The sequence below is a fragment of the Prionailurus bengalensis genome, chromosome D1, assembly GCF_016509475.1.
Source record: "Prionailurus bengalensis isolate Pbe53 chromosome D1, Fcat_Pben_1.1_paternal_pri, whole genome shotgun sequence".
Lineage (NCBI taxonomy): Eukaryota > Metazoa > Chordata > Mammalia > Carnivora > Felidae > Prionailurus > Prionailurus bengalensis.
The window spans coordinates 110,483,092-110,731,239 of record NC_057346.1 but is presented as its reverse complement, the minus strand read 5'-3'; the positions used below and the strand labels follow the sequence as shown (position 1 = coordinate 110,731,239).

At 49.3% G+C, this 248,148-nt stretch overlaps 8 protein-coding genes and 2 long non-coding RNA genes across 21 annotated transcripts in view; 3 read left to right on the top strand and 7 right to left on the bottom strand.

Annotated features, from left to right (window-relative positions):
* Positions 1 to 3,921: 3,921 nt before the first annotated feature.
* CLCF1 (cardiotrophin like cytokine factor 1) lies at positions 3,922 to 13,445 on the top strand. Of its 4 annotated transcripts, none has more exons than XM_043581770.1 (3): positions 3,922 to 4,196; positions 10,030 to 10,196; positions 12,026 to 13,445. In XM_043581770.1, the coding sequence occupies exons 1-3, from the start codon at positions 4,181 to 4,183 to the stop codon at positions 12,518 to 12,520; spliced, it is 678 nt and encodes a 225-aa protein (XP_043437705.1). In that variant the 5' UTR covers positions 3,922 to 4,180; the 3' UTR covers positions 12,521 to 13,445. The 4 variants fall into 4 exon arrangements, with proteins under 4 accessions (XP_043437705.1, XP_043437704.1, XP_043437706.1 ...); XM_043581769.1 differs by lacking the exon at positions 3,922 to 4,196 and adding an exon at positions 4,775 to 4,894; XM_043581771.1 differs by lacking the exon at positions 3,922 to 4,196 and adding an exon at positions 5,341 to 6,998.
* Positions 13,446 to 21,042: 7,597 nt separating this feature from the next.
* Positions 21,043 to 22,857, top strand: POLD4 (DNA polymerase delta 4, accessory subunit). The gene is made up of 4 exons (XM_043581772.1): positions 21,043 to 21,357; positions 21,609 to 21,698; positions 21,878 to 21,989; positions 22,357 to 22,857. Exons 1-4 carry the CDS (start codon positions 21,261 to 21,263, stop codon positions 22,379 to 22,381), a joined length of 324 nt encoding a protein of 107 aa, XP_043437707.1. The 5' UTR covers positions 21,043 to 21,260; the 3' UTR covers positions 22,382 to 22,857.
* Positions 22,858 to 27,763: 4,906 nt separating this feature from the next.
* LOC122484049 lies at positions 27,764 to 42,301 on the bottom strand. Its single transcript, XR_006297528.1, has 4 exons — positions 41,941 to 42,301; positions 41,367 to 41,590; positions 38,863 to 38,985; positions 27,764 to 28,040 (listed from the first exon to the last, which is right to left on the bottom strand). It is a non-coding gene; the product is annotated as an uncharacterized LOC122484049 (long non-coding RNA).
* A 3,188-nt stretch (positions 42,302 to 45,489) lies between these two features.
* Positions 45,490 to 54,229, bottom strand: SSH3 (slingshot protein phosphatase 3). 2 transcript variants are annotated; one of them, XM_043581760.1, is made up of 14 exons: positions 53,751 to 54,229; positions 53,188 to 53,228; positions 52,371 to 52,602; positions 50,825 to 50,943; positions 50,673 to 50,744; positions 50,255 to 50,320; positions 49,951 to 50,139; positions 49,774 to 49,867; positions 49,273 to 49,401; positions 49,149 to 49,195; positions 48,292 to 48,438; positions 47,894 to 48,094; positions 47,520 to 47,793; positions 45,490 to 46,454 (listed from the first exon to the last, which is right to left on the bottom strand). In XM_043581760.1, exons 1-14 carry the CDS (start codon positions 53,814 to 53,816, stop codon positions 46,182 to 46,184), a joined length of 1,950 nt encoding a protein of 649 aa, XP_043437695.1. In that variant the 5' UTR covers positions 53,817 to 54,229; the 3' UTR covers positions 45,490 to 46,181. The 2 variants fall into 2 exon arrangements, with proteins under 2 accessions (XP_043437695.1, XP_043437696.1); XM_043581761.1 differs by having other exon boundaries at positions 53,188 to 53,225; positions 53,751 to 53,984.
* LOC122484045 lies at positions 49,947 to 51,266 on the top strand. Its single transcript, XR_006297527.1, has 4 exons — positions 49,947 to 50,061; positions 50,193 to 50,334; positions 50,687 to 50,901; positions 51,091 to 51,266. It is a non-coding gene; the product is annotated as an uncharacterized LOC122484045 (long non-coding RNA).
* A 782-nt stretch (positions 54,230 to 55,011) lies between the features above and the next one.
* Positions 55,012 to 65,592, bottom strand: ANKRD13D (ankyrin repeat domain 13D). Of its 5 annotated transcripts, none has more exons than XM_043581764.1 (15): positions 65,325 to 65,587; positions 64,766 to 64,901; positions 64,525 to 64,649; positions 63,717 to 63,762; positions 63,490 to 63,633; positions 63,048 to 63,237; positions 58,444 to 58,510; positions 57,964 to 58,045; positions 57,682 to 57,743; positions 57,448 to 57,578; positions 56,349 to 56,506; positions 56,138 to 56,260; positions 55,893 to 56,056; positions 55,722 to 55,813; positions 55,012 to 55,385 (listed from the first exon to the last, which is right to left on the bottom strand). In XM_043581764.1, the coding sequence occupies exons 1-15, from the start codon at positions 65,412 to 65,414 to the stop codon at positions 55,172 to 55,174; spliced, it is 1,824 nt and encodes a 607-aa protein (XP_043437699.1). In that variant the 5' UTR covers positions 65,415 to 65,587; the 3' UTR covers positions 55,012 to 55,171. The 5 variants fall into 5 exon arrangements, with proteins under 5 accessions (XP_043437699.1, XP_043437698.1, XP_043437702.1 ...); XM_043581763.1 differs by having other exon boundaries at positions 58,435 to 58,510; positions 65,325 to 65,562; XM_043581767.1 differs by lacking the exon at positions 64,766 to 64,901 and having other exon boundaries at positions 65,325 to 65,592.
* A 2,754-nt stretch (positions 65,593 to 68,346) lies between these two features.
* On the bottom strand, positions 68,347 to 87,469 carry GRK2 (G protein-coupled receptor kinase 2). 2 transcript variants are annotated; one of them, XM_043581759.1, is made up of 21 exons: positions 87,282 to 87,469; positions 77,016 to 77,092; positions 75,197 to 75,270; positions 74,986 to 75,087; positions 74,789 to 74,863; positions 74,601 to 74,662; positions 73,819 to 73,870; positions 73,453 to 73,544; positions 72,976 to 73,075; positions 72,803 to 72,881; positions 72,583 to 72,713; positions 72,199 to 72,293; positions 72,017 to 72,124; positions 71,751 to 71,817; positions 71,369 to 71,469; positions 70,820 to 70,886; positions 70,645 to 70,740; positions 70,263 to 70,425; positions 69,970 to 70,106; positions 69,755 to 69,865; positions 68,347 to 69,643 (listed from the first exon to the last, which is right to left on the bottom strand). In XM_043581759.1, exons 1-21 carry the CDS (start codon positions 87,392 to 87,394, stop codon positions 69,479 to 69,481), a joined length of 2,067 nt encoding a protein of 688 aa, XP_043437694.1. In that variant the 5' UTR covers positions 87,395 to 87,469; the 3' UTR covers positions 68,347 to 69,478. The 2 variants fall into 2 exon arrangements, with proteins under 2 accessions (XP_043437694.1, XP_043437693.1); XM_043581758.1 differs by having other exon boundaries at positions 69,755 to 69,868; positions 87,282 to 87,468.
* Positions 87,470 to 98,610: 11,141 nt separating this feature from the next.
* KDM2A (lysine demethylase 2A) lies at positions 98,611 to 213,090 on the bottom strand. Of its 3 annotated transcripts, none has more exons than XM_043581756.1 (21): positions 212,288 to 213,090; positions 210,924 to 211,048; positions 147,927 to 148,065; positions 146,619 to 146,697; positions 146,126 to 146,172; positions 141,305 to 141,483; positions 134,818 to 134,924; positions 134,363 to 134,456; positions 133,029 to 133,182; positions 132,046 to 132,161; positions 126,385 to 126,511; positions 122,692 to 123,086; positions 112,746 to 112,829; positions 111,017 to 111,286; positions 110,329 to 110,460; positions 108,225 to 108,314; positions 105,340 to 106,052; positions 103,455 to 103,618; positions 102,788 to 102,946; positions 102,005 to 102,220; positions 98,611 to 101,580 (listed from the first exon to the last, which is right to left on the bottom strand). In XM_043581756.1, exons 2-21 carry the CDS (start codon positions 210,963 to 210,965, stop codon positions 101,399 to 101,401), a joined length of 3,489 nt encoding a protein of 1,162 aa, XP_043437691.1. In that variant the 5' UTR covers positions 210,966 to 211,048; positions 212,288 to 213,090; the 3' UTR covers positions 98,611 to 101,398. The 3 variants fall into 3 exon arrangements, with proteins under 3 accessions (XP_043437691.1, XP_043437692.1, XP_043437690.1); XM_043581757.1 differs by lacking the exon at positions 212,288 to 213,090 and adding an exon at positions 204,358 to 204,479 and having other exon boundaries at positions 210,924 to 211,031; XM_043581755.1 differs by lacking the exons at positions 210,924 to 211,048; positions 212,288 to 213,090 and adding an exon at positions 178,214 to 178,380.
* On the bottom strand, positions 212,493 to 214,020 carry LOC122484382 (translation initiation factor IF-2-like). The gene is made up of 3 exons (XM_043582328.1): positions 213,887 to 214,020; positions 213,682 to 213,792; positions 212,493 to 213,081 (listed from the first exon to the last, which is right to left on the bottom strand). Exons 1-3 carry the CDS (start codon positions 214,018 to 214,020, stop codon positions 212,493 to 212,495), a joined length of 834 nt encoding a protein of 277 aa, XP_043438263.1.
* Positions 214,021 to 244,041: 30,021 nt separating this feature from the next.
* The window catches only part of RHOD (ras homolog family member D), a 9,257-nt gene continuing 5,150 nt past the window's right edge, over positions 244,042 to 248,148 (bottom strand). The window contains exons 3-5 of the mRNA XM_043581754.1: positions 247,738 to 247,847; positions 245,239 to 245,373; positions 244,042 to 244,688 (exon numbers count right to left, since the gene is read on the bottom strand). Coding sequence (XP_043437689.1) covers positions 244,521 to 244,688; positions 245,239 to 245,373; positions 247,738 to 247,847 — 413 coding nt within the window. The 3' untranslated portion in view covers positions 244,042 to 244,520. The remainder of the gene's footprint in view (positions 244,689 to 245,238; positions 245,374 to 247,737; positions 247,848 to 248,148) is intronic.

The following is a 248,148-nucleotide window of genomic DNA, read 5'->3' as shown; positions in this document are numbered from 1 at the left end:
AATGGGTAAATCACAGCTCCTGTTTTCTGGGGTTACAGCAAGAGTCAAATGGTCTCGTCCACGAGAAACCTGAGCACAGGACCCAACACGTGGTGAGAGCTCAGTATGTTTAAACTATTGTCATCAGTTAAGCCTTAGAGTCCTAAAAGGAGTAAAAGTGTCACCAAGAAATGCCAGGCATTGCAGCAGGCACTGGCAGGCCCCTGCCTGTCCTGCCAGCACACAGGTCAGCCTCCACCCCTCATCCCCACGGCCCCGTGGGGCTCCTGTCTGTGTACTCAGGACATGTTTGGTCAACACGTGAATGAATTAGTGAGCGTCCTCACTTACCTCTGTGGGCTTTGCCAACACTCTCATTCCTGCCGACCCATCAGGAGGGGCTGGATCAGAGGCTTCCCTAGTTCAGGAATCCACGACATCCTTGGGGCCCAGGACCCCTTCAGTGCCAATTTTCTGCAGCTGTGTGGGACACGGGATGTGGGGGGTGTCTGGAATGCCTTTCCTGGGGGTACCAGCTATGGGAGCAGGAAGGGAAGGTGAGAGGGAGAGGTCTAGCCTGTCCCTGAGCCCAAACTGACTCACCCCACCCCCTCGGAGGGCAACTGAAGCGTCGCCTGGTGCCAGACCCGCCCCCCTCCCGGCCACATCCCTTGGGGTCTGGCCTGCCACTCCCTGTGGATAAGGCCTGGAAGGCCAGAGAGGCAGCAGTGTCCTCCTCATGAGCTCCCCGATCTCCCACCATCCTGTTGGGGAGGAGGGCACAAGGGGTCATACCCCATCCCACGAGAGTCGATGGCTTTTCCCAAGGCCATGCCGCTGGCCAATCGGAGGCCCCTCGTCCTCACTCCCAGCTTGACTCTCCGCAGAACAGGGAGCCCCGTGGGCCAGGGCCAGTGCTCCCTCGGTGCATCTTCCTGTGGTTCCAGCTATATTTCCCACCCTGAAGCTCCACCTCCTCCCAGAGCTCTCCTGCCCTTTCCATCCTCTGATCTCTCAGTTTAAATGAGTGCCCCTTGTCACCAGACCATGACATTCTCAAAGGCAGGGGTGGGTTTTCCTTCCCTCTTCTGTCTTCGTAGCGCCTAGCACCCGGCAGGGTTTCGGAAACGTCTTGCACACCATGTACCAAGACAGATGGCTCTGGGGCTCAGGGGGCACGAGTCTCCTGTAACCTCTGCCCTGCCCTCACCAGCAATCCCAGAACAAGAATCCCAGTCTGAGAGCCACAGGGGAGTGGGAAGTTGACATCCCCAACTGGAAATCAGAGGGCAGCCCCCTGCGCCCCCACGCCACAGAAATCCTGGAGGGGGAGCTATCACGCTCTGCCTCTCCTTTCTTCCTTCTCTCCCCCAATTCCCACAGCCCACCCTATTTAGGATTTGGCAGCAGAAAGGCAAGGTCTTTATTCCAGCCCCCACCCCAACCCACCTGGCAGCTCCTAGCCTCCTGCCTTTGCCCAGACATGGCAGAGGGGCACTGGCAGCTTGGAGATGGAGCTGATTTTCCCCTTGGCAGTGGGGAAGATGGGGGGGGGGGGCTTGGCCACCCCCTGGTTGAGGGGAGAGGGCAGGGATGCAAGTCTAGACAAGAGGCAGAGGGAGAAGGCGACTTCTCCAGCGTGCAGTGTCACCGTAACAAGCTGGGTGGGTGTGGAGGGTGGCTGTGTGTAAAGTCAGTTGTCCCTGCTCCCCCTTGGCCTGGGTCCCCATTTCAGGGCCACAGGCCCTCGGCTACTGCAAAGCAATGTTTTCCGGCCTCCCGAGGCGAGTATTGGCTGGGCGTGTGGTGGGATGGGGGGGGTGCTCCCCTTCCACTGCAGTCTGTTCCTCTTCCTCCCTGGGCTCCTGCCTCCTCCCTCCTTCCTACTCCCACCCAGTTACTTTTCTGCCCTTCCCTTCTCTCAGCCCCCCACCTCCCTCCTTCAGCTCCCCTCTCCCTCTTTTCCCTTTCTCTCCCGGCCCCCTCCTCCTCTCCCGAGTGGGGGCTGCTTTCTCCCTGACTCAGCAAGGTGCTTTATAAGGTGCTGAGGGGGCTCAGCCAAATCCAAACCACATTGTCTGTGCAGACACTCTCCACAAGGAGCAGGCTACACAAACGAGGGGAGGACGAATTGCACGCCCCACTTCCCCACCGTTCGTGGCTCCCTCCTTCTGGAAGGGAGGCTGCTTGAGGACCTCATGGCTGGCCTCGGTGCCAGTCACCCACTGGACATCTGCCTTCTTGACCTTGGCGTGGGCATCAAAAGATCTCAGGGCTCACCCGCCAAGAATGTCATTGAAACTGCAGAGTTCTGGCTGAGGGGGGGGGGGGGGGAAGAGGGAGGCCCCGAGCGCTTTTCAGAAGGACACCCCCCCAAGACAGGTTTCCTTAAAGCTGCTACTGATGCCCCGGAAAGCCCCCTGCCCCCAACCCCCAGCCAGCTCCCTTTTCCCAGCTCTTTTTCTCCTTGTTTAGAAAGAAAAAAGAAAGAAAGGAGGAAAAAAAAAAAAAAACCCAACAACAAAGTCTGTCCCACTCCAGTGAGGTAATTGAAAACAAACTTCTTCCCCACCCCCCCACCCCCCCACCCTCAGTCCACACAGTGCAGAAAAGGGAAGAGCTGCCCTGGGAACCTAGCGCTGGTCCTGACCATGCCGCCTGCTCTGACCCGCAGGCTGGAGGGGCTGTGGCAGGGCTGGCGGGGCACCCTCCTTTCTTCAGGGACACGGACGCGGGGCAGGAGTCGTGGACTGAAGAATCTGATGCTGTTGGGGGGCGCGGGGAGGAATCACCTTCCAGGGTTGGCCCACCACCACCTCTCCCACTTTGAAAAAACAAAAAAAGAACAGAAGCAACTTGTTACCAAATGGTTTAATTGGTGGTCTGGATCTAGAGTACTCAAGCCTTGGGGACCAAATGACTGTCCCCCAAGAAGTCACCAAAAGGAGATGTCTGGAAGCCCCAGACGGGGAGAGCTGTTTCCTCTGCACTCTCCCTGGCAGCTCTCCGTTCGGGGGGAGGGGGGCGGGGGGGGGGAGGAAGGGGGCAGGAAGGAGACCCTCCTGAGAGGGTCGAGGCTTAAGGGTCCCCCAGCTATCCCACAAAGCAAGTCCCAACCCAGGCCTGGGGAAGGAAGGAGGGAGAGCACTCCACAACACCAACAACCCCAAACCCCGAAGGCGAGAGAAAGCCAAAAGTCTTTATGGGGAAGCGTTTCACAAATGGGGACTCTGGGTCTGTCCATCGCCTTGAATGGGAGCATTCCCGCTGAGTCACCCATGCAGCCTCTGGTGTTGAAACTGGTCCGGTGCCTCGTGCTGATTAATGAACTACAACTCCCCCACCCCTGTGCGCTCTCCCGGCCGCTGGGAAGAACGAAGAACCTAGTGAACCTGAGAGAAAAACCCTCGGCCAAGGGCCCTCTACTCTCCTCCGAGCTGGGCAGTGGGCCTGGGGTGCCCTCTCCCTCCTCCGCCCCAGGGGGCATTGTGAGGCCGTTAGTCACCTGCCCCAACCCCAGCGCCTCACTCAGCCCCAGCTTTTGGAAATGGGACTGGCGGCGGGACAATAGGCCAGGGGGGCGGTCAGCCCAGACAAAGGGCAGCAGGAAAAACACCATCACTTGCTGCGAGGCCAGCTCGCTGGCATTTGGGAGAATGTGTCATTGCATTTACTCAGGGGGAGGGGGAGGAGAGGGAAGGTTAGAGATGAGGAGTCCGAGGTAGGGTGAGAGCAGGGACCCCGCACCCCGGGTCGACGCCGTCGGAGAAGAAAAGGAGAGGGCGGCCCGCTCCCCCCAGCTCGGGGAGTCTGCCGGCGGACTGATGCCCTCCCCGCCCCCTCCCCCAGGAGGCCCAGGGTGGTACCGCCGCAGCCTCGCCTCACCTCACCCCCCCTCGGTGTTGTGGGAGGGAGAGGAGCCCCAGAAGCCCTCCCTTCCCTCCTCCCCCCTCCTCCCCCCACCCCGGGGAGGGCCGCTACAATTTGTGGTTACAGCTTTACACGTCAGAAAAAAAAAAAAAAAAGTTTGCAGAATGTCCCACACCGAAAAAAAAAAAAAAATCCGAAACCGAGCGAAAAAAACCTGCGAGTGGGCCTGGCGGATGGGATTATTAAAGCTTCGCCGGAGCCGCGGCTCGCCCTCCCACTCCGCCAGCCTCCGGGAGAGGAGCCGCGCCCGGCCGGCCCGGCCCCCAGCCCCATGGACCTCCGAGCAGGTAGGAGCCTGGCGTCCGAGGCCCCGGCCCCCGCCCCCGCCCGGGAGCCGCGAGATCCGGTTCCCGTGCTTCCCCCCGGGAGCCCCGAGCCGGGGCCGGGCGGGGGAGCCGGCAGCTACCCCCGCCAGCAGGGCTCGGGCCGGGGGGTGGGGGGGGGGGTGGGGGGGGAGGCACGGCCGGGCGCCCTCGAGAGGGGCCGGGCGGGGACGCGGCATTCCTGAAGTCCGCTCGCCGGGGCCAGGAGGTGGCCGGGAGCGCGGCGGGAGCCCGCGCGACCCGCTGACCCCGGGAGCCGGCAACCTGGAGCCCCAGCGAGGCGCGGTGCCGGGAATCCCGGCGGAAAGAGCCCCGCGCGAAAGTCGGGGAGAGCGAGTCCCAGGCGGGGAGCGGGGCTGCGGGAGGGAGACGCGGCGCGCGGGGAGGAGGGGGCCGGGGAGGAAGAGCGGAGAAGGGCGGGGAGCCCGAGCCCGGGCCGGCGGGAGGCGAGGGGAGGCCGACACCTCGGGCCCGCCGCGCTCCCTCCCCGGCCCGCCGGGGAGGGGAGGGCGGGAAGGAGGGCGGGCGAGAGGAGAGAGGAGGGCGGAGGGCAGAGCCGAGCCTGGTTGGGCCGGGCCGGGCTGCGGGACTCGCGGCTTCCTCGCTGCGCGCTGCGCGGCCGGAGCCCACCATGCTGCCCGCGGCCGGGGAGCCGGCGGCAGGTAGGGCCCGGGCGGCGGGGCGGGCGGCGGCGGCGGCGGCAGCGAGCCCCCACCCCCACCCCCCACCCCGGCCCGGCCCGCCGTGGCCTGGGAGTGATTAGTGCGGGGGGACGGGCGCAGCCCGGCCGGACCGGGCAGGAGAAAGCCCGTCACCGGCCGGGGAGCGGCGGCGGCGGCCGCTCGGCCCCGGCGGCCCGCGGGAGGGCGGACGGGCAGGGCGGGGAGTTGACGCGCGGGAAAGGGCAGCGGCCCGGCCGAGCCCGGAGCCCGGCGCCCCGGACCCCGCCCCCGCCCCCGCCGCCGGGAAGGGAGCGACCGGGCGGGAGCGGGCCGGGGGCGGGGCCGGGGGCGCCGAGGCCACACAGGGGGAAGGCGCCGCCGCCGCCGCCGCCGCCGCCGCCGCGGGGAGGGGGCCGGGAGCGAGAGGTCACCGCCGAGGGGGAGGGCCAGCGAGCGGCCGCCGCCGCCGAGTTCTCGGGCCGAGCCCCTCGAGGGGAACCCCGGGTTCCCCCCGCCTCGCCAGAGCCCCATCTCTTTCCACCTTCCTTCCCAGTTACTCTACACTGCGCTCCAGAAGCCCTCCCCACAGACCCCCAGTCCCAGAGGACCCCGTCCCAGTTTCGTCCGGTGCCCGGCCCGGCCCTCCCCGCTGGGGTAGGAGGGAGCTGCCGGGACGGGAGGGGAAGCTGGAAGTCCCCAGCCTTGGAGAAAGGTTGTGGGTGAGGACGCCGGACCCCACACCTCTGTCAGGCACTCTCTGATCCTGACCTTGACCAGCTGACATCTCCCGGCTTTCACAACCCCCACAGACCCCCTTTCCGGCTTGGAGCACACACTGCCCTTCCCTGGGGACACAGGGATACATTCCTCTGACAGACCGGACACCCCCCCCACCCCCCACCCGGCAGTTTGGCTCTGGCACCCTCACTGCCCTGAGCCCCGCACTCAACCGGAGGAGGAAACATGCAGATGGCAGCAACTGTCACCTAGCAGCCCCCCCCAACCCCAGTCTCTCTCTCTTCCAGACTGGTCTAATGGCTCCCTCTCCCCTCCACGGAGCCCTGCACTCCTGCCCCGTTCACACTTGTGCACACCACCCAGCCACACCAGCTACTTTATTGGTGACACTTCACATTCCTCCCCACAATCCCACCTGCCTATTCACACCCTGGCTCCTGCCCGCTCCCTCCCAGCCCCTCCCACGCCTCTGAATAACAACACCCTTTCAACCTGCTCGCTGGCCGGGACTGTTTCCTTCACTGGGTCCCCCTGCCTGGCTCTCCGCCGGCTGCCTCGCCTAGCTCCCCTGGCTTCATCCTGCGCCCCTTGGGAACAACTGGGGTCCTCTTGGAGCCCAGTCCAGAACCCCCTCACTCGGCGACAGCCCAGCTCCTCTGTCGGTACTGACTTCACAAGGCAGGGCAGCCGGCCCACTGGCCTGCTTCTTTCCCTGGGCCTCAGTTTCTTCTTCTGTCATTTAGGCTGGAAGAGAAGGGCAGGGAGGGGCCTGCTGAAGATAACAGCAGAGGTGGAACCCCACGCGCTTGGGCTGAGAGGGACCTTAGCGGGCACAGCACAGCCCTCTCCGGCGAGCCCAGTCATGGGTTGTGGCAAAGCTAGGTCTCCGGACTTCTGGGCCTATGTGGACTCGCTCACTAAGCCACTTCTCAGTGGCCTGGGGCACAGGGAACCAAAGAGAGGACGAAGGGGAGAGAGGACGGAGGGAAGGGCAGCCAGCCAGAGGACAAGGAAAGATGGGCTATTTCCGTGGGCCTTTCCCTGAGGAGGCAGGTCAGGAGGAGCCCCTGAGGGTCATTGCCTACAGTCTCAGTGCCTGGATCTCACACTACTGCGGACACACCACCCCCTAAACCACTTCCTTCCCCCAATTCCCCTCAACACATCCCTCCAAGGTCGCCAGGAAGCTGGTCCTGGTCTGGCCTGAGGGCATCCCAGGTGCAGAGTCTCCTGGACAATTGTCTGACTCACCCTGGCCACCCTGCACGTGTGCCCTGCCGAGCCCCCGACCCTTGCCGGAGGAGTTCAGCCTGGAGGACACAGTCCAGGGATCGAGGGGCAGCTGGCTAAGGACACGTGGACCCTGGTATGCCTGCCCGTGCAGCCGTGTCAGGGTGGCCGTGCGCTTGCGTGGGCTGAGTGTGTGTGTGTGTGTGTGTGTGTGTGTGTTCATGAGGGGGGCCTAGGTTCCCAGGGCCCAGGGATCTGGATGGAATTAGGGGCCGCTGGGGCGGGGGGCCAAGATGGGGGGGCGGGGGGCTCCAGCAGGAAACGTGAGCTGTGAGCTGCACTCATTAGCTCCTCACGTGCTCAGCCGGATTTATAAACACAAGGGAAGCCGGGATGTAAACAACAGTGGGCAGCAGCCAGAGGCAGAGCTGGGGCGGGGGGCTGGGCTAGGGGCCAGGACTGGGGGAGGGGGCCCGGTCCACCTGCACACCAGGAGCCTGGAGAGAAGGATGGGAGAGGGCTCCACGATGCCCACCTAATGCTCCCTCCTCGGGACGCAGGTGAGCCCAAGCCTCACTGAGTTCCGGGGCTCACAACTAAGCCACAGGTGTTCTCTGCCCCAGATGGCCGTCAGTTTGCCGCCTGAGATATGGGGACATCTTGCCCAGAGTGGAAGCCAGAGCCTAGAGCCTAGAGCCCTGTCTCCTTTCTCCTTCCTAGCCTCTTCTCCCTCTAGATACCTGAGACCCCTTCCTTCTTACTGGTTCTCTCCATGGGCCGGTCAGTCCGATCTTTCTGCAACTTCCCCTGCCCCCCCCCCCTCCCCGCCTGCAGTGACACAGTTACCTCAGAACTGAAATATTCCTGGAAACACCGGCCTCGTCTGGTTAATTTCATGAGCCGTTTTTCTGCCCAGATGACTTAGTTCTTGTTTATCCAAAGGCTTCTCCCCCTGCTGTCCCTGTGTAGGGAGCCAGTTCTCCCCAGGGATGTGCCACAGGGCCCAGAAGAGGAGGGGAAAACAAGGCCCAGAGCTGGGTTCCTGACCTGGTGCCCCCCCGCCCCCCCTGCCCCCCCCCCCCCACCACCACAGCAGAGGCAAAACTCAGTCCCAGAACTATGGACTGAAAGGCTGACCAAAGCAAGGTCGGGGAAAGAGGTGAGCCCAGCTCCCAATGTGGGCTTCAGCTGGGACCCTCAGCATGCTGCTAACTGTGAGTGGGGCCAGACTCAGTCCCGAAGAAAGCTACCTCAAGCCTGGAAGGGCTGCCGCTCGCCTCGGCAGGTCTCCACCTCCAAAACACCCCATATTGTACCCTTAGGATCTTGGAGGTGACTCTGCCAGATATCCAGGCTGAGGGTAGCCCCAGGCTTCGTGCAGAGAAGGGCCTGGAGTTGTCTTGGCATATGAGGAAGAGTAAATAGAAAGGAACACAGAGTCAGCAGGAAAAGGCCGAACGAGGAAAGAAGCACCAGGAGGGAAGCCGCGGGCTGCAGATGCGGACAAGGACAGGGGAGCAGTCATGTGCCTGACAGCGCGCTCTGTCCTAACGCACGCACGCACCCATGCACTCAGACCAAGCCCCTCGTCCCTAAGAGCAGGGTCTCTGAGACTGGTGTTCCCCCCACCCGACCCACTCCCCTGCTCTATCAGTAAACTTGCCAGCCACCACGCATCTTAGTGAGTCTACACTGATGGCCTGGGCCGCTGCGCAAGTCCCCACCTGACCCCTACACTCTGTGAGAGGCATTCTGTACAGTTTGAGTCTTAAGCCCTCTCCAAAACCTTGACCCAGCATTATGACTAACTCCAAACTCCCCCTGACTCAGTACAGTCAAACTGTCAAACCCGTATCCAACTCATTTCTAACTATCACAGCAACATATGTCATGATAAAAATTTGAAAGTCGAAAATAGAAAGTCGAAGAAACGACTCGTGAGCTCAACACCTACCCAAGCTTAAAACCCAGACCAGCCCTACTCTTAGTGACATGCCGTGCATTACCCCATCTGACATCTAAATCAACACATTAATAAACCTTAGCCCCAGCCAACCCTGTGCCTGTCCAAACCTCACCACATCCCCCAGCTAGACTCAAACCTCAACCACACTCAGTCAGCCAAATCCCAATAAACTAACCTGAAACTTTAAAAGTAACCCAGTCCTTAAACCTAACCTAGCCCCATACCAGTTATAGCCTTGCCCTATCCTAACCCTAATTGCCTTTACCCAGTCCCGGTGCCCACTGACTCCTGGCCTAGTGCTCTTTACCTTGGCCCACACCTAAAGGCTGGGAAAATCATGTTTCCCAACTGCCTATGGGTATCTTCTTCACATTGTCAGCCCCTGGCCTCTGGTATCCCAGGATGTCCAAACTCTCCGGCACCATCAGCTGACAAGCCAAACCCATCAGATACATCATATTCCCCCTCTTTCTCTCTTTCACATCCCCCACCCCGACCCTCTTTACTGTAGGTTCATCAGAAGACCTCACTCAGGTCAAAGTTTTCCCCATCCAACCTCCTAGATAAGAATGGGGCAAACCTCCACCCCACAGCTCCACACCCAGGAATCCTGTTCAAGAATGTACCCACCACTGACTGCATGAGCCAGCCCCCTCTGTCCTTCAGCCTGACCCCCTTCAAGCCTACCCCTTGCCTCCTATGGCTCTCTGTGTGGACTCATCTCAGGGCGGCCTCTCTCATGCCCTTCCCGGGGCTGACTGCTGGCAGCTGGCAGAGAGACATGTGCTGTTTCCCACCCCTTGGCTCCCTAAACTGCAGAGGGTCTGGATTCAGAGTCCCTAGGCCTGGCCCCGTCCCTCCACGTACACACACATACGCATTGGCATACATATACTGGCTCTTTCTTAGCTGACACACAAATATGCTTTCCGATATATACTGGTAGATACACACACAGAGGCCAAGTTCTCGTCCTCAAACACATACATGCCTCCATACACACACACACACACACACACACACACACACCCAGGCCAGGAACGCTCCCCTCCTCCATCCCCCCTGCCTCCCATCTGGCGGCCCACCCTCACCAACCCTGCGCCCGGCCCAAGGTGGGGACAGACACCTGAGGGGCTGCCAGCTGGGCATCCTCCACTGGGCCTGGGCCCGCCCTCATGTTTCTCGCCCCTCCTGCCCGCAGGGGACTCGTGGGGGATGCTAGCTTGCCTGTGTGCTGTGCTCTGGCACCTCCCTGCAGTGCCAGCCCTCAACCGCACGGGGGACCCAGGGCCTGGCCCCTCCATCCAGAAAACCTACGACCTCACCCGCTACCTGGAACACCAACTCCGCAGCTTGGCTGGGACCTACGTGAGTATCCAGGGCAGCTGAAAGGTCTGGGAATTGGCAAAGAACGAGGAGAGAAGATGGTGGAAGAGAGACAGAATGGTGGAGGGGTCCCGGTGAGCAGTGGTCACCAGGGGGCCCTTTGGTTCCAAACGGTCCCCATGTCTGGCCTATCTCCTACCCTTCCCTCTGAGGTGCCCCCCCTCCTTCCCATCCCTGGCCCCAGGACTAGGCATGTGGGCAGGCCTCGCACCCGCCTTGGCCCACTGCCCCACTGGCTGCCGGCCCAGCCGCCCGCCTCCCCCTGGGGGCCGGGGAAGTCTCTTCTGTTTACACCGTGTTGTGGTGTCTCTTGCACGGGCGGGGCTGGGTGGGGATGGAGGGGCCCCACCTCCCATGCCTGTGTTCCAGCTCGCCTCTGCCCCAGACCTGGGGCCCTGCTGCTCTGGACCCATGGGCCTCCCTTCTGTCTGCCTCTCCCATCCTAGCTGGGCCTCCTAGGGGGGACTTGGGGGAAGGGGGCTGCGGGGAAGATAGGCCAGTAGTGGCAGGAGGTTCAGGGTGTGGATGGAAGTTGTGCCATGAGGATTTGGGGGCAGTCCAGAGGTGTTCAGAGAGCCCAGGAGAGAAGGAAAGAGGGTCAGAGTTGCCGAGGACCATGGGGAACCGGCCCCCTCTTCCCGTGTTCCTCTTCCACATCCCAGACCCTACTCTGGAGCCAGGGAAAGAAAGGGGAGGAGGGTGGCGGGGGAGCTGGCTCCAGCCCCAGGATACACCGAGGAAATTAGTTTGTCTCTGTGCTTGTCAGCGTGTGAACCTCCCCCTGGGCCCTTGCCTATCCCAGGCCTCGCCCCTCTCTTCTCCCTTTCTCTCCAGCTGAAACGTCCCCCTCAGCCCTTTCCCTGGGCCCCAGGCCTCTCCCTTGAGGGTTGGCAAAGCTCTGTCCTCTTCCCTAGACTGCCTCCTATACCCTTCCTCCTGCCCAGCTCTTGAGACTGCCTCAGTTTCTTCCTTCTGCAGCCCTGCTCCTAGGAGCTCTTCCTTGGGGGGACTTGCTGCTTAGTGAGTACCATCTGCCCCCTGGCCTTCTGCTGGTGGGACCAAGCGCGTTGGGAGGCACATGGAGCTCTGATTCCCACGGGCCCCTCTGCCTTCCCACCCACTTTTCCCTTCCCTGGCCAAAAACCTTTGCCTGACTCTGCTACCCCCTCTAGCTCCCGACCCTTTTTCTCTCCTGGCCTTCCCTGCCAAATTTCTCGAAGGAGTGGTCTACACCCTCTGCCTCCGCTTCCTCTCCACCCACTCACTCCTTAACCCCCTGCAATCTGGCCTCCAGGCCACTGAAACGGCTCTCTCCAAGGTCGGCAGGCACCTCCTTTTCGCCAAACCCAACAGAATTTTCTAAGGCCCATTCCCCTTGCTCTCTGTTTTGCAGCCACACTGTCGAGTACTCCTGCCTTCTCGAACTCCTCTTCTTGGCTCTGCACTCTTCTGGTCCACCTTCCACCTCTGCGGCCTGGCCACCTGGGTCCTTCCGGCTCCTCTTCCTCTCTGCTCTGCCCCGTGGTGGGCACGCTCCCAAGGCTTGCACACACGGCCAATCAGCACGTCCTCCCCGAGTAGCTCCTGTGTGTTTTTCTCTTCCTACACCTCTCATCAACCCCCACTGCCTCAACCGCCACCTCCATGCAGATGACATCCCTGGAGAAACTTAGGGGAGGCCCTCGCACAGAGAGGCCTAGCGAGGAGATGGGGCCGGTGTCAGGGGACCCAGGAAATAGGAGCTTTGGGAGCAGGTTATCTCCCGGTGGCCCTCCTCCTCCTCCTCCTCCATCGCCCTCTCCTTTTCACAGCTGAACTACCTGGGCCCCCCTTTCAACGAGCCTGACTTCAACCCACCTCGGCTGGGGGCAGAGACTCTGCCCAGGGCCACTGTCAACTTGGATGTGTGGCGGAGCCTCAACGACAAACTGCGGCTGACCCAGAACTATGAGGCCTATAGCCACCTCCTCTGCTACTTGCGTGGCCTCGACCGCCAGGCTGCCACGGCCGAGCTGCGCCGCAGCCTGGCCCACTTCTGCACCAGCCTTCAGGGCCTGCTGGGCAGCATCGCGGGCGTCATGGCAGCTCTGGGCTACCCGCTGCCCCAGCCTCTGCCCGGAACCGAGCCCACCCGGGCCCCCGGCCCTGCCCACAGCGACTTCCTCCAGAAGATGGACGACTTCTGGCTGCTGAAGGAGCTGCAGACCTGGCTGTGGCGCTCGGCCAAGGATTTCAACCGGCTCAAGAAGAAGACGCGGCCCCCGCCAGCGGCGGTCACCCTGCACCTGGAAGCCCATGGCTTCTGATCTCTGACCTTTACCGCCTCCTCTCTCCTCTCCTCCCTCAAATCCTGCTCCCACTCTGGGAGGGAGAAACCCGTATGCCAACGTCTGTTGAGCCAGGAGGCAGAAGCCATGGGCCTCTGGCCCTCTCCGGACTTGGAAGAGGGCATGGTCGACAGGGCCTGTCCCCTCCCCGCTTTCCAAACCCCTGCAGGTCTCTTCCACAGGGAGGAGCGCTCCTGGGGGCAGTGGTTCAAGTTGGTGCGAAGGCTCTCACAGCTTCCTGCTTCCTGCCCGGCACTTGCCGGCGCCCACACGGCCCCTCACGCGGCACTTCCAGGAAGCATGCCCGTAGGCAGGGAGGGGGGCCACCGCAGCATGTGCCTTTCTGGGGCGGGGGGGGGGGGGGAGCCCTTTGGCTGCCCCACTCTCCTTGGATGGGCGTTGTTCCCCTATCCCCAAATAGCTCAGTACAGCCAATTCAGGAAACACACACGGTGGCAAATCCAAACGGGATTTAAAAGCGGAAGAGGTGGGATCTGCATTGGAGGTCATACTAAAAGCATAGGGGCAGGGACAGAGCGGACCCACGGCTCACCAAGGCAGTCGGTGGCACAGGACGGCAGCCAAAAGGACCTTGCCTTGCATCTTCTTGCATCTTCTTGCATCATGGTGCCTCCTCTCCACCCCCTTTCCAGGGTATCTGTGGGTTGCCCAGGCTGGGGAGGGCAACCATAGCCACAGCCACAGGGTTTCCTGAAAGTTTACATTGCAGTAGCATTTCGGGGTGCGGGGGGCAGCTCCCCCAGGCCCTGCCCCCCAGCCTCACCCACTCATGACTCTAAGTTTGTTGTATTAATATTTATTTATTTGGAGATGTTATTTATTAGATGATATTTATTGCAGAATTTCTATTCTTGTATTAACAAATAAAATGCTTGCCCCAGGACTTCATCTCTTTGCTTGGCCTGGCGCTTCCCCTCCTGGGCCCCCGCGTGCCTGGTGGCTTGGAGCCTGGCAGTCCAGGGCAGAGCTCGGAGAGGCAAAGAGCTTGGGGAAGAGGCTCTGCCCTGTCCACGGAGCGCGGTGCCCACAGCACACTCTGTTCCTCCACCCACGGTGCGTCCCTTTAGTCCTTCCAACGTCCTCTTGTCTGGCCGCGTGTCTTCCCCCTCCCGGCCTTTGCTCGGCCTGCCTCCCCTCTCTGGATTACTTTAAAGGTCTCATAGGTCTCTCTTCCCTGTGAAGCTGTCCACCTGCGCCTCTGGTCAGCCACGCGCGGTCAGCCCTCAGCTTCACCGGGACCCCCACCTGTGGTGGCCCCCGGGGGCCCCCGGCAGTGACCCTTCCCTTCCCAATACCCTTCATCTCCTAGGGAGCGTGACTGTGGCCACGTCACAAGTCTCAGGCGTGACTCCACTCCCTTCTTGTAGACTCTTTTCAGTGTAAGGCAGCAGGTTGGGGGGGGGGGTGGGTAAGAGAAAAACTCATACGGGTCTGCAAAGCGAATGGGATAGATGTGACTCAGGGATGACCTCAGCTCCAAGCCCAGCCTCACGGCCTCCTAGCTGAGTGACCTTGGACAAATTACTTAAAGCTCTCTATTCTCCGATTTCCCCATCTGTGAAATGGGGATAATTAAATACCCTTCTAAGACTGTTTGAAGGATGAGAGAGACAATAAAGGGAAGGTGCCCGGCTGCAGCCGCAGCCGCAGCCGCAGCGAATAGTGATCTGATCTCCAGTTATTTGTGACAGACTGGCCTGCACTGACACTCTCGTGAAGAGCCACTGGGTCAGCTAGGGGGCTAACTGCTCCCAGGTAACAGAGGTATTTCACCAGGGCCTCCGCGAGACAGTGCCCTAAGCACAGGAAGTAACAAATGATGGTGACGTCAATCAGTTGACGAATCTTGCAAAGGTCTGCCCATCACCGCGCCGACTGGAGTAGGAAACCCAGCAGAAGTCTGAGACCTGACTTGGCTCCTGCCCTTATGGAGCCTGCGATCTCTCTGGGAAGAGAAGACCAGCTGACCTGAAACTACTGACAGGTGCGTGAGCGTAGGTGCATGAGCTATTGGACTTGCTTGTGGGCGAGCCAGGTCCTGCTGAATGTCCCGGAGTCACCTGGCCCAAGTTGGAGGGCACATGCCCCGCCAAGGGGTCCGGGCCCTTCAGGCGGACATATCTGCCCAGACCCTGTCTAGATATCTTGCGGGCCTGCTTTCTGCCTAACGAGAGGGAGGAGAGGGCATCCGGGCTGTCTCCACATGACAGCAAAACCTAGCAGCCTGTAATGTGCAAGGCAGCAAACAAGGGGGCTATGCAGAATACAGGGAGAAGGAAGGTATATCCCATACCACTGTACTGTGTGTTTCTTAGGGGCAGACTCTGAGTTTTCCCCACCTCTCTATCCCAGTTCAGGCTCAAGCCCACGGAAGGTGTTGTTAGCGTGTCGAACAAAACACTCGAGAGAAGGGACCGGGACTCCCCCCGCCCTCCCTTGCTCCAAATGCTAGAATCCAAGGCAGAATTGGATCAACTGTGGAAAGACACAGGCAAAATACTTGGAAGTCAGGGAAGGAGCGATCGTGTCCCTTCAGCGAGGGTGCTGGTCTGTAAGTCCTCTCAGGGAGGCAGCGGTGTCTGCAGCCACCACTGTCCTTCCAGTGCCCAACACACAGTAGGTGCTTCTGCACAGACTCTCAGGGTCGGGTATGGGCAAGGGCAGGGCAAGGGTCAGTTCAGTGTGTCTGCCTCCCTTGTAAGCAGATAGCATCTTGAGGGCACGTTCCACAACTTATTCATCTTTGCATCCCTCTAGCATTTTAGCACAATGCCCTGCACCAAACTAAAGTACTTGATAATTTAATATAAGCCGATTTAAAGAGTGTCAAGACAATAGTGTATGAGAAGCCAAGAGAAGAGAGTTTTAGGGAGGCAGCTGATCAAGAGTGTCAGATGCCCCAGAAGCGCTAAGAGAATTTGGGGGAAACCCACTGGGAAATTGGGAGGTCACAGGTGACCTTTGCAGGAGCATTTGGGAGGTAGACTCCAACTGTGAGATTAAAGGAGGAGGTGAGAAAGAAGGAAAAGGGGTGAATGTATTCTCTCAGGCATTTGGTGGCAGGAGCAAGGAAGGTTTTTTGTGTGGTTGGTTGGTCTGCTGTTGGTTTTTTATTTTATTTTATTTTTTTAATTTTTTTTCAACGTTTATTTATTTTTGGGACAGAGAGAGAGAGAGAGCATGAACGGGGGAGGGGCAGAGAGAGAGGGAGACACAGCATCGGAAACAGGCTCCAGGCTCCGAGCCATCAGCCCAGAGCCTGACGCGGGGCTCGAACTCACAGACCGCGAGAACCGCGAGATCGTGACCTGGTTGAAGTCGGACGCTTAACCGACTGCGCCACCCAGGCGCCCCTGGTCTGCTGTTGTTTTTAAACAGAAGAGATGTAAACGCGAAATGGCTGCGGGAGGGGTGGGAGCTGGAGAAGAATGGAGAGGGACAAGCAGAGGAAGGGAATCAAAAGGGCGGCTGGCCAGCCACATGGAGCCAGGTGACACCAGCACGCACATCTCTGTCGTGGATTGTGACACCCCCTAGCAAGCCAGGGATGGCAGGGGGAGAGGACAGGGTGAAAAGAGGGCACTTCCCAAGGCCGAGGACTGACAGGGCAGGAATGGCAGAGACTCGAGTGTCGAGAGACTCCAGAGAGCTCGAAACGGTGCTTCTGAGTGGCCGGGAGCTGCAGCGCATGCGGGGTCTCAGAGCCGGACCTGCAGCAGATGGAAACGGAGGAGGAGAGCAACCGGGGAAGGGCGGGCAAGCACACAAGTCGGCCCGGCTGAGGACACAGACGGGGCGTCATAAAGAGTAAGGTGGGGGAGGCGGACACAGGGGACAGCTGAGCCGGAAAGGGCATCTCAGAGTCTGAATTCTTGAACTCTCCCCCAGATAGCCCCCTACTGATGGTGACTGATGGTGTCGGGGTAGGAGCCCGTCCTTTGGGTTTTGGAGCTTCGGACCGTGAGCAGGTGGCCCTGGGTAAATGACAAGTCATCAGGCTCTTCTATGAGTCCGTTGTTGGTTCTCCACCCACCACTGCTCCGGGACCGGTGGTGAGTCTGTGTCGGTTACTCAGGTTCCGCCTTCTTAAGTGTGGCCTTAGCGTCAGGGGCCCAGGTACGCAGAGGTCAGCTTAAAAACCTGGACTGCCTGGGGCCTGCGGTGCCATGGGAAGGAGGACATTATCTCTGGAAGTCCTTCTGTCCCAGGAAGGCTAGGGAGAGTAGGAGGGAAGGAGAGAAGCTCTCCTCCCCATCCTCTCCATCCAGACAGCACAGAGCGGATCAGGAAGCTCGGCATCCTCTTGGGTATCTGGAAACGCACCCGTGTGTGCGAGGATGGGCACGAGTTGGCGAACGGTCCCTCGGGAGAGGCCACTTCGGGGGCAGGGGTGGGAGTGGGTGTGGAGGAGGTGGAGGGTGGCCAAAGGCCGGTGACGCCTTGCCAGCTTCCTGCCTTTGCAAAGACTGACCCAACATCCAGGACTCAGGGCCCTCGCAGTATGTGAAGAGACTCATTCAAGTGCTCGTCTTACAGACGCGCGCACACATTCGCCCACTCGCCACAGCCACCCCGAATGGGGAAGGGCCAAGGGAGGCCCTTGTTCCCCTTAACCTAGAGGGTAAGGGCCAGTGATCCGGGCCCCTGACTGAGTGCTCTGATGGGTGGTTCCCTCTCAGCTCCCCCGTCTTCTCTGGAGCCACAACTGTCCCTGCCTTTGTCCCTTCAGTTCTTGAGCTCCCTGACTCAGCCTGGTCCCCCAGTTCCCAGCAGTAGACAAAGCCCTTGTCAGTGGGGTGGGGGTGGGGACAATGAGGAAGTAGCTGTGAGCTTTAGAACCAGAGTTCCAGCCCTTCCTCTCAACCTTCAGGGTCTTCCAGCCTCCCTAGTGCAGAGGTCACCTCTAGGCCCCTCCCCAACTTGCCCTGACCTCTAAGGCCTGGCCAACTGGGTGGAAACGGACTAGGACCTTCCTCCCAGCTAGACAAAGTCTGACACCTGGTGGCCAAGGTGAGAAATGGCCAGAAGGATCCCTTTTCAACTGTTCCCAGAATTTCTCCAGGGCCAGCTGGCCAAGGTGACAGGGGCAGTAATGGGAGAAGGCTCCGAGGGGATGGTTGGGACATGGCAGAAAAGCCAGCCAGTGGCAGAAAAACCCAGATGGAGGGGGACCTTTGCCTTCCACCAGGCTCCTGCCCCCCAAAGCCCACAAGGCCAGAGAACCTGGAGCTGGGAGAGGTGGGGTGTCTGGGATGGACTAGGAGGAGTTGCCTGAAAGAATTCTGGTCCACAGGGTGGGGAATGGAGCCCATGGTGTGTGGGCATGTGGGTGGGGGGGGCAGGGATACGAGTCTGGCTGCCCAGAATCTCTAGCTCCCGGTGGGTGGCAGGGCCTGAGGGCCTGAGGAAGGGGATGCTGGGGAGAGGGAAGGAGAGCAGGCTACACCCACAGTCTGCTGGGCCCCAGGCAGCTGCTTCTCTATACCTGCCCCAACCTTCCTGGCTCTAGCTGACTCTCTCCACGACGAGCCCCACTGTGAGCTAGGGGAGGGAGAAGGGGCTCCTAGGGCACCTGTGCAGTGCTGAGGCCCCCCCCACCCTGCCACATTGTCTGAGCTAAGCCAGGCCTAGTCCCCTTCCCCTCGGAGCAGTAGGCAGTGGGCCTCAGCCTTCAGGAAGGTGCTGGGCTCCTGTTCCGGTCTTCGCTCTCCTTTTCCCTTGGGTTCCCCCAAGACTTTGGTCTTGGCCTCAAGCAAGGCCCTTGAGTGTTCCCAGGCTGAGATGCATCGGCCACTCCTGCCAGTCCCATAACCATCCTCTGGGGGTCAGAGCTGACCCGGAAACAGGCTCCTGGGTCTCAGGAAAGTCCCTGAAGGAGGGAGAACTCAGCTCCTAACTCAGACCTCTGGCCTGGCCCTCTAGCCTGAAGCCCAAATTGTGATAGGCCCCACGACAGCAGTTTGGGGGATAGGCTGGGAGGCTGCTTGAGTAGGGACAGGGGTTCCAGGAAGAAAGGAGATGGGGGCAGACAGGAAGGGAAGGAAGAAGGACAAGACCTGTTGGGTGGGTAGGCCGAGTTACAGAAGGATGCCAGTTGGACAGGGATGGCTCCAAAGCTCCTGGGTGGCAGCTCCTTTGAGCCTTGGAGCTCGGTCCCACTACTGCATGACTAGGACAGGAGGGCGATGCCGCCTGCGGAGAGTTCCCTTGACTCCAGGCCAGAGAAACAGTCCTGGGGTGCCTGCACTTGAGCCGATTGCCTTGATGGGGGAAAGCTACAGGCCGGGCTGGGTGAGAGAGGCTAGCAGGGCCCGGGCCAGGCAGAGGCGGGGGTGGCTGGCGGGGACGGCCCAGACAGTGCCCTCAGAGCAGGCCAGGGTGCCAGAGGAGAGGGGGAAATGGGCTCGGGCGGCAGTAGGAGCCACTGTGGCCTCCCAGCGGCACACCTCATTTTACGCTCCCTGGGCGGTGGCAGGGCCCCACGGCTATCAGCTTTCAGGGGTGGGAAGGACTAGGAATGGGGAGGGGTCTGCCCCGCCCATGGCTTCCTACTCCCTCGGGGCTCTGTGGACTCAGGAGTGAGGTGCCGCACACCTCTGGGACGCCCCCTGGGGAGAGAGTGGTCAGTCCCACCGAGCCTGGGCACGATCCCTCCGTGGCGTGCTCAGTGCCTGACTGGACTCCGCACCTCAGCCCTTCCCGGGCCTGGTGGAGAGGGCCTCCCTGCTCCCCTCCCCAGTGCAGCAGGGCCCCTGTCTCCCTCAGTGTGGGCCCCACTTAGTCCACGAGGCAGATGGGGGATTAGGCCAGGCCCAGCCCAGAAAATAAAGCAGGGAAGGGCCCTCCAGCTCCGTGCAGTGCATTCGCGAGCTCTGACTCCCACTCGGCCCTCCTCAAGGAAGTGGATGGGGAGAGCCAGGCAGGAGGAGGCCCCTGAAGACATGTCCTGTCCCTGCTCCTCCCCTTTGGCGGTCCACTCTGCAGACCATTTTCCTCTCTTGTGCCCACCTCACTCCTAACGCAGCGCACCCGCACCCCAGAGCAGTGGAAGAGGGGGCAGGCAGAAGCCTCTGAGCAGGCCCGGCTCTCCTGGAAGGAGGAACTAGATGGATCTCTAGAGGGCAGTTAGAGCTGGGCTGGTCCCTGTGCCGATTCCCAGACTCCCGCTGACCAGCGCCGTTGCCTGCTGCCAGGAAGTTGGTGAGGGGGAGGAGGGTGTAGGGGTGACTCAGCGATGACAGGAGCCCAAGGGACAAAGGTCATGGGCGGAGAATTGAGAGACACTGTTTACAGCAGCCTGCCTCCTCCAGGAGGTCTTCCAGTGCTAAGGCAGCCCTGTGGTCCAACTCATCTCTGACCCACCCTCTCCCCTATCCTTGTTAGGAACTTTATCCCCGCACTGACAACTTGTGCGTCCTGTTTGCCTCCGCTATTAGCCTCTGAGCTCCTGGGAGGGGAGGGGTGGGGAGGGCACGGCCTGTGGTTTAACTGGGGCCCCACAATGCTGTGACTATCAGCACTTCCTACTTTCAAGAACCATTTTATGGGGCGCCTGGCTGGCTCAGTCAGTGGGGCATGTGACTCTTGATCTCAGAGTCATGAGTTCAAGCCCCATGCTGGGGGTAGATATTACTTAAAAAAATAAAATCTTAAAAAAAAAAAAGAATCATTTTACATCTATTTTAGTTGAGCGAATATGTGGGGAAATGCTGAGAACAGTACTTGGCATACTGTAAGCGCCATATAAGTGTTTGGTTTAGTGTGGGTATTTTCTGCTCATACTGTCATATTAGTGAGATGGCAGGTTTTACTGATGAAAAACTAGGGATACCAATACACTCTGGCCTCCTGCTCAGTGTGGAATCTTCCTGACTGGTAGGGTGGGCATGGGGCAGGCTGCAGGACTCCGGGAGAGTTGACAAGGCCAACGCTTGCCTGGACTAAGAGTGGGCAGGGTCTTTGGGCACAGACTGTGAGAAAGGAGCTTTGGAACCCATGGGCTTTTCCAGCCAGGTCTCCTGGGGCCAGTGGGGGTGGGATGGGAGCAGGGAGGGGGCTGGATTAGCCCAAACTCTCATCGGACCTCCAGACCTGCCCCCACTGAGCTCTGCCGGACAAGGGGTGGGAGCGGAGGCTCCAGCTGGACTCTGGGGAGTTACCAACCGGCCACGGGGATTAGTGAGGCTGAAAAGAACATTTGCCTAGGAAGGGCAAACGGGAAGTGAGAGGCTAAGGATAACGCTCTATTAAGTCCCCCGAGACCCACTGCAGACCAATGGGGCGGAGGGGGGGCAGGAGGAGGTGGTGCCGTCTGGGGCATCTTGACAGGTCTCCCACCCCAGCCTCGCCCCTTCTCCCCCAGAACACAGCTGCAGCAGCTGCCCCGCCCCCTCTGCCTGCGCCGCCTGCCATTGGCTGAAGCCGGGCCCCGCCCCGCAGCGGTGGCCAGCCATTGGCTTAGGTCTTTAATGTTTGCGTGCTTGTGGGGGTGGGGGACAGGCGTCATTCCCTGGAACCAGCGGACTTCCTCTCGGCTAGTCTGGGTCACCGTGTCTGCCTGTCGCTGGCCCCAGGCTCGCTCTCTGGCCTCAGCCCTCTCTCACTCTCTCTCTCTCTCTCAGCAGCTGTCTCTCTCGTGCCCGCTGGCCTGTCTCCTTCCTCGCAGTCGCCTCCTTCTTTGCCTGCCTGGGTGGCCGCCATGGGCCGGAAGCGGCTCATCACTGACTCCTACCCTGTAGTGAAGAGGAGGGAGGGCCCCGCTGGGCACAGCAAGGGGGAGCTGGCGCCAGAGCTAGGTCTCTAAAGATTGGGGGACGGGAGCAGTGGACACCACCGAGGGGCATGAGAGGACGTGGGTGGACGCGGGCAATGGCAGGGGAAGTGAAGTATGTCCTCTACTTCCTAGTCCAGGCCTGGCAACGGCCGGCGGAGGCCAAGGGGTGGCGAGGGCCGGGGAGCAGTGGGACAGCTGTGAAGCGAGCAGCAGGGGGCTGGCCTTGCAGGGCATAGGCCCCGGGCAGGCCTGAGAAGCAGCATGTCATTGCAGGGGAAGAGCCCCAGCCTCTGAGCGTGGATGAAGCAGAGCTGGAGCTGCTGAGGCAGTTTGATCTGGCCTGGCAATATGGGCCCTGCACAGGTGAGAACCCCCTCAGGCCCCAGGAGCACATCCTGGAGACAGTCCTGTCATCCACACGTCCCTGAAGCAAGCCAAGCCCCTGCCTGGGTCTGCTGAGACTGGGGGGTGTGGAGGTCCCAACACACCCCTCCACACACATTCTCTAGCCTGGACTCAGTGTCTTCTTCCCACCCTGGCAGGGATCACGCGGCTGCAGCGCTGGCATCGGGCCGAGCAGATGGGCTTGGAGCCCCCCGCCGAAGTGCGCCAGGTGCTGCAGACCCACCCTGGAGATCCCCGCTTCCAGTACAGGTCAGAGACAGGCCAGGGAGGGCTTTCAGGGGGGCCAGGGTTTTCGTCAGGCACCAGCAGCCTGCTGGCCCCAGGTGGGGGCTGCCCTGACCTGAGGAAGAAATGGGTGAAGGCTCTTGGGCTTTGCTGAACGGGCGAGAAGGCTCTACAGGGTGCCTGGCTCAGGAAGGCAGAAGATGGCTTTAATACTTCTTAGCTCTGAGCTAATGGTGGGGGAAGAGTGCACCCAGGGCCCAAGGGACTCTCTATTTAGTACAGAGGGGTTGGCCAAGGACTATAGGCCATGGCCAAGAATTGGGGCTGGTGAAATCAGATCAAGGACTTAACTGACTCGCTCTGATTTTTCCCTCCCCCTCCCCTTGCACAGCCTCTGGCATGTCTATCCCCTTTGAGGCACCGCCCAAGGCCTCCTGCCTGCGATCCCAGGACCTCAGGACACAAGCGGGAGCCAGTTTGCTGCCCCCTTGGCTCAGTTCTGCCATGAGAGTGTTTGGCTGTGAAGAGTGTGAAGAGGAAAGAGGCTGAATCTGGAGGTCTCTGAGGCTCAGCCTTCCATCTAACCAGCAGGCTCCTGGAGCCCCCTCTGGGAGCCAGCACAGCTGAAGTTTGCACTTCCTACATGGAGCGTGGTCTCTGAGGACCAGGACCTGACCATGACCCTTCAGATGCCTGCTACACACCTCCCTGACCTAAATGCTGTGGTCTGGGGAAGAGCGTGGCTGAGGGGCACAGCCTTGGACAAAGGCAGACTCAGGCAGGTGTCTAAGAGGCAAAGACACACTCCCCACTTCAGGCTGGGAATCTGAGGGCAGAACTGGCAGGGGGTTCATTAATGCTTATCAATAAAGAACAGAGTCTGGAAGCTTGACCTCCAGTGCCTCAATGTGGCCCTGTTTGGGCTGGCAGCAATCAGCAAGTTGATAGGTGGGAAAGGGCCGGCACCGTGCTTTCTCTCTGTTGTCCCATCCTAGATCTGAGATGGAAGAAAGACGCCTTAATAGATGGTGGGACAAGTCCTCATTAGAGCTGAGCAACCTCTGGCGCCCCCTGGTGGTGTACAGGGAAACTACTCCTTGGTCACCTTCAAAGAGCCGCCAGAGAAGACCTACCTGACCTGCCATCCGGCCCGTCCAGTGTAGCCCACCTCACAAAAATGGGTCCTTTGTCAGAGGGGACTCCATAGGCCCACGCATCATAAAGCCCAGACCTACGCATTCTTAGCAAGCACCTCTGCTTCCCCACACTGGGGCCGCCTGGATCCAAAGTATACTTGGGGAAGTCCAGCCTGCAGGTCCTGCTTGGAGATGGGCATCATCTGATGGGCTTTGATGGGGAACTGAGTGGAGCAGAAACAACGCTTAGGGGACCCTGGGATGGCATGGAGTCAGTACTCCTCATACTGTGTTTACCTTCACTCCATCCTGAGCGGACAGAGACCGCACGACTATAACTCCTTGGGGACAGGCCTACAGAGCAGCCAAGTGGCCCCCTCAGCCCCCACTGTACTGGGCGCTGCCCACGCCTCAAGCTCTTTAAATGAACAATCTCTAAAGTTCCTAAAGGGCCATCAGGGTACGTTTTGCGGAGAAGGAGCCCGAAGCCCAGAAGGGCTCTGCGGAGTTGCTCAGCAGTGCCAGCAGGTCCGTGGTGGCACAGAGATGAGAGGCCACGTGCATCGGGCTCTTCCCATCCATACCCATCCATACCCGTGCCCCTGCCCATTTGCTGAGCATCCTCCGTACGCCGGGCTCTAGAGGTCCTCTTGGGTGTTGTCGGTGGTGAGAGATGAAGGAAGGCCCACAGGCAAATATTATGCCACGTGGCGGTCGGTGGCAGGCCACATCAGGGTTAGAGGTCAAAGAATGCCAGGGGTGCTTGGAGAGGTTGATCAGGGAAGTTCGCTGACAGGGCGGCATTTGAGCAGACCTGAGCGAAGTACAGGAAAGAGCCTTGCACCTCTGTGGTACTTGGGACCGGAGGAGCAGCAAGCACAGTCCCCAAGGCAGGAGAGTTCGCAGCCTGGTCCTGGAGCAGCACGGAGGCCGGCGCAGCCAGGGCAGAGGGAGCGAGGGCAGTGCCAGGGGAGTTGGAGGGGAAATGAGGCCAGAGAGGTGGCAGGCCGGTCCCGCAGGGCCTCTCAGGCCTAGACAAGGAATCTGGATTTTATTCTGAGTGAGATAGGAAGACAGTGGTGGGTTTTGAGCCAATAAATGACACGATCAAGCTTATGTGTTGAAAACATTACTCTGGCGGTTGGTGGAGAACAGATTGTGGGGTTGGGGGAAAAAGAGGCAGCAAACCTGCTCAGGCTTTTGGGGTCGGCCTCGAGAGAGGTGACGGCGATTTGGACCAGGGTGGGGAGATCAGTCGGTTGTGGGCTTGAGAGAGAGAGGAGCGAAGAACTCCAAAGGCCTCGGCCTGAGCGTCTGGAAGGCCAGAGTTCCCATGACTGAGATGGGGAAGGCTGTGTGAGGGGTGGGGGTGGGGGGTGCTGGGGAACCAAGAGTCCGCGCCTGAAGTGGGTGACACCCCAGCGGAGCGGGGGAGTAGGCGGTGGATACGCCAGCCTGGAATTCCGGGGAGCTCTGGATGGGAGATGTAAATGAGGACGTTTCTTAGGTGGCATTTAAAGCCCCGAGCGTGGATAAAGTTACCTCGGTGACTGAAGACAGAGACAAGAAGTGGTCCAAGGACAGGCCTGGGACTTCTATGCTTAGAGGCGAGGAAGGAGACTGTGGGCGGCAGGGCCGGAGGAAAATCAGGAGTTGCAGGCCCGGGGGGCCTGGACAGAAGGCATTTCAGGGTCTCAGGTGCTTTGGAGAGGCTGGTACAATGAAGCCTGAGGGCCGAACGCTGGACTTGGCCATGCAGAGGTCACCAGAGACAAGAAGTTTCCGTGACTGCCAGGTAAGAGTGTGCTGCAGGGGGCTCAGAGCGAGTGGCCGAAGTGGAAAGGGGAGCGTGCCAACTCTTTCAGGGAGTTTTGCTGGAAAGGGAGCAGAGGAATACAGCGGTGACCAGAGGGACGTGGGATCAAAGGAGGGGTTTTGATGTGTCGTTTTGTCTTTTGCTTTAGAGAGAGTGACACCACAGCATGATCGCCCAGGGAAGACAGTGAGCAAACAGGGAGGGTACTGATGCCGCAGGAGACAGAGACAGCAGTCATATGAGGCCTTTGTGAAAGTGACAAGGGCCAGGACTAGTACCCAGGGAGAGGCTGGCCTCAGGTAGGAGCATCCAGCGTGACAGGAAGGGAGGCCAAGGATGTGGGTGTAGATGCAGGTGGGAAGGTATAGTTATCAGTGGGAACATTCGAGAATCCAATGTTTGCTGAGAGCCTCACGTAGCTCGGAGGGGTCTGATGTTTACTAAGTGCCCTGCGTGCCATCTGCTGAGCTGAAAGCTGCACATTCCTTATCTAGTTGACTGGAGTGACTCAAAACACTCTCATTAGGTAAGTATTAGCCACAGTTGACAGATAAGGAGGCTGGAAAGAAAAGCAACTTTCTCCATCAGTAAACCCCGGGGCAGGACTCACACCTGGGGCTGCCTTCCGCAGTGCGTTACCCAACACCTGCACCCGGCTGGGCCTGCGCCCTGGGTGCTGAGGGCGCTGTTGGAGAGATGAGATCTACCCATGTGGAAAGTTAAGAAAACAATATACAGGCTACTTTGGGGCAATTGGGAGTGGTATAGATACTGAGTCTTCAGGAAGGAGAGAGCCCTGCACTTAAAAGGACCCTCATTGTGGGGACCCTGAGCACAGAGACAGCCACCTCCCGCTACGTTGGCTATCCCTGCCTTACTTTAGCACCTCACCCCTTCCGCTGCGGAATGAATGAAGACCCCCTACCGCAGCTGGGGGTGGCCTGAGACACCTCCACTCTGAATATTCTTTTTAAAAAATGTTTGTTTGTTTGTTTATTTTATTTAAAAAAAATTTTTTTTAACGTTTATTTATTTTTGAAACAGAGAGACACAGAGCGTGAATGGGGGAGGGGCAGAGAGAGAGGAAGACACAGAATCTGAAACAGGCTCCAGGCTCCGAGCGGTCAGCCCAGAGCCCGACGCGGGGCTCGAACTCACGGACCGTGAGATCATGACCTGAGCCGAAGTCGGACGCTTAACTGACTGAGTCACCCAGGCGCCCCTGAACATCCTTACTAGTTGCATCTTTTTTCTTCAAAATCTTCTGCCAGTCTTGCATTCTACTCCATGATATTACTGAGGTAGCTGCTGCAGCATTAAAAATGGGTGAACTCACTTGTCAAGTAAAACGACCCCTCCAGGAAGATGTGCCGAGAGTGGCCTGCGGCTGGCTCGACACGCCCAGCACCACCCAACCAGGCGGAGCAGCCCTGCAGGAAGTGGCAAAGAAACGTTTATCGGAAGCAGAATGGGAGGTCAGGGGCCCATGAAGGGTGAGTAAGAGGAGATGGGCAGAGAAGAGCATTCTAGATTGAGGGACTGGGCTGAGAGCAAAGGTAACGAGGAGAGGCGGACGTGCGCGCCCAGGGGAGGGCGTGCAGATCGCAGCACTAGCTTAATGAGAATCGGTGCACTAAACAGCTAGCATTTCAGTGCCTACTCCATATCCAGACTGTTCTAAGTGCTGTTTATCCTCTCAGATGCTAAAATCTTTATAAAGAGACTTTGAGGAAGAGATTCAGGCACAGTGAGGTTAAGTACTTGCCCAAGGGTCACACAGCACCTAAGTGTCGGGAACGGAATCTGATGCCTGCACTCACGTCATGTGGGATAAAGCCAGCAAGGAGGGCTGGGGCCAAACATGGGGCCTGGAGCCTGAGGTGAAGGAATCTGCACTTATCCACAGTGAAGACAGCGCCTGAAGGTTGTTGAGCAAGAGAGACATAGGATAAAAATAATCATTCCGGAGAATCTGTCTGGCCAGGTAGGAAGAAAGACTTGCAGGGAAGAAAGTGCAGGCAGGGAGACCAGAGCAGAAGCTATTAAATATTCAGGACATGGGTGCTGAGATGCTGGGTTAGCAGTCAGAATGCAAAGGACAGGGAGCAACGAGAGATGTTGCAAAGGCAGGTGGCAAGGCCTGCGTTTGGGAAGGGAGGAGTGGGGGGGAGGCGTCGAAGATGACTCAGGATTTGAGCACGGGTGCGTGAGAGAAGGCTGGTGCCATGGGCAGGAGACTGGAATCTGGGAGGAGGAGCAAGCTCGATTTCATGCCTGTTCAGTTTAAGACGATGACAGGACTCCCAAAAGGAAACATCCAGTAGGCAGCGGCAACGTAGAGGTCAAGTCCAGTGACGAGGTCAGGGAGAGGTGGCCTCCAGGGCAGGGGGGACCGCCTGCACAGAAGCGACAGTTGAGCCCGTGCGCGTGGAGGGGTTCTCAGGGGGTGAAGAGAGACAGGGAGGTGGCGTGACGACAAGACCAAAGACGGCGCTCGGGAAATCCTCTCTAGAAGGTGGAAGACCAGCAAAGGAGAAGGGAGAGTGGCCGAGTGGCAGGAGAGCCAAGGCAGAGCAGTGTCCCGGGAGGTTCCCGAGAACTTCGCAAACGGCTGGTGTCATGCTGCCAGACGTCAAGGGAGAGATCACGAGGAGGAGATGGAAAGAGGAGGACGGCCCACCCTCTGCCCTCACATTTCCTATGTCCCTCTGTCCCCATTCTGCCGTCCCCAGCTGCCACAGTGACTACCAGTGCCACACCCACCGATGAAGGCCACACTGATTCATTCTCTAGTGACTCAGGTGTGGCGGCATTTTTCCACCCTCAAACTCAGACAAACGCACCGGTAACGTCAGGCTTAAGGAGCTAATTTGCCAAGAAACCCAAGTAAATCAGGGAAAGGAACATGTCTCCGAAAGGGCCTAGAGGTGGAATGAGGCCACAGCAGTGGCAGCTTGACGTGGTTTGGGGTCAGCTCCACCTCCAGGACTTACGGGATCCTCAGCATGACGGCTTGTGTTCTCCATAGTTCGTTCAGCCGAGTGCTACACTAGAAAACAACCTCGTGCCGGTCATGGCAGATGCGGACGGTTGGAGCTCCGGTGCCCCAGCTCCGAGGGCTTCCTGGTGGGAGAGGGGGGCCTGGAGCTAATGCGAATAGGGCCACAGGACAGGAGTGCACGCGGACTTCCCGAAGACGGCCCCGTAGCTAAGTATTTCAGAACGAGCCGGGAGGACGGAAGGTGGACAGGGTCCCGGGTCCTTCCTGAGCTCTGCTGTGGTCCTTAGTCTCTTGAAGGAAAAGGCATTTCCCAGAAACCTCCTTTGGGGCAGATGCCTCCACCTCGCGGAGAGGTTCTGCTGGCTTCCAGACCTGCAAGTCCCGCCCTTGACCACATGCCGTTTCTCGGGGCAGCCTTCCCCAAGAAGAGTTAAGGATTTCTGTGTTTATATTTTATGAGGGCACGTCTCATTGCTACAATACATCTCACTGCCTCCGCTAGAGACTGCCTCATCCTGGTGCTGTGTGTCTAGCCCAGGGTTGGCTACGTAGTAGGCACTCATGCCTCCTGTTTGGGCTGTTGGTCCTGTCCAGCCTGTGAGGATTGTGCATGTGCCGGACGAATGAAGTCTGGGGTCCCTGTCTAAGTCGCTTCTCCTGGGGGTTGTGTGGCCTTGATGGCAGGAGCCGTCTTTTTCTAGAGCCTGTTCAGCACGGAGGGCGTCAAAGCTGTCAAACTTCAGAAGCTGTCAAAGCGGGCTCTGTTTCACTTCCCGTTTCGAAGCCTGTGCCTCCACTGGGCCTGCCCACAGAGCGCTCATCCGAGGTCCGCTTAGGTGCAGGGCAGAGATGATCATCCCACACAGAGTGCAAAGGGCCATCTGGCTACGCCCCCCCCCCGCCCCCCGCCGCCCACATGCTCTCAGGGGGATGACAGCCCAGGATCCTCCCCCACAGTCCCACCCTGCTGGGATGTAAACTGGTACAGCTCCAAGGACGTCACATGGGCACTATTTGTCAAAATTACAAATGCACATATCCCTTTTGGTCCACATCTAGAAATGTATCCTACCGACACACTTGTATGTCTACAAGAACATACATAAGGTTATTTCTTATCTTACCATTTGTAACAGCAAAGACTATAAACAGCCTAAATGTCTATAACTAAGGTACCGGTAAAGTAAGTTACAGTATACGAACGACACTGTACTGTGAAAAAGTTCAAGCAAGCTCTGCATGTTTTGGTGTAGAATAGAATGAAATCTAAAATACATGTGAAGAGGGGCACCTGGGTGGCTCAGTCGGTTAAGCGTCCGACTTCAGCTCAGGTCACGATCTCAGGCTCTGTGAGTTCGAGCCCCGCGTCGGGCTCTGGGCTGACGGCTCAGAGCCTGGAGCCTGCTTCGGATTCTGTGTCTCCCTCTCTCTCTGCCCCTCCCCCGTTCATGCTCTGTCTCTCTCTGTCTCAAAAATAAGTAAACTTAAAAAAGCTGCTGAGGATTCAAATCAATTTAAAAAAAAATAAAATATACGTGAAGAAAGTGAAGTGGGGAAAAAAAAGGATTTACAGAACAGGCTACTATTTGGGTAAAGATGTGTGTATTCACTTGTATTGTGCATAAATATCTCTGAAAGGACACCTAGGAAACTGATGCCATTGGTTACCTTTGAGAGGAAGGTAATTTGGTGGGTTGGAAATAGGGAATGAAGGGAAATCTTCATTGACAGTACTTTTGAATTTTGAACTATGCGGCTGTATTACCTATTTAATCAATCAATAAGAAAAAAATCTCGGGGCGCCTGGGTGGCTCAGTTGGTTGAGCACCCAATTCTTGATCTTGGCTCAGATCTGATAGTTTGTGAGTTCAAGCCCCGCATTGGGCTCTGCACTGATAGTGCGGAGACTGCTTGGGATTCTGTCTCTCCCTCTCTCTGCCCCTTTCCCACTTGTACTCTTTCTCTCAAATAAATACACTTAAAAAAAAAAAGAAGGAAAAAAAAGTCTTACCATGTTCGTGCCGACATATTTAACAAATAGTTTAGGGGCGCCTGGGTGGCTTAGTCGGTTGAGCGGCCGGCTTCGGCTCAGGTCATGATCTCACAGTCTGTGGGTTCAAGCCCCGCGTCCGGCTCTGTGCTGACCGCTCGGAGCCTGGAGCCTGTTTCGGATTCTGTGTCTCCCTCTCTCTGCCCCTCCCCCGTTCATGCTCTCTCTCTGTCTCAAAAATAAATAAACGTTAAAAAAAAAAAATTTTTTTTAAAAATTTAAATACTAGAGGGGCGCCTGGGTGGCTCAGTCAGTTAAGCATCCAACTTCAGCTCAGGTCATGATCTCACGGTTCCAATCGCGGATTTGAGCCCCGCATCGGGCTCTGTGCTGACAGCTCAGAGCCTGGAGCCTGATTTGGATTCTGCGTCTCCCTCCCTCTCTCCCCCTCCCCCTCCTCAATGATAAGAGGAGACATTAAACATTAAACAAACATTAAACAAAAATACTAGAGACAATTCTACTAGGGTAAAGGGGGCATTGTGTCATGCATTGCAATGGCTCTGTGGATATCTCTGGACTCGTAAAGCTGTACTCTCACTACGTTCCATGGGGACAGAAGGGTCTTCTACCTGTTCCGGGGGGGAGGGGGAGTGTTGGCAGGGGGGGAGACCCGTCGCCTCTTCTTTTTCACTGGCTCCCAGCCAGGCGTCTGGCACTGCCCACACTGGGACAAGAGTCAACTGTCATGGTGACCGGTTTCACAACAGTCCCAACATGATGAGTCCGGGAGAGGTCCGACCAGTTTTTTCCTTTACTCACTTAACAAGTACAGGGCAGGGGCACCTGTTAGTGTGAGCAGTATGTGAAGTCCGCACCTTGGGTTCCGAGCCTTAAAGAGTTTCTATTCTACCCTTAAATATACGACAAGATGCCCACTTTTTTTTTTTTTTTTTTTTCGAGAGAGAGAGAGAGAAAGAGCTAGCAGGGGAGAGGCAGATAAAGAGGGAGACAGAGAATCCCAAGCAGGCTCCACACTGTAAGCGCAGAGCCGGATGTGGGGCTCGAACCCACGGACTGCGAAATCATGACTTGAGCCAAAGTCAGACGCTTAATCTACTACTGAGCCACCCAGGCATCCCAAGATTCCCACCTTTATTTTTTTTTTTTTTAATTTTTTTTTTTCAATGTTTATTTATTTTGGGGACAGAGAGAGACAGAGCATGAATGGGGGAGGGGCAGAGAGAGAGGGAGACACAGAATCGGAAACAGGCTCCAGGCTCTGAGCCATCAGCCCAGAGCCCGACGCGGGGCTCGAACTCCCAGACCGCGAGATCGTGACCTGGCTGAAGTCGGACGCTTAACCGACTGCGCCACCCAGGCGCCCCTAAGATTCCCACCTTTAAATAAGATTGGCAAAAACTAAAAAACTTGGACAGTATATCTCAGTTGGCAAGCTGAGGGGAAACTTGTAAGAGCATAAAACTGGCCCGGCCTCCCAGAGAGAGGAATTTGGTAGTGCTCATAAGACAGAATGGCATTTACCCTCTGACCCAGAAATGCTATTTCTAGGAATTTCTCCCGAAGATTCACTTCCACAGACCTATAGCAACGTATGCACAAGCTTATTCACTGTGGCATTATTTATAATGGCAGAATGTTGGAAAGCACCTAAGTTCCATGGAAGCTGATTAAATAAACCCATCAGTGCAATACTGTGTAGCTATTAAAAAAAAAAAAAGATTTTCATTAGCTGATACAGAGTGATTTCCATGATAGATTGCCAAATATGTAGTATGCTACCTTTGTGTAAGAAAGAAGGGAAAATAAGAAAATAAGATATATATCTGAAAAAAGAAACACAGGAGGAGTAAACCAGAAACGAATGGTAACATAATTGTACAGAAAAAATAACACAAGAATTCAAATAAATGTTCAATACAGTTCATGGACTTCCTAAGGACTACAAAAAAAAAAAAAAAAACAACACTTGAGCTTTACTTAATTGGTTTGTTGTTGATAATATCAGCGTAGGAATTCTAAAACTGTTGTTGTTTTTGTATGAAAGATACAAAAAAATGAATAAATATATAGATGTTGGAAATCAGAGATTACACTGTGAAAAAAGGGAGATAAAATATGGAATGAAGGAAGGTGAGGAAAAATCCAGAAATGTCAGATCTGAATTGGAGGTAACAGTATGCAGAATTTTGTTGTTGTTGTTGTTGCTGTTAAGTAAGCTCTACACCCAATGTGGGGCTTAAAATCATGACTCCGAGATCAAGAATTGGGACCTCTACCTCCTGAGCCAGCCAGGCGCCCCTAGAATTCATAAATTTTTTTCACTTTATTGAAATATAATTTATCTACAGATTTTAAGCATATAGTTTTGGTAAATGTATACACTGGGGTAACCATCAACCCAATTGAGATCTAGAATATTCGATCAGCCTGAAAGTTTCCTTACTCTCCTTTGCTCTCTTTCACCCTTTTGTTCTTGATAATTGGTAAATTGCATTTTCCCTCTTTTTTTTCTTAATCCATCTTGCTAGCAGTTTATCCATTTCACTGATTTTTTTTCAAAGAACCAACTTTTAGTTCTGCTTTCTCTGCTCTTTATGTATTTCTATTTCACTAATTCCTGCTCTCATTACTCATTTTTTGGGATTTAACTTGTTCTTTCTTTTTTTTTTTTTTTTTGGCTTATTTTATTTTGCTCTTTGTTTCGACTTTTTGACTATAGGACTGATGCATCTATAAACATTTGTATACTGGTTTTTGTGTAAATATATGTTTTCAGTTCTCTTGGGTATATATTTAGGAGTAGAATTGCTGGGTCATGTGGTAAAAATATTTAACTTTTTGGAAAACCTGCCAAACTTCTTCCAGCTTCTTAGGGTAGAATCATAGAATACTGATTTTTTTTTATTTTTTTTTTCAACATTTATTTATTTTGGGGACAGAGAGAGACAGAGCATGGACGGGGGAGGGGCAGAGAGAGAGGGAGACACAGCATCGGAAACAGGCTCCAGGCTCTGAGCCATCAGCCCAGAGCCCGACGCGGGGCTCGAACTCACGGGCCGCGAGATCGTGACCCGGCTGAAGTCGGAAGCTTAACCGACTGCGCCACCCAGACGCCCCTAGAATACTGATTTTAAAGCTTTCTTTTTTTCCGATTTAAAGTTCTCAATTTCCCTCTAAAGCACTTCTTCCAGCTACACAAATTCTGATACGCTGTGCTTTTGTTTTGTTCAGTTTGAGATACTTTGCCTTCATTGTGTTTTCTTCCTTGACTCATTAGTCATATATATACATATATATGTTTTGCGTTGTTTTAAGATTTTATTTTTAAGTAATCTCTACACAAGGTGGGGCCTGAACTCATGACCCAGAGAACAAGAGTTGCAGGTCCCACCAACTGAGCCAACCAGGCACCCCTAGAAATATATTCCTTAATTTGTAAACATTTGGGGTTTCCCAGATATATTATCATTTCTTTCTGATTTAAGAGAGCATATTCTGTGAGGTTTTAATCTTTCGCAGTTTGTCTCGTGCCGAGGATACGATCTATTTCAGGGAGCGCTCTATGTGTGCTTCCAAACACTGCGGTTCTGCAATATTACGGGATAGAGTTCCCGCAGATACATACAATGTCGGCTCTGTCAAGTTGGTCGTCCTGCTCAGACTTTCTATACCCTATTGCTTTTTTTGTCCAGTTAGTCACTTATCAATTACCAACGAAGAGTTTTCCAATCTCTGTGATTACGCATTTGCCTTTTTTCCCCCTTAGTTCTCTCAGTTTTTACTTCAGTTTTTTTTGTAGCTCTGCTATTAGGCGCATATACGTTTAGGGTGATAGCTTCCTGTTCAGTGGGTCCTTTCCGGATTACGAAATGCCTCTCTTTAATTCTCCTTGTCTGGACGTTAACCTGGCCTGATGCGAATGTAGCTGTAGCAGCTTCTTGTGCTTTCTAAGGGCCTAGCATATCTGTTTTCATCCTTTTACTTTCAGTGTCTGTAGAAAAATTCTCTCTCTTTTACATATTATATGGCGGGGTCTTGACAAGCTCTGTGTTTTAACTGGAATATTTACATTTACTGGACTTATTCATACAGTTGGCTTTAGGTCTATGTTTAGTCTGTGTTAGTCTGGGTTTAGTCTGCTGGGGCCACCATAACAAAGTACCACAGATTGGGTGGCTTCAACAACAGAGATTTCTTTTCTCACAGTTTTGGAAGCTAGAAGTCTGAGATCAAGGTGTTGACAGAACTGGTTCCTTCTGAGGGCTGTGAGAGAAAGATCTACTCCAGGCCTCTCTCCTTGTCTTGTCGACGGCTGGCTTCTCCCTGCGTCTTCACGTTCTTTTCCTTCCGTATGTGTCTGTATCCCAATCTCTTCTTGTAAGGACACCAGTCATATTGGACTCGGGTCCAGCCGAATGACCTCATTTTAACTGAGGATCTCCGCAGGGGCTCTAACTCCAAATACAGTCGCATTCTGAGGTGCTGGAAGTGAGGATTTCATCATATGAATTTGGAGAAACAGAGCAAGGTCTGTCACCTTACTACTTTTTTTCTATGTGTCCTTTAATTCCTCAGTTCATCTTTTCCTGCCTTCTTCTGAGGAACTGAATATAATTAATACCATATTTACATATTATAATTCAATAGTCAGGATTTAAATATCATTAATATTATATTTTACTTCCTTTTTTGCTTTTTAGCTAGATCTCTTTTTATTATTTTTTAACGGTTGCCTTATAAATTATAGTATGTAGGGGCACCTGGGTGGCTCAGTAGGTTGAGCATCCAACTTCAGCTCAGGTCATGATCTCACAGTTCGTGAGTTTGAGCCCTGCGTCGGGCTCTGTGCTGACAACTCAGAGCCTGGAGCCTGCTTTGGATTCTGTGTCTCCTTCTCTCTCTGTCCCTCCCCAGCTTGTGCTCGCTCACTCGCTCTCTCTCTCTCAAAAATAAACATATAAAAAAAAAAAGAAATTATAGTACACATCACTAGTTGATCACAATCTAATTGAACTTCACATTTCACAGATATTAGAGCCTTACAACAATATAAGTTTATTTGCTCTCCCATTATTTCTACTATTATATTTTATTCCTCCATATGTCATAAACTGTATCTTATGATAATATTACTTTTGCTGTAAATAGATACTTGTCTTTTGTGGAAATTGAGAAAACAAAAAAGTAACGCTTTTAAATTTACCCAACTTTTACCATGTCTGTGGTGCTTCATTCCTTCCTATGGATCCAAGTTCCCAAATTTCCTTTCAGACTGAAGAACGCCCTTTAGCATTTCTCGGAGCGCAGGCCCGCCGGCAGCAAAGTCTCTTCTCTGTCGCTCTTTTTAAGTTTTATGTATGTGTGTATGTATGTACATGTTTATTTATTTACTTATTTTGAGAGAGGGAGAGAGTGGGGAAGGGGCAGAAAGAGAGGGAGAGAGAATCCCAAGCAGGCTCCACGCCGCCAGCACAGAGCCCAGTGCAGAATTTGAACTCACAAACCACGAGATCACGACCTGAGCCCAAATCAGGAGTCGGCTGCTTAACTGACTGAGCCACCCAGGAGCCCCATCCTCTATCATTTCTCATAAAATGTCTTTACCTGTCTCTCCTACTGCAAGATATTTTCATTGGCTACAGAATTCTAGATTGTCTTCTTTGTCAGCACTTCAGAGTGTGAGCTCACTGTCTCTGTCCTCCACTCTTCCACATCACTGTTCCCCGATATGGAACCTACCTGCTTTCAAAATGTTTTCTTTACCTCTGGTTTTCAGCACTTGGACTATGACATGCTTACTCCAGGTGTGATTTTCCTGTGCTCATCCTGTTTGTGGCTTGCCAAGCTTCTTGAATCTGTAAGTGAATGTTTCTCATCAAATTTCACATTTTTTTTTCTTACCATTATGTCTTCAAATACATATATTTTTCTGTCCCGTCCTGTCTCTCCTCTCTTTCTGGAACTCCAGACACATACGTTAGGCTGCTTGAGATGGTCCTATAGATCGCTTGGGCATTGTTAATTTCTATTCAGTCCTTTTGTTTCTGATTTTCAGATGAGATCATTTCTCCAGACTTGTCCTTAAACTCACAGCCTATTCTTCTTCCAAGCCTTCTTCAATCTTTTGGTAAGCCACTCCAATGGATTTTTCAATCTATTTGGTTCTTTACAGTTGTATTTTTTTTTAATGTTTATTTATTTTGAGAGAGAGAGAGAGAGAATCAGAGAGAGAAGGAGACATCTCTGAAGAAGCAGGCTCTGAGCTGTCATGTCAGCATAGAGCCTGACGCGGGGCTTGAACTCAAGGACTGTGAGATCATGACCTGAGCCAAACTTGGACGCTTAACCCACTGAGCCACGCAGGTGCCCCAATTCTTTACAGTTTTAATTACTCTGTTAAGACTCCCAATTAAGACCACTATATTTTCCTTCAAGTCCTTAGTCATATTTATAGTAACTACTTTGCAGTCCTTGTATGCTAATTTCAACATTGGTATTATCTCATGAGTATGTTTCCGCTGACTTTTTTCTTTTTTTTCCTTTAAGTTTATTTATTCATTTTGAGAAGGACAGTGCAGAGAGAAAGAGAGAGAGAGAGAGAGAGAGAGAGAGAGAGAGGAAGAGAGAGAGAATCCCAAGCAAATTCCACACGGTCAGTGCAGATCTCAACGTGTCGCTTGATCTCATGAATCACTAGATCATGACCAGAGCTGAAATCAAGAGCTGGATCCTTAACTGACTGAGCCGCCCAGGTGCCTCAGAATAATAGATTCTACAAAACACATAATAAATGTAGAAGGAATGATAGAATTTAAAAAAAACACAATGAAATAATAATTTAGGCAAAGGTCATTCCTTGATACTAAAACCAATGATTGACAGATTGTTGGGGACAGGATATTCATGCAACTTCAACTTACCACACAGCTCATGACTACAAAGCGAAAGGGTTCCTGGACAATGGAAAGATCTAGCAGATGACCCCTTAACCAGCAACCAAATTCAACATCAGCAATAATGAGATCGGGCAACATTAAATGGTTGAAGTAATGAAACAGAGAGAACTTTCTGCTCATACAATATTCTTGCAGAAAGGTTTAATCTGAATCTAACTGCAAGGAAACATTCAAGCAAATTCAAATTGGAGGATATTCTATAAGACAACTGGGCTGGGTTCTGCAAAAATGGCAGTGTCATGAAAAACAAATAGGAAGGAACACTATTCTCGATCAAAGAAGAATCAAGAGACATGACAACTAAACGCAGCCTGTGATCCCTGATTGGATCTTGAAACTTTTTTTTTTTTTTTAAAGCTGTAATGGAAACTTTAGGGCTATTTGGGGAAATATAATTATGGTAGGCAATCTAGATAATAATACTGCGTCATCGTGAAGTTTCTTGGCCGCTGTGAAAACAGTTTGGCGACTCCTCAGGAAGTTGAACACAGACTCTACCATATGATCCAGCAACCCTAATTCCAGGTACGCGCTAAAGAATCAAAGCAGGGACTCAAACAGATGTTTGTACAGCCGTGTTCACGGCATCATCCAGAGTGGCCAGAAGATGGGAATAACCCCTATGTGCATCAACAGGTGAAAGCCGAAGCAAAATGTCGTCTATCCAGGCAGCGGGATGTTATTCGGCCTTAAAAAGGAATGACGTTCTGACCCATGCTAGAAAAATAGATGAATCTTGAAGATATTAGGCTAAGGGACATAAGCCACACATAAAATGACTATTGAATGATTCCACTTGCATGAGGTGGATGAGCAAAGGTATGGAGATAGAAAGTAGAATAGAGATTGCCAGGGTGGATGGGATGTTTAATGAAAAAGTTCTGGAAATGGCTAGTGAGGAGGGTTGCACGACATAATGAATGTAGTTAATGCCACAGGCCGTGGCGGAGGCCCGCCAAGTGAAGAAACGAGCTGCACAGCCGTGTGGACTGCTGGGATAGACAGGCAGCCGCTGTTCTGGACACTTCTGCTAAGTTCCAAGCCTTCCCGGGCCACATAACTTATGGGGGGCGGGGTACATATAATGAGCTCTGTCTCCCCGGCCTTTAGGGGCACCCTCCTTCACCCAATCTGTCGCTCTCCCCCACGATTATGTCTGACTTGAGCGAGGCCAGCATGTGGCCCTTGCTTTTATCCGGGTCTTCTTCCACCCGCCCCTTTCTGCCGCACCTCCCTCTCCATCTTCACCCCCGAGGCTCGCCGAGCTTCTGCGGGTCGCGCCAGTGGGGTGGAGTGTGGCATCTGTACCCAGGCCGGGGAAGCTCACCGGGCAAACTCCGCCAACTCGCCTCCCCGCCCAGTGGGAGGACAGCTTTGTATTCTCAGTTCTCCAACCCAGACCCAGAATCCCCTCTGGTGTGCCAGCGGTCCAGGCAGCTGCAGAGCAGGAGAAGGGGCACCGGCTCCCCGATGCGACATGCCGCCACGGGAACAAGTCAGAGTCTAGCGCGGGTATAGGAGTGAGACTCTGGCCAAATGTGTCTGAGAACAGCTGGGCCAGGCTGGAAAACTGAGGCAAAGGGGTAGGAAATTCTGACTGAAATGAGAAGGAAGGGGCGTACGGCTCTGTTTTCAGGTCAGCCTATGACTACGGCCCTGCCGGTAGGCAGATGGCACCCCTTCAGTGACAGCCGAGGGAGCGGAAAGATCGCCGGTCTCCATGCCACCGTCTGGCTCTTTGGTCTACAACCCCAAAACTCAGATCTCTCAGGTGGAAAAGTCAAGGTCATGATGTAAGACTTTCTGGCCGCTGTGAATTGTAAAGGACCGGCACGCCCCTGAAGCAGGCTGACGTAGGCCTCCGGGGCAGGCACTCGGCTGTGGTGACCTCCTCTCAAACGCCAGGCCTGGAGTTGCCAAAGCTTCGCGTGGCACTTGGCTACTCGGGAATCCCGATGCCCAGTGGGCACTTACCCGCAGCCAGTGGAGTGGGAGCAAACTGGAAGAGCAGGACTCCAGAGTGGACGTGCAGGCTGCCGGGAAGATGAAAGCACAGCCGGTTCTGGGTCCCTCCAGAAGTCCGGCGCCATCCCCCATCTAGGGACAAAACAGTCAATCAGTCGTGCCCCATCCCTTCTTTGGTTGAACCCACTTAACCCTCCCCCAGTTTCTTCAATCCGAGGATGATTTCACGCTTTGTGAGCAACAAAAGGACCCCAGAGGGGAGCCTAAACAGGACCTGGGAGGGTCTGCCCTGTCCTCAAGCCACTCTCCTCTCAATATTCTCTGCTTTGCCGTCCTCAAAAGGTGTCGTCCTTTGCGACACCTCTGTCCCAAGTGCTGAGGTGGTTCTCCCTTTCCCGGGTCTTTGGACAGCTGTTCTAGGTGGTCCCCTTCAGGGCTAGAAGGGCACGGCCTTGAAGTCAGCCTGATGATGGCGCCAGCGAGGCCAACTTCCTTCCTCTGCGGGGGGGCTACAGGCCTTGGCAATCTGTTGGCATGGGGGACACAGTTTCCGCTCCCAGGTGGGTCACAGATGGGACAGACATCCTCTGGGGAGGAGTGGGCCGCAGACAGAGGAGAGCCAAGAACAGCCACAAATGCCACGAGACCAAAGTATCCATCACTGGCCCTCAAGACTGCTTCACAATCCTGCGCTGTAGTTTCCTCCCCTGGTGGTAGTTCGGCTCACTTCTGGGGAAGGAGGCTCACGAACCCTCCTACCCGTCCACCAGACCCTATTCACTTGACTCCTAGTCACTGTGCTAGACATGCCAATGATATGGCCCCCCCAAACGCCTGCCGATCACGTTCTTCCCTTCCCGGGGTGTCTGTAAGACAGCGTGTAAGCTTAACACCAGGGTCTCAGGATAATACCTTGTCTCGCCAAGACTCAGAGCCCCTGTTCCTCCACTAATATTTCCTACACGTGTGTGCTATGCTGGGAGTAAAACACTGACCAAAATCCATTCCCTGCTCTCAAGAGTTCACATCTAGATGGGGCTCCAGACATTTCTCCCCCATTCTCGGGGCTACCGGGGGTGGGGAGTGCCCACAGTATCTTTTCCCCACTCCCTGGCACATCCACATTGCCTACATCCCTCAAGGCCCCGCTGAAGTGCTGTCTGCTCCTTGCTGCTCTCATGACACAGCCACTTAGCAGTGGTGTCTCCGGCCTCTGAGTGTTCACGGTAGACACCTGTATCTCTCTCATGATGTGTCATGTTCCTCTTGTATTACGTGTTCGGTATGCATAGTCGATCTCCTCTACAGACTCTGTTTTCTTGAGGGCAAAGATCATCTCACACATCTCTGGATCCTTCAGACCACGCCACACAATGTCAGGTACATAATACGTGGCCAAAAACTATTCGTACAATGCGGCTTCCTCACACAGATGCTCTTTGGATGAACGGAAACTTGTTTGTGAAGCCACTGGGAGTTCCCAGATTTAATAAATAATACATTTTATCACTAACTTAAAGTTCCTTGTTGGGATTTTCCCAATGAATACAAAGTTAGAACTCAATGCAAGTAGTATACGATTCTTATGTATTCCTTGTAATTGTGTGTGTATTCCTCTGGTCTTAGGTAAATGTTATATAAATATTATAATTCAATATTCTGCGGTTTCTGCATCATAGCATGTAAATGCTCACATCTTGCTTTTTTTTTTTGGTAATGTTTATTTATTTTTGAGGGAGACAGAGCATGAGCGGGGTAGAGGCAGAGAGAGAAGCAGACCCAGAATCCGAAGCAGGCTCCAGGCTCCGAGGTGTCAGCACAGAGCCCTTCGTGGGGCTCGAACCCATGAACCACTGCCAGCTCATGATCTGAGCCGAAGTCAGATGCTTAGCTGACTGAGCCACCCAGGCACCCTGGTGCTCACATCTTCTATGAATTAGAAGGAAGAAAAAGTATTTTCAACACTGCGTGGTGTTGGCCCTTGCACGCTCCCTCCCTACCAAGTGGTAATGATATAACTCAGACTTTTCCTGAAGGAAGGAGATACACAGGTTGAGAGCATCCAGCCTTGGGTAAGAAGACTCAGGCTTCCCCATTGGAATCAGCCTATGAAACCATCCTGCCTAGGAGAATGGATTTACCCATCAAGAAAAATGACTCCAAAAATTAGGTAAAGGTCTCACGGTAGCTAAGGAATCTTCTTCTTCTTTTTTTAATGTTTATTTATTCTTGACAGAGAGAGAGAGAGAGACAGAGCATGAGCGGGGGATGGGCAGAGAGAGAGGGAGACGCAGAATCTGAAGCAGGCTCCAGGCTCTGAGCTGTCAGCACAGAGCCCGACGGAGGGAGGGGGGCTCAAACTCACAGACCGAGAGGTCATGACCTGAGCCGAAGTCGGACGTTCAACCGACTGAGCCGCCCAGGCACCCCGGAATGTTCTTTAAAGTATGGGAAATGATGGCTGGGACTTGGGACAACGCTTACTAGGTGCAGGCCTAGGGCTAAAAACTTACGCGCATTATCTCATTTAACCTTCAAACACTTGAGGTAACAGTATGATTACCCCTGGTTTTGCAACTGATGAAACCGAGGCTCAAGAGATGTGAAAACTTTGTCCAAAACCACACACCCGAGTTTCTCTGACTCCAGATCCTGAGCTGAGATTGTCGCTCAAAACCATCCAGCTCCCCGTGTCTGGCACGCGGGGCGCACTGTGGGGGTAATGATCCCATATTCTCTAGAAGAGACCGTAAAGATCATCTGCTTCAACCTCGTCACTTTGCAATAGAGGAAAACGGGCTCAGAGAGATGAAGGGACTTGTCGTCCTCCCCCCCCCCGTGGCACGGAGCCAGAGGCTGCTCTGCAACGGGATCGCGAGGTGCCCTAGAATTCCAGCCCAAGCCCCACTTGACGGAGGAGGAGCTGAAGCCACGTTTGGTGAGCCCCGGGTCCCGGACCCAGGAGAGGCAGAGCCGGACTCAACCCCGGGGGCGCTCCCTGCCTTGCCCGGCCGGCGCCCCTCCACGCTCACCTGCGGCGCCACCCATCCCGCGGGCGGCCGCGCCCGACCCGCGTCCCGGCAGTACCTGTCTGCGGCGCGCAGGCTTTCGGCCGGGGACCGGGCGCTGGCGCGGAGCGAGGCGGGCTGCGCGGGTCAGAGCCGGACGGACGCTGGCCTCGCCGACCCGGGCCTCCCCGGGCCCCTCCGCCTCAAACTCCGAGGCCCAGGAAGCGCGCGGACCGCCGGACGCCGAGAACTTGGCAGCGCCGGTCCCGGGAGGCAGAGCCGCCTGGCCTCCTCCCCTCGAGCCCCCTATTCTGCCCCCTCGGCTGTCCGCAGACCCAGCCTAGCGCGAGGGCACCTGAGGGGGAACAACAGCCACGCGCCCCGCGGAAGTCCAGCACCTGGGACCCTAGAGGGCGAGGTTCCCATGGAAACGAGAGAGGCTCTTCGCGCCTGCGCGGACGCGCTAGGCACGGTGGGAATCGTAGTTTCCGGGCTGCCACCCGGCGGCCAAAGGGACGGACGCGAGATGGCGCCCGAGCATCGCGGTGGGTTCCGCGCCTCCGGGGTCGTTTCCCCCACTACCCCCAGGCCGAGCGCTGCCGGCGTAGGAGAGGCCGCGGAGACCTGAAAGGTAGTTACTCCTGGCAGCCGCGGCCCTGAGGTGTCTAGGGTGTAGGGGGCGGAGGCCGGGACGCGCTCCCTTCGCCGCGTTCAGTTGTGCCGTTTGAAATGTAGTCCTGACGAGGGGCCTCCCTGGCCCCGGCCGACCGGGGCCGGGTGGAGGGAGAACGCTGGGAAGGGGGTTGCCGGGAGGCACCTGCTGCTTGTGCGGAGGCGAGCTTCGGGCAAGGGTTCGCGTCTGGGCTGGGCGACCGGCCCGGCTCCCGAGAGGCTCCCGATGCGGGTGGGAGTCGACGTGGGATTTGCGAGCGACGGCCTTGAGCAGAACTGGTGAAAAGCAGTGCGAGTTGGACGCCGCCCTGTCCCTCCGAGTTCGGCCTCCGGGCTGAGATCTAGAAACTTAGGATCGATTTCAGGCCCTATCGCTCAGTTACTTCTCTGGGCCTCAGTTTCCTATTTCCAAAACGTGGTAATTATAATGCGTGCGTTTTCTCCTCTGGGAGTGTTGTTAAGATTCGCTGGAGATGACGTTGTGGTGGTGTAGGCTGGACAGTCCTTTAAGGACACGCACAGACATTCCTGTTTGCTGTACATTGGTGCAACTTCGTGGAGGGAAATTAGGCAATGCCTTCCAGATTAAATGCATATAGCCTTTGCTTCAGCAATTCTAGAAATATGTCCTACAGTAGGCGCCTGGGTGGCTCAGTCGGTTAAGCGTCCCCACAGTCCTAGAGTTCAAGCCCCGCGTCGCGTCGGGCTCTGTGCTGACAGCTCAGAGTCTGGAGCCTGCTTCAGATTCTGTCTCCCTCTCTCTGCGCACCCCCCCCCACTCATGCTCTGTCTCTCTGTGTCTCGAAAATAAAAACATTAAAAAAAATATGTCCTACAGGTTTAGTGGCCCTGTGTGCACCAGAAAGTATATGCAAGAGTACTTAAGCATTATTTGGAATGAAAAAAATATATATCCATAAGCAACCTGAATGTTCTTTAGTAGATGAGCACTTAAATAAATGGAGTCCATAGAATAGAATGTGTCTGATTGTTTTAGGAATTAGGCAGAGCTTTCTGAACTGATGTGCCACTCTTTGTGCTATGAAAAAAAATGTCAAAGTGTCAATGTTAATATGCTGTAATTTATGGTTTTTTTACGTTTATTTGTTTATTTTGGAAGAGACAGAGCACAAGTGGGGGAGGAGCAGAGACAGAGAGGGAGACAGAGAGAATCCCAAGCAGACTCCGCACCACTTCCAGTGCAGAACCCGATGCGGGGCTCAAACGCACGAAACCCGGAGACCTGAGCGGAAACCACCAGTCACGCTTAACCAGCTGAGCCACCCAGGTGCCCCTATAATTTATGTTTTTAAAACAATACATAAATATATTTGATGACATAAGCATGGAACGTCTTTGGAGGGACTCAGAAGAAGTTGAAACGATGCTGCCTGTGAAGCGTTGGAAAATAAGATCTAAAGGACACATACTTTTCATCATATATCTTTTTTTTTAACTTTTTTTGCCCCTTTAGCAATTTGTGTGAGGGGTGTGTATGTGTGTGTGTGTTAAATCATTTGCATTCTTTTAAAGGAATCTCTACACCCAATGTGGGGCTCGAACTCACGACCCTGAGATCAAGACTATCAGTTGCTCTACCAACTGAGAGCCAGCCAGTTGTTCCTGTCCATAGACTCTGGTCAGCCCCTAGCTCTGAGTTCGTGATAGGACTCTCCATTCCCAGCCGCAGAGGCTGTAGGAAGGCAGGGCCTGGCCTTGGCTTCCTTCCTGACATTGTCACCCTACCTGCCCCTAACCCTGGCTTAGGACTGCTGAAAGGGCAGCCTGGGTGAGACGCATGGTTGGCTGGAGGATGACAGGCAGCCCCACTGTTTGCTCAGAAGGGTGGACCAGCGAGGTGGATCAAGAATCAGGCGAGCCTCTCTGGACCCCACCTGGGGCCCTAGGCATGTCACCTACACACAGGTACACATGGTTCTTCTAGAGAGCATGTTGGGGGTGAATTCTGTCAATGTGTAGGTGACATGTATCATTAACACACCAAAGTGGGAAGGGGGCACTTAGGGATTTCCTAGTCTAATCCCTTTGTTCTACAGAAAGAAACAGAGACTTGAAGGGAAGTGAGTTATAAGTGGCAAAGCCAGGGCTAGATCCCAAGTTTCTTGTCCCTTGGTACTCTAGGAGTAGAGTAGTGCTGGGGTCCCACTGGGGTCTAGGTGAGAAATGCCCTTCCAATGGGGCATGAGTTCTCAAGTGGTGCCAGCTCCTACGTCTGAGTCTGCTTTGAAGGAAGGAGTTGCATATCCACCCCCCCCCCCAACCGAAGTAGTGTGTTTATGGGACAGAGGATATGATCTTGGGAAGAGAAGACAGAAGTGACAAAGATGGAATAACTTACTCTTTTTGAACGGTAAAGTGGAGCAAAAGGAACCCGGATGCAGAAGGGGAGGGCCCATCGAGGGTCCTTCTTCCTTGACAGGGAGGGACTGGCTTGGAAGATCAGGCTGTCTTGCATTGTAGCAAGAGGAAGATTCTTGGGGCCCACAGTGTGCTCGAGAACAATCATCAAGTGTCCAAACAGAGCCTTAGCTTCCGGAACAGGCTTGGTCCTGTCCAGATAGGCGTCGGCAGCCCCCACTTCCTCATGGGTAACTCGCTTCAGCTGTCCCAACAGAGCCAAGCACCTGCTGCCCGGCGTAGACTTGTCCCCCACCCCAACCTGCCTGACGGGCGCAGGGGCAGCTAACATTTACCCAGGCCCTGCCCTAGGAAGTGAGGGAGATAACACTGGTCTCCCCTTTTCTCTTCCCCATTCCTCTTCCGGCCCCACCCTGCCACTACCCTCCCACCCCGCCAGTCCTCCAAAACGGGGCCTGTCTAAAGACACCTGGTGGTTGCTATGAGGAGGCCGGAAGGGCTAAGAGAGGCCAAACTTCGTGTGTAACCAGAGAAGAATCAGACTCACAGGCACACAGCTTTATCATAAAAGTGAAAATAATATGAAAATGTTTTTTTTTTATTTCTAAGTACAAAGCCAGATACTATTAAGACTGTGAAAAACTGGCCAGAGGCCGTGAAGGACAAGAAGAAGACTTTCTTTGGCCTGGTGCCCTGTGACCCAGCGCACTGCTGTCGGGGAGTGGCGTGGGGCGGGGGACAACAGCAGAAGACGGGCTGGTTGTGGAATGCGGGAGGAAGGCCCCATCGGCGGGACCGCTCTCTGCTCCTCAGAGCCTCCAGAACTGGGAACTGAGGTTACTCTTGGCCTTTAAGGGCCATTGGTTCTCTGGCCTAGCGGGCCCCAGGAATGAAGAGGGGCAGGGGTGAGGCACATGGGAGTGGGTGAGGGAGGAAGCATGAGCCTTTCTGCACTGGGTTTATTCCCTGGCTGCAAGTGAGTGTTTCAGGCAGCAGCTGGGAATGAAGCAAGGTGCTCTGGCCCCCAAAGGCACTTTCAGTCTCTCTGTCACATCCCCGTTATAGAGAAGATCTTGAGCCCTTGGAAAGGTGGACATGTCTGAGACTTAAGGCCATAGGAGCTGAGGCTGTAGTGATGGAATCTCGGGGCCACTGGGGAGGAGCTAAAAGGAATGTGGACAAGCTGACAGGAATGAAGGGCGCTCGTCCCAGGAGCTGTGTTCAGGCGCCTCTATTTGTGTCTAGGGGGCCATGAGCATGTGTGAGGGCTCAAGCCTCGCCCTCCTCCCCACTGCCATCCACACTGGCCTGCCTCACCACCTTCCGGAGCCTGGGTGTGGAGGAACGGCCGGCCTCTGCCTGCTCCTGCAAGGCCCGGGTCCGGCTGGCCACCAGGGCGGCGCTGTTGAGGGCAACCACAGACTGGTGGGACTTCAGGGCAGGCCAAGGCCCCTTGGGACCCGGCTCGCCTCCCTTGGCCTTTGAGAGCTGAGGGAAGGGCACCGGAGGGTCTTCTTCTGAAGACTCGTTTGAAGAAAACACCTAGAAGGGTCAGAGTGCAAGAAGAATCCCTGAGAAGTCTTTCCAGGGCAGAGTTATTGAGCACAAAGCCTGGGAAGGGGTAGGTGTGGAATGTTAAGTGAATGTAGAAAATCTGAGCTACTCATGGTCGTATTTCCATAGGAGGGAAGATAGCAGCCCCGCCCCACTGCCCTGCTCCTTGGCCCCCGCCGGTCCTCCTTCTGGCCCCAGGAGCCCTCCTGAGCTCCCCTGCACCTGCCATATCCTTGAGGCCCCCACCTCCTCCTCTTGCCCCCCTGCCTTTGTGCAGTCAGTCCTGAGAGCTGCAGGTGAAACACCTTCCGGGTACCGAGTGAAGACACTACCTTTAGGAACACCCACGCTCGCTCACCCATCAACCATCCATACCCAGTGCCACCTCCTCCAGGAAGCCTCTCCCAAAGGTTCCCGCCCTCTGTAAGGAGCTCTCTCTCCTCAGGTCAGCCATCTTGGCCTCCAGTCCCGTGGTGGGTGTGGCTTCCTAAGGCAAAGGCTAGTCTCTGGTCTTCTGCTTGTGCCCTGCAGCACTTAGCACAGAGGATGCTCAACTGCCCAGCCCGTATTTGGTCACGTGAGTGCCATGACCCCTCTGTACCCCATCCTCTGGTGGGTTCCCCTCAGATTTGGGAGGGGCCGCAGAGCACCTTCTCCACCTCGCCTGGGGTTGGCAGTTGGGTGTCCAGCTCTTGGCCTGGGGAGGATGCTCGTGCCATGGCTGGGCAGCCCTGCCCCTTAGGAGGCAAGTCCTTTCATCGGGCTGAGAGTTGTCTGCAGCCTTCACCCCGGGGCTGGCTCGGCTGAGAAGCCCATGCAGGTGCCTCCGGCCCCATGGCTGCTCTGCAGCTCCCACGGAGGGCAGTGCTCGCCAACCGCCCACGAGGTCTCCTTGGCTGCTTTGAGGGGACAGAAGTGAGCTGCCCAGGGAATGGTCCCCATGGGAAGTTGGGCCCCGGTCCCGGTCTCTCTCCTTCCTCCTGCCATCTGCCCCTCCTACTTCTGTCCCCTGATGTGCCTCAGTCTGGGCTCCTTCCCTAGCTCCAGCCTCACCTCTGGCAGATCACTGGCCCCTGAAATGCTTTCCAGCTCCGAGGAAGGCTCCAGGAGGCTGATGGACCGCATGACCCCTCGGAGGTTGATACGGGGCCGTGGCCCAGGCTCCTCTTTCAGGGCTGACCGGCTCTCCTCCAAACCCGTGGCCTTCGCCTCCCCACTGCCCCCTGGTTCCGGTGGAAGAGGCGGGAATGGTGTAGACATCTCAGGGGCGAGGGGCTCCTCTGGGGAAGCCCCACCCACTTTCTGCTCCCAGATGTGGCTCTGCCGGCTGGAAAGAGGTGGGCCTCAGTCAGCCTTGAGTGACCCAGCAGCCACGCCCAGCGCCCACACCCACCTGCTCCCCGGGCCCCCCGGCTTGTGGCTTGTACCTGGCGGTCAAGATGCCCTGGTAGGTCTGCAGCTGGCGCAGAAAGCCGGGGTTGGGGCGGGCGATGGGCCGGAGCTCCTGCACGTGGCGCAGAGCCTGCTCCAGACTCCAGCCATACTGCTTCATGGCATAAGCTATCACCGTGGCAGCTGAGCGGCTGACGCCCATCTTGCAGTGGACTAGCACCCGAGTGCCCTGTGCTCTGTGGAGGCAGAACACGGTCAGCACTCCCCCCTTCCCCGCCCCATCGCTGGGAGGGGCCCTGCGGCGTGGGAGAAGGACAGGGAGTGCTCCGCCCAGAGCAGAGGAGGGAGCCGAGACCCTGAGGGCCGGGAGAGGTCCTGAGCCGGAGGGAAGAGGCAAGGGGACCGCTTGAAGCTGGGGCAGGCGGAGCCCCACCTCGCGGCCTCCACGAAGCCGTGTGTCTCCTTCCAGTGGGGTAGCAGCTGGGCTGACTCCTCATCCCAGAGGCGCACGTTGTGGTAGATGAAGCGATCGGGGTAGAAGTTGTCAATCTCGCGGGCCACGTTCAAGATGTGGCTGACCCTGTAGCAGAGGGTATGCGGCCCGGCTGACGTTGCCAGGGGCACCAGGCCCATTGGCCAGCAGACCCGGCCGACCCTGCTGGTTCTGTTTAGTCCTTGGTTCTGAGAGTCGGGTGGGGACGGTGCAGTCGTGAGGGGAGGAGAAGATGGCCGTGACCCTGAGCGAATCATGCCGCCCCACCGGGGTTTGAGTTTCCCCCTCTGGTCCAGGTAGCTGCTGGGCTGACTGGAGCACTAAGCCTACTAGTCTCAGAAGCCAGTGGGAGGACAGCTTTGATCTAAGCTGAGACCGGGTGGATCTGCAGCAGCTGGGTGACGGTGACGGGGGCCACAGTAGGTTTCCCGGGAGCCCGTGGGGGTCAAATGGCAGGAACCAAGGAGGGCAGGCAGCCAGCCCCCCTGCCTGTCTCTGTGAGACGTGGTCAGGTGGAGAGGGGCTTTTCCGCTTGGGAAAGGCCCTCGGGGCGCCCACCCCACTGCCGCCCCTCTTCTCTGTGTCATATGGGGCTTGCTTTACAGAGTGGGGAGGAAGCGGGCCAGGGGAGCTGCCAGCAGGCCCCCAAGACCTTGCCGGGGGGAGGGGGTTGGAGGCAGAGCTAGCAGCTGCTGGGGGGGGGGGATCTGGGGGTTTCTGGCCAGGTTGCCCCTTGGGGTGAGGTCAGGGGAAGGGGAAGACACAGGGTAGGTGGTCCTGAGGGCCCAGAACCCTACCTGTTCCTCTGGAGCTCCTCCAGGTTTGCCGCATTCCACTCTGAGCCCTGCGGAGGGACAGAAGCTTCACCCTCCGTCTCCCCCACCTGCGGCGCCCTCACGCCGCCCTCCCCCTGCTGCTCACCAGGTAGAGGTGGGGGAAGATGCGGGAGGCGCGGTCTTGCTGGGCCATGAGCAGCAGCATCTGGTTATCAATGAAGTCGCGGTACTGTTGGAGAGGACGGCCCAGGCGCAACTCCAGGGCCTGGCGGATCTGCAGGCGGAGCCAAAGGGGAGGAGAGGCTGGGGGGGGTGGTGCCTTGCAAGCGTCCTGATGCCCGGCCCTTCCCTCCGGGGCCTCAGAGGACAGCACCTGTCCATCTAGACAGAGGAGCTGAAGCCAGGCGTGGGGGACTGGCTCAGGACTGGGGGAAAGCTCTGCCCCCGTGGGAGGATTCCCCACCCCCACCCCCGGCCCGGGGCCCAGCTCTCTCCTGGCCCCTGCTCCTCCCCAGCACCAGCCCAGCTTTTATTTTTTTTTTTTTGAGTAAGCTCTACACACGACGTGGGGGCTTGAACTCGTGACCCCGATGTCAAGAGTCGCATGCAGCACCGACTGAGCCAGACACGGAACCCCCCGGCCCACCTCTTTGGAAGTGACGCTCTCCAGGTCGCTGGTGTCCAGCACCTCCCACAGCTCAGCCCGGATCGCCTGCTCCATCCGCTCCTGCTCTGAGGGCCTGGGAGCCGAGCCCGTCAGTCCAAGAGCCCCTTCCCGGCTCCCCCATGGCACCCTCCCCTCTCCTCCCCTGCCCGCGCTGACCGGCCAGGCTCGGCGCTGGGAGGCCGCAGGGATTCCAGGTCGGCCATGGCCATCCACTCGTTGAGGCAGCTCTGGTCAGAGCTCAGTCTGTCCTGGTAGTATCCAGCCCAGGTAAGGGCACTACCCCCTGGCACAAGACCGCTGCCAAGAGCCGCCTCACATGCCTGGTGCAACACCTGGAGCGTGGCCCTAGGACAGAGGACGGGCTGGGTCACACCCTCCTCCCTGCCGCCCCTCCCCAGGCCCTCCAACCGGCTCTGAGAAGAGGAGGCCAGCCGGAGACCGGGGCCGCCCTAACCCTTACCACATGGTCTGGATGGAGATGGGCTTGAAGATTCGGCTCTGCCCACCGGACGTCACACTGAAGCCCCTGAGGGAGACCAGGTGCGGGTAGAATCCAACTCCAGGCTCCGGGACAGAGCTCCTGAGAGGCCAACCCACTCGCCACCTCGCGAGGCTGACCCTCAGAATACGTACATACACAGCATTTGGGCTTCAAAATGAGCCCCATTTGCCACACCTGGGGTGGCTGAGGCCCAGAGAAGTTAGGTGACCTGCCTAGAGTCACACAGCAAATCCGAGATGGAGCTGAGTCGGCCCAGGCCCCAGACACCCAGCCTGCGTTTCTTCCGCTGCTCCCCACTGCCCAGTCACCCTATCCGGTCCATCACCCTGCCGGCCGCCCTCTCCCCTCTCTCCTCCCTCCAGTCGCCATCTCTTACCCGTCTCCATCTAGGTACACCTGGGTGTCACTCCAGAGAGGCAAGACCAGGCCCAGGGTGCAGCTCGGGGAGCTGGCAGGGGACAGAAGAAAAGCCATTGTTCCCCAGCATCTCACTTCCTTGCCCCCCTCCCTTCCTCTCCCTGCTCGCACCTGCTGTCGGGGAAATCCACTCCCAAGAGGACTGTCTCATCCTGGCTCTGATGTTCTCTTGTGGAAACTACCAGCAGGTAGCGGAGCCGAGGGGGCCGTGCCGCCTCCAGCTGGGCTGCCTGGGGAAGATGGGGAGGGGGAAGCCCAGGGTCACAGCGGCCCAAGAAGACCCTGCATCCCCCGCCCCCCGCCCCGCACCTGACATACACGTGGGCCTAGAAGAGACCTGCTGCCTGCCTGCTCTGTGCCCATCCTCCTCTTCCCAGGTTCCAGATTGGTAGTTATAACCCAGTGGCTGCCAACTTTGGGATTCCATGGTCCAACAGAATGTTTAAGAAGATTTTTCGTGGGGCACCTGGGTGGCTCAGTCGGTTAAGCGTCCGACTTCGGCTCAGGTCATGATCTCACGGTCCGTGAGTTCGAGCCCCTCGTCAGGCTCTGTGCTGACAGCTCCGAGCCTGGAGCCTGTTTCAGATGCGGTGTCTCCCTCTCTCTCTGACCCTCCCCCATTCATGCTCTGTCTCTCTCTGTCTCAAAAATAAATAAAACATTAAAAAAAATTTTTTTTAATAAAAAAAAAGATTTTTCGCAAAGGGGGTATGTATGGAAAAAAGGGGAGGGGCGCCTGGGTGGCTCAGTCGGTCAAGCGTCCGACTTTGGCTCAGGTCACGATCTCGCGGTCCGTGAGTTCGAGCCCCGCGTCGGGCTCTGGGCTGATGGCTCAGAGCCTGGAGCCTGCTTCCGATTCTGTGTCTCCCTCTCTCTGACCCTCCCCCGTTCATGCTCTGTCTCTCTCTGTCTCAAAAATAAATAAACGTTAAAAAAAAGTTTAAAAAAAAAAAAAAAAAGAAAAAAGGGGAGAATGGGCCTTGCACCCATTGCCCATTTTCAATTTCTGCCCAGGAAAGAGGTTTAAAAAAAACCCAAAAACCTTTTCCACTTGCCATTACCATCATTTGATTCAAGAAAGGTTTCTCATCAAAGAAATACTAAAGACACAATCTCATAACAAAGGACAGTGCTTCCGTGGAATAAATTCGGCTTTCGGAAAGACTGCCTCCATTTTGTTTTTCCCATCTTGCTGCCGACAGTGAGATGCCCCACAGGCATCTGGGAACTGGTCCACCGGCTCCCACCTGTGCCCCACCCCGCCTGGCGCCCCTCCAGCTCAGCCGGCCCTCCGGAGCGGCCGGCCAGGCCCGAGGTGCGCGCACAACTCATGGGGTCAGGAAGGTCCTGTGCTGGTTGCACAGAACCCCACCTCCGTGTAATTCCCAGCTCTTGGACCCGATCGGGCCTTACAGGCTCATGCAGGGCAGACCCCCGTCATTTCCCGCTCCTCCAGAGACCTGAAGACGTGATCGTGCCCTGTTTAAGCAACTAGCTGAACCGGGGGGCTCCTCAGGGTTTGGGGGATCCGTATCACTTGCCCTCATGCCACTGCTCCCCAGCAGACACACACGCTGGCTCCCTTCTACCCTCGCCTCCCCCCCCCCCCCCAAGAGCTGGCTCTCTCCCCTTCTCCGAGGGCTCGGCGGCCCCTCACCAGGCGGATGTCGTCCTGTGGCCTCAGCAGCTCCACCATGAGGTGCAGGTGCTGACTCTGCTGCTGCTTCTGGGGACTCTGGGGCCCCTGCCCATCGTCTGTCTGGTCGCTGTGGGGCTGTTCTTCCCCGGGGGGTCCCTCCACTGCCTCAGGGCCAGCGTCAGCTGCTTCTCCATTGTCCTCTCCGTCCTGCAGTCCCAGGACAGCCCCACGGAGCACTGCAAAGCTCTGCCTGGCAGGGCAGCAGGGAAACCACTTTAGGTCCGTCATCCCCCTCAGGGCAGACGTGCATCAGATTCACCCACCAGGCTTGTTAGGACAAGTGTTGGGCTCCGTCCCGGGGGAGTCAACAGGTCTGGGGTGGAGGCCTGAGAATGTGCATTTCTAAGGAGTTCCCAAGTGCTGAGGCTACCACATTTGGGGAGCTACTGTCTTGGAGGCTGCCAAGCCCCCGAGCCACTTGTTTAAGTGGGGGGGGGGGGGAAGCGTTGCTCCCTTTCCCTTCCCCCCTGCCTATCTCAGGAGATGCTGTAAACTTGGTGGGGATCCAGGAGCCCTTGGGCTCTGCCGTCCCATCCCTGCTCTTTGGCTTGTGACTACTGGCCCGAGCCAGGGTCCAGAATAGTGGTGGAAGGGCCCCGACTGACCGGGAGGAAGATAAAAGCAAAGGCAGCCCGGTCGGCACTGCAAGCCCACTGTGCCCACCAGCAACATTGCCCCACATATGCAGTAGTTGGTTCTGGCCGAGTCCTCCAGTAGGGCAGGGGCCAGGCCTGGCAGCTGGAGGTAGTTGTCTCTGTCCGGGAGAGGTGCTCACCTTCGCTGGAGCCGGCTTCTCCGCTTGGATGCCTGGTCCTGCTGAGAAAGCAGCCCCCGGGGCAGAGTGAGGTGGGGGGTGGCAAGGACTCTCCTCTCTGCTATCAGGGCTGTGGGGGTGGGGGGTTGGGGGTTGGGGGTGGGATCGCCCCACCCCCAACTGGAGACTGGAACCAGAAAAGATGTCAGATCCCTTCCCACCCCAGTCCACTCCCCACCTGGAGGCACGGGGGGGGGGGGGGGAGCCTGGGCAAAGGTCCAGGTAGGGCAGCTGGGGTGAGTGGGTGGGGGTGCTGGAGGTGTCCAAGGGGTTGGCCCAGATCTGGGCCTGGAAGAGGGTAGGGCCTCCGCAGTCTGGGCTGGTGTTCGGGGCTCCGGATCTTGCCTTGGTCTAAGTTCTTGGGAGCCTCCAGACCCCCTCCCAGTCCCCTCCAGCGAGACACTTAGGGTCCCCCTTCCCACACCCCCAGCCTCAAGGGGAGGCTGGCAGTGGGCAGGACGCGCTCCCCGGGGCCCAGCTGGCAGCCAACTGCGTGGGCCGGAGCACGGCAAAGCCAGACTTACCGTGGGCCCTACAGGCGTGGAGTGGCCGCTGGCCGGAGGGGAGCGGCTCACTGTGACCAGGGCCATGGGGCCAGGCCGGGCACACCTGCGCCCGTCCGGGTACGGTGCCCTACCACGGCCCCACGGACAGTCCCTGCCCCGCAGGACCAGGAAGGAGAGACCGGAGCCACCAGGGCCTGGCACCTCCTCGGGGGCGGCCCTTAAAGGGCCAGACGCGCGTCCAGCCCGCGTCCAACCCGGTCTGCGGAGCCAGCACCGAGCAGCCGCCGCCCCTCCCTTTGCGTCTCCTGGGTTCGGCCGCCTCGCCCCCGCCCCCCCAGCACTTTGGAGGCGGGCCCGGGGCGGGGCGCAGGTGCGGAGCGCGGCGACCGGGAGGGAAGTGGCCAGAGGTCCGGCAACTTGCAGTCTTCGTTCCGGGGTTCCGGGGTTCGGTCCCTCCTTCTTGGAGGCGCCCCTGCCCCTGCCCTCCTGGCTCCGCCCACCTAGGTCACCTGAGTTCTGCTTTGGGCTTCAACCGTTCAGTTACCCAGATTGGCACCTAGGGAGGCAGGACTGGGGACACAGGTCTCGGGGAGGATCCGACATAGTAGGTCTTAAGTCGGAGGGCACCCCAAAATGATTTCTTCTTGCTGACTGGCCCGCATGCTTCCACTCTCTGCACAATCATTGGGAGACATGCAGAGCTTCGGGGAAACCAGGCAGAACTTAGAACTAACCCATCGCGGGATCACAGGCCATCCTCAGGGCCACCTTGGAGGTGAGCAGGGCAGAGTTGAGCAGGCTCGCACTGCAGCCTGGGAAGGGACTTGTCCAAAGTCACTCAGATAGAACATGCTCGGATAGAACAGGCAGGAACCCAGGCCTGGGGTGCAGGGGGCTCCTCCCAGTTGGTTGGGAATAGTCTGGAGGCCCAGCCTTTCCCCTCCTTGATAGGAGCAGGGGTGGGTTCTGGGAAAGCCCGAGTAAGTGGCAGGAGGAGCCTGGGTCCCCAACAGGTGGAACAAGACTACAGGGCGCGGACGTTTGCGAGGCACATACTCTGCAAGGGACTTGACGTATGTTGGTTTGTTGGTTCACTTCACCCTCCCAACGGCCGGGGGTGCTGGGAGGTGGTCTCATTTTACAGCTGGGGAAACAGGCGCAGAGAAGCTAAGGGGGCCACAGCCAGGATTCAAACCCGGGTCTGAGGCCATTGCTCACAGTGTCTCCCCTCGATGTCGCCTCCCCCGCTTTGTCATCCCATTGAGCAGAGCAAGCCTGCTGCTGAAAGTCTCTTTATTTCCACCTTGGTCTCCAATGCACGCCCATCCCCAGGGCTCCGGGCCGGCAGCTTAGCAGCAGAGAGTTTATAAATAAATAAGTTACAAAAGCAGGTGGGGGCGCACACCAGACAACCCTCCCAGGGACTGGGTACTCGGTGCTCAGTGCTCCGTGAGCGAGAGCCGCAGGATCCTCTGTAAGTCTTCCTCCTCCTGCTGCCCCCGCCGTTCCCGCTCCTCCTGCTCCCTCGAAGACAACTCCAGGGCCAGGCGAAGCTGCTCCTCAAAGCTTGGGGGGGCCGGGGCCGGGGGTGTCCTGTGAGGGGACTCTGGGCCATTGGGCTCTGTGGACATCCGCAGGCTCTCTTGGAGGGCCCTTCCAGGCAAGGCGTGAGAGGGGAGAACAGACCAGTGAGCGCTAAGGCTGGGGAAGAAGGCCAAGTGTTGGGACACAGCTATGGAGGACAAGGTGGCTGGGACCTGGGAGACCGGAGAGAAGAGACGAGGCAGGGGACCCTGTGTCTCCCATCCTCATGCTGCCTTTGATGGCAGGCCATGTTGCTTCTGGAGGGTGGCCTCGGAGAGGGCATGGGGTCCTGGGACCAGCACCTCCCCCCTACCCACCGCCACCAGCCAAGGACCCCCTGGCCGGCAGGCTCCTTGGGGCAGGGCAGGCCGAGATACTGTCCCAGCAGGTGCTAGCGGGCCTCACCGCTCCAGCTGAAGCTGCTCCTCGTAGGCGGCGGCTTGGGGAGGAGGGTGGGCACCGGGCCGGGTGTTGGTCAGGGCCTCCCAGACAGTCACCTGCAGCAGACGGAGCCCGGAGCTGTCACCTCTGGTGCCCCTGCCCACCCCCAGGGTCTGGCCGCTGCCCGTGTCCCACCTGCTCCGCCTCCGCGCCCGCCTCAAGCAGGCTCTGCCTGATGGCGAACTGGAGCAGGGCGTCATCCTCGTCGCGAAGGGGCTCGCTGCGCTCCGTGCCCAGCACGCTGTACCCCTCGGGCACCTCAAACACGGCGGGGTCCACCTCACACGGGAAAGGGCTCCCTGCGCAGAAGGGCAGCACTCAGCCCCGGGGCTCAGAGACCAGCGAGCAGCACTGCCGGCCCCCCTCGCCCGCGGCGGTACCTGAAGCTGTGACGGCAGAGCCAGAGCTGGGGGCCGGCACCCACACCGAGCTCAGGGGCTCGTCACAGCCACACAGGTTGCTGAAGGTGATGCGGGCGTTGAGCACGTGGAAAAGGGGGATCTCTGCGAGGAGACAGCCGAGCCTGAGCCGGAGGCCGGCACCACCCCGGGAGCTGCCCCAGACCCCCGGCTGCCCCAGACCGCCCCTCACCAATCTTGACCGGGAAGCCGGGGGGCAGGCGCAGGGTGATGAAGTCACGCAGCTTGGCAAAGTGAGCGTTGCTGATAGCCATCAGGTCAATGATGGGCGTCACCTGGTCACCCAGGGACAGTGGGTGCTCCTCGCTCAGCCACAGCGTTGCCTTGAACCTGCACAGGACGTGAGTCAAGGAACTCCTGGTGGCCCCTCTGCTATGACCCACCCACTCTGGACACCTGCCTTGACTCACACCCTCTGCCGGGCCTGAGGTGCCCTCTCGTCTGCTCAGCTGCCCCCGCCTGCCTGCCCCAGGAGCTTCTGTCCTTTGGCCCTACCGCCCGAGCTGCACCCAGACCCCGGGCCCAGGCTGGGGCCTATGGCAGCTTGAGCCAGCTCCACTCATCTGGATGGAGAGGGCAGGGCCGGGCTGCTGGCTTCAATCATGGCCTTGTCCACAGCCGGGTCCTCCTCCCCAGCCCACAGCTGGCCAGCACCTCACACTTTGCCACACTTTTGGGTCCAGCAAAGCCCAGAGGTCAGGACGACCAGGGTTCGAATCCACCACTCGGTGGCTAAGTCTGCCTGTGGTTCATAGGGCAGTGCTGGGCTCACCGCAAGTTCTACGTCATGGCTCATGAGATCCTCTTAGCACCCTTGTGGGCAGGTGGCTAAGTGTGACTGGTATTTTACTGAGGAAGAGAACAGACTCTCGGAGGAGAAGACGTTTCCTGGGGCCACAAAGCCGGGAGACAGTAGAGCTGGTGAGCCCTTCCCCTCGGCCACAAGCTGGCCTCCAGGAGGTGCTCATTCAGTTGAACAGAAAACCATAAATGGGTGGTGCTGCTCACTCACTCACTCACTCACTCACTCACTCACTCACCCACCAAAGAAGAGTAACCAATCCTCTGGTCCAAGCCCTCTGCCAACAACCATGGTTAAGACAGACCTGGCTCCTACCCCCAAGGAGGAGAGTCTAGAAGGAAGCTGGCTGGGTGAGTGGGTCCCCCACTCTGGTGGGCCCCATGTGTGACAGGAGTCTACGAGGGGCTCGGGGGACCAGGCGGCATCCGTGTCCCTGAGGGAAGTCCCCAAGCCAGCCCCACGACCTCACCTCTGCACTTTGCTGGACATCTCAATGGGGCGGCCGATGTTCCTCGACTCCAGGCTGAAGTTGGGGTCGAAGTATTCACTGGGGGAAATGGCTGAGGGGTTGGTGGGGCTGGCGGCCTGCTGCACAGGAGCCTGGGAGGGCCCCAGGACTGGGCTTAGTGCTCGGGAGGGTGGCCGCCTGGCCCTGCATCACGGCCCCCTGCCCGTGGCCCCCAGCCCCCTGGGCCCGGCTCACCCCGCTGTGAGAGGAGTGCTGCTGGGCCATCCCGAGGAAGGACTGGAATGGAGTCTTCCCTCCTGAGAAGGGGTGGGAGCCCGTGAGGAGACTTTGGGCCACTGCCCCCCGACGCCCCCCACCCCCACCATCCACCCTGGGAGCCTCTGTCGGGTGGGAGACTGAGCACACGGGAACGGGGAGGCCTCCCAGCTCGTGCCGGACTCTGCGGCCCTGACCCCGGAGCAGGGTGACCCCGGCATATGGTGTGACTGGGCCACAGGCAGGCGCACCTGGGTTTACCTTTGCTCCTCGACTTGTCCTGATCAGAGAGGTGCTCCGTGCGAGTGCGTGTCACCAGCTCCACGTTGGTGGCACTGTATACCTGGGGAGCAGGGGGGACACAGGCAGAGCTAAGGGCTCAGAGCCTGTCCCCCACACTCAGCCTCACCAGTACAGAACCCAAGCCCTCCTCTCCGCAGGGACAGACAGGACCTCGCCCCCCACAGTGGAGGAGGTGGCAGGGTCTGAACCATGGGGACTCAGTAACGAGGGGAAAACGCTCATTTCATCTCGGTAACCTGGGTCGGGGCTGGTGCCGGGGTGATCCCTATGTGCTCGGCGGGGCCTGGGCACTCGGGCCCCACTGAGTTCCCATCGCCGCACAGGGCCTCCAGAGCCCGTGGGCTACTCTGTCTCTCTTCCACATGGGTGGACATGGAGAAGGGGTGGGGTTCCTGGGCCTTGTCTCCTACCCCAGCCCCCACCACTAGCCTCTCCTGCCTTGGCCTCGTAGCCGCTAACGGTTTCCATCTTCTCAGACCGCCAGCCCCAGATACCACATTTGTTCCTGAAACAGACCAAACAGGAGCTCATGAGGACCCGTGCCCCTCAACCTTAGCCAAAGCCTTCCCTTCCAAAGACCCCTTCCAATTAGCCTTCCCACTGTGAAACACGCAAGGGCCTTGATGAGGATGCCTGGACGGCTGGCGACCATCAAACAAGGACTGGGGACTAAAAAGTACTGAGGGATTATCATTGATGTTGTCAGATGTGATGACGGTGTTGGGGCTGGTTTTAAAAAACATCCTCTGGGGGCGCCTGGGTGGCTCAGTCAGTTGAGCGTCCGACTTCGGCTCAGGTCATGATCTCGCAGTTCGTGAGTTCAAGTCCCGAGTCAGGCTCTGTGGTGATGGCTCAGAGCCTGGAGCCTATTTCAGATTCTGTGTCTCCCTCTCTCTCTGACCCTCCCCCATTCATGCTCTGTCTCTCTCTGTCTCAAAAATAAATAAACGTTAAAAAAAAAATTTTTTTTTTAAATCCTCTGTTAGAGTCGTGTGCAGAAGCATTTACTGTTAAAATGATAGGACAGCTGGGATGTGCTTTAAAATAATCCAGGGTAGGGGCGCCTGGGTGGCTCAGCCGGTTGGGCGTCCGACTTCGGCTCAGGTCACCATCTCGCGGTCCGTGAGTTCGAGCCCCGCGTCGGGCTCTGGGCTGATGGCTCAGAGCCTGGAGCCTGTTTCAGATTCTGTGTCTCCCTCTCTCTCTGCGCCCCCCCCCCCCAACTTGCACTCTGTCTCCCTCTGTCTCAAAAATAAATAAACATTAAAATTTTTTTAAAAAAATACATAAATAAAATAAAATAATCCCAGGTGGCTCAGTCAGTTAAGTGTCCGACTTCAGCTCAGGTCATGATCTCGCGGTTCACAGGTTCAAGCCCCACATCGGGCTCTGAACTGACATCTCAGAACCTGGAGCCTGCTTCAGATTCTTGTCTCTCTCTCTCTCTCTCTCTCTCTCTCAAAAATAAATAAATAAACATTAAAATAAAATAAAACAAAACAAAGCAAAACAAAATAAAATAATCTGGGGTAAAAAGGAAAAAAAGCAAGAAATAGATTCAACAAGACAGGCAGAATGTTGGTAAGTTTGAAGTGGGGTGATGGGAACTTTCTAACTATTCTCTCTCCTCTCATACGTACATGTTTGAAAGTTGCCATAATACAAAATGAAAAATAAAAGTACGACAACAATCATTGCAACACATCAACAGACCTCCATTTCAATAATGGACAGGACAAGCAGACAAAAGATCAACAAGGAAACAGAAGACTTGAACAACCCTATAAGCCAGACTTAACAGACTTCCCTCGAACACTCCACCCAACCACAACAGAACACATTTTCTTCTCAGGTGCACGTGGAACATTTTTCAAGATGCATTACATGCGAGGCCATAAAAGAAGCTTCAATAAAACTCAAAGGAGAAAAATCCTATAAAGTATGTTCCCCAACCACTAGGGGATGAAATAAGAAATCAATGACAGAGTAGAGATTTGGGAAACTCACAAATGTGTGGAAAGTAAACGGCACACTCCTAAAAAACCCAAAGGATTGATGAACAGATCAAAAGAGAAATCAGAAAATGCTCTGAAATAAATGGAAAGAAAGATACGCTACATCAAAACTTAAGGGAGGCAGCTGAAGCAGTGGTTAGAGGGAAATTTACAGCTGTAAATGACAAGAAAAAAGTAAAGACCTAAGTAAGTGGGAAATGATCACATGTCCTTGGTAGGGGGCACCCAACATTGTTAAGATGGCAGTACTCTGCAAGCTGAGTTACAGATTCAGCGCAAACCCTATCAGAATCCCACCTGGCTTCTTTGTAGAAATTGACAGACTGAATCTGGAATTCAGGTGAAATTGCAAGGGACCCAGAAGACCCAAAATAATCGTGAGAAAGAAGAACAAAGTCAAAAGACACACACTTCCCAATTTCAAAACTTACTACGAGGCAGCGCTTAATTAAGGCAGCGTGGCACCAGCACAAGGACCGACAGAAATCAACAGAATGGAATGAAGAGTCAATTGATCTTCCACAGGCGTGCCAAGACCATTCAATGGGGAAAGAACAGTCTCTTGAACACACGGTGCTGGGACAAGTGGATCGTCACCTCTAAAAGAATGAAGTCGGACCCTTACCTCCCACAAATATGAATTCAAAATGGGTCAGAAGTAAGAACTAAAAATGGGGCGCCTGGGTGGCACAGTTGGTTGAGCGTCCGACTTCAGCCAGGTCACGATCTCGCGGTCCGGGAGTTCGAGCCCCGTGTCAGGCTCTGGGCTGATGGCTCAGAGCCTGGAGCCTGTTTCCGATTCTGTGTCTCCCTCTCTCTGTGCCCCTCCCCCGTTCATGCTCTGTCTCTCTCTGTCCCAAAAATAAAGAAACGTTGAAAAAAAATTTTTTTTTAAAAAATAAAAAAAAAAATTAAAAAAAAAAGAAGTAAGAACTAAAAAGTATATGGGGCGCCTGGGTGGCTCAGTCGGTTAAGCGTCCAACTTTGGCTCAGGTCATGATCTCACGGTCCGTGAGTTCGAGCCCCGCGTCGGGCTCTGGGCTGACGGCTCGGAGCCTGGAGCCTGCTTCGGATTCTGTGACTCCCTCTCTCCCTGACCCTCCCCGTTCATGCTCTGTCTCTCTCTGTCTCAAAAAGAAGTAAATGTTAAAAAAAAAAAAAGTATAAAACTTTCAGAAGAAAACACAGGGGAAAATCTTTGTGACTTTGGATTTGACAAAGTCAAATATTGGTAGATGTGTGATGGTAGGAGCACAGGTGACAAAAGAAACAACAGATGCATCGGGTCTCGTGAAAACTGAAAACCTGGACACCATCAAGACGTGTGAAAAGTCAGCCCATAAGATGGGAGGAAACATTTGTAAATCATGTACCTGATGAGGGATGTACATCTGGAGTATGTAAAGAACTCTTGCAACTCAATGATAAAAAGATAACCCAATTGTTGGGGCACCTGGGTGGCTCAACTGGTTAAGCATCTGACTCTTGATTTCAGCTCAGGTCATGATCTCACATTTGTGAGTTTGAGCCCTGCGTTGGGCTCTGCGCTGACAGCGCCGAGCCTGCTTGGGATTCTCTCTCCCTCCCTCCTTCCCTCCGTCTCTCCCCCTCCTGCTCGTGCTCTCTCTCTCTCCTCTCTCTCAAAATATACATACATATATATATATATATATATATATATATATATATATACACACACATATGTATGTTTTTTTTAGAAAGATAACCCAATTGTTTAAATGCGCAAAGGATCTGAACAGACACTTCTCCAAAGAAGATATACAGATGGCTAATAAGCACATGAAAAGGTGCTCAGTATCACTAATCGTTAAGGAAATGCAAATCAAAGCCACAATACCACTTCTCACACCTACCACCACGGTGGTTATAATCCAAAAATAAATAAACGAACATCAAGTGTTGGTGAGGACGTGAAGAAACCAGAACCCTCATACACGGTGTGTGTTGTGTGTGTGTGTGTGTGTGTGTGTGTGTGTGTGTGTGTGTGTAAAATGCTGCAGCCCCCTCGGTAAAGGGCCTGGAAGTTCTACAAACAGTTAAACATCCAGTTACCATGTGACCCAGCAATTCCACTCCGAGGTATACACCGGAGAGAAATAAAAGCTTATGTCCACACAAAAACTCGTGTACTGATGTTTCCAGGAGCATTATTCATAACAGGCAAAAGATGGAAGCAATCCTACTGTCTGTCAGTAGATGAACCCATAAACGAAATGTGGCATAGCCATACGATGGACAGCCGTAGAAGGAATGAAGTGGTCACACGCTACAACCTGCATGAACTTGGAAAACACTCTGCTCGGTGAACGAAGTCACAAAAGACGCCCTAGTGTAGGAGTCCATGCATCTGAAAGTCCAGGATAAGGAAATCTGTAGGGACAGTCAATCACTGGCTGCCTAGCGCTGAGGAGGTCGGGGGCTCCAGGCACTGGAGTTGGTAGCCAAAGAATTCCTTTCTGGGGTGAGAACAATGTTCTAAAATCAACTGTGGGGATAGTTGCCTATCTGTGAACACACTAAAAACCGCTGCACTGTATGGTGTATAAAACTATATTCCGATTAAGCCGTTTGCCTGTCTGTTTTTTAAGTTGGTCCTGAAGTCTGTTCCTGGAACTGGGACATACGTCGGCAGCGAGAACAGCCGGGCCGGTAGGGTCAGATTCCTCAGCTACTACCCACAAAGGACTCTGGCCCAGAAACAGCCATCCTACTGAGAAACCAACACTGGGGCACACAGCGCCCTGAGCCACAGCCTAAACCCTTGTTGTTATGGGAAAACACGTGAGGCCAGAAGTGAAGGCGCTGGGGACCCCTGACCCAGCCTCCTCTGCCCACGGACAGCCATGCAGGGCCCCGAAGGTTGCCACAGGGGGTCTGAGCGAGCCGCTGGGCCCGCAGCGACCCCCGCCCCCATCTGAGCAGCCTCTGTGGGTGGCCCAGCCTCCCAGAGGCCCGAGCCGGGAGCCTCAAGGGCACCACCTACAGTGTGGCCAGGCTCCAACTGACCTCTCGAAGGCCACATTGCGAGTGTCCAGGTGGGTGGAGACGATAGGAGAGGTGAGACGGCTGGCCACGTGCTCTTCACTGGGCCGCATGGCGGCCAGCAGCGCTTCCGGCTCGTGCAGGGCGAGCCCCAGCGTCTCGGTGTGCACCACCTGCCGGTCGTGGTCCACTTCCATCACCAAGGCTCCCGCCTCTGCCGGCCGGAACGGGTGTGTGAGGGGGACACGTCAGTGCTGGGCCGCAGACAGTGGGGAAAGGGCCGCCACGGTGCCCTCAGCCACCTGCTGCTAAGTGGGTGAGGCCCCAGCCCCCGGGTCCCCTCGGCCCTCAACCTCTGTTTCTACACCTGGGAAGCAGAGAAGAAGGGCACTGTCCTCACGAGCCACGGGAGAACCTGGGCTGCTCTGGCCTGCCGCGTGCCCGCGGTGCGTCCCCCACAGCTCACCCTGGCCCTTGAAGATAAAGCTCCGCCGGCCGCGCTGCCAGGTCATGTGCTCAAAGCCCAGGAGACTGGTGTCCACCCGCAGGCTCTCGCCCCGCTTCCACACTCGGTACACGTCACTCGGGCACATCTTGGACACGAGGGGCACTGCAGGGGGTGTGGAGGTCACCAGGGTTCTTTCCCGAATCGCCCCTCCCCGGCCCCCGGGAAGCCAAGAGGTCCTCACTCACCCCAGCTGGTGAACTCCCACTTCATTTCCACGTAGAAATCGGGGGCCTGAGATAGACCAGAGCACCTGTCAGGGTGTGCCTGGTGCCGGGGACCAGCGGGCCTGGGGGGCTCCTTGTCTATAGCCCCCTCTGGGAGCCCAGCCCCTCAGGAAGTCTTAAAGTGCTGCTACGTCCCAGATATGCCCCCTCCACAACCAAACCCCACCCAGCAAAGGGTGGGCTAAGTGGGGCCCTAAAAAGGTCTTGGAATAATCGGATGGTAAGTATCTGGGACCTGGAGGTCAGTCTCCACCTGGCCACTAGCCTGCTGTGGGGCCCTGGGGGAACTTCTGCTCCCCCTGGGTCCCAGAGTCCTCATCACTGATCTGGGCCTGCCCCTGGGGTGGGGGCCACGAGGTAGGGTGCCCTCCCAGCCAGGCTTCTTCATGCTTGAGGAGGGCGGACAGGTACTCCGGGGTACCAGGCCACACCCGCTGGTCAGATGAAACTCTCCCTCCAGGAAATATGCATTCACCAGGAGGCCCACATCTAAAGCTCCGCAGAGACTTCTGGTATGAGGGACCCGGGATGTCGTTGGCCACGGCTTTCCTCCCACAGGGCCTGATGTCACCCATGTGGGCCTGGACTCCTGTCTTTCCTACACAACCCCGGGCTGCAGTCCAGAGAGAGGGATGTCGTCTACAGCGTTGGGAAAACAGGCTGCACGGACCGAGTAGGTGACCCGAGGGACCCCCGTGTAGTCCGTCATGGCCCCTTGACGTGGCACCCTACCCCTCCCTACCGGCCACACCTGTGCACCCTGCTGTACCTGGCGGAGCTTGCTGAGCAATTCTGGAATGCCAGCCAGCCTCTGTGTGGCCCTCTGGTAGTCCCGGTACTGGAGCACCAGCTGCACCATCTCCGGGTCCCCAGTGCTGACCGCCTCCTGCAGGACTAGGGGCACCGGGCTGCTGGGGGGGGGAGCTCACCAACGGCCCCAGGCCTGACCACTCGCTGCCGCACCAACCCCACTGCCAGCCTCGGGGGAGCCCCTCTGCCCTCTGTAGTACCTGCCCAGCCCTGGCAGCTCTCTTTGCCCACATTGGCATTGTGTCGAAGGAGCACTCTCACGGACTCCAGGTTCCCCAGGGACACAGCCAGCTCCAGGGGAGTGCGCCCCCGGGGGTCCTCCTGTTCAATGTCGTGCTGGGAGAGATGGGACACTCAGCACAGGGCAAGTAAGGAGAAGCAAGAAGGCCACTAGGCTGAACCTGGCCGGGGGTCATTGTGGGAAATAAAGATAGCAGACAGACCATGGAAATGGCAGAGGATGGCCTGCGTGTCCTAATAGGAAGGGGGAGGGGGCAGGTGGGAAGGGCCTGGGGGCCAGAACCAGGCTGCTGGCTCTCGGCCTGGCTCAGGGGTGGTGTGGCGCGAATTCGGGGGCTGGATGCAATGTGAAGCGGGGTGACGGGCTGGGCAAGGCCCAGCGCTGGAAGCGGAGGCCAGTGGCTCAAGCGAGAGGGGCAGGTGACCCGGGCTTCGGATCAGGCCTGGCGGCCTCCAGGACGGACACCTGGCTTTGGGTGGGCGGCCCGGAGGACGGCCCGGGTGCCCGGTGGGCCTCACCTGGCGGCTGTGGAGCGCGGCCTCCAGTTCGCGGTGCCGGTTCGCCCAGACGAGCCGGTGCAGCGGGAAGGTGGGGCCCGGGCCGGCCATGCTGGGCTTCAGCACCGCATCCCGGGAGGGAGGGCGGGCGCGGCGGGGGCGGCCCAGCCCCGCCTCGGCTTCGGGCCTGGCGCGGCCCCCTCGCCTCCAGTCCGCGCCGCGCGGAGTTGCGCCCACCGCAGCCCCCGCGCCCCGCGGCTGTAGCGGCAGCGGCGGCTACGGCGCTGGCGGCGTGGAGGGCGGGCCGCGCGGGCGGGGCTCGCTGGGGCGGGGCGGGGCGTCGGGCCGCGCGACCCCTTGCCTCCCGCAGCCATGGCGACCGCAGCCGGGCCCGCGCGCGCGCGGGGGGCCGGCGGGGGGGGGGGGTGCGCTGCCCAGTCGCCTTGGCAGCCGCGCGCGCCGGGGAAGGAGCCGGGGCCCGCGTCTGCGGGACCCTGGCCTCAGCCGGGCCTGGGTCTGCGAGGGGCGGGCTGGCGGGCTGGGCCTGACTACGGCTCCGCCCTCAGCCTGCAGGGGGCGCCCCCGGTCCAGCTCAGACCCGGGTTGCGGGTCCGGAAAAGGAAGGAGGGAGTCCGGGGGCGGGGCGGTTCAATCAGGGGCGGAGCTTGGGCCCCCGGGACGTGCGCACGGATGTGCGCGTGCGTGCTCAGCGGGCAGTGGTCCTCCTGTCCTTGGCTTATCCGCGTTTCTCCCGCTGCCGTCCGCCCGTTCCCGGGTTTTCCTACCCGCCGCGGGTACCGACTATGCCTGTAAGGGCGGGTGAGCTGGGGGAGCCTGGCTCCCTTTGCCGTCGCCTCCGAGATGTCCCTAACTGCTGGCCAGCTTAGCGTAAAGCACCTTCCCCAGGGACCTAGGCGAGTGTTTAGTGGTCGCCACACCATGGGCTGGGCCCAGCCATGCGGGGAGACGCCCCGCGGGGGCACCGCAGTCAGGGATGAGAGTACTGGGGAGCGGGGGCAGTGGGCCTGGCTGGAGTCAGGCCTCTCCTGGTGGACTGCCCACCGTAAATGGCTGCCTTCGCCCACCGCACAGATCCCTTTTGCAGAGGCTGCACTTTGCTGCCAGTGTCAGGAAAGGAAGGAGAGTTTCGAAATCAGGGCCGGTCCCTCAACCCACACCGGAACTAGGGTGCAGGCCTCAGCTAGCTGCCTGAACTCTGGCACTGTTACCCTAGACTTAGCCTGGGGTCTGGTGTTGGTGGATGATGAGGCAGGCGCCAGGCTTGGCCGAGGCTGATCCTCTGGTCTCAGTCTCCCGGTTTGTAAAATGACTGACTACGTATTTTAACCTAGAAGTTTGAGCTGAATCTCTGGGCTGGGAGGGTCAGGTTGCCATTTTCACCCTGCCCTCTCATTGGGGCCAGGTGGCTCCTGTGCTATCTGGGATCACTTTGCCACCCCACCCTGTGGTATTGTCGGGTCACTGTGATGTCCTTGGTTCTCTAGCAGTTCAAAGGCGTCTGAAGGTCCGGAACTCTACATCAGGCCCTGCTGGCCACCCCGCTGCAGCCCTCTCTCACCTCCACCTTTTTTGAAAGGGGCTCCTCCCTTTCCCAACCTTTTCAACCCAAATCTAACAGCACTTCTCAGGCCCAGCCTCTCCTGATTTCTGCAGTCTTGAACACAACTCCCCACCAGCCTGTGAATCCTAATTCCATTGTCTTCTCAACCCTTTTCCAGGACCCCTTGGCCCTCTCAACCCCCGAGTCAGGCTTCTTTCTCCCTGCCTGAAAGCCTGTTTCTAATGACCCTGATGCCACCCCGAGGACTGCGTTTCATCAGTCATCGTGGGACTCTCATGGGACATCTCTATGCCTGGCGTCCCATGCTATCCCATTAGCATTACTAAAACCAGATCTGGTCACATTCACCCTCTTTCCCCAGGCTGCACTCACTGCCTGTTGTAAGGCTGAGCATGCCCCAGACCTCCCTGTGTGCCCGTTCAGACTCCTACCTCTCTCTTGTCCCCAGGTGCAGCCCATTCCTGGTGGGCAATGTTCTTCCCATCTGGCCTCCCTGCCTCCTATCCTTCGCCTCCCTCCATGCATCATGTGCTGGGAAATCAGTGACTTGTTCTACAGCCGGCCCTCATCATGCAGCTTGTCCAGAGCCTTCAAGGGACTGCCCAGAGCCTAGCCAAGTTCAGACCCCACATCCATTTCCAACTTCATCACTAAGTGCACGCTGGGCTCTGGGCCAGGATTAGCCTAGCGTTCAGGGCCTCCCGGGCTGGCTCCTTCCCACAGTGCTCCTACCAACCTGAGGCACTCCCGACTGCCTGGCCGTTTCCTCCATCGGGAACATCCTCCCCAACGCCCCACCCCAGTGCTGCAGGCCTAGCTCAAAGGCCTTTCCCTCCCAAGTCTCAGCCTCTACCCCCAGCAGCCTTCCTTCTCCACCTGCCGTGCTGTGCTCTGGCTGCGGGCCCCTCAGCCCTGCCCAGCAGAGTCCAGCACGGAAGGGGCGGCAACCAGCACCACCACATGGGCCTGTAGGGCAAGTATGTGGGGGAAATGAGGTTGAGCAGAGCCTCCGGGTAGAGACCAAGTGCTGGGGGGTCCCTCAGGCCGCAGGAACCCCTACTGGGGGGCTGCACAGCAGGGCAAGAGGGCAGGCCAAAGCCAGAGCGGTCCAAGGGCCCAGAGGCTACTGCGCGACCCCAAGGGCAGAGGTGCCTGACTGCCCGAAGGGTGTCCTCAGCGCAATGCCTGGCGAGCTGAGGTGCTTGGCCGATCAGTCCAAATGTGACACCAAGCCCCTCTTCCTGCTTCCCCTTGTGTGGGAGGATGAGCCGGTGGGGCGGGAGAGGAGGCGTGGAGCCCCCCGCCCTACCCCGGGGAGGGATTGGGCCGAGGCAGGCTGGCCCTGATGCCCGCTGTGGCAGCAGAGGGGACCTGGCACCACCAATACCCTCTCTCCTCAGGCCCTAGCCCAGCGGTGGCTGAAAATGGTCACTGGGCACAAAAGAATCGGACACGGTCAAGTCAGGCACCATTTTTTATAAAAACGCATAGTCTCATTTTCCACTCTTTAAAATCACATTCAAAACTCGGCAAAGGAGCGCCCCCGGGAGTAGATGGGAAGGGAGGGTGCGCCAACCCAGCCCCAGGGGGAGGGGGCGCGACACCACACACGGCAGCGCGACTGGCACAAGGGGGCATGCGGCGGGCGGGGTGGCGCCCTGTGGGCAGTGGCACTGACGGGACGTGGGGCTATGGGGCTGGACAGCCCGGCGGGGGGGGGGCACACTGACCAGCCCAGGGTGGCGAGGGCTGGCCCCGCCTGGCCCCTCTCACTGTGCTGCCCGGCCCGTCAAGGCTGGTCACCTATGGTCCCAGGCAGATGAGGCCTCGCCCAGCCCAGGGGGGGCAGGGGACCTCAGGGCCAGGCTAGGCCAGTGTGACACAACCCACAGCTGCCTTTCTGTGGTCCCTGAGCCCGGATGCTCGGCGGGGGAGGGAGGGGGGACCGCAGGGAGGGCAGCTGCACCTGCTGCCAATGCCAGAGTCCCTCAGTGTCCAGGGAATGTGGGAATGGAGGCGGCCAGTGATACAGGGGCTCTTCCTGGGCAGGGGCACAAGAGCTTGAGTCACTGTGGCCGGACCCTGGGGTCAGGGAGATAATGGGCCCCTCCTCCACCGACTGGCTGGAGGACAGGACAGTGCAGGACTGTGCCCCTGTCACAGGAGGGGCTTCGGTGGGAAAATTCAAGTAGTATCCCTGTGCTGCGGCCTCCCCTGGGTGGGGGACGCTGGGCCACCCCGCTGTGCTGTGGGCACAGAGCCTGAGGGGACACAACGCGGTGCGGCATCGTCCCTGGAGAAGGGCCAGGAGGGCTGCAGGGGCTGCTGCTTCCCCCACCCCCCGCCCCCTGCTCCCACCCACAGGAAGACACTGGGAGGGGAGGCCCCTGGAGGGTCGGGGCTGAGGGCGGCCGGACAGTGGCTGGGTCGGTGGCAGCAGGAGCCAAGGCAAGCGGGCCCCCCCTGGGGGCTGGGCCAGGCTGGGGCCACAGGAAATCACAATAATTACAAAATAAAACCTTTTCCGCTTTGCGGGAAAACAAATAATAAAAATTCGACAAAATAAATTAGAGGTTTATAAAAGGCGGGCGGGTCAGAGGCCGTTGGCACTGCCGCGCTGGACCAGCGGCACCTTGCTCAGCTCCACCACGGGCGAGCGCGGCTTGTTCTTCATCTTGGGCACGCGCTGCACCAGCTGCTGGGCCTCGCGGTACGCGTCACGAAGCTCCTTCTTCCACTGCACCAGCTCAGGGTCACTCTGCGGGCACCCGGGGCCGTCAGACGGGGAGTGGGGGGGGGGGGGGGCCTGGGTGCCCGAGGCTCCCTTCCCAGCCCGCCCCACCCGCCGCCGGCCCCCGGCCCCACTCACGTCGCACTGCAGCACAAACTGTTTGCCGCCGCGGATCTTGAGGAGGAGGCACTTCCGCTCCTTGATCTGCGTCTCCTCCACAGACTGGATCTCCTCCATGGTCAGCAGGCTCTGCTGCAGGGCGGGCGGGAGGGGCGGTGAGGCCGCGGCGCGGGCTGGCGGCCCCGGGCACTCACCCCGCCTCCGGCACCCGCGGGCACCAGCCCGCTCCTTACCGGGGCCTCGCCCTCGCCCCGCCACTCCAGCCGGTTGGGAAACAAGTAGAAGTACCGCCTCTGCCACTGCGTCAGGAAGGGGTTGCCCATCTTGGACATGTAGCCATGCATGATGCAGTCCTTGCCCAGGGCATAGTCTGCCGCGAGAGAGTGAGAGGCGCGCTCAGCCAGGCCCGCCCGGGGCCGGATCCTTGCTTCGGCCTCCCAGTGACCTCGGTGGCTTTCCGAGACCTGAGCCGATTTCTCATCTCCAAACTGCCCGGTGGGTGCCCACGGCAGCTACGAACCCTCACCTTCCTCGTGGCCCAACTGCTTGTTTTTGGTTTTCTTGCGGGCCTCCAGCCGGTCGGTCTCGGCATTGATGGTGTCGAAGACCGTCTCGGCCACCTCCTGCTGCCACCGCTCCGAGATGGTGAGGGGGAAGTTGCGGTAGAGTTCCTGGTCACTGTCCAGCAACTTCAGCGAGTAGACAGGGCAGGGACATCCATCCATCAGCCACAGGCCGGCCCAGCCCCAGGGCTCCCAGGCGGGGGCGGGTGGGGGGGGGGTCTGGTCTCACACGGCCCCCCACCCTCCCAGGCACGTTGGGGGAGGAGGAGCCTGAGGCCCAGCGGCCGACAGAGCCCTGCAGGCCAGGATCAGGGCTCATGTGAGAGGCCAGGGCAGGCCCGGTACCTTGATTCCTTTTGTGTCCTCCTCGTCAAAGGAGCCAATGTCGAAGGCGTCAGCAGCGTTCACCTCCCCTCGAGGGGGGATCAGCGGGGGAGGGTACTGCAGCAGAGCACAGGCCGGGCATCAGCACCAGGCAGGGGCTACAGGGCGCCCGCCTGGCCCTGCCCCAGGCTGGTACCTTCTGCAAGAAGACCATCTGCCAGTCCAAGGAGCGGAAGAAGGGGCTCTCCTTTACCTCCTGGGCCCTGTGGGGAGATGTGGGTCATCAGGCGGGGGCTCTGCCACCCGGGAAGGTTCCTTAAACCTCAGCCTGTTTCCTCATCTCTAAAATGGGGAGAACGGTTCCCACATCATAGGGCCGTCGGGAGTTTTCACATTTGTAAGTCTTGCGACATCGTGCCCAACAACTTAGTAAATGCTTAATAAACACAAAAAGCTGTTGCCATCATCATTATCATCGCCACGTTTGTTACAGGGGCCCTTCTGGAAGCCGGTCCCCCAGCAGCTCCGGCAGCTGTGCGCCAGGCAGCCCCGTCCCCTGAGAACACTGGATGGGGCTGGCCATCTCCCAACCCGTGAACCCCTCAAAAGAGGCTGGCACCAGGAGGGGGCTCCAGTGACGGGACACAGCCCTCATCCTCAGGCTAGCCTAGCAGCATGCCCAAATACCCAGGGCCTGGCAGGGAGGGAGGGCCTGGGACAGTTGGCCCCGGTCCCGGGCACTCACCCTCGACCCAGGCAGCCCAGTCTCCGGTTGACATCCCTCTGCAGCAGCCCCTCCAGCAAGGAACGGAGCTCGGGGGAGAAGGAGTCGGGCAGCTCCACAGCCTGCGGGGAGGAGTGGACACTGGCAGGGTCCGAGGATGGGACCTGGCCCCCGGCACAGGGAAAGACAGGGCCCAGCTTCCTCATTTGCCCCCAGCGGGCACATCTGTTCTGACAACACAGGGATGGGAAGCCTCTGGGGCAGGAGGCCAGAGTAAGGATGAGTGGCCCAAGTTTGCTGTTATTTGGTGAGACCCAAGAATCCATGACCCTGACACGCACAGGAGACCCCATCCCCACGGTGACCGCCCCCCATGGACTCCACCCAGCCTCCCTACACTCACCATTGTCAATGTCATGCGGTCAATCTCGTGCTTATCTTTGGTCTTGTGCTGCCGAAAGGGGCTGTGCCTGGGCAAGAAGCACAAGGTCAGAGGATAGGAATGGGGAAACCGAGGCAGGGAGCGACAACGATCCTCATCCAAAGCCAGGGATGGTGCCGCCCTAACACCCAGGCAGCTGTAGCCCCCCTCCCCTAGACACCTACCTGGACTAGGGATGAGCTCTTCCCCGTCCCGTCCCGCCCGCCGGCCGGGGAGGGCCCACTCACCCCCGCAGCAACTTGAAAAGCATGCAGCCCAGGGAGAACCAGTCAGCGCTGCTATCGTAGGCCACGCCCTTCTGCAGGACCTCAGGGGCCATGTACCCGTGGGTGCCCCTGTGGGAGCAAGGAGGCCATGAGAGGGTCTGGCGGAGGGTGCGGGAAGGGAGAGTGGGGGGCCGGGCACTCACACGCTGGCGTGGGGCTTCTTCTTGGAGAAGTCGCAGGCCAGGCCGAGGTCTGAGATGCGCACGTGACCGTGCTCGTCCAGAAGGATGTTGGCTGGCTGTGGGGGAAGCCCAGTGAGCAGCCTCAAGGGTGACTCAGGACAGGGCCTGGCCAGGCAAGATGCCAGCTAGGTCACTGTCCTCACCCTGGAGTGTTGTGGGTGTCCAGGGACAAGGCCCCGGGTGGGGTCTTCCCCTCCTTTCCCCAGTTACAACCGGAGTCCAGAAAGTGGCTGGGTAGGGGGGCCGGTGAAGAAGGGAGCAGCCAGCCGACTCTGTCCCAGACGCCACTGCTGTGGGCCAGGCGGGCCAGTGGCGTGGAGGGGAGGGGGGGGGGCAGAGCCTCACCTTCAGGTCCCGATAGACAACGAAGCGGTTGTGCATGTGCTCCAGGCCCAGGATGATCTCGGCCGCGTAGAAGCGCATGTCGGCCTCGGAGAAAACCCCGTGCTGGGACAGGTGGTAGTGCAGGTCCCCGCCTGAGGGAGGCAGCCCCGCAGGGTGGCGCTCAGCTGCCCGTCCCGGCCCCCAGCCCCGCGGCCCACCTGGGGCCAGGCCGCGCACTCACCGTTCATGAGATCAAGGATGAAGCTGAGCTTGTCCGGCGTGTGGAATGCGTACGACATGCACACGATGAACGGGCAGTCCTGGGAGGGCACGGGAGGCCAGGTCAGCAGAGGCCGCGCACGGTTCCGGGACCCGAGGCTGCTGCAGTGACCTGCCCGGGCCCTCCTGGCTCACCCCAGTGCTGACGAGGGACAGCATGATGCGCTCGTTCAGGGCCAGGGTCTCCCCCTGCTTCATCTTGATGCGCTTCTTATCCAGACACTTCATGGCGTACCTGGTGGTGGGGGGGGGGGGGGCGCTGGCTGGTCAGTCAGTCCACACGCACCTTCAGCGCAGAGCCCAGGGCTGTGTCTGGGGGGGCGGTCCATGGGGGGAGGGGGGGGCAAGTCCTCAGGGCTCTTGCGGTGAGAACTGGACACTGAGACGAGGCAAGACAGAAGGCAGGAGAGAGTACTGGTGAGGCGGGGCCTCTGGGGGCCTGTGGGGGGCGGCAGCACCAACACGGAAAGGGGGGAGACAGTAGCCTCTGCAGAGACCTGCCCACGTAGGACCTGGGGGCCCCGATCCCCTCTCGGCTCTTCCATGCACACCCCCAGGGGGCCCTCCCCTCCCTCAGGCATCCCACTCGACACTGGCTGAGCTGGCGCTCACATCTTGCCCGTGTCGGCCTTCCGGCACCCATAGACCTCGCCGAAGCCCCCTCGTCCGATGATGCGGTGCACGCTGAAGTCGTTCATGGTCAGCTGTGGGGCGGCAACAAGCAGGGTCAGAGCACCCAGGGCAGAGACACCCAGGCAGCGGGGGGGCCAGTCCCAGGCCCGGGACCACCCTCGCCACGCACTTACCTGCCCTGAGCCACCCTCACTGGGACCCTGGCACCGAGCCCACAGCCACCGCCCTGGGGGCTGAAGGGCAGGCTCCCCTGACCCGCCCAGCCCTGGCCGAGCTTCGGTGCCCAGCTCCCTGGGAAGGGTGGAAGGGAGGGAGTAGTCTTCCATGCCCACCCGGCCCACTCACATGGATGTTGAGCTCCACATTCTTCCACTGGCAAAATCGTGTGAATTTATCGCTGTGAGAGAAGAACCAGGGCTCAGATGAACTTCAGAAAGTGGGCAAAATGATGCTGGGTACGAGCCATCCCCACACCACTGCCATTGTCTGGCGTCCCGAACCTCAGATGTCCTCTCCTGGACTCCCAGGAGTAGCGCTGGCCCAAGTGGGTTTCAGATAAGCTTAGAAAAGAGGACCTCCGGTCTGACCTGGACTTCCTCCCACTGTATCCCTGACAATGCTCATCTCATCCCTGCTTGTACACCTCTAGTGACGCAGCACTCACCCCTGTGAAACTCCCCCTCCGTTGCCTGGCAGCTGGGACCCTGAGAAAGCTGTTGCTCACATTAAGCTGAAACCTGCCTGCAACTCCCACCCACCAGGCCAGCTCTGGCCACGGGGGCCACAGAAGAAGACGGTGTGTCCTTTTGTGCCACCCTGATGCTTCTCAGCATAGATGGGCCCAGCAAGGTGCTCAACAGTCCATGAGAAGGAATGACACTTAGGTGGTCCTTCACACCCCGGAGAATCCCCTGGGGCTCGGAGATGCCTGGCACTAAGAAGGACAGGGAGGGACTGTGGAGGGGGTGGCGGCTAGGAGCCTGTCCCACTTCTCAGGAGTCCCTGCATGGGGCCGTTGGCGGGGCCCAGGCACCCGCCTGCCCGGATTCTCTCCCCCACACCATCCACACCCCTTCTCAGAGCTGCCTCTTCCTCCCCTGCCCCTCCCGCATATGCTCTGCTCTCACCTCTCGATGAATTTCTGGAACACATCCCCTCGGAGGTTCTGACAAATCTCTTCAATGTACGGCTAAGGGGAGAAGCTGGAGGTTGGTGACTGAGCCAGACTGGGAGCCGGCCAGGCTCCGTGACCTCAACGGTCCCAGGGTGCCCCTGGCTGGGCAGGGAGGCAGCGGGGGATAAGCCCAGCACGCACCTGGAAGAGATCCGGAGGAACCTGCTTCTTCACCAGGTGGCCCTGGACGTGCTCAGTGGCACTTTTCGAGAAGGGCTGCAGAAGACAGAGGTGGCTGTGAATCCTCTGCAGGGCCCCTGCGTCCCTGCCCACACCCCGGGCCGCTCTGGGCCGGCGCTGGGGTCTAGACCTAGGGACGGGCTGGCCGCGGCACTCACGTGTGAGCAGGCCAGCAGCTCCTTCATGATGTAGGTGTCGAAGACCTCCCGGCTGCGAGCCAAGCGCTCCTCCTCTGTCTCCAGCTTCTCGTATTTCTTGATCTAGAGGACAAGATCCCCACAGGTGACACAGAGGCACCAACAGCAGGCATCTTAGAGACTGAATGAAAGCAGCCCAACCTCCTCTCTCTGCAGGCAGCGGGGGCCTCACCTCCTCATAGAACTCCACCAACGGCTTGGCCTCCTCTAGGTGTTTCAGGCAGAAGTCTCGGAAGAGCAGGTACCCTGAAAGCAAGTGTGTTGGGTCACACGGGGCCACGCCCCTCTCTGGCCTTCCCATCAGGGCAGGCGGCGTGGGCTTGGGGCTCCCTGGGCAGAACTGGCCAAGGAGGCAGCAGAGGTGGTCTCTGCCCCAGGCAGGGACAGGACGAGGCGGCCCCAAAAGCTGTCACCAGCTGAAGATTCTCAGTTTCAGGTTGAGGGGTGCCCGTCTCCCAGAACCCCAGATGTCAGCTGGAATGTGATGGGTGCTCCGGGCGCTCTGGCGAAGCAGAGGCTGACTCCGGCTCCCCGCCCTCTCCCTGCCGTCTAGGGCCTGCACCGCACCCCACTGGGCGGGCAGTGTGGGTGCAGATCCACCTGGGTCAGGCCAGAGCATGGCGGGCAGGAGGAGGGCAGCCTCCCAAGGGGCCCACGTCCCTCTCCCTGGACACCCCATATCGTGCCCCCACCGTATCTGGCCGATTCTCACAGCAGCCCTGAGGAACAGCTGCAGAAACACACCGGCGGAGGCCTGTCAGGTGGGCCGAGCAGAAGGTTCGGCTCTACTACCCGCTGGGAGGCGCTGGGAAAGACAGGCCAGGGGGTGGGGCCTCGAAGGGCACGAGGCCACTGGGGAAAGTAAGAGGCGGGACAAGCTATGGGAAGGGCTCCCAGGCCTCACCCCTCCCAGGGAATGGGGGCCAGCCCGGGAGAGCAAGGGGGAAGTAAGGGCAGTCCCCATTCCCTCCAGCCTGACATGGGTGACCAGCCTCGCACTAGATGGCTTCCATGCCTCTTTGGGGGCACTGCCTGGACACCTCCGGCAGAGCACACAGCCGTCACTTCTGGTCAAGGCGGCCTGGCCTTTGAGTCACTCGTGACCCGGGTTTCCCAGTGGGCAAGGGGCTTTCACTGAGGCCAACTCATCTGGCCCTCCAACAGTCCTGGGCAGCAAGGCTTCTGAGTCCTAATTCCTAGGTGAGGACACCAACAGGCTCAGAGAGGTAAAGCCACGTGCCCAAGGTCACACGGCAGAGGCAGGGGGCCGACCCAAAGTGTGCTTTTTGACGCACTGGCTCCCCAACACTGACTTCCAATGCCTGGTCCTGCCAGGCCAGGCCAGGCCACTCCCACTTCAGAGCTGAGATCCTGCTCTCCTCTCGGGAAGGCCGGACCAGAGCTGTGTGTGCCTGAAGCCTGCTTCCCGGGAACCACCCCAACCCAACCTTGCCCCGTGGGCCAGTGCTGCAGCCGCGGCACTGTAAAGCAAGGGCACTGGAGGAGGAGGCTCGAGGGGCCACTGAAGCAGGTTGCTCTCAAAGAGGGCCCATGGGGGCGGGGGCGGGAGACCACAGCTCGGCAGGCGCCACAGGAAGGGCCCCGCCCCTTCCTGTCAGCTCTACCAACGGCCCCGCAGCAGCTGTGCCTGCGCCAAGGGGAAGCTGCAACTCTCAAAAACAAAAACCCAAAGGAGGAACTTCCCCGGCCGCCCTGGAAGACTGCTGGGCCCCCACCCCCTTCACGGGGCTCCCGGGGCTGACCGCCAGGGGCTGGGAGGCACAGTGGGTCACCATCCCGGGGGACGCGGGGTGCTCGTCACAACCCTGCCCCATCAGATGGGAGGTCAGACCTCCAGGGAGGGAACAGAGGCCAGCCGGCTGGGGTGGGGGCAGGAGAGCGGCCTCAGGGTCCTCCTGCCCCCTCGCCCCAGGCCCGGGGCAGCTGGACGGTGGCGGGAAGTCCTTGGGGCTGGCAGACCTCATACTCACCCAGCTTCTGGGAGAAGATCTTCTCAAAGGTCACCTCGCCCCGGTCTTCCAGGTACTTCTGCATGACGCTTCGGATGCTGAAAGACAGCGGGGGTGGGGGGGTGCCCTCAGTGAGCCGAAGCCCCCGGGGCTCCTGCCAGGCCTGCTGGCCCTGCCTCTTCCCCCCGGGATCCAGAACGTCACTGTTCCCTCCAAGAAGGCAAACTACCAGCCCGGGGCTGCCCACCTGGGCTCTGTCCCCAAAAGCTAGGGTGGCCAGCAGGTGGCTGCTCAGAAGTCCGGTCCCAGTACTGCCTCATGCTGGCTTCGGGAACCTGGCCAAACCTCAAAAGCCGGGCCTCACCATCAGCAGATGATGGGTAACCAAAATGGGGCCTATCCTTACCACGGAATACTGCTCGGCCGTAAGGTGGGACAAAGCACTGATATACAGAAATGCTACGACATGGATGAACCCTAGCGCGCAGCGAAACGAAAAAAGAGAGTCACAAAAGGCCCCCAGTTCTATGATGCCACTTACGTCGCATGTCCAGAACAGGCAAATCTACAGAGAGCAGATTAGTGGGTGCCAGGGGCTGGGGCACAGAAGAGGAGTGACTGCCAACAGGTAGGGGGTTTCTTCTTGGGGGTGATGGAAATGTTCTGGAATTAGGGTGAGAGCTGCCCAATTAGGTAGGGTGAGAGTTGTACTAAAACCCACTGGGCCGCACTCTTTAAAATGATGAATTTTATGTTATGTGAATTATATCTCAGGTTTTTTTACACAGTAATAACAAGACGAAACAAAAACCAAGCCCCGGCTCCTGTGTTCCTAACATCTGAATTAAAAACATGCCCCTCTGTCCCTGGGTTGCTCGGGAGGGCAGCAAGGGAAAGGCTGGCCGTGGTGACCATGGAAAGCCCAACCCAACGGTCCCCACCCGGAAAGCTCACCTTCAACGCCAAGGGCTGTCTGGGCAAGCGACACGGGGCTATCCTTTGTGCCCGAGACAGACCTTGCCGTCCCCTCCTCCCCGCTCCTGGGTCACCTGTACACCAGCCCTGCCGGCCTGCCTGTCACGCCTCCACTGGCTCAGGCTCCCGAGGAACACTCTTAGCTGCCTGTACCGGGGACCAAGCTGCGCAGTCACACCTGAGCCCAGGCAATGCTCACAAGGCCCTTAGGATATGTGGGGCCACCGGCAGGCCACCGACAGAAGACGTCGCAGCTGGTGAGGACCAGAATCAGAAAGTCTGGGCTCTGTGGCCCTGCATCCCTCTTGGAGCCCAGCGCGGGTCACCAGGGCCTGCTGCCCGTTTTCTACTGGAAGGTACCACGTACCCCTGACCTCCAGGCAGGCCCTCCCAGGGCGCAAGTTCTGCATGCGTGGCTCTAAGACATGACACAGTGTGTGACAAAGCCTGACAGGACCCGCTCAGGAAGGGAAGAGTGTTCTGGGCCATCACGAGAGGCTGTGTGGAGGAGGAACTTCACTGGGTTCCTCAGGGCAAACAGGATGTCAACAGGTGGCAAAGCCCAGGGCAGGTGGGTGGATGTGGGGACAAGCAGGGGAAGACCCGGCCAAGGTGAGCAAGAGGCTATCCCAGGCAGGAGGGAGCTCGGCTAGGGACGCTTGGGAAGCTCAGTCCAGGGAAGGCAGAGTCGGCTGGAGGCCCCACAGGAGGAAGCCCGGGTAGCGAGACACTGGAGGGACGGCCAGCAAGAAGGGAAAGAAACAGGGCTGGGTGCGAGCAGGCTCGGGCCATCGGGCAGGCAGAGGAGTTGACCAGGCCAGCGGGACGGCAGCCCAGGCCTGCGAAGGTCTGGCCCACGAGAGAGGTGTCTGAGGTGAGAACGTTCCAGGCAGGGCCAGTGTGGCCCACGGACGCTGCCCAGCCGCTGGGCCTATGCTCGGAGGCGGGGGGACTCCTGCCCTTTTCTGCTCAGCACTCTCCTTCCGAGACGGTCTGAGCGGAAGCCCAGGCTCCACTCCCCCCAGGCTTCCGCTCGAGTTTGAGCCACACAAGGAAAGGCCACGCAAGATAACAGGAGAATTTAGAGCTATCTAAATGACTCCCTCCTCTGCTTCCCCACCCTAGAAGGCTGGAAGATGCCGTGACCTCCTCCAACAGCAAGAAGGGTGCTGATGACCAGGACGGCCCTCCCGTGTCCCTGTCCTGCGACTCCAACCAACGAGAGCGGAGCTCCCAGCTGAGGGCCGGTGGCTTGGTGGCCCCACGCCAAAGTGGTGGCCACTTCAGAGCTGGTTCCCTCAGGAAAGCAAGGATGCCCTCTGCAGTGGACAGGGGCTGAGGCCAGGATGTGGTCCTCACCCAGGCCGGCACCGTCTCCCCTCCTGACTGTCACATGCCAGCTCACTTCCACCAGCCACCATCAAGAACACATCTCCCCAGCCCCAGGGGACCCACAGAGACTCACAGGCACTCGGGAGGCGAGGCCTGATTCCAAGGCCTGCTCTGTGCTCACACACGGCAGAAACTAGAGACACCTGCCCTGGGGCCTGCAGCCCAGAGACCAGAGCCCCTCATTTCCTGTGAGGGAGAGCTTAGGACCTCCTTTTTGGAGGGCAGGAGGGCAGGCCAGGGGCGTGCTGGGGTGCAGCATAGCAGGCAGGGCCCAGTGCAAGGCAGCGAAGGGCCGGCAGGGTCTTGAGACCAGGCAGCCAGGAGTCAGGGGCTCGGAACCTGGGGCTCCGTAAGGGCCAAGTGCCTGGATTTCACCTGTAAGGTGGAACAGCAAGGCTGGATCCTCACCGCCCCTTGGCTCAGCTCTTGGCACGCCATGTCTGCACCCAAATCCTGTGTTTGGGGACATTTTGGTCTATGGAAGGGGATGGACAAGGTAATAAAGTGGGGGGCGGGGGAATCACAAAATGTCAATCCCCCACGGAGGTGAGTGGTCAGATGGAGGTCAGGTGCAGTCAAGCGGGATGATGTCCAGATGCTTCAGATCCAGATGGGAAGCCCCCCTGAGCCCCAAACTGGCTTCCTGGGAATCAGCGTGGCTGACACCAGCTTAGGGAAGGCAGCGTGATGGGAACACCCCCCGCTTCCCATCACAGGACCCGGTGACCCCCAGAACAGCTGGGAACCGGACCCTCCAGGGAAATGCCCTCTCCCCGAGGGCCCGTGGACGAGGGAGCCAGCCTGCAGCCCAGCCTTCTCCCTTCCCGGCGGCTCTGCTGTGGGGTCAGCCCAGGAGAGAGCAGAAAGTGGGGCACCGGTGGCCAGACCCCGCCTCCCCTCTGGAGCTGCATGGGACGCCTCTCTTCCCAGCCCACAGCACTTCACTTTCTTCCTTAAAAAGAAAAAAAAAGTTTTCTAAATAAAATAAACAACCGCCCCCCCATCCAAACACAAGATTGGACTGAGCAAAGCCTTGAATGGAAGGCCCCCAAAGCGACAGCGTTAGGGTTTCCTGTCTGTTCTCATGGGGCTGGTGGCCAAGGGAGCCGGTAGTTTAGAAAAACGTGTTATGGGGCACATTCCCGCCGGGTGGCAAATACAGGCTGGCACGGGCAGCAGTGGTGGCCTCCTGGGCTGGGTCACCTTCATCTCCAACACCCACTCCCTGATACTGGCAGAGTCTCGGGCGGCGACGAGCCCAGAGCAGCATTTCTGCCCCCACCCAGGCCAACAAGTCCGACATACAGGAGCACGTGGCTCCCCGACCAACTCTGGGTTGTCAGGAGAGCCAGACGCCTGCATCCTCCCCGCCAGAAGGACCCTCAGGCGCTCAGTCTCTCTGGGGAAGGGCCCCTGGCTGCCTTGGCTCTTGCGGTCAGGGGGACACCCACGCCTGAGTTCCAAACGGCTCTCCCCAAGTCCCCTCCGTGGAGGAGGCCAGGCCAAGTCACAGACTTTAACCGTCCAGTTGGCCCACTTGTGAAATGAGGACGTCAACAAATTTCTGAACCGTCACCACCGCACTGGCCGGTGGAAAAGCCTGAGGGGGCGCCTGGGTGGCTCAGTCGGTGAAGCAACAGACTCTTGGTTTGGTTTCAGGTCATGATCTCACGGTTCGTGAGATCGAGGCCCGAGTCCAGCGCTGCACTGTCAGTGCAGAGCCTGCTTGCGATTCTCTCTTCTCTCTCTCTCTGCCCCTCCCCACCTCATGCGTGTGTGTGTGTGTGTGTGTGTGTGCACACGCTCTCTCTCTCTCTCTCAAAATAAATAAACTTTTAAAAATTTCTAAAAAAAAAATGAATACATAAAATAAAAAAATAGAGAGCCTGAGAGGACACAGCAGAATTGTCCTAAGACGCTAGCCTTGCTGGGAGAGCTCCCCTCCTGGAGGCAGCCCTCCCGCTGGGATCCCCCAGACTGCACCTCTTCTAGAACACGATCATAAGCTATTTGGTCTCGTTTGGGTCTTTGCCCCACACCCTCCCACATCCTCAGAGGGTGCCGCCTGCTGCCAGGCCTCCTGACTGGCGAGCTCTGACCAGGGCTGGGGCCAGGGGAGTGGCTCACAGACCAGCCTCACACACTCATGCTCATCAGCCTGAGGACCCAGGGGTGGGGGTGGGGGGCGGGGACAGAACCTGATACCAGACCCTGACGAAGCAGCAAGGGCCCTGTGGCAGGAGGGCCTGCCCTGTCTGGCAGGGAGCTGCCGGACCCTGCTGCCTACGGCCAGGGCTGTTCGCTTTGGCCCCAGCTGCTCCCAGGAGCAGGCCAAGCCTGACACTGAGGGGGAGAGCACATCCTCCCCCGCAGCCCGGAGTGTGGGTAGGGGTGACAGGACGGCAGGCAGGCAGGCAGGCAGGAAGGGGGTGAGGGCTGTGGGGGAGAACTTCCGGTGCCTTCTGGAACCACATGGTTCAGAAGAAAGGCAAGGTCCCTTGCTCTGTGGCACAGAGGCTGATCCTGGCCCTCACAGACGACTCCCACACAGGGTCACAGACGGCAGCTTGTGTGGACCAGCAAGGGCTGGGGGCAAACACGCTTGTTTTGTTTTGATGGTGAGGAAATCTAGGCTAGAAGCTGAGTGGCCTGCCCAGCATCCCACATGGAGACAGCAGCCAGAAAATGTCCAACTCTCCCCGAGAAAAGGCGACTCGCCAGGCAGGGGCCTTCCCCTGCAACCTCTGCAGAGGACCCCGGACTTGTACCCCGGCTGCCTCCCCCTCCGTCCACTGCCAGTGCTGTGGGCAGCGGGTAGCATCTCTCCTGGGAGCCCGGCGGGCTACGGGCAGCTTCGGCTGGCACCTGGCAGGCCAGGGTGTCACCGGGATGCCAGAGTTGCGAAAGCCCAGGACGGTGCAGGATGGCACGGGGGCGGCAGGGCCTGGTGGGTCTGGCGCGGCCACGCCTTGAATAGCCACGCTCTGGGAGAGGACAGTGAACGAGCCAGCGGAGCAGAGGCTGTGGCTGTGGCAGCGGCTCCTCTGTGGCATTTCCAGGAAACCTGGCACTGAGGTGGCAGCAGGAGGAGGAAGTCCCCTGGGGCTTCTTATTAATATTTCTCAATGACTTGCCCCGGGGCTCAGTGTCCTCAGCTCGAGAACAGGGCCGCATACCAAGTGGGAAAGACCAACCCTGAAGGCCACCCGGAAAGGCCAAGCCCAGGGAAGAGAAAGAGACACGCACTAGGTGGCACGCACACAAGCACCCCCCCCCCCCACGCAAACGCCCAAGCCACCCAGGCTCCCAACAGTCAGTGCGGTGGCCACGACGTGGCTCCTTGCGGGATGTGCAGGGGGGGGAAGGGGGGGGAAGGGTGCTCTCTGGCGGCCTTGTCACATGTCACGGCTTCTATGCTAACATGACCTGAGTACCACACCCTGCAATTTACTGCCATTATGTTAAAACGCACCAAGAACAAAGTTCCGGGGCCCCGTGGCCCGTGGTTCCCAGGAAGGGGCTGTCCACCCCGACCTGGGTGGCCTCCAGAGTCAGAGAATGCCCCGCTCAGAGACAGAGCTGCTAACACTTTTACACCAGAAAACTCGCTTCTGAAACCCTGCTCCTCTGCCAACACAGATGCTACCCTTCGAGGCAGCAGAGATGCAGAGAAGGAATGTTATTTAGAAAAAAGCTGCAGCCAAACACGTCATTTTCGGTATCTCTTACTTGAAACAGATCAGTGATAACTTGAGCACAACTCTCTGTCTTATGTGACCAACAGAGCACAGTGGCCCCTTGGGGCCACAGGAGGAAGGGGCAGGTGTGAGGGAGGCTGTGCGATCCTCAAAGACTCTCACGTGCTCCTGGCGTTGGCCGTTTGCTCCGAGGCAGGAGCAGAATATCCTGGAAGCACCAGCCGTGCGCGCGCAGCCCCTGGGTGCCCGGGGCGGGGAGGAAGCGCCGCTGCAGAGTGCCTACACCTGACGTCACCGGGAATTTACTACTAGGGATTGATCGTGCATTAATAGGACACGTTAGTCCTGGTTTGACAGAGCCCAGATTCCCCTGCACAGATTCCAACCCATAATGCTCATGCTCCCTTCAAATCCACTTACTGAGGGAACAGCGGGAGGGCGGGCAAGCAACTTAATGGCCAAAATGTGAAACCCCATGGCCTGGAGAGGAGCGCAGATGGGAACAGACGTCCCAGAGACCCACTCCTGAGCAAAGGAGGGGCTTCAAAGGCCCAGAGGGAATGACTGCTGAAAAGATCACCTTGTTTGGCGGGGTGTGGGAGTGAGGAGGAGAGCTACCGCTGGGGTAGAAAGTTCTGGGTGAGGGACAAAGGCTGGAAATAAACAGCGTTTTGCTGGTGATGGAGAAGTGGAGGAGGAAGGGAGGAAACCTTCCCCTGCACCCCTTCCCCGCCGCCGCCCCCCCCCCCCATACAAATCGTGGGCAGGAAGTCCTGGAGGCAAAGAGTTAACAGGAACGAAGAAGCAGAGGAAGAGTGGCCCGGTCTGGGAGACAGGGAAGCCAGAAAAGGGCAGGAAGGAGGAAATCCATGGTGGGGGAGGGACCAGGAAAGAGCTGAGAAAATGGGAGGCTGCAAGAGGCACCCGGCTCCGACAATCTGCTGCTGGGGCTGCCACTGTCACCAGGGAGGGCAGGGGCATCTCCTGGGACCGCCTGAGCGAGGCTCCTGAGCCAGGAGCCCAGAGATTAATTACACCCGGCCTCCGTGGTCATATTAAGCAAATGACAGTAATTACAGGACCGCTGCTGGTGGAGGGAGGGCAGCTCCATCGGGGAGAAGCACAGGCCACAGGCCGCGAGATCATCCCTGGGGGGCGGGCCCTGGCTTTACTGAAGGGGAAACGGAGACAGGTGCAGCCAGGAAAAGGGACATGCTGGGATGGCAGCAGGATCACAAGCCGGGTCTCCTGTCTCCCAGCTACACAACACTGCCTCCTTCCACGAGGAGGTCGAGAAATGGGTCTGTTCCCTCAGATTCTATAGGGTGACAGAAGGGGAGGACCCTGTGCCAACTCAAAGTGGCACTGTGCCTGCCCGACAGCTCCTGTTCCTAGCCCTGACAAGTCAGAGCTGATGCCAGCCCCAGCTCCCGGCCAAGCCACAACCTGGGCACCAGCTGCAGGCAGGCTGCCAAGACGGACCACCCCAAGGTGGGAACGTCTCCAAATGGCATCTCGTCGTGGACGAACCACGGCCATTCTTCCTGACCCTGACCTTGTGGGTGAGGGGAAGACGTGACCCCAGGCAGGAGCTGCCTCCTCCGCGTACTAGCTTTGTCAGAACGGCTCCCTCCATTCTGTCCCAGATGACGGGGCAGGGGCCGGGCCTTGTGCCCTGCCGCTTCCAGGCCAACCCCCAGACCACGGCGACCCAGACGAGGGGTGCCAGAGGGGAGAGCAGCGGGGGTACGGCGGCGTTGTGTGGAGGAAATGAAGCACAGCAGGGGGTCCGGAGACCTGAGTTCAAATTCCAGCTCGCCTCTGGGACTAAGTCTCCTCCCCTTCCTGGGCCTCAGTTGCTTCAAATATTAAACGGGAGAATACCACCTTCGGGGCCCTGCTTTCCCACAGTTGTGGAAAGAATCAGCTGGAGTAAAAGCTAGCTTGCAAACTGGGAAGCGCTAGGCAAATGTAAGACACAGTCATCGTGACCTTCCAGGGCAGGAGGCATCCGACCCACCAGGTGTGCAAAGCATAAACGCAAAGGCTGGCGTGTCCTCCGTTAGGAGAGGCCTGGCCTCAGGTCACCGATGGGCGCTGCGGGAGCCTCTATCCATCTCACAGCTGTGCTGCTGGATGGCGACCCCCTATGAGAAGCCGTGACACCTGGGTCTTGGTCTCCTGCTGTTCCCCTAAAACTCACAGCCTGGTTCCAGACAGCACCCGGTCCTGATATTTCTTGAGCAACTGCTACGCGTGAGGCATGGCCGTGCCAACTTCACAGGTTGGTTTTCGGATCAACTGAGATGACAGATGTCATAATAAATAATAAATTGTTATAATTTCCACCATCGTTCCTATCAGCATCGTCACTACCACAGATGGTAAAGGGGACAGGAAAAGAGGAACATCTCGTTTCTCAGGGTTCTAACACCTGCAGGGCCAACCCAAGGCGGGGCCCCATCGGGAGCAATGCATTCTGGGGAGAGATTACCCAAACACAGAGAGTTCCAGAAAAGGTTCTGCCTGACACTTTGCAGAGCCCCAACCTGCAGGAGGGTCTCGAGGCCGCAGCCACCAAGGAGAGCCGTTGTGAGCCCCAGAGGCGGACTCCCCCCCGTTTCCTCCCTCATGGCTTTGTCATTTCTGAACTCATTTTTGTTCTAACTGTCGCTGCTCCCTGGACAGCCCCCAGCTGACAGTCAGCCTGGTTCCTGTTTTGAGAAATCTGATTGCAAATGTCTTAGAAAAAAACGGGCCCTAACGGCCTTTTCAAAATGCAGACCAATTTTCCTCTCCCAGGCCTGGTGTTCAGTCAATCCGAAACCCAGTGAACAGGGCACAGAGAAGGGTGCTGGAGATGTAGCCAAGGCACTCCCCACAGCTTTGCGCTCTGCTTCAAAGGCTTAGGACGCCATGGGGTCACGACCCTTATTTCACGCTACCCACATTTCACAGATGAGAAAACCGAGGCCCAGAAGCGGAGGGGAAGGGACTTGCCCAAAGTCACATGACAGCTAGGACCGGCCCAGGTTCCCAGGCCGGCCAGGCTTCCAGCATGCCAGCTCTCAGGCATGAGCAATCATGGTGGGCACACAGCTGTCGCAGATGCAGAACAGCCAGGCCCCGGCTCAGGCCTGAGTAGTAGACATGACGTGGACGTGGAAGCCAGAAGCCCTGATCTGGTGGCGAGGCGCCAGCCTGGACTACCTGTGACACAGGGCGAGCCGCTCACCTCCGGGGCTTCTGCTTCCCCACCCGTTCGGTGGAGACAAAACTGCACCTGTCCCACCTGCTGACAGGTTGCAGTGCGGCTCATACAATGGGAAAATACTCTAGAAGCCATAAAATGCTGGCCAAACCTCAGCAACGGTCCATATCCTGAAGAGAACGTGCCTACATCCTGAACAGTTTCAACTTTGATACCGGGTGCAGTGACATCAATAGTCTCACGGAGAGGTGGCAGCCGTGGTCCAGCTGCTGCAGAGGTGCCGGGATATCCTCTGGCAAACAGCAGCCACGGGACACCACGCGCAGGGCCGCCAGAGGAGGCATCGCAGGGGAGAGGGGCAGTGGGTGTCTCCCCCGCTGGGCTGGGGCACGCGCGCCACACCCTGCTCCCCCCCCCCACCACCCCGGCCCCCAAAGCACTCTTAAACCCTACCCCAAGCCAGTGACCCTCCAGATGGGTGGGGGAAGACCAGGAAGACTTGCTGCCTCCCGCAAAACCTCACGCAAGTGTCGACCAGAGAGAGGGGGCTAGGAGTGGGGGTGCTGCAACCCCAAGGCGGGGTGCCGGGAGTCGGGAAAGCTCAGGGATGGGGGATGCAGTCAGGCCAGGTGGCCGGTGGCAGGTAGAGGAGGGGACCCCACGGGGACCAGGGGCTGCCGGGAGGGGCACGAAGGGCAGCACGGGGCCCCTGTGGGAGAAGGCAGGAGCGCGGGGCCGCCGGGGGCGAGGGCAGGCGGCGTGTACGAAGGGAAGGGAGGCAGTGGGGCAGGGGGCACTGCGCGGCCCGGGGAGCCGGCGGGGCCGGGAAGCCCCGGGTTCAGGTGCACTGGGCCTGGGGCCGAGGGGTCGGGTCGGGGTGGCCGAGCCCCGAGCGGTGGCCGGGGCACGGGGCACTGGGGGGGGAGGGGGGAGGTCAGGGGCCAGCGGCGGGGTGGTCTGGGGCCGCGGGCTCCGGGTTCGGGGAGCGGGCCCGGCCGGCGGCCGCCTCACCTGGGTTCGGGCAGCAGGATCTTCTTGCTGGCGCGCGCGGCCGGCGTGGCCTTGCTCTTCTCCATGGCCATCAGGTAGCTCACATCGGCCAGCACCGCCTCCAGGTCCGCCATCTTGGCGGCGGCGGCGGCCTCTCCCGCCGCTCGGCTCGGCTCCGCTCCGCTCGGCGCGCTCGGCCCCGGCCCGGCCGCTCCGTCGGCCTCGGGCGCCGCCGCCCGCCTGGCCCCGCTCGGCGCCCGCGGCTCCGCTCGCCGCGGCTCACAGGCGGCGCCGCCCCATGGCGCCGGCTCGGGCCCGGCCCCGGCTCGCTCCGCTCCCGCCGGGACTGCAGTCGGGCCGCCGCCGCCGCCGCCGCCGCCACCGCCGCCGCCCGCGCCCCGGAGCCGCCGCCGCCTCCGGCCCCGCCTGCCGCGCACAGCGCCAGCGAGCCCGCGAGGGGCCGGGCGGGCGAGCGGGCGGGCGGCGGCGCCCCCTGGAGGCCGCGCGGGCTGGCCCGAGCCTGACCCCCCTTGGCCGCGCGGACCCCTTCCCAGACCCGACCCTGACCCCGCCCCGGGCCTGGGCCGTGGCCCTTGACCCCAGACCTGGAACTCGCCGCGGGACCCGGGACCGAAGAAGATCCCGGACCCACACCTTGACCACAGCTCGGATCCTGACTCGGACCTCAGAATCCACAACAGACCGTGGCCCTCACGCCAGACTGGCACTTCAGAACATGATCTCGCGGACTTGGACCTCAGACGCTGGACGTAACCGCTGACTTCTGGGTCTTGGTGGAAGTGTCTGACCTGATATTAGTCCTGGACGACATTCCTGAGCCCGGCCTCCAAATAGGACCCCAGGACTGGACCTCGGACCACTGCCTTAGACCACTGCATTAGACTCTGTGACCCGAGATCACAGCCCCGTGGCTCTCTCCACACCCAGACCTTGACACTGACCCCAGACCCCCCACAGGACCCCAGATATAGTTTTAGGACCATGATCTCAAACACTGGTCCCATCCTGGTTACTAACTCCAACCTTGATTCGAACCCCAGACCCAGACCCAATATCAAGAACTCTGAACATGGGAGTGCCTGGATGGCTCAGTGGGTTAAGCGTCCTACTCTCGATTTTGGCTCAGGTCATGATCTTACGGTTGTGAGACTGAGTCCCGCATGGGGGTCTGAGCTGGGTGTGGAGCCTGCTTAAGATTCTCTCTCTCCCTTTCCCTCTGTTCTCTCTCTCTCTCTCTCTCTCTCTCTCTCTCTCTCTCTCTCAAAACAAACAAACAAACAAACAAACAAACAAACAAAACAAAGTAACAACAACAACTCACTCTCAACATGGACCCAGGACCAGAACATCCAATGCAACCAGGGACCCAATCTAGACCTAGAGCACTTAACAGGTCACCATGAACTTGGGACTTGACAACTGCAGTCAGGCTCCAGGTCTATGCTAGCTCCAGTCCCCACCCCTTCTGTTCTAGACCCAACTCTTGACCAAGGATTTCCACTGAGGATAAAGGACCCTGCACCAACCTCCACCCTTCCTGGACCAGCTTGTGCTTGGCCTGCACCCCATCCCATCTATGGAATCTAATGGAATCATCATGATTCTACAACATGGGATCAAACCTCTCTCAGCCTAGGAGGACCCAGGAGTCTCAGTGGTGCCTGGTAAGGGAAATTCGCTGTACTGAGAACACTCAGGGTGGGGAAGGAAGGTCCATGTGTCTCAAAGCAGCGCCCTCTATCTCTATAGAGCCTCTCTCTGTTTTCCAAGGTGACAAGATCCCTTCCTAGTCCCCGGGCACATGGGACTCAAGCCTGCCTCATGCCAGTTTATGAACCTCAGGCCAGTAACCAGAACCCTCTGGCAAAGCAGAGCCCCCTCAGCCCCTCTCTGTGCATTTCTCAGGCTACCATCTGAGATCAGCACCAGAGCACATCAGGAATAGCAGGGTCCCTTCTCAGTGGGCAACACTACCATCCACCCAGATCCCCAAGTCAGAACTCCAGGTATCATCCTCAACAACTCCCTCGTCCCCTGGCCGAATCTCTCGCCACACTCTCTTGTCTGGCCTGAGAATCATCTTCTTCTTCTTTTTTTTTTTTAATTTTTTAACATTTATTTATTTTTGAGAGAGAGACAGAGCATGAGTGGGGGAGGAGCAGAGAGAGAGGGAGACACAGAATCCAAAGCAGGCTCCAGGCTCTGAGCTGTCGGCACAGAGCCCGACGCGGGGCTTGAACTCAAGAACCGTGAGATCATGACCTGAGCCGAAGTCGGACGCTTAACTGACTGAGCCACCCAGGTGCCCCTGGCCTGAGAATCTTCTTAAACTTGTCCCCTTCTCAGGATCCCCATGGCTGCTACCCTGATGCAGGCCCTGACCAGAGACGCCTCTCCCAAATCTAGACCTGATGGAGTTACTAAGGACTTTGGGATCTGCTGAGAGTGGCGGATGGGGGTTGGGTGCTCTAGGCAACCCCCCCCCCCACCTCTACTCAAAGCAGATCAGGTGAGAAAGTTCCTTAAGTCAAGGAACGGGGATGACTGGACCCTGCTCCCCTCTCCTGCCTGTACTGCCACCATTCTCTGCACCTGCCCACCCACCCGTTCTCACCTCTGTGCCATTGTCCTTTCCCGTGTCCAGAAGCGCTCTGTGGGCCTTCTTCCCTGGCTGACTCCTGCGCATCCTTTTAAGAAAAGACCCACCTCCTCCAGCCTCCCTGACCCCAAACTGTGTACATCTCCAATTGTGTTCTTAGCACCTATTTCCTTGATTTGAAAACATCATCAATTGCAAAATGTATCAAGTTTTTGAAGGGGGTGGGAGGGTGGAGCTTTATTAAATGTTTGTATCAGTTGGAAAAGGCATCCTGATGTTGGATATGCTGACCGGGAAAAAAGAAAAAAAACAACGTACATACAGTCTCCAAGTGTAACTGATGCTCCTAGTTCATCTTTTGCCCCAGGGCCCACCACAGGACCTGACACAGAAGAGCATAGTCTGTTCGATCAATGAATGAGGGACTGAATGAATGAGCTCCTCAGCCCAACGTGGCATATAGAGTTTGGGGGCAGAACAGGGCCAGAGGCACACAAGGATGCCTCACAGGAGGCCTCTGGCCTCCCCTCCTCCTACCCCACCCGACTCTTCAACTCTCCAGGACTGACTACAGCCACACACTGGCCTGGGTTTTCTGGAACAGTCCCTATTTTAGTTTAGTTTAGTTTAGTTTAGTTTTACTTTAGTGTTTATTTTTTGAGGGGGGGAGGGGCAGCGTGAGGGGGGGTGCAGAGGATCTGAAGTGGATTCTGTGCTGACAGCAGCGAGCCTGATGTGGGGCTCGGCTCATGAACTGTGAGATCATGACCTGAGCCAAAATCAAGAGTTGGATGCTCAACTGACTGAGCCACCCGGGTGCCCCCAGCCCCTATTTTAAAAATTCTTCCTGAGGGGGCAGCTACATGGCTCAGTTGCAGCCCCCCTTTTTTAATGTTTATTTTTGAGAGAGAGAGCAGTGGGGGAGGCACAGAGAGAGGAGGACAGAGGATCCAAAGTGGGCTCCATGCTGACAGAAGAGAGCTGGATGCGGGGCTTGAACTCACAAATCGTGAGATCACAACCGGAGCTGAAGTCAGATGCTTAACTGACTGAGCCACACAGGCACCCTGCCACTCTTAATCTCCGGGTTGTATGTTCAAGCCCCGTGGTGGATGTAGAAGTTACTTTTAAAAATACATACATACATCAGTTCTTTCTGATGAACTTGTCAGACTAGAATCCCTGTGGGTTCTGAAAGGCCAGCCACCTGCTCCAGGAGGTGGCCCTACCTTCTCCTCCCCGGCTGAAAACCCTACGCTACCCCTGCTCAGGCCCAACCCACATCCCCAGCAGGCCTGAAGCCGGGGTCCTTTGAGAGAAAGCCAGCCTCCAGGGCAGCCCTCGCTAAATCCTGGAACCCCAGAAAGCAGCTTCTGGAGCCCTGGGTGGGAAGAGGTTGAGGTGCGTCCTGGCCCTGGGGAGGCAGGTTTGGGGGGTGATGCTGCCCTCTAGTGGTTGAGGGAAGGTTGATTGTAAATTTGTTCTTTCCGTCCTTTTTTTAATTTCTTTCTTTTTTTTTTTAAATATTTATTTATTTATTTTGAGAGAGAGAGACAGACAGACAGACAGACAGAGGGACAGAGAGAGAATCCCAAGCAGGCTCCCTGCTGTCAGTGCAGAGACCGATGTGGTACTCAATCTCATGACTTGAGCTGAAAATCAAGACTCAGATGCTTGACTGACTGAGCCACCCTGGCACCCCAGTCATTCTTTCTCTTAAGCCTTTGCCCGGGGCCCAGACCATGGCAACCTCCAGCTGGGATGCTGGGGGTGAAGGAGAAGCGGAACCCCATCTCTGCCCAGCTGGCAGACCCACAGGCGACACCGTCACATGGCATCTCTCCCAGATGACTAATGGGTATTGCAAACTTAAAGCATCCCACACGGAGCTCCTGCTCCCCACCCCACCCCCACCACCCAGCCCGTCCAACCTGCTCCCCTCCCACCTACCCATCCCAATTGTGGTTCCTCCGTCTTCCAAACACTTGGGAGTCATCCTTGATTCCTCTCTTCCCTTGCCTGCCCCCGCCCCCATGTATCCTCATGCTGTCATGCGGCCTGTCCTGTTGACTACCTGGCGTGTCTGTCTCCGAAGTATACCCTGAGTCCTTCCACTGCACCCCGCTAAGTCTCATCCAAGTCCCACCACCTCCTGCCTGGTGCTGACACCTGCACCGGCCTCCTCACTGGGCTTCCTGCCCCTCTTCTAGGCCTAAATCCAACCCCACCTCCTGTGACTGCTTCTGTACTAAGAATAGACACCCCCACCCTCCAGGGCCTGTAAGACCTACACCGTCGTGCCCCAGCCTGCCTCTCTCACTCTATTCCATTTCCCTTCCCCTTGCCTCTTGGTCTCTGGTCAGTCTGGTCTTCCCTCCGTCGCTACACCACGCTAAGTTCATTTCCACCTCTGGGGTTTTGACTTCAGAATTCCCCTTGCCTGAAGCGCCCTTTCGCTCCTCTCTGACAAAGAAGGCTCCTGCTCACCCGTGTATCTTGTGGTTGAGAGGTTCTCAGAGGGCTCTCCCTGGGTGGTTCGTTGTGGTCACTCTTCATTCCTCACACCTAGCATGGTGTGTGGCACAAAGTTAGAGTCACAAGGAGAGACAGGATTCAGTGGCGGCCCAGTCCAGCAGAGAAGACCTCTAAATGTATACCTCCAATTAAGCCGGCGAGAGCTACAATGTAAGGAGGTGGGGAGCTCAGAAGAAGGCAGTCAGGGGAAGGGTTGGAAGAGCGTCAGGGAGGGCAGGGGAGAGATGGGGAAAGTCACGAACTTGTGTACATGTGAGCATGAGTGAGGTTGGGGTGAGGACCGACATGTGCCAAGACCCAGGAGTGCAAGTTCCTTCTTGCTGGGGCCTCCGAGACTTTGAAGATCCGGGAGGATCAACTCTGGGCCTCCCTGACCTCACCAGGAGTGTCGGGATTGACCAGGAGAAACTCCTGCCTAACAGGGACAGCTACCTCTCTGATGTCCAGAGCTTAGACAGTGCCAGGCTCTGGCTGGGATGCCAGGAGTTCGCTTCATTCACTCACTCAGCCAACAATATTTGTTGAGCTCCTGCTACATACTAGGCACTGGTACTTGACCTTGAGGATCCAAGGTAGGGAGAGACAAACAATGACCTTACAGGCAAATTACACAGAATAATAACCACTGACATTTACTGGGTTCTCACTGTGTGCAGGGCACTGTCGATAGAGCCCAGATGATCTCATTTAGCGGGTGACAAATTATTATAAAAGCCAGAAGGCTTCTTGGGTAAAGTCAGGGAAACTTCTGAGGAAGGGCGTTTTTGCTGGAGCCACAAGGATGGAAGGAAAACAGCTTCGTTCGGGGCAGGGAAAAGAGCTTTTCAGTTATGTGGAACAGGAAGTACGAAGACCCTGAGGAAGGAAAGGGCTCTCTTGCATGGGAGGCTCCACATCTCCAGGACGCTGGTCCTATGCTTCCTCCCGCACCTTCTAAGGCCCTTGTGGCCCCTTGGCCCCTAGGCACCGGCTCACAATCCGGGGCCGGGCTTCCAGACAGCTGGCTCCACGCGACCCGCTTTCCCGAGCAGCGCCTCTCCGTGGAACCCTCGGGAAAGGTCATACAGTCTCGCACTGCCCCTGCCCAGCCTCCTTTTCCGCCTCAGAGCCTTAGCCCGGATTTGGCCTCGGCCAGTGGCCCCGCCCCGCCCCGCCCCGCCCCGGCCTGTGCCCCCGCCCCGCCCCGCCCCGGCCTGTGGCCCCGCCCCGCCCCGGCCTGTGGCCCCGCCCCGCCCCGGCCTCGGCGGCGCCGCGCACCCGTCCTTCTCTAGCGCGCGTGCGCGCCGGCGTCCCTTGCTCCTCCTGGTGCTGAAGCACGCCGTGATCGCGCCGAGCGCGTTTGTCCCCGGACGCGTCTGGCCCGCGTGTAAGTGTCCGAAGCGCGGCCACGCTGACCCCCGTCATCTCCACGCTGTGGCCAGCGGTACTTGCAGTGTCCGGGAAAGGGAGGATGTGTGTGGAAAAGACTTGGGGTCGAATGCTAGTGTCACCTCGTAGTGCCCTGGCTGGGTGCCCCAGGCCAGTTACTTAACGTCTCTGAGCCTTGCCCTCCCAGCCTGACCTCACGGGATTGCTTTGAGGATTAACGAAGATGCAGTGCTTGCTGAGTGGTCATTGTCACATGTGGACTATTTGGACCTCACTTGGATCTCCCTCTAGGCATCCTCTGTGGCCTCTTTTCTCTCATTTCTTTTCTTCCCTTTCCCTTTCTCTCCCTCTTTCTCTGCCTTTCCTTTTCTGGATCATTTGGGGGTGTTTTCCCTCTGTGTCTCTTTCTGCTTCTGTTCCTTCTGTTTTGCCATCTTAGCACTCTCATGACACACTCTGGGGGGACGGCAGCTGGACCTTCGTGTCCGCCGTAACTCTCTGGAATGGGTATTTGGCAGAGGCAGAAACTGGGTCACAGCACTAGGCTGAGAGCAAACTCAGGTGCCTGCTCTCACTTTCCTGCCCGCTAGGGTGTCAGCTCTGAGCTTTTCCTTCCAGGTCTGGGTACCTGGAAAGGTGGAGGTAGGACGGGTCTCCCCAGCCAGCAACTGCCAGGCCTCCTCTGTCGCCTCGCAAATGGCACTTAGCACAGAACTGGCCTGGGAGGGAGGAGGAGAGCTAGGATTGTTCTCCTCCGCCGCCCCCTGACTAGCTATATACATGTACCTATAGTGCAAATGAAATGCGGGGCCCCTTGTTTAAAAATTATTAAGATTTCAAGATAGAAAGAAAGGAAGGAAGGAAGAAAGAAGGAAGGAAGGAAAAAGGGAGAAAGAGAAAGAAAGGGAGAAAGAAAGAAAAAGGGAGAGAGAAAGAGAAAGAAAGAAAGAAGAAAGGAAGGAAGAAAGAAAAAGGGGCACTCAGTCAGTTAAGCATCCAACTTCGGCTCGGGTCGTGATCTCACAGGTCGTGGGTTGGAGCCCCATGTCGGGCTCTGTGCTGACAGCCTAGAGCCTGAAGTCTGCTTGGGATTCTGTGTCTCCCTCTCTCTCTGCTCCTCCCCTGTTCATGCTCTCTCTCTCTCTCTCTCTCAAAAATAAACGAAAACAAAAGATTTCAAGGTTTTAAAAAAAAGGGACGCCTGGGTGGCTCAGTCTGTTAAGTGTCCAACTTCAGCTTGGGTCATGATCTCATGGTTTGTGAGTTCGAGCCCTGCGCTGTGAGCGAGGAGCCTGGTTCAGATCCTCTCTCTCTCTCTCTCTCTCTCTCTCTCAAAAATAAACATTATAAAAAGAATTCAAGATGGCAATGGCAGAACATTAAACTGAGGAACCGAGTGTGGGGGTCCTGAGTACAGGGCCCTGTAACAGTGTAGATCACTTACCCATGAGGTCAGTCCTGCCTCCCCCTCCCATACACCCACCTTTCATTACGCTCAGTAAATGCCCTTATCCCACCATTCCTGGTACAGATGAGGGTGTGTTGAGCTACTTAAGGCTAACCTCCGCCCCCCCACCCCCCACCCAAGGAGTTCGAGGAGCCACGGGAGAGGGGTGGATGCTCAGAGGGGCACGGGAGAGCTGCAGCAAAGGCAGTAGTCCCTGGCCCAGTGTTCACATACATCTGCTGCTGACCCCAGGGCCCTCACTTCACCTCTCTGAGTTTTGGCTTTGTCATGTATAGAATGAGGACACCTGTCCCCTGGGCTGGGGTGTGAGAATGAAATGGCATCATGTGTACACAGAGAGGCTAGGGAACTAGGTGGATAGGACTGACTCAGGGGCTAGTCTTAAGGTAGGTTTTATTAGCCAAGACACTTCAGCTAAGTTGTTCAATATCCATAACCCAGTTGCTCACCTTTAAAATGAGGATAGGGGTGCCTGGGTACCCGGCTCAGTTGTTTAAGCGTCCGACTCTTGATTTCAGCTCAGCTCATGACCTCACGGTTCCTGAGACTGAGCCCCACATGGGGCTCTGCGCTGACACTGCCGAGCCTGCTTGGGATTCTCTCTCTCTGCCCCCCCCCCCCCTCGAGTGTGCGCACGTGCACACACGCATGCCCTCTCTTCTCTCAAATAAATAAAAAAAAATAAAATGACGATAATAATGGTATACTTGCTGTGAGGATTATAGGAGTAACTACATGTAAGTGCTTAGAACAGTGGCCCTTACTTAGTAAGGCCCACTAGGTGCCAGCTGTTTTCACGACACTCTTGTTGCCTGCCAAAGGCACAGAATGTCCGGGTTAATCCTTTTTGATTGGAGGGGAAATGGGAAGGGCTTCTGGAGGAAGAGATGTTTGAAGGAAGATTTTCATAGTTGCAGTGAGGGTAGCACATCTTTTTTTTTTTTAACGTTTATTCTTTTGGGACAGAGAACGAGCGAGCAGGGGAGGGGCAGAGAGAGAGGGAGACAGAAATCCTCAGCAGGTTCCATGCTGTCAGCACAGACCCTGATGTGGGGCTCCACCCCAGGAACCACGAGATCGTGACCTGAGGGGAAACCAAGAGTTGGAAGCTTAACTGACTGAGCCATCCAGGCGCCCAGAGGGTAGAACATTTTAAACACAAGTTGTCGTTCAAGGTCTCTTAGAAGCACCTACCGTGTGCCAGCCATGGTGCTTCCCATTTTACAGATGCCAGTAGCAGGATGAGTTTACTGAGTTTAGATATGACCCTGGAGGATTACGTAAGTTTTCTGTGTGCATCCGGGGAAGATTAATTCATAGATGAATGCAGGCTATATTGGATAGAGCCCCCCCCCACCCCCCGAAGAGGCTAGTAGCATTAGCACGTGAAAGAAGGGTAAAGATGTATGAGGTAATGGAAAAAGTGAAGTTTGAGAACATGGCAACAGATGGACTGCACTGGGGAGGGATGGGCCTCTGGGGATCCGAGCTGTTGGGAACGTCACCTATTAGGTGCCAAGCTCTGCACCAGCCACCGTGGACGATGTGAGCCACACAGACTCCTCTCTGTCCTCGTGGAGCTTCCCGGCTAGCTGGGGAGATGACCTCTGCGTCCCCAAAGCTAGTAGGGTACTGTGGGAGCACATGACCCAGTCTTGAACAGGAGGGACGGTGGCTTCCCAGAGGAAGTAGTAGATAAACTGAGGCAGCTGCACCAGCAGAGGGAACAGCAAAGGCCCAAGGAGGGTGGGACTGAATAGTTAGGTATGGGTGGAGAGGAGAAGGAAGGGCAAATGTTGAGTGAGGAAACTGAGGCCTTTATCCTGAGAAACACACTAAATGGGTTTTATTTAAAAAAAAAAAATTTTTTTTCCCAATGTTTATTTATTTTTGGGACAGAGAGAGACAGAGCATGAACGGGGGAGGGGCAGAGAGAGAGGGAGACACAGAGTCGGAAACAGGCTCCAGGCTCCGAGCCATCAGCCCAGAGCCCGACACGGGGCTCGAACTCACGGACCGCGAGATCGTGACCTGGCTGAAGTCGGACGCTTAACCGACTGCGCCACCCAGGCGCCCCTAAATGGGTTTTAATCAAAGTAGTCAAATTGGTCTTTTAAGGAAAATGTTCTGGCTGCAACATGGAGGACAGGGGTTGGAGTGGAGGCTGGGAGGCTCATGCTGTGGTCAAGGTTCCAGACAATGGTGGCTTTGAGTAGGGTGGCAGAGATGAGACAAGCGAGAGGCAGATGGGTTTCTGAGATGGCCAGGACGCAAAACTGACACTGTTCCTCCCCCTGCTCTGGCAACATCCAAACATGGCCACATCCACATCCGTCCTCAGGAAACCAACATGAAATCAGCTCCTTGTCCAAGACCCTGTCCTTTTCTAGAATGTGCAGAATTGTAGACGGTCATTAACTGTCAGCTTGGGAATAGGATGGGCAGGGACTCCCCACTCCCTTGAAGATAGTGGTGGGAGGAAGGACTTCCCAGATGGGGGTTCAGCTCTCCTGAGACGCCACAATCGGGGCGAGGAGGCAGTCGGCTGGCAGCACCTGGCACGCTGGCTAAAGGCTGCGAGCTCGTACTCAACAAGCCAAGTGATGAGAAGGAGCAGGATGCAGTGGCACAAATGCTGACTGGAGCCTGTCTGGCCCGGACCTTGCTCGGTGACCTTGAGCAGGCAGTGTCGAAGGGCCTGTTCTGCAGCTTTAGTGGATGGAGGTTGGCCTCGAATCTCCAGAGATGGCAAGATTAGAAATCCCCAGGCCTTCTCAGGACAGCACCATGGGAGAGGCAGGGGGACTGCAGGGGATCATTTTCACATCCATCAAAAAGTTCACCTTGATGAAGTAAAGTATCATGGTGTTTCTAGAAGCAAGTAATGCTTTCTGTCATAAAAGAAAAAAAAAAAAAAAGGCAAGTACTACAGGCGCATAGCAGTTCTGCTGCTTCTGCTCAGAGGAATGAAGCAGGCAACCTTGGCCTCCAGCACCAGAGCCTGCACGACCTTCTCTTTCACGCACACACACACCAAGGCAGAAAAGGTTTTGTTTTGGTTTTTGTTTTTAAAACCTTTTTATTAAAAAAACACCCCCCCCCCAAACAAAACAAAACAAACAAAAAAAAAAACAACCCCCCAAACCCAAATCAAAATATTTCCCATCGGAGTCTATTTCTTTTTTTGTCTTTTAAAAATTTTATTACACAAATATTTCCCATTCCCACGTGTCAGAGGAAAGAGGTCCTTGCTCTTTCTAAAACCAATAGTGGAGAACGTTTAGAAAACAAAAGTCCAACTAGGTTCCCTCCTTCCCTGGCCCAAAATAACCCCCATGTGTCAAATGAGATAGCAGGACTTGCCCCCTTAATGCTTACATTTAATTTAAATTTTTTAGCACAACATTGGAGATTGACTCTAAATCAGCAACAAAAAATATATATTTACAATATTTCTCCGAAAAACAAAAAAACACAACCAAACCCTTTAAACATAGTGACTTTAGGAGTTTTATTTATGGAGCAGTTATTTTTTTAATCACCAAGTGATTTTATATTATATATATATAAATTTTCTTCCTTTCCTTTGTGGTTTTTCGCCCCGGTGCTCGGAAAGATGGAGGCGGGGTGTCTGGCCCTGCGGTCTGAGGAGGGCAGGCTCTCCTGGCAAGGCCACATCTCAGAGCAGATTGCAGGAAATGCGATGGGACTCCCGGGATCCTCTGTCCCCAGAGACATTTCTGTCCTCCACACGGACCAACCCTCACCTCTAAAAAACCGTTTCCCCCCTTCCAGTCCCAGAGATAAAGGAAACCCGGCAAGGGCGTAGGTCCAACTGCTGCCCTCCTGGGCTCCCTTTCCTGCTGACCAATTTACGTGCACGGTAAAAATGCTTGTTTTTCCAAACCAAAAACAACCAAAAATTAAAACCAAAACCCCAAAAAACCCAAACCATCAGCTTGGAAATTTCTGTGGATGAAATGTCCCAAAGTCAGAGGCACTCTCCCGGCACAATCCCTGCTCTGAGGGGGTCTCTCCACCTCCCCTTTTATAAAAAGACAACAAAACAAAACAATCTTTTCAGTACTTTCCACAGGAGCAACCAAAAAAAGGCAGGAAGCTTCCAATTATAGGTCATTAACAATAATATTAATAAGGTTTTTGCTCAATACCCAGGGTTCTTTACAGAGAAGTTCCCCTAACTGAGGCACTCTGGAATAAGTCACTGGCATTTCCTCAAAGTTTCAGCCCCAGGTTACTGGGGCCTGGAGACCGATGGAAGGGGCAGAGGGTCGTGGGAGCAGACTGCTGCTTTTAAGGAGCAGCCAAGAGAATCAGCAGATTGGAAGAAACAGACACAATGCCACCCCTTACCAGGACCCAGTTTTCTCTCAGGAGGCCAGTCAATGCCAGGGTCGAAGCTGGGCTAGGTGGCAAAGAGGGGGCCCCTCTGCCTCTATTGCTTTGGAAGTGGCGAGTGTGCAGTTGGCGTCTCTCCTCAAGGTGGCTCACGTTTCAGACCCCCGGGGCCTGGGCTCCGTCCCCTCCCCCTCCCCCTCCCCTGTAGGGTTTCCTCCCCCTGGAGGGTTTTGGGAGGAGGGGAGCCTGAGGCTGGGCTGCAGGAAAGGGGCCAGGAAGGGAGGGGCCGGAGGACGAGAAGGCGGGGCAAGGTTGTGCTATCGCTATCCTCACAGGTGGGGAGCAGAGTGCAAATCCGCATCCGTCCTTTATAAGCTCTTGCCACAGGCTGCTGCTATTGAGCATCTCCTCACACACTTAAATATTGACCCAAAAGAAATTCCGACCTTTCTTTCCTTTTTTTTTTTTTTAAAGTGCAAAAAGCTCTCTGCTGCCCTAGAGAGAGGATCTTTGGACAGGCCGTTCAATGCAAAGTAAAAGGGGGCAGCTGATGGGGCTCAACACAGGGCGGTGGGGTGGGAGACACCATGCTCCCCTCCCTCCCTCCCTCCACACACACGTGTAATACACTCAGCCACACACACAGAGGCACATGCACACCCCCTTCCACGGCTGCAGGCAGAGGGCAGGTGACTGGCTTCAAAGCAGGACCCCCCTCCCCCCCACAAGGTGCCAGATCAGTGAGCCACTGGGGCTAAACACAGGCCTGGGCTCTGGGGGCTACACCCACTGGAGACCCAGAGCCTGCTGGGAGGCAGGTGGGACCGAGCCCAGCTCTCTGCTCTCCCCAGCCGGGGGATATCGGCTGCTCCCTCTGAGGACACGCATCCTGGGAAAGTCCTGTCCAGGCAGGAAGGAGGAACATGTGGAAAGGGCAGTGGGAGGCTGACGAGGGAGGGGAACAAGGAGATGGTGCCTGTCTCAGAATCTGCCTAGGAAGCAATAAAATGGGGGTGTCCCTGGGGTACACAGTTCCGGCTCCTCTGAAGAGCTTCAACCCCGGTAAGTGCAACAAGGACCTCGTAGAGACTAGCGGGCAAGTCTGGGGTGGGGTAACCTCATTACGTGAACCACCACGAGCATCGGACAGGATCAAGCTACAGGGAGGGGGAGAGCGTGGACACGGATGAGAGGTTTTAGACACCTCAACAGCACCAGTATGATCGGCACGGGTCTACCCTTCCCGGGGCTGCTGCTGGCCCCTCCTGCATACGCGGGGAGAGTGTGGTAGAGGAGAGACACGCACTGGACACCACAAGGAGAACCTGGCCATGGAGACAGGGCCGCTTTCTTCCCTGGAAATTTGCTCAGAACCAGGCACGGCTGGGGACCGTGGATGGGGAGAAGGGCCCCAGGGCCCAGCACAGATGACGGTTGCACAGACACCCCAAACTGAGAGCCTGGCCTCCTGGCCGGTGAGTGAGCGGGCGGGCGGGCAGGCGAGCAAGCGAGCAGGCACCTTGACAGCACAGAGCCTGTGCTTTCCCCTCGGATTCGGATCAATTTGCTTGCTACTCCTTTCTCCTTAGGAGGGAGAGGAGCAGGCAGGTAAGCCTGGTGTCTACCACCCTCTCTGCCCAGCCTGTAGGGAAAGGGCTCAAGGGACAGGAGAGCAGAGAGGGAGTGTGACGCTGGCCTCGGAGCCCGTGCAGGGTCGGGGAGAGAGGCTCTCCTGGCTGGGGAGTCAGGGGAAGATCGGTTTCCTGTTCAGTCTGGGCTGTGTGTGTTTTAGCTGATCTTCTGTATCAGCTTCTCGTCAGACAGGCAGTAGAGACTGTTGATGGACAAGTCTGAGATGAAGTGCTCGCAGGCTTTTCGAGTGATCTGCTTACATCCTCGAAGGTCAATCAAGGTGACATTGGCGATGCGCCGTAGGTAGATCAGGGTCTGGTCTGTCAATTTATTGCAACCTGTGGGGAAAGTGACAACGAGGACAATGCTGGGTACATACTGCCACAGGCGCCTGCCTCTGCGGCTCGATTCCCCAGCTCTTTCCTTTAAAATGCTCAGCAAAAGCCCTCTGTGTCTTGTAACTACCTGGCTCAGAGATGGGAAGTGCCCCCTGATGCCTCACTCCCTGCACTGCAAAGCTGACCAGGCTGTGGCTGGCAGTTGGCCATGACCTTAGGCACCTGACAACTACTTGGGCCTCCACCCCCATCAGTTAAAACAGAGAGCGAGAAATCAGAGTCCTTGTTCAGGTGTGAGGAAACGAGTTAACACTGTTCAGTCAACAGACCCAAGTTCATTGTTTTACTGGTCAAGTTCCAGGGAGGGCTGGGCCCTCCAGGAGGCACGGGGTACCGTCTGTCATGAAACATCACAGCAGCATACCTGCCATGTTGAGCTCTGTGAGGGAGTAGCGAGTGGAAGACCCGACAGCGGTGAGCAGATTGGAGGACTGATCTGTCAGGTGGCTGCAGTGACTGAGGTCGAGTCGAGAAAGGAGGGGCATGTGGCGAATGATGAGGCGAAGTGTGGCGTCCGTGATGTCAAGGCCTGCCAGCCGGAAGTCAGTCATGTTCCGGAGCTTGCTGCGATTGTCCTGACCTGCACAGAGAAGAACCTAGGTCAAAACTCTTAACTCTGGTCCAGCTCCAAAGCCTCAGGCAGCTTCAGCTCCTTCCTGGCCAGGCCTTCTTGCAGCGGTTGAGCGAACTGCCCACACCCAGCCCTGCCTGTAGTGAGCAGTGTGTGGGGGCAGTTTCTAGGAAACCAGACACGTTTTCTTTCTTCCCAGCTGCTAGATTATGCCTCACTTATAGAGCAAAAGGGTATGTGTGGAATGCTCCACCCCTTTCCACACTCCCACACTTTTTTAGACCATAATGCAAACAGCTTTTAATGTTCCACCTCAACCATGAAGCCTTCCCGGCCTTCCTCAGGATTATACTCTCTGGGCCCCAAACTCCAATACCCCTGAGACGGAGTAGCCCCTCCTTTATCTGCAGGCAAGTAACTGGCTGTCAATAGCTAACCTTGAGTCCATTGCTCTGTTCTCCATTTGTACTCATCCACAGCATCATTTGTAACACTTTTTTAGTTTCTGAGGACAAAGTCTGTCGAAAGACAAAGCTACCCTCAGGTGACCACAGAGAAGTCAGGCCCAGAGCACACCTGGTTTATCAGCCGGTGGAGTCAGCAAGTCCCGAATTTGAGGGTCCTTGATTCCCACTGCCCACCGAAGATCAAGGGTCCTGAGAAGGGGGCAGCTGGAGGTGCTGAGGGCAGAGACTGCAGACCAGGAACAGCCTGCTAGGAGGAGGTCTTTCAGTCCTGCAGCGGGAAGAAACAGACATGCAATCGTATACTCTATCAGCACATCCAAAGCCTCAACGACGAGCTGATGTGACCACGGTAAAATGGATTCTCAGTCTAGAAATCCAGTTCAAAAATTCCTATGGTCTCCTATATGACATTTTCTAGCTTTGGTGGTAAAACCAATTACTTAGTTCCTACAGGAGCAACGTAGTATGCGAGACACTGTCTTCCTAAGACCTCAAAATGCTGAGGGGAACAAAGCATTCTAAGGGGCTGATCATGGCAACATCTTACTCAAATCTCTTCAGTGGTTGTGTTGAGAAGACCCATTCTCTTCATTGTCTGGGAAAATGATTGGCTAGTCCAGCTAGTCTGGGGTGCCGCCTGGGGACTGGCAGTTAAGGTGGCCCTGGGTGAATCCCTTGTTAAGCAGGAAGACAACAATGGAATGGGACTGTTGCCCTAAATTGCCCTAAAGCAGTTTTAAGCACTGCCTGTAACTCAGCTTTCCCTGCCTGCTCACCTGGCAGTCTATTGACGAGCCACGTCAGTTGTTTTTTGGAGATGTTGGTCCAACTGAGGTCCAGGCTAACTGGTTGCCTCTTGATGATGCCACTGAGGGCCTGGGGTACAATAGCCTTACACCTACTCAAGTCAATTTTTGTCCAAAGTCTCTTGTCGCAGCACCTGTGACAGAAGGAGAGAACACTAGCCGTCAATAATGTGATACTCCTTGTCAGAGGAGCTCCCACCAAAGGGTACTGCAGGCTTCTAGAAAACACAGAGCACCTGGAGTGTCACCCTCCCCAGGTTCTTCTATTAAGCAGACAAGGATCATGCCCTGCTGGGGTTTTTTTGTTTGTTTTTGTTTTTTTAATCCTCAGACAAAAGGGCCTGTCCTCTATGGCAGCCCGACAGGTTAAGTAGTAGGCAACTTGACCAGTTCACCGATTTACTTTGGAAGGGCTGGGAATACAGCGCAGTGGTTAGGAACACACGACAAACAGTATACTATACTCTCTCATGTGCATTAAAATGGTATGGCTCCCACCAAAGTGTACATAAGGAATTATTTAAAAAATTGACTTCCTGCTGCCTGAAGCCTTAGGCTTGCCTTCATTCTCTCCTTTGTCAGTCATACCCAGCTGCCTGAGATGCAGGCGTTCCTCAGCATATCTACAGTCAGTCCTCCTTTAAGCTCTAGAACGAGCCCACTACTGTATCAGGCAGAAAGAGGCTCTTTATTATCGGGCCTGGAGAGTCTTCTTCCCATCTTGCGTTTCTGCCTCAGGGCTATCTTTATATTTTCTGGTCCAGTCCAGGCCAGAACTGAAAGCGAAAGGCCTGCCTTTCCACTGCAATCTACAGTCCACAGGCCACAAATAGCACTGCAACATGCAGGCTTCTGTTTAATATTTTACAGCCCCTGCCTCCCAGCCCGGCTCAGAGTCTGGTTGGCAGGGGAAGGGGAGACAGCACATAATGGCAGTCTTATGTGGCTCAGCCTGGAAACTGAGGAATAGAGCCAGGCAGGCCCACTAGCTCTACAAAGAGAAAATATTAGGAGAATTTGGGTAGATCACATATTAATTCAGATTTGGGAAATAAAACTAGTGTTTGTAAAGAATGAGGTCTTTATTTAAAGACTGAAAATATTTCACCAGTGGCACATAAGACTTCTATGGCAGAAACAAGCTGCTTATGATAGAGCAGTGTATCAGAAGCCCCTGGAAAAAGTGTTAAAAACAGTTTGCTTGGCTCCACCCCCAAAGCTCTGACTCAGGCCATACTGAAACGGACCCTGAGAATCTGCGTTTCTAACATGACCCCAGGTAATGCCAGTGGTCCAAGCATCACCCTTTTGAGAAGAAATGGTAGGTCTTATTGGGATAAGAACAAACAACTGGAAAACTGTGGAAACATTCAAATTTTTTGAAAAGCATGTCCACCCCTTTCATTAGATGGAGAGGTAATTGAGGCAGGGGCTTAAAAGCAGTCATCTGTGTCACCAATAACAGTGACCATCACATCATCACAGGCTCTCAACAGATGTGTGATGAGTGCAGCTTACTTGAGGGGGAAAACTGTCGCAGCTCTGTGGACTGAAGTTTTAGCACAAACTATAGAAATCCATCCCCCAGATCAGTTTCATATGTTCAGTAAAAAGAGAGATGGGAAAGGTGGGAGCAGGGAGAGGAAGCAAAGGGCCGCATTTCCCTGAAGGGCCACACCTATAGGCACGACTGGCCACATCTATAACAGGACCCACTGTCTAGGGAACAGACACAGTGGATTCAATCCTTTAAGACCCAGCAAGCCTCCAGATGCCAGAACGCATGCAGTTCTCTTATGGAAAACCTGCCACCTGCTCCCATACCCCTATTCCTGATCCCTGTATCCCTGCTCACCATTTATACCACGTCTTGCACACTCGCATACATTCACAAAGTTCTCTGCGGCTGAGGTAGCGGAAGACAGACATCCAGACCTCCCGCTGCATCCAGCTTTCGTCTCCATCCTGAGCCCAACTGCCCCGGCCATTCAGCCTGGCTGCACCCCCCTCCTCTGCACTGTCATCTTCCTCCTCCTCCTCCTCCTCTTCCTCCTCCTCTCCCCCCAGCCCCTCCTCATCCCCACGCTGGGGGGTTCGGGCTGGGCAGTGCTGTACTAGCACGCGGGGGGAATGGCGAAGGTTGGCAGAGGAGGCCGTGATGGCCTGCAGCTTGGGCACAATGGATGTCCCGTGGAGCTCTTTGGTGGGCCTCTGTAGCGTGACAGTGAGGTACGATCCCCGGATCTTGGCTTTCTCAACTTCAGACAGCTCCTTTTTGCCGCTGGGATTGTTCTCCTTTTCCCGTACCATGGTGCGCTCTGTGGCCTGCAGCCGCAGCAACTGCCGCCGTTTGAAGCGCTCATCCCGGCTGGCACTGTGGTGGTCGCTGGGGCCAGCCCCAGGGGATGACCGAGTCACCATACCCCGAGGGGAAACCGGGTCATGGATGAGCTGTAGCATAGAAGTGGGTGAGTGAGGCGGGGGCGTGAGGGGCTCGTCGCAGCTCCGCAGGGGCCGCAGGACTTTGGCTTGCACGGATTCTTCATCACTCTCTTCCATTTTCCGCTTCTGCAAAACAGGCCCCCAAAAAGCCACATCAGTGCTTTCTCCAAAACCCTCTACATTTACAGGGTGAGCCTCACTACTGCTCTCAGGAGACTAGAGAGAAGACAGATCACCGCTCTTCTATGGGGAAAGGGGTACCTGCATGCTACAGGGTGGTCACCTCCTCAGAGTCTAGTCTGCAATCTGCCTCGATCAGCAACCGAGCTCAAGTCTGTGCCGAGAAAGCTGATTACAGAACAAAACCCTTAAAATAGGTCACTTGGGAAATCTACCTGTGACAAAAAGGTTTGTGTTCAAGTATAGAGGAGTGAGATCCAAATTTGGGCTGCACGATTCCACAGCCCACCTTATTCATCTCTTGCCCCAATTTCTGGATTATAACTCCCTGGATAAAGATACCCTTTAAAGAGGCCACAACTTTACCCCTATGCAATCTGACCGTTTTTAGTTCTATCTCTAATTTAACTCCTTCACCCAGGAGATGCTTTTGACAGAAGAGAGATGCCTGTGGTAGAAGAAAAGCAGCCTCCATATACCATTTAAACTGGAACGCAGAATCTGACAGAAGTAAACACCACTTTTAGCTCCACTGGTGTCTGAGCTGGACTCCACCAGGCTGCTTCTTCCACTCAGCACCCTCCCCTATCCTTAGAGACCAACTGCATGGAATATAAAGCAGAGAATGAGAACCTCTGAGGAACCACCCTGCTCCAAAGGAAGCTACTCTGGATGAAAAAGAGGAATTTTGGTTCAGTGAAACTGACATTCCATAAAGGTCCACGACCTCATCCTACGCCACTTGTCTCCTTCTGGGGCCACCATGACTCCGCCGTGATGAGGCTGAACCAGTGTTCCACTAGGGATCAGTGAGCAGTGGTTCACATTTTCCTCAAGGAGATGGTTTCTGTCCCTCAGCAACAAGCCTGCTCCCTTTCCTCTACATTCATAGGGCACTGTGGTTGGAAGAGAATGACTACCTTGTGGGTGCTGGCTTTTACAATGCAAGAAGGCAATACTAACATACAGCCACCTGGGGCACCTGGGTGGCTCAGTCAGTTAAGCATCTGACTCTTCGTTTCGGTTCAGGTCATGATCTCATGGTTCATGGGTTCGGGCCCTGCGTCAGGCTCTGTGTTCACAGCACGGAGTCTGCTTGGGATTCTCTCCCTTCCCCCCACCCCCTGCCCCTCTCCAACTTGTGTGCACACATGTGCTCTCTCCCTCTCTCTCAAAATAAATAAACTTAAAAAAGATAAAATGAGGCATCTTCCCCCTACCTGCTGTGGCAGGGAGGCAAACACCACCACTACTGCCTCCACTGTCGTCAATGAAGAGAAAATGTTTAAGAACCCCTAGTTTAAGAACTTGGGATAAGGAGAACTTCAGCACTAGTCCACTCTAGAAATCCCTGCTCTTCAAACATATATAGAATGAAAATTCAGTCACCTCAGTACCCAAGTGGGAAGAAACAGACAGACCAGGAAACTTGTCCCTACTCCTATGCAATGCGCCTGGAGGAGACCACTGCGCCTGGATGGCTGCCACTAGGCCAGCTGCCTCCTCTGTCTGTGCCCTCAACAGGTCTTATTCCTCCTGGCCTGATCAACCAGAGTCCTCTTGGCCCTTTGGTATTACCCATAGGGCCAGCAATGTCAGCTACTCAGGGCCAAGGTCATGGCACGGGTCCCCTTGCAGGGAGGGGCTGCCTGTGTAGGGCACAAGGGTAGGGTTTTCTGTAGGGCCATAAAGGTGAAGAGGACAAAAATGTGAGCCCGCTTAACTGGAAACTCCGGCACACCACTGTATTTACTAGCTGCCTCAGGTCACTGCCTTCCCTCTAGTGTCATTCCTCAGGAGCAACCGTGCTCGCCTCACTGCCCTCCTCACACAGCCTAGCTATGCTGCCTCTTTTTCTAGGGTCTCAGAGTGTAAGAGGACCTCAACAATTTGCAGACCCCAAGTGGAACAATATTCAGTAACACAAAAACTCAAACAAAAGAAAACCAAATAATTAACCAAAGAGGGGGGAAAAAAAGTTATCAAACAAAATACAAAATCATCTCCATGGTCCGAAAAACCATGTGAACAAAGACGCAAAGGCAAACAGACTCTAGCCATCCCCTAAGCTCGACGTTTCTTTTCTTCTCCGGTGCAGTCTGGATAAAGCTTCCTTACCTGGGCTTTCTCTGAGTTGTCCTCCTGGTAGCACTTTGGACACTCCCAGCAATTTGGCAATTCCTCATTAAGCAACCCCTCTCCATCCATCTAGAGGAAGACAGGGATGTTAAAAATCTGTCTCATTAAAAAAAAAAAAAAAAAGCCTGTTTCTTAAGGCTCCTTTATCAAACAATAACAGCCACATGGTTGGGAAGAACCTGGAAGTTTTACCCATTTGTAAACACATCGGCCCACCGGGGAGAAAAACCAAGAGTCATTCAGCCCCACTCCTAGCCGCTAGGAGACTGGTCACCTTCACTCTTGGTTACTTGATCAAAGTTAGATTCCACGAGGAGATTCCCAAGAGTCTGCGTCAATCTGGGGTCTGCAGACTTCTATATGTATCTTTCCCGACACATTTATTTCTTGAGCATCTCATGCCTCTCTGCTAAAGGAACTGACCACACTATTCGGAATGGTGCCAGACCTCATCTTGACAGTGGGGCATAGTAATTATGATTGCTTGGGTTCAGAGACTGTAGCCTAGTCTCTGTGACTCTGTTCTCAACTGTACAGTGCACATAAATACTCCTATAAGGGTGTGGTGAGGATTAAATGAATTACTTGTTAAATAACGTGTTTAGATAAAAGCTTGACATACAGTAAATGCTTCGTTTATCAGCATGGAGAGGATACCTTAATTTTACTGATCTTAAGATGCATATTTTTTTTCACATTTGAGTATTTCTAAAATCGAGCTGCTTCTCACAATTAACCGTATCTTACAATCATTGTCAGCCAGGTGGCAGTCATGATATAGTTGACACCTTTGGAAAAATCGACAAAGTACCAGCACCAATGCCCTTTAAAGAATGAAGAAACAGGGTAGATCCAACTTCACAGGGCTATCTTAAAAGATGTAAACAAGAGAATGCATATAAAACAATGGTTGTCCACCCCAGCCACATATTAGTATCACTTAAGGAGCTCTGGCGCACACTTAGGCCCAGGGCCCATGCTTAAAGATTTGATGCTACCTCCTAAAGACTGTATCAGGTTCCCTATCACTTTTTCTTTCCTTTTAAGATTTTTTTTAGAGAGAGCGAGCGAGCACACACATGAGCAGGTGAAGAGTGGCAGAGAGAGAGGGGGGGGGGGAGAGAGAGAGAGAGAAGGAGGGAGGGAGGGAGGGAGGGAGAGAGGGAGAGAGGGAGAGAGAGAGGGAAAGAATCTTTTTTTATTTATTTATTTATTTTTTTTTTTAACATTTATTTATTCTTGAGACAGAGAGAGACAGAGCATGAACGGGGGAGGGGCAGAGAGAGAGGGAGACACAGAATCCAAAGCGGGCTCCAGGCTCTGAGCTGTCAGCACAGAGCCCGACGCGGGGCTTGAACTCACAGACTGTGAGATCATGACCTGAGCCGAAGTCGGACGCTTAACCGACTGAGCCACCCAGGCGCCCCGAGGGAAAGAATCTTAAGCAGGCTCCACGTTCTGTGCAGAGCTGGACTCGGGGCTTGATCCCACGACCCTGAGATCATAGCCTGAGCCGACTGAGCCACCTTAGGTGCCCCTCTATCATTTTCTCTTTTTTTTTTACTTGAACTCCCAATCTGTGACATCATGACCTGAGCCAAAACCAAGAGTCAGATGCTTAACTGATTGAGCCACCCAGGCACAACCTCTATCATTTTTTCTTAAAGGCCCTCAAGTGTGAACCAAGCCTGATACACTCATTAAACGTTAGCTGATACTATTACTCTAACCATCTTTCAGGAACTGATATCCAGAGATACAGTCAAGTACACAGGAGAGATGCTTAAAGGCACAAGGCATTCCCAAATAGACCAGGCAGTTCCATGATGGCCTGGGGACTCCAAACACACTCTATGGAGGCCAGACCGCAAGCTCCATGAGGGCAGGGAACGGGACTATTAGTCTGTGTCCGAGACTGTCCTCAGGGTCGAGCCAGTGGCTGACACACAGTGTAGACCATGAATCAAGGACAGATGTTAGACCACTACATAGCCCATTGCTGATGGTCCAGATCGGGGATTCCCACCCTCCTCTGCTCCACTCAGTACCTGAGACCTTAGGGGCCCCTTTGGCCTCTCCTCACCTGGAGGCAGCCAGGATGAACAATCTCGTTGCAGATACAGCATTCCATAAGTTTCTTCTCGAAGTCCTGTGTCTCCTCATTTTGATCCACCTCTCCACAGAGGGAACATGTGACTGAGTGAGGCAGTCTGGGCTACAAGAGGACAAAGACAGAAACCAAGAAAAGAGCAGACTTAGATCCTTATCGGTTTAGCTTCCCTTTAACTGAAGACCAGTGATTTGCTTCCTCTAATTCTCCTGGGAACACTTAGGGACCAAGGAGACCAGGTGGAGAAGAGAGGTTTCTGGTAGGAAAACGAGATGAGAAAGAGGATAGGGAGAGTGAACCAGCTGAGAACTAGAGACTGACAGAGACCAGTTTATTTTCACCAGTCCATCCCAGGCCTCCCAGGTCCTTCCTTTCTAATCCAGTTAAAGAGGGGACAAGAAGCAGTGATTTGCCCTTGAAACACTGCTCCCTCATTTGAAAACTGGGCGAGCAAGGCTGAAAGGTTAAACGGGGTCATTTTTAGTGTGAGGTATCTTCCTTCTGAACTCAGAGAGAAATGGGGCAAAACGAAGCAAGCCAAAGAGAGAGAGTGACTTCTCCTCTCCATCTCCGAAGGCTCGACCACCCTCTACTACCTGCATTTCGGTCCTTTTGGCACCACCACCCCTCCCCCAAGCTCTGTATCCAGCAGACCACTTACTGCCAAGCACTGCCGAAGGACACACGACTGCTTCATGCGACCAGGCCCCCCGAACTTCTTCATGTCCCTGCAGTAGTGGCAGACACCACACTCTCCTTGCACACAGGCTTTGCATTTTCGACAGCGCACTCGTCTCCGCCGGGCTCCTGACACTATGGGGGAGGCAGCAGCCGGCCTCACAGGTGTTAACCGAGGAGCTGGTTTCATAGTGTGAGGCTTTGTGATGGGGATGGTAGGAACCCGCACCTTCGGCCGGGTGGGGAATTTAAGCTAGAGAGAGAAAGCGGTGAGGTCAAATGTATCAAGTAGCTTTAAGGACTGGAGGGGGTAGAAGATCACAAGGCTTGGCAAACTATGGCCCGTGGGCAAATCTGCCCACTGCCTGTTTGTACATGAAATTTGACTGGAGTACCATGATGTTCATTTGTTTTCTGTCTGGTCTATGGCTGCTTTCACTTGCAATGACAGAGTGGAGAAGTTGCCGACAGAGACCGCGTGGCCTGCGAAACCTAAAACATTTATTGATTTTACTCTACTTATCACCTACGTATTACCTTCAAAGACAAGGTTTGCCAGTCCCTTCAGGCTATCTACTTCAGTCACGTCCCTCTCACTCTGCTGAGCTGTGAGATTCACCCCTCCCTGAGGCTTTCTATGTACCAAATGTCATTCCAGGGACCCTCCAGTATTTCCCTATCCTGGATATTACTACTCAGAAGATACTCCTAAAGATGACGATAAACTACTTGAGGGCGAGATGAATCTTGCTCATTTCTTTATTACTCTGAGTCTGGTACCTAACAGACACTCCAGTAAAATACATCCCTCAGGTATATGTTTATAATTTTAGTGCTTGTATTTGTCCAGCTGGTGATCTTTTCAAGAACAAGGACTGGGTCTTTCAGTTTTTTCCGCGGTGCCTCAAACATGTTCCTGACACAAAACACTGAACAGCCAGAGATGCCTAAACTGTTCTGAGGCAGTCTCATGTGGTCAAGCCCAGGCCAAGCGGGACTCCTCCACCCCGGTAGTAAGAAGTGGTTCTTTAAGACATCTTTCACAGCTATTCACCTAAACACTCCTGGAATGTGATGGCTCTGCAAATTTCACCCGGGGAAAACCAAAGAAGGGCCTATGTATTTGCCAGACCCATGGGCAGGATCAGAATGCTAGCCCTTACATTTATTTGATAAATAACCTTGACAAAGGACAATACGGGAAAAATTACACAGGACCTAACTGAAGAGGCATGAAAATTCATACCTGACAATTTATTAGCTTACAGGTGATTCCTTTCCTTCTCTTTTTGATACTGAAAAATCCAAATGAAGGGGACTCTTGAGTGTACACTCAGGCCATCATAGAAATACTCCAGCCATTTGAATATGTATGTAATTATTTTAACTAGTTTTAAAAAATATCTGAAAATGACCGAATCACTGGGCCAGAAGGCTAGGAACTGATCCATTCTGGTGAACAAATGCACACTTTTGCATCCAAACCTGGAGGCAGGTTTCTGGTTTGATAGTTCCGTTAACAGAGTCACCTCTAAAGATAGCCAATTACCCTGACCTAAGAGTTAAAACAGAACTGAGTAATGATTTTCTGTCAGTTCATATTAATGCACCAAAAGCTGTCTGCCTCTAGTTGTTCTTTTTCTTCCCGGAATGGTGACGGTCGGCTAGCAAAATGCTTCAGCAGCCTGAAGATAAGAACAATAGTTTCTTACCTTATCCCTTTTTGGCCACTGTACTATAGGGACTCCAGTGAGGGCTAACTTGGGATCGCTGTTGGCAAGCTCCTCCAGCAAAATCTAAGGGCAGAATAGGATAGAAGAGGGGGGAAGAAAAGCAGGACACAGTGAACAAAGAGCCAACCACTCCCAACAGCATCCAGACTTAGCCTCAGTCCCCACAAGCGACATGGGAAGGGCAGGCTGGCAGCTGTGTTTTCCCTTCATTTAGAGACTCACTGCCAAACAAATAAATTGAAGATGAAAGAGAAAACTCAAACTACTGTAGTACTATCAAGACTTTGAATTTACCTTTGCTCCCAACCCCGTACCTGCATACTCACTGTACTGTTAATACGTATGCTGAAGTAACTAGCTATGGGGCGACAAGTGTTACTTGGCACACAGTTCTATACATGGCAGTAAAACTTTATATTGCCCCCTTACTTTTCAACACCAGTGATAATTATCAAGAAGTACTGTTTTCATTTTGCAGATCTCAGCAAAGTGGCAAAAAAGACTGGCTAATACTTAATTAATAATATGAACAGAACAACAATCTTAATGTCTTGATTCAACCCAGAGCTCTGTTCTTCTAAGTCTGATTACAGAAATTTCAACTTCAAATTAACCAATCGATTAATCTCTCTCTCTCTCTCTCTCTCTCTCTCTCTCACACACACACACACACACACACACACACACACACACACACAAAGTCAATCATTTGGCTTTATTCTGGAATGGAACAGGAACAATTTAGGGGCAACAGTTTTGATGGGTTTAGCCAATCTAGTTTGAATGACTTGAGGACACTGCTACAGTAAGAAACTACCACTTAAGTGAATCATACTGGTTGAGTGTTATTTGGAAGCAAGCCTTTATGTTTTCGACAGAAATTTCTGAATCCTGAATCTTAGAGCAGAAAACGAAATCCCTCTTCCTCTGACCTCATGCGCCCTACAGCAAGGACAACAGCAAAAGAACACAAATCCAGAAGACAAGTTACAAGATTCCTTTCAGGTTGCCCTACTGTGTACAGGGTATTAACTGTTTCAGTGTTTCAGTGAACACTCAACTTTGATCCTGGACAATAAGCATGCCTAGGCCATCTTTAATAATCATTTCCATAATCTTGTGGGCTCTGTGCCTAGAGACCAGGACTTTTTGAAGCATGCGGCACTTCTCTACCAAGGATCATGCTCCAAATTCGAGTTGGGACTCAGAAAGACCCTTTAAAACACCCAGGAAGCTCCTCTACGAAGAACCCCTTTGCCAAGTCTCCAGCTGCCTCTCACCCTCCCCCAAACTGATTTCATTTGCAGACGTTTTATTTACTTCAAGTTGCTATGACATCCTATTCTGAAGTCTCCTGTTTAGCACCGCACAGCGTGGGGGTGAAGAGGCGGGGTGCGGTGCCACGTGGGACGAAGGCTCTGGGACTGGGCTCCGGTTTGGACTCCTAATCTCCCTAGGGTGAAAAATTCAGGTCCATTCAAAACGTGTGCGAGGGAGTGCACAGTTCCCCTCCCCCATGTCTACTGCTGAGGAGCAGGACTCTGCCCATTTCCTCTGCCGCCCCGGAGAGCACTGAGCTGTCCACAAACAGGGACTTTCCACTTTCAGCAAAACAGACCTCACAGAAAGATCCACAATTGTTTAAGAGTAGCAAAAGGAACCTAACCGTTCACCAAAAGCAGTCTAAATCTACCTGCAAGATTTTTTGTGGGGGATAAGGAAAGGTAGGTGGAGAAACTGTGTCTGCGTGGGGGGTGGGGGGCAGCTGTTCACACATATACGACTCTGTTACCGGGGTCTGTGTGGGTGTGGAGGGAAATGCAGATTTCCTTCCAAGCCTTATTTTGTTGGGGCCAGACAACCAAACTCGCCCTGCTTCATCAAAAAAGGCAGACTCCAGCTGAGGCCCTCCAAGAAACCATATAAAGCAGCCACCACCCTTCACCAGAGGGGGTTTGGGACAGGGAGCGGGGGTGGAGTGCGGAAAGGCTGACGCCTATCTAGGCTCCTGGCATTCGGGAGAACATTCAAACACAAGCCCACACCCCACACATCACAGGAAGGGGAAGAGAACAGCGGGCGTCTGGGAAGAGAAGGAAAAAGGATTCCCCAAAGCCAAGAGACCCCATTCAAGAGCACATCCCACCAGGAGAGGGAACAAGTGCAATGCCGGCTAGAGCAACGCCAAGTAACCTGAGCATTGTCCTGGAGTCCCCGGGTAGGCTGTTCTTCCGCCTCTTCCGCTGAGACGAAGTCCCTACAGTTACACACACCCCCCGAGCCAGAAAGGGTTTGCCGCCCACCCGCCTGACCTTGCGTTTCTCGTCGCTCTGGAGCTGCTGAAGCTCTTGGTTGAAGTTTCCCCAGCGTCTTTGTTTTGTTTTCTGTATTGGAAGTTGTGCTGAAGGAGTTTAGGTTCTCTGCCTCTAGGAAAATCCTGATTGACTTGAAAATTCTGGAATCTCCCAAAGTACATCAGGCGGGGCAGTCCAGCTATAACCCTTGAGGCTACCCAGAGGGAGCAGCGTGTCGTGCTCTGAGCTCCTTCTCGAGCCCTTCAGCTCAGCCGCGGCTTCCTGTGCCTGCGAACAATGCTGCTGCGTCACCCACATGCAGCTCCCAGAAATGCTTTGCAACGGAAGATGGCAGGAGGGGGAGCTGAGCTCGAGTGAGCGAGCCAGGCAGAGGGCCCAGCCGTCCTGCTGCAGAGTCGGGAGGGGGTGTGCTCAGCCGGCGCTCTCGGCCTGGTGATTGGAGGAAAGGCTGCCCGGGAGGCGAGCCGGGCCGCGCCCCCGCCTGCTCCCTCCCACCACCACTGCAATAGGAGAACCCAAGGCCGGCCCCGGAGGGCTCCCTCTGGCCGACTTCGGAAGGCGCCAGCAAAACGGAAGGCTTTAACCCGTTCTGCATCTGGGCCCGTGAGTGTCCTTGTCTTCGTCCACACCCTGCCCCTCAGGGTCACCTCTTATTGTTACAGCCAGCACTCTTGCCCACTGACCACTCCCCCCAATTCTCTCTCCTGCTTTTCAGGCAAACAGCGAGTCACCCGAAGTTCAGCCTGTGCAAGAGCCAGGCACCCAAGCTGAGTTCCTCCAACTTCCCTTCTTTCCCCACACACCCGCCTGCTTCACCTGCCCTCACTGCTGCTCTCCCAGCCCAGAATCCAGAATGAGCATACATGTTTCCAGAAAAACCTTCAGGAATGACACATTTCAACCAATACTGAGATATTCAATACATATGTCTGTTTAATATCAACTACTTCGACAACAGATGCCTGCCTCTGGTTACGACCGGGCACTCTACCACCATAACCGAAACGTCTAGGCAGCTCTTCCCGCAGTTCCATCTTGACCAAGTAAAGCCAGCTGAGGTACAACCTGAGGTCAAGGTGTCAAGGTGCTTTATCTCCTGCCTTGGTGCCAGCGCAAGGAGCCACTGAATCTGTGTCTGCCAATTCCACATCCACCAGTCTCCTGGGACTCTGCCCCTCAGATTACCCCTCCCCCCAGGACACCAGCACTCCTGCCCATTTCCTATCCTAGTCGTTTGTTTTGCCTGCCACATTCTTGATGTTCCCTGGATGATGCGGCCAGCCTTGTATCCCGTCAGACATCCCGATGCCATTTGTGGCAGCTACTCGAGTGATGCGTGCCACACACTCTCCACACACTGATTCACGGTCAGGGTGAAGCTCGGACTGAACAAGCAATCTCTCACTACAGTGTACTGTATTTTGGATCTAGATTTATGTAATTTTCAGACTCTCATAAATATAACTTGGCTTTTTTTCAGAAATTACAGGAGCTGATTTGAAATAAACATCTCAGGCCACTAAGAACCTAGCTCTTACCACTGGAAACCTTTTTATTTCCAGGACAGTTGTGTCAGTGAGTTTCTGATGTAGTCGGTGGCTTAATATGCTTTCTGGGGCTTGGGCTTTGCTGCCAGGGAGGGGCTAAATATTTCAATTTTGACGGTAGTTTACCAAGAAAGGTGGGAGTTTTGTGCTTTTTGGTTGAGCTCTCCCTGAAAAAGTTTCTATGGCCATTCTAATCCTAAACCTCTCGTTTGCCCTTTATCTTAAGACTGAAAGACCTTGGGGCGCCTGGGTGGCTCAGTCGGTTGAGCGTCCGACTTCGGCTCAGGTCACGATCTCGCGGTCCGTGAGTTCGAGCCCCGCGTCGGGCTCTGGGCGGATGGCTCAGAGCCTGGAGCCTGCTTCCATTCTGTGTCTCCCCCTCTCTCTGCCCCTCCCCCGTTCGTGCTCTGTCTCTCTGTCTCAAAAATAAATAAAACGTTAAAAAAAAAAAAGACTGAAAGACCAAGTGCAATCAGACTATTATGTCTGAAACGCTCTCCTTAATAGTGTGAGAGGTCTTCTTAGAAAATCCTGGTTCTTAGTCTTATCTAACCTGGAGGGGTGATAAAGAATGGAATACTAAAGAGAAACATGTTACCACGCTGTAGCAAGTAAAACCCGAGAGGCCACCAGGAAAGGACAAAAACCAGACAGGGCTTCCAAATCGCTTACTAAATGAGGCCAGCCCCCCCGCCCCCCCCACCCCGCCCCATTAATTCAGGATAAAAGACAGGCACCAAAGATCAGAGATGGTAAGAACATGACATTACATAACACAATAATATAATAACACTTTGAAGAATTATTACATATTTTAACCTAACCTTATATGCCTTGTAGCTATTAAATTATTCAAAACTTTTTTCTTAGGGGGCACCTGGCTGGCTCAGTCGGTGGAGTATGTGACTCTTGATCTTGGGGTCATGAGTTCAAGCCCCATGTTGGGTATAGAGTTTACATTTAAAAAATAAACTGATGAGTAAATAAATATAAAACTTTCCACTTAGAATGTGTCGATTAGATTTCAAATGAAGTTTTATTTATACAGGTTGCCTTTCCCCCCTCTAATCTAGTTTAATGGATTAAGATCTAATTATAGTGGATCCTCTACCAGTTCTTCTCTTTAGTGCCAGAGTCACCCCCAAAGTGTCAGATGAAGCAAATTTCTCATTAGTGTCTGTATCTACCTGAAACCATGACTTTGCTTTTGGTTCCATCATACTCCTGAGAGAGAGCCGAGTGTAAATTTTTAGATCATGGTTACAAAATAAAATGTTAGGATCTTAGTTCAGAGCAGCAGTAGTAGCCTATTGCACCACAAAGAACAATTCTAGAATTCATAAACTGAGAGTCATTTATATACTGTTTTATCATCTAACAGGAAAGCTTATTAACTTTTTTTTTTTTTTAAAGAGAGAATGAGTGGGAGAAAGGGGCAAAGGGAGAGGGAGAGAGAATCCCAAGCAGGCTTCACACTCAGCATGGAACCAGACTCAGGGCTCCACCCCATGACCCGGGGATCAGGACCTGAGCCGAAATCAAGAGTCAGATGCTCAATCCACTCAGCCACCCAGGAGCCCATATTAGAAGTCTGTTTGTTTGTTTGTTTGTTTGTTCATAAGCAATCTCTCTACAACCAACGTGGGGCTCAAACTCACAATCCCAAGATCAAGAGCCACACGCTCTACCTACTGAGCCAGCCAGGTGCCCCCTTAACTTCTGAGTTAAGAAGACTGGCATTTCCTTCCCTCAGGACAGAATCCACACCCAGCTTCTCAGTGTTCAGGCAGCACTCTAATGGCATGCATGGTACCTGTAAACCTAGGATGCACTTACTTTCTCAGCCTATTGAAATGCCTGCTCCACCACTGACTTGCAAGACCCTCGAGGGCCTCATCCACAGCATGTGTGCATATTTACCCCAACACTCAGCCCGGTTCTGGCACAGAGTAGGCAGGCATTATTCACAGATTTGTGACATCTGATTTTTTTCTGTAATAGTGATATAGTTTATTAAATATTTACTAACATTATCATTAAATTTCACAACAGCCCCATTGAGGTAGATGTTATTTTACAGAGGAGAAAACAAGCTTTCATAGATCTAGTATCTTGACCACAAGTCACATGTTTGCCCAGCTTATCAAAATACCTTAGAGAAAACAGGAAAGTAAATACGTATACAACACTGAATTTGTTTCACTGAGTTGGGCAGCCAAATACATTGATATATTAAAAACTTTTTATGTATGTATATATATTAAGAGCTCCTTTATGACCAAAATAAATACAAAACAATAAATTCTGATTAAAAACTCAGTCTTCAGGCTGACTCCTACCACCTTTCTGTGACCCACTGTCAGCAGTTGGCATGTCCCTTTCTCCAGCACCGCTGCAATGCACAGAGATTTTCTCTCACTTTAATGGGACTGTATTACTGACACTGCTCTAAGTCCTGTCTTTTTTTTTTTTTTTTTTTTTGAGAGAGAGAGAGAGAGAGAGAGAGAGAGAGAGCAAGGAGTGGGGGAGGGGCTCAGGAACAGAGGGAAAGAGGGAGAGAGAGGGAGGGAGGGAGGGGAGGGGAGAGAGGGAGAGGGAGAGGGGGGGAGAGAGAGAGAGAGAGAGAGAGAGAGAGAGAGAATGAATATGAATGAATATGAATCAATCCCAGGCCAGCTCAATGCTCATCAAGGAGTGTGACTTGGGGCTTGATCCCTCAGACTCTGAGAACATGACCTGAGCCAAAATCACGACTTGGACACTCAACATGCTCAACAGACTGAGCCACCCAGGTGCCCCAGGTCAACAGTTTTTAATGCCCCCCCCTTCTTTTTATCTAATCCCCTCCCAACTTTATATTCTATTTTCTTTCTTTCTCTCTCTTTTAATTTTTAATGTTTATTTTTGAGAAAGAGAGAGAGAGAGAAGGAATGAACGAACATGCCTGGGGGAGGGGCAGAGAGAGAGGGAGGGAGACACAGAATCCGAAGCAGGCTCCAGATTCCGAGCTGTCAGCACAGGGCCTGACGTGGGGCTCGAACCCACGAACCCTGAGATCATGACCTGAGCCACTCAAGTGCCCCGATCTTTCTTTAACAATGCAGAATTTAATATTTTAGAATCTTCAAAGCCCTTCCCCCACCCCCCCAACACTAAAATGGACTTTTCTTCCAGGGATATATAACTGTAGAGCTCTCATCTCTTCTGCTAGTTCTTCCTAAGAGCCACACAGGCTGCAACAAGAAACAATCCCTCTCTCTGCAGGAAGAGTAAACTCGGCTTGCTGCTGTCCTCCACTGCAGTGTAGGCTTCTATGCTACAAGCACCAAGCTCTCTAGCACTGCAGTCTCCAGCTGTGCGGTGATGGCACCTACCCAATGCACAGCTTCTTTTCTTCTGGGTGATGTTCAGATTCTCAAAGTATTCAAGCTCTATATTCACTATTATCTGAAGCTCAGATTAAATATAAATGGTCAAATTCAGGAACAATGAATCCATTTGATCTTAAGTTAAACTACCTGCATAGCTGGTATCTAAGTCTGTTGTCTTCTGCTATCAGCTGCATTTTAACTATGGTATCGGGCAAGCAAAACAAGGTGCAGACAAGCCCCTGCAGGAAGAATTCAAACACTGTCAGTCTCCTAGTCATCCTGCTGACCACTCCTTCCTCAGGCTCTGGTCTCTGTGCCACTCTGACTGAGCCCGGGGTGGCAGCCATGTTTTTCACGATTCCTGACAAACACAAGGAAGCTCTCTCTAGACACTTTTCATAATGCTAAGAGCCCTCTTTAGATACCTCTTTTTAACTCATTTCCCCCCTTCCTGCTGCATACTTTTACTCTGCTTAGTATTTGACCCAAAATTTTCTACATTTTCCCCTGCCACTCTGCCTCAAGTATCTTTATTTGACAGTTATGGGAATTTGTGTATTTCTATTATGACACTTGACCTTGTACAGCTGACTAGGGGATTACAATAAGGCTTCCTATAACTGGAGTCAATGGAGTCAAATCCCATAGGACTGAGAAGATAACTATTCTTTTTCACGATTCAGAAATACAGACACCCAGGCCAAAAGACTGTGAGCTATAAACTTAGAAATCTTTCTTTTCAGGGATCCTACAGGCAAGTTAATTTAATGTTTCCTAAATGTATCTATGGAATAGCCACATAAAAAAAACTTGAGAAAAAAAAAAGATGTTACACTCAAACTCTCAGGAAGTATTAATAGATATGTCCTATCATAATGGAAAAGAAAAAATGTGTATGTCCTTTGCTCACTCAAGGGTGGAAAGTGAGTTTGGAATCTAGTTTGTGAGTCTGGAAAAGTATGACTAAGTTTGTTTTGCTGCACATTAATCATTATAGAAATAGGACCACATTTATCTAGAACTTTGTCATTTCCTCCCCTAAATACAAGCCACGATGATGCCACCTGTCTCTTCTAGAACAAACCTTGTAAAACCAAACTGAAAAATCAACTGTTGGGGCACCTGGGTGGCTCCGTTGGCTGAGCGTCCAACTTTGGCTCAGATCATGATCTCACAGCTCGTGAGCTCGAGCCCCGTGTCGGGCTCTGTGCTGACAGCTCGGAGCCCAGAGCCTGCTTCAGATTCTGTGTCTCCCTCTCTGTCTGTCCCTAACGCACTCGCATTCTATCTCTGTCTCTCTCAAAAATAAATAAACATGAAAAAAAAAAATCAACTGTCCTGCTTCTATCACCATTGGAGAGGACCAATGTAACCAGGCTGCCACTTTTTTAAGCCTCTTTATTTTTTCACCCTTTCACTGATGCATAAACAATAAGACACAATGTAAAAGTCTATTGTAAAAAGAAAAACAAAAGAGAAAAAAAAACCGTTCAGGTCCTATCCCAGACTTTGGAATTCTTCCTGAGGTGCTTGCAGAAGCACTTCAGACCATAGCAGTGGCCAAGGAAAAACATGAATCAGGAATCAGGAATGGAAAAGACATACTCAGATATTCAGCCTATATTCCTTAGGGTCACATAAAATTATTCAATATAAATTCTTCTGTGGCTTAAGATAATCTGACAGGGTTTAAAAATAAATACTTAATTACTAATTGTGAACTAGCTTTCTACTACACATTCCCAGGCCTTGCACCCAAGATGTAGTTCCAAATGATGATTTTAAAAAGAAAATTGATATTTCCAGGTTTATACTTTTTGGTGTTCATGTTAATGGTAACTTGTGAGGAAAGACTTAAAAGAATTTCCTCCAATTTAGGCAGCTGAAATCTGGATTCCTTAAAAATAAGCTAATTTCTTTGAGATCAATGCATGAGGGGTGGGCTAGGCTCTGAAAATACTGATACTGGGAGACCTCTTGAAAAAGAAAAATATATAACATGAAGAAATTGGATATAGCAATAGGATAGATTATGTCTTCTGGTTTTTTTTAAATCTCTACACCCAACATGGGGCTCAAACTCACAACTCCGAGATCAAGAGTTGCACACTCCAGAGACTGAGCCAGCCAGGTGCCCCAGGACAGATTATGTTTACAATGACACTTTCTCAGAAGCTGCCCCAATGTTTTGTTTTTTGTTTTTGTTTTTGTTTTTTTTTTTTGGTCTTAATAGTAGGTAAGTATGAAACTAAATATGCAAAGCCTATCAGCACCACCCAGCACAGCAAAGCTTCTCTCTCGTCTGCTTGGGCGGAGGCTGCTGGAGATTGCTATTGGCCACTTTTGTTCTGAAACAGGCCTCTTTATCTGAGGGTAACTTGATTAAGTAATATTTCCTAATACAAATACTTTCTTAGATTAGGCTCTTCTTTATTTTTACAATCAGTCTGAAATCTCTGTTTTTAAGACTAAATTTAAGTCCTAACTGAACATACAGAAGTCAGTGTTTTCACAACAGGGACTTAGCCTCGCCCTGAGAACTGAAGTACCATGCAGCACACACAGGTACACATGAATGTCTTTCTGAATGAGCCGCAGATTATCCAGAATTCCTGTACTTTCTCTCTCAGAACTGAGCGACTGCCTGCCCCCAGCCAGACCAGGGGCTGTCATGCGACATAACCGACCTTACCTTTACGTCGGCAATAAGAGCATCTTCATCTTCTATCCCTGTGGGGACGCATTTCTTGTGCAGTGGCAGAGACTCCAACTTATCTACAAGACAGCGAAGGCCTTCAAGCTCAAAATGGGTCAGATGCACCTGCCTGTCCTTTCGGGGGCTACACTGGGGATCCCACACTTGGCCATTGTGGGAGCCCCGGCTAGAGTCAGAGGATGAGTCCCCCGACAAACTTTTCTTCAGACTTGGAAGACTTCGGCAGGTTTTGCCCAGTCCGTCATAGTCCAGGTTGACCCCATTGGCTACGGGGCTAGTGAGGACAGAGCGCCTACTGCTCAGGCGCCTTGGTTCTCGATCCACTGCTTCCTCATCCCCATTTCCAGATTCCAACCCATTTAACTCCAAATCTGCCAGCAAGAAAAAAAATATAGTAAGAACATGCCACTTGACTGTGTGATCAACAAGAGGAACAGGTAGCATGGAAGGGGCCCTGAGGTTATAAAAAGTCAGCTGAAAATGGCTGTAAATTAGTTTCAAGTCCAAACTGAAATTTGGGATTATGATTTCATTAACTTTTCTTCAAAAAGGCAGATATTATGAAGCATATACTTACAGTTTTTTTTAATCAAGTTTATTTTGAGAGAGAGAGAGAGAGTGCGCACACATGCTCATGTGAGTGGGGTAAGTAAGGGCAGAGAGAGAGAGAGAGAGAGAGAGAGAGAGAGAGAGGGAGAGGGAGAGAGAGACAGAATCCCAAACAGGTTCTCAACTGTCAGTGCCGAGCCCAATGCTGGGCTCGAACTCACAAATCTGTGAGATCATGACCTGAGATGAAATCAAGAGTTGGAGGCTTAGCTGATTGAGTCACCCAGGTGCCCCTAAAAAGCAGTTTTATTGAAACTTTTGCCATAAAATTAAACTTTGGAATTGAATCCTGTCAATATGGCTAACAAAGTGAGTATTTCTTTTTAATTTTTTAATGTTTATTTACTTTGGGGGGGGAGGGCAAGGGGTAGAGAGAGAGGGAGACACAGAATCCGAAGCAGGCTCCAGACTCTGAGCTGTCAGCACAGAGTCCGATGCAGGGCTCAAACTCACAAACCATGAGATCATGACCTGAGCTGAAGTCGGATGCTTAACCGACTGAGCCACCTGGGCACCCAACACGCTGAGTATTTTTTAAAGGGAAGATTTTTGACAGTCAAAAGTTTTAGTGAAAGAAATATTGTTAAATGTGAATTGGTTCTTTGTTATGAAAGTAATACAAGAAACAGACCCTAACTACCAAAGGGGAGGTGGGTGAGGGGATGAGTTAAAAAAGGTGATGGGGATTAAGCAGTGTGCTTTTTGAGATGAGCACCGGGTGCTATATGGAAGAGTTGAATCACTATATCGTCCATGCATGTTAAGTAACTGGAATTTGAATAAAAAGTTAAAAAAGGGGGGGCACCCAGGTGGCTCAGTCAGTTGAGCATCTAACTTCTGCTCAGGTCATGGTCCTGTGGTTCATGGGTTTGAGCCCCGCCTTAGCCTCTGTGCTGGCAGTGCGGAGCCTGCTTGGGATTTTCTCTCTCTCCACCTCTCCCCAACTCGCACATGCTCTCTCTCAAAAATAAATAACTTAAAAAAAATTTTTTTTTAACGTTTATTTTTGAGGAGAGAGAGACAGAGCATGAGCGGTGGAGGAGAGAGAAAGAGGGAGACACAGAATCTGAAACAGGCTCCAAGCTCTGTCAGCACAGAGCCCAATGTGGGGCTCGAACTCACAGACCGCGAGATCATGACCTGAGCTGAAGTCGGACGCTTAACCCATTGAGCCACCCAGGCGCCACCCCCCCCCCCCCACCTTTTTTTAAGAAAACTATATGGGTGGGGCACTTGGGTGGCTCAGTTGGTTAAGTGTCTGACTTTGGCTCGGGTCATGATCTCATGGTTTGTGAGTTTAAGCCCCATATTGGGCTCTCTGCTGTGAGCAGGGAGCCTGCTTTGGATCCTCTGCCCCCCACCCCCCGCCCCTTCCCCACTCATGTGCGCATGCACCTGTGCACATTCTCTCTCAAAAATAAACATTAGAAATACCCTATAAAAATTAATTAGCCAATCCAAAGGGAAAAAAAGTAATGTATGTTTACTAGTAATAATTTAGAAAACAGGGGCGCCTGGGTGGCTCAGTCAGTTAAGGTCTGACTTCAGCTCAGGTCACGATTTCACGGATCATGGGTTCGAGCCCCGCATCGGGCTCTGCACTGAGAGCTCAGAGCCTGCAGCCTGCTTCAGATTCTCTTGTGCATATGCTCTCTCTCTCAAAAATAAACAAACATTAAAATAATAAAAATAATCATAACTTAGAAAATATAGGATGGTGCAAAGAAGTCATCCCTTATCCCTCTGCCCTTAGATAACTCAACAACTGATGTGTATTTTCTTTCCATCTTTTTTGACACATATGTGCACGACTATAGTTGCACTGGGATTATGCTACATACACAATTCTGTATCCTGCTTTCATGTACTCGACCATTTTTTATTTTCAAACAAGAATATAAACAACCCTCAAAGAAAAAATATATCTGGTTTAGTTTTTTTTTTTTCTTAATGTTTATTTATTTTTGAGAGAGAGAGAGAGAGAGAGTGTGCACACGAGTGGGGGTACAGAGAGGGAGACAGAATCCGAAGCAGGCTCCAGGCTCATCAGCACAGAGCCTGATGTGGGGCTCGAACTCACAAACTGCGAGATCATGACCTGAGCTGAAGTTGGACACTCAACTGACTGAGCCACCCAGGCGCCCCCAAAATATCTGGTTTAGATTGAAGATTCCATGAAACATATGACCACAAGATATTACAGTGTTGGCTCCTCTGCACCTTAGGGTATAGAACAGCCTAAAAATGTACAACTGAAAGTATCCTGGGGCATCTGGGTGGTTCAGATGGTTAAGTGTCTGGCTCTTGATTTCGGCTCAGGCTATGATCTCATGGTTCCTGGGATCAAGCCCCATGTCAGGCTCCATGCTGACAGCAAAAACCCTGCTTGGGATTTTCTCTCTCCCTCTCTCTCAAAGTAAATAAACGAAAGTACTCTTGTCTAATCACATCCACTGTTCTCAGTTTTGAAGCTGCCAATCTCAGTGAGAGTCAGGAGAAAAACAAAGTATCTTGCCATCCAATAAAATATTTCTCTTGATAGAAGTTGGGGAAACATTAAAGCATAGAAGTTAAGGATATAGATTGTAGAGTCTTACCAATCTGATTCAAACTGTACCTTCCCCACTTATTAACTGTTATTATTATTTCCCACTTATTAACTATAAGATCACAGATCAAGTTTTTTAATCTCCTTGAAACTTAAATGCCACCATCTGTAAAATGAGATAATAATACCTACCCTCATCAGTAATGATTAGAATTTAATGTATATACACTGCTTAGTAAAGTGCCTGGAATACAGTAAGAGTTAGTATGATGGCGTGTTCTTAGTTTTTACTTTGCCAAAGACCACTCTTTATACAATAAAACACAGCAGAAAAGTGATCATCTTTCTTAAGGAGCTAAGGTACTAACAACTCAGACAAAGAGGAGATCCAGATATTTCATTTTGCCTAATAATTCACATCTGGGTAAGAGATCAGCTGTAAACAACATTCATCTTCAACGAATGAATTTTGTAGACCCAAGCAGGTAAGTTCACGTAGGCAGAACACTTACCCATACTGAGGGACTCTTTTTGAAATTCCTTAGTTAGGTGGGAGCGGTTGGTTATGCAGTATACATAGCGCTCCAACACGTACCAACACATCTCATAGTAGAATGGATAGCGGAACTTATTTGGAACCTGCATGGGAACAAAACAATGAGAAAAACCAAGCTGATAACAATTTTCAAGGAAAGAGAGTAAGACAAACTGAATCACTGCAAAGATTAACCCAGGAAAAATGCTCTCTCGTCAACCTGAAACGTAGGGTGGCAATTGGAACAAGAATCTAAGTGGATCTGACAACCTGAAAAATGTTGGTCTTGGGAAACAATCACTAGAAATTAAAAGGTATCTCAGAACCACCAAGAAGGTGTCTTGGGAAAGCATCAAAAGAAGTTGTGGGGGCGCCTGGGTTGAGCAGCCAATTCTTGGTTTTGGCTGAGGTTATGTTCCCAGGCTTGTGAGATCAAGCCTCATGTCCGGCTCTGCATTGGGCGTGGAGCCTGCTTGAGATTCATTCTCTCTCTCTCTCTCTCTCTCTCTCTCTCTCTCTCTCTCTCTCCCCCTCCCTTTCTCTCTCTCCAATGCCCCTTCTCCCTGGCTCTCACACTCACTCTCTTAATAAAAAAAAAAAAAAGTTGTGGGACAGGGAGTAAAGTGTTAGAGTAAGACACAATATACTTGAGAAAATGGTTTCAGGGTTCTTAGGACATAAAGGCGTGCCAAGCAGTCTTGCCTTCACTACAGTTTTAACCTCAATCAGAAGACCAGGAAACAAAGAATCTAATGGAAAACAGGACATGAGTTGAAGTTAGAAAAGTATAATTAGAGACTCATTCTCAAGCTTTGTCTAGTCTAAGACACAAGACAGTATTTTTCCCACCATCAACTCTCAGCTTGTCTGTACAGTACTTTGTAGTCTGCCAAAAGGGCAAGTCCACAAATTAGATTACTGTTCCACATGGCCTAATCAGCCATTGTCTTTAGTTTTTTTTTTTTTCATGTCCTCCAGAAGTAGCATGAAATTATTCCAGCTGAATAATAATAAAAAGAACTGCCCTTTAGATCTAGCATAGTCAAAGAAAAGGCAAATCAGCATGGATTAACCAGTAAGGAAGATCAACAATGGGGACTAACCTATATATATTTTGCCATCATCTTTTAGAGAGGACATCTTTCAAAAGGATAAGCCATATGATACTTCTAAGATTGTTTTGAATATTCAACTCCTGAGTACGTTCTCATCTCCTTTTCAAAGCTCCGCGTCAGGCAGTATTCCTGAATCAAGGAAATCTGGATGCCAGGCCACTTTTAAAATCCTTCATTAGGTCATGGAGCAGGACTGTGGAATGAGGAGATTACTTTCCTCATTGCAAGGCAGGAGAGGTATGTACCTTTCATTAGGTTTCCAATTCAGAGGAGCCAGGCTCTGAATCTCTCTCTCTCTCTCTCTCTCTAAGTAGGCTTCACGCCCCACGCAGAGCCCAACATGGAGGGCCTGAACTCACAACCCTGAGATCAAGACCTGAGCTGAGATCAAGAGTCGAATGCTTAACCAACTGAGCCACTCAGGTGCCCCTGAATCGAGGTCTCTTAAGCAACTACAGTTTTAACAACTAGAAGAGGTTTTCCTCCTTTATTTAAAAGTCAAATTGGGGGTGCCTGGCTCGCTCAGTCAGTAGAGCACACAACTCTTGATCTCAGGGTCGTGAGCTCAGGCCCCACATTGGGCCTAAAGCCTACTGAAAAATAAATAAGAGCTTAAAAGAAGGTCAAACTAATTTACTTTTGGTAAGGTGTGGGAGGGGGACCACAAGAATTAACAGGCACTAGATGCCCCCAAGTTAAATATAATACACGGGCCTCTCTGCTCACCTTTTACAGGTATTAACACTTTTCTGGAAGGGTCTTTATTAAAAGTTCAGGACAACCCAAAATTCTACAGCCCTCTGGGACTCTGTTGAAAGCTAATACTGACAGTAAAAAAAAAAAAAAAAAAAAAAGATAATATATAGTAGATCATTAAACTTTTGATTTTTTACTTGGAACTCATCAGACTGCATTAATAACAGCCAAGATATCACATACCCAACTTGCCTCATATTTTATCTATGTTGCCAGATACTACAGAGTATATCAGTTTCTAAGACTGGGCTAAAATTTTTTGTGGGGCAGGGAGAGAGTTTTTAAAAAATCCACCTTACAGAATTGAGCTTTTCAGTGCTACCAGTGGAATAATTATCAGCATTCAAGTTTATTTAAAGTTTATTTATTTAGAGAGGGGAGAGAGGGAGAGAAGGAGGGAGGGAGGGAGGGAGGGAGAGAGAGAGAGAATGAGCGGGGGAGGAGCAGATAGACAGTGGGGACAGAGAATCTGAAGCAGGCTCTGTGCTGACACCAGAGAAACCAATGTGGGGCTTGAACTCACAAACCATGAGATCATGACCTAAGCCAAAGTTGGATGCTTAACCAACTGAGCCACCCAGGTGCCCCTCAGCACTCGTGTAAATAGTATGGTATTTCCACACTGGCATGGCAAAAGAAACCAAAAACATTGTCTTAAATTTACAACACACTGCATTTTTGTAAGGTAATATATTAACCAGATACCAGCTGGTATTGGCACATAAAAGGTTGGCGTAGAAAGCAATAAAAAAAATAATTGCTTTGTACATACATATGCAGGGACTCAATGAAATTTTATAGAAACACAGAGGAGTTCCTTATTGAGAATGAAAGAATTAAGCTATACTTAGGAAAAATGGAATAATATGGTGGTTAGACTGAAATTTGACATTTTTTTCATAAACAAAAAACAAAGTCTTAGAAAATTAGATAGGTAAATCAAGATCAGTTATTACAAGTTTAACAGTCTGTAAGAAACTCCATGTGAAGGTAAGGTACCTCATTTCACCTATGCCACTGAATATATACATATTCTCCCTTTCTTCCCTCAAACTGAGCAACTAAGCAATTAAATCATGGGTATAATACAGTAATTTTTAGCCAAAAAAGGGGAGTACTTTCTAAAAACTAATTTTCAGATTCTTACAGTAGATAAGTGGTATTACCTCAGAATAATTTGGAGTTAAATAAGAGTATTCTGTGAAATTACATAATTTTGAAACATTTTAACTTTAACTATTTTTACTATGATTATAATTTCAAACTTACTAATTATTTTTTGTAGTTTACTTTTTTTAAAAAAATGTTTGTTTATTTTCAGAGAGAGAGAAACAGACTGAGTGAGAGCAGGGAGGGTCAGAGAGAGAGGGAGACCCAGAATCCGAGGCAGGCTCCAGGCTCTATGCTGACAGCCCGACATGGGGCTCAAACCCATGATCTGTGAGATCATGACCTGAGCTGAAGTTGGATGCTCAACTGACTGAGCCACCCAGGAACCCCTCATTACTCTTAATAAGCAGAAATTTACTTTTATAAAATTTATTTTAAAAGCACTGTATCTTCTTAATTCAAGTAGGGCAATCCCTAGAACACGAACAATACCACTGTTGTGTGTAATAGCTCCTAACCAAAATAAATATTTCAAAATAGGCACCAAAATAGCTAACTGGTCATGTTCACAGTAAACAGGTCAATGACTATTCCTTCTAAAAATTGTAACGTCTTCACTAATTGTGATTATTTATTTATTTTTAGGGAGAGAGCAAGCAGAGGAGGGACAGAGAAAGAAGGAGAGACGGAATCTTAAGCAGGCTCCACACTTAGCTCAGAGCCCAATGTGGGGCTCAGTCTCACTACTGTGAGGTCATGACCTCAGCCAAAATCAACGGATGCTTAGCCGACTGAGCCACCTAGGCATCCCAAATTGTGATTTTTTTAAATTTAACTTTGCAAACGTTCAAACCTGCTAAAAAAGTTCTCTCTCTCTCTTTCTTTCTTTCTTTCTTCCTTTCTTTCTTTCTTTCCTTTTCTTTTTTTAATATTCAAGTTAGTTAACATACACTATAGTTTTGGCTTTAGGAGTAGAGCCCAGTGATTCATCTCTTACATAGGACACCCAGTGCTCAGAAAAGTGCCTTCTTTAATGTCCGTCACCCATTTAACCCACCTCCCCCCACCCACCACCCCTCCAGCAACACTCAGTTTGTTCTCTGTACTTGAGAATCTCTTATGGTTTGCCTCCCCCTCTGTTTTATCTTATTATTTTTTTAATCTGCCAAAAAGTTTAAGAATGCTTACAGCATTCTTCAAGATTCACCAGCTATTAACATTTCCCCACATTTGCTAATCTCTATTCACATACGTGGCTGTAATTATTATTATTAAACTTAATTTATTTATTTTGAGAGAGAGAGCATGCACGAGCAGGGGAGGAGCAGAGAGAGGACAGAAAGAATCCCAAGCAAGCGCCATGCTCAGCGCAGAGCCTGAGGAGGGGGCTTGATTTCACTCTGAGATCATGACCTGAGCCCATATTAAGAGTCAGACGCTTAACCAACTGAGTTACCCAGGTGCCCCAACATGGTTGTTGTTGTTGTTATTACTATTATGTTGAACTACTTGAGAACAAGGTGAGAACATCATGCCTTCTAAAGGCTCTATACTCTAACTGCTGTTTAATGTCTACAACATCTATACTTTCATCATATATAATTCAGCCCTCACCAACTTGGGTTCTGCTAAAGAATTAAGCCCTGTTTCCCCAAGACATGGGTTGGCCAACAAACAGCAGCTAGTGGATTTGGTCTGCTGCCTGTTTTTCTGTGAGCTAAGAATGTTTTTACATTTTTAAATGGCTGAAAAAAAACCCTAAAATTAGAGCATTTGGGGATATGGGAAAACTATATGAAATTCAAATTTCAGTGTCCATAAATAAAATTCTATTTTATTTGAGCCATGCTCATTCGTTTAAGTATTTCACTCTCTGATCCTTTTCAGAAAAAGTTTGCCAACTCTTGCTAGGGTACCCACTACATGTAATGAACTTTTTCTCCTATATATCTAGAATGGTATCAGCTATGTAACATCCTAGGGAAATAAAACCAAGAGAATAAAACACACATATCATTTTCTAAAAGACTTAATTCTCTCATGGAACCCCAGCTGAGAAAAGCTGTATGCACATTTATTTATTAAGTACAGAGGCACCTGGGTGGCTCAGTCGGTTAAGTGTCCAACTTTTGATTTCGGCTCATGTCATGATCTCACAATTCTTGAAATTGAGCCTGGAGTCGGGCTCTGTACTAACAGGGCAGAGCCTGCTTGAGATTCTCTCTCTGCCCCTCCCTTATTCTCTCTCAAAATAAATAAACATTAAAAAAGAAAAGTACATTTCACATGTTAGACAGTAATCAGAATAAAGATACATACATGCACTCAAAGTTGTGACTCTTGACTTGATGAATCCCATTACACTGGGTTATTCTACGAGCATACCTATTAAAAACATGGCTCAAAAGATTACCAAATGTCTATCTCTAGCCTTATAAAAATCCAAGATATCAAGAACCTCAAAGAATTAGAGTTCCCCAAAATAAGCAGGTAGATCTTGTTAAAACTTTTTTCTCAGTGTCCCTGAAATGTTAACACTGCACTTTAACTCAAAGAAAAATTTTGAAATTTTGAGATAAACTACCAGTGAATCTAACATCTGGCTTAAATGGAGTTAATCTCTTCACATCCAACTGTTACATAATACAATTACTTACCCGTGTCCGATCTTCAATGTTGTATATTTTTAATTGCATGGGGATATTGAAACTATGCAAAAAATTGCCTCCAAAGACTAATGTGTCTGTAGGAGTATACACAGCATGAATCCAGCCTAGAAGAAAGGGAATGGAGGGTAGTGACTGTAAGCACACATTACAACATGGCTCTCTCAGAGAACTAGTATAATACTCCTAGATCCTACTTTTTACTCTGATTGTTACTTAGTGGTTGGTCAAGTTATTTAATCTCTTGCAGCCTCAATATCCTCTATAAAAATTAAACTTTATATGGTTACTAGTAAGTATTAAATCAGAAAATGCACGTAAAGTGTTTAGCATACAGTAAGCTTAACAAATGCTGCTTCTATTTACAGGAGCACCTACTGTGAAGGTGCAGTACAAGAGCTGACATGTATTTCCATTTACTCCTCAAAACAAAATGTGACAGAGGTTTAAATATTTGACCAAAAAGGTATTAGCAGGTAAACAAGTGTCAGAATTCTTCTTCTTCTTCTTCTTCTTCTTTTTTTTTTTTTTTTACAAGTGTCAGAATTCTAATACAGGTCTGTGACTTCAAAATCTGTGCTGTAAATACTTATTTTGTAACTAGTGACCTCCTAAAAATTATCACTGATGCTACTACACTCCAGCCTTCATAGACATCCCTTAGAAAGTAGGTCTCTTTCACCCAGACGTTAGATACTGCCTGCTGACCAGGTCTTATCCTTAGAGATTCTGATTACCTAGACCTAATGTGCAGTCCAAATGTAGACCTTCTGTGAGAAGCCACCACTGACAATTCTGGTTTTAGTGGAAAATCAGTGCCTTTTTCAAAAATCCACATTCTTACCATCTAATCCATAATGACAGGAAAGGACACTATTGTTTTCTGTCCACCCCAGCATCACAACCACTCTTGGTGGTAATCCATTAATTCTAGTGGCTAGAGTAAACAACTAATTTTTTCCCATCTTGCTTACCTGAGGGAATGACGAAGGTATAGCCCTGCTTGAGCTCAATGCGCTGACAATCTGATACCCGGTCACCCAGAAAGATGTCTCCCTGTTTCCCTGACAGCAGCCAATTCTCGTACAGCTCCAGGTTGTGGGCTGTAGGGGGGATGAGCCAGAAGACCTGTGAGTTAAAAAACTTCAGTCTGTTAACAGCCATTGACATGACCCAGTCGTCTCCCTCAACTGATAAACAGGTACACAGTTAAGGCCAACGGGCAGAAGAGCAGCAAGCAGTCCTCCTAGCCTACAGAACCTGACCACTTGGGAAATTCTAGAGGCCCCAAGGAAGCAGATATTTTCTGTCCTTCACTTGATGAAATGGCTTTAGGGCGTCCTTGGAGTTTGACTGTAGAACCCAGAACCCATCCAGGACTCAGGGAGAAGAGGGACATTCAGTTTGTTACCTAAGAGGTCCCTTACTTGCCCCTGGCTGTCTGGCCTCTACAGTCCTAAGAAATACAGTGGGTACAATATCTTCTAGAGACAGGCCTAGCTTACTTTGTTCTAGGGTAGTAACCAAGACCAAAAGGACAAAACTTGAGATACCATTGAAATGGATCCAAAGCAAACAAAATGACTTTGGATTTGGAGGTATAGTTGTTCTAAATTAGGACCTCACATTTTAAAAGCATTATGTGTTTTCATTCCAGTTCTACTTCTCTCACAAACGCATCTACTTCTAGCAAGGGAAAAAAGGGTAACTAATAATAAGAGCGTAATACTACAAACCTCCAACATTAATCCCAGATTTCCATTCTCACACAGCATTCAGAAACAATCTGACAAGCTGGAATACAGTTTTTTACGAATGAGAATAATCTTTCAAAATCTATTCACATCCTTAGGGAGGACTTAAAGGCTTCCTCTGGCCACATTTCAGATCAATGCCTTCAAAATAGGGAAAGGTGGTTTGGATTCTAATTTGCTGATTTCATCCTGAATCTATACAGAATTTGTGTTGCCATCTACTACTTTATTACACTTCCACGTAGAGAAATTGTCTTGTCTTCCTAAAACCACTTTCTTGTCTTCATGTGGAGAATTCTGCCTTGGGAATCTAAAAATAAGGCTGCTGAGGTTTACTAAGTACTATGCCAATATTGGTATTATGACAGCAGACTAGAAGAATACGAATTCCTACTGAAGTCAAGCCAAAAGGGTCAACGTAATCAACGTTTCTCTCTAGAATAGGGGACAATTTCCTAGCAGATTCATTTCTAGGTATATTAGGCATGCATGAACTGAAGCAGAGACATATAACCAGCTTCAGATTCCAACCCCCATCCCAACTATGACCGTACCTTTCCCCCTTGATGGATGTGATACCAAACAGAGGTACCACCAAAGTCCACATGGAAGTCAGTATAGCAGCCTCGAACACTCATCAGACAGTACCTGACCCAAAAGAAACAGCAGCCATTAGTGCACCGATGAGAAAAAGAGAGCATGCCCCACCACAATACCACACTCTCTCCTTGTGCACCCCACCTTCCACATGAATCAATTCGCAGTCAGTAAGAGGAGCACAACTGCATCATCATGTTACCAGAACGACACATTTTCTTTAAACTATGTAATTGTGGGTTATGACACCGTTATATATACTCTTCCCTCTGAAACTGTAAAATCTGTTTAAAGAATTCATCTTTTTGATCATTTAGGACACAGACCAAGGCTCCAAAGGGAGGAACCATTCCTTGCAATCACTCTGGTTTCCCGGTGATGCACCTGAGGAAATGCAGGGAAAGCCACTTACTTCTGCACTTTGGGGTACTGCATCTCCAAGATGGCATTTGTTGATTCAGTCTGACTTTCCTTCAAATGCCTCGGCCACATGTTGTCTACCCAGTCAATGAAATCCACCTTTAAAAAGGAGAAGGAAACATTTAGGATTCAATGGAAGGACTGGGATTAAAGAGAACTTTAAAGTCCAGAAAAACAGAATTTCTCAAAATATACACTGAAAGACTATAATTATAAACAAAATAAAACAATCTGTTGGTGAATCTTAGGGTCGACAGGCAAACCTTCTAGAAATAATTTTTCAATGAGAATAAAGGCTAATGGACCTGTCAACACCACAAAGATAGCACTAATGAAAATGAAGTCATTAAATAACACAGTAGTATCCCCTCTGTGTCAATACTGGTATAATCAACTGTATTTTTCTAATTCAATCAAAGGTGCTGTCTGGATGGTACTTCTAAACTTACCAGAGATGTAACACAGTGAACTGTTAGAGCAGCTAAGACATCCAAAGTTTTAAAAGGAGGAGGAGGAGGAGGAGGAGGAGGAGGAGGAGGAGGAGGAGAAAAAGAAACAAATCCAATAGGGATTTGTAGCCCTACATGAACAATGTAGAATCTACTAGGTTAGGAATCAGAAGTTCCAGGTCTGTCATGTTTTCTCAAGATCACATGCAAGTCCCTGGAACTCATTTCTAAAATGAGGATAATTAACTCCAAGGGATATTGTGAGGATTACATGTAAATACATGTTAAAATTTCTTGAGATAATGTTAGCAGAATTTAGTAATCTATTTTTTATTTCATTTTCATTTCACCTTTATTTTCCATCTTTCATCACTTGGTTTTTATTATCACTAACTACATGAACATAATACTTGGTCATTAAAAATACATGTGGCTAAATGTATAATTCTGTATTTTTTAAAACATATATAATTTATTGTCAAGTTAGCTAACACATAGTGTATATACAGTGTGCTCTTGGTTTCGGGGGTAGAATCCTGTGATTCATCACTTACATACAACGCCCAGTGCTCATACCAACAAGTGCCCTCTTCAATATTCATCACCCATTTCCCCCCTCCCACACCCCCTAACAACCCACGGTTTGTTCTCTGTATTTAAGAGTCTTTTATGGTTTGCCTCCCTCTCTGTTTAAAACTATTTCTTCCCCTTCCCTTCCTCCAAGGTCTTCTGTTAAGTTTCTCAAGTTCCACATATGAGTGAAAACATATGATATTTGTCTTTCTTTGACTGGCTTATTTCACTTAGCATAATACCCTCCAGTTCCATCCACGTTGTTGCAAATGGCAGGATTTCATTCTTTCTCATTGCCAAATAGTATTCCATTGTACGTATAAACCACATTTTCTTTATCCATTCATCAGTTGATGTACATTTGGGCTCTTTCCATAATTTGGCTATTGTTGAAAGCACTTCTATAAACATTGGGGTACACATGTGCCCCTATGAATCAGGACTCCTGTATCTTTTGGATAAATCCCAAGTAGCGCTATTGTTGGGTCGTAGGGTAGTTCTATTCTTAATATTTTGAGGAATCTCCACACTGTTTTCCAGGGCGGCTGTACCAGTTTGCATTCCCACCAACAGTGCAAGAGGGTTCCTGTTTCTCCACATCCTTGCCAACATCTGTTGTTTCCTGAGTTGTTAATGTTAGTCACTCTGACCGGTGTGAGGTGGTATCTCAATGTGGTTTTGATTTGCATTTCCCTAATGATGAGTGATGTTAAGCATCTTTTCATGCATCTGTTGGCCATTTGGATGTCTTCTTAGGGAAAGTGTCTATTCATGTCTTCTGCCCATTTCTTCACGGGACTACTTGTTTTTTGGGTGTTGAGTTTGGTACATTCTTTACAGGTTTTGGATACTAACCCTTTATCCGATATGTCATTTGCAAATATCTTCTCCCATTCCATTGGTTGCCTTTTACTTTGTTGATTGCTTCATTTGTAGTGCAGAAGCTTTTTAGCTTGATGAGGTCCCAACAGTTTGTTTTACTTTTATTTCCCTTGCCTTTGGAGACGTGTCAAGCAAGAAACTGCTGCAGCTGAGGTCAAAGAGGTTGTTGCCTGTTTTCTCCTCTGGGGTTTTGATGGTTTCCTGTCTTACATTTAGGTCTTTCATCCATTTTGAGTTTATTTTTGTGTATGGTGTAAGCAACTGGTCCAGTTTCATTCTTCTGCATATTGCTGTCCAGTTCTCCCAGCACCATTTGCTAAAGAGACTGTCTTTTTTCCACTGGATGCTCTTTCCTGCTTTGTCAAAGACTGGTTGGCCATATGTCTGTGGGTCCAAATCCGGGTTCTCTATTCTATCCCATTGGTCTATGTGTTCTTGTGCCAGTACCATACTGTCTTGATGATTACAGCCTTGTAGTAGAGGCTAAAGTCCAGGATTGTGATGCCTCCCGCTTTGGTTTTCTTTTTCAACATAACTTTGGCTATCCGGGGTCTTTTGTGGTTCCACACAAATTTTAGGATTGTTTGTTCTAGCTTTGAGAAGAATGCTGGTGTAATTTTGATTGGGATTGCACTGAATATGTAGAGTGCTTTGGGTAGTATTGACATTTTAACAATATTTGTTCTTCCAATCCACAAGCATGGAATGTTTTTCCATTTCTTTGTGTCTTACTCAATTTCCTTTGTAAATTTTCTATAGTTTTCAGCATACAGATCTTTTTCTATAGTTTTCAGCATACAGATCTTTTATATTTGGTAATCTATTTTAAATTATATGTGCTGAAAGAAGTGAAAGCAATATGAACGTATCTGCACTTTACACTGAACTATAACATGTCCTCTACCTTCAAATGTGTGCATTACCCAACCACTGACCTCCAAGAAACAGTCTCAGGTAGATAAAATGTGAGCCAAAACATGAGTCCAGTATAGTATTGACACTACAAATAATCTAACTTAAGGCTATAAAACATACGTATACAGTAAGCTTTACAACAATACCTGTATTTAATAATTTATTTCCCTGACAATATAGATCTGGACAAATGCATACAATCTGTGCATAATGATATGAGGCAGGTGTCTAGGAAACCGTGGGAGCAAGGCTGGAAGGGATCACCAATGACATGCAAGTTGAGAGCAACCATGAAGTTAACTTGTGGCTGCACTTCAAAGATTTCTGCTCGGGGAGCCAATAGTTTTAACCAAGCATCCACTGGGTCTCAAACACTGAATGAACTCCAACTTCCTTCCTTTCCCTCAAACAAAATCTACTTTCTGTTCTCTTAATGTAGTGGTCAGCACCTTCTATCTCATGGTCCTCTCCTTTGCTAACACTTTAACAGAATAATGAATAACTGTACTTGCTCAAGACAGTATAAGCTCTTATGTCTGGATGGGGAAAAGAAGGGTTAAGAACACATGGGTATTTTTTTCTCAATTTTCATTCAGAGAAAGCTGAATTTCTTTGGCCAGAATTTCTCACCTGCAGCACTGAGTCACTCATTCTGGCCTCTCATTTTTTGGTATTATTAGGTATCGTCTTGTGGTATGGGACTCATACTTTTTTCCTTCGGTTAATCTTTAGGCTCTGGGTAGGCCTTTTACTAAATGGCCCGATCCATGTGAGAGCAAGTCTCCAGAAGAGGTAATCACCAGTTTCTACCTGTTCTGCATCAATACTAGGGCCAAACTGGTAAGAAGTCCAATACCCAGGACCTAATCTATTCATATGCTTCACAAAAAAAGCTCACAGCCTTACATGAACTGATTTTCCCACCACCAAACAAATCTGCACATTGTATATGTTACTTTCCAGCTACCTCTCAGGTACTGCTGGAATGACAGCAGAAAACAATCTCTCTCCTTACCAGAAAATCCCATTTTATGCTAACACCCCAAGAGGCACCTAAAGGTTGCCCACCTTCCTCTTCCACTGCACCTACTTTTACACATACTACTTCTTCTGCCTGGAATTCTGGTTTTCATTCCCTTTGCCTCATTTCTTTCATGTCAAGCTTAGATACCACTTCCTCCAAAGAGTTTCCCCTAATTCTCATCCAGTTTAGGTTAGGGAGGGGTCCTTCTTCTTGCCCCCCACCACACTCTATGTTTATTCACTTATGAAGCACTTACCATTAGTGTGGCTTAGAGAAATGTCTATCCTCTGGTCTTTCTTCCCCGTGAGACTTTAAGCACTGTGAGAATGACAATAACCTTACCTTCCACAGGTCCTCTAGCACCTAGCATAGTGCTCAGCACATGGTGGGCACTTGAACCAATAATACGCTAACTCTGAAGGTGTGAATGTCACAGAGAATAAGAGATTATGTGGTTTATGTGAAAGATTACAAGAATAAGTATATTTGTTCAAACTCATTGAAATGTATACTTAAAATGAGTATATTTTATGTCAATTATACCTCAATAAAGTTGGTTTTTAAAAAAGCATTATTGGGGCGACTAGGTGGCTCAGTTGGTTAAGCATCCACCTTTGGGTCAGGTTATGATTTCGCAGTTTGTGGGTTTGAGCCCCGTGTTAGGCTCTGTGCTGACAGTTCAGAGCCTGAAGCCTTTGGATTCTGTGTCTCCCTCTCAATCTCTGCCCCTCCTCTGCTCACAATTTGTCTCTCAAAAATAAATAAATATTAAAAAAAAAGAATAATAAAAAATAAAAATAAAAAAGCATTACTGAGATATGTTAGAAAATACCTAAATAAATGGAAGGATACACTGTGGGGAAAAATACTCCAGTAAATAAATAAATAATACCCCAGCAGAATAAGCATATTATTGCTTACATAGCAAGTCATCAAAAGCTTTCCCGCTTTCAGGAAGTGACCTTGGTAATAGCTCAATCTTTCCAGTCATGTTTTAGGTCCCTAAAAAATATTGGTGCATTATTCTGCGTCCTCCAGAAACTTTCCTTTTCTGAGCCCTTCCATAGTTCCACTCCTCCATTTAGGTCTATTATTTTCCTGTTATATAATGATGGATTTTTATCATTAAAGCTAGGAACAAAAGTGAATAAATTAAGAATGTTACAAAAAAGGCTTCATGTGTGAATGACATAGTTCTAAATTTTAAGAACAGAAAAGTATGAATGTTTGACTTTTATAGCTATAATCACTTTATTTTTAAGTTGAAATTCTAAAAATATTAACAGTGTTAATTTATAAGCAATATTAAAAACAATTTATAAACAATGTTATTGTGATTCTTACATCCCTCTCTTATTATTTTAATGCACTGAATTGTACATTAAAAAAACTTTTTCTTAAAAGTAGGCTCTATATGCTCAATGTGGGGCTTGAACTCATGACCCCAAGATCAAGAGTTGCATACTCTACCAACTGAGCCAGCCAGGTGCCCTATATTCTTTACTTATTAAGTGCATCATGTTTGGCTAATAACAAGACTAAATTCTAACTGTCTTCCTATATTTCCACATGACCAAACAAATTATAATATAAAAGGATTTTTATCATTCTAAGGAGATAAAAGTTTTCTTAAGAAATTAAAAAAATTTTTTTTTAATCTTTATTTATTTTTGAGAGAGAGACAGAGTGTGAGTGGGGGAGGGGCAGAGAGAAAAGGAGACACAGAATCCGAAGCACTTTCCAGGCTCCAAGCTGTCAGCACAGAGCCCAACATGAGGCTCAAACTCATGAACCGTGAGATCATGACCTGAGCCGAAGTCAGATGCTTAACTGACTGAGCCACCCAGGCACCCCTTAATAAGAAATTCTGTACTTAGCTGTAGCCATCTCCAGTAACAAGAAGCAATGACAAAAAATTACATTGTCTCTTCAGGTAATAATAGTAAAATACTAAGAACATTTTCCTGTTGGTCTGTACATATCAATGTCTTAGTGATAATAACAATGCATCTTACTGGTAAGCTGAATGTAGGTGTATATATAAAATAACAGTATTAGAAGCAATTATCATAATTTTGATGCAATTAGGGTAATTAAATGGAGATAGAATAAAACACTGAGATCTTGACTTTATTTATTTTTAAATGTTTATTTTTTATTTTGGGGTGTGGGATAGAGAGCAGGGGGAGGATCAGAGAGAGCAGGAAAGGGGCAGAGAGAGGGAGAGAATCCCAAGCTGGCTCTGTGCTGTCAGTGTGTAGCGGGATGTGGGGTTCAATCTCACAGTGAGATCATGACCTGAGCCAAAATCAAGAGTAAGAAGCTTAAATGACAGCCACCCAGGCTGAGATCTTGATTTTAAAAGAATGATTAGGGGGCACCTGAATGACTCAGTCGGTTAAGCGTCCGACTCTTGATTTCAGCTCAGGTCATGATCTCATGGTTCATGTATCAAGCCTGGAGTCAAGCTGTGTGCTCACAGCATGGAGCCTGCTTGGGATCCTCTCCGTCTCTCTCTCTGCCCCGCCCCCCACTGACTCTAATAAATAAACATAAAAAAAAAGTTATAAATTCTCCCAGTATATAAACAACTCTCTTGGTGACAATGACAATGTGGAAAAAATGATCAGACTAACCGTGGAGGGCCTCTGCACCATATTCTCCAGCCTGGTGTGGCTGAACTCTAGGCTGATGACATTATAGAGTTTTTCTCGCTCCTCCTCTGGGGTCTCATAGTAGCGTGTCCACTGAGCCATGGTCATTTCAATGCCTTTCTGTGTGTTCACGTCCATGACATCCACCATGCGACGACTCCCTGCCACGAAAGATGTATCAATCATCTCTACTGAGCCGCTATTATCCTCAAATATATTAAGAATATAAAATACAAGTAGAAGGAAACAAAATATCCTTTCTTTATTCAGGGTATTCAGTAATAAGCAAGGAGAGAGCTGTCACTCAAGGTGGATAAATCAACAGAAAATCAAACCACAGAGAATGGGAAAAACAACAGGTTAATATAAAAAAGCGATTCCCTATGGCATATTTCTATATGGTCAGGTAACAACTCCTATATTCAATATCTTACTCAACCCTAACAATTCTAAATGGTAAGTACTAATCACCATTTCATAGATGAGAAAATAGGTGTTAGGTAACTTGCAGGACAAGGCAGGACAAGAATCCCAGAACTCTACACCAACTCCAGAGTTAATGCTCTTACCCACTGAGCTACACTGCTTTGATGCAGTTTTAAGGATCTTATCTATCCTATACTCTGATCCACTATACAGAGATATAGTGAGTACTAGATTCATTCTGAAGCTGTCCATTCTTCTGTTTAAAAGGGTTATTTCCAAAACCTGTTAAGCATTTCTTTTTTTTTTTAAAGCACCTGGCTTTTTTTTTTTTTTTTTTAATTTTTTTTTCAACGTTTATTTATTTTCGGGACAGAGAGAGACAGAGAGAGACAGAGCACGAACGGGGGAGGGGCAGAGAGAGAGGGAGACACAGAATCGGAAACAGGCTCCAGGCTCTGAGCCATCAGCCCAGAGCCTGACGCGGGGCTCGAACTCACGGGCCGCGAGATCGTGACCTGGCTGAAGTCGGACGCTTAACCGACTGCGCCACCCAGGCGCCCCAAAGCATTTCTAATATAAACCTCCCTTTTCATTCATTTCACAAATATTTACTGACTGATAAAGCCACCATGAGGGACACAAAGATCTGTATCAGATTCTCAACCAACTATAACAACTACAACAAAAAGGAGAATGCATAAATTAGTAGGGAGGAAAAACAATAGCCTAATTAAAGCCAAAGATACCTAAGTTTAAATTTCAGCTCTAATAATAGTTGGGAAAGCTATTTAACTTCTCTGAACCTTAATATCTTCTTCTTTAACTTGGGAATAATATTACCTTGGAGGCCGCTGTGAAGGAAAATATTTAACACAAAGTAGGTGTCAATTAAACAGTAGTAAAAATAAAAGGAAAATTATTATTATTTTTATTATTTTTGTAACATTGGACTGACCAGAGAAGCCTTTTAGGAAAAGAAGGTGAAGAAGAGACTTTTGAGTTAGGCCTTGAAAAATAAATAGAATTTCAACAAGAAAGATTCAACAGAGAATTCCAAGCAGCAGCAGCAGCATAAGAGACAATATGGAGAGGCAAGACAGCTAAAAAAGTTAAAATAATAGTGGTCAAGAAAAGGAAAGAGAATAAAAAGCTGCTGATATTAAGAATATTGTTCAGGGGCGCCTGGGTGGCTCTGTCAGTTAAGCAACTGACTTCGGCTCAGGTCATGATCTCACGGTTTGTGGGTTTGAGCCCCGCGTCGGGCTCTGTGCTGACAGCTCAGAGACTGGAGCCTGCTTCGGATTCTGTGTCTCCCTCTCTCTCTGACCACCCCCCCCCCGTTCATGCTCTGTCTCTGTCTCAAAAATAAATAAACGTTAAAAAAAATTAAAAAAAAAAAAGAATACTGTCCAATTTGTAAGAAACTAGCAAACATCTACTATATACCTGGACTTCGTGGATATAACAACTAGTATCAAGACCTGGTCCCCTGCCTGTAAGACGTTTACAGTCTAGTCAGAGATATGAGATAATAGTCAGGAGGACTAGAATATGGCCATAATAAAGGAGACATGGCAGAATACACATAAGATATAACTCATAATATAAGGCAATAAAGCAAACCTACCCTTTATATTTTGGAAGAAAATGCTAATGATAAATCAAAATTGTCTTGTAATACCATTTCACACCCACTATGATAGCCATAAATTAAAAAAAAAAAAAAAAAGGAAAACAACAAGTGCTGGCAAGGATGCAGAAAAACTGGAACCCTCGAGACTTTGCTGGGAATAATGTAAAGTGGTGCAGCTGCTGTGGAGAACAGTTTGGTGGTTCCTCAATAAATTAAACCCAGAATGACCATGGGACCCAACAACTTCACTCCTAGGTAAATATCTAAAGATACAGGTGATGAAAACGTTCTGAACTAGAAACTGGTGATGGTTGCACACTGTGAATAAATTTAATGCCACTGAAATATATACTTTAAAAATTATTATAATGGTAAATTTTATGATACTTGTATTTTAGCACAATTGTTTAAAAAAACAGGGGTGCCTGGGTGGCTCAGTTGGTTAAGTGTCTGACTTCAGCTCAGGTCAAGATCTCATGGTTTGTGAGTTGGAGCCCCACATCGGGCTCTGTGCTGACGGCTCAGAGCCTGGAGCCTGCTTTGGATTCTGTGTCTCCCTCGCTCTCTGCCTCCCCCCAGCTCATTCTCTGTCTCTTTCTCTCTCAAAAATAAAAACATTTGAAAAAATAAAAATAAAAAAATAAAAGTGAATGCTTTCCTTCAAAAATGTAGATCAAAGCTGTTGCCGAGGATGCAGAGAAAGAATGCACTGTTGGGAATGCAAACTGGTGCAGCCACTCTGGAAACAGTATGGGCGTTCCTCAAAACATCAAAAATAGAACTACCTTACAACCCAGCAATTACACTACCAGGTGTCTATCCAAAGGATACAGGTGTGCTGTTCTGAAGGGGCACATGCACCCCAATGTTTATAGCAGCACTACTGACAATAGCCAAAGTATGGAAACAGTCCAAATGTCCATCGATGGATGAATGGATAAAGAAGATGTTGTATATACATACAATGGAGTATTACTTGGCAATCAAAAAGAATGAAGTCTTGCCATTTGCAAGACTGCAACGTGGATGGAACCAGAGTGTATTATGCTAAGCAAATTAGTCAGAGAAAGACAAATATATGGCTTCACTCATGTGGAATTTAAGATACAAAACAGATGAACATAAGGGAAGGGAAGCAAAAATAATATAAAAACAGGGAGGGGGACAAAACATGAGACTCTTAAATATAGAGAACAAACAGAGGGTTGCTGGAGGGGTTGTGGGAGGGGGGATGGGCTAAAATGGTACAGGTCATTAAGGAATCTACTCCTGAAATCACTGTTGCACTATATGCTAACTTGGATGTAAATAAACAACAACAACAATAAACTTATTACTGTCATGGAGGTCTGTTAGGAAAAGAAGTCCAGTGATGGACCTATAGGTACTCAAGAAGATTTTCTGAGGTCCTCTGAGAGAGCCCTGCATTGTGAAGAGTGGGAAAGCATTTTAATCACCCAACAGATTTACTGAGTGCCTACTATACTCCAGAGATTGCACTAGATATTAGGAAATACCCAGTGACAGGCAGACAGCTGGACTCTAACACAGAAATAGTGAAAAAGTGAAAAAACCAGGGAATTCGAGAACTTTCCTTCACCTGGGCTATCTGTGACTTTCACCTCTTGGATAAACAGAAGAGTTATCCAGCTGTCTAAAAAGGGCCCTCCGGTGGCTAGGAGATAGTACTGCAGTGTCAATTTCTAAAGCAAGACATTGCACTGGAACTTTAACATAGAGAACAAAACTTAACAGAAGCTATAATGTTGAGAGGAAAGCATCAGAAAAAACTTTTTGCTTCATGTCCTGTTGGAAACATGCCCAAGAGGTTTTAATCCACTTTACTGCTTTAACGTGTATAAGACTGTAACCATTCTGAATTCCAAAAGATCCTGGTGAGTCTCAGGGCTACCCTGAAAACCAAATGGTTTGCAGAAATTTGACCTGAACCTTTACTGACACCAGGAAGCTTTCTTCTTTAATTAGGTTGATCCAGTTTGTTTTTTTCCCCTAAATTTTGAACAGAATATAAATCAGACTAAAAACTCAACCAGTCACTGAAAGAGATGTTAACATATCTCTTTCTCGGCTTACAATGCTTTTGTTTATTATTACTATTATATATATATACATATGTATATATGTATATATATATAATAAAAATATATAAATATACATTATATATGTTTTTATTATATATATATATTTATTTAAGTAATCTCTCCTCCGAAAGTGGGGCTTGAATCTACAACCCTGAGATCAAGAGTCACATGCTTCAGTTTGCAAAGTTTTAAACCTTGGTCAAGTTACCAAATGTAGCACTGGTGAAAATTTCCTGGAAATTTCTCTACTGCTTTTGGAGAATGGCAGAGAATCACAGATATGAATGAATCTTCCTTCTTGTCTCAAAGATATAAAATGTCACTTTCCTGGGTGAGATGACCTGGAACAGGCTTTTCACGGAGAGAAAGAGGGGCACACAGTGATAAAATGGTAGGTAGGGAAGAAGGAGAAGTTTTAAAGTTCTGTGCCCGGTGTGTACTAAATGAAGCAACTTTTGTAACTCTTTCTGTGAAAATTCTCAGTGGCCAATGAAATGGTAGTTTTTATCAAGAGGCATATACTTCAATCAAATATGTACTTCAACGTTCCTAAGCCTTAAATCTCAGTCAGAAAATTAGAAATCAATCCCAATCTTAAATCTTTGCCTCATAGGCGCAACGGCCACACATATTACTACTTACCCACACACATTTTGACATCATTCACAGTGAAGTCTGGATCTGGCATCCTATGAAACAAACACTTGTAAGTATAAATGGAAGCACACCTTCTCTAATCAGTGTGAGTTCTTCATTAACGTACTAAAAACTCCTAAGACACATAAATATTCATATTCATATTTAGATTTAATGACATATTTTAAATATGATTATATATTCACATATACATAATAAAAAAGAATATATAACAAAATGTTAACAAGTGATTATTATCCCAGGGTAATAGATTTTTAAGAGATTTATTTTCTTTTTAACTCACCTATATTTTTTCATTTAATTATTAACAACCATGAGTTGTTTTTGTAACAAAAGAAGAAAAATACATGGTTTTAAAACTATATGGGGGATTATTTTTAATTATCTACTGCTTTGGGTTATCAATACTGCATTGTCTATAGCCCTGGTGTAATATGGCCATTTCACAACTATATCCAATCAGGCCGAGAACACTTACTTTATTCCAAGTCCATCCGAATTCTTGAAAATCAGAGGGTCTCTTAAGCCACCCCGCTGAATATACTCTACATTAAAATCTGTCACCATAAGAAAACAACTGTTAGAAAGGCAAGAGGTATAGCCGGAAAAAGATAAAAAGACCATAAAATAGATCCTAAGTATTAAGGTGGAGATGGTGTTTGCTGTTTCTGTGTAAATAGTTTTGCTCTGTGAGACAATACACGCAAAAGAAGCATCCTTCGTTGGGGCACCTGGGTGGCTCAGCTGGTTCAGCCTCTGACTGCAGCTCAGGTCATGATCTCACAGTTTGTGAGTTCGAGCCCCACATCGGGCTCTGTGCTGACAGCTCAGAGCCTGGAGCCTGCTTCGGATTCTGTGTCTCCCTCTCTCTCTCTCTCTCTCTCTCTCTCAAAAATAAATAAATATTAGGGGGAAAAAAAAAGCATCCCTCAGGATATAGGAAACTCACACTGAGAGGCACGGTTCAAGGTGTTTTCTAAGTCTGTATTTCCACAGTAAATTCAGAATTTAACCAACAGAGGGTAGTACTATTAATGAGTCATCTCATAAACCCTAAGCAGAAATTATCATCACCCTGTCTCTCCACAGCCAAAAAATTTACTACTGTCCACTAGAGTATATACCATGACATCCTTGTCAGTTTGCCAAGGAGCAAAGCTGCATAGTACATATGGAATCCCACCTCTGTTGTGGTTGTGGGGAGAGGTACGTGCATAGAAGAGTTTTTACTGGGGTGCCTAGGTGGCTCAGTCAGTCAAGTGTCCGACTTCAGCTCAGGTCATGATCTCACAGTTCTTGGGATTGAACCCTGCATCAGGCTCTGCACTGACAGGGCAGAGCCTGCTTGGGATTCTCTCTCTCCCCCTTCTCTCTGCCCCTCCTGCATGTGTTCTCTCTTAAAAATAAATAAACATTAAAAAAAAGAAGTTTTTAGTGTACTATTCTAAATTAAACCTAAAACAAGGGATAGGAGAAGGAAGAGGGCTTCAGGGAAAAATTCCAACAATGTTCCTGGCCCTAATAAAACACTTTTCTTCTTGTGTCACAGAGAATGACTCCCAAGGTGGGAGAACTAGGGAAAATGAGGGTGTGTGTGTGTGTGTGTGTGTGTGTGTGTGGGCATGTGCATGTGTAAGAATGGCATTGTGTAATAAGATAAAATAAACAGCATCACAGCATCAATAGGCAATATTTTAGCTGCACAGATACTGAGCCCATGGTTCCCAGAGTCTACAACTTCCTATACCAAGGGACTGCAGGTCCCTGGAACCAAAATGATACTGACCTTTTCCTTCCATAAAAGTAACAAAATTTGCATTATATTTGTTGGTGTGGAGCTTCTCTTCCAAGTCAAAAGTTCTTTTCCCTTCAATTTCATCGTCTGAAATGCCATCATCTTCATAGCGTCGTCGCATGGTACCACGCTGGGGGAGAGAGGGACAGAAGGATCAAATCATGTACTTTTTCATGCTTATCTAAAAGTACTCACAAACATATGTCCGCTTCAAATTTATGTACTTTCAACTTCAGGTATAACACCTGAAACATCAATTTTCCTTGCCTTATAAACCTTTCTCTCAACTAAAGGTCAGGTAATGTCCTCAGAATGTACAGAATATAACAAAATCTTGATGGGCCACTGGTTCCCTACTTGTGAATACTACCTCTGCTAACTCTTTGGACCTAGAGATATAAATTTACAATAGAAATATGACCGGGGCGGCTGGGTGGCTCAGTCAGTTAAGTGTCCGACTTTGGCTCAGGTCATGATCTCATGGTTCGTGAGTTCAAGCCCCACATCGGGCTCTGTGCTGACAGCTCAGAGCCTGGATCCTGCTTCAGATTCTGTGTCTCCTTCTCTCTCTGCCTCTCTGCCTCTCCCCCAGATATGACCAAATTGTGTTCACAGTCCAATAAAGACTGGAGACAATATGTATATAGATTTTTTTTAAATTTTTTTTTAACGTTTATTTATCTTTGAGATAGGGAGAGAGACAGAGCACGAATGAGGGAGGGTCAGAGAAAGGGAGACACAGAATCCGAAACAGGCTCCAGGCTCTGAGCTGTCAGCACAGAGCCCGATGTGGGGCTCGAACTCACGGACCGCGAGATCATGACCTGAGCCGAAGTCGGCCGCCCAACCGACTGAGCCACCCAGGCGCCCCTGTATATAGATATTTTAGGTCAGGATACAAAATACAATGTTTTCATAGGGGAAAGCTGTATCTACATTAGTTTTCTAAAACAATCTTCAAGAATAGGCTAAAACATTTGAATTAATGAAACAAAAACTCCTTTACATCAGATAAAAGAAGTTAATCTAAACAGTTTAGTATTCCAAATAGCAGACCATCAATATTTAGCTTTAAGGATATCTCCCCAAAGAAAATATACAAGGGTGCCTGGGTGACTCAGCTGGAAGAGCATGCAACTCTTGATCTCGGTGTCATGAGCTCAAGGCCCATGGTGGGTATAGGGATTAATTAAATAAATAAATTAGAAAAAGAAAACATATAAATGGCCAAAGAACACAGGAAAAGATACTCAATATCATTAGTCGTTAGGGGAAATGAAAATCAAAACCACCATGAGATACCACTTCACACCCACTAGGATGGCTACTATCAAAAGGTGGACAATTAACAAATGATGGTGAGAATCTAGAGAAACTAGAACCCTCATACACAGCTGGTGGGAATGTAAAACAGTGCAGCCATGGAAAAGTTTAGCAGTTCCTCAAAAAATTAAATATGGAGTCATCTTGTGACCCAGTAATTCTACTCCTAGGTACATATCCAAAAGAATTAAAATCCTATGTTCACACAAAAACTTGTACACAGGTGTTCATAGCAGCATTAACCCAAATGTCAACGGATTGATGAATGGATTAAAAAGTGTGGTATATTTACACAATGGAATAATATTTGGCCATAAAAATGAATGAAATACTGGTATGTAGCTACAGCATGGAAGAATACTGAAAATATTATGCTAAGTGAAAGAAGTCAAGCACAACAGAGCACATCATCACAGATTATAGAATTTTATTTACATGAAATGTCCAGAATAGGCAAACCCATACAGATAGAAAGTAGATTAATAGTTGCCAGGGGCTGGGGAGAGCAGTAGGAAGTGACTATTAATGGTATGGGTTTCTTTCAAGAGTCATGAAAATATTCTGGAATTAGCAAGTGGTGATATTTGTACAACTCTTGTGACTATACTAAAAACCCAATGAATTATATACACTTAAACTGGTGAGTTTTACAGTATATGAATTATAGCTCATAAGCTAGATTTTTAAAAAACTGATAACGTTGCTTATGCTGCAACACATTCTAGTATATTTAGCTAGTGTCCGATTTTGCTGAAATTTCTTGCATACATACACATGGGACAACTGGTATGGAAGTGGTAAGGGCAAAGGTTAATAAAGTAGCCCTACCCTAGGAGGTACTAAGAACAACCAAACTTGGAATTTAAAGTTAGATATTAGGGGAAGGTCTCCTGGGGAATGGGGGTCAGTGAAGGGGCAGAAACGAGTCATAAGAAATAAAATTAAAGAAGGTAAGAATGACTGTTACACACTGGAGCAGAGCTAGATTCAGCATACCAATAGTATGTTTGGTAGAAATACTGAGGGATACCTGGTATCTTTTCCATATTTGGCAAAAACCTTATAATACTTTTACCTACCACCTTTGCTGCCCTAAGTCCCAGCTCAAAGGCCAAAAGAAGACCTAATTTTGGTAAGCTTCACTTATTTCAATAATACCATCACTGCTCAAAATATTTTTAGGTACCTTGATAGAGGGGGTTATTTTCACCGACATTTCTTTTTTTGTTTTTATTTCTTTTGAGACAGAGAGAGCAACCTGGGAAGGGGCGGGGAGAGAGAGAATCCCAAGTGGGCTCCACACTGTCAGCACAGAGCCCGATTCACGAGCTGTGAGACCATGACCTGAGCCGCAACCAAAAGTCAGACACTTAACTGACTGAGCCACTCAGGTGACCCTTCACTGACAGTTTCTGACAAAAGTTTTGTTTTTTTTTTTTAAAGTTTACTTATTTTGAGAAAGAAGGGGGGGAGCAAGGAGAACACACACTCACGGGAGTGCAGGGGAGGGGCAGAGAGAAAATCCCAAGCAGGCTCCCTGCTGTCAATGCAGAGTCCAATGCCAGGGGCTTGGGGTTCAAATCCACAAACCCTGAGACCTGAGCAGAAATCAAGAGTCAGATACTTAACTGACTGACCAAACCACCCAGGTGCTCCCCCACTTTTTTAAATTAATTAAAAAAATTTTTTTTAAATGTGTATTATTTACTTTTGAGAGAGAGAGACAGAGCTTGAGCAGGGGAGGGACAGAGAGAGAGGGAGACACAGAATCCAAAGCAGGCTCTAGGCACTGAGTTGACAGCACAGAGCCTGACATGGGGCACAAACCCACATGAACTGTGAGATCATGACCTGAGCCGAAGCTGGATGCTTAATTGACTGAGCTACCCAGGTGCCCCTTAAATTTTTTGTTTTAACATTTTTTATTTCTGAGAGAATGCAAGCAGGGGAGAGGCAGAGAGAGAGAGCCAGACAGATCAGAAGTGGGCTCTGCTCTGACAGCAGAGAGCCTGACGCTGGGCTAAAACTCATCAACTTTATTTTTCTTCTATGAAACTATGTGGTGGCCACAGCTGAAGCCTGGGTCCTCTGCACGGAGACTGGTGTGGGTCTCTTTTACAAGATGTCAGTGAATTCCTGATAGGAAGACTTGGTGAACACAGTCTCTTTCCAGAAGTCAGGGTTGAGACAGCTGTAGGTCTTATCTTGGAAATGGCATCAAAAGTGGCCTTGGCTGGGTGCCTGGGTGGCTCAGTTGGTTAAGCATCCAACTTCAGCTCAGGTCATGATCTTGTGGTTCCTGAGTTGGCACCCTACATCGGGCTTGCTGCTGTCAGCCCAGAGCCTGCTTCGGATCCTCTGTCCCCCCCTCTCTCTGCCCCTTTCCCACTCACACATGCTCTCTCTCGAAAATAAACATTAAAAAAAAAAAAAAGTGGCCTTGGCGAAGTTGCCCATGATGGCAGCACAGCCCCTAGCCAAGTGTCATCAATACTGGCTATCAACAGTAGCTTCTTGGGCACAGGAACTGCATGAGTTTACTTCCATATAAGATATCTTCAGTTCCCCTCCCCTCTTTTTATTTTTTTTATTTTTTTAATGTTTATTTATTTTTGAGAGAGAGTGCAAGCAGGGGAGGGGCACAGAGAGAGAGGGAGACACAGAACCCAAAGCAGGCTCCAGGCTGTCAGCAGAGAGCCTTATGCGGGGGCGGGACTCAAGCTGTGAGATCATGACCTGAGCCAAAGTGGGATGCTTAACTGACTGAGCCACCCAGGCGCCCCTCCTCAGCTCCCCTCCTTACTGTACTTCATTTATGTGTCTTTGAAGAGAAGTCCAAAGTATGAATTCCAAGTATCATAGAACAAAGACAATACAATGAGAATTAATGTAGTTTCCCCTTCTCCCCTGCAAAATTTAGAAAGCACTAATTTGCACTGTAAGTTCTAATATACTTGTAAAAAAAAATTCCAGTCATATTTTCAAATTTCAACCTTTCCGGGGTCTACCATTACTGATTCTTCTTCAGTAAGGAGGACATAATCACCCTGATTATCCCAAAATTTCTAACATGGTAGCCAGAAGTTCCCCCACCCTTCCTTTATTTTTATATGCTTCTTCCTTCCAATATTCAAGAAGACTCCTTTCATTTACACTTTCAATATAGAGAATATAAGGATATAGGGAAATCTGCTCTAGCCAAGCCACGTAAAAGACAAGAGAAAAATGAATTTGGATTCTTGTTTTCTTTTTGAGTGTTGTAAATGGGAAGTCAGCAATAATGCAAAAATTATTTGTATCAGTTTTAATACTGCCAAGAATGGTGTTTGCTGTTTTTCTGTCTATTCCTTGTCTTAATGTAAATCCTGGTGAAAGTAAACATCTATAGCAAATTTCTTAGTGCTATAAAAACATAGTCAGTCCTTGTAATAAGCCTGGAAATCAGTAGGCAATAACACAATTTGCTACAGGTGAAACCCAAAAGGCAAGGCCACTTTAATGCTAAGGAAAGCAACCACCAATCCCCTCCAGCCCACCAACATTACCAAATAATTCAAAATGGTTTACCAGCATGCTGTGCTTTTTTTATTCTAGGTGCTTTCCATGAAGGCAATTTAGGCAACCCAGAGGAAGTTACTGGCCTCCCATAGATGCCAGCCCTCACTGAACTCGGTGTCACAATAAATAGCAGGTACAAACTGAACACTGAAATCTATTCCAACCACATTTTCACTCAAAAGCAATTTGTACTTTCCAGGGTCAATAGTGAGCTGTAGTCATGAATAACCAATCATTGTTTATTCTATTTAGATGACCAAACTATATAGTAAACTCATGTTTTCCAGGATTCAAATAATAAAAAGAATTTTAAAACTGCCTTAAAAATATTCACCACTCTTTATTTTTGAGACAGAGAGAGAGCGCACACGTGAACTCACGAGCAAAGGAGGGGCAGAGACAGGGAGGGAGACACAGGCTCCGAAGCTAACAGTGCAGAGCCTGACATGGGGCTCGATTCAGAAACTGTGAGACCATGACCTGAACTGAAGTCAGATGCTCAACCAACTGAGCCACCTAGACGCCCTAACACTCACCACTCTCAGTCAAGTTGTAATTAACTACATTAAATGATATAAATGGCTACATAAATGGAATATTTAGATTAACTCAATTACCGACAGGTAAATCAAGCTCAATGGATACAAATATTACACAATCATTTCCCTAGATGATTAGGTGAAAAAAAGATAATGAGGCAAGACTAGATGCAAACAGGTATCAATCATTATATAGAAACTTTCAGCATTCTCTTTTCTAAACATGTAGTAAAAAAAAGAATGATGGAAAGGGCACTGTCTTAAGATGTCTTTATGCAACACACTTAAAAAGTAAAACAGCAGGGCGCCTGGGTGGCTCAGTCGATTAAGCATCCGACTTCGGCTCAGGTCATGATCTCGCGGTTTGTGAGTTTGAGCCTCGCATCGGGCTCTGTGCTGACAGCTCGGAGCCTGGAGCCTGCTTCGGATTCTGCGTCTCCTCCTCTCTCCGCCCCTCCCATGCTCGTACTCTATCTCTCTCTGTCTCTCAATAATAAATAAACGTTAAGAAAAAAAATTTTTTTAATAAAAAAAAAAAAGTAAAACAGCAGAGCAGAGTAAGACAGCAGAGAGTAAAACAGCAGAGAATTTTTACAGAGAGTAAAAATTAAAAAAAAGTAAAACAGCAGAGAATTCCCTAATGCCAGCAACCATCTGCCTCTCTTAGATATCTGGGGAGTGGAACGAGGTGAGAAAGAGAAATCATTTTTAAAGGTCAGATAAAACCAGACTTGTCCTATAGGAAAACAGCTAAGCCATCCAAGGCTAACATATACTCTAGTGAATATGTGACCATTAACACATTTATTACAACAAATAACACTGAAAAGTGCTTATAAAACGCTAAGTTTAAAAATCAGTACATGTGGGGTGCCCAGGTGCCTCAGTCAGTTAAACATCCAATTCTTGATTTCGGCTCAGGTCATGATTTCAGTCATGGGATCAAGCCCTGCAGTGGGCTCCCCACTGAGTGTGGAGCCTAAGATTCTGTCTTTCTCTCAAAAAAAAAAAAAAAAAGAAAAAAATCAGCACATGAAATTATGCGAATTTGAGCCCCTAGACAGGCTCTGTGCTGACAGCTCAGAGCCTGGAGCCTACTTTGGATTCTGTATTGTGCCTCCCTCTCTCTCTGCCCCTTCCCTGCTCATGCTCTGTCTCTCTGTCTCTCTCTCCCCTTCAAAAATAAACATTAAAGGGGCGCCTGGGTGGCTCAGTCGGTTGAGCAACCGACTCCGGCTCAGGTCATGATCTCACAGTTTGTAAGTTTGAGCCCCGCGTCAGGTTCTGTGCTGACAGCTCAGAGCCTGGGGGACTGTTTCGGATTCTGTGTCTCCCTCTCTCTCTGCCCCTCCCCCGCTCATGCTCTGTCTCTGTCTCAGAAATAAACAAACATAAAAAAAATTTTTTTTAAATAAACATTAAATTAAAAAGTGTGCATAGGGGCGCCTGGGTGGCGCAGTCGGTTAAGCGTCCGACTTCAGCCAGGTCACGATCTCGCGGTCCGGGAGTTCGAGCCCCGCGTCGGGCTCTGGGCTGATGGCTCAGAGCCTGGAGCCTGTTTCCGATTCTGTGTCTCCCTCTCTCTCTGCCCCTCCCCCGCTCATGCTCTGTCTCTCTCTGTCCCAAAAATAAATAAACGTTGAAAAAAAAAAATTTTTTTTTAAAAAAAGTGTGCATAAAAAAGACAGGGGAAGACAACAGTTCGTATTTGTTAACTTTCAGTGAAAGGTTTTCATGTTCCCCATACCATCTTTCTTTCAATACCTAACTTCTTTAATATTTTTATTACAAAAGTAATGCAATAGAAAGGACAAAAATGATGTGATCCTCTTTGACAAAATTCAGCACCCTTTCATGATAAAAGACATTCAGCAAATTAGGAACAGAAGGTAACTTCCTTCAGCTAATAAAGGGCATCTACCAAAACCCCACAGCTAATATCACACTTAACAGTAAAAGACTGAGAACTTTCTCCCTAAGATCAGCAACAAGACATGGATGTCTGCTCTCCACTTCTATTCAACACTGCATTAGAGGTTCTAGCCAAGGCGATTAGGCACGAAAAAGACATACAAGGGGGTACCTGGGTGGTTCAGTGAATTAAATGTCTCACTCTCTTGGCTCAGGTCTTGATCTCACAGTGGTGAGCTCAAGCCCTGCACTGGGCTCCATGCTGGGCATGAAGCCTATGGAAGGGGAAGGGGAAGGGGGAGGGGGAGGGGGAGGGGGAGGGAAGAAGGAAGGGAAGGAAGGAAGGAAGGGAGGAAGGAAAAGGAAGAGAAGGGAAGAAGGAAAGGAAGAGAATAAGGAAGGGAAGGGAAGAAGGAAGGAAGGGAAGAAGGAAGGAAGGGAAGAAGGAAGGGAATGGAAGGGAAGAAGGAAGGAAGGGAAAGAAATGGAAGGGAAGGGAAGAAGGAAGGAAGGGAAGGAAGGAAAGGAATGAAGGAGAGAAAGAAAGAGAAAGAGAGAAAGAGAAAGAAAAAGAAAAGAAAAAAGAAAAAAGGAAGGAAGGGGAAGTTAAAGAACTTAAAAAAATGGATCAAAGACTTAAAATGTAATGGCTAAAACTAAGTCTTCAGAAAATGTGTAAATATTCATGAATTTGGATTAGGCAATAGCTTCTTGGATATAACATCAAAATAACTGAACAACAAAACTGACTGAACTTCCTCAAAATTAATACTTTTTGTGCTTCAAAAAACACTATCAAGAAAAATAAAATCAAACTACAGAATAGGAGAATATATTTGCAAATCATGTATCTCGTAAGTATCCTGAATACATATCTGTATCTAGATAGATATCTAGAATATATAAAGAACTCTTACAACTTAATAATAAAAACACAAAAATTAAAAAACAGGAAAAGGATTTGAATAATTATCTCTCAAATATATATAACTGGCCAGTAAGCACATGAAGTATCATTAGTCATGAGTTCGTTATTAGTCATTAAGACAATGTAAATCAAAGCTACAATGAGATACTACCTTGTACCTACCAGTTGGATAACTAAAGCGCTGGTGAGAATGTGAATAAAGTAAAACCCTCATACACAGTTGGCGGAAATGCAGACTAGCACGACCCCCTTGGAAAAAGTCTGGCAGTTCTTTAAATGGTTAAACAGAGTTACCATATGACCCAGCAATTCCATTCCTAGGTACCTACCCAAGAGAATGAAAACATATGCCCACAAACATTCATAACATTATTCATTATAGCCAAAAGGCAGAAACAATTCAAAGGTCCATCAACTGGAGAACGGATAAATATAGTATATTCACACAATGGAATATTGTTTAGCAATAAAAGGGAGTGAAATACTGATACACGCTACAACACATAACAAGCTTTAAAAACAATGCTCAGTGAAAAAAGCCGGTCACAAAAGACTACATATTATATGATAACATTCATATGAAAGGTCCAGAATAAGTACATCTATAGAGACAAAGTAGATTAGTGACTGCCAGGGGCTGGAGGGAAAAGAGATGGGGACTAACTGCTAATGACTTTTGGGTTTTTTTGAGGTAATGAAAATGTTCTGGAATTAGATAGTGGTAATGTCTGCACAACTTTGTGAATATATTAAAAACCACTGAATTGTACACTTTAAAAGGGTGACTTGTATAGCACAGAAATTGTATTTCAATAAAAAATGACTGGCAATCGGTAAGAGAAAAAAGGTTAAGAAAGGGGTAATACATGTATATGTTTAAATAAAGCAGTGTAGTTTGATAATATGAGAATAAGGTTTGATGTAGACCCATTCAAGACACACTGCTTAATAACGTTTCTGATAAAGCACAATTTGTTTTCTAAATAATTGCCATAGCCATTTAGGTTGATTTTATATGAAAGGGAGCATAGACAAGTGACTAAAAAAAAGTTAAGTATTTAATGAACTACCATGATGTTCCAGGAATGCAAAAACAGTTTGTTAGTTCTAAGAATTTCCACTCCCATCTACAGATATAATTCACCACGTTAACAGGGTAGAGGACAAAAATGGTATGATCATCTACATCTGTGCTGTCCAATATGGTAGCGACTAGCAGATTAAATACATTTTCAACAAATGATGCAGGGAGGGGTGGGCTCCTGGGTGGCTGAGACGGTTAAGCGTCTGACTTCTGCTCAGGTCATGATCTGGCAGTCCATGATCTCGCAGGGAGGTTTGAGCCCTGCGCTGAGCTCTGTGCTGACAGCTCAGAGTCTGGAGCCTGCTTTGGATTCTGTGTCTCCCTCTCTCTCTGCCCTTCTCCCACTCATGCTCTGTCTGTCTGTCTCTCTTTCTTTCTCAAAAATAAACATTAAAAAAATAATAAAGCTGGGCCCTTATCTAACACCAAATACAAAAATTAACTCAAAATGGATCAAAAACCTAACCATAAGAGTTAAAACTATATAGGGGCACCTGGGTGGCTCAGTCAGGTGAGCATCTGACTTTGGCTCAGGTCATGATCTCGGGGTTAGTGAGTTCGAGTCCTGCATTGGGCTTGCTGCTGTCAGTGCGGAGCCCACTTTGTATCCTCTGTCTCCCTCTGCCTCTCTGACCAACCCCACTCATGCTGTCTTTTAAAAATAAATAAAATGTTAAAAAAGTAATAATAAATAAAAACAAAACAAAAAAAGTTAAAACTGTAACATTTTTAGAAAAAAATGCAGGGAACATCTTCACAACATTGGATTTCTTGGACATGACACCAAAAGTAAAGGAAAAAACCAGACATACTAGACTTCATCAAAATTAAAAACTTTTGTGCAGGGCACCTGGCCGGCTCAGCTGGTAGAACATGAAACTCTTGATCTCAGGGCTGTAAATTCAAGCCCCATACAGGGTGCTGAGATTACTTTAAAATAAAATCTTTAAAAAAAGAAACTTTTGTGCAAAGGATACTATCAACAGAGCAAAAAGACAAACTACAGAATGGGAGAAAATATTTGCAAATCCTATATCTGATAAGGAATTAATATCTAGAATATATAAAGAATTCTTACAACTCAACAACAAAATAACTCAATTTAAAAATGGGCAAAGGACTGGGGTGCCTGGTGGCTCAGTCAGTTAAGCATCTAACTTCAGCTCAGGACATGGTTTTGCAGTTCACGGGTTCAAGCCCTGAGCTTGGTTCTATGCTGACAGCTCAGAGCCTGGAGCCTGCTTCAGATTCTGTGTCTCCTTCTCTCTCTGTCCTTCCCCTGCTCCTCCCTCCCCCTTCCTCTGTCTCTCTGTCTCTCTCTGTCTCTCTCTGTCTCTCTCTGAAAAATAAACATTAAAAAAAAATTGGAAAAGGACTTAAACATTTCTCCAAAGAAGATATACAAATGACCAATATGCACACGAAAAGATGCTCAGCATCATTAGTCGTCAGGGAAATGCAAATCAAAACCACAATGAAGTTTCACCATTAGGATGTGTTATTCTCAAAAAAACCACAAAAAACAAAAAACAAGAAACAAAAAACACTCAAGATGACAAGTGTTAGCAAGGAAACAGAGAAACTGGAACCCTTATGCATTGCTGATAGGAACATAATATGGTGAAGCCTGTGTGGAAAACAGTGGGGCAGTTGCTCAAAAAATTAAATGCAGAATTACCATATGATCCGGTAATTCCACTTTTAGGTACATACCCAAAAGACTGAAAGCAGGGACTCAAACAGATATTTTTACACTAATATTCATAACAGCACTATTCATAATAGTCAGAAGGCACAAACAATCCCAAATGTCCACTGACAGATAAACAAATGGAATGTGGTATATAGATACAATGGAATATTATTCAGCAATAAGAGGAATGGAGTTCTGATACATTGTTGCACCTTGAATGAATCTTGAAGACATTATGCTCTGCGAAATAGACCTGATTCAAAAGGATAAATATTGTAGGATCCCACTTATATGAGGTACCTAGAACAGGCAAATTCACAAAGACAGAAAGCAGATTAGAAGTTATCAAGGGCTGGGGGGAGAGGAAGAATGGGGAGTTACTGCTGTATGGTTAGAGTTTCTATTTGGGGTAATGACAAAGTTTTGGAAATAAATACTGATGATAGTTGCACAAAGCTGTGAATGTAATTAATGCCACTGAACTGTACACTTAAAAATAGTTAAAATGGGGGCAGGGCATCTGGGTAGCTCAGGTTATGATCTCACGGTTCGTGAGTTCGAGGCCTGCACCAGGCCCTCTGCTGTCAGCACAGAGCCCACTTCAGATCCTCTGTCCCCCTGTCTCTCTGCCCCTCCCCCATTTGCACTCTCTTTTAAAAATAAACATTTATTTAAAAAAATTTTTTAATGTTTACTTATTTTTGAGAGAGACATAAAAATAAACAAACATTTAAAAAGTAGTTAGGGGTGCCTGGGTGGCTCAGGCGGATCAGCCTCCAACATTGGCTCATGTCATAATCTCCCAGTTCCTGGGCTTATGCCCCGAGTCAAGCTCTGTGCTGACAGCTCAGAGCCTGGAGCCCGCTTTGGATTCTGTGTCTCCTTCTCTCTGTCCCTCCCCCACTCACTTGCTCACTCTCTCAAAAATAGACATAAATTTTTTTAATAAAGCGGCAAATTTTATGTTATATATATTTTACCACAATTTTATTTATTTATTTTTAGGACAGAGAGAGACAGAGCATGAACGGGGAGGGGCAGAGAGAGAGGGAGACACAGAATCGGAAACAGGCTCCAGGCTCCGAGCCATCAGCCCAGAGCCTGACGCGGGGCTCGAACTCACGGACCGCGAGATCGTGACCTGGCTGAAGTCGGACGCCTAACCGACTGCGCCACCCAGGCGCCCCTATTTTACCACAATTTTAAAGAATCATGTAATATACCAAAAACCACCCTCTGAGAACCAATGTACAATTATGTATCATATCAATTTTTGTATCAAATAGTTTTTCTTTTCTTTTTTGCAGTATTTATTTTGAAAAAGAAAAAGAGTGGGGCAGGGGCAGAGGCAGAGACAGAGGGAGAGAGAGAAAATCCCAACCAGGCTCTGCTCAGCACAGAGACCGACGCAGGGCCTGAACTCATGAAACATGGGATCATAACCTGAGCCAAAACCCAGAGTCAGCAGGTCACTTAACCGACTGAGCCACTAAGGCACCCCTCTAATAGTTTTCTTACCTAAGATAATCACCCTGTGAGGGTCAGGAAATAGGATGGCATTATTTTACAAATGAAAAAGACACGTAAAACTGACCTACATTAACTTTTTTGGGTAACAGAAAAACAAGAAAGCGGAAGTGTCTAAAGGGAGAACTTACATAGTGTCATTCTACTACTACTACTTTGCTCTGCAATCTTAAGTAAATCATTTAACTTCTTTAGATCAATTTTCCCTTGGTGTTAAGGTCCCTTTGTGTTCTAAAATAAAGTCCTCTGCAATCTGGTTCCAGCTGAGACCTCAGTCTTGCTCCTGTATTATACAATGTGGAAAATCTGCTGCATACCAGTCCCCCGGGTCTGTCTGTCCTTATTCAAAGAATATTTTTTCAGATCCGGCTCCCTCTGCCCTGACCAGGGAGACCTGCTGGCGGTTGGCAGGGTAGCTCTCCTAGGGACTTCCACATCTTCTTCCCATCTTCCCACAACTCCCTCTCCCATATTAAACAAACTTTCACATATCTCAATCAACCAGATGTTAGTAGTTCTTTCTGGAGAGCTTAGGCAATTCTCATCCCCAAAGGGCACAAAAGAAATCAAAGAAGGAATAAGCTGTATAAAGTATGAAAAGGCAGTTTTTATTTATTTATTTATTTTTTTATATTTTATTTTTGAGAGAGAGCGAGCACACGTGGGAGAGAGGCAGAGAGAGAGGGAGACACAGAATCCAGAGCAGGCTCCAGGCTCTGAGCTGTCAGCATAGAGCCCGACAAGGGGCTCGAACTTACAAACCATGAAATCATGACCTGAGTCGAAGTCAGACACTTAACCAACTGAGCCACCTAGGCGCCCCACAAAAGGCAGTTCTTATTAATGACACCCAGAAAGGTTACTGCCATAAGGCAAACAACATCCCTGTAAGATTATTATCCTTTCCACTTTACAAAGAAAACGAAGGACAGAAGTAACTTCCCCAAGTTACAAAGCTAGTAAAATTGGTGTGGATGGTATCTGAACCCTGATACTTTGTTTCTAGGCCAATGGTCTTAACTACTGCTCTATGCTGACACTGGTTTGGAATGAAACTTCAGCCAGACCAGTAGCTTGAGGCACATGGAAGAAACTAGCAAAGGAAGGAGACTCCATACAGCTGAAATGGCTCTGGCAGAGAAAGGAGAAGTGGTGAGAGGTGATGGCAACAAAGGAGATTTTCTTTAAATTAGAACACTGTGCTTTGTAGATAGGAGGTTAGCAAAGATTCTTCCCCAGGGTAGGAGATTTCTGGTATTTGCTAAGGGATGCTACTTTTCTAGCTCTGCCACTGTTTACCTACCTTCCCTTCTTTCTAAGATTTTTTATTTTTAACCAATTTCTACACCCAACGTGGGGCTTGAATCTACAGCCCTGAGATTTAAGACTCACATGCAGGGCTCCTGGGTGGCTCAGAAGGTTAAGCGCCCAACTCTCAATTTCAGCTCAGGTCACAGTCTCACAATTAGTGAGTTCAAGCCCCTCTGCGCTCTCAGTGTAGAGCCTGCTTGGGAGTGAGTCTCTCTCTTTCATCTCTCTCTGCCCCTCTCCTGCTCACACTTTCTCTCAAAATAAATAACTTAAAAAAAAAAAAAAAAGATTCACATGCTCTACTGAATGAGCCAGGCAGTTGCCCCAACGATTCCTGATTTCTAATTCTAGTTTTTACTTGACAAATTATGTTACTGGTCATTTAGCTATTCTCGCTGAAAAATAATACTATTCTTAACCAGAGACCATTTTATATCATAGAGTGCTTTGAACTTAGCACATGTATTGTGTATACTATTAAACTTGTTCTCACTCTCTAAATTTGTACTCAAAGTGACATTTATTACACACTTTCTATAAAGATGAAATTGCCAATATTTTTTACCAAGATTAATTTCATCTCCTATTTTCTCGAACATTCTTTTTTTCCGGTACAAAATGGCAGCACAGGGACAGGACCCATTATTTTCTCTACAATTCTGACCTATCTTATCCCACTACCTGAGAGAAAAATTTTAATTACAGAGCCTGTGCTTGTGATGATATAGGAAGTACAGTACTAACTAGATTTTCATGTCTCACATCATGATACTGCTATTAAAAAAAAAAGTTTGAGGGCATATTTTTATAAATTTATATGGACTAAATAAATCTGAATCTTTGCAACATATACCAAATCGCCACTTGAGAGCCTTAGTAAGCATTTATATACACTTCAAAAACAAGAAACATGCTCAGGCTCTCATTCTCTCCCCAACACCCCCACAAACATATGAACAACATACACATCCCCAAAATCAATTGAACTTTAAAGTGTTGTTCTCATTTTTTTTATTCCATGCTTTTGAAAAGTCAACATTACCCCAAGGTCACACACTGTACATATAGATTGTGGTCTATACCCCTCCCATGTGCATGTGTGTGTGTGCTATAAAAATTTATTGTTTAGGGGTGCCTGGGTGGCTTGGTCGGTTAAGCATCCGACTTTGGCTCAGGCCATGATCTCACAGTCCGTGAGTTCGAGCCCCGCATCGGGCTCTGTGCTGACAGCTCAGAGCCTGGAGCCTGTTTCAGATTCTGTGTCTCCCTCTCTCTCTGCCCCTCCCCCATTCATGCTCTGTCTCTCTCTGTCTCAAAAATAAAATAAACGTTAAAAAAAAAATAAAAATTTATTGTTTGAATAGTTATTCACTCATAAAACACACACTGAATATGAAGTAATAGCCAGATGCCCTGCATACAAAGAAAAAGGCACAGTTCTAGTCCTCTAGAAGCTGTTGGCCAGTAGAGGGAGACAGACATGTAAATGAATTACAGTATTACATTTCACCATGGTTTGTAGTAAAACAGATACATACAAATGTTATTAAAGCTCAGGAGGAAGAACAACTAGCATAGAAGGGTTGGTTAAGGCTCCACATAAGTACTAATATAAGAGGAAATGTTTATTCATTGAGTACAGCTTTACTAAATACCTACAAAGTTCCAAGGACAATGGATATAAATAGACTCTATGTTGCTCCTCTATGGCAGTGACCTCTTCAGACTTTTATGGACTTCCCTCTCATACTACTGGATTTCTCAGTATCTCATTAATAACCTATAGATAGACCGTGAGCATTTTTCAAAAATAAAACGTTATGGGGCACCTGGGTAGCTCAGTCGGTTAAGCGTCCGACTTCAGCTCAGGTCATGATCTCATGGTCTGTGAGTTTGAGCCCTGCGTCGGACTCTGTGCTGACAGCTTGGAGCCTGGAGCCTGCTTCAGATTCTGTGTCTCCCTCTTTCTGCCCCTCCCCTGCTCATGCTCTGTCTCTCTCTGTCTCAAAAATAAATAAAAACATTAAAAATAAATAAATAAATAAAAGGTTATAATCTTTATTTAGAACATCTGAAAATTTCATTACACCTCACTTAATGGGGGATATTAATGGGAACATCCTAAGGTAGTACAAAAGTTGTAGGAATCACTGCCTTACAGTGACTGAACACAGGGCCCAAGTTTTTATCTTTTGATCTATGTAACACTTATTGACCCCAAAATATTAAGAGGCTTGAGCATAAGGATTAAGGAAGAACACATTTTAACATAACTGCTTTAGTACATTTCAAAGAATGAGTACTGATCAACTGGCATGGCTGAAAAAGCTTGCATTTCTTTTGTTGAAATTCAGCTAGGTCAGCCTCCAAGTATTTTCTGAGCTAACTTAGATCAACTTCTGCAGAGATCAACGGCACACAGAACACTTTCTATATATGAAAGACTTTAGTAGATCACAGTTAATTCCAACAAAAAGAGTAATCCATAAAAGGAAGACATTATCTATAGAATTTGGCAAGAAGCTTATTTGCAGCTAAGTCTCTCTTGATTTAGGGAAAAAAAAAAAAAAAAAAAAAAAAACCAAACAGGCAGCTGAGAAGGCAGAATGCTCAAAGGGAAGAGGAATATACAACACAAAGTGAATTTTCTCTTGAAAGTTCTCTCAAAACTAGTGTCAAATACCTACTACATATACAGAATGATCCTAAAATTCTCTGAAAGAGTCAGCATACACTTACCCTGACCACAACTATGCCCTCCACAAAACCAACTGGCTGAGAAATGAGTTAAAGTGTTGGATCCCCTCCACCAACACTGCCTGCTTTTCTACATACCATTTAATATAATCAACTGTTCAGTGTGCTTGCTGCAGATTTAACCATGATACTGCCACAATTCTGCAAAGGAAAAAAGTGTGGCTACAAGGGTAGCAAAATCATCCTCTGAAATTCAGGACAAAGGTAAGGCATCTGAAGAACATCCTGAAGAAAAATAATCTGAGTTCAAATATTACACCAAAAGCATATTTTTATTCCCTCAAAGGCTTTCTTCTAATATACATACACTCTTTTCCTTGGATACTGGCAAAAGAAGTATCAGCAATATTACACTTTCTAGCAACATGCAAATGTACAATTACCTTATCCACAAGTAGCCTCGTAAAGATGTGTAATTCCTCACTCTACCTTCTGTCCCACGCTTTCAAACCTTCACCTCCTTTTGGTAGCCCCAGAACAATTTTTAAACTTATCACTTCCACTATCTGACATTTAAAAATTAGTCTAAGTGAAATCATAATCCTCCCCCCAAAATGTAAAAAGTTTGCTTCTTCCAATTATTTACCTCCTAGAACAAAAAACAAGGGAATTTTAGAAGACCCAGTTAGTAGGAAATAATCTTTAAATTACCCACATGCTACAAAAAAATATCACCTACCAAAAATGGAAACAATAATGAACTCAGAAATACTCAATTTCTCCCTCAACTCGACCAATTTTTTAACTTTATTTTCATTAGCCAATAATATCCACTGAGATTCAAATACTCCCTGAACACATCTGTTTACTGCCTGATGTGTTTCTATAGCAACAGACACCCAGAACACAGAAACAGAGATAATGCCTAGTTTTTTCACATCTTCTGTAACTGATGTAACTGGTGCAACAGAAAGACATTAGTATAATATGTGGTGCAAGTCATGCCACAGCAGCTCCTAAAAGGTAAAGGTTAGTATGTCTGTCAGACAACAACAATTTATAGAAAAAGAAAACACCCCTCGAAGTTAAATCTTAAATCTTAAGGGGAAGTAAGTGATCTTTCTGCCTGTCATTGAAAAAGGTGCTGCAGACCTTAAAGGACAGCTTGTTCTGAAAAACACTAACTCTAGACATTTGCTCAGTAAATAACACAAGCAATGAAATGTGCCACACATACATCTTCTGAATCTTTCAGTGAGTTTAGCAAGACAGCAAAAAGTCACTGGAAGCCAGATTATATAAATGCACCTATTTCCAGCCTTGCTACATTGCTCTCATCGGGATGCTTTCCTCTATGTCCCTTTGTGGAGCGATGATCAAGGTTTTGATTCACAGACAAAGGTCAATCTCGAGATTTAACGGGATCACGATGAGCAACTGAGTGGCTCAGGGGGTTGAGTGTCCAACTCTTGATTTCGTCATAGGCCATGATCTCAGTGTTCGTGAGTTAGAACCCCTCATCAGGCTCTGTGCTGAAAGCATGGAGCCTGCTTGGGATCCTCTCTCCTCCTCTCTCTACCCTTCTCCCACTCACACTTTCTCTCTCTTTCAAAGATAAACTTAAAAAAAAGGATCATCAAATTTCATATCTAGAAGTAGAAGCTCTAGAAGGAATTGGCAAAAGAGCTGATTTTTTAAACTGTCCCCCATAAATCATTTACTCCTTCCCTATCCCACTGTCATGACTACATTATAATCCTGGCAAGACTTCTTTCCTTCTAAGCTTTCAGTCACCCATCTGTGCCAACTGAAGTTAAAGCAGAGAAAACTATGTCTCCACTCCTGAATCTACCTAGGAACATTAATAAAGAGTGGTAAACTGACCCCATCATTAAAAACTCCAACAACAACAAAATATTTAACAAGGCAGTTATACTCAAGCTACCAAGGGAAGCCAATAGTGCCAGTTAACAATCACGTCTTTGCTAAATTTCCCTAGACTTAAGTATCACATCTAGAACACTACCAATCACCCTCAGCCAAGTTAAAATTCTTAACAAATTCACCTTCAGATATGACTCTATTATTTACTATCTTTAGCAATTCATAGTGAGAACAAAGAAACTGAACTAAGAAGCGGGTGTGGGCCTGGGTATAGGTACCACCACACTGAGCTTCAAATTCCCTAAGATGCCTTTTCATCAGGTGAAAATGTCAAAAATTTCACCTGATGCACAGGATTCTTGTGAAGTTTATATGAGAACAAATGTACAACTATTCTATAAACTGTGAAGTGCCCTATACATAAAAAGAGGCTATGGGTGCCTGGGTGTCTCAGTTGGTTGAGCATCTGACTCTTGGTTTTGGCTCAGGTCATGATCTCACATTGTGGGATCAAGACCGGCATCAGGTTCTATGCTGACAGCACAGAGCCTGCTTGGGATTCTTTCTCTCCCTCTCTCTGCCCCTCCCCTGCTAGCACACTCTCATGCACTCTTTCTCTCAAAAATAAACAAACTTATGAAATCCAACAACTTCATTCTCTCCACCCGTCACTGCCAGCAATTTAATATGGTCATTTCTAGAAGGTGTAATTTGGGAGAAGCCTCTGCTCTAAACAACAGAGTGGGTTCTGTTCTTGATTTCTGGGTACAGAGAGCTTGAAGGGATGCTCAAATGTGAACAGAAGAAAAGAGTAGCAATGTGCTTAAGAATAAGTTTCTGGGGGCGCCTGGGTGGCGCAGTCGGTTAAGCGTCCGACTTCAGCCAGGTCACGATCTCGCGGTCCATGAGTTCGAGCCCCGCGTCAGGCTCTGGGCTGATGGCTCGGAGCCTGGAGCCTGTTTCCGATTCTGTGTCTCCCTCTCTCTCTGCCCCTCCCCTGTTCATGCTCTGTCTCTCTCTGTCCCAAAAATAAATAAACGTTGAAAAAAAAAAAAAAATTATAAAAAAAAAAAAAAAAAAAAAAAAAAAAGAATAAGTTTCTGGATATCAAGACAGTCAAGACTAGAGCAGAAGGCTGTAAGTAGACTTGGAGAGAAGAGGAATGATCAACAAAAATAAAAGGCTTAAGCAACATTCATACATCTTTGCCTGTGTCGCTCCAAATATCAGGGGCTTTAGCAATAATCATTATAAAAAAAAAAAAAAGTAATCATTATCTATACCTACTAGACAATAAGAATTAAGTCATCCTAATCTGAGGGGGCACCTGGATGGCTCAGTCCATTAAGCATCCAAATTCGGCTCGGGTCATTATCTCATGGTTCATGAGTTTGAGCCCCACATCAGGCTCTGTGCTAACAGCTCGGAGCCTGGAGCTTATTTCAGATTCTGTGTCTCCTGCTCTCTCTGCCCCTGTCCCGCGTGCGCTCTCTCTCTCAAAAATAAACATTAGGGGCGCCTGGGTGGCGCAGTCGGTTAAGCGTCCGACTTCAGCCAGGTCACGATCTTGCAGTCCGTGGGTTCGAGCCCCGCGTCGGGCTCTGGGCTGATGGCTCAGAGCCTGGAGCCTGTTTCCGATTCTGTGTCTCCCTCTCTCTCTGCCCCTCCCCCGTTCATGCTCTGTCTCTCTCTGTCCCAAAAATAAAAAATTAAAAAAAAAACAAAAAAACAACAAAAATAAACATTAAAAAATTTTTTTAAAAATCACCCTAATATGAATTATTTGGCATCTATTATTATAATTTTCTTGTATTGTTGGACTGTAATGAGAGAAACCCAGGTGAGAAATATGATAAGTATGTTTGAACTTCATACTGCCAAGAGGAATGGAATTAACCAATGAAATCGATATTATTTAATAATTATAATTCATCCTTCATTAGACTTCTTAGGAAGCCTGTTCGGCAGTGGAGGAAAGTTCCTAAGACAGAGTAAACAATCAGGAGAAGGACCTGAAAAGCTCTTTTCCCACCACCACCCTAATGGGAATTCCGAGCCTGTGTGTCCCATGGTCTTTGTACTAGGACTTACACGTCTTGAGTGCTTACTGAAGGCTGAGTACTAAGACACAACAGAAAGAAATAGAAGAGAGCTGCTATTTTCAAGAAGCTCACAATTTGGGAAACAAAACTCAGTTAATTAAGAAAAGTCTAGAGGCAAAGGGAAGAGCAGAGTGAGAATGAGAAGTTTAGTCAATCCAGCTTCACACAGGTGAGTGTGGCTAAGAAATAATTCAGCTACTGGACTTCAAGCTGTAATCATCAAGACAGTATGGTACTCGCACAAGGACACTCAGATCCATGGAACAGAACAGAGAACCCAGAAATGGACCCACAAACGTATGGCCAACTAATCTTTGACAAAGCAGGAAAGAATGTCCAATGGAATAAAGGCAGTCTCTTCAGCAAGCGGTGCTGGGAAAACTGGACAGCGACATGCAGAAGAATGTACCTGGCCCACTTTGTTACACCAGACACAAAAATAAACTCGAAATGAATAAAAGACCTAAATGTAAGACAGGAAGCCATCAAAACCCTTGAGGAGAAAGCAGGCAAAAACCTCTCTGATCTTGGACACAGCAACTTCTTACTCCACACGTCTCCAGAGGCAAGGGAAACAAAAGCAAAAATGAACTACTGGGACCTCATCAAAATAAAAAGCTTCTGCACAGCGAAGGAAACAATCAGTGAAACTAAAAGGCAACCGACGGAATGGGACAAGGTATTTGCAAATGACAGATGAAAGGTTAGTATCCAAAATCTATACAAAACTTATCAAACTCAACACCCAAAAAACAGATAATCCAGTGAAGAAATGGGCAAAAGACATGAATAGACACTTCTCCAAAGAAGACATCCAGATGGCCAACTGACCTATGAAAAAATGCTCAACATTACTCATTATCAGGGAAATACAAATCAAAACCACAATGAGATACCACCTCACACCTGTCAGAATGGCTAACATTAACACCTCAGGCAACAACAGATGTTGGCGAAGATGTGGAGAGAGAGGATCTATTTTGACTGCTGGTGGGAATGTAAACTGGTGCAGCCACTCTGGAAAACAGTATGAAGGTTCCTCAAAAAATTAAAAATAGAACTACCATATGACCCAGCAATTGCACTATTAGGTATTTATCCAAAGGATACAGGTGTGCTGTTTCGAAGGGGCACGTGTACCCCAATGTTTATAGCAGCACTACTGACAATAGCCAAAGTATGGAAAGAGCCCAAATGTCCATAGATGGATGAATGGATAAAGATGTGGTATATACACATACAATGAAGCATTACATGGCAATCAAAAAGAATGAAATCTTGCCATTTGCAACTACCTGGATGGAACCAGAGGGTATTATGCTAAGCGAAATTAGTCAGAGAAAGACAAACATCATATGACTTCACTCTTATGAGGACTTCAAGACACAGAACAGATGAACACAAGGGAAGGGAAGCAAAAATAACATAAAAACAGGGAGGGGGACAAAACAAAAGAGACTCTTAAACATGGAGAACAGAGGGTTACTGGAGGGGTTGTGGGAGGGGAGATGGGCTAAATGGGTAAGGGGCATTAAGGAATGTACTTCTGAAATCATTGTTGCGCTATATACTAACCTGGATATAAATTAAAAAATAAAATTAACGTTAAAAAAAAGATACATAATGGTATAATAAAAATACTAAAATAAATTATTTCCTTTTTTTAAAAAAAGAAAGAAAGACTACAGCTAAGGGGTGCCAGGGTGGCTCAGTCAGTTGAGCATCTGACTTCAGGTCATGATCTCCTGGTTTATGGGTTCAACGCCCGCGTCAGGCTTTGTGCTGATAGCTCGGAGCCTGGAGCCTGCTTCTGTGTGTCTTTCTACTCCCCCCGTTTGCCCTCTGTCTCTTTCTCTGTCCCTCAAAAATAAAAATAAACATTAAAAAAAATTTTAAGGGGTGCGTGTGTGGCTCAGTCAGTTAAGTATCCGACTCCGGCTCGGGTCATGATCTCGCAGTATGTGAGGTCGAGCCTCGCGTTGGGCTCTGTGCTGACAGCTCAGAGCCTGGAGGCTGCTTTGGATTCTGTGTCTCCCTCTCTCTCTGCCTCTCCCCCACTTGTGCTCTGTCTCCCTCCCTCTCTCCCTCAAAAATAAATAAAATGTAAAAAAAAAAAAAAAACTACAGCTAAATATCAATGTGGCTAGATGTTACTACATATTCAATAATAATAATAATAATAATAATAATAGATAACATATGAATGCTTCCTATGTCCTAAGCATTTATTTTCAAGGCCATTTTTCTAGCTCATTTAATCCTCACAACAGCCTTATGAAGAAAGATAATAAAATGTCAATTTTAGTTATAAAGAAAGTTAAGAATCAAAAAGGTTAGGTAACTTGATTTCAGTCTAGGTCCAACAGTTACAAAAAGGCCTACATTCTAGTCAAACTCACAGAAGCAGAAAGTAAAATGGTGGCTACCAGGGGCTGGGGGAAGAGGGAAAAGAGGGAGTTGCTGCTCAATGTGTATAAAGTTTCGATTACACAAGATGAAAAATCTCTAGATCTATTGTACAACACTGTGCTTACAGTGAACACTGTATAGTTAAAAACTTAAGAGTACAGATCTTACATATACACACACATACAAATATGTATATATGTGTGTGTATGTGTGTGTGTATTTTTAAACCACACACATACAAAGTGTGACCTCCCCCACCTCCAGGTCTACATTTAAAAAAATTTTGTTTCCTAATGTTTATTTTTGAAGGCGAGAGAGACAGAGTGTGAGCAGGGAAGGGGCAGACAGAGAGGGAGACACAGAATCTGAAGCAGGCTCCAGGCTCTGAGCTGTTAGCACAGAGCCCAATATGGAGTTTGAACTCATGAGCCATGAGATCATGACCTGAGCCAAAGTGGGATGCCCAACCTACTGAGCCACCCAGGCATTGCCCCCCCAAGTCTACATTCTTAACCCTCAAACTTCTTGGTCTCAGGAACCCCTTACATTCTTAAAAATTAGAGGACCTCAAACAGCTTTTGTTTATATGGGATATTTATGTCAATACTTACTGATCACAATTAAAACTGAGAAATTATCTTTTTTTAACTTTCATTTATTTTTTAATGTTATTTATTTTGAGAAAGAGAGAAAGAGAGCAAGCAAAGGAGGGCAGAGAGAGGGAGAGAGAAAATCCCAAGCAGGCTCTGATCTCAGGGCTTGATCTCACAAATCATGAGATCATGACTTGAGCTTCAATCAGTGCTTAACAGACTGAGCCATCCAGGTGCCCCAGGAATTCTCTAAATATATAAAACTGCAAAACAAGACAACAAACTGTACTTACATTTCCACATAGGCTGAAGGAAAACTTTAGGATTTCAAAGTAATGATTCACTAGACCACAATGAGGTTATAGAGATTATAGCAGGCAGGTATAATCAAAAGTAAAAGGACAATATGAGTACTGAAAATGGAGTTTAGTATCTGAAAAAAGGCACATTTATATCCTACTACTTTAGGAAATTATAGAAAATACAAGAATAGACAAATATACATGTCATTAGCCCTGCATGTAATGCCATCACACATCATGTAGCTCTGGAAAACCTCCACTTATTAGAGAATGAGAAAGAAAAAAAAACAAGTAACATCTTAACATTACTATGAAAATAGTCTGGACTTTGCAGACCCCTATAAAAGAACCCTGACTATATACCACACTTTGCGAACCACTGTTCCAAAGCAATCATCTTTATTTATTAAAAAAAAATTTTTTTTAATGTTTATTTATTTTTGAGACAGAGACAGAGTGCGAGTGGATTAGGGGCAGAGAAGAGGGAGACACAGAATCCGAAGCAGGCTCCAGGCTCTGAGCTGGCAGCGCAGATCCTGACGCGGGGCTTGAACTCACGAGCTCTGAGATCATGACCTGAGCTGAGGTCGGACACTCAACTGACTGAGCCACCCAGGCGCCCCCACACCAATCATCTTTAAACCGTGAGTTATAAAAATCGATTTAAGTCATATATGCATTTTTGAAAAATGAAATGACAGAATGAAATGAAAAAGATCAGAAAACGTAGTACACTTCCACTTCCTGAAACTTCTACTTAGTTACATATATCTAGTATGCAAAGTACTAGGTGGTAACAGAATATATTTCCTACTGCAGGTCAAAAACTGAAAACACTGTACAACAACATAATTTCCAATTCTGCCAAAGCAAAGGCCATACAAATAACCTACAATCTGTAGACTAAAAACTGAGAATTTATGATAAGTTACACATTCTCCAACATGAAGGCAATTAAAGGTTTCAGATGGATAAAACTTCTATAGACTGAAGAAAGTCACAGTTCACCTTACCACATCATGCTACAGCCATGGCTAAAGCCTTTCCTACTACCTTCTCTTCCACAGTCAATTCAGGGAAAAAGGAAGGCGAGAGAGGTTATCCAAACTCCATCAGCCACAAATAAAGGTGCTCTTGAGCTCTTGCCCTTATACTTCCTTCACAGCAAACTGGCCAAAAATCACTTTCCAAAAATCACTGGCATTATGGTTACTGCTCTTATCCTGACTCTATAGGGTTTCTTGGGTCAAAACTGCAGCATTCAGACAATGGTTCAAGTTGCAGATCTCTCTTGGTATCCTGACAAAGGCAGGCCTGCATCTGGTGAACTGCAACAAATGGAAACAGCACATAGTGAAAGGCAGAGCCAGTCTACCAACAGCTGAAGCTCCACCCACAGCCTGGGAACAATCCAGGACACCCAGAGGTCTCAATGGTTTCCCTGAGAAACTACAAAGACAAACTCTACTGAAGGCAGTGGGTGAGATATAAAACCACTGCCTCTTCTCTTTACCAGAAATATACTATAGAATTTTGTTTCAGAAAGTTTCTCTCCCAACTAGTCCAAACAGACCAATAGGAAGCTTGATGAAAATTATAATGGCACATACTTTTTAAAAATTGTGGTAACATGTATACAACATAAGATTTATCTTTTTAACTATTTTTGAGCATGTAGTTCAATGGCATTAAGTCCATTCATATTGTTAGGTAACCATCACACTATCTCCCGAACTTTTGCATCATCTCATACTGAAACTCTGTACTTACTGGCAAATACTTTTGCAATGATATAATTTTCTGTTATCAACATACCCTAAGATGCAAACGCATCCCTCTCCAAGGATAGACCCAATCCCACTACTGTCTTGAAACCTAGAGGGGGAAAAAGGCAAATTCTGTGAGAGTAGAAATCTTTCTTTTTACTGTTGTCTCTTCAGAACCTAGTACATGCCTGACAAATATAGATTCAAATATTCATTTGTTATATAGTTAAAGTATGACCACACAAATTACTTACTAATTGCAAAGGGAAAAATATACCTTTATAATGGAAAGATCGGTTAGTTACCACCTTAACCAATCTTTTTTTTTTCTTCAAATTTTTATTTAAAGTCTGGTTAGTTAACATAGTGTAATAGTGGTTTCAGGAGTAGAAAGGAGATTTTTTTAAAGCAATCTCTACACCCAAGGTGGGGTTCCAATTCATGACCACAAAATCAAGAGTCGCATACTCTACCAATTGAGCCACCCAAGCACCCTACCTTAATCAATCTTAACCATCACTACCAGTGGGACACTCTAATACTGGGTACCTCCCGACTTGATACTATTTGAAGTGTTCTGTCACCTAGGAAGCATTCTTGCCAAAATGTTTAATGTGAATCTAATCCTCTAGACCCAAGTTCCAGTTTACAAGGAATACATTTTAGGAAAACAAACTATACAATGAAGAAACAAATTCATTTACATTTTTTTTCCAGGATTATGGAGACAGTGCGAGTGGGGGAAGGGCAGTGAAAGAGGGAGAGAGAGAATCCCAAGCAGATTCCGAGAGGAAACGAGAGATCATGACCTGAGCTGAAACCAAGAGTCGGATGCTTAACCAACTGAGACACCCAGGAGCCCCCAGACAAATTCATTTTAAATGATAATGTCACTCATACAAGCATAGTCAACCGATCTTTGACAAAGGGCCAAAGACAATTTAACATTTCAATGTGGAAAAAAAATCTTTTCAGAAACTTTTCCTGGAACAACTAGATATACATATCCTTCCCCCAAATACAAATACTGACCTTATACAACATTACACAAAAACTCAAAATGGATCAGAGACTAAAAGGTAAAACACGCAACTATAAAACTTCTAGAAGATAAAGCTTAGGTACATCGGATTTGGCAACAAGTTTCTAGCTACAACAACAAAACCACAATCCCACGGCAGTTTGGATGGATCAGTTTGGTGGATCAGTTTGGTTAAGCACCCAACTTCAGCTCAGGTCATGATCTCACAGCTCGTGGGTTCGAGCCCCACATCGGGCTCTGTGCTGACAGCTCAGAGCCTAGAGCCTGTTTTAGATTCTGTGTCTCCCCCCTTCTCTCTCTGTCCCTCCCCTGCTTGCTCTCTGTCTCTCTCTCTCTCAAAAATAATAAACATTAAAAAAATAATAATAATAAAATAACTGCTCTGCATGAGACACGGTTAAGAGAATGAAAAGATAAGCCACAACCAGAAAAAAAAAAATCTGCAAAAGGAAGTGAAAACTCATGTCCACACAAAAACCTGCACACAAATGTTTATAGCAGTTTTACTTATAATTGACACAATGTGGAAGCAACCAAGATGTTCTTCAGTAAGTAAATGGATAAACAAGCTGTGATACATCCAAATAATGGAATACTATTCAGCACTAAAAAGAAATGAGCTATTATGTCATGAAAAGGCACGGAAGAAACTTAAAATGCATATTACTAAGTGAAAGAAGCCAATCTGAGAAAGCTATCTACATACCATATGATTCCATCTATATGACATTTTTGGAAAAGGCAAAACTATAAACAGTAAAAGGGTAAGTGGTTGCCAGAGGATATGGAGAGGAAGGGATAAGTAGGCAGGGCACAGATTTTCAAGAATCAGAATGAAAACTATTCTGTGTAATACTGTAATGGTGGATACATATCATTATACATCTGCCAAAATCCATACAGTGTATAACACCCAAAGTGAACCCTAATGTAAACTATAGGCTTTGGGACTAATGTCATTGTAGGTTCATTAAGTGTTAATAAATATAACACTTGATGTGTGTGATTCTGATAGAGGAGGAAGCTATGTGCACATAGCAGGGCAGGAGGTATATGAGAACTCTGTACCTTCCACTTAATTTTACTACGAATCTAAAACAGCTCTAAAAAATAGCCTGTTTTTAAAAAATGTATGTCCATAAAAAACCTGCAAACATTTATAGGAGTTTTATTCATAACTGCCAAAACTTGGAAGCCACCAAGATGTCCTTCGGTATGTAAATGGATAAACAAACTGTGGTGGTACAGCTATACAATGAAATATTATTCAGCAATAAAAAGAAATGAATTCTCAAGACACAGAAACATGGAGCCACCTTAAATGCATATTACTAAGTGAAAGAGGCCAGCCTGGAAAGGCTACATACTGTATTTGGATTCCAGCTATATGACATACTAGAAAGGCAAAACTACAGAGAGAATAAAAATATCTCTAGCTGCTGGTGTGAGGGGGAGAGGAAAACAGAGAAAGGAAGGGATAAATAAATGGAGCATAATAGAATTTTAGGGCAGTGAAACTATCCTGTATGATACTTTTATGGCAAATACATAACCATATACATTTGTCAAAACCCAAAGAATTATAAACACAAAGAGCAAACTCTAATGTAAACTATGGGCTTTGGGTGATAATACCGTGTCAATGTAGGTTCATCGTAACAAATGTACCACATTAATGCAAGATGTTAACAGGAGAAACTGGGGGGCAGAGAAGGGGTATGTGAGAATTCTACTTCCTGCTCAATTTTTCTGAAATCTAAAACTGCTTCAAAAATAAAGCCTTATTAGGGGCGCCTGGATGGCTCAGTTGGTTTAGCATCTGACTCTTGGTATGGGTGCAGGTTGTGACCTCACAGTTGTGAGATTGAGCCCTGGGGCTCAGCATGAAGCCTGCTTGGGATTCTCTCTCTCCCTCTATCTGTCTCTCCCCTGCTTGCTCTTTCTCTCAAAATAAATAAATAAATGTTAAAAAAATAAAGTCTTATTAAACACACACACAGGGTGGCTGGGTGGCTCAGTCAGTTGGGCATCTGACTCTTGATCTCAGCTCAGATCACAATCTTATGGTTTGTGGGATTGATCCCCGAGTCGGGCTCTGTGCTGACAACATGTGGAACTTGCTTGGGATTCTCTCCCTCTTTCTGCCCCTCCCCCACGTGCTCTCTTTCTAAACAAATAAACAAACTTAAAAATAATCAATGTCACAAAAACAAAAAGATAGACTGTTCAGAGTCATCAAACTTTTACTATAAAGGGCCAGAGAGAAAATATTTTAAGCTTTGTGGGACATATGGTCTCTATCACAACTACTCAACTCTGCCACTGAAGCATGAAAGCAGCCATAGACAACACACAAATGAATAAGCATGGCTTATTTATGGACACTGAAATTTGAATTTCATATAGTTTTCATATGTCATGATATACTATTCTTTTGATTTTTTTTCCAACCATTTAAAAATGTTAAAACCAAAGAACTAAAAACAGGTATCTAAACAAATACTTATACACAGATGCCCATGGCAGCACTATTCAAAATAGCCAAAAGGTAGAAACAATGCGAAAGTCCATCAACAGATGAATGGATAAACAAAAAGTGATATACCTTTATCAAAGTGATTATTATTCAGTCATAAAAAAGAATGAAATACTGATACACACTACAATGTGAACAAACCTTAAAAACATGCTAACATAAAAGGTCACGTTATGGTTCCATCTCTATGAGACATCCAAAATAGGTTAATCCAGAGACAGAAAGGCAACTAGTACTTAGCAGAAGCTGCAGGGAAAGAAAATGGGGAGACCGCTTAATGGTAAAAGGTTTCTTTTTTGGGTGCTTAAAATGTCTTGGAACTAGAAAGACATGATGGTTACACAACATATTGAATATACCAAATGCCAATGAATAGTGCACATTAAAATGGTTGATGGTTACTTTTATGTTAGGTGAACTTTACCGTAAATTTTTTTTCAATGATACAGAAAAAAATGTAAAAGCTATTTTTGTCTGGTAAACTGTACAAAAACAGGTGGCTAGTAAAACTTGGCACATGGATTGTCAGGTGCTGACCTCTACTCTAGGTGAAAAGAGACTAAAGAGTCATAACTAAACGCAATGCATAAACCTGAACTAAATCCAGAATTGAAAAAAGTCAGAAAAAAGGCTATGCAGAACATTTGGGGAAAAGTTAACATTGGACACCGTGGAATTACTGTAATTTTCTTTAAGTAAGACAATATATTAGTGGTAAGGTCATTTCTTATTCCTAGGAGAGGTGTGCTGAAATATTTAGGGATAACATCATGATATGCAAATTACTTTCAAATAATTCCACTCCAAAAAATACATGTAGAACTAAAGAAATGTGGCGATTTTTTTTTAAACAATTGGGGACTCTGAAGGATATATAAATGTTCATTGTATTTCTCTTTTAACTTTCCTGTATTAGAACTTTTTCAAAATAAAAATGTTTGGGGGAAAGTGTATTTTATGAATATAGAAAACTGGCTTGAGACTGCCTAATATGAAGTCTGACAATATGTTAAGATTAATGTTCCATGTTCCTCGGGAATAGGGCTTATTACAAGCTGGGCTGAGGACTATACCTGGTTCCAGGATTCTTTTCTGGGACCGAAAAGCATCACTCTTCCAAGGACAGGCTTAATCAGGTAGGAAGACTGGTAGGACCCGGGCCTTCTGATGGGTATAAGGCCCATGGGTATAAGATGCACCATGATCACTAGAATAGGAATTCCTGGAAAATAACACATACGTGCATGCACATAACACAAAACACACACAATTTGGCACTGTAAGCCTATATTCCCACTGATTTAGATAAAACTAAATTTAAATTCTCCTCCTAGGCAGAGGCATGGTTTAAATGAACGATGAGTATTAAGAAGGGCACTTGTGATGACTACCGGGTGTTCTTGTATGTAAGTGTTGAATCACTAACTTCTACTCCGAAAACCAGTATTACACTGTATGTTTGGTGTTATTTATTTTAGAAAGAGAGCACCCTGGGGGAGGTGGGCAGAGGGGCAGAGGGAGAGAATCTTAAGCAGGCTCCATGTTCAGTTAAGAGTCTGACGTGGGTCTCAATCCCATGACCCTCAGATCATGACCTGAGCCAAAATCAAGAGTCAGATAGAGTTGGACACTCAACCAACTAAGCCACCCAGGCACCCCTACACTGTATGTTAACTACTAACTGGAATTTAAATAAAAACTTGAAAAAAAAAAATTTCCCCCAGAGGGGAAAAATATCTGACTATACAAGTTAAATGACCCCTGAAGCATTTTTATGGAACTAAAATCACATAACATCTCTAGAACCACCCATATGAAATTTTACAGCAAGAAAAAAAATTACTTATCCCTAACGCAGGTTGTTGTAGACCAGCAGAGCCCAAAAGAAACATAATGTCAGCTACATGTACAATTTTTTCTAGTAGCTGTATTTTTTAAAGGTGATATTAATTTTTAATGTTTTTTTAATGCTTTATTTATTTTTGAGAGAGAGACAGAGACAGAGTATGAGCAGGGGAGGGGCAGAAAGAGAGGGGACAGAATCGGAAGCAGGCTCCAGGCACTGAGCTGTCAGCACAGAGCCCAAAGCGGGGCTCAAACTCACAAACTGTGAGGTCATGACCTGAGCTGAAGTTGGATGCTTAACCGACTGAGACACTCAGGCAGCCCAAAGGTGATATTAATTTTAATATGTTTTATTTAAATCATTAAATCTATTCATATGTAATACATAATAGCATTTCAATATGTTATCATTATGAAAAAATTACGGGGCTAATTCACATTCTTTTCCCATACTAAGTATTCAAAATTCAGTGTGTATTTTATACTCTCGTCTCAATTTAGATGAGTCACATTTCATATGCTCAACAGCCACATGTGACTAGTGGCTTACTACACTGGACAGGACGATCTAACTCTTGGAAAAAGCAACAAAAGCAAAGCTTAGAAAAAGAGCTACCAATAAAGTGATTAATATATGTATATGAATCTCCCAAGGCAACATAGGCTGGAAATGTTCTATATTTTCATATGGTAATCAGGTAAACAACAACTATTTATCAAGGTATAACTTACAAACTAACTTCAATCCCTACTCTGGTATCCCGCATGACACCCTACAAACAAAAAAAGTTACCACATCTCTATTCTGGGCAAAAGGAACTTTACTACACCACGTCACACACATACTGGGCTGGGAGTTCTTTTCTTTGACCTTCATTGCCAGGTTCAGTCTAAGATGAGAGTGAAAGAAGAGGAGCTGAGTCTTTTGCTCCACTCTCCACCATCACTCTCCCAAAGTGATTAGAAATAACACCACTCTAAACTGGTATTTTCCTTCGTCCACTAACCCCTCTCCACATAATTCTGTCCAACTTACCTCTCATTCTCCACAGAAGAGAGATCATGTCAAATCCATATTCTCCAACTCTTAGATCCCTGCTCCCAAATTAACTATAGCCTCTTCCTCTTGACCTTCCCTTACTTAAAAAGAAAATTCTGTCCGAACAAGTGGCTTTAGGAGAACGAGTAACATCACTTCAAGATCAATCTCCTTCCCTAAGTGGGCTGGAATCTACTTCCCAATGTGTACATACTGCTAACAAAAATGCCACAGGTCACTACAAAAATAATTTAAGTATACTTGAGGATCAGTGATATGAAAAGAATAGCTTCAATTACACTTTCCTATTATCCTCCCCCAAACGCTTTCCTTGCCCCCAAAGAAAGTGGCAACATTTTCCCATTTTTGAGAAAAGGAAAACTTTTTTACTTGTCAGACTAACAAACAATATCTTTGACTCATAGTTGTGGAATTTAAGATAAGCTGAAAGACAGTAAATTTCATAAGTTCTGACCTATATTTATTGGCTGGAAAAGCAAATGTATATTTTTGAGCTAAATGGCTTAAGCTATGTTTATTTCTTCTGGCTTCTTCCCCTTGACTAAACCTTTCGAGGGTTATAAAGAATTCTACAATTTGGCTCAAGATCAGACACTATGTAACAAATTGTTGAATTTTGCTATCACTTTGTTACTGAGTCTATAAAAATACATATTCTAATAACCAGAAATTATAAATATTTTCAAAATTACTAAATCACTATCTTTTTAATTCTTGACCTATGAAGTAGAAACTGTGTGTAAAGAAAAAGACATGGAAGGATACATGAAGTGATAAAATAGTTACTTCTGGGGAAGGGATTGGGGCTAGAGAGTTAAGGGCCTCTTTAACCTTCTCTGTAAAACTTGGGGCCCCTGTCAGTTAAGTATGTGACTTTAGCTCAGGTCATGATCTCACGGTTTGTGAGTTCGAGCCCTGCATCAGGTTCTGTGCTGACCGCTCAGATCCTGGAGCCTGCTTAGGATTCTGTGTCTCCCTCTCTCTGTGTCCCTCCCCCGCTCGAGCACGCGCGCACGCACACTCCCTCTTTCTCAAAAATAAACATTAAAAAAAAAACCTTATCTGTAAAACTTTAATTTTATGCAATAATGCATTCATATTTTATTTGCATAATTAAAAACCAGTCAGATTTGAAATATGTAGAACTAGTTCATTATATAACTTAGTTTTGAAAATTATAATATATACCATTTATTAAAAGTTCATTGTTCACAAAGCAGTCTACAGTCGTTATCCCATTAAATCCTCAAACAACCGTAAAAAGCTATCATTATTGCCCCCCCCACCCCCATTTAGAAATGAGTAAACTGAGACTCAGAGAGGTTAAGAAGTATCTTGTTTAAGGTCACACAAATGTTGGGACCCAGAAGGAACTCCAAAACGACACTAAAGCATACCATAGGGAACTTAACACACTGGTTATATATAGTCCTGCTAAAGGAATATTGAGTTAATTCAGGAATAAAGAGAAAACACTTTTTAGCTTTTGCCCTTAAAGAGCTCCAAAAGAAAATCTGCTTATTTACCTGTCTGCCTCAATAAAGGAAGCAGTAGGAACATCCGTATTTGATTGGCTTTTTGAAAAGCTGAATAGGGCTGTGGCATCCTGAACCTATTGAGAGTTTTAAGAGATTTAAGTAGAACTGTAGTACTGAGTTAGGTACCTACCACAGGCCCATACCTCAGCTCTTTTGGTTTATTCTAGGTGAAGTACAATAGACAATTTCAGCGGATTGCACTTTATGGCATGGATTATTTGTTTCTAATAAAGGGAAAAAAATCTATGATTTGAGTTTACCTACCAAAATACCCCATCATTTTCTTTAACGACAGTGACAGCAACAAGTACTTACACCAAGTATTATGATCTAGTAAAGACTCTACATTAATCAATCAAAATGTATGTATCAAGTCGATTTACATCACCACTATTTCAGCCAGAAGTCTTACTATAAGAATGTCTAATGTAATGGAATTACTCAGTCTCTGGGTAAGCCCTTGATCCCTGAAATTCTCTTTCCTTCTTACTTTAATAAGTTTTAGCTAGGTTCAATGACTCCTGAAATCCAGTGAAAGGCCTATCTTTTAACCTGACCTTTCCTAAGATGGCACAAGAGATATGGTTAAGCCTGGATGAAATACACACAAGGCTTATTTCTACTTTCATACACCAAATCTTTCATAATAGCATTGTTTTTAAGTTGATTACATACTGTAGACTCACATGGCAGACACTTTCATAAATTTTAGTTCTGTTTCAACTTCCATCTTGCATTGCGTTTCTGGCTGTTTTTACCTGGCTCAGGAAATCTTTACTGTTAATGCCACAAATTAACTTTAGACCTCAGCCAGGTTATCAAGGAGTTTCAATCATTAACATGATCCCAAATGAGACCAGAAAGCTAGTACCTTTGAGAACTTTTCTAAAACACTTATCCTCCGATTAAGGAATAAATAGATAAAACCCACTAAAGTGATAGGGAAAACATGGCATTATAGTTTGTAACCAATAATAAACTGAAGAGCTTTCTATAGCAAATAAGTAAATAAATAAATAAATGTAAATGGTTACTTTCCTTCCAGTTTTGGTACTGCTCATTTTGTATTTAGTAGCATCAGTTCATACTACACATGCTGTTTCAAGTTCCTTTCCCAAACTCTATTCCCCATTCTATCATCTTTCCTTACAAATGATGACCTCATGACTTACTTTACAAAGAACATCAAAATTTAAAAGCTAACAATTACAGCTTTCCTCTCCCACCATGTTGGGACAACCGCACCCTCTTTGATCTTGCCCCCAACATTAAGATACCTTCTCACTGGGTCTCAGGAAATTCGGTCCGATGTCAAGACAACTAAGTTCTATATTGTGCTTTTCCGGTCTTCCTTTCTAAGATTATTATTTCTTTGGCTCTCTTCCCTCACCAGTTCAAGACTCACCGTTTCCAGAGAAGCCATTACTTAATCCTGATTCCTGAATTCCTGTCACCACAATCCACCCAGTAACCATAAGTAGAACTCTTCTCTTTTTCTTTGCCACTACATCTAGACCAACCGAGCAGAGCTCAAATTCTACCTTCTCGTGAGTTTCTGCAACTGAGTGCTATATTTTGCTTACTGATAAAAATTTAAAAAGAAAGCCAGGGCACCTGGGTGGCTTAGTCGGTTGAGGGTCTGACTTTGGCTCAGGTCATGATCTTGCGGTTCGGGAGTTTGAGCCCCATGTCAGGCTCTGTGCTGACAGCTCAGACTGGAGCCTGCTTCAGATTCTGTGTCTCCATCTCTCTCTGCCCCTCCCCGACTCATGCGCTCTCTCTCAAAAATAATAAACATTTAAAAAAAAATTTTTTTAGTAAGAAAAAAACTCCAAAAGTTTAGCAGGTCAAATGTGCATTTGTGTGTTAACAATTAAAATACAGTAACAGTGCCTTTGACATACTTCATAGAACACATGATTCCAAAATAATTTAGGAATTACAAAGTTGTTAAAAAAAATAAAAAGAAGTTCAATGGTGCTTTGGATCTTCTTTCCCGAGCTCATCTAATTCTTTCCTACAATAAAAAAATACGTTAATTTTTTAAATTTTTAATAATTTTTGGAGTGCCTGCCTGGCTCAGTTGGTGGAGCATGCAACTCTTTATCTCAGGGTTATGAATTCTAGCCCTACGTTGGGTGCAGATATTATTTAAAAATAAAATCTTTAAAAAAATTTTTTTTGGTTACCTGTAAAGATAAAAGTATATCTGAGAAAAGACAATAAGTTGATGATCGGTAAAAAAAATATAAAATAAAAAATAAATAAAATAAAATAAAATAAAATAAAATAAAATAAAATAAAATAAAATAAAATAAAATAAAATAAAATAAAATAAAAATAAAATAAAAATAAATGGATGATCAGTCAAATTGCTGAAGAACCTCAAGGTACCACACCACAAATTACTTTCTAATTACAAAGGAAAAAATACATTTTTACAGGAAAGACCTGACAATCATAACTGTAACAGACTCAAACCTAGCATCATCAGGAGTGAGGTAACCTGACACGGTGTCTCATGATATAATGCAATATATATACACAGTGGTACAGTATTTTTGCCAAAATACTTAACTTGAATTTCATCACCTAAAGCCCCACAAACAAAATAAAATATAGCTAAAATGCTCCTTTCCTCATGTTTTACCCTCAATTTAGTCACTATCAAATGGCCTCTGGGAGGATCCCCAACAACCACCATGAAAAATGGGAGTTGTAAAATACATATGGATTTGGAGCCAGAGATATCTAACTTTGAATCCTGGATCTGATGCTAATTACTAAACTTACATTAGCTCTGTACCTCAGTTTCTTCATCTATAAAATGAGATAGTATAAAACACCACCAAACTTCAGAGGTTGCTACAATAATCAAATAACGTATCTAATACATGTAAAATATCTAAAATAGTGCCTGGTATATTAGAACTATTCAGTATATGTTGGTTGCCCTACCATAACACACATTTGTTCTCTATGTGTTGTGGTTAACAAAGGACTTTTATATACATCCAGTCTCATCATCTGATCCTCCCTGTAAACCATAGCTACAATTCAGTAACAAATACAATTAACATAAATCTGCCTGCAAGGAGTTAATCTAACATTAGAAAAATTTGTATTCATTCATACATGCTCTTTACACAGGTAGTACTTGTTTTGCATACTCCCAATATGCACAAATTTCAGTTACCACAGTTTAGTTAATTAAATAACATCAGTCCCCCAACAACATACTTCAAATTTTAATTACCATGGTATATGAACTCTGAGTTGTTGCATAAAATATAAACTTTACTGCGAGTTCCTTAGTCCACAATTCACCATGTAAACAACAGACGTACATCATGATCAGTAACCAATCACATCACTTCTTTCAAAGTCTGTTAGTGATGAGTCATTGGACACGTTATTCAGTTCACACACAAACAGCAAAGTATATAGTTGTATTGCCTCCTACTCTACCAGTGATAAACCCATTTACAAAATGGACAATCAAGAGAGGGAGCTGGCCAACAAGACGAAAATGAAGCAAAGAAACGAAAAGTGATAATGCTAGAAGTAAAACCTGGAAAGAAAATAAATGGGAGTTACACACATCAGAGAAAATTAGTACAGGCAAACTTTTCAACATAAATAAGGAAAGCGATTATGACAACAAGGATGAAGATGTCCCAGAGGAAGAGTTCTTAAAGGAACTCTCAAAGATATTACATGACCCTGAAAGTACAAAGGATGGAAGCCACAACACCCAAAAGATATTTGCTCCATATTGTAAGTTATGACAAGAAGCAGGCGAGCACTATTTAAACTACTCAATACGTTTCTAAACAAAGAAATAAAAACTTTTTTTTTTTTAAAGATTTTATTTTTGGGGGCATCTGGGTGATTCAGTTAGTTAAGTGTCTGGCTTTGGCTCAGGTCATGATCTCATGGTTCATTAGTTCAAGCCCCGCATCAGGCTCTGTGCTGTCAGCTCAGAGCCTGGAGCTTGCTTCGAATTCTGTGCGTCCCTCTCTCTCTCCCCCTCCCCCACTCGTGCTGTCTCTCTCTCTCTCTCAAAAACAAACATTAAAAAAATTTTTTTTAATATTTTATTTTTTAAGTAATCTCTATACCCAAAATGGGGCCCATACTCACAACTGCAAGATCAAGAGGTACATGCTCCATCGACTAAGCCAATGAGGTGCCCCCCAAAATAAAACACTTTAATATTCAATGTTTCTAATGCTTTAAATTAGTGTACCAAATAAATATTAGTTTTGCTAGTTTTTCATTTCCTCATATATTTATAACCAATAATGAAATAGTTTTTAAATATATTTTTTCAAATTTTTTAGCATTTATTATTGACAGACAGACAGAGAGAGATCATGAGCAGGGGAGGGGCAGAGAGAGAGACACAGAATCCGAATCTGAAGCAGGCTCCAGGCTCTGAGCTGCCAGCACAGAGCCCGATGCGGGGCTCGAACTCACAACCGGTGAGATCATGACCTGAGCTGAAGTCAGATGCTCAACCGACTAAGCCACCCAGGCGCCCCAGTTTTTAAATATTTTAACAAAAAATTAAAATGTCACTTCATGAGGCATCTGGGTGGCTCAGCTGGTTGAACGTCCAACTCTTGATTTTGGCTCAGGTCACAATCTCACAAACCGTGAGATCGGAGATTGAGCCCTGCATCAGGCTCTGCACTGACATGCCAGAACCTGCTTGGGATTCTCTGTCTCCCTCCCTCTCTGCTCCTCCTTGACTCGCGTGTGCACTCTGTCTCTCAAAATAAATAAATATCGGGGCGCCTGGGTGGCGCAGTCGGTTGAGCGTCCGACTTCAGCCAGGTCACGATCTCGCAGTCCGTGGGTTCGAGCCCCGCGTGAGGCTCTGGGCTGATGGCTCAGAGCCTGGAGCCTGTTTCCGATTCTGTGTCTCCCTCTCTCTCTGCCCCTCCCCCGTTCATGCTCTGTCTCTCTCTGTCCCAAAGATAAATAAAAAACGTTGAAAAAAAATAAAAAAGTAAAAAAATAAATAAATAAACATTATAAAAACAAGGGGCACCTGGGTGGCTCAGTTGGTTAAGCATCCGACTTCAGCTCAGGCTATGATCTCACATTTCATGACTTAAGACCTACATTAGGCTCTCTACTATTAGTGCAGAGCCCACTTTGGATCCTCTGCTCCTCCCCCCTCCACCCCTCTCTCTCTCTCTTAAAACTAAGTTTTAAAAAAAAAAGTATTTTTTAATCTAACCACAGAACAGTTGTAAATTCTTCAAGTTACTTTTTAAAAACCTATTATTTTCCACAAATGAAAGATGTGAATCAATGTCTGCTATTCAAAGACAAACTCAATAATTTTTAACTCTTCCTAGGTATATGGGGAATGAAAAATAAAATTTTATAACCCTCACTTTAAAATATGTTACAATCTGGGGCACCTGGGTGGCTCAGTTGGTTAAGTATCTGACTTCGGCTCAGGTCATGATCTCACAGTTCATGGGTTGGAGCCTTGCTTTGGGCTCTGTGCTGACAGTGCAGAGCCTGCTTGGGATTCTCTCTTTCTCCCTCTTTATGCCCCTCCCCTGCACTGTCTCTTCCTTTCTCTCAAAATAAATAAATAACCTAAAAATAATAATAATAAAATGACAAGTCACAGACTGGAAAAAGTATTTGTAGCACATACATCTAACAAAGAATTTGTATCCAAATATATAAAGAACCTACAAATCAAAAATGAAAAGACGAACCAATAAAAAGGGGGTGGGAGGCAAAAGATCTGAAGAGACATTTTATCAAAGAAGATACACAAATGGCCAATAAGCACATGGAAAAACATTCAACATCATTAGTCATCAGAGAAATACGAATTAAAGTAATATTACTTTGTACTCATTAGAATGGCCAATATCAAAAACAAAATGCTGGCAGGAATATGGATCAACAGCAGATCTCATGTATCATTGTGGGGCAGGGGAGGGGAGGTATAAAATGGAATCCCATATATCATTATGGGAAGGAGGTATAAAATGGAATCTCAAATATCATTGTGTGGGGGAGGTATAAAATGGAATAGCATTTCAAGAGCTTAGCAATCTCTAAAGTTACACATATATTTATCACATGGCCTAGCAATTTCTCCTTTGTATGTAAAAACAAGTCTGCATCAACCTATATAAGAATATTTACGGGGGCGCCTGGGTGGCGCAGTCGGTTAAGCGTCCGACTTCGGCCACGTCACGATCTCGCGGTCCGTGGGTTCGAGCCCCGCGTCGGGCTCTGGGCTGATGGCTCAGAGCCTGGAGCCTGTTTCCGATTCTGTGTCTCCCTCTCTCTCTGCCCCTCCCCCGTTCATGCTTTGTCTCTGACTGTCCCAAAAATAAATAAACGTTGAAAAAAAAAATATTTATAAAAAGAATATTTACCACAACCTTATTCATAATAGCCTCAAATGGAAAACAATGTAAATGTCCATCAAGGGGCGCCTGAGTGGCTCATTCGGTTAAGCGTCAGACTCTCCTATTGGCTCAGGTCGTGATCTCACAGTCCTGACATCAAGCCCCACACTGGGCTCCACACTGAGTGTGGGGCCTGATTGGGATTCTCTCTTTCCCTCTCTCTCTCTACCCCTCCCCTGCTCATGTGCGCAAGCTCACTCTCTCCCTCTCTCAAAATAAACATTAAAAAACATAAAAATAAATTTAAAACATTTTAAATGACGCCACAGATATCCCATCAGCAAAATCCAGAAGGTGGGAAATTCTAGAAGACAAGTAACCAAATATTTCCACAAGAAAAGAAAAAGAAAAAAGGGGAGAAGTGACCAACAGATTGAGAGACTTCAGACACAGAGCAACCATACAAAACATGTGGCTAGCCTTGTTTGAAAAATGAGATAGGGCGCCTGGGTGGCTCAGTTGGTTGAGCATCTGACTTCAACTTAGGTCATGATCTCAACAGTATGTGGGTTCAAGCCCTGCTTCGGGCTCTGTGCTGACAGCTCACAGCATGGAACCTGTTTCAGATTCTGTGTTTCCCTGTCTCTCTCTGTCTCTCCCCTGCTCATGCTCTGTATTTTTCTGTGTCTCAAAAATAAATAAATGTTAAAAAAAATTTTAAAAAAAAAGAAAGAAAAATGAGACAGCCAACCATTAAAAAAAGTCAGATGATTAGGGAAATTTGAACAATAAAGATATTAAGAAATTTTTCAGAGGCATCTGCCTGGCTCAGTAGGTAGAGCATACAGCCCTTGGTCTTGGAGTGGTGAGTTCAAGCCCCACAATGGATGTATAAATTACTTAAAACTAAAATCAGAAAGAAAGAAAGAAAGAAAGAAAGAAAGAAAGAAAGAAAGAAAGAAAGAACAAAAGAAAGAAAAGAAAAGAAAAGAAAAGAAAGAAAAGGAAGAAAGAAAAAAACTGTTCATTGTTTTACTGAGATACTGGCAATATGGCTATGCTTTTGAAGTCTTTGTGTATTACAGAGAAACATGGATGAATCTCACAATGTTGGGCAAAACAAGCCAGACACAAAAGAATACACACTATATTATTCCATTTCTTAAAAGCTCAAAATGAAGTAAAACTAAATTATAGAGCCAGCAGTCTCCACTAGTGAAGAAAAACAAACCAGTGACTGGGAGGGGCATGAGAAAGCTTCTGAGGTGGTGGTAATTCCCAATCTTGACCAAGTGGTAGTTACCAGGGTATTCATTTTGTGATCATTCACTGAACTATAATAAATTTACATTTTATGCTCTTTTCTGTATGTGCATTATACTTCACAAACAGTAAATTTTACTTTTACTATTTACTTACTAAAAACTTAGATATAGGGGCGCCTGGGTGGCTGAGTCGGTTAAGTGTCCAACTGTGAAATTTCGGCTCAGGGCATGATCTCACGGTTCATGAGATCTCAAGTTCTCTCTCCCTCTTTTTGCCCCTCCCCCACTTGCACACACAGGCCCTCTCTCTCAAGGTAATACACTTAAAAAAAAAAAAAAACCACTTAGATATATATAACTTAAATATATACAGATGAAGTAAATGAACCTATCTGGGATTTAATTCAAAATAATTGAGAGGGAGTAGAGGACTGGGGTGAAAGAAGAGTTCCTCATGTTAATGATTTTTGCAGTTGGTGATAAATATACAGGAATTTATTATTTATTACACTATTCTTTACTCCATGCATGTTTAAATTTTTCCATAAGTTTTTAATGTTCATAACCTTAACTACTTCACTTCTAGGAATGATAAGAATATACTAGAAACACAGAAAAACAAATATATAATTAAGTTCACTGTGTTATCTTTAACGCCCCCAAAAGCGAATATAACCTAGTGCCCAATAACAGAAAAATGAGCAAATGAACTATAGAAGGTCACAGTGTAACTTTCACAAAAGTTTAGTGACCTAGAAATGATCATAATAAATTTTGAAAGCAAGATATATAAAATTATATCAAGCATAATCTCAGCTACATAAAATACTTTTATGCATGGGAAAAAATTGGAAGATATGCTAAAATGGTGATGCTGGTTAAGTCAGGGATTATGAGTGACCTTCTTGTATTTTTCACCACCAGCATTTGTCACTTTTATCACTGGGCGGGGGGAAATCCTCTTAAAAATATTGATTCTATCAAAGTAGAGGGAAGAAAGCAAGAACACTAATAAAGAAGTCATCACTATTATATTCAAAAGACTGATCAGTATGGAAAAAGGTAAACAAAATTTTACCCATGGGAAAATCCCATTTGAACTTTTCTCAAGTCCTTTGTATTATCCCTATATTTAATTAGAATTCTAGAGTACAACTAGCCAATAAACTATTTTTAGAATTTAATAGCATATAAAAAAGCATTATACACCCAAAGGAACTTCTTCTTTTCAGAAACTGAATAGAGACTATTTCACAGCTAAGCCAGTGTTTCTGGTTTAAAATCCCGTGGCAATGAACCTATCAGATGCTTGTGAAATGAACAGACACATTTTGATTCAAACAGACATGTGTCAGCTTGCGATTCTACTCCCATTAGAGCTTTAACAGAAGCCAATGAATTTTATTAATATAGGCAGGTACACATAATCATTCAAATGATTATAATACAACAAGATTGAGAAATTTTAGCCAAGAGTTGTTTTCAGATGGGTCTTAAAACTAAGTCTTTCATCAAATAGCTAGGTAATTAGAAAACTCTCAACCTATGAAAAATGAGAGAAGGCTGTTCTTACAGGGGGGAAGGCTGAGAGTCATAGAGATGTGCTATCTCCCCACACCTAAAACCATCACACACATGTGACCATGGCTTAGAAATTCCTATTCTGCTTTTACCCAGTGGAGTTCTTTGGCTCACAGCTGGTACAAAGTTGGCACAAGTATGGGGCACCTGGGTGGCATAGTCGGTTGAGTGCCTTGACTTCGGCTCAGGTCATCACCCTGCAGTTTGTGAGTTGGAACCTGGCATCGGGCTCTCTGTTGTCAGCACAGAGCCTATTTCAGATCTTCTGTCCCACCCTCCCTCTGGCCCTCCCTCACTGGTTCTCTCTCTCAAAATAAATACACTTGAAGAAAAAAAAAGATGGCACAAGTATCAAGAGAGGCTGTCCTGAATGGGCTATTACAATGGCCACATGGATTCCATAAAAGGGGAAAAGAAGTATAATTTATTTATTTAGAATTATAAAAACCTTTAGTAAGGCTTTGTACGGAATTTTTACAATGCCCTTTTTTTTTTTTTAATTAAACTCTACACCCAATGTGGAGCTCAAACTCACAATCCAGAGATCAAAAGTCACATGCTCTACCAACTGAATCAGGCACCCTCAGAATTTTTTAAATATAGAATCTAGAATAATTCTGTACCACATATGAAGAACTGGTAAAAAAAAAAAAAAATAACAAAAAAAAAATAAAGTAAAGAAGAAAATAGGTATCTCCAAATGTGTCCCCCATAACATAATGCTAGGGACAGTTCCTAGTATTTTCATAAATGACATAGAAGACAACATGGGGTAACAATACAAACAGAGGGAGATAAATTGAGAAAGAGCTCACAAGCCAAGTGGATGAATGTTGTATAATTAGCCTTTCACTTGGGCAAGTGTAAGGGAGAAGGCCTAGAGAATAATACATATAATAATTAATCTGAACTAGTTTTATCCAATAAAAAGTCACCCAAACCTATGCTGACACCTTATTACGTTAGCCAAGAATCTCTGGTAGGGTTGTTCATAAAGTACTCTCCAAAAGTGGTAAATTAAATACTACCACAGATGTAAAGATTAATATAAATAAATCAAAATTATATTTTTACCTCTGTATAAAACCATGGTATTCTCTCCCAGTCAATGGCACCACCCATCAACCAACAACTAAAGCCAAGAACCCAGAAGTCACCCTCCTCTCCAAGAACATCGAATGAGATCACCAAGTCCCATCAACTCTGTGTCAAAATACCTTGACTCAGTCTAGCCTCTACCTCCATTCTTGATACCAAACCTCTAGTTATCATTTCTTTCTAAACTATTATAATAGATTCTTAAGGCGCCTGGGTGGTTCAGTTGGTTAAGCGTCAAACTTTTGATACCTCGTGAGTTCGAGCCCTGCATTGGGCTCTGTGCTTATGGCACAGAGCTGGCTTGGGATTCTGTCTCTCCTCTCTGCGCCTCACCTGTTTGTGCTCTCTCTCTTAAAATAAACAAATAAACTTAAAAAAACAATAAAAGTTAACTATAATAGTAGATTCTTATTTCATTCCCTTGCCTCTGCAATTTTTCCGCTACCAGCCTATCCTCCACAACACCCTCCAAGGGCAATCTCTCTAAAACAAAAGCATCATCAGGCCTCTTCCACATTTACAGTTCCTCTAACATCTTCCCATTTCCAATTGAATAAAGTACATACAACATTACAGGATTGACTTTTTGCTTCTCAGATTCCCTTCCATCCTTATGTTCCAGTAATTCTAAACTACTGGCAATGCTGTTTTGAGCTTGTAACGCTGTCTCATACGCATTTGCCTCTGGACATGCTGCTTCCTCTACTTGGAATTTCCTTCCTTGCCCTCTGACATGCTCGGACCAAACTTAATGTTCCAATACCCAACTTAGTAGTTTCCTTCTCATTCTCTCCTTTCTCTTGCCTCTATACTTTGTACTTCCTAAATTTCATTTATCACAGTATAGCATAATTATTTGTTTATATGGCTCTTATCAGACTATGAGGAGAGGTTACAAGATATTCATTTCTATATACGCAGTACATTCATTAAGCACCAACAGTATGCCTGACAAAGTTTGTTAAATAAATGAGCACAAAGCCAAAAAGAACAAAACTTCTGAACCTATAATTCCTGTAGTTTTAATAACCACACTAAAAAATAGTTAACAGGTAGGAAAAGATGTGGAGAAAGGCAATTATAATAATTAAAGAAAAAAAAGCAACTTCCATGTAAGGAAAGACTAAATAGGCTTCTTCAATTTAGAAAGTCTGAGATGTTTTATAACTAAAGGTACAAAAAGCAAACAGGACGATACTGTTTACTAAATCCTGAAAGCATGCAACCAGGCAGCAACACAGTATCTTAAAAGGAGTTCTTTTTAGGAATTCCATTTCTAAAAAATTCCCTTTATTTAAACTCAAGGTATTCAGCCAAAACAATGGTGGAAGTGGGCCACATATGAAGCACTTAGCATGATGCCAAGCACAAAATTTACATCTGAGATATACTATTACATGGTTTCTATCAGTAAAGTGTGCAACTCCCTCTACAGGAAGTCAATGAATACCAACAATAAGCACTTTTCAGTCCACAACAACCTGTCGCAGGTAACACTGAGGCAGACGTTTATTGCTAAGAAAGCACCTTGGTAATCACTATATTGTACATCTGAAACTAATTTAACACTGTTAACTATACTAGAATTAAAATAAATAAAATAAGCTCCTTGGTATAGAAAGTGAATGAGCATGTACACCTGCTACAGCAAAAAAGCAACCTCTACTTTTTGATATGTCTTATTCTGCTATACCATTCACTCAAGTCTGCCTAATTAAGGCCTGTACTTTATCTTCCCTTCCTTTAACCAATCATGGAGAAGTTTCCACTGACAGAAAGCCATGTGTGTGTGCTAGGTGCATATATAAAGATATAAATACATACACACACACACACATTTCGCTTTTGCTAGCAGCATTAAGCAGCAGTCTTCAAATACTTCTGGACTGCCTCTCATTCAAAGACACTCTGGCTATACAGCTATGATCAGTAGCTTAGAAAAATGTCCAAAATTCAACATATGAAGAAAAGTGTTTTTGTTTTTTTTTTAATTTTTTTTTTAATGTTTATTTATTTTTGAGACAGAGAGAGACAGAGCATGAATGGGGGATGGGCAGAGAGAGAGGGAGACACAGAATCCGAAACAGGCTCCAGGCTCTGAGCAGTCAGCACAGAGCACGACGCAGGGCTCGAACTCACGGACAGTGAGATCGTGACCTGAGCCGAAGTCGGATGCTTAACCGACTGAGCCACCCAGGCGCCCCTGTTTTTTTTCTTTAAAAAAATTTTAATGTTTATTTTTGAGAGAGAAAGAGAAAGAGAAAGAGAAAGAGAAAGAGAAAGAGAGAGATCATGAGCAGGGAAGGGGCATAGAGAGGCAGACACAGAATCCGAAGCAGGCTCCAGGCTCCGAGTTGTCAGCACAGAGCCTGACGCGGGGCTCGAACTCATCAGCTATGAGATCATGACCTGAGCCAAAGTTGGATGCTCAACCGACTGAGCCACACAGGCACCCTGAGAAAAGTTAAAACTTTTTTTTTTAATTTATTTTTTAAAAAATAACTTTAAGGGGCGCCTGGGTGGCGCAGTCGGTTGGGCATCCGACTTCAGCCAGGTCACGATCTCGCGGTCCGTGAGTTCGAGCCCCGCGTCGGGCTCTGGGCTGATGGCTCAGAGCCTGGAGCCTGTTTCCGATTCTGTGTCTCCCTCTCTCTCTGCCCCTCCCCCGTTCATGCTCTGTCTCTGTCCCAAAAATAAATAAACGTTAAAAAATAACTTTAAGGGGCACCTGGGTGGCTCAGTTGGTTGAGCGTCTGACTTCGGGTCAGGTCATGATCTCAGAGTTTGTGGGTTTAAGCCCTGCATCCGGCTCTGTGCTGACAGCTCAGAGCCTGGACCCTGCTTCAGATTCTGTGTCTCCTTCTCCCTTTGCCCCTCCCCCATTCGTGTTCTGTCGCTTTCTCAAAAATAAGTAAGCATTAAAAAAAATTTCTTTTGGGGCGCCTGGGTGGCGCAGTCGGTTAAGCGTTCGACTTCAGCCAGGTCACGATCTCGCGGCCCGTGAGTTCGAGCCCCGCGTCAGGCTCTGGGCTGATGGCTCAGAGCCTGGAGCCTGTTTCCGATTCTGTGTCTCCCTCTCTCTCTGCCCCTCCCCCGTTCATGCTCTGTCTCTCTCTGTCCCAAAAATAAATAAATGTTGAAAAAAAAATTAAAAAAAAATTTCTTTTAAATAACTTTAAGCTATGAAGCTTAAATTAGAGTAACTATAATTTTTTTTTTGAACACGCAGAAAACAAACTAAAATAATTCCACTGGTTCTCAAACTTTAGCATCTACCAGAATCACCTGGTGGGCTTATTGAACCCAGAGTGTCTGATTCAATAAGTTTGGGGTAGGACCTGAGAATGTATTTCTAACAAGCTCCCAGATGATGTGGTCAGGAGCACTTTGAAAACAACTAGTTTAAACAATTAGAACTGAGAAAGACCTCACAGATGAATAACATAAAGCCTGAGTAACTACCACAGTCTTTCTGATTACCAATCTAAGGTTCTTTCCATTGTCAGGGTTCAGCTATTATGTTATAAATATTTCATGTATCTTTAGGAAATGCAATTCTGTCCAATTCAACAGACATTTTTCTGAACACTTATATAAGACATGATCCTTGCCTTAAAGAAGTCTACTCTAGCTGGATGAAAAGAGACTCACTGTCAAATAATTACAACCCAAAGTGACTGGTCCCACAACAGAAATGCATGTAATGTGCCTCAGGAATGTAACTGAGGAGAACTCCAGAGAAGACTATCTGGGGACTTTGGAGGGTAATTAGGAGCGTACCAGGAGGACAGAACGGGGTGGGAGGGAGAGCATTTTAGAGATGCACATTCACAGGAAAAAAAAAAAAAAAATCTATCAAGCACCTACTGTGGACCAGACACCGTACTAATTATGGGGATAAAACAGTGAGAAAAGGTATGGTAGTAGCCTTTAATGAGGCTTGCAATCTGAAAGGGAAACAAACAATAATTCAAGTAAACATAAAGTCGCAATTTTGATAAGTGTTATGCATAAGAGATATTTTATGAGAATGTATAACAGGAAGATCTAGTCAAAGAAATGCTTCCCTACAAAAAGGGTCGGAAGGATGGTACCTTGGCATTCTATACAACATGTTCAAACCTTTGTGCCTAAGAATGTTTGTAGACACTATTACTGTTAAAGTGAACACTGTGTCTCCTTTCAAAGTTCAAAAGAGGGATATTGGTAGGCTACTACTCAACTCTACAAGACAAAAAGACTGTCAATTAGCTTCTTCACACTGCCTGGCAATGACTATGAATACTCATGCCCATTATCTAGGAAACCCATTTCCCAATATCAACAAACAGGGGAACTTTACTAATTATGAAAATAGCCTAGTGAACACAGTATAAGAACAAGGGTAACCAGATGGTCTTAAGAAATGAGTAGTGTGTTCCTTCTTTCTCTATCCAGTGACCATAACAAGTGAAGCAATCAGACATGGCAAATTCTTGTTCCTTGTCTCCCTTCTCTTTGATTCTGTTCTAAACATCACCCTCCTCATAACTGTGAGCACTCAACCACAGAATGGAATAGATTAATTTTATTACATTATGCTTTGTCTTCATAAAAAGTTAACCAACCAGCAATATGAGTCTTAATGATGTAAACAGTACTATGCTATGTATATGCCAGGGAAACCATGCCCTGTCCTCATGGAGCATACAATATAGACATAATTAAATTTTCTACCTTGGGGGTGCCTGGGTGGCTCAGTTGGTTGAGCAACCAACTTCAGCTCAGGTCATCATCTCACAGTTTGTGGGTTCAAGCCCCGCATTGGGCTCTGTGCTGAAAACTCGGAACCTAGAGCCTGCTTCAGATTCTATGTCTCCCTCTCTCTCTGCCCCTCTCCAACTTGTGCTGTCTCTGTCTCTGTCTCTCTCTCAAAAGTAAGTAAACATAAAAAAATTTCTATCTTGTACACAGTTAGACATCATGAGAGATACGGAAAAAATTATGAGGATTCGAGAAAGAGGTTTCCTTCTACACACAGGACTAAGGAAGCAGTATCACAAATGAGCTTTAGAAGATGAGAACTAAAGGGGCACCTGGGTGGCTCCATCGGTTAAGTATCTGATTCCTGATTTCAACTCAGGCGTGATTTCAGGGTCGAGACTGAGTCCCGCATTGGGTTCCATGCTGAGCATGGAGCCTGCTTAGGATTCTAGAAAGAAAGAAAGAAAAGAAAGACACAAAGAAAGAGAAAAAGGATAAACTTTACCTTTAAAAAAAAAAAATGAGAACTAGGGTAGAGACAGGGAGACAAAATAGCACAAGTGTGTGGAAAAAAACAAGAAGGTAGCTTGGTTTGGCTGGAACATATATAAGTTAAGAGTAGCTAATAAGACTATAGTCAATTAGGGCCTGAATATCAGGCTAAGGAGTTTGTGCTTACAATGGCAAACGCTTAAGTTAACCAAGGACTTATAAACAATTTCCAAAAAGTAAGTTTTATTTTCACTAATTCCACACATGAAAAATTAAAGTTCCCAGGGGTGCTTGGTTGGCTCAGTCGTAGAGCATACAATTCTTGATCATAGGATCATTGAGTTCAAGCCTCACATGGGGGGTAGAGTTTACTTAATAAAAAAAAATAATAATAATAAAGAAATGAAGTTAAAAAAAGGTAAGTTTAATAAGCTGAAATTCAAAGCCAGGTCACATGAACCAAAGCCTAGTGTCCCTCCCATACCACCAGTGACTACAGAATGGGAAAGCTACAGAGAATAGGAACAACACGATCAGAACCTTGGAGCATAAACATTAAGAAATGACGGAGGGGGGCGCCTGGGTGGCGCAGTCGGTTAAGCGTCCAACTTCAGCCAGGTCACGATCCCGCGGCCCGTGAGTTCGAGCCCCGCGTCGGGCTCTGGGCTGATGGCTCAGAGCCTGGAGCCTGTTTCCGATTCTGTGTCTCCCTCTCTCTCTGCCCCTCCCCCGTTCATGCTCTGTCTCTCTCTGTCCCAAAAATAAATAAAAACGTTGAAAAAAAAATTTTTTTTAAAAAGAAATGACAGAGGGACACCTGGCTGGCTGGCTCAGTCAGTAGAGCATCTGACTCTTAACCTTAGAGTCAGAATTCAAGCTCTACATTGGGCGTGAAGTCTACTTAAAAAATAAATAGTAAATAAAATTAAAAATTTTTTAATTTAGGGGTTCCTGAGTGGCTCAGTCGGTTAAGCGTCTGACTTCGGCTCAGGTCATGATCTCACGGTTCGTGAGTTCAGGCCCCGCGTTGGGCTCTGTGCTGATGGCTTGGAGCCTGGAGCCTGCCTCAGATTCTGTGTCTCCCTCTGTCTGTCCCTCTGCTGCTTGCACTCTGTCTCTCACATTGTCTCAAAAATAAATAAACATTAAAACAAATTAAAAAAAAATTTTTTTTTAATTTAAATGGCAGTGGGAACTATCTAACAATGAATACTAGTAATTCATCGGGTCTTAGCTACTGATTAAACATGAGGGATAACAGACAAAGGAGTAATAGTTGATAACACCATTAAAAAAAAAAAGCAGTGGTCTCTTCCATCTTAAAATATAACACACAAAAACCTAAGAGAGCCTTCTCTGGATCCTACACTTTAACTTGTAGCTACAACCTGCTCCCCTTCTCTCTTCACAGCCAATGTCTCTAAATGTCTCTTCTTTCATGATGTTTAATGTAACATTTATCTGATGTGTTCTGCTCCCAAATGCCACTGAAACCCCTGTTTAGTCACCATTAACCTCTATGTTGCCAAATCCAATGAAAATCTCAGCCTCTGGGTAGCATCCACCTCACCTGACCACTGCCTTCCTGTTTTTTTACTTCTCAGTATGAAATGTTGTTTATGTAGCCCCTTCTTCTGTCATTTTCCTGACCTATAAAATTGAAATAAAAGCACCTTCTTCATAGTTATGAGCATTAAGTGAGTAAAAATACACTAATGCTTAACACGGTGCTTGATAAACAGTACCACAGTTTCCTGTCTTCCAAGATACCAGTCTCTCTTGATTTTCCTCATACTTTTCTGCACACCCCTACCCCCCACAATACCTTTGTAAGCTTACTCCACGTCTACCCAACTTCATTGACCATACCTACGCCAACGAGACACAACAAACCCTTCTTGTGGCCCAGAACCAGTTACCTACTCAACAGTTCTACCAGATGTCTCATAGGTATCTCACATTCAATCTATCCAAACTTACTCAAAACTGAGCTTATGTTCTTCCCTTCTATCTCCAGCCCTGCCCTTCCTTCAGTGTGCCCTATCTTTTTTTTTTTTTTTCAACGTTTATTTATTTTTGGGACAGAGAGAGACAGAGCATGAACAGGGGAGGGGCAGAGAGAGAGGGAGACACAGAATCGGAAACAGGCTCCAGGCTCCGAGCCATCAGCCCAGAGCCTGACGCGGGGCTCGAACTCACGGACCGCGAGATCGTGACCTGGCTGAAGTCGGACGCCTAACCGACTGCGCCACCCAGGCGCCCCCAGTGTGCCCTATCTTGATAAAAGGACTACACCACAAGCCATTCACATGAGAAAACCTTGAGAGGCATGTTTACATGTACCCCCTTAAACTCACCCTCCCATGTATCCAAGGAACCAAAGTCCTATGATTCTATTTTCTAAATATTCCATAACCTCCCGAATTCCACTGCCCACATTCGCAACTATACTGCCGTCTTACCTCAACCACTGTAGTAGCCTCCTACTTGGCGTCATCAAATCCATTCTCCCTCCCTCCCTGATCCCTTCCCTATCCTGCAGCTGTTTATCAGTCCACCCATATTAGTCCTCTGATAAACTTCTGCCTTCCCACCATCTTCAAGATAAAGCCTTACTTGACCTGACCCCTGACTATCTTGTCAAGATTTTAACTCTCTCCTCCAACTACTTCTTTGCACTACACTAGCCTTTTTGGTCTTGCTTGGTTGGTAGGTTCTTCAAACACATCAGATTCCTTCCAATCTCAGGGTTTCTGCATATGCTAATGACTTTCTTTTTGACTGGTTACCTCTTACCCTTCTGGTCTCAGTTTTACTTTTTAAGTTTACTTACTTTTGGGCGGTGGGGGGAGGTAGGGGCAGAGAAAGAGGGAGACCAAGGATCCAAAGCCGGTTCCATGCTGACAGTGGAAAGCCCAACACAGGAGAGCCCAACACATGAACCGCGAGATCATGACCTGAACTGAAGTCGAACGCTTATGCCCAACTGAGCCATCCAGGAGCCCCCAGGTCTCAGTTTTAAAGGCTTTCTCAGGAAAAGTGTTCTCTGATGCCTCCTCCCACTCCTGAAGTTTAGATTAGGTCACCTTATTATATATTCTCACTGCATCCTATATTTACCTTTGTAGTCCTGTGCATAACTATAATTGACATTACTAGCAGAAATATTTAATTACTGACTTCCCCACCGGACTGTAAGCTTCATGACAAAAGGACCATGCCTGTCTTGCTCATCACTGTATCCCAGTGTCTTTGTTTGGTGTCTGACACAAAGTTATAATATTTTCTCATTCATACCACAGGATTTTAGATTAGCTGGTCCCTCTACCCAGAGCTCTTTTGACACAGATTTGGTCCCCTAAGCCCTTGACCTTCACAAGAATGACTCCACACATCCTTCAGGTCTCAGTCACAAAATGCCATCTTCTCAGGGAGCCTTTAGTGATTATCTAATCTCAAGGAGCAATCATTACCCTAATAAGTACAGATGACCCTTGAACGACATGGGTTTGAACTGCATGGGTTCACCTACATGCAGATTTTTTCTGATCAACACAGCACAGTATTGTAGATGTATTTTCTCTTCCTTATGATTTTCTTTACATTTTCTCTAACTTACTTTATCATAAGAATACAACAGGGGTGCCTGGGTGGTTGGTTCAGTTGGTTGAGCGTCTTAATTTCAGCTTAGGTCATGAGTTCACAGTTCGTGGGATCGAGCCCTGCAGGGTCTGCACTGGTAGCATGGAGTCTGCTTGGGATTCTCTCTCTCTGCCCCCACTCCTGCTCATATTCACATGCATGCGTGTGCACACTGTCTCTCAAACATTTAAAAAGAGAATACAACATATATATAACATACAAAACTTATGTTAATTGACTATTTATGTTGCAGGAAGGCTTCCAGTCAAAATAGGCTATTACGACTTAAGTGTTTGGGGAGTCACTAGTTACACATGGATTTTCAACTGTGCAGAGGGTCACTGCCCCTAGCCCCCATGTTGTCCCAGGCTCAACTGTATTTCATCAACTTCTTAATTTCTTCAAAGCAATCAGCACTATTTGAAAGCACAGTATTTGGAAGTTCTAAAAAGTAAGGCCCAAGTAGCTGGCACAGTGAAAGCACTGAACAAACATTTATGCGAATGAATCTCCTGAATGAGAAAAGATTACCTGGGGAACACCCAAAGTTCAGCAACAAAACATATACAAACTGTCCTTCAACAAAGTAGAAAAAGAGGCAGTACAGTTTAGAAGGCTTGGTAGCCAGACTGCCCACTTTGGATCCTGACTCTTACTCTTGTTGGCTGGATAACCTAACCTCAGACAAGTTACTTAATTGTACTTGCCTCAGTTTCCAAACCAGAAAATGGGAATCACAGAACCTATCTCAAAGGGTTGCTGAGAATTAAGTCAGTTATATGTGTAAAGTGCAGCACCAAGCACACAGTATGCACTCAATTAATGTGTACTATTATCCATCAGATCGGACTTTTTCCTACCTTGTTTTAAATACACAGGGTGACTTTTCCTTTATCTTATCCACTCAAAAAGGCTCACCATTTTTTTTTTGTTTGTTTGTTCACCACACAACTCCAAGGGCACCTTTCAGATAGATTCAGATATCTGAATGGCACCTTTGGGAATTGTGCAACATGGTAGCACCATCCTCAAGTTCTGGCAACCCCCTCCCCCTGGATTATGATGATCAGAAGATAAAGATGATCAAAAGACACAAGAAACAGAGAAGTACTTTGGAAACTATGAAAGTACTATACAGTGATCACTGTATTTATGAATCTACATTCTCTTGAAGTCACTGTCAGAAACAAGAGTGTGTTGGCCAGATTACTGCCCTGACAGGAAAGAGTTCCTAGCTTCCATGATCCATGGATCATGGAATTAGATGGAAGAGATGGATTAAGGTTGGGGCTACCCTGAATTCACACTGAGGGCCACAACCAGCTCATGAAGTTGTTTCTTAAGAATGGTCATAGGGTATTGAGCTACAGGGCAATTCATTATATTTCAATATTTGCTCACATCAATACCACAGCTTTTATCTCATTTTTCTATCCTTCAAAGAGAATATCAAAAGGAAATTTCTTGTTGTAACTTAATTATTGATCTCAAGACAGTGCATACTTACTTACTTTGGTTATCCAAATAAGCTGATTTCAAGATAAATTAAAAGGAGTATTAAATTGGCACCTGGGTTGAGGATTTTCCATAACCATTTAGTTTTTGACAATTGACAACAAAACCCTTCATACTTACTTTGGGCAAAGCCCTAGGGAAACGCAGTTTGAGAAGGCTTTTGAAATGTTCTGTGTTAGACTTAAAACTCTTAAGATTAACAGCAGAAAATCAGGATGGAAACATAGAACCTATCTACTGGATATTTCTCTTTAAATCAGGGTTTTCAATCTCACACTGTTGTCATTCTGGACTAGATAACCCTCCTCTGTGGGGGGTTGAGCTGTGCATTTAGGATATTTTAACAGCATCCTTGGCCTCTACTCACTAGAATACCAGTAGTACTTCCCTAATCTGACAATCAAAAATGTCTCCAGGGGCACCTGGGTGGCTCAGTTGGTTAAGCATCCAACTTCAGCTCAGGTCATGATCTCACAGTTCATGGGTTCAAGCCCCATGTCAGGCTCTGTGCTGACACCTCCTCGGAGCCTAGAGCCTGCTTCAGATTCTGTGTCCCCCTCTCTCTCTGACCCTCCCCTGCCCACACTCTGTCTCTCTCTCTCAAAAATAAATACACATTAAAAAAAAATGTCTCCTGATATTGCCAAATATCCCAAAGAGGCAAACTCACACCCAGTCGAGAACCCTTGCTTTAAGTAATCTGTTCCAATTTTCTAAAACATCTACCCAATATTCTCTCCTCTCCCTTTCAAAACTCCTTCCTTTGGGGCACCTGGGTGGCTCAGTCGGTTGAGCTTCCAACTTCGGCTCAGGTCAAGATCTCACGGTCTGTGAGTTCAAGCCCCGTGTCTGGCTCTGTGCTGACAGCTCAGAGCCTGGAGCCTGCTTCAGATTCTGTGTCTCCCTCTCTCTCTGACCCTCCCCCACTCATGCTCTGTCTCTCTCTGTCTCAAAAATAAATACACATTAAAAAAAATTTAAAGTGGCGCCTGGGTGGCTCAGTCGGTTGAGCGTCCGACTTCGGCTCAGGTCATGATCTCGCAGTTCATGAGTTCAAGCCCCACGTCGGGCCCTGGTGCTGACAGCAGAGAGCCTGGAGCCTGCTTTAGATTCTGTGTCCCCCTTTCTTACCACCCCACCCCTGCTTGTGCTCTGTCTCTGTCTTTCAAAAATGAATAAACATAAAAAAAATTTTTTTTTTAATTTAAAACTCCTTCCTGATCTTCCTAATAACCCAAACTTAATCCCAGGGTCCACCTTAATTCTTCATTCGCCTCCCAAATCCTCAGAAATCCCTAAGTACAATTCCCTCTATGACAGGTCAGTTCTCTTGTCGAAACAGCTGGTGATTAAGATGATACTGAAACTCAGCACTTGTAATCCCCAATCAAGCACTTTTTTCCATCATAACATGCTGCTAGCCATCAGTCACCAAGTTTTGTGAGTACTTCATTTTTCCTCCCTTTCTATTTCTATTAACTATCCCCCAGAACAGTGGTTCTCAAACTTCTGCATGTATCAGAATCACCTGGCCTGTTAAAGCACAAATTGCTGGGCCCCAACACAGGGTTTCTAATACAGTAAATACAGAGCAGGGTCCCCCAAATTTGCATTTCTAACATGTTCCCAGATACCCAGATAATGCTGATGCTGCTGGTGAGGGAACCACACTTGGAGAACCACTGCCCTAGAGCTCAAATACCTATCACCTTCAGAGATAACTTATTTCAATATTCTTTTGGACACATCCCAGACCTGAAACTGCAAAAATATTACTCCTAAAACACCACTTTGATCAAATTGCTATTTGATTAAAAACAAACCACAACTTCCAATGGCTCTCTATGGTCCATACCTGGCCTTCATAATTGTTTAAAGTATGTTCCCCACATTATGAACAGTGCCTCCCAAAACAAATCTACTTTAGTCCTATGAATCTAATGAGCATCCTCAGGATAGGCCTAATGAGTGTCCCACTCCATAGTAAAGCTTATGCTGTCTTTACCTCCTGTAAGGCCACCCTCTTCCCTCCTCCTCTCTACCTACCTGAAGGAGGCCTTCACCACTGTATCTGCCAAAACCACTCGCTTGGTCACTATCTGCTGCCTTCTATCTTTATGGTTTAAGTTTTTACCAAGTACTCACAGATAGAGAAAACCCCCAAGAACCTAAAATTTAAAACAGAAAACAATGATATGAGTGACATGCATAAATAAAAGGCTTGACATACACACAAACTGCACAAATACTGCTGTTTTAATAGATCAAGTGCAATAAGCTCAAAGTTCACAAAAAGAATGTGCCAACTTTTTCTAAACATGATAAAACACTGACTGTCAAATATTTGTAGCTATCTCATTTAGGATGTTAGGATCTGTGAGGGAAGAAATTTTAAAAGCAGTTTCAAAAAACGAGAAAGTACTTAGTCTGCAACTTTCTACAACAGGAGTGGCTATCATTTGTTTTCTGTATGAGATAACACTGCTAGAAAGATGACAAGGTGTGACACAAGAAACATGGGGTTCAAGGTCTGGTTCCATTCCTCACCAACTTTGTGATCTTGGCCAAGTCACAGGCTAAAGGTTCCATTTCCATTAAAAAAAAAAAAAAAGTTTAAAACTATACCATCTACCTTATAGGCAGTTTTGAGAATTAAATAAGGTAATGTATATGAAAGAACTCAGCCTAGTATGTGGCTCATAAATGCTTACTGAATTCTAACATTTGTTGACATAAAAGCACAAAGCAACAATATAGGATTATTCCAAAAACGGTATTACACAGAGCAAATTAATGAAAACTACAGTCAAGGATGTCCACTTCCCAAGAAGAAAAAAAAATTTTTTTTAATGTTTATTTATTTTGAGAGAGCGAGCGAGCAAGCAGGGGAGGGGCAGAGGGAGAGAGAGAATCACAAGCAGGCTCCATGCACAGAGCCTGACATGGGGCTTGATCTCATGATCCATGAGATCGTGACTTGAGCCAAAATCAAGAGTTGGATGCTTAACTGACTGACCCACCCAGGCGCCCCCAAGAAGAAAAATTTTGCAGGACATAAAATAATGCCATGTCTCTCTGTATGGTATACAGTAAATATATCAATTCTTTGGCTTAATGATCAAAACCAAAACTTGAGAATAACACAAACACCATCACTTGCAACTTTGCAACGTTAAGGCTATCTAAAAGCCAGCTAAAACCTTGAAATAGAAGATTTAGGACAGGATTAGAGGTAGGAGAACTTAAAATTCAGAATGAGCTTTTAAAGTTAACATTTTTTCATTTGTAATGGCCCAAACACTATAAATATGTAAATATGTTCATCTGGGACGTGTGCTAAGCATATACAATATATATACAGATATAATATACATACATATACATATGTATACATACATATGTATGTATATGTATGTATATTATATCTGTATACATATCGTCATAGCTTAAAGCTTCTGGTTTGAGGCGCCTGGGTGGCTCAGTTGATTAAGCATCTCACTCTTGATATCAGCTTAGGTCATGATCTCATGGTCGTGAGATTGAGCCTCACGTCCATGCTCAGCGTGGAGCCTGCTTGGGATTCTCTCTATCCCTCTACCACTCATTCTCTCTCTCAAAAGTAGCTTCTGGTTCTATGTACACTGCAAGACATATCCAGGTATTTGGCTCATCCCCAGTCACCAAATTCTCCTCCATTCCAGTGGCTTATTCCTAGCACTCAAGAAATTGGTAGCAAAGAAAAGTATTTATCAGGGCTTTCAACAACATCAACAAATACTTATTGAGCCCTTTCTGTGTTGTAGACGGAGTACTTTCTCTTTTTTTTTGAGGCTACTTATTGAGCACTTTCTATGTGTAAGGCACTATTTGAAGCATCCAGTATATACCATAAACAAAAAGAAAGTCTCAACTCTCAAGGAGCATATACTCCAAAGGAGAGAGATGCACAAACAAACAAACAAGTATGGTACTGATTAGTGCTCAGCAAAATAAAACAAGAGAAAGTGATAGGGCTTAAATACAGTCCTCATTATGTGTCCCTAAAATATAGCTTACTGTGGAAGACTGATGCATAAGAATAAAGAATTAGCTCCCTCATTATTTGCATTTTGAATCACCCAAAAAATGGGCAACAAGTTTTTCCTACATCATCAGTAAGGAGGCTGCAACACTCGGAACAATGTACTCCTCCACCAACACAGTTGAAGGTTAAGTCTAATGAAATAATTATAAGTAAGCAAATTCAACAATTTAGATCGTCTTAATTTTTTTCCAGTTGTTAACAGTATGATACTTTCATGCTAGGAAAAAAAATGGCTTAAAACTAGGATTTTATTTTGCCTAGTCCATTCTTGGTCAGAATAGACCTTAGTGTGGTCAGAAAGACCACTCATTCAGAGTAGGACTGTTTGCAAAAGGGATGATCTGGTAACTGCTGCTGAATCTGGGAAGACAATTTTTAAGGGTAACCCAAAGAATGGTGAGAATATCACTAGGGCTTCAGTGCCCCCAGTTTCTTACAAAAGATAAATGATTTAGCTGTTTCAAAGAAAACCGTATGTTGGGAACATTAACAGTACTGAACATCCAATATATAAGAACATCCTTTAGAATATCTCTTAATGTCATCATCAAGATTGACAAGGAAACTGAATTCTCCAGTAAATCGACAACTCCTTCTTCAGATAACACCACTAGACTTAGGCGAATTCAGGAGGAAAAATATTCAGGTTACATAATTTCTTTTACCAGGAAGTATACTGTCTTCACTTTCTTTTACAATGATTTAGGTGTCCGTTTGTTTCTACAATTGCCTTTGGCAGAAGCTAATGAATTTTTTCCATACTAAATGTAACAATGTGTACAAAATATTATACACGTTGAAGGCACATATCATGATCCAGTGTATTAAAATATTTAACAAGGGCCATCTCTTCCAATAAAAGTGGAAAAAGTCCCATGTTAAAGTGATACTACATAGCATAGAAATCTTAAGCATTTAAATGCACATTATTTTGCCCTTGATTTTCTATGCAATAACAAGGATTGCTCTGGATTGGTATGATTTTAGAAACCTGAAAGATCATTATAATTGCTAAGGATTTAACTTAACATTTTAGATTAAGAAACTGTAAGGTATTATACTGAACATTCCCTACAAATAAATACTTAAATATACACGGACAGTAACAAACATCCAAAACTGCTCCAACACTTTGGCTCGTGAAATCAAATGGGAAAAAAAAAAAGTCCTATCTTCAGTACTTGTCAATATTTCTCAATAAGGTTCTCCATCTAAATTTACCAGAAACACAGAAATAAATCCTCTTTACCTCAGGACAACCAAATACCCACCCATCGCCAATACTGAAGCTTCTATCCCTCTCACTGGACTACCCTTTCAAGTGTATCAATTTGCCTTAGAGATCTGGCTTTGTTCTAGGAATCTATACACAAAACTACTAATCTTCCCATTAAAAAACAAAACAAAACAATGTCTTGCTTAGGAATAATCAAACATTGTTCGCCCACCCTTGTCATTTCCTACTCTGCAAAACAAGCATTCTCGCTCCAGAAAGTAGAGCGAATATCCCAAATGTACTGCATACACACCATCTTTCTTCAAAGGTACAATTTCCCTTCCACATGTAATAGTAAATAGATTGGCAAAAGGTATGCCATTTTTTTTTTAAACGAGCTGTTTCTGACTTTAAAAAATGACAAAGAGGATACAAACATAATCAAAACTTGCCAAATTCAGTCTATGCACTTGAGAAATAGCTATATCATCAGCAAAAAGCACTGATATGATCTATTGTTAGATCATTACTATTAACAGTATTCTTACTAATAAAAATACAACTTTTTTTTCTTAAAGATAGGTAGAAGGTCCAAAATACAAAAAAGTCATTCCAAAATGAGTCTAGACTCAGGCTTTTAATTCTGGTATTCTGTTCTCTCTCTCAAGAGGCTACTTTGAAGGTATATCACAGAGGGATGCCTATTTAGGTTTTGTCCCCTAAAACAACATGGAAGTAACATTTAAAAACACTATAATCAATGTATTAGATAATTCCATTCAATCTGACAAATATATATTATACGAGAGCATGCAAATTTTAATCACTAAGCCAAATAAGTAAACCTGTCATTTGTCTCTTTCAAACTTTATCCTCTATGACCAACAACTGCAAAACAAAAATAAGTTCTACACTTTAGCCTAAAGACAAGGTGTTAAAAAATAGTTAACTACTATAAAAATCAGCCTTTATAGTCTTAAAATTCCTCAAGTAAGATCTAACTTAATCAATGTTGGATCAATAGGAGCACTCACCAGAGAGAGAGAGAGAGAGAGACAGACAGACAGACAGACAGACATGAAGTTTGGTAGGCAAACTTGTCACTCAAATAAGCTGCCAACATGCTCTCACATCAAAAATTATGGTATAGAAGGGATTTACACTTCAGATATAATTTGGTCATGTAATCTTAGAAAGGAAAATACATGGGACGCCTGGGTGGCTCAGCTGGTTAAGCATCTGACTTCAGCTCAGGTCATGATCTCACAGTTAGTGAGTCTGAGCCTTGCGCCACAGGGGTCTGTGCGGACAGTGAGGAGCCTGGAGCCTGCTTCGGATTCTGCGTCTCCCTCTCTCTCTGCCCCTCCTGTGTGTGTGCGAGCTCTCTCTAAAATACATGAACATTTAGGGGCGCCTGGGTGGCGCAGTCGGTTAAGCGTCCAACTTCAGCCAGGTCACGATCTCGCGGTCCGTGAGTTCGAGCCCCGCATCAGGCTCTGGGCTGATGGCTCGGAGCCTGGAGCCTGGAGCCTGTTTCCGATTCTGTGTCTCCCTCTCTCTCTGCCCCTCCCCTGTTCATGCTCTGTCTCTCTCTGTCCCAAAAATAAATAAAAAACGTTGAAAAAAAAAATTTAAAATACATGAACATTTAAAAAAAACTAAAAAAAAAAAAAAGGAAAACAGACATCAGTCACTCTAAACTTCAGAATTATCACCCAAAATTCTAAATAAGAGCCCCCAAAATACCTGATGTACCCTCTTATACAACACTGCTACAATAGCACATGAACCAAAAGAAAAAATATGCTAGATAAGGAAAGGGTTAATGTGTGCAACAGGTAGCACTTTATGATTTAAAAAAAAAAAAAAACAACTTGCCAGGACAAAAGTCACAGATTCCTTGGATCTCCTTACTGCTACCTCCCTATCTTAAAAATGTTAAAAAAATGTGAAGAACTTTTGCTAGCTGAAGAAAAGGCTCTTCCTTTGAAAGACTGGATCCCAAGATCCAAGATCCCTCAGGTATTTATGTAACAGCTCAACAATTCGTATAGGCCTGACATGATACAAATGAATTCCCCATATAGAGCTGGGAATAATCACCTGGGAAGAGAATTTTGCAGCATCCTTTCTTCCACGTTCCCAAAGCTTAAGAAATGTCAAAACAAAAACCAATCCTTAGCACACAAAATTTCACTACTGATACACTTAGTTTATTTCTAAAAGCTAAAGAAATGTATTCTCAATACACAAACTGGGAGACAAGAGGCAAATCTCTGAAATAAGACTTGCCAGAACATACGCCTGCTAGATATACTTGCCAATGCACTCCACACCTTTGTAAGAGTCACGTTTAAAAAAAGAAAAAGTAGCCTTTTCTCAAAAAGAGTGGAGATCATCAGAAAATAAGATTACAGAATCACTCTCCCCCCCCCCCCCAATTCAGTCTAAAATGCAGACCTAAAGAAGACCACCACAAATTCCTTCAGTAATCTTCTAGGTCTTTCAGTTTACCAAAATTCACACAGTACAGACAATTCTTTGGTTTTCCCCAAACCTTACTCTACAGACACAAATTCAGATTTCTGAAATATATGGTGAGAATATTAATAAAGTTCTCTTTCACTAGGAAATACCAAAATCAAATTCTTAAACTCCAATAGGGAAACCCTGAAAGTAGGTCTTAAAGCAGCAAGCATTCATATGCACACACAAGGAAATTCCCTCCAAATCATTACTAAGTAAAAATTTCTTTCAACAAGATGCATCTCATATTTCCCTCCCAAAAATACAAAACACAGAACTTTTGGTATTCCACATTTTCACTCAGTCCCCACCAACCCTCTAGACCTATCAGTATTACTTGTGTGTTAAAAAATAAAAATAAAAATCCATAGTTCTACTCCCCAGCTCAAAGCCACAAATCCTGACACACCATAATCTACAAAATGATACAGAACTATCCTTCCTCAGTTTCGCCCCTAAAATTTACATTCGAATCTAACTTAATCAGATTACGTATCAGTATTGCAAAATTAGTAATCCTTGTCACGTTGTAATCCACAAAATCCTTTGATTTACAATAGTTTGTATAGAAATTAAGACTACATATACAAGTCCATTTCCAAACAGGATGAGTATTAAGGCTCTAACTGCTTGGCCTAAAAACCAAATGAATATACCTTCTTTCCTCTGGTACACAGAAAAGCCACCTGAAAAGTTTTAATGATAGTAGGTTCACAAATAGAAACAAAATAGTTATTGTGCTTCAAAATTGAAAAAAAAAAAAAAAAAAGAGGATAAAATACTAACCAATCTCTGGCTGTAACGAATCCTTTCTTCTTCGGGTTCCATCTCTCACTCTTCTGTTGAAATTACTGTAAAGAAACCACTCCAGGGCTGCCTTCCTCTTCCTCCTTAGGAACCAGATTGCAACACTAAAGAATAATGATATGAGCAGAGATGAGAACTCATCCTCAAACTCAAGCTTTCTTTCAGAGAAAGAAGATTTAAGATACGTGTAAGTTAAAGGCTGACAAATCTGGTTCCTCTTCATCAGTCTGAGACCCCCTCTGCTCTCGGGCAAGTGGTTCCATGTCATGACCAACATTAATCACGTTACAACTGTCCGAGGCCTAGGCAAAAGGAGGTGATGCTGGTTTCAGTTCCTGGTGGATGGGCCACACCACTGTTTCTCCCCACAGGACTACAATAAGCAAACCTCCCCTTGATGGCAGCGATAGCAAAAAAAAAAAAAAAAAAAAAAAAAAAAAAAAAAAAAAAAAAAGAGGTGGGGGGAGACTTTTATCTGTAGAGAGCTGACCAGGTGAAGCAGGCACCGAACTAATCCAGATCCCAATCAAATTAGTTCTCTCTCAATGGTAATTAGAAACTAAAGGGGGGGGGGGAGGGCAGACTACATAAAAAGAGGACAAGAAATCAGGATTTAAAGAAAGATTCCAAAACAATTTCCCATACCCCTCTAGCAAAGCCGTACACAATCGTCGCCTTCCTTCCCAGACTCCCTGGATCTTTTCATTCCCAAACCAACACTCCACCCCAACCAAGATGTGTACAACTCCGAAACAAATTCAAGAGAGTTGCATATCAGGTTCAAAAATTCCATTAGATCCTTCGGGATAAAGTAATAAAATGAGCGACTCCATCCAGAGAAATAAGTAAAATACATCTTTTCCAAAAATTACGACCGGTTTGCACCACGGCCGATCTATAATACCAAGAAAGGTTTTTCTTTTTTCTAAATATTCTCAAGGATAATGGCTTCCATAGGGAACGCCGATTTTTTTTTTCTCCTTTTTGTAACTACATTACAGCCACGTTAACAGCATCCTTTCAAAACTGCTCCAAGACCAGAGGACCCAATGACACAGTTTGCAAGAGCAGTTGGTGGCAGAGCCCTCCTAGAGGAAGCCCTTGTCCCAAGTCGGGAGGGAAAGAAACCGTGTTTGCACCCCCTGGGCGAGTGTCGCCCGGGACTGAGAGCTGCCAGGGCCGGCCAGGAAAATGGCAAATCTCGCCGGGATCCCCGAAAGGAAAGGCGTTTCAATGGTTCGCCCATCGGAAAAAGAAATAGAAACTTTACATTAAGACTTTAGACACCACGGTGAACCAAACTTCCAGGAGGGGGGGGGGGGGGCGCGGAGGGGGAATCTCACCGGGGATTTTGCTCGTGAGTTCTTGTCCAAGTGAGAAGTAAAAGATTCCAAAAACTGAGAGGAAAAATTAAATCCCACACGTCGTCTTCGGTTTTTTCCGTGGATCGACCCACTATCCAGAGAGGGTCAGGGCGACCCGGAAAAGAGGAAACAGTTGCTGAATCAAACCTCCTCTTCAGGCTTCGGAGACCAGCAGTCGGAGGCGTCAGGAGAGGGGAGCGCGACCCCTCGGCGCCGAGCCCGGGGCGCCCCCGCCTCCCCCGGGCCAGCGGTCAGCAGCCCGAGCCCGAGCCCCGAGCCAGCCCCGGCCGCGGGGAGCGCCCTCTTCGCCGTGCCCTAGGCAAGCAGCCGCCCGGCCGCCTCCGGAGCCCAGGAGCGGCGGCCGATCAGCTGAGACCGGCCGGCCCGAGGTTCCCCGCGCCGCCCCGGCCCCCCGGAACGCGGGCCCCGGCCCCGGGGGGCGGAGAGGGCGGGAGCGGCGCGGCGCGCCGGGCTGGGGGCCCGGGCTCCCCTCGCGTCTCCCCCTCAGCCGGGGCTCCGCGCTGCGGGACGAGCCCCCGGCTACTCCCCAGTCGCAGAGGAGGGACTCCGGGGGATGGGCCCCCTGGCGTTGCCCCTCCTCCCGGAGCGCCCCCTGCCCAGGATAGACGGAGCGGCGACAGGCCCAGCCGCTGGGAAGGTGCTCTGCGAGCCGCAGCCTCCGCCGCCGCCGCCGCTGCCGCCGGGGAGGGGTGTTGTTTCCCTCACACAGGAGGAGCCGCTGAAGCAGCCGCCGCCATTTTGAACCCGTCAGACTCTCACATACACACAGCTCCGCGGCGCACTGCGCAGGCGCCGCCCCCCCACCCCTCCTCCGGCTCGCCTCCACCCCCACCCCCCTCCAAGCCTCCCTTCGTTTCTTACCGCTCTCCGGGGCGCACGTGAACGCGCACGCGTCACTCCCCTCTAACGCGGACACTCCGCGGCGCGCGCACGCGCGGATGCGTCGGCCTCGAATCGCCCGCGCCCGACGACGCCGACGCGGCTCCCCGCCCCCCTTCGCGTCAGCCCGCCCGCCCTCCCGCCGGCCCACCGCCCCCGCTCCCCGAGGGCCTTCTTCCTGGGCTCGGGCCCGACCTGCTGCTCGCGCCTGCGCGCAGGCCAGGATCCTCCTCCGCGCGCGCCCTCCCCTCCCACACGCCCTCGCTCGAACACACAGACTTCGCCTCTGTGACCCCGCCCCTTGCCGGCCAGCTGCGCCGGCGGCCCTCCCCCACCTCTCCCGGGAGGGTGGTGACCCCCCCCCCGGCCCCCCACAAAGCACAACCAACACCCCCCCCCCAAGCAGTAGGGAGAAGCGCCCCATTCCCTTTCAACCGCCCTCTGCCCCAGTCGGCCCGTCACAGTCACACAACCTGAAGGCCAGGCGGCCTGGGCCAGAGCAGCCGTTGCCCGCCTCAAAGCGGGGGTCTCCCGGGGTCAGGCTGCTGGGCCCGGCCGGTCCGACCTCGGCGCCGTGTTCGGGCCTGTCCAGGGCGAGGGGCCGCAGAGAAGGGGCGCCTTTGCGCTGGCTGCCCTCCCCTCGCCCGCCGGCCAGTGGGCCGAGGACGGCCTGCCCGCCATCCCCGGGCAGGCCCCAGCGCCCCCGCCGCGGGGCCCGTTCGCCCCCGGCTCGGGGTCTCCTCGGTGCAGCGGCTCGGCCCCGCCTCACCCACTCCTCGCCGCTCCGAAGGGGCAGGAAACGGGAGTAGCATGTCTGTCCTGGGCTCGGCTCCCCCGGGGGAGCTCCAGGCGCTTGACAAGGGCGTCCACAGGTACCAGGCGCGGGAGTGGTCTCCGCGACGGCCCGGGGGCGGCGGCGGCCGGCGCGCCCACTGCGGGCCCGAGGCGCCCGGGGAGGTGGCCCTGGAAGCCCCCGCTCCTCGGCCACGCTCAGGTTTCCGCAGCGCCGGTGCCCCCCGGCGCCCCGGGTGGGACGTGACCCCGCCCCCGGCGAGTCGGGGCGCCCCCACGGAGGGGTGCGCGGGTCGCCCCGGCCCCCGGGCCGACCCCGCCGCCCCGGGCCGCGGCGGGCGCGGGAGGCCCGGCCGGGAAGATGTCTCCTCTCGGTGCGCGCAGCTTCGCGCGAGGGTCAGCGACGGGGCAGCGGCCGCCCGAGCCGCGCCGGCCCTGCCCACGAACAGGCTCCCGCAGCTCGACAGCTGCCCGACGGGCTAGCAGGCTGGGGACGTCGACGGAGCCCGGCCAGAGGTATCTGAGCAACGCCATGCGAGCAGCCCAACCGCGATCAGGGCATTTCCCCAGCCAATCTCGTGCTTTGGGGCCCGTTTAAATTATAAATCCCATAAAGGACCGTGGCTTGGGCGTTACGCATCCGGGTCGGCACTGTTGGCTGCACTACACTCTTGCCGAGAGGTGTCACACAGATCTTTTTCTCCCTGCCTTGGGTTCCCACTCTTTAACCTCGGATTCCTGGGATCCGGGGATGCAGGGCAGGGGAGGAATGGAGTGAATCATATAACTTCTATAAACAGCCTTCAACTCTTTTAGGAAGATGATAAAGACAATTGAAATAATGATAGCTTCTATTTCTATTAAGATTTGAACTCTTGGGTAAAGGCACTATGTAAACCCAAGGTATTATTATTTATTACCACACGGTGTTTTTCTACATGCATACGTCGGGAGTTTTTACAGACATTCTCTACTTTGTTTCACAGCATCCTTAGGAGTCAAGCAAACGTGCCTGGTAGTATTATACTCCTGTTAAAGATAGACAGTTGAAGTTTGGAAAGGTTAAACAGCTTGCCTAATTACTCTAACGGAGAGGAGTCCAGCGCTCTGCGATAGCAGACCGCAGCATCTCACAACAAAATGAAAGGTTTGTTAGCACGCTTGGGGTGATGAGCACCCAGTGGTGTGTGGAATTCTAGAGTCACCGTACGGTACACCTGAAACTTAGACTGTATGTTAACTGGGATTAAACTTAAAACTTAAAAAAAAAAAAAAAAAAGATTTGTTAATATGGCCTGACCCTCTTGCATTCCAGTCACTGGGAAATATTCTTTATTCTGATACCAGTTTTTGTTCAGACTTCTTAGATTTTCAGGAGCACGGATGTGAAGATCTTCACCAAAACTTTATCCGGTCCAAAGCCTTTTTAAGTCTTTCAGACTACAGTAAAATATACCTTAAAAGCAGCAGTCTTTCACATTGGTGCTACCAGACGTGGTCCCAGAGGCAACTGGCTGTCTATCGGTATAGAAAAAGGCAGCAGCTTGCTTTGTTTTTAAGTAGAAGAGGAGGACTCTTGCTATCCTTAGATTAAGTGTTAGGCCTCATTGCTGTTTGCAAAATAAATGGCTTTATTACCTTGCCACCTGTCCTTGTAACCCGTGGGATACTTCAGCGAAAAGAGAAGGAGAAGGAGGTCTCTAGCAGTAGCTCAACTTGTTTTTGCCCTTTTTCTTACGGTTCCGACCCCCTGAAGTAATTAACCGTCAACACCGAGTGAGTTGCTCGTTTTCAGCAAAAAGATACCTCCTACCGATTTAACCCAGTTGGTATGCTGGGAAGAAACCTAAGAAGGCTCTAAGAGCAGTAACAGTAATACTTCATTTGAACAGAACTGCGAGTAAAAGTTTGTCAGACTGCAACCAGCTCTTTTCCAGTTGAAAGCTATTTAACTAGTGTGCATTGCATGGCGGGGCCGGGGCAGGGGGGAGGAGGAATAGCGTTAAAACAGATATACACAAGCATTCTTTGTTAATATTTGAAAGATGTGCAGGGTGAGATAAGAGATAGTCAGGTGCCTAGTGATTCCTCCCATATCCCAATTGGCAAAGGTGTAATTTTGAGGCTCGCTGCTTGCCCTAAAAGGACATTGTCAAGAATAGACTTTGGGTGATTCCCCAAGAAGGGCAGTAGAGCTATGAACTGTATGGCTTCAACTGTAACTGCAGGGAGATGCAGAGAGTAGTAGATGAGGAGGAAAGAAAGGTGCCTTCTAGAGACATGGAGAAGAGGACCCCTGGTTGAAATAAGCTGGTACCTTAATAAGCTATTAACACATCTCTGCCTTCTTGCGCAAAGCTGAGACCCAACAAGTGCTAAGAGTCAAAATCCAGATCACCCACTTCTTTTGGGAGACTTTAGTAGGCGAAAGGAGAACCGTGTAGTCTCATGAAGTAAGTTAATCTAGTTCTGATTTCTCTGCACTCCTTAGATGTGAAGGAAATAGGGATGTCTCAAGCAGTAGAAGTCTAAACCGACATAGAGAAATCTGTCTCGGAGATGCCCTAAGAGGGAGCATAACTAGTGGTTAAAAAGCTTTGACATCTGAGACTGAAGGTATACTCTCTACCAGCTATCTGATCCTAATGGACTCCTCAGAGCCCGTTTTTCATCTATGAAGTAGGAAAATGCCTAACTCTCAAATGAATAATGTCTTAAAGCTCAATGTCTGGCACATGATAACCTCCAATTGTGAGCATTTACTATGTTTCTCACCTCTGTTTTTTTTTTTAAGTTTATTATTTATTTTGAGAGAGAGCATGAGCAAGGGAGGGAGAGGGACAGAGAGAGAGGGAGAGAGAGAATCCCAAGCAGGCTCCATGCTGGCAGCACGGAGCCCAACCCCAGCTCAAACTCATGAACCATCGTGAGATCATGACCTGAGCCTAAACCAAAGGCAGAAGCTTAACCAACTCAAGCGCCCAGGCGCCCGTTTCTGACCTCTAGTTTTATTTATTTATTTATTTTTTCAACGTTTATTTTTATTTTTGGGACAGAGAGAGACACAGCACGAACGGGGGAGGGGCAGAGAGAGAGGGAGACACAGAATCGGAAGCAGGCTCCAGGCTCCGAGCCATCAGCCCAGAGCCCGACGCGGGGCTCGAACTCACGGACCGCGAGATGGTGACCTGGCTGAAGTCGGACGCTTAACCGACTGCGCCACCCAGGCGCCCTGACCTCTAGTTTGAAGGAAAGTTTTAAGTAAAGATGTTTCAATATTTAGGCAAATTGACATGGAGTATAGTAGTGACTTAGAGCTTCTCCTCTTTCCCTTTCTAGCTGCTAAGCCTTTCCTTCCTCCCTACCCCTTGTGTCTCTGATTTCCATTTTCCTCTCTTCCTGGACTCTGCCTGCGCCTCTCTCATCATCACCTCCCTCCTAAGGTCTCTTTCTTTCCATCCTTCTCTCCATCACTCTGCCACTCTCCACCTGCTGTGTGCATTCTTCTCTCCCAGCCCAGCCTGTTGTCTTCTGCTGTGTCCTCGGCAGACCTTACTTGCTCACTTCCCCTTATCCATCCATTTGGAGCACTTAATCCCATGTTCTCTAGTTTTGTTACTTAATCATTTCCTGAATGGGGCACCAGGGTAGCTCAGTCGGTTGAGCATCCAGCTCATGGTCTCGGCTCTGGTCATGATCTCGTGGTTTGTGGGTTTGAGCCCCTCATCGGGCTTTGTGCTGACAGCACGGAGCCTGCTTGGGATTCTCTCTCTCTCCCTCTTTCTCTGCCCCTCCCCAGGTCATGCACCCTCGCTTTCTGTCTCTCGCTCTCAAAATGAATAAATAAACTTAAAAAAAATCATTTCCTGACCACCTCCGTCCACCTCCTTACACTAGACGATAAGTGCTGTCAAGGCAAGAGCCTGGCCACATTTGTATCTGTCAAAAAACCTTCCAAAATCAGTATCACTTACTTACTGTGTCAACCTTAGGAGGGATAAACACTGGGTGTTGGGTGATTGTGAGTTTTAAGGGATAGAAAGTTTTGTTTAGGGATGCCTGGGTGGCTCAGTTGTTTAAGCATCCAACTTCGGCTTGGGTCATTATCCCACAGTTCGTGAGTTTGAGCCCCACATCGGGCTCTGTGCTGACAGCTCAGAGCCTGGAGCCTGCTTTGGATTCTGTGTCTTCCTCTCTCTCTCTGTCCTTCCCCCACTCATGCTCTGTCTCTGTCTCTCAAAAATGAATAAACGTTAAAAAAATTTTTTAAGTTTATTTTTAATGTTTATTTATTTTGAGAGAGAGTGAGCCAGGGAAGTGCAGAGAGAGGGAGAGAGGGGGAATCCCAAGCTGGAACTTGAAATGGGCTTGAACCTGCAAATCATAAGATCATGACCTGAGCCTAAACCAAGAGTCACTTAACTCACTGAGCCACCCAGTCACCCCTAGAAGTTTTCTTTTGAGTTTGGAAGTAAAAATTGAAATTGATCAGGAGAAAAAAAAAAAAAAAAAAAAAAGGAAGCCAGAAATGCCCTGTCAGTTGTCATATCATTGATCATGAATGGCACATGAGATTCTCGTAAACCTCAGGGAGCATCGTTGATTCTTTAGGACTATGGGACCACAGCCCTCCCTGGCCCAATGTCTCCTTGCTGCCATTTTTTCTAGACATACAGCCTGCCTTTGTGCAGACCTGCCTCCCCTGACATATGGGTTTGACTTTGGCTGTTCGGGCACCTGCAGCAGCATCTGGGATCCACCTGCTCTTTTGAGCAGCCTTACTTCACGCTGGGGTAGGGCCACCCTCACTTTCACTTCTAAGAGGGAGGACTCCCTGCCTTTCCTGGAAGTGGGTCTTGAGCCGAGCCCTGTGCCTCACTACACCTGTGTTCGGTCTGGGGCTGTTTCTGGCTCCCGGGGGTTTCGGATCTGTTTGCAACCTTATGCTCATTTGCTGGCCCAGGTATTGATAGCTTTTCAGTCCTCCAGCCACATCCCCAAAGGGCTAGTTGCCTAAACACTTAGGCCTGTTCCTGGATTCTTCTAGTGGATCTGATCTTTGCCCATCTTCTTCAAGAGCGTCCACTGCCTTTAGTCAGATTCGGCTAAAGCTGGCCCTTCTTTGACCGCTTTGTGAGAGGTTCTTACCAGCTGTGTGTTATTAGCCCAGGCCCCTCACCTATCAGGATCCCTGTTCTCACTTTAATAAAACTGACATAATGACTCCTGCCCTGTTTCCTGCTGGGATTGTTGTGGAATCAAATGGACTAATGCACACGAACGCTCTACGAAAGCTGGAAGACAACACATTTAGACAAGATTGCTGGTTCTCCTATTTCTGTGTATTTCTTCTTTTTACTACATGAAGGAATTGTTTTGTTGCTACGTACTGTGTGGCCAACACTAAACTGAGTGCTTATATGGAGACAAAAGATTTGAAACATTAGAAAGCGTGGCTTTTACCCTTGAAGACTTCACGTCATGGAGGAGAGACCATGAAGACATGACATGCTTGGAGAACAATCATCATTACAGTCAATCACCAGAAGATAATGTAAGAATAGGAACTGGATAGAGAATTCCATCTGGATGTAGGCCCCATGGGATAGGAAAATTTGTTCATTTTGTTCACATTCATTGCTGTATCCCCGGTGCCCAGGACAGTGCTGGCCACAGCTGGCATTTATTCGACCGTGTTTATTGATTCCATGAATACAGTAGTACAGTGATGCTTTTGAGAGACAGGGGTGTGAAGACCAGAGGGCTTGGAACCTTTGCAGGTAGGTTTGGTTTTGACGGAGTAAGAGAGGCACATAGATTCTGGAGCAAAGGATTGGTGTGATAACAATTGTTGCAGGTGAACTGTTCCTGCAGCTGTCACTTAGGTTGGAATAGAGGTGACAGACAAAGCCCTACAACTGCAAACCCAGCCAGGTAGCAAGGATGCGAATTTAAGGCCAAGTTCATCACTCTCTTTACTCCAGCTTCTCTTGTGACCTACTCTTTCCACTCTACTTATCTCTACGGCTTCCAGTTTCTGGGTGTTGTCTCTAGAGTCCATATTGGAGTACAGCTTTCGATGTGATATCATAAACTTAATATCTCCAGTCAACTTTTTTTTTCAAAATGCCTCTTTTAATTACACCATTCATTATATCTGAAGTGTATAATCTTAAAATGACAATCTCCTTTTTTTTTTCCAAAATGCCTACTAAATATTTCAACTCCGAAATGTATTCAGTTGTCTTTCTCTTTCTGGCTAAATCTATTTTCACACTCTCTGGGGGACCTCAAGAAAATATTGACAACATTGAAGGTGAGATTTTCATGTTGTGTTTTTTTGCAATTATACCTGATTTGCCACACAGCTTGGAGTTTGTGTTTTGATTTTGTCACAATTACTAGATCTGCTTCTACCATTGATCTAATTATCTTATTGTTGGTGAGCTGCACATCCTTAGTAAACTTTCTATCCCTGTATAATTTCGTTGGTATAAGGAATGTGGGAGATACTATATGTTTACTCTTAGCCTTTATTATTGAAACTGATTACAAGATTTAGCAACATCTATGTTTTTTTAATGTTTATTTTGAGAGAGAGAGCACACAAGCTGGGAAAGGGCAGAGAGGGAGGGAGGGAGAGAAAGATTTTCTGTGTTCACGGCGCAGAGACCTACACGGGGCTCAATCCCACAGAACCGTGAGATCATGACCTGAGCTGAAATCAAAAGTCGGACGCTTAACCCACTGAGCCACCTAGGCACCTCCCAACATCTATTTTTAATGGATATGTTTCTGTTGGTGAAAGCTTATGTTCTGCACGAATGTTACTATTTGCATGAATGTTAGTATTGTCTATAATATATTTAGGCATTTTCTGTTTCACTTCAGTATTTAGTGCTCATTTGCTATTTCCTATATTTTATACATTTTTATAGTCAACCAATTCAGAAAAGTGGGCAAATCGAATTCTCAGATCCAGCTTGCTGGAAGATAAATATAGAATCTGCAATGTCTTCCTTTCTCTGAATCCACATTATTCCTCTTGAAGGGACCATATTTCGTTCCATATGCGTTTAAGTTGCTCCTTAATACACAGGCGTGCGATCTGGCTGCTATTGATGGGAGAACAATGCCCCTCTTTTCCAATAGCGGCTCTTCCTTCGCTGGTGTACTTCTGATGAAACCTGCCACCCACCGTCTCACATTTGATTGGATCTCTGTGTGACCATCAGCATCATCAACCACAAAACACATGCCAGTTTTTAACTACCTGCTGGGTCCTCAAGATTTAAAATATAAAACTGGGACCTTGCCCTCAAGGGGGCTTACAGTTTAAGGAGAAAAGAAAAGGACAAAAAGACGACTACCTCAAAACTGTCAAGGTGCATAGACCAACAAGTGCCTGGTAGGACTGGAAGAGGGAGGAGACTGCACACTTCAGAATCTGCAGCCGTAGTTGTCTCTCATCCAGGACTCCCCAGTGCATTTACTCGGTGCCGCACCGACTTCTTCCTTAGGCTCTGTTAGATCCCCCTCTGTTGGGCACATTAGCATTGATTCGCAGAATCTCAGAGCTGGCGTGGAGCTTGGAGGTCATTTAATCCAACCCACTCATTTTAAAAACCGGCAGTCTGAGACCCAAAGATGTTAAGCAGCTTGGCCAAGGTCATGCAGCTAGTTTAGTAATGAAGTTGGAACCATAAACCATGTCTTCTGATCGCTGCTTTTTCTGCTACTACTCAAATTGATGTCATTTCTAACCATCAGATCTAAGATCATTCATTTGTTCCTTCCCCAGAAAGAGCACCAGCCTGCTCAGGACACTGTACTTGGCACTGAGGTTGATCGCATTGTGGGTGTGCATGAGACCACCTTATGTGTGCGTGGGGGGGGGGGGTCAGGTGACCATATAAATTAGCCTCTAATTTATAGACCCTTTGAAACAGCAAAAAGGTCTGATAATAACTATATGCACATCAGGTGTCAACTAAGATGAGTGCCATGATGGACATCAGGTCTCTGCGGGGTATATGCACGGTCTGTACAGGATACTGTGAGGGCACAAAGGTGGGAGGGGCCAATTCTGCACAAAGGGGCGGGGGAGGGGTGTGCAGTCAGGGAAGTCTTTCTGGAGGAGGTGATGCTTGAAAGTTACTGAGGTTTTGATGTTAACCAAGAAGACAATGGGGGAAGGGCATTTCCTATCCCTGACACACTCTGGACGCAGCAGGATGGCCAGCAAGAGCTGAGTCTGCAAAGGTGGGGGGAATTCTATCCTAGAGGACCCCTCACACCATGTTCAGCAAGCAGATGGGGGCGCAGTGACCCCCAGTCCCCTTTGGATCCCGGCAGATATCTGGTCATCCAGGCAGCAAATATTTACTGAGTATCTACTAGGTAGCAGGCACTGCCATAGGGAATACGGTGGACATGACAGACAGATGGCTGTTCTGAGAGACAACATGGTGTGGTGGCCCGGCAGGGCCCCTGGAGATGTGCTGTCTGTATTCCCAGTCTAGCTGCATCCTGCACTGATTATGTCACTTTGATCAAGCCACGGAGCTCTTAGGGTTTCAGTTTCCTCATCCATAAAATGGGGATGAGTCCCTCCTCATAGGTGGTCGTCACAAGATCTAAACGGGTTAACACTCACCGTGCTAGAACAGCACCTGGAACCTAGCAAGTGCTATACAAGTTTGTGAAATAAACCTGAGCTTACAGTTGGGCGCACCACAGCAAATTACTTATTGGATAAATTCTGTGAAGAAAATAGGAGGGCATCTCTGAGGAGCTGACATTGGAGTTGAGATCATATGACAAAAAGGAACATTCCAGGGAAAGAGAACCGCTTGAGCCAAGGCCCTCAGTGGGACCAGACATTCCTGTACTTAAAAAGAAGTGAGCCAGGGGCGCCTGGGTGGCTCAGTCGGTTAAGCATCTGACTCTTGATTTCAGCTCAGATCATGATCTCACGGCTCGTGAGTTTGAGCCCCTCATCGCCTCAGCACTGACGGCGCGGAGGCTGTTTGGGATTCTCTCTCTCTCTCTCTCTCTCTCCCCCCCCCCTTTCTCTCTGCCCCTCTGCAATTCTCTCTCTCAAAATAAATAAACTTAAAATTTAAAAAGGGGGGGGCACCTAGGTGGCTCAGTTGGTTAAGTGATCTGCTCAGGTCATGATCTCCCAGCTCATGAGTTCAAGCCCCTGCATCTGGCTCTCTGCTGTGAGTGCGGAGTCCAGAGTAGGCTTCCGATCCCCATCCCCTTTGTTTTCTGCCTCCCCCTGTTCATTTTCTCTCTCTCTCAAAAATAAATACGTACATTAAAAAGAAGAAAAGAAGAAGAAGAAGCCGCCCAGATTGGCCAAGGTGGAGAGGGGTCTGAGAGGGGTCTGAGATGACCCAGGCTGGTCGTACAGAGCTTGCCGCAAGCTGGGAGTGTACTCTCAGGGCGGGGACAGCCCATGGTGGTCCTGGAAACAATGGGATGACAAGATCAAATTTATGTTTCAGAAAGAACTCTCATGCAAAAGTAGAATGCTGGAGGGAAAATTAAGGTGTTCTGTCTCTCACTTTGAACTTGAGGCCATGGCCTCAGGCAGTAAATCTGGTAGAGGAGAGGGAAGGTAGAGGACAGCTCCGCAGGGTCTGGCCACACCCAGGGCTGTGTGGGCAGAGGGGTTGTGCCAGCCCCTGAAGTGGGGGCATCCGGGAGAAGCAGGGGCGGGGCAGGAGGAGGGGGATCGCACCACTCAGTCGCTGAGACTGGGGCTCTTCAAGGGCTGGGACAGAGGAAAGCAGTGACACCCAGACCCACCGTGGGAGGAACGAGGACCGAGATGGCCCATAGAAAGTGTGGGGGGAGGGGCGCCTGGGTGGCTCAGTAGTTAAGTGCCTGACTTCGGCTCAGGTCATGATCTTGAGATTCTGAGTTCAAGCCCTGCATCTGGCTCTGTGCTGACAGCTCAGAGCCTGGAGCTGCTTTGGTTTCTGTCTCTCTCTCTCTGCCCCTCCCCTGCTCGCACTCTGTCTGTCTGTCTCTCTCTCGAAAATAAACATGGAAAGGAAGTTTTAAAAAGTGTGGGAGGAGACCAGAATCTCAGGGAGAGGGCTGCAGCTGAGAGGACGGTGCACCTGGCCCTTTATCGGTCCCTGCTTCTTGCTTGAAGAATGAATGAATGTGGGAAGTGTCCAGCAGGGGAAGAGGAATCCATAAAAGCATCTGAGAAGGAAAGACCGAAGAGGTAGGACACGGGAAAGAGCGTGGAGGACAGTGTCCAGCAGGAGGGAGGGGTTGGGGGCAAGACACAGCTGGAAGACGTCCCCCCTCCGTGGGGAGCCATTATGACATCACCTTTGACAGCAGCGTCAGCGCAGATGGGGGTGGGGGGCCAGAATGCGATGAGCCAAGAATGAATGGGAAGAAAAGATGGCAAGTGTAACCCTCCTTGAAGAGCAGAGGGAAGACAGGAGTGTGATGGGAAAGAACCGAGCTTGTGTGTGGCCTGCAAGGTGTCGGTAGAGAGAGGGCTTGGAAGTGGAACCTGGAAATACAGGAGGCTCCTTGTGTGGAACAGCCAGCGAGGGCGGACCGGCCCTGAGATTAGCTCCGGCTAAGACACCTTCCTCTGAACTTGGAGAGGCTGCACAGAGATGGTTTGGGGGGTGCGGGGGCAAGAGGCTAATGCATTTACACCTGAGAACCCCTGGAGCTGTCTTAGGGATGGAGAAGGCAGTGTGGTAGGCTTTCGACCCCCATCCCTCTCTCTCTGACAGAAGCCATGTCCTTGGATTTGGGGAGCAGTAGGGGGCTGGCGGGGAGCCTACCTCCTGTGACCTGCAGTCATGCGAGAGGTCGGTGAGGAAGGAGAACTTAGAAGAGCCCAAAGCAGGCCACGTGGGTCCCCAGCTGACAGATAAACATGGGTTTTCTGCCTCCCTCAGGTTCAGCTCTACCTCCCTCCCATAATTGCCCTTGGACTTTCTGCAAAGCCTGGCACTCAGCCCTCAGCTCTTCCTTCCCTTCAGGTCTCCACTTTTCCTAACTTCAGATATCATCTAGGTGGGGGTGACTCCCACAGCTACAGCAACCCTGACCTTCCCACACGGCCTGGCCAGCAACTTCGCTGTTGGAGCTTCCCCTGGGACTTTCCCGTGAAGAATGAGTCTCCCGCATGATCCTCGCCTCCAAACAGGTTCAGGCTCTGCTCCCTCCTCCCCAGGCCCTCCTCTGCCCCCAAACATGTGCACCAGGCCTTCCCTGCTGCCCCCCGCCCCCGTGGATTCCCACAGGCCTGTAAACCACCCCCCCAGTTTGGCATTTACTGCATGACCTTTTTGCATTTTAAAAATCTCCAGTGAGTATGTTTCAGTCTCCCTCATGGAGAATGTTCCCTGAAGTAAGCCCCTCCTGGAGTAAGCCCCCCTGAGGACTGGGGCTTACGTGCTGATTTCCTCCACCGTCTCTGGAATCAGCCCTCGAAAAAAGTCATTTCCGGGGCCCCTGGGTGGCCGGGTCATCGGTTGAGTGTCCGACTTCGATTCAGGTCATGATCTCACCGTTTGTGAGTTCGAGCCCTGCATCAGGCTCTCTGCTGTCAGCACAGAGCCTGCTTCAGATCCTCTGTCCCCACGACCCCCCCCTCCTCCCAGCTTGCGCTCGATCTCTGTCTCTCTTTCTCTCTCTCTCTCTCAAATAAACATTAAAAAAAGGAAAATAGCCATTTCCTCACTCATTTTATGTAATATGAGAGCAGGCCACTGTCTGGGGACGGAGGGCACGGGGAACAGACTAGAGGGCTTGCCAGGAAAGAGGTGAACTTCATAAAGTAACTCTCAGAGGAGAACATTGCGGGCACAAAGTATTTGCATCTGAGTAGAAACTCAAATGGGATGAAATGATGGAAGAGGCCATTGAGTCCCTTTGTCAAGAAGGCCCAGCCAGTGGATGGCGGAGACCGAAGAGGAAGAGGGAGCCAAGGGCCTGAGGAGGATCTGGTGGCAAGTTTAGCCTGGGATGGCAGCAGGTTGGTGGCCAATAGTCTCGAGGGGCTCCAGAAAGGGCAGGGTCCCATACTCAAGGCCAGAGATAAGAAAAGCATCTGTAACACCAGCTCTGGGCACCTGGTCAGCTGTCGCTGGAGGCGAGGCTGGTAAGGGGGAGGGTTGATGGTCACAGGCTAGACTGCGGCAGTGACTGGGGACGGGAAGAGGAGTGGAAACCAGGCCGAGAAAGACCAGTGTTTGGCAGAGGGCACGGAGTGAGGAGGATGGCAGTGACTCATAGAGTCGAAGCTTCGCCCTGCGAGCAGGAGGCAAGGCATGAACAGAGGAGAGGCCGATGAACACTGCATTTCTTGGTGGTCCCCATTCAACTCCATTCAAAAGGGTTGAAGAGAAAAGGTTGGAAAGGCCTCGTGGGTGGTCTTAAGGGAGCCTGGCGGCGTCTTCCCTCTGTGCAAGTGGAAGGGGCCAGCCGTCCTCGCCTCATCTGACGCAGTCCCGGGGTGGGTGCGTGGCCTGCGACCTAGGTTTGACCCGGCAGGCCTTCTATTTCCGAATATTGATCCTGAGCCAGGTGAAGCTCCCTGGCTTCCCGCCAACCCAAACGTGGTCCGCCAGTCCCCAGAAAATTCTGAGAGCCACCTCCCCCACCATACACGCACACTTAGGTTAAACTCCTCTCTGGTTGGCTGGAGTCCATTTCTGTCGCTTGCGACCAAGGACCAAGAACTCTGAGAGCTTGACCCTGTTGACTGAAGGTTGAGGATGCGGTCAGATTCCTATGCGGATATGGAGTCCAAGGAAGAATCCAGAAGAACCACAGATTTGTTCATCTCGTCAGTTTTCCTGTGTGCTAGGTACGAGGGATGGAAAGAAATGTGGCAGACTCTGGCCTTTTGTGTGTGTGTGTGTGTGTTTATTTTGGAGAGACACTGAGACAGCATGAGCAGGGGAGGGACGGAGAGAGAATGGGAGAGAGAGACAGAGAGAGAATGGATCCCAGCCAGGCTCCACGCCATCAGCACAGGGCCCGATACGGGGCTCAAACTCACGGAACCATGAAGTCATGACCTGAACTGGAACCAAGAATCGGACGCTTCACCGACTGAGCCACCCAGGTGCCCCGACTCTGGTCTTCATGTAAACAAAGTGAGCGTGTCTTGATTTGAGTTCACCCAGAAGCAAAACTCGGCACAAGGATTCCAGTGCAAGTCGTTTATGTGGGAGGGGGGTCCTGGGAAGCACTGGTAGGGCAGTGCGGAAATAGGACAGGGAAGAGAAGGCGGCCAACAGAAGGGGCATCTCAGGCGAGCTGCTACAGCGGGTCCCCGCAGCTCAGCCTGGCTGGGGCCTCTGGGAGGGTAGAACAGGCCTCAGAGTTCCACTTACCCACCAGAGGCCATCGGTCATTGGTTGAGGGGTGCCTCCAGAGGCCATGAGCTCCTTAGAACTTTCACTGCCTTGCACGCGTGCAGAGTTAGCAGCTTAAGGAGCCCTCAGGCAGAGACACAGAATGTGGGCTGCTAGGGGGCCATGGATGGGCCACCACATCCGGGACTGTGGAATGCAGTGGAGAGAGAGAGTTCTATGGGTTCTCAGCGCTGGGACAGGGGCCGTGGGCATCAGAAGAGAGCAGTCAGTTCCAGAGAGAAAAGATCCTCGGATTCGTTTTTCAAAAAAAATTTTTTAACGTTTATTCATTTTTTGAGAGACAGCGCATGAACGGGGAAGGGGCACAGAGAGAGGGAGACACAGACTCCGGAGCAGGCCCCGGGCTCAGAGCTGTCAGCACAGAACTCACGAGCTGCGAGATCGTGACCTGAGCTGAAGTAGGACACTTAACCGACAGAGCCACCCGGGCCCCAGAGATGCCCTTTTAAACCAGTCACATTTCTTGGGGCACCTGGCTGACTCAGTCGGTAGAGCATGCGACTCTTGATCCTGGGGTCGTGAGTTCGAGCCGCCTGTTGGGCATTGGGATTGCTTAAATAAATAAACTAAAAAAAAAAATACAGGTGAGGTCGTGTTCCTGCTCTGTTAACACACAGAAGGCTGTGTGTGTCAAGTGACAAGTGACATAAAATGAAGCTCTCCGAGGGCTGCTGGCTGCCTGAATGGCTGCAGGGGGCCTCCCGCGGGAACTTGACGGCCAGGCACGGGTGCAGTGCAGGAACATGGTGAGGAAGAAGCTTCCCTGGGCATCAGACTGGGGCAAGGCGGAACAGGGACAGGCACTGCTCTGGGCCGGGGGATGAGACACGTCCACCCAACATGGGAGGAGCCCAAGACAGAAGTCACACCATCTCAGGCGCCGGAGAGCACTAGGTCTGCAAAAGGTGAGGAAGACTCAGCCCTTTCTCTCAAGCAGAGCCACGGTCCAGTGGAGGAGATCAAAAAGGCCAGGGTAAGTGATGGAGGGAGGTGACGGCTGCCGTGGCAGGGCGTGGCAGCAGCCTGGGAACAGACATGGGAAGCAGAGAGAGCAAGGTGGTCTGATCCTGCACCGGAAAGACAAACTCTGCCTCCCACTTCCTCACCCCCACACACCCCTCCCTCCTGCCTGCCCGCTCCTATGCACCCGGCGCCCAGGCCAAGGACACCTGCTTCCTCCATGCCCAGCAGCCATGCCTGCCCACCACGCATGCCCCTGCCTCTCCCCTCGCGAGGTTCAGCACATTGCAGTTAACTGTGCTCTGGTGCTAGAGTGAGCAGCCAGAAGGTACCCCATGTCCATTGTCCTCTTTGACCTCTGTTTGCTTAAGGACGTTGAGTGTCAGCCGCAGCCGGCAGCGATGTGCTCTCAGGGGCCCAGACGGGACCTGGGGGCTCATCGTCTTGTGACAAGTCTGAGGGCAGCGATCCCCTTGGATGAAGCCCCCAGCCAGCCGTCGCAGCTGAGCTGTGCCTGGGGTGACTTCGGGGGGCTCTTCGGGTACCGAGGCGATGCACCAGGTAAAGAGAGCTGCTCCTCACAGGGTGCCGATCTGGAGATACTTTGGAGCACACAACTCAAGCTTTTTTCATCCTCAGATGGGTGGGTATGACAAGTTTGTGAAGTTGAAATTCTGCTCATTTCTGAGCGAGAGCCCCAGCGGGGGGCTAAGGTGCCTTTCCTATCTATATGCCCCTCAGCAATTGTGCCCAGGGGGGCCAGGGGTGGCAGGGGCAGCCAAGGGGCAGGCAGCGGAGGGTGGGTCCGCTGCAGGGAGGCTACTTCGTGCTCACAGGCCCAGTGACCACCACCCCGATGCCTGCCCCTGTCTCCTCTGGATCCCAGTGGGCTCCCGCCTCTGTCTGACCACTGGGGAGGAGAGGAGGGAGTTGGGACAGGCAAGGAGGGGCTAGTCTGCAGGGGTCAGCGCAGCTTGTGGGACTGGGGCAGAGCCCAGCGGGGTGCATGGCTGTGGGGGCAAGATCCCCTCCCAAAGTGAGGTTTGTCCTGGGTCTTGCCCACACCTCTGAGTGACTGTGATGTCCTAGCTGTCAGGTAGTGTACTTGGCGGGAGCTGAAAGGGCAGCTTCAGGAGAAGGGAGCCAGGGTGGGGGCACAGGTTGGGCCTTTGCTCCTTAGGTGAAGGGTCTCGATCCTGGCCCTGACTAGTTTCCAACCTGGACATATGCTTGGGCAGCCTCCATCTTGCCTGTGGTTCTCACACCTGCTCTATCCCCAGCCCAGATGCAAAAATTCTCTGGGGTCCCCCTGCCTGGCTTAGCCCAAAATGTTTCCCTCACCTCCACCACGGCCCTCTATTCCAGGGCCCAGCCCCACGCACAGGTGACCACAGACCCCTGGTCTGTGAGGCTGGATCGGGTAGACCTTCAGCCAGAGGCTTAGGGAGGCCCGGGCAGGGTGAGCGGAGGGGTTCGGGGCCCCTTCTGGCCAGTGGACAGCAATGCCTTGTCCTCCAGCCGCCTCAGCCTCCCGGACACAGGCGCTGCGATCTCTGCCCCGCCCCGGCAGGCTTTTAATACTTGCCCTAATCCCTTCTGCTGACGGGGGCTGGGAAGAGGGGCCAGTGAGCTTGGAGAGGCACTGGGACCTGCTCTACCCGCCGCCTGAAGACTCTGGGAGGGACGTCCTGGACCCTCACGGCCAGGAGTCCCTGGGGCAGGCTGCCAGCCCAGGGGCAGGGGTCATGCCTTGGGGCTCCGAATTGAGTTCATTGGGACAAACTACCTAGTTCTGATTTGAAATTGTTTGGATAATTGATGTGAACTGGTTTCCCCAGACTCCTGGGGTCAGGGGAACTTGGGCTGGGGCGGATACGTCTGAGAGTGAAAACGTGTGAGCAAGCCCATTAGGGGCTGTTTACATTTCTATTGTCAGCGGCCAGAGTCTGTTTGTTTAAACCCCAGGAGGTCTCCCCTGGTCCCTCTGGGTCTCTGCTCCAGTTCAGAACTTGAATTTCACAAGTCGGTGTGAATTGCACCCTTCTTATCTGTCTTGCCTGGAGGCGGGCAGTTCAGGCTTACACAGCCCACGTGCATTTATTTAATGAACATTAAAGGCCTCTGAGGGAGGCCTCCAGGGGGTGTCACTAAGTCTCTGGGACCTGCCCTCAGCCATTTTGCCAGGGAGACACCAGTCACGGTACCGCACGGGTTCCTGCTCTGACAGGGTCTTTAGAGGCTCTCAGCCGAGAGATTATGGGGCCCTACCCCAGCATAAATAATAGGATGTCCAAGTAACACGAGATTTCTCCTAATGACTAACTACTTGGATTAATGTTTTAAATAATCTTTTTTTATTTTAGAAGTTTTAGATTTATAGGAGAAGTATCAGATAAGAGTTTCTATGTACCCCTTCACCCAGTTTCCCCTATTACTAGTGTCTTATATTAACCTGGTACATGTATTATAAGTAATGAACATAGATATAGATATAGATCGTATTTAAAATTTTTTAATTTTTTTTTAAGTTTATTTATTTTGAGAGAGAAAGAGAGAGAGAGAGCAGGAGCAGGGGAGGGGCAGAGAGAGAAAGAGAGAGAGACAATCCCAAGCAGGCTCTGCACTGTCAGCGCGGAGCCCAATGTGGGGCTCAAACTAAGACCACGACCTGAGCCGAAATCAAGAGTCGGACGCTCAACCGAGCCACCCAGATGTCCCTAAAAAAAATTTTTTTATTGTTTATCTATTTATTTATTTTTGAGGGAGAGAAAGAGAGAGCAAGCAAGGGAGGGGCAGAGAGAGAAGGGGACAGACAGAATCCCAAGGAGGCTCAACGCAAAGCCTGACGCGGGGTTCACACACACGAACCGCAAGGTCATGACTTGAGCCGGAGTCGTATGCTTAACTGATTGAGTCACCCAGGCACCCCCACCCCCTCAAATTTTTAAGTAGGTTCCATGCCCAGCATGGGGCTTGAACTCACATCCTCAAGATAGTCACATGCTCTACCAACTGAGCCAAGGAAACACCCTTAGTAATGAACCAATATTGATACATTATTAACTAAGGTCTGTACCTCATACAGATTTCCTAATTCCTTTTCTGTCCCAGGGTCCCTTCCAGGACACAACACTACATTTGGTAGTCATGTCTCCATAGGATCCTCTGGGCTGTGACAGTTTCTTAGATTTTGCTTGTTTTTGACGTCCTTGACAGTTTTGAGGAGGACCTGCCGGGTAGTTTGTAGAATGTCCTTCAGCTGGGGTTTGTCTAATATTTGTCTAATTAAATAGGGCTGGAGCGCCTGGTTGGTCAGTCAGTAGAGCACGTGACTCGATCTCAGGGCTGTGGGCTCCAGCCCCATATTAGGTGTAGAGATTACTTAAAAATAGAATCTTCGGGGCGCCTGGGTGGCTCAGTCTGTTAAGCGTTTGACTTTGGCTCAGGTCATGATCTTGCTGATCTCTGGGTTCACGAGTTCAAGCCCCAGATCAGGCTCTCTGTTGTCAGCACGGAGCCCGCTTTGGATCCTCTGTCCCCCTCTCTCTCTGCCCCTCCCCTGCTTGCTCTCTCTCTCTCAAGTAAACATTTAAATAAAATAAAATCTAAACAAAATAAAAAAATAAATAGGGGCTATGGGTTTTTGGGAGGAGGATCACAGAGGTGAAGTGCTTTGATCAATTTCTAATATAAAAATCAATTATTGGGCACCTGGGTGGCTCAGCTGGTTAAGCATCCGACTTTGGCTCAGGTCATGATCTCGCAGTCTGTGCGCTCGGGCCCCACGTCGGGCTCTGTGCTGACAACTCAGAGCCTGGAGCCTGCTTCTGATTCTGTCTGCCTCTCTCTCTCTGCCCCTCCTTCGCTCGCGCCTGTCTTTCTCCCTCTCCAAAATAAAAATTTTTCTAATCAAATTATTTCCAAAATCGTCCACTTTTCTTCTCCCTCCCCTTCATCCCTACCTTTTTAAAAGTTTATTTATTTTGAGAGAGAGAGCAGGGGAAGGGCAGAGAGAGAGGGAAAGAGAGAGAACCCCAAGCAGGCTCTGAGCTGTCAGTGCAGAGCCCAATAAGCGACTCGAACCCACAAACCTTGAGATCATGACCTGAGCTGAAGTCAAGATGCTTAACCAACTGAGCCACCCAGCACCCCCCGCATCCCCACCTTCTTTCCTGCCTTCATCTTCTCTGTGTCTTCTGTGGTGCACCTGATTTGCCTGGCCCAAGCACTTCCTCCATCTGTCTGTTGGGTGGGGCACCGGACCTGGCCATTAGAGCTAAGGAGTTCAGGGGCAGGGCGCTCATTGAGACAGGAGAGGACCTGGAAGGCCTCTAGGGGCAGGAGAGAGGCCAGCGAGGTGTAGCGGTTGAGATCTTGGATTTCCTGGGTTCAAATCTCGGAGAGTCTCGTACTTTCTGCATCTATGTTAAGAGCGCTCACCTTGTCACGGTTGTTAGGACCATTAAGTGAGCCGGTAGAGAACAGACCCACCGAAGGGGATGCTTGAGGTGAGTCCGTGACGGGAGTGGTAGGGGGCGAGGAGTGACACTCCCCCCATGCCCTCCCCCGCCCCCAAAGGCCCTTCAGCAGCTGCTGCAAGGTCTGCAGCAGAAGCGCCCGCTGGGCTGGCTCTCTGGCTGCAAGGACGTCACTAATGACAGAGCGGCCTCCCTAGAACACCCACTAGGCTCCCATCTGCTGGGCACTCGCTAGGTGCTATGTGAAGTCCTCCCATACACGACCTCCTACGACTGTCAAGCCTGCGACCCAGGGAGGCGCTACCCCTGTTTTACAGAAGAGGAAGCTGAATCCCCACCCACATGTTAACTGATCTTGATCTGATAATATATCAATGCATCTGAAACCAGAAGTGTCATGGACAAAGCCAGAGTTTTTCCCTCTCTAAAAGCTTTCTTCTCTAGCTTACTGGACTCCCTTCAACAATTCTGAGTAAGAGCCACACTAGCACTTACATAGAGAGTTTCAGTTGGAGAACCGCCAGCCACTCCAGTCAGGATTTAGGGGCAGGAAGACCTGAGCCCGCCTCCAGCCAGCACAGGGGACCAAGTCCCGTCAACTTTTTCCTTATCTGAACACCAGGGTGTGTGTGGAGGAGGTGGGGGGCCCCCGGGGCAGTTAACACGCACTACTGATCATCAGCGCTACTATTAAATATCACTTTGTTTCTTTCATTTGGTGCCAAATTCTAGGTGTGAACCGGCGTTTGTTTTTGAAGAAGCTTTCTTATGAAATCAGTTTTCTTACTTGTAAAACTAGAAACAGTGCAAATACATGTACAACAGCCAATAGGTATTTAAAACAAAAAACCTTGTTGTTACAATATTTACTAGAGAAATAACATGCAGGCGCTAAAAATGATATTCACCTAACTGTGCCATGCTATCCTGGATTGGATCTTGGAACAGAAAAGAGACATTAGTGGGGTGCCGGGGTGACCCAGGTTGAGCGTCTGGCTCGGGCTCAGGTCATGATCTTGCGGTTCATGAGTTCGAGCCCCGCATCGGGCTCTCTGCTGTCAACGCAGAGCCTGCTTCGGATCCTCTCTCTCCCTCTTTCTTTGCCCCTCCCCCACTTGGCTCTCTCTCCCTCTCTCAAAAATAAATAAACATTAAAAAGTTTTTACGGGGGGCGCCTGGGTGGCTCAGTCGGTTAAGCGTCAGACTTCGGCTCAGGTCATGATCTTGCGGTCCGTGAGTTCGAACCCCGCGTCGGGCTCTGTGCTGACAGCTTGGAGCCTGGAGCCTATTTCAGATTCTGTGTCTCCCTCTCTCTCTCTGACCCTCCCGTTCATACTCTGTCTCTCTCTATCTCAAAAATAAATAAACGTTAAAAAAAAAATTAAAAAAAAAGTTTTTATGGGAGGGGCGCCTGGGTGGCTCAGTCGGTTAAGCGTCCCACTTCAGCTCAGGTCCTGATATCGCGGTTTGTGGGTTCGAGCCCCGCGTCGGGCTCTGTGCTGACAGCTCAGAGCCTGGGGCCTGTTTCGGATTCTGTGTCTCCCTCTCTCTCTCTCTCTGACCCTCCCCTGTTCATGCTCTCTCTCTGTCTCAAAAATAAATAAATGTTAAAAAAAAGTAAAAAAAAAAGTTTTTATGGGAATGAAAGCTGGTGCAGCCACTCTGGAAAACAGTATGGAGGTTCCTCAAAAAATTAAAAATAGAACTACCCTACGACCCAGCAATTGCACTACAAGGGATACAGGTGTGCTGTTTCAAAGGGACACATGCACCCCAATGTCTATAGCAGCACTATCGACAATAGGCAAAGTATGGAAAGAGCCCAAATGTCCATCGATGGATGAATGGATAAAGATGTGGTGTATATATACAATGGAGTATTTACTCAGCAACCATAAAGAATGAAATCTTGCCATTTGCAACTACATGGATGGAACTGGAGGGTATTATGCTAAGTGAAATTAGTCAGAGAAAGACAAATATCATATGACTTCACTCATATGAGGACTTTAAGACACAGAACAGATGAACACAAGGGAAGGGAAGCAAAAATAATATAAAAACAGGAAGAGGGACAAAACAGAAGAGACCCTTAAATATGGAGAACAGAGGGTTACTGGAGGGGTTGTGGGAGGGGGGGATGGGCTAAACGGGTCAGGGGCATTAAGGAATCTACTCCTGAAATCATTGTTGCACTGGATGCTAATTTGGATGTAAATTTAAAAAATCAAATAAGTAAGTAAATAAATAAATAAAATGAAGACAGGAAAAGAAATAATAAAATTTTAGAAAGAAAAGAGTAGTGAAAAACTGGTAAAACCCAAATAAGGTCCAGAGTTTAATTAATAGCATTAATGTTAATTTCTTCATTTTGATAAAAGAGTGTTAACATTAGGGGAAGCCAAGTGAAGGGTTTCTGGGGACTTGACGTACTATTTTTGTAATTCTTTAAAAAAAATTTTTTTTAATGTTTGTTTATTTTTGGGAGAGGGAGACAGACCGCAAATGGGAGGGGCAGAGAGAGAGGGAGACACAGAATCCGAAGCAGGCTCCAGGCTCTGAGCTGTCAGCACAGAGCCCTACGCGGGGCTTGAACCCATGAACCATGAGATTATGACCTGAGTTGAAGTCGGACGCTCAACTAACTGAGCCACCCAGGCACCCCCTATTTTTGTAATTCTTGTTCAAATCTAAGATTATTCTGAAATAAAAATTATAGCGATATTCATGAGGTGTTTGGAATATAGGAATGTTTAGGCTGAAATTCTGAAAGAAAAAAGCAGAATTCAAAATTGTATGACAGTGTGAGCACAACTATGTAAAAGTTTTTTCATAGAAAAAAGGAAAAATATGCAAATTATCAAGAGATGTTTGGGTTGGCCATGAAACAGAGTAATTTGAAGGTTATTTTTTATTGTTTTCCAATTTTCCCTTAATATGGGATCTCAAGCACTCAGATCTCTTCAGAGGCCCTGGACCTCAGAAGGGGCTGGTTAATTTCTGCAGAAAGGGCCTTATGGAAAGGCTGTCTGATCAGTGTGAAGGCAGGGGAGCAGATCCCCACAGGCCAGGTTACGGTCACTGAATGCTGTCCGTGGCCGGGCCACGCCCACCCACTGGCTGGACAATGCAGGGATCCAGCTCAGGTTTACATCCTAGACCAATTACTTGCTAGCTTATGACTTTGGGCAAGTTTCCTAACCTCTCTGACCCTCAGTTCCCTCATCTGTAAAGTGGAGCTGCTGACAACTGTACCAACGTTTTATGGTGGCTATAAGGATTGAATGAGTATATATATATATATATATATATGTAAATATACATACATACATAGATATATATGGTAAGTATATATATAGTAGGCATATATATATATATTTTACTAATATCACTTAGCATAATACCCTCTAGTTCCACCCATATAGTTGTATATGGCAAGATTTCATTTTTGATTGCTGAATAATATCCCATTGTATATATATCCCACATCTTCCTTATCCATTCATCCATCGATGGACATGTGGGCTCTTTCCATACTTTGCCTATTGTCGATAGTGGTGCTCTAGACATTGGGGTGCATGTGTCCCTTTGAAACAACTGTATCCCTTGGATAAATGCTTAGTAGTGCAATTGCTGGGTCATAGGGTAGTTCTATTTTTAATTTTTTGAGGAACCTTAATACTGTTTTCCAGAGTGGCTGCACCAGCTTGCATTCCCAACAATGCAAAAGAGATCCTCTTTCTCCACATCCTCGCCAACATCCGTTGTTGCCTGAGTCGTTAATGTTAGCCATACCTCATAGGTATTTCATTGTGGTTTTGATTTGTCTTTCCCTGATGATGAGTGATGTTGAGCATTTTTTCACGTGTCAGTTGGCCATCTGGATGTCTTCTTTGGAGAAGTGTCTATTCATGTCTTTTGCCTATTTCTTCACCAGATTGTTTTTTGGGTGTTGAGTTTGATAAGTTCTTTATAGATTTTGAATACTAACCCTTTATCTGATATGTCATTTGCAAATATCTTCTCCTATTCCATAGGTTGCCTTTTAGTTTTGCTGATTGTTTCCTTCACTGTGCAGAAGGTTTTTATTTTGATGAGGTCCCTGTAGTTCATTTTTGCTTTTGTTTCCCTTGCCTCTGGAGACGTGTGGAGTAAGAAGTTGCTGTGTCCAAGATCAAAGAGGTTTTTGCCTGCTTTCTCCTCGAGGATTTTGATGGCTTCCTGTCTTACATTTAGGTCTTTTATCCATTTTGAGTTTATTTTTGTGTCTGGTGTAAGAAAGTGGTCCAAATTCATTCTTCTGCGTGTCGCTGTCCAGTTTTCCCAGCACCACTTGCTGAAGAGACTTGTCTTTATTCCATTGGACATTCTTTCCTGCTTTGTCAAAGATTAGTTGGCCATACGTTTGTGGGTCCATTTCTGGGTTCTCTGTTCTGTTCCATGGATCTGAGTGTCTGTTCTTGTGTCAGTACCATACTGTCTTGATGATGACAGCTTTGTAGTATAGCTTGAAGTCCGGGATTGTGATGCCTCCTGCTTTGGTTTTCTTTTTCAAGATCGCTTTGGCTATTCGGGATCTTTTCTGGTTCCATACAAATTTTAGAATTATTTGTTCTAGCTCTGTGAAGAATGCTGGTATTATTTGGTTATAAGGATTGAATGAGTCTCTCTCTCTCTCTATATATATATACATACATATATATATATATATAGTAAGTATATATACAGTAAGTATATATATATAGTAAGTATATATATAGTAAGTCAATATATGTATTATATATATAGTAAGTCAATATATATATAAAGTATATATAGTAAGTATGTATATATATAGTAAATATAGTAAGTATATATATAGTAGGCCTATGTTTGTTAAAGAAAGAAGTATTGCCTGTGTCACCAGAATGAATGTAAATATTCCTCTCTGTCTCTTCGTCCAGATTCCAAGTCTCAAGTGTGAGGGACAGGTTAAGGATGCCAGGTTAAGGATGAATGAGGATCCAGTGGGGGGTCCGGCTTCCATAGAGAAGGGGTGCTGCCTCCCAGTCAGGCTGCACAGAGAATTGAGAAACCAGGGAGGGGAACAGGTTCCAGGCTGGGAGGTGCTCAGTAAAGAATTGTGGAGTGAATGACTGGATAGGCAAGCTGAACAAACACAGGCAACAACTAGGAGACTGAAAAGCTGGTTAGGGAGGAGGAGGAGAGGTGGGGACACAGAGCCGGGAAAGAGAAGCTCCTCATGATGTGTCCGGCTTGTCACCTCTAGGGTGATGGGGCGTTCCGACCCCTCCCTCCACGCTGTGCTCAGGGTGGACCTCGGCCAGGGGTGGGGGCAGAGATATAGGAGAGGCGAGGGAAAGTTGCACACGATGAGTCCAGGCACGCGACTGGTAAAGCACTCTTTTTAATTTGGGGGAAGCGTTGGAGTGGGGAAGTTAAAAACGGTTGGGGAGCCCCGGGTTTCTGAAGTCGGGAGACAGGCCAGAGGGAAGACCTCAAGGACCTCACCTGTGCTGTGGAAGCAGCCCCTTGTCACAGGATTCAGCGCCTTCAGCTGGTGGGGACACTGGGGGAAGATGTACTCAACTCCGCTGACCTTTCCCAGCACCCTCCCGCCCCCATCACGGGATCGGAGTCTCTGCTTGCGGTCTAGGTCTAGTTCTCCTGTAGAAAGGACTCCAGGGTCCTCCAGATCCTCTCCTTCCCTCCTCCTACCAGCTCCCCAGGTTAGTTCTGGCCAACGTGGGGCGGGGCGTGCCCCCCGGGGGCCGGCCCACAGTGTCTTACTTTCTGGGAGCACTCCCTTGGGGTTCCTTGACATCCTTAAGTATTTTGATCATCTCCCACAACTATGTTATAAATTCTGGGGTGGGATCAAGAGAGAGGAAGTGAGGGGCCGAGACCCCACCTGCCTCCTCAGGTACAGCACAGAGGAAATTAAGCGAGCCTGGGTTACAGGGCTTCGGCGAAGAGAGGTTCTGCCAGGATGTCTCCTTTGATCTCACTCCAGCCCACGCACTGTAATCCTGAGGCAGAAGCTCTGGGCTGGGATTCTAATTCCAGGTTCTGACACCAGAACCCCAGCGACTCTGGGCAGCATGATTTTCGTTCTACGTCTGCCTGGACTGGCCAAAAGGTCAAGTCACTTGGCCACTCTGAGACTGTTTTTTCTTCGGTCAACTGTTGGGATGGTCATGGCTAGTGGGTGGCAGCTGGCGGGAGCGGTGTGGTGCCTCACGGTGCCGCAGGCAGGGGCGATGGGACCAGGTCTCCACGCCCGGTACGCCTGCCTACCAGCCTGCCCTGTCCTGGGGAAAGGCTCCTTCCTCTCCCTGGGCCCTGCTGCCCTCTGCTGGTCGAGGTCCAGCCACCTGGCCAGTGCCCAGGGGAGGTCAGGAGCCAGGGCTGGGAGTCCCATCGAGTGTCCAAGAGCCCAGCTCTACCCCTCACTTCTTCTGGCCCCACTCTTTAGCTTTCTGAACCGGTTTCGTCCTCTATAAAGTAAGGGTATTGTGAGGACCGAATGAGGGGGGATGTGCAGAATGTTACTGCAGTGCCTGGCCAGACAGGACTCTGGGATGCTCTTCTGGCGGGCGGACAGGGGCACGGGTCCTACAACAACCTTGTTTCAGATTTGTGGGTGTGACGGGTGAGCTCTGCATGCGTGTCTTTCCTTCAGCAACAACCCCCGACCCCCACCCCGCTCCTGTGTATCTCAATGGCAGGAGCAGGCTGGGAGTGAATGTCAGACGCTCCCTCCCCCGCCGGTTGTGTCCGCATTGGAGGTCCCACGGAGGATGGAGAATGGAGGCTTAGAAGGTAAGGACCACGTCTGCTCACTCGCATACCCCCGCTGCTTGGCGTTCAATGTCTAGAACAGGAACCGCACGTGCTAGGCAACCAATACATGCGTATTTCCTAATCAAACGCATCGAGTGTCTGCCCTGAGATTAGCACTGGTCCAGTCTTCGTGTTTCTGCAGATGTGAGCTCTGGAGGAAATTCCAGCCCATCCTCCTGCCTCCCCTTGGAGGGTCGGGCCAAATCCAACCTGTTTAAACAGAAGCATTTAGCTGGAGATCCAGCCTTTAGAACGCAGGGTGAGCCGTCAGCTATCTGGCTCTCTTTTGGATCTCTCTGTCCCTCAGCCTGCTTTCGGGCTTGGTTGGTTCCCAGCCAGTGGCTTCGGGGTGACTTCCTGGGGTCCGTGAGTTTTCATCCTCCAGGGGAAGGGCCCCCGGGGGCAGAAGGAGGCCCGAGAAAACAAAGAGGTTGACCTGAAGTGGGGTGATCTGACAGCCACCCTCCCCTCCCTGCACCCGGATGTGGTGCTGTCCAGGCAGAGGGAAGCTTCGTGACTCACAGAGTGTGCCCCACCCTCCCCACCCCCAGGATGCTAGGGAGTGGCCTGTCCTGGAGGAGGTGACTTGGGGTCCCCCCCCGCCCCCCCCTTGCCTTCCCGGCAGGCAACCCCAAGACCGGTGGAGGCGGTGTGGAGAAATGAAGACACTGTGGTTTGTGGCTCTTGGCCCCAGCCGGCCTCTGGGCTGTGCCTTCGCCTGGCTCCCACCAGTCTGGCCGCCGCCCTGCCAGGCGGGCTTGTGAGGAACTGAAAGGGGGGCTTGGCGGGTGAGGAGGAGGAGAACAACAGCCCATAATAACAACCTGGTCTCTGGGCCAGGCGTCTCCAAGTGCTGCCACTTGCCGTGCCCTCCTGTGACACCTGGGATGGCTGCGTGGGGTGGCCTGGTGGGATCCGCCTGCCTCTCCCACTGCCGCCTGCCTCTCCCACTGCCGGGGGAAGGCGCTCGCCTTCTCCAAGTTTCTCACGCAGGGGAGAGGACGGCATTCTTCCCTCACAGTGTCCCCACCCTTCCCACAGTCCACCATGCCGCCACCACGGCCTCCGGCCCAGGAGTCACCCGGCCTTGACCTGTGCAGGCTTGTTTCTTCTGTAGTGTCTGGACGTCTGTGGCTGCCCAACTGGTCTCCTGCTCCCGCCTCTGCCTCCCAGCCGTCCTGCCCCGTCCATCACCAGACTCTCATCTTCAGGCTGTTCCCACAGCAAGGAAGCAAAGCCCAATTCCTTAGCCAAGGGGCCTGTGCAAAGACAGTGGACCCTTTGGGGTGTGTGCAGTGAGCAGGGGGTGAACAAGTCGGCAGGTCCACAGGCTTCCTGGGAAAGGTGGTGTCGGAGCTAGACTCTCAAGGATTTGGGGACGGAGGGGGAATTTGAATAGGCAGTGATCAGGAGGAAGGGCACGCCGAGGCGGGCCAACAGCCTGAGCAACCGTACTGGGTCCGTGGTGCTCCCTGGTGCGGTCCCCCACACGTGGCTGGAGTGTCAGGTGTCTGGACAAGAAGTAGGGGAGGTGGCCTGCAGCCAGATGCAGGAGACCCCAAGTCCCCGTCTGGGGAAGCAGGACGGCCTTCTCTGGGCAGAGGGGCTCGGGTGACGTGACTGGATCCGTGCTTCGGAAAATGGCTGTGCCGGTGGTGGTGAGGAGGATGAAGGAGGCAGGGAGGTTTATGCGGCAATCCAGGCAGGACGAGGTGTGAGCCTGAAGTGGAGCACTGATCCTTTCATCCAGCCCATGTTTCTTTGTGCTTCCTATAGGCTGGGCACTGCTTGAGACACAGGGGGTTCCAATAAACCCAGTCTGGGCTCTTGGGGAGCCCGCAATCCAGCAGGGAGACAGACAGGACCAGGGCACATGGTGAAGAGAGTAAAGAAAGTAAAGGAGAGCAGCCAAGGGCGGGGCGAGGCAGAGAAAGCTAATGTGTGTCCCCGGCTCAACTGCTCCCCTGCAGGGACCCCGTCAAACCAGGCACAGTCCGCTTCCCCTGCTGTGTGGTGGCTCCAGAAGCCCCTTCCCTGTGCACCACTGTGCCCTCCATCTCCCTGACCACCCCCCCCCCCCCGCCCCCCGGCCTCCCCTCTGCTCAGAGATCAGCTCTTCTCTGCCCTTAACCTTGCAGCATGTGTTCTGGGTGTGACGCAGTGACCGCTGAGTTAAGCTTCAGGCCTACCTCCCGCCATGTGACCTTCTTCCTCAGGAAACCCGTCCGGTAAGGCCTTCCACTGATTGGATGAGGCCCACACAATACGCAAGGTCATCTCTCTACTCAAAGCCTACTGACTTAAATGTTAACTACATGCAAACAATATTTTCGGGGGCGGCATCCAGGCTGGTGTTCGTCCAAACGACCAGGCACTGTTGCCTAGTCAAGTTGACACGTAAAGTAACCTTCAAGCCTGTTTCTTTCTCTATCTAATCATCTCATTCCTGGTAGAACACTGCCTGCCAAGAGATAAGAGGCAAGGAAGCGGGACCTATTCTTCCCGTTTACCAGGTGAGAAGACTGAGCCCGTCCCAGGACCAAGCACATCACTCCTTCCACCTCCGTGTTAATCTCTCAGCCCCACATCCTTTCACTCTGCTTGCCTTGCAAAACTTCACACGGCATCTCAAGCTCTCAGGTCACCACGATGGGACACGTGTCCCCCCCTATGCTTACCTGTGGTCCTCTTTCCGGGGCAGGGCTTTCTCTCCAGGTAACTTCCCAACCACCTCTTCAGGCTGGGGTTGGGACCCCTCCTGTGCTTATGCCAGGGCACTGTAAACACACCTGGCTTTGAGGGCACAGACCGCGGTTCCCGTGTAATAGCCCCAGCTCTTGTCACAGCGTGGGGCACACCAGAGAGCTCGTGAGACACCAGGCTGTTGAAGGAACAGATGACAGTCCCTGGTTGTCTCAGGGAAGGAGCCTACGCCCCCTCCCCCGCCTCCTAACTTCTTGTTCAACATCTTGCCCTCAAGTATAGGACATACTGTCCAGCCCAGCCGTACTCCGTGCAATTCATTCCATGCTTCCTGCATCTTCCTTTATGGCCGGCACTGTGCTGGGTAGCGGACAAGCATTTTGTCACTTTGTTCCCATAGCAACCCTGTAGGATGGGTATGATTGTTCCCATTTGCTGGATGGGGTATTGAGGCTCAAAGAGTGTTAACTCTCATAAAATCACATAGCTATGGAAAATGAGAGCGCGGACATTCGAACCCAGATCTGCCACTGACTCCAGGGATGGAACAATCATCAATGCCAAAAGGCCAAGCCACATCCTCAGCTAGGAGCTGGGGGACAAAAAGATGAAGCCAATAGGATCTTTACTTCAAGGAAGTCAAGGTCTAGTGCAAGAAGACAGAGGCACAAGAAGTCAGTGTGAAAAGCATCATGGCGACATAAATATCAGTGCTCCAGGAACACGTATTTTGGGAAATTACAGAAGACAGCGGTCTGACCTGGGATTGGGGAGGGCAGGAAGCGGAGAATAGGGAAGAACATTCTGGGCATGGGGTATGCTTGGCGGGGAGGAAAAATCAAGCTAAAATCTAGGCCAGGAAAAGCTATTTCCCATCCCTAGCAGTTTCTAGTAAAACCCTGAAGCAGAGCCTGTAATCCACGTGGGGTTTTTAGAGCGGGCCCCTAACACCATTTCACCTGCCTCCGTTCAGTTCTGTAACCCAAGCTGTGAGCCCTCACCAGGCAGAAGTGGTCCCTCCCTCGAGCTTTTTCTAAAGAAACCGAAGGGGTGTGTGTTTGTGGCTGGTTCTACGTGCTGGGACCTCATCCGATCAGTTGAAGGCCTTAAGAAAAATGACCGATTTGTCGAGGAAGAAGGAATTCTGCCTCAAGTCAGCAACACAGAAAGCCTGCCTGAGTATCCAGCCTGCCGCCCTGCAGAATTCAGCCTCAAGACTGCAACATCAACTTACCTGAATCTCCAGCCTCCTCCTGCTGGCCCCTCTGATCATGTGAGATAATTAATATAATATCGAGTATATTACGTGTATTACAGCTCTGCAGTATTACATATTTATCATAAACCAAAATAAGACTTGTGAATGTTTTGTGAGCACTTACTGTGTGCCAGGTTCTTTGCGTGTGTCTCATGAGGCCCTTACTCATCTAAAGGCTCCATGACATCATTTGTGATTGGTCCCATTTCACAGATGAGGATATTGAGATGCAGAGGGTGGAAGTAATTTGCCCAAGGTCCTAAGGTGACAAAGCCAGGTTTGGATCCAGGAGGTTCCCCTCCAGTGCCTACAGGTGGTGAATTCTTACCTGCTACGGAACATGCGTGTAAAGCAAGAGACATGATATAACTGACAAAAGATGTTGTTTTACTTGTTATAGTTACCACTGGATGGGCAAGGGGGAAGGGGGAAGGGCAAGGTGTGAGTTCTGACCCAGGTTCCTAGAAGGGCAAGGTCCTGAAGGTGCAGCCCTGGGAACAGCCGCTAGGCGGCACCAGGCTGCACAGGCTGCTTCGGGTTGTGCGGTCCAGGCTGGGGGCTGGGCGTCTGGTAGTCATTCTAGGCCACTCCAGGGCTAGCCCTCACAGGGCTGGTGGGCTCTGGAATCCCCTTCCTCAGGCCTCAGGGGGGTTACGCTCCAGTCCAGGGACCACAGACCCAGGGTCCGGTGCCCGGCCTTCATGGTGTCCATCTATTTTGAGGTGCAGTTCGGTGGTCACAGCCTGGGGACTGGGTCTAGCCCAGTCAAGTGGGCAGAAAGAAGGTCAGCACCCAGCTCCTTCCTATGCTGCTGGGGTGGTGGGGGCAGGGAAGGCCTCAAGATGTCAGGTCAGCACACAAAAGCTCCGGGTAACCCTCCTCCAGAAGTTGCGACTGCGGCTGCTCAGGGCCACCTCGGCTGCTTCCTGGAAGACCGCGTGGACGTTTTCCTGGAGCAAGGCCGAGCACTCAAGGTAGGCCACTGCGCCCACGGACCTCGCCATCTCCTGGCCCTAACAGAGAGAGTGCACAGGGCTGCCGTGAGGTACAGGACTTGGGGGCCTCACGTCCCGCCTCCCCGCAGCCCTCGTGGTCATCCTAGGGAGTCTCCAGGACAAAAGTGGAAGGCGAGTTTTTCTAGGACCCCTACAGCTCCTGCCCCCGATCTTGACCAAGCACTCTCGTGGCTTCGTTGGGTTTCCTGCCTCAGCTCCAGGATGGGTCCCTGCCTCTCAAGGCACCAACTAATTGACTTCCCAGGTATGTGGCAGAGAGGGGCCTGCAGAAGAGCTAAGGGTTCTTCTCCAGACCTCAGGTTCCCTATCTGTGAAGTGGATGGGTAGGATTATCTGAATGTGCACACCACTGGCTCTCTCTTCCATAGGCAGAACCTTCCAGAGTGTTCTAGGTACCACTTCCAAGCCCAGGCAATTCTAAGATGACCCCTGCCCTGACCCACTCTTAAGTGTGCTGGATGTCTGGCCCTGCTGAAAGGCTGGGCTACATCAGCGTACCCAGAAGTTCCCCCCGCCCCCAGAACCGGGCCCCTGGGCAGTTTCCTACCCTGTGGTAGGTAACAGGCTCCAGTCTATTTTTCCGCAACTTCTTCACCAGCGACTTGTCCTTGCGCAGGTCCGTTTTGCAGCCCACGACAATGAGGGGCACCTCCTTGCAGAAGTGGTTCACCTCTGGGTACCACTGCGGGGAGGGGGGCAGTGCAGGTGTGTATTAGTCATAGGGACTGTTCTTTTCTGCAGATGGGGAGGATGGGTCACTCTCCTGCTCCCCAGGCAGACTCCAGTGGTGATCATCAGTACAGCCAACATTTAGGGAGAACTACTCTGAGCTAGGGTCTAAGACTTCACATGTATGATATCATCAATCCCCCAAGTCCCTGTGAAGCAAGTTCTATCATCAGTCCCATTGTACAGATGCACTAATTGAGGCTCGGAGAGGCTGTGTAACTTGGCCTTGGCCACACGACTAGAAGTGGCAGGATTTGAGTCCAGGGGCTGGGGCCCAGAGCCCTGCTCCCACCTGGTCTAGAATCCTGCCACTCTGCAAGGTAAGGGCTCCCAAGTCCACCTCCCAGCTGGGTAAGATATATAAGGAAATAAGTCATCCTTTAAAAATAAAGCAGCTCACAAAATGGATGCAGCAGCTGTTTGCCTGTCGGAGGGAACACTTCTGTTCTGTGTCAGCTGCTCTTTGGAATGTGAGGCTCCGGGGCCTGGTTATTCCAGCCTGGACAACGACTGGGAAGTCTAGAATCTGGAGACGGGGGCTTTATATTTCCAGAAGTGCATGCCTGCTCAGTTTGTGTTCTGGAAAAATACTGGCATCAAACCGTCTGGCTCCTGGAGACAGATGGGGCCCAGGTGGGGTCCTGGGCTGACTCCCCAGACCCCAACCCCCTCCACACAACTGCACTTGAAAACAGTCTCCAAAAATGGTCTCCACCGTGACTTCACCTTGCTAAATCCAACAGTGAATCCTCAGCCTTCAACCTACCTGAGCCCTGGCACCAGCCAGGGATCTCTCCCTCCTCTACGACCTGGGTGGCGCTTTGCCCTAGGACCCTGCTCTCTTGGTTCTTCTCCTTGGGTCTCCAGGGGTCCTCCCCACCCCCACCCCATCTTGTCCAAAGCTGTTCCCCACTAGCAGTCCCCAAATGGATCTGCCCAGCCCGGCCTGGCCCTCTCCTGGGAACGGCAGACTAAGACCTCCGCCTGTCTACCTGGCCCTCCACTGGGATGTCCAACAGGCCCCCATCTCCCGCCTCCTCGCCCACCCCTTGTTCCTTCTCATCTCAGCAGGGGGGAAATGGCAAGGCTACCTTCCACTTGCTCTGGTGAAGGCGTCTCTCCCACCTACATCCAATCTGTAAATCCTGATGGCTTTCCAAACAGGGTCTATACCCACCCACCTCTCACCACGCCCCCTGCTAGCACCCTGGTCACAGCCACCACCACCCACCACCTCTCCTAGGGCCCCAGCACCTAGAACAGTGCCTGGTGCACAGATGTGTTGCCACTTTATTTTTATTAAATTAAAAAAAATTTTTTTAATATTTATTCATTTTTTGAGAGAGAGAGAGAGAGCGCGCGCGCGCGCGCGAGTGAGCACAAGTGGGGGAGGGGCAGAGAGACAGGGAGACACAGAATCCAAAGCAGGCTCCAGGCTCCGAGCTGTCAGCACAGAGTCCGATGCGGGGCTTGAACCCAGAAACCGTGAGATCATGACCTGAGCCAGTCACATGCTTAACCAACAGCGCCACCCGGGAGGCCCCATCAAGGCTGCCACTTGAATAGATGTATATCTTGGAGCAACGGATCCATTCTGGAGATAATACCACTATGGGCTCCATCAGGTTGTTAGATGGAGTAAACGAGTGAGCGTGTGGAAGTGCCCGCCCACAACGGTGCGTGGCATAAGGAAAGTTCTCAATAAATATTATCATCGTCACTGTGGTTAATGTTACTGACGCTGTCACCAGCTGTGCTCCGGAACCCTGAAGCACACAGTTCACGTGGAGGCCTGGCAGCAGTGGGGTAGGAGCAGAAAAGCTCCAGGGACCACATCCCTGACACCTGGGGGCAGGGAGAAGCCTTGGGAACCCCCGACATACCTGGGGGGTGGGTAGTTGGGGAGGCTGCTAAAAGCTAGCGGTCACACAGAAGGGGGCTGAGCTGCCAGAAGCTGACCATTCATGCATCTTTGGGCAGGCCCAGGCTGGGGAGACGCAGGGGCCCCTGAGTCATCCAGTATTCTCAGGCAGGGTCACCATGGAAAGAGCCACAGCATTCTGAGTCCAGTATAGAGCAGGCAAGGAGCACTGGACTGGGGATGTGAGGCCAGACCCTGCCACCAAATCCCTATGGCACCTCTGGCAAGTTGCTGCCCTCGCTCTGGGCCTCGGTTTCCCCATATATATGCTAAAGATGCTGGACTGGATGCCATCCAGGGCCTGCCACACTCTGGCAGTCTGCTGAGTCAAGGGTGGGGGCAGAGCGGAGTGGCCTGGTTACGGGGACTGTACCTCCCCAAGTCCCTGGCACCTACCCGGTTAAAGATGTTGTCAAAGCTGTGTGGGCTGGTTACATCAAAGCAGAGGAGCAGGACACTGGCGTCAGGGTAGAACAGGGGCCGCAGGCGGTCATAGTCAACTTGTCCTGCGGAGAGTGGGGGCGGTCACTCCCTCCAGATCTCCCCCAACATCAGGGAGGTCATCCCACCAGACAGGGGCGTCTGGATCAGGGCCTGGTTGTGTGCCTCAAGGTCTTAGCAGATTCAGTGCTTAGCTGGCCATTCCACGTGAATGTCTCCCTCGGGGCAGTGTTCCCCTGGCTTGCCCGTGGGATGTGCCAGCCCTGGCCTGGGTGACACCGCTTGCTGAGAGAGCCCTGTTCCGGAAGGAGCGGAGGGGAGGGCGGAAGCCCAGTCTGCAGGGACTGAGCCCATCCCGCAGAAGCC

Bases quoted from the DNA above. Each gene is read 5' to 3' on its own strand.
- CLCF1 (XM_043581768.1), top strand. From the start codon at position 9,816: ATGCCTCCATACACACACACACACACACACACACACACACACCCAGGC. The intron at 10,197-12,025 runs GTGAGTATCCAG...TCCTTTTCACAG, and splicing joins GCAGCTTGGCTGGGACCTAC to CTGAACTACCTGGGCCCCCC.
- POLD4 (XM_043581772.1), top strand. From the start codon at position 21,261: ATGGGCCGGAAGCGGCTCATCACTGACTCCTACCCTGTAGTGAAGAGG. The intron at 21,699-21,877 runs GTGAGAACCCCC...CCACCCTGGCAG, and splicing joins GCAATATGGGCCCTGCACAG to GGATCACGCGGCTGCAGCGC. The intron at 21,990-22,356 runs GTCAGAGACAGG...CCCCTTGCACAG, and splicing joins GATCCCCGCTTCCAGTACAG to CCTCTGGCATGTCTATCCCC.
- SSH3 (XM_043581760.1), bottom strand. From the start codon at position 53,816: ATGGCCCTGGTCACAGTGAGCCGCTCCCCTCCGGCCAGCGGCCACTCC. The intron at 50,140-50,254 runs GTAAGGGTTAGG...CCTCTGTCCTAG, and splicing joins ATCTCCATCCAGACCATGTG to GGCCACGCTCCAGGTGTTGC. The intron at 49,402-49,773 runs GTGGGCCGGGGG...CTCCGCCTGCAG, and splicing joins AGAGCGTCACTTCCAAAGAG to ATCCGCCAGGCCCTGGAGTT.
- ANKRD13D (XM_043581763.1), bottom strand. From the start codon at position 65,414: ATGGCCGGCCCGGGCCCCACCTTCCCGCTGCACCGGCTCGTCTGGGCG. The intron at 63,763-64,524 runs GTACAGCAGGGT...GGTCTATCTCAG, and splicing joins TGCTCAGCAAGCTCCGCCAG to GCCCCCGATTTCTACGTGGA. The intron at 58,511-63,047 runs GTCAGTTGGAGC...GGTCTGTTTCAG, and splicing joins CGCAATGTGGCCTTCGAGAG to GAACAAATGTGGTATCTGGG.
- GRK2 (XM_043581758.1), bottom strand. From the start codon at position 87,394: ATGGCGGACCTGGAGGCGGTGCTGGCCGATGTGAGCTACCTGATGGCC. The intron at 74,864-74,985 runs GTGAGTGCCGCG...TGTCTTCTGCAG, and splicing joins AGCTGCTGGCCTGCTCACAC to CCCTTCTCGAAAAGTGCCAC. The intron at 71,818-72,016 runs GTGAGTGGGCCC...CTTCTTGCCCAG, and splicing joins CTTTTCAAGTTGCTGCGGGG to GCACAGCCCCTTTCGGCAGC.
- KDM2A (XM_043581755.1), bottom strand. From the start codon at position 178,378: ATGTGTTATTTTCCAGGAATTCCTATTCTAGTGATCATGGTGCATCTT. The intron at 141,484-146,125 runs GTAAGTAGTAAT...CTTTCGTGGCAG, and splicing joins TGATGTCAAAATGTGTGTGG to GGAGTCGTCGCATGGTGGAT. The intron at 132,162-133,028 runs GTAAGCAAGATG...CCTTTCTTCTAG, and splicing joins TACCTTCGTCATTCCCTCAG to GCTGGATTCATGCTGTGTAT.
- LOC122484382 (XM_043582328.1), bottom strand. From the start codon at position 214,020: ATGCTACTCCCGTTTCCTGCCCCTTCGGAGCGGCGAGGAGTGGGTGAG. The intron at 213,793-213,886 runs GCGGGCAGGCCG...CGCCCTGGACAG, and splicing joins CTGGGGCCTGCCCGGGGATG to GCCCGAACACGGCGCCGAGG. The intron at 213,082-213,681 runs GTTGTGTGACTG...TGTATGTGAGAG, and splicing joins CCAGGCCGCCTGGCCTTCAG to TCTGACGGGTTCAAAATGGC.